The 250,824-nt window shown below is 38.8% G+C and overlaps 2 protein-coding genes and 4 pseudogenes across 11 annotated transcripts; 5 read left to right on the top strand and 1 right to left on the bottom strand.

Annotated features, from left to right (window-relative positions):
• Positions 1-18,715: 18,715 nt before the first annotated feature.
• LOC118143657 (SEC14-like protein 1 pseudogene) lies at positions 18,716-24,876 on the top strand (annotated as a pseudogene).
• Positions 24,877-35,894: 11,018 nt separating this feature from the next.
• FAM221A (family with sequence similarity 221 member A) lies at positions 35,895-60,192 on the top strand. Of its 5 annotated transcripts, XM_054237160.2 has the most exons (8): positions 35,895-36,014; positions 40,587-40,760; positions 44,118-44,308; positions 46,510-46,716; positions 48,782-48,889; positions 51,347-51,429; positions 57,977-58,030; positions 58,906-60,192. In XM_054237160.2, exons 1-7 carry the CDS (start codon positions 35,950-35,952, stop codon positions 57,980-57,982), a joined length of 834 nt encoding a protein of 277 aa, XP_054093135.1. In that variant the 5' UTR covers positions 35,895-35,949; the 3' UTR covers positions 57,983-58,030; positions 58,906-60,192. The 5 variants fall into 5 exon arrangements, with proteins under 5 accessions (XP_054093135.1, XP_002751529.1, XP_078198675.1 ...); XM_002751483.6 differs by lacking the exon at positions 57,977-58,030; XM_078342549.1 differs by lacking the exon at positions 48,782-48,889 and having other exon boundaries at positions 58,906-59,443.
• Positions 60,193-65,836: 5,644 nt separating this feature from the next.
• STK31 (serine/threonine kinase 31) lies at positions 65,837-228,634 on the top strand. Of its 6 annotated transcripts, none has more exons than XM_035253621.3 (24): positions 65,837-65,900; positions 67,792-67,838; positions 67,927-67,979; positions 74,351-74,449; positions 96,782-96,856; positions 98,582-98,740; positions 102,231-102,589; positions 103,553-103,727; positions 132,119-132,234; positions 133,731-133,890; positions 149,558-149,680; positions 155,698-155,877; positions 156,346-156,462; positions 157,710-157,829; positions 158,871-159,002; positions 168,189-168,290; positions 170,355-170,435; positions 172,853-172,978; positions 173,588-173,713; positions 173,897-173,983; positions 175,032-175,181; positions 178,276-178,398; positions 209,645-209,713; positions 228,249-228,634. In XM_035253621.3, exons 1-24 carry the CDS (start codon positions 65,839-65,841, stop codon positions 228,477-228,479), a joined length of 3,072 nt encoding a protein of 1,023 aa, XP_035109512.1. In that variant the 5' UTR covers positions 65,837-65,838; the 3' UTR covers positions 228,480-228,634. The 6 variants fall into 6 exon arrangements, with proteins under 6 accessions (XP_035109512.1, XP_054093133.1, XP_035109515.1 ...); XM_035253622.3 differs by having other exon boundaries at positions 65,867-66,023; XM_054237158.2 differs by lacking the exon at positions 96,782-96,856.
• On the bottom strand, positions 84,449-84,947 carry LOC103794778 (protein-L-isoaspartate O-methyltransferase domain-containing protein 1 pseudogene; annotated as a pseudogene).
• Positions 126,201-126,310, top strand: LOC118144051 (small nucleolar RNA U3; annotated as a pseudogene).
• Positions 180,542-182,249, top strand: LOC103794777 (PRAME family member 17-like; annotated as a pseudogene).
• Positions 228,635-250,824: the final 22,190 nt, after the last annotated feature.

Below are 250,824 nucleotides of genomic sequence, written 5' to 3'. Positions count from 1 at the left end.
AAAATCACTGTTGATTTTCAAGTGATGCCCTCTGTGCTAATGTCCAAGTTAACTAAGATTAACTGAAGGTATAAATACTAAGGCTTGACAGTTAATCTTAGTTAATTTGGACATTAGCACAGAGGGCATCACTAAAGGTACTAAGAACTTGCAGACTTGTATCAGGGTGTCTTGGGGTTTACCTTAAGCAAATATATGAATTAAAAAGTAATTTAAAAATTATTTCAGGTAGTTAATATTACTTGGGTCTCAGTGTTCAAGAAACACGATTTTGACTCTGAAGTTACATAGACTGTAGAGACTCAAGTTTTCCTTTTTAGTGACCATATTCTTTTGAATTTATAGAAATCTGTCTCATCTCATTTACTTATGCCAAGCCTTCAGTGTTAGCAGCTTACATAGGAACCTCTCACTCACAGTTTTGGTTTAAATGTAAACAGTGTTCTGTTTTTAACCAAACACTTTTGAGCTGAGTAGCTATTAATATAGTTACCATTTTTTCCCCTTTTCTTTTAGAAGTATCTACCTGAAAAGGGAGCATGATGTAATGAAACAGACCAAAAAAAAAATGTAGTTAATTGAAACAATTTTTCTCCCATAATTGAAAGCCCTGAATGATTCTTAAGAATTTTGTTTAGGGGACTGGTATTGCTCATGTAGTCTCAGTTACTCAGGGGCTGAGGCAGGAGGACTGCTTGACCCTGTAAAGTAGAGGCTGCCGTGAGCCATGATCACACCACTGCACTCCAGCCTGGGTGACAGAGCAAGACCCTGCCTCAAAACAATAACAACAAACCAGGAGAAAAAATGAGAATATATAGAAGCATAATGGGGAAAAGTTAGGCTAATTTTTATATTTTTTTTTTTTTGAGGCAGAGTTTTGCTCTTGTTGCCCAGGCTGGAGTGCAATGGTGCAATCTCAGCTCACTGCAACCTCCACCTCCCGGGTTCAAGAGATTCTCCTGCCTCAGCCTCCCTAGTAGCTGAGATTATAGGTGTCCGCCACCACACCCAGCTAATTTTTTGTATTTTTAGTAGAGATGGAGTTTCACCGTGTTGGCCAGGTTGGTCTCAAACTCCTGACTTTTATGTGATCTGCCTGCCTCAGCCTCCCAAAGTGCTAATTTTTAAATTATACTCCTCCATAGCTATTAATCCATTTTATTTTTTAATGCTTTTCAAAACAAATTATTGACATCAGTACACTTCCCCATAAATACTTTAGCATGTAAATCATTAGCAAATTTGGTATTTGTTAAGGGTTTTCTTCTTTTGATGTAAAAGTTACATGCAATAAAATGCATAAATTTTAAGTATGCACCAGCTGAGGCTTGACAAATGCATTTAGCTGCTACTCAAACTCCTATAGATAAAGAACATTACCGTCACACCGAAAAGGCCCCTCATACTCTTCCTACTCAATTCTCACCTCTCTACCCACAAGGCAAAATTTTCCACCATAGATTTGTTTTGCCTATTTTAGAATTTCACGTAAATGCTGTCATAAAAACATGTATTCTTAGGTCTACAGCTTTCACTCATCAGTTTTTGGTATTCATTCACGTTGTTGCATCAGTAATTTATGTATTGCTGAGTTGTATTTTGTTGTATGAATCTGACATAGTTTATATATCCATTCTCCTATTGATGATGAACACCTGGGCTATTTCTAGTGTTTGGCAATCATAAATAAATCTGCTATGAACATTCTAAAAGAAGTCTTGTGAATTTAAGCTTTCATCTCTTTTGGATAAATATGTAGGAGTGAAGTTACTGGATCATAGTATAATTGCATTAAAAAATAGACTTTTTTTGGCCGGGAGCAGCAGCTCATGCCTGTAATTCCGGTACTTTGGGAGGCTGAGGCGGGTGGATCACCAGGTCAGGAGATGGAGACCATCCTGGCCAACATGGTGAAACCCCGTCTCTTAAAAGAATACAAAAATTAGCCTGGCGTGGTGGCAGCTACCTGTAATTCCAAATACTGGGATGGAGCACTGCACTCTGGCCTGAACGGCAGAGGGAGACTCAGTCTGAAAAAAAAAAAAAGAAAAGAAATGTGCTTTTTTCCCAAATGATCTTTCCCAAAAGTGTTTGTGCCATTTTACGTTCCCATTGATTGCATGTCTCCATATTCCCCCATTCCCAGGCTAGGTAAAAGGTAATAGAAGGGTCATAATACCTCCTTCCATCAGGGAAATGCAAAATACTGTTTTTAAAACAGAGAATAAAGGGACTAGTAGAACGACTTTTTGATCAGTCACTGTCTTTTGGTGTCCCCAGACTTGTTTGTTAATTGTATTATAAAGAAAGTGGCTGGTCAAGATGGCTCATGCCTGTGATCAATCCCAGCACTTTGGGAGGCTGAGGCAGGTGGATCAGCTGAGGTTAGAAGTTCTCGACCAGCCTGACCAACTTGGTGAAACCCCGTTATCTACTAAAAATACAAAAAAACTAGCTGAGCATGGTGTTGCGTGCCTGTAATCCCCGCTACTTGGGAGACTGAGGCAGGAGAACCGCTTGAACCTGGGAGATGGAGGTTGTAGTGAGCTGAAGTTGAACCATTGCACTCCAGCATGGGCAACAAGAGCGAAACTCCGTCTCAAAAAAAGAAAGATCTAGCCTAGAGATGACTCATCCCTTGGGAAAATTCAAAACCAAATTGCCACCTATATCTCTGTCAATAATGATGTGGCTTTTGTCTTGTTTTTGTTTTTGCTTGTATTGTAGATTTATTTTACTCTCAAGCATCTGGTTATAATGGGCTTTTGATTCCTAGACCGTGTTACTGTCAGTTTGCTTCTTTTTCTTTATTTTCTTAATATGGTAAACTGCACTGATTGATATTAAGCCAATTTTGCCTTCCTGGAAAAAACTGAACTTGGTACAAAAATGTTTGTATTATTCCTTTTATATTTTACTGGGGTCAATTTGCTATTATTTTGTTGTAGGAAATTAAAAAATCTACATGTATATTAATGAGAAAATGATCTGTGACTTTTCTTCTTTATAAAAGATATAACAGTGGAATGCAACAGATGATCACTGACAGTGCTTCTATGAAAAAAGGTGTGTTACAAATGACATTTTTGGGGACAATGGGGAAATTTATAGAATGACCATGAGATCAAATTATGGAGCTATTTTTATGTGTTGAGGTGATAATTCGAGTCATCCATTTGTTAACAGTTTGTCATAATAGCTTCATGATTTATCCATCTATATTTTGTTTTTTATAATTGTGGTTGAACTGTTTCAAAGTAAGTTTTACACATTATGACATTTCACACCAAAATACTTCACACATCTGGAAAAAAGGTGTATTCTCCTACCAAAGCTGTTGATTTTTAGGTGTTTACTGTACTGTTTTTTTCTACTTTTACATATTCGTAAGTTTTATAAAATGTAAAAAGAAAAAATTATGTAAAGATCGTTTTATCTATCTAATGAATCATTTTCATCCTCATGTTGTAACTTTCTTTGTCCATAATAAGAATTTTTTTCTTAAAAATATATTTTGTCTGATACTAAAATAATTATCTCAGAATACCAATATACTGTCTCAAAATACATGTGTAATTTCTTTTAGTTAATATTTGCTTGTTATTTTTTGTATTTTTTATTTTTTATAGGAAAAGAGGAAGGCAGGAAGGGAGGAAAGGAGGAAGGGAGGGAGGGAGGAAGGAAGGGAGGGAGGGAGGGAGGGAGAGAAGGGAAGGAAGGAAATCAGGCAATGAGAGAGACATTGCTGACCTGGATCTATAGGTCTACAAGTTGATTTCTTTTTTTCTTTTTTTGAGAGAAGGAAAGAAAAAAAAGGAGTGAAGGAGAGGAAGAAAGAGGAAGAAGAGGGAGAGAGAACAGAAATGTTGCTTTATTCTAAAAAAAATGGGTATTAATAATGGCCAATCAATATTTCATTTAAACCTATGAGTAGGTGTGATGTGGTATTGACAAGAATGTATATTTTGTGTATTTAAAGTGGAGAGCTCTGTAAATATTTATTAAGTTTACTTGTTCCGGATCTGAGTTTGAGTCCTTGATATCTTTATTAATTTTCTGTCTCATTGAGTCTAAGTCTCTATGTATCTGGGTGTTAGGATCGATAGCTCTTGTTGTTGCATTGATCCTTTTACCACTATATCTTTGTTGCTTTAAAATCTATTTTATCAGATACGAGAATTGCAACTCCTGCTTTTTATTTATTTGTTTATTTTTGCTCTCCATTTGGTTGGTAAATCTTTCTCCATCCCTTTGTTTTGAGTCTTTGTGTATCCTTGCATGTGAAATGGGTCTGGATGTAGCATACCGTTGGGTTTTGGCTGTATCTTTTGATTGGGGGATTTAGTCGATTTAAATTTAGGATTACTGCCATTTGATGTTAACTGGCTATTTTATCCATTCGTTGATGTAAATTCTTCTTTATGTTGATGCTCTTTACTTTTTGGTATATTTTTAGAAAGGCTAATACTGGTTGTTTCTTTCTATGTGTAATGCTTCTTTCAGAAGCTCTTGGAAAGAAGGCCTGGTGGTAATAAAATCTCTGAGTACTTGCTTGTCCATAAAAGATTTTATTTTTCCTTCAGTTGTGAAGCTTAGTGTGGCTGAATACGAAATTCTGGGCTGAAAGTTCTGTCCTTTAAGGATGTTGAATATTGACCCCCACTCTCTTCTGGCTTGTAGAGTTTCTGCTGAGAGATCTGCTATAAGTCTGATAGGCTTCCCTTTGTGGGTAACCTGACCTTTCTCTCTGGCTGCCCTTAGTATTTTCTCCTTCGTTTCAACCCTGGTAAATCTAACGATTATGTGCCTTGGGGTTGCTCTTCTTGAGGAATATCTTTGTGGTGGTCTCTGTATTACCTGGGGTTGAATTTTGACCTGCTTTGCTAGTTTAGGAAAATTTTCCTGAATAATATCCTGAAGAATATTTTCCAGCTTGGATTCATTCTCTCCGTCACATTCAGGTACACCTATCAAACGTAAATTTGGTCTTTTCACATAGTCCCACATTTCTTGGAGACTTTGCTCATTCCTTTTTATCCTTTTTTCTCTAATCTTGTCTTGTTTTATTTCATTAAGTTGGACTTCAACCTCTGATATCCTTTCTTCTGCTTGAACAATTCGAGTGTTTAAACCTGTGCATACTTCTCGGAGTTCCTGCATTGTATTCTTCAGTTCCATTAATTCACTTATATTCCTCTCTAAGTTGTCTATTCTCATTAGGATTTTGTCAAACCTGTTTTCAAAGTTCTTAGATTCTTTACGTTGGGCTACAACATGTTCTTTTAACTCACAGAAGTTTCTTATTATCCATCTTCTGAAGCCTAATTCTGTTAATGGGATGTGCTCGTTCTCCATCAAGCCTTGTTCCCTTGTTGATGAGGAACTGTGATCCTCTTTAGAGGGAGAGGCATTCTGATTTTGAGTATTCTCAGCCTTTTTACTCTGGTTTCTTCCCATCATTGTAAATTTATCCACCTGTCGTCTTTGTAATTACCAACTTTCAAATTAGGTCTCTGAGTGGACTTCCAAGTTGTTAATTCCCAGGGCCGAAATATGAGCAACCCACTGCGCCGGCCAAAACAGCGGTGTTAAGACTGATGGTGCTTTTCTGCCCGGGAATCTCCAGTCTGGCTTCCTTCTTGGGTCCGTAATAGGCGACTCTGCCTTCCCGGAGCTCCAAACCTCAGTCAGAAGGGGAACCAATCCTGTTTACTCTGCACCAAGAGCTGCAGCGCCGAGGTGCCGGCAAAACCGCTGCGCTGGCTACAAGAATCGTGCTGGTGACCTGTGGGCGGCTCCTCCAAACCTCGGTCAGAAGGGGAACCAGTCCTGTTTACTCTGCACCAAGAGCTGCCGTGCCGAGGTGCCGGCAAAACTGCTGCGCTGGCCACAAGAGTCGTGCTGGTGACCTGTGCAGCTCCTCCACTGGGAATCTTTTGCTCCGTGAGCGACCAAAATTTGTCTGAAAGTGTGGTGTCCTCTCATTCTCTGAGCTTTCACTGGGAGCTGCAATCCCGAGATGTTAGTGATTGGCCATCTTGGATTGTTCCATTTGCTTGTTATTTTTTTCCCATACTTTTTCTTTGAAGTTTTTTTACACCCGTATGTTTTAGATGTGTCAACAACCTATGTTTAGATGTTTTTAATTTCTCCAACCTGAGATTCTTTTTCTTTTAATTGGTGAGCTTAATCTATTTGCCTTTATTGTGATTACTGATGTTTTCATTTACTTACTTTGTGCTCTTTATCCTTGATTTTTTTTTTTTTTTTTTCTGAGACGGAGTGTTTTGCTCTTTTGCCCACAATGGAGTGAAGTGGCCTGATCTCGGCTTACTGCAACCTTCACCCCTCAGGTTCAAGTGATTCTCCTGCCTCAGCTTTCCAAGGAGCTGGGATTATAGATGCCCACCACCACGCCTGGCTAATTTTTGTATGTATGGATGTATGTATTTTTTTATAGAGACAGGATTTTACCATGTGGTCCAAGATGGTCTTGATCTCCTGACCTCATGATCCGCCCACCTCGGCCTCCCAACGTGCTGGGATTACAGGCGTGAGCCACCACGCCCAGCCAATTTTTGTATTTTTGGTAGAGACGGTGTGTCGCCATGTTATCCAGGCTGGTCTCGAATTCCTGACCTCAGGTGATTCACCCGCCTTGGCCTCCCAAAGTGCTAGGATTACAGGAGTGAGCCACTGTGGCCAGCCAATCCTTGTTTGATGTAGGAAAACAATAAACAAGTTTTTCTGCTACTACACACACAACGCAGAATAATTCTGTGACCAAAATGTGGGAGAGTGGTTTCTCCCCACACCAAGCAGTTCTTCAGCTGACACCAGCTAAGTGTCCTATAATTGAGTTCAGTTCTGATATCATCTACCAGGAGATAGCGTCAGGCCCCACAGGTTAAAGTCTTCGTTCCACACACTGCCATTTCAGATGCCAATCAGTGACCAACTGGCTATAAACTGGGGTTTTTATGATGCTCTTTTTGGGTTTAATTTGCTAGATTTTTCCTGGACCAGAGGGCAACACTTTACTTACATTTACCCATTTACTACAAAGGATATTTTAAAAGATACAAATGAACAGCCAGATGGAAGAGATACATAGGCAATGGTATGTGGGAAGGGGTAGAGAGCTTCCATGCCCTCTCCAGGCACACCACACTCCAGGAACCTCCACTTGGTCAACAATTTGGAAGCTCTGCAAACACCGTCCTTTTGGGTTTTTATTAAGGGCTTATTAAGTAGGCATGATTAATTATGTCGTTTGGCCGTTGGTTATCAACTCAACCCTCATTCCTTCTAGTCTCCCTGGAGGTCAGAAAGTTGAGGCTCAAAGTCCCAACTCCCTAATCACATAGTTGGCTTCCCCTGGCAACCAGCACCCCGGATTCATCAGCCGTACCATAGAAAATTACACTACTTCAGAGATTCCAAGGGTTTTTGGAGCTGTGTGTCAAGAAACAGGATGGGGTGAAAACCAAATACATACCTCTTTTCATTCTTTTTTTTTCTTTTTTGAGATGGAGTCTTGCTCTGTCACCAGGCTGGAGTGTAGTGGCACAATCTCAGCTCACCGCAACTTCTGCCTCCTGGGTTCAAGCAGTTTCTCTGCTTCAGCCTCCCAAGTAGCTGGGACTACAGGCGCAGGCCACAATGCCAGGCTAATTTTTTGTATTTTAGAGGCAGGGTTTCACCATGTTGGCCAGGATGGTCTCAATCTCCTGACCTTGTGATCCAGCCGCCTCAGCCTCCCAAAGTGCTGGGAGTGTGAGTTACTGCGCCTAGCCCAAAATATATATTTCTTACTATAAATCATAATATCACAATCCTTGTTTATGCTTTCTTTTTTCTCCTTTCTTGCTTTCTATTAGATTAATTATATTTTCTGTATTTCTTCTTTCCCCTCTATGGTTTTGGAAGTGATACATTATACTTCTAATCGTATGCTAGTTATCTTTAAATATTTAATGCTTACTTGACTTAAAATCTTAAGTTAATAAAAACCTTGACCTCCTACAACAGTAGAATCTGAGAATGTGTTAATGCTATTTCCCTCCTGCCTTTTGTTTAAAAGTTTTAAAGCTGGTTTCACTGAGGTATAAATTTATACATTTTAGATTAATTTGCTTTTTTGAAAGTTTTGACCAATATCTACAGACCCGTAACCACTACCATAATCAAGATATATAGAATATTTTCATCACTCCAGAAAGTTCTTTGTTCCTTTGTATTTTGTCCCTTTCCCCAGGCCCTGATGCATTGATCCAGTTTCTTTTTCTGCAAATGGAATCATATATTGTGTTTTTTTGTGTCTGTCCTTTTTGCTTAGCATAATGTTTTTAAGATTGTAGGATGTTGCCTGCCATGGTGGCTCATGCCTGTAATCCCAGCACTTTGGGAGGCCAAGGTGGGCGGATAACTTAAGGTCGGGAGTTTGAGGCCAGCCTGACCAACATGGAGAAACAATGTCTCTACTAAAAATACAAAATTAGCCAGGCGTGGTGGCACATGCCTGCAATCTCAGCTACTTGGGAGGCTGAGGCAGGTGAATTGCTTGAACCCGGGAGGCAGAGGTTGCAGTGAGCTGAGATGGTGCCATCGCGCTACAGCCTGGGCAACAAGAGCAAAACTCCATCACACACACACACACACACACACACACACACACACAGAATTAAAAACAGTTTAGGACGTTGCGGCATGAATCATTAGTTAATTTATTGTATTGCTGAGTAGTTTTGAAACTGCCTTTGCAAAACTTAGGCAGTGAGAAATTTATGGCAGTGAAAGAGATCTGATCTAACCAATCTTGTCTTTAACCCCTAAACTGTCCTTAATGATTTCTAGGTGTGGGCCAAGTTAATTTTGGGAGAAATTTTGTTTGTAATGTAAATGATAATAGCCATTCCCCCAAACTACACTGTCTTTGCACAGCTAGTGAAAGACCACCAGATTAGAAAGATGAAAGGAATCTGAATTCCGCTAAAGTGTAGACATAAACAGTCACCTGCCATTCCAGGGGTCACAAGATTTGCAACTTCTCCAGTTACTCATGCAGTTAAAATCATTATTGTAGAACCTAAGATTGGCCTTTTGTGATGTATTTTCAGGCTTTTGCATTTCTGACTATGGATGGCTTCACTCACACCCCACCAACTGGTCCTGTGACCTGACCAGAAGCAGACTTTGTGCTTTTCAGAAGAGGACCATTTCCCACACCCCTGTGATTGCACTTCCAACCAATCAGCAGCAAGTATTTCCTAGCCACTCCCCTCTCCCCAAACTATCTTTGAAAAATCCTGGCCTCCAAATTTTTGAGGAGGCTGATTTGAGTAATTATAAAGCGCCAGTCTCCCATTTAGTTGGATGTAGGTGCATTAAACTTTTAATCTTTTGCACTTCTTCTGTCTTGATAAATTGGCTCTATGTGGGCAGTGGGAAAAATGAACCCTTTAGATGGTTACAGTATTCCATTGTATAAATGTACCATAATTTGTTTATCCATTCACTAATTGATGGACATTTGGGATATTTTGTTATAGTTTCTTGTAATTATGAGTAAAGCTAATATAAACATTCATGTGTAGGCCTTTGCATGTTTATGTAATTTTTTATTTCTCTTGAGTAAATACCCAGGAGTGTTGGGATTTTTGGGTCATATGGTAAGTGTGTATTTAACTTTATAAGAAACCGTGAAACTGTTTTCCAGAGTGGCTGTACAATTTCAACCGCAATGTATGAAGAGTTCTAGGTCTGCTTCTTCATCAATATTTGATATGGTCAGTTTAAAAATTTTTTAGCAATTCTAATTACTATGACTAAATCACTCTCATCAAACATTCTGATCAGTACTCAGTTGAAGACTTTTCTGCCTTGCAAATTCTAGCTGCACTGGCTTTGCTGAATTAACCTTTCCTTTTCAATTTGGAGAGAATGTCTGGCCCTGTTTGGGTTCCCTTTCCTTGTGCTGTGGCCTGGAAACTCTGGTGTGGTAAGCTGGCTGCAATTATAGGGCTTACTTCATTTGTTTTCCTTCTCGCAGGGATCACTTCTGTGCTTCCTGTTGTTCAACATCTGAAAACTGTTTTATGTGTTTTTTCCTGGGTTTTTATTTGTTTAAGGTGGAGGAGGAGTGTAGTAACAAATTATCACAAATTTGGTGGATTAAAATGTTGGCCTAAAGGAAGAAACTGAGGCACAAAATACAATTGTAAAGAGTTGACTTGCGCCAGAATGAGGACAACTGCCTGGAAGACAGACCCAAGTAACCTTGGATATCATGAGCTCCATTAGACCTTTGTTAACAAGCAGGTTTGTAAAGGCAAAAAGGGAGAGAACGAATGGGCTGCTACAAAGCTATTTGTCAGGAATTCTCATTGCTTTTCAGAAAATAACACTGATTAGTAATTGGCTATACACTGTCGAAATACAGGGTGTGGGTTATTGGTGTCCATGACAACAGTCTAGAGCAGGCGTCCCCAACTCTCAGGCCATGAACCTGTACTGGTCTGTGGCCTATTAGAAACTGGGAGCACAGCAAGAGGTGAGCAGTGGTGAGCAAGCATTATCACCTGAGCTCTGCCTCCTGTCAGATCAGCAGCAGCATTAGATTCTCATAGGAATGCAGGCACTATTGTGAACTGCACATGTGAGGGATCTAGGCTGCATACTCCTTATCAGAATCTAACTAATGCTTGATGATCTGAGGTGAAACAGTTTCATTCCCAAATGATCCTGCCCCAACTCCCTGGTCTGTGGAAAATCTGTCTTCCATGAAACTGGCCCCTGGTGCCAAAACTGTTGGGGGCCACTAGACTAGAGTCCACACAGCAAGCAGCTTCTAGGGATGATTACTTAGCTTAGGCGGGGGAAGGGTGACATGACGTGAGTGCTGTCCCATATCCCATCCTCTCTGGCCTGGTAATTTAGAAGAGGTGCAATTTCTCACATAAAATGTTTCCTTTCTTTCTCAAAAGCAATTCATTTATTCTCTTAGAGTTCTGGAGATCAGAAATCTGAAATGAGTTACACTGGCTGAAATCAAGATGTTGGCAGGGCTGCACTCCTCTGGAAGCTCTAGGGGAGAATATTTTCTTGCCTTTCCAGCTTCTAGAGCTTCATTCCTTGCATTCCTGGACTGTTGGCCCCTTTCCCCGTTTCCAAAGTCAGCAGTATAGCATCTTGCTTTAGTCATCACATTGCTCCTGTTTGCGTTGTCAAATCTCTCTTTGCCTTTGTCTTCTAAGGACACTTCTGATTACATTTAGTGTCTGTTAGATAATCTCCCTATCGCAAGATCCTTAGTTTAATCTGCAGAGCCTCTTTTGCCATATAAGATAACATTCACAGGTTCTAGGGATTTGGGCTTGGATATTTTGGGGGGTTATTATTCAGCCTACCATAGAGGGTAAATCCAGTTCCTATTTCTCCCTCACAGGTAGAAGTGGAAGTTCTTTTTTTGAATATGCCTGTATGTTTTTTATATGCTTTTTTCCCCTCATGCTTTGGATTCTTTCAAAAATAATAAATGTAAACCAAAAATAAAATTTTAAGCCCCATGACCATCTGAAAGGACCCCCTCCTCTCACCAAGGGCATTCCAAAGCTAACCCAAAAAACTGTTTCAGGCCATGATGCGAAGAGGGGTGGTCAGACATGCCTCGTTATATTCTTCTCCCTTTTAGAATTAATTATAGACTCATAAGTCTGACAAGAAAAATTTGGGTCCAGATAGGTTTCACCTACATGATAAAATCTTGGTCTCCACAACCCTTATCTTAACCCAGACATTCCTAAGTCTTTAGACAATAACTCTTTCAACCAATTGCCAATCAGAAAAATCCCTGAATCTGCCTATCACCTGGAAGTCCCCCTTGCTTCCAGTTGTCCCATCTTTCCAGACTGAACTAATGTACATCTTACGTGTATTTGAGTAATGTCTCATGTCTCTCTAAAATGTATAAATCCAAGCTCTTCCCCAACCATCTTGGGCATATGTTCCCAGAATCTCCTAAGGGTTGTGTCTTGGACCGTTGGTCACTCTTACTTGGCTCAGAATAAATCTCTTCAAATATTTTACAGAGTTTGACTCTTTTTGTTGACAGTGTACTTATTTTGTTGCTGGAAGGCTTAGGTGGGTCTCCAGAAGCTGGTGAGACCTCAGCCCCAGCCAGTTTTCAGGTTCTTGACACTATCTTGAGAAAGAATTCAGGGATGAGTCAGAATGAAGCAAAAGGCAGGAAGCTTTTTATTGCCAAGTAAAAGTACACACTTTAAGAGAGAAGTGTGGGCATGCCTGTGAGAAAGAGTTGTGTACAATGGAGTTTGGGTTTCTAATTTTATGGGTCTTTAAAAATTAGGGGGTGGAATAATCACTAGTTATTCTGGAAAAGGAGGGGATTTCAGTGACCCCCCCTCACCCTCATTACCAACCCTGTTATTCCTTATTTGGGGTTGTCTGGAGAGTCACAGACATGTCACCTTGACGAGGGTTTTGACTGTTTTCACTCCCCCATTTTGAGTTTTCTGTTATCCTATGATTTTATTGACTACTTCCTGTTTTATACCCAGTGCTATTCCTGTCTGTTTCATAGTATTTATTTATAAAATTCTGTTATTATCATTGCCTGATGAGTTATTCCTGCTCACTGAACAGGCAAAACTAATTCACTGAGACCATGGTATTGCAATAAAGAAAGAGTTTGACATAAGGCCAGCCACGCCACACAGGACACAAAGTTATCACTCAAATCAATTTCCCTGAAAATTTGGAGGCAAGGTTTTCCAAGGATAGTTTGATGGTCAAGGGAATGAGTGATGCTGTTTGGTTGAGGATACAATCTTAAGGGTATGCCAGGCCCAACCCACAGACCCTGACCAAGTGATGGATGAAAAACATGTACTGACACAAATATTTGCCTATGTCCAGCCTGGGGTCCTCTGCCAGAGTCAGCAGCAGCTTCAAGAAGCTAGCGGCCTTCGAATTTTCTTTTGGCACAGATTAAATGACAAAGATCTCAAGTAAACACCATTAAAGGGTAATTAACATTGCCAACCCCCTGAGTAGAGAGCAGCCATGTGCCCATGGAAGATGAAAGATTGGCCTTAGGACCACACAAGTAAACAAGCTATTTAGATAAACTTCTCTGCATTGCTTTGTATCTACTCCTAGCTATTAGCTCAAGGTAAGGGGTTAGGCTGCCTTCACGGATAATCTTTTTCCAAGGCTTTTGCAAAACCTTCTGGCCTTCCAAGAAGGTTTGCATTTTCTAAAATTTCTCCCACCACCTTAACTGAGCTCCTACAGGGGTGTGGAAAACATTCCTTGTGTACTGATTCTGTAACTGGGTGATGGCCACAGGACTAGTTGAGCCAAGAGTCATGGGTCTCGGTGGGCCCATCCAGTCATTAGAAATGCAAAAGTACAAAATGAAGGACATCTCAGGAGGCCAATCTTAGGTTCTATAATAGTAACTTGGGGAAGCTGCAAATCTTGTGACCTCTGGAATAACAGCTGGCAATCATTTAACTATGCTTACATCTTAGAAAAATTCAGGCCCCTCTCATTTTCCTAACCTCTTGGCCTTTTGTTAGTTTTACAAAGGCAGTTTAGTTTTTAGGAAGGGCTATTATCATTTAAAATATAAACTAAATTCCTCCCAAAGTTAGCTTGGCCTACACCCAAGAATGAACAAGAGTAGTTTAGGAGGTTAGAAGCAGGATGGAGTTGGATAGATCAGAATCTCTTTCACTGTCATAATTTTCTCATCGTTGTAATTTTCTGCAAAGGTAATTTCATTATTTAAAGTTCTTGGTCGTTTAAACCTGCTGTTTGTTGTGACTACTGATATTCATTCATAAGAGGTCATTTCTTATTATTTTGTAATATTGGAATGTGATCTCATGTTCAATGTGTCTTTTGTAGTGGGAATCCTGACAGGTCTGGGTTGAAGTTTGTATCCTGATAGTCATTTTGCATTTGTTTTCTACCAGGTATCCTGAGAGTGATGCTATCCATCTAGGATTGCTTTTTTTTTTTTTTTGAGTTGGAGTCTCACTGTGTCACCCAGGCTGGAGTGCAATGGTGCCATCTTGGCTCACTGCTTGCAACCTCTGCTTCCGGGTTTGAGCAATTCTCCTGCTTCAGCCTCCTGAGTAGCTGGGATTACAGGCACCTGCCACCATGCCCAGCTAATTTTTTGTATTTTTAGTAGAGACGGGGTTTCACGATGTTGACCAGGATGGTCTCAATCTCTTGACCTCATGATCTACCCACCTCGGCCTCCCAAAGTGCTGGGATTACAGGCTTGAGCCACTGCGCCCAGCCAGGACTGATTTTTATGTTTTCATTTTGGTGGTTACAAGATTAAGCAGTCGTCATGAATTAAACCTGAAGCTCCTGTGAGAACAGGCTTAAAACACCTCCTTGAAATATCTCTTTTGCTTGTCTTCTGTGGCATTACTTTTTCTTCTGTTTCATTTTCTTTTTTTTCTTACTGGGTACTTCTACTCAGTCTCTTTTCCTGGTTCCTCCTCTTCCTGCTGTAAACTTGGAAGTGTTCCAGGACCTCTGCTCTACTCTATTCGTACTCACTGCCTACTAACCTCATCTTGTTTCATGGTTTTAAATACCAGTGATTTTCTGACCACTTCAGTTTAGGTCCAATCAACCTGCCATTTATCACCATCTCTACTGCCATTGCCCAGGCTAAGTTGCTGCTGGTTTGCCCAGATTATTGTGATAGCCTCCTAACAGGTCTTTGGTTTTTCATCCATGCTTCTCCTTTAAAATATTCAGGGTTTGGGGAGAGTGGGTAGAGTTACAGGTGAATTAAGATTGGCCATGTATTGGCCAGGTGCAGAACTCACACCTGAAATCCCAGCACTTTGGGAGGCCAAGGTGGATCACTTGAGGTCAGGTGTTCGAGATTAGCCTGGCCAACATGGCAACCCTGTCTCTACTAAAAATATAAAAAATCGCCAGGTGTGGTGGCATGTACCTGTAATCCCAGCTACTCAGGAGGCTAAGGCAGGAGAATCTCTTGAACCTGGGTGATGGAGGTTGCAGTGAGCTGAGATCATGCCACTCCACTCCAGCCTGGGCGACAGAGCGAGACTCTCTCTCAAAAAAAGAAAAAAAGAGAGATAAAAAAGATTGACCATGTATTGCTAATCACTGAAACCTGGTGAGAGCAACAATGAGTTAGTTCATTATGCTGTTCTCTTTATTTTTGTGTATTTTTGAAAAACAAAACTCTTTAAAACCTTTACAATATTTTATGACTGCATAGTCCAGTATGGTAGGTACCATATGTAGCTATTGAGTACTTGAAACATGGCTAGTCTGTATTGAGATGTGCTGTGAGTATAAAATATATGTGGATTTTAAATAGTAAGAAAGAAAAAAAGTAAAAGATCTAATTAATATTTTGTTATATTGATTAAAAGTTGAAATGGTAATTCTTTGGTTGTATAAGGTCAGTTAAAATGTGTTATTAAAATTAATTTCACTTGCTTTTTTTCACTTTTTAAATATGGCTGCTAGAAAATTTTAAATTACCTATGTGGCTCATGTCATCTTTCCATCTTATGCGTTCTGGGTCCTGTTTCCTCTCTTACCACATCTCCTACAATTTTTCTCATCTTTGTTCACACCATTTCAACCACACTAATTTCATTGCTTAGAACAGGCAAAGTACATTTCTGCCTCACGTCCTTTGCACTTGCTAATGTGTCTGCCTGGAGCTCTCTTTCTCAATGTCTGTGTGACTCACTTCCTTGCTTCCTTCAGGATTCTGCTCAAGTCACCTACCTTTTGAGAGATACTTACATGATCTATAGAACATCCCATCACTTTCACTCTCTACTCCCCTTAATCTGCATTCTTTTTCTTTTTCTTTTTTTATTTTTTTGAGACAGAGTCTTGCTTTGTTTCTAGGCTAGAGTGCAGTGGTGTGATCTCAGCTTACTGCAACCTCTGCCTCCCAGGTTCAAGTGATTTTCATGCCTCAGCCTCCTGAGTAGCTGGGATTACGGGTGCATGCCACCACACTTAGCTAATTTTTGTATTTTTAGTAGAGACAGGGTTTCACCATGTTGGCAGGATGGTCTCAATGTCCTGACCTCGTGATCCACCTGCCTTGGCCTCCCAAAGTGCTGGGATTACAGGCATGACTCACCGTGCCTGGCCCTGTTTTTTTATAGTACTTACCACCACTGATGCTTTTTTTTTTTTGAGATGGGGTCTCACTCTGTTGTCTAGGCTGGAGTGCAGTGGTGTGATTTCAGCTCACTGCAACCTCCACCTCCTGGGTTCAAACAATCCTCCCTCCTTAGCCTCCTGAGTAGCTGGGATTACAGGCATGCGCCATTATGTCTAGCTAATTTTTTTTGTATTTTAGCAGATATGGTGTTTTACTATGTTGGCCAGGCTGGTATCGAACTCCTGACCTCAAGTTATCTGTCTGCCTTGGCCTCCCAGGGTGTTGGGTTTACAGGCATGAGTCACTGTGCTTGGTGATGATGCTTTTGTTTGTAGTCCTGTATCCTGACTACTTAGTATAATGCTTGATACAGAATAGGCATTTACTAAGTTTGTGAAATGAATAGCTATAGATTATGAAGATTTTTATCTCAAGTTCAAGATTGACTTTTTTTGCAATAACGTTCAGGTTCCCTAAATATATAAAGAGTAAAATAAACTCTAAATTACCTATAACTACATGAAATTCCCTAAATAAGAAAACAGGCCAGCCATTGTGGCTCAAGTCTGTAATCCCAGCACTTTAGGAGGCTGAGGCTGGAGGATGCTTGAGCCCAGGAGTTTGAGACCAGCCTAGGCAACATGGTGAAACCCCATCTCTACCAAAAAAATAAAATAAAAATTTAGCTGAGTGTGGTGGGTCATGCCTGTAGTCCCAGCTATTTGGGAGATTGTGGTGGGAAGATCACTCCCCTGTGCCTGGGAGGTTGAGGCTGCAGTGAGCTGTGATTATGCCACTGCATTCCAGTCTGAGTGACAAAGTGAGACCTGTTTCAAAAAAAAAAAAAAAAGCTTTATAAAATAATATGGAAAGGCTGCTTTATTCCTTTCAAAGGAATTAAGGTAAAATAAAAAACTCTGTACTAAATGTTTATATGTATATGCAATTAGTAGTATGGAGAGTTTTAGAGATACTGGTAAGGAATTCAAGGAAGTAATAAAATATAGATCAAGAGATACTTAAGAGTCAGAATGACTTTTTCCAGTAGGTAAAATCCTATTTCTCAAAGGAATTTTTCAAATTCTTTTGTTGCTCTGACATTTTAAATTGTATTAATAATAATCCAGTAAATTGGACCATGTTAAGGAGCTTAGAAATTTTTGGGATACACTGAAATTTTTGTTGTGCTGATAATTATAACAAAACTTAATCAGTTTATAAAATAAATTTTTGAAAGCAGTCATTATTCTTTATTCAGGCTTAAATGATGAGGCACAGAAAGGAAAAAAAAAAGGAGAAATGAGGGCTATTTTTAACTTTGTCCTAATTATTAAAATGTAAGGTGACTATGGCCACGTGCCGTGGCTCACACCTGTCATCCCATCACTTTGGGAGTCTGAGGTGGGTGGATTGCCTGAACTCAAGAGTTTGAGACCAGCCTGGGTAACATGGTGAAATCCTGTCTCTACTAAAATACAAAAAATTGCCGGGCACGGTGGCTCACGCCTGCAATCCCAGCACTTTGGGAGGCCGACGCAGGTGGATCACAATGTCAAGAGATCGAGACCATCCTGGTTAACATGGTGAAACCCCATCTCTACTAAAAATACAAAAAATTAGCCATTCATGGTGACACATGCCTGTAGTCCCAGCTACTCGGGAGGCTGAGACATGAGAATTGCTTGAACCCGGGAGGCAGATATTGCAGTGAGCCGAGATCATACCACTGCATTAATGCGTGGGCAACAGAGCACAACTCTGACTCCAAAAAAAAAGATAGGATGATTAAATGTCCCAATGAAATAAAAGCAAGGGGATCTTCTCCTCAATATATTTATTAGGTTGGTGCAAAAGTAATTGCTTTTTTATTACTTTTATGGCAAAAAAAAACCCCCGCAATTACTTTTGCACTAACATAATGCTTTTCTCTTTCAATTTCAGTCTTGAGCACAGCATCCCTTTCTGTAACTGGAAAAATGAAATGACACCAATATGGTATATGACAATTTGGACTGCCAAATTTAGTTCTGAGTCAAGGTCTTGCTCTGTCACCCAGGCTGGAGTATCCAGGCGTGAATGCAGCTCATTGCAGCCTCCACCTCCTGAGCTCAAGTAATCCTCCCACCTCAGCATCCCAAGTAGCTGGGGCCACAGGTGTGCACCACCATGCCCAGCTAATTTTTGAAGTTTTTGTGGAGACAGGGTCTCCCTAGGTTGCCCAGCCTGGTCTCAAACTCCTGGGCCCAAGTGATCCTCTCACCTCAGCCTCCCAAAGTGCTGGTATTACAGGTGTAAGCCACTATGCCTGGCCAGACTGTGAGATGTAAATACATGAAACTGACAAATCAAGGCTAGAAGTTCATTAAAGAACTTCAATACTTAAAAAAATTTTTTTTACAACAAGATCTTCAAGGTAAACCAATACTTTTAAAGTGTATCTCCAGTGGGCTTTTTGGAGATATTATTTTGTACTCATTTAGAAAACATTTATTAAATGTATATTGTGTGCTAACACTGTCCCAACTACCCAAGGATACAAAATTATACTTTTATAGTAGCTATCCTTTACCACAGCTAACAATGTCAAGTATGTCCTTTACAGGGATTTTCTCAGTCAGTTTGCATAGGAGAGGTAATTTTACTATTCTCAACACACAAATGAAGAGACAAAGACTTCCCAGAGTTTCACTTTCAAAGAATTCACCACCTCGAGAGATTAAAAACCAGCATAAATTTAATAGAAGGTGCCAAATGCTACAATAGAGAGTGCAGAAGGATTGACTTTAGGGGTGGCAATGAGGGAAGGCCTTCCACAGGATAGATGCTTGTCCTGAATTTGACAGGGGTAGGAGTTTGCAGGGTGGAGAAACCAAAGTGGCAATTATTGCAACCACATGCAAAGGCACTAAAATCTGGAATGATTTGAGCATTAGTGAAATCTTTTCCATAGGTCTTTGAGTTATTCGTCATGTATCATACATTTTGGGCAATGAAGGATCATCTGCTTGAGTTATTGCTGGGGCCCTGAACTGCTGTCAGGGCCTGTTAGAATCAGAATATTGGTTAGAACTTCACATCCTAGGCTTGGGCTTTAAACTTTGCAGGTGAGTCAGGCAGATTCCACACTGAGTAGCACAGAGATTAGGAAAACAGATTCTGTGCCAGACTGCCTGAGTTTAATTCTCAGCTCTGTCACTAATCACCAGTGAATGTGACCTTGAAAAAACCACCTAACATTTTTAGGATTTAGCATCTTTATTTATAAAACGAGAACAGCAACAGAATCTACTTTACTGTAGGGCTGTTATAAGAATTAAAGGCATTAAATAGATATAGTTCTGAAAACAGTGCCTGGTACATAGGAAACTACATAAGTGTTAGTTACTAGTATTACTTGAGACTGGCATTTAAACAGAGAGCTACTTTGTTCATTCGGAATAAACTTTGTTCCTCTCTAATGTTGCCCCAGTTTTCTAGCATAGTACTTTTTAAGTGTTAACATACCTGAGAAGATAAATTTTGATTCAGAAAGTTGTTTGGAGGAAAGAGGCATAGAATATTTAATTCAAGCTCTGGTAAAGGCCAGTGAGATATTCCTACACCATAATAAAGAAAAATTCACTATTGATTAGATTACTTCTGTCTCCCAGAATTATTATCTTACTCCTGTGTTTCTTCCTGCCCAGCCATGTATAGCTAGTAGCTCAGGGTGGGGAGAAGATAGAATCTGGAAAGAATCCCAGAAGTGCTAGACGTTAAGTTAAGATCATTTTGCTGATATACTCAGGGTGACCTGTTTTAAAGAACTACTATGCTCTATTCCACTAACTCCCTTGGGTGGAATGTGGCTTGGGTTCCTAAGCTGTGGAAGGACTTTGGAATAGTCAAGGAACTCTAAGAATTGCTAAATGTCCCTGACAGACCAGAGAGAAGGAAGGTTTTACTATAGAATTATAATTCTTTTTTGTTTAAGACAGTGTCTTGCTCTGTCACCCAGGTGGGAGTGCCGTGGTGCCGTCTTGGCTCACTGCAGCCTCAAACTCCAGGGCTCAAGTAATCCTCCCACCTCAGCCTCCTGAGTAGCTGGCACTACAGGTACATACCACCACACTTGGGTAATTTTTATATTTTTTGTAGAGATGGGGTTTTGCCATGTTTCCCAGGCTTGCCTTGAACTCCTGGGCTCAAGCAATCTGCCCATCTTGACCTTCCAAAGTGCTGGGATTACAGCCTGAGCTACCATGCCTGGCCTACTATAGAACTGTTGTTACATTCTTTGGAACCCTCTACTAAGTAGAGGTGGCTCAGGAAATTTATCTTGTGGCTCTCAAAAACATGTTTTTCTAGGTTGGGCTTAAAGACGATGCTTCTGCAAACCATCAGAGATTCATGACACGTTGGGTTGAAAAGACTGTCGTGGGATAGGGTTTATGTGCCCAATAACCTTGTCAGTCTTAAGTCCTCCAAGATGATGGCCATAAATGCTTGAAGAAGTGAAGGCAATATACAGTCCAAATAACAGTTCAATGTGTTCACACTGGTCAAGCCTTGTCTGGAAGGTTTTCTGCTTGGTTCCTTCTGGAATAAAGGTAAACTTGTAGAAACACTGGAGCTCTTATTTAATAAAGATCCTCTCGTTCCAGGGAGCTGGTTCAGAAGGCCAGAGACCAGTGGCATCCAATAACTCATGGGTGGACTGTTTGAGACTTCTACTGTTGCCATAGAAACAAACTTTACCTTTTCTCATTCTCATGAAGAACTGCTGGGGCTATCTCTGGGATTTCGAAGGACTTTTTATCCGCTGTCTAGAGGGAAGAGACAATATAAAGTGCCACGTTCTAAAAGAGAGAGTTTAGAGAAAGGACTGTTGTTGGGAAGTGGGAATCAAGGAAGGCCTCAAAGAAGACAGGATGCTTGTACTGAATTTTAAAGTTGAGGAGGAGCTTGCATGGTGGACAAGGGTTATAGCCTGCATAACCAAAGATCCAGAAATCCAAAGTCATCTGAATCTTAGTCAAAAAGTTTCACATTATACTATTAGCAATTTCAGTATATTTTGAAAGGGCCTAATACTGCAGGGCTGGGAAAGAGAGTAACTCTCCTGAGTGTTGAGGACAGGGGTTTGATAAATAGAATGGGACGGAGGAGGGCTGATGCTGCATCTGCCATTTTGTGATAATGAAGGAAAGGCCGAGGACACTGCAGAGATGTCAACCATGACGTCTTCCAGCTGCTGAACCAGCCACATTTTGTTTAGGACACTTGAGTTTTCTGTTATTTTTATAAAATGAATTCCAAATTAGGAAGAATTCAGTACGGTAAGTGGCGTGCTAAAGGTTAGAGACTCTGAAATATGAAACTGGATGACTAGAGGGTTTATAATCACAGGGTGTGAGGATCTGCAATTTTTAGAGGCTAGTAGTAACAGTGGAAAAATTGGTCAAATTATTATCTACACCTCTTGGGATCAAGACTATGTAATAACAGCACGGCTACAGTTTTAGGGAAAATGTTTGGAAACATCTCAGGTTTTCAATGTGTGTTACCTTTACTTGCTGTTGAAGAGACAGGAAGAGATATAATCAAAATAAAGTTGGTGACATTCTATTAAAATAAAGTAAAATAGACTTCAAAATTTGTGCCCCATTGAGTTCCACCTTCCATCATGCCCTCTTCAAAGACATCTTCCTCATCCTTCAAGAAACAGGCAGCATTCGTCATCCCAGATGCTGCTCTCAAGGAGGGGCTGAGTGGCAATGCCCTCAGCAGCCCCAGTACACCTGAGCCTGTCGTGGGCACCTGTGACAACAAACTAGATGTTGACTACATCAAGAGGTACCTAGGCGATTTGACTCCACTGCAGGGGAGCTGCCTCATTAGACTCTGCTGGTGGCTCTGGGAGACCCACAAGGGCAAAATTCCAGAAGATGAGCATATTCTTCAGTTCTTACGTGGGTGGGATTTTAATATTGACAAAGCCAGAGAGATCATGTGTCAATCTTTGACATGGAGGAAGGAGCACCAGGTAGACTGCATTCTTGACACCTGGACCCCTCCACAGGCCCTTCAGGATTTCTACATGGGAGATTGGCATCATCACGATAAAGATGGGCAGCCCCTCTATGTGCTCAGGCTGGGGCAGATGGACAGCAAAGGCTTGGTGAGAGCACTCAGGGAGAAAGCCCTGCTGAGATACGTTCTCTCCATACATGAAGAAGGGCTAAGGTGATATGAGGAGAATACAAAAGTCTTTGGTCGGCTTATCAGCTCATGGACCTGCCTGGCGGACTTGGAAGGGCTGAACATGCATCACCTGTGGAGACCTGGTGTCAGAGCACTGCTGTGGATCATCGAGGTGGTGGAGGCCAATTACCCTGAGACACTGGGCCGCCTTCTCATCCTGCAGGCGCCCAGGGTGTTTTCTGTGCTCTGGATGCTGGTTAGTCCATTCATTGATGACAACACCAGAAGGAAATTCCTCGTTTATGCAGGAAATGACTACCAGGGTCCTGGAGGCCTGCTGGATTACACTGACAAAAAGATTATTCCAGATTTCCTGAGCGGGGAGTGCAGGTGTGAAGTGCCAGAGGGTGAACTGGTCCCCAGTTCTCTGTACTGCACTGAAGAGGAGCTGGAGGATGAAGACCACAAGCTCTGGACTGAGACCATTTACCAGTCTATAAGCATCTTCAAAGGAGGCCCCAAGAGATTTTCATTTGGATTGTGGACACCTCTTCAGTCATCACTTGGGATTTTGACGTGTGCAAAGGGGACACTGTCTTTAACATCTGTCACTACAAGAGGTCACCACAGCCATCCCAAAAGGACTCTCTGGGGCCCTCAGCATCACCTTTCCAGGTGGGAGCAATGTGTAGCTCATAGAAAAAGTCTGGCAGCTGGGCTGCGACTACAGCATGGTGATTGCCTCTGATCTGCAAAGAAGGAGAAGGCATGCAGGGCTCCCATGTGACCAGGTGGCGGGGCTTCTACAGCCTGCAGTGAAATGCCACAGCATGCCCGCATGCGCCGCCAGCAGCCTGCCCTGGGTGGACAACGTGCTTGCATTCCTGCAGGTCTCTTTGCACAAGTGTAAAGTGATGTACTACACGAGGTGATCGGCTCCAAGGATTTCAGAGGTTCCATGACAAGCCTGGAGTCCAGCCACAGTGGCTTCTCACAAGTGAGTGCCACTACCACCTCCTCCAGCCAGTCCCACTCCAGCTCCATGATCTCCAGGTAGTGCCACACCATCTGCACCTAGTGTGCAGAGGGGACGGCCACCCCTCCTTGGACAGCCAGCTGCACCCACCTGCCCAGCGGCGACACTGTACAGACTTCTCTCACCTCTAGACAGCAAAAAGCTCTCCAGATGGTAAACGTAGTCGTTTGATCCCAAAACTATCTTGGCAGGTAGTTTTAACTCTGATCCTAACTTAACTCAATAGCCATAGATTTTGGATACATTGTGCACAAAAACCTGATTTTTGTATCCATTAATCTTGTTAAACTCTTTTATTGTTAACAGTTTGTAGATTGTTTTGGATGTGGCACATGCGTAATTTTTTTTTTTTTGAGACAAAGTTCTGCTCTTGTTGTCCAGGCTGGAGTGCAGTGGCACAATATCAGCTCACTGCAACCTCTGCCTTCAGGGTTCAAGCAATACTTGTATGCCACTTGGGAAAGAATACACCAACACATTTGCATGTTTTTTTCTTTTTTCTTCTTTTAAGGAGATGACAAAAACCCAGTTTACCAGCTTTACTTTTTGAAACCTAAGCTTAACATTACGTATTTAAACAATTATCAAAAAGTTGCTATGTTGCCAGCATTCATGCACAACTAGAAAACACCCTTAATTTATATTAAACCAGAAATGTATTACCATTAATGCATTAATATCTTTTACTACTAAGTAGTGGAAAACATTGAAATTGTTTCTGTAGATTTGTCCTAGCAATGTTAACTTCACAGTAGGCCAACACTATGTGGCTCACATTTCAGACACAATGGAAAAGCAGATCCATGCCGGTATTAGTGGACTTTTATGTAGGTGCCACTTCAGTGCCAGTTTCTGATATGCCTTTTTAAGATCCTCGGGTGAGGCATGTCTCTGCTCACCTAGAACTTCATAGTAATATACCATGTTTTAAGAGATTGTTGGAATATGTTCAAGGATGGAGGTGGCCAGTGGCAGGACACAGGGGAGGCGGGGTGTTGGCCCAAATTGCCTCATGGCTCCACCTCTACTGTGCTGGTGGTGGCAGTTCCTCATACTTTCCTTTCTCTCTGATTTCAATTTTTAAAAATTATTGAGCTGGGCACGGTGGCTCATGCCTGTAATCCCAGCACTTTGGGAGGCCGAGGCAGGTGGATCACCTGAGGTCAGGAGTTTGAAACCAGCCTGGTCAACATGGTGAAACCCTGTCTCTATTAAAAATATAAAATCAGCTGGGCATGGTGGTGCATGCTCGTATTCCCAGCTACTTGAAAGGTTGAGGCAGGAGAATTGCTTGAACATGGGAGGCAGAGGTTGCAGTGAGCTAAAATTGTGCCATTGCCCTCCATCCTGGACAACAAGAGCTAAACTCCAGCTCAAAAAAAAAAAATAATTGAGACTTGTTTTGTGGCCTAAAATATCTATTCCTGAAAACATTCTATGTTCTTATGAGAAAGATGTATATTGTGCTACTGTTGGATAAAATGTTCTGCAAATGTCCATGAGAACTTTTGATCTAAAGTGTAGATTAAATCCAATGTTTTTTTGTTGATCTTGTGTCTAGATTATCTGTTGAATGCTGAGAGTAGAGTGTTGAAGCACTCAGCTATTATTGGATTGGAGTTTCTCTCCCTTTAGATCTAATAATATTTGCTTTCTACTTCTGGGTGCTCTGATGTTGGGTGATATATATTTAGAATTGTTACATCCTTTTGCTTAATTGATGCCTTTAGCATTATATAATGGCATTTTTGATCTCTTTTTTACACTTTTTGAATTAAAGTCTGTTTTATTTGTTGTAGGTGTAGCTACTCCTGAACTTTTTTTGGATTTCTGTTTACACACAATATCCTTTTTCATCTCTTCCCATTTAATCTATATGTGGCTTTACAAGTGAAGTGAATTTTTTTGGTAGGCACATGTAGTTGGATCATTTAAAAAAAAACCCATTCAGGGCCAGGCACCATGGCTCAGGCTGGGCACAGTAGCTTACTCCTGTAGTCCCAGCACTTCGGGAGGCCAGGGCAAGTGGATCACAAGGTCAGAAGTTCGAAACCAGCCTGACCAACATAGTGAAATCCGGTCTCTACTAAAAATACAAAAATTAGCCAGGTGTGTGGCATGTGCCTGTAGTCCCAGCTACTCGGGAGGCTGAGGTGAGAGAATTGCTTCAACCCAGGAGGCAGAAACTGCAGTGAGCTGAGACCACGCCATTGCACTCCAGCCTGGGTGACAGAGTAAGGCTCTGGCTCAAAAACAAAAACAAAAACTCATTCAGGCAGTCTTTATCATTTAAGTGGGAAATTTAATCCACTTACATTCAATGTTATTATTGATAAAGGAGAACTTATTCCTATCAGTTTGTAAATTGTTTTCTGGTTGTTTTGTATATCCTTTGTTACTTTCTTCCTCTATAATTATTTATCATTGCAGTTTGATGGTTTTCTTTTGTTGTATCATTTGACTACTTTTTCTTTCTCACATGTGTGTCTGCTCTACCAGCAGGTTTTATATTTTTGTGTGTTTTGCTGATAGTATATATCATTTCAGCCTTTTCAGAAATAGGATCCCCTTAAGCATTTCTTGTAGGACTGGTCTAGTGGGTTTGAATTCCCTATTTTCTCTTCTTCATTTTTTGAAGGGTAGCTTTGCTGAAGACAGTATTCTTGGCATTTTTTTTTCTCTCCTGACCTCTAAGGTTTCTGCTCAGAAATCTGCCATTAGTCTGATGGGAGTTCCCTAAAAATGTGACTAGGCATCTTTCTTTTGCTGTTTTTGAAATTCTCTCTTTGTATTTGACTTCTGACAGTTCAACTATAATATGCCTCAGAGAAGACCTTTTTGGGTTGAATCTATTTGGAGATATTTGAGCTTCCTGTATCTCGGTGTCTAAATCTCTTGCAAGACTTAGAAAGTCTTCAGCTATTATTTCATTAAATAGATAATTATTTTTTTTAAAGACAGGGTCTCATACTTTTGCCCAGGCTAGAGTACAGTGGCATTATCTCAGCTCACTGCAACCTCCACTTCCTGGGCTCAAGGAATTCTCTTACCTCAGCCTCCTAAGTAGCTGGGAATACAGGTGCAAATCACCATGCCTGGCTAATTTTATTTTTGGTAGAGACAAGGTCTTACTATGTTGTCCAGGCTGGTCTCAAACTCCTGCACTCAAATAATCCTCCCACCTAGGCCTCCCAAATTGCTGGGATTAGAAGCATAAGCCACTGCGCCTGGCCATTAAATAGATTTTCTATGCCTTTGCCCATCTCTTCTTCTAGAACACCTCAAATTAAAAAATTTGGCCACTTTCTGGTGTCGCATATGTCAGATAGGCTTGCTTTCTTCTTTTTCATTCTTTTTTTCTTTTTTTTTTTTGAGACAGAGTCTTGCTGTGTCACCTGTCACCATGCTGGAATGCAGTGGTGAGATCTCTGTTTGCTGCAACCTCTGCTTCCTGGGTTCAAGCGATTCCCCTGCCTCAGCCTCCTGAGTAGCTGGAACTACAGGCATGTGCTACCTGGATAATTGTTTTGTATTTTAGTAGAGATGGGGTTTCACCTTATTGGCCAGGATGGTCATGATCTGACCTTGTGATCCATCTGCCTCAGCCTCCCAAAGTGCTGGGATTACAGGCATGAGCTACCGTACCTGGCCTCTTTATTTTCTTTTTGTGTGATTGAGTTATTTCAAAAGACCTGTCTTCAAGTCCAGAAATTCTTTCTTCTGCTTGAACCAGTCTATTGTTGAATCTCTTGATTATATTTTTTATTTTATTAATTGAATTTTTCAGTTACAGGATCTCCTTTGGGTTCTTTTTTATCGTATGTGTCTCTTTGAGTTGAATTTCTCATTCAGATCATGAATTGTTTTCCTGAGTTTTACTGTTTACCTGTGTTATTTTATACCTCACTAATTTTCTTTAATATCATTATGCTAAATTCTTTTTCAGGTATTTCATAGATTTCCTTTTTGCAGCAATCTGTTGCTGGAGAATTATGTTCTTAGGAGATGTCTTGTTTCCTTGGTTTTTCATGTTTCTTGTGTCCTTATGTTAGATATCTGTGCATCTGATATAACAGTCATTTTTTCCAATTTTATTAATTGGCGGTTATAGGGAAAGACTTTTCTTATAGGTGTATCTACACTGTTGGCTGGGTAGGGTGCTTTGACTTTGATTCTGGGTGGCCATAGTAATGTAGTCTTTGTATGATTTATTTGGTTATAATCAGCATCAGTAGTGTCTATGAGTTCCTTTGTGGCTTACACTATGGTTGTTAGTAGAGGGAGCAGCTCTTAGGCTCTGGGGAGTGCAAGCTTCATTCAGCTCCCTTTGTCCCCGGGGCAGTCTCCTTGGTGCACTGCACTTCCTGTTTCTTGGGGTGTAAGAGACTACATGGGCTAGAATGCTGAAGACTTTGCTCTACTGCTGCGGCTAGCTGGTGTTGAGATGTTTCAGCCCTCTGGGTGGGCTTGGGAGGTCGTCAGAAGCACTCCAGGGATGTGGAGATACAAGAACTTTTGGGTTTCAGGGCAGAATGTAGTTTGGTGGGAGCTGGACTCTCCGAATGGTGTTGTGCTCAGAGCTGCTTGGATCTTAGGGGGTCTGTGGGATCTGAGCAAACTTTCTTTTTGGAACAATGCATTCCTGTGGACTTCAGGAAGATCTCTACACTCATCTTAGGGCCTACTTTGGTAAGAAGTTCTTCCTTGGCTAGGATTGCATAAGTCTGTGGTAGGAATGTGGACTCTTGGGAATCTCTTGCTTATAGCTTCCTGCACTGGGGAGTTTCTCCTGGCTCTGAGCCAATCCCAGCTCGACAGGCTACTTCTCTCTCCTCTTACTCCATGCCTTAGAAGTTCCTTGTCACTTTCCTGATGAATTCCAATGTTATCTCTCACTTTATTCTACATGTGATTATGTACTTACTGTTTTGGTCCTTCTTTGTGGTAGAGGTAAGTGCTAGGTGCCTGTAAGTCACCATCTTAAAGCTCTTTCCTCAGTGACAAATCTTAACATTGCAAAAAGAGACAACCAAATCTTTATATGCGCATTCCAGATGGAAGTATATGACACCATCTATGAGATGTTCTTGCCAAAAATTTGAGATGTTCTTACCAAAAATGAAGGTTTCAAAAACATTCATCTTATCAAGGATCTAATCTATTGGTTCACAGAAACTAGACAGGGCATACAGAGTACCACAGGAATATAATTAGCAAAACCCAGAATGTGGGAAGCTCTACAGATAGAAATGGCTCAGTGTGCTCAGTAAATAACATTTCAAGGGAAAGGAAGATAAACCTGTAGATTAAAATATACATAGGACACTGTCTTAGCCTGGCTTCCCCTGAAATTATGAATACTTTATGTGAAAGTATGAACCCAGTGATCAATAAAATAAGCAGAAAGAAAGAAGACTAAATATAAGGATAGGCTATGGATCAGGAAACTCTTTGCTCAGTCCTGTGGGACTCTCTGAGGAGCCATATGAAGTGTATCTCCAAAGCATCTGTACTGGAGAAAGAGGGACATATCTATCAGCTCACATTCCTCATTGGTCAAAGTTTGCTCCCAGGGTATTAACTTGCACTTTTTGGATCTTGCTCACCCATAAAGAATAAGCAGTTTCCTGCACTATGAACAGAGACCCCCAGGGCTAGGAAGAGAAAGGTGTGAAGCGTAGGCTGGAGGCCTGCCACTGTCAGGCTGCACTTCTATGAAGCTGGCTGGAAGGTGCTTAGTACTAGCCAGTGAAGCAGTGTCGGAAATAAGAGATAAATGATCCAAGTGGATCTAAAATGGCACACACCAGAGGTATCTGAAACAGGGACACTTAGCCAAATGCAATGTATGGAATCTTGTTTGGATCCTGATTATAACAAACCAACTGCAAAACAATATGTTTAAGACAACTGTGGAGATTTAAACACTGGATATTTGAGAACCTTAAAGTATTTTCTAAGGTATTATAATGGTATAGTGATTTTTTTTATATTTTTGGATATATATACTGAAATAACATGAAAAAATAAAAACAACTGTTAAATGGGAAGAAAAGTTGTAACTGCAAGGAGCCACTGCCTAAATCATCAGAATGAAAGCTTTTAATACCCCTCCTTTCAATAACTGATGAATCGGACAATCAATAACTCTTAGAGAAGATTCAAACAATTAACAAGCTTATTATAATGGATATATAAGGAACATTTCTGTGAACAGCTGAAAAATACATATTATTTTCAAGTACATATGGAACATATCCAAAAATCTACCATGTATTTGGCTATAACATATATAGCAACAAATGAAAAATAGGAATCCTTCAGACTCCATTGTCTGACCACAATGCAATTAAGTTACAAACCTATAAAAAACAGATACATATTTTAAAATATATATTTAGAAGGGCTGGGCACAGTGGCTTACATCTGTAATCCCAGCACTTTGGGAAGCTGAGGCAGGTGGATCACAAGGTCATGAGTTCAAGACCAGCCTGGCCAATACTGTGAAACCCTGTCTCTACTAAAAATTTAAAAAAGTTAGCCAGGTATAGTGGCACATGCCTGTAATCCCAGCTACTCGGGAGGCTGAGGCAGGAGAATTGCTTGAACCCAGGAGGCCGTGGTTGCAGTGAGCTGAGATCTCTCCACTTCACTCCATCCAGCCTGGGTGACAGAGACTCCATCTCAAAAAAAAAAACAAAAACATACACACACACACACACACACACACACACACACACACACACACATATATATATATACACAGACACATATGTTTGGAAAATTTAAAATCACAACTACATACCTCATGCATCAAAAAATAAGTCATATTGGCTACGTGCAGTGGCTCATGCCTGTAATTCCAGCACTTTGGGAGGCCAACGCAGGCAGATTGCGAGGTCAGGAGATCGAGACTATCCTGGCTAACATGGTGAAATCCTGTCTCTATTAAAAATACAAAAAATTAGCCAGGCGTGGTGGCATGTACCTGTAGTCCCAGCTACTCGGGAGGCTGAGAATTGCTTGCACTCAGGAGGTGGAGGTTGCATTTAGCCAAGATCGCGCCATTGCACTCCATCCTGTGTAACAGTGAGGCTCCATCTCAAAAAACAAACAAACAAACAAACAAAAAAGAAATCCTAATGGAAAGTAGAAGTCGGAAATATATGATAATAAAAGTATGAGTTAACAAAACTTGAGATACAAATAAAGCAATGATTAGAAAGAAATTTGTAACCTGAAATGTGTATATTGGATAAGAATAAATGCTGAATATTCCTGAACTAAACATTAAATGTTGGAAGTAAAAGAATAACAGTAAAATAACAAAAAGTAAAGGTAAGCTCTACTTCCAGTAATATGGCTGGTTATTTAGGCTATTTGGGTCAATCCTTCTGTTGAAAAACAGGAAAATATTGGCTGAAACATAGGAACAACAACAGTTTTCTTAGAAGCATTAGCACTGTCAAGACAGAAGGAATTATCATGCTAACATCATTTTTCTGGCTTATATTATAAAAAATTTCAAACACAGAAAAGTGAAAGCACAGTACAGTGAACAGCTATACAATCTCTGTCTGTATTCAACAACAGTTAAATCATTTGAAGGTAAATTGGCATCATGATATCTGACACCTAAATACTTTAGCTCCCGAGAATTAGAATGTTCTCCTACATAAGCATAATACTATTATAACAGCTAAAAAATTAACAGTAATTCCAATATCATAGCTATTATATTATATCCAAATCGTGGCAAAAAATCTAAAAATACTCCAGCCATCCAGGGAGGAAAGCAGAGCACAAAAACTGCTTTTTCCCTGAGGACATTAGCTGTTCCCAGCCCACTTTAACTTTGCTTTTGATGACTTAGCACAGTGAGAAGGTCTGATGTCAAAGGCCAAGGCCTGCACAAGGTGAGAGTCTAATACGAGATTCTCCACAGTAAGCTGGGTCCCCAAAGGGCCTAGAGTAAGGGCAAATGAGGTTTATCCCTTTTCTTCTTTTCATCCACAGAGGATTGCAGAGAAAATGGCATTGATGCTGAGCTGGGGTGGGTGATGGGGAGGGCAGGGATAAACTGGCCTACACAGTAATACCTTCTGTGGCCTGATGTGGTTTGGCTGTGTTCCCACCCAAATCTCATCTTGAATTCCCATGCGTTGTGGGAGGGACCTAGCAGGAGGTAATCAAGGGGGAAGTCTTTCCCATGCTGTTCTTATAATAGTGAATAAGTCTCACAAGATCTGATGGTTTTAAAAAGAGGTGTTCTCTCATTTTTTGCCTGCCTCCATCCTTGTGAGATGTGACTTGCTCCTCCTTGCCTTCCGCCATGATTGTGAGGCTTCCCCAGGCACATGGAACTGTAAGTCCAATTCAACCCTTTCTTTTGTAAATTGCTCAGTCTCGGGTATGTCTTTATCAGCAGCATAAGAATGGACTAATCCATGGCCCTTATGGGAATTTGTAGCCCCAATTCATTTCATCTGGGCTGTTCACAAAATTTCAATCTATGAATTCAGGACATAGCACTATCAATAAAGTACTCTTGTGAAAAGACCTACTCCTGACTCTAAATACCTACTCAAGTCTCAAGACTGATGTACCAATTTACAGGAAATACAGAAGATAAAGAATATAGTAAGTGACACCTTTCTGTAAACAACCAAATTCAGAAAGATATTCTACAGAAAAAGGGGTCCAAATTCTTCAACAAATTAATGGCACAAAAAATTGTGGTAGGAGAATATGAACTGTCTAAAATTACAAAAGACTCGTAATATATCAAATACATATAAACCAAAGGTTGTATGGACCTTGGCTGAATTCTAATGAACATAAAACTAGGTTTATTAGATGATATCTAGACTGGGTATTATTAGATGATATCAAGGAATTATTGTTTAATTTGTTAGGTGTGATAATGGCATTGTGGATTTTAAAACAAGTTATTGGCTGGGCACAGTGACTCATGCCTGTAATCCCAGTGTTTTGGGAGTCTGAGGCAGGTGGATCACAAGGTCAAGAGATCAAGACCATCCTGGCCAACATGGTAAAACCCTGTCTCTACTAAAAATACAAAAATTAGCTGGGCATGGTGGTGCGCATCTGTAGTTCCAGCCACTCGGGAGGCTGAAGCAGGAGAATTTCTTGAACCTTGGAGGCGGAGGTTGCAGTGAGCCGAGATTGTGCCACTGCACTCCAGCCTGGTGACAGAGCGAGACTCCGTCTCAAAAAAACCAAAACCAAAACGAAAACCAAAACCAAGTTATCTGTTAGACATACACACTGAAGAATTATCTTTCTTGTCTTGTAGCTATCAACTGTCAAACCATTAAGACAATAAGAATCCGACTGATCAGGATTAAGAATGATTGATAGAGAAGATTGCAGAGACTTAGACTTCAAGCTGGGTGCAGTAGCTGGTTGAGATTTTGGGACTGCCTTTGTTAGGGGTCTAATGAATGCATTTAGTGTACAATGCCTGCATGGGAAGAAGGGTATGCATGGATATCACTTACTTTAAAGATGAACTGTCATTCACCATGTTTTTTGGTGAACTAAATACATTTTTAACCCAACACACCTTTCCTTCCTTCCTTCCTTCCTTCCTTCCTGCCTGCCTGCCTGCCTGCCTTCCTTCCTTCTCTCCCTCCCTCCCTCCCTCCCTCCCTCCCTCCCTCCCTCCCTCCCTCCCTCCTTTTTCTCTTTCTTTTCTTTTTTCTGGAGTTACACTATCATCACCCAGACTGGAGTGCAGTGGTGCAATCCTGGCTCATTGCAACCTCTGCCTCCTGGGTTCAAGCAATTCTCCTGCCTCAGCCTCCCCAGTAGCTGAGATTACAGGCACCTGATACCATGCCTGGCTAATTTTTGTATTTTTAGTAGAGACAGGGTTTCACCATGTTGGCCAGGCTGGTCACGAACTCCTGACCTCAGGTGACCCACCCACCTTGGGCCCCAAAGTGCTGGGATTAGCCACCATGCCTCACCCCAACACATATTTTTAACCCTCTCCTTGAAAATTGCCATCATAGCGGGGCGCAGTGGCTCATGCTTGTAATCCCAGCACTTTGGGAGGCTGAGGCGGGTGGATCACGAGGTCAAGAGATCGAGACCATCCTGGTCAACATGGTGAAACCCCGTCTCTACTAAAAATACAAAAAAAAAAAAAAAAAAAAAAAAGAAAATTGTTATCACAGAGCCTGGAAACCTAAGTACTGGATTGGCTTTCTCAGTCTTCTTTATACCAAGGGGTGGCCATATGAGATATAAATGAAAATCTTTTTGCAGAGGGGCCTCTAGGAAAACTCTTTGATAAAAGGAACAAATGATGTTGGTGGCACTCCTTTTTCCTTTCTTGAATTTGGATATGATTTCTGGAGCTGTAACAGCTCTTGCAACCATGAGGAAAATGCTCTAAACCAATGTGAGTAACTACCTACCCCACATTCTTTAGAGCAATAAAAAATAGAATTTATGTTTAATCAAGCCACTGTTAGTTGAATGATTCTGTTATTTGCAGAAGAAAGCATTCCTAACCTATACATCACAGCAAAATGCTGGCAATTCCTATCTCATAAACTTTTATGAGGATTGATTAAATAAAATGCCTAACACTCGCCTAGGCAACTTGTATGTTCCTCTGTCCATCCTACTTCCTAGATCAATTTGGCTACATTTTGGGAGGAAGTTATGGTTTGATTATACCTTTTTATTAAAGCGGAGGTCAGAACCTTATACAGCATTTTAATTTGCAAAGGTGTCAGTTTTATGTAAGGTTAGGATAACATTTTCTAGTTTGTTCCATACTCTTATTCGTCGTGCTCAATATTTTTGTTGACTTCTTTGGCAAAAAGAGTTTACTGCTCCAGCATCTTCCTGGAAGAGTCCACAATTGCACTAAATCTATTTTAACCATTCCCCTTTAGATTCTTTAAATTGTACGTGCCTACACAGACATTCCCCTGCCACTTTTCTGTAAGCTTGCAGAGCCTGGCATTTTCTTCTCTTTTTTCTGTTAGTTTAGTGCTGCCTAAAAGCAAGACTAGGGTCTCATAAAGAGGTAAAATGGGGCTGGGCACAGTGGCTCATGCCTGTAATCCCAGCACTTTGGGAGGCTGAGGTGGGCATATCACAAGGTCAGAAGTTTGAGACCAGCCTGGCCAACATGGTGAAAGTACATCTCTACTAAAAATACAAAAACAAAAACAAAAACAAAAAAGCCAGGCATGGTGGTTTGTGCCTGTAATCCCAGCTACTCAGGAGGCTGAGGAAGGAGAATTGCTTGAACCCAGGAGGCAGAGGTTGGGAGATGGAGCCACTGCACACCAGCCTGGGTGACAGAGCAAGAATCCGTGGGGGAGGGGGAAAAAAAAAGGTAAAATGGGCAGCAGCAAACTGCAGGTGTGATAGGAGAGATTACTAAGCTCAGCTCTGTCTCCTAAAAAATGAATCCGATTTCAGGATCACTAATTTTTCTGGGTATCAAGAATGTCTCTGAACAGGAGGAAGACTTTGGGGAGAGGGTAGGAGATGTTGAAAGAGCACAGAGAAGGGAGGAGGTGGTACCCAAACAATTTGTTTACATAATGTTTTCTGGACCTGAAATATGTAGAAATGTACTTTGAAAATAAAATTCTGTGCTGAAGTTTAGTTATTTTTCTTACGGTTTGCAGATTCTCCCTCCTAGATAATTTACAGAGGGCGCGGAAGCTGATCCCCTGGGAGCTTCAGAGTTTATAACCCCTCCTGTATTTTTGTATTTTCTGTAGAGACGGGATTTCCTACTTCTTTTCCACAATGTGCTAAGTCAAATTATGGCCAAATTTCCAATCGCATGGTAATTCAGCTTCTAAATATAGTTGGTAGAGTGTTACCAAAAGTTAAAAAAAAAAAAAAAGTACCTAAATTGTTTTTACTTGGTCTCTTTAAATCAGTGATTCGGTTCCTTTGAAGAACACTGTTGCTTTAGCATCCCCCAAAGTGAATGAGACACCCAGGATTACTGATTTACATCACAGTTTTAAAAAACGCCAATACTGGAAACAGGCCGACAGTTAAGGAGAGGCGGGCCTCAAACTAAAGCAGAACCTTCTCGAAACCACTTATATTTCAAGAGATGGATTAAGCGAAAAGAGCTGTACAAAGAAGCCATTTTCTATGCTCCTATAATACGCAAGGCACTGCACTCCCTCGTCACTTGTTAATTTACAAGAAGACTTGCGGGTCCAGGGAAAGGGAGAGAGGAACAGGGGCAAGGTTTGCGGAGGGTGGCAAACTGCACTCTAAGTGGCGCGGGGCTGCGCTTAAGGAGACAGGGGTTCTGATGCAGGGCGCCCACTACCAGGTAGGGACGCGCGTCCTGCGCAGTAGCCGCGCGCGGCGTCCTCGGGCTTCAGGACGGGCCAATAGGGAGGCGGGCGGGAGGGGGCGCGGCGTAGGGAGGGGCGGGGCTGGGTCGGGCTCAGCTGTCCGCCGGCGCGTAGGATCGGCGCCTTTGGCTTCCCCGCCAGCCATGGAGAGGCTGACCTTGCCTCCTGGCGGCGCGGCGGCGGTGGACGAGTACCTGGAGTACCGGAGGTGAGGCTGTGGCTCCGGGCCGGGCCTCTGCCTCGCTGGGGAGCCAGGACCTCAGGGCTGGCGGCTGGGGCAGGGGCCCAGCGGGCGTCCGCGGGGCTTCTCGGAATCTGTGTATAGGGTGTTTGGGCAGGCCTAGATGAATTCCAGATTAGCCTTTCCCTAATTAAATATTGTAGGATCACGCAGTTCTATGCAGGGATCAGTCTTCCGAAGCCATTTAAGAGGTCCCTCTCTTCCCTTCCAAGAAGGATGACTACCTCTAGATTGATGCAGAGGTCCAGCTGTTTTTTAAATGGTGGCCATTGAAGACATACACATCGAGTACTCGGGGCTATAGATGTTAGCAGACACCAAATTAACCCAGTATTAGGGCCAACCGTGAACTTCTGAACGCGCTCCCTACCCCCAGGTGCTGGTTTTAGGAGAAAGGCACCGACTGGTGTTCGGCGTTCCTTCGAAACTGGAAACGTAGCTGCTCCTTTGGCCTGAGGACACCGTTCATTGTCCTGAGTCCTGACCAAGGCTGGTGTACCTGCGGCGACGCGCTCTTTTCCCACTTCCTGGGGTTTTTGTGGTCGCGAACCTGGGCGGATGTGAAGTCCTGGGGAGGACCGGCAGAGGACGCGGACTTGTGGCGGGAGGATGTATGTGTACAAGCAGAGGGGAGATGCTCCAGGCTTTGCCGGGACGCTGGAGCGAGAGACAGGGCCTCCTCTGTGGGATCGTGGGCAGCCCGGATGACCCTGAGGTGTGTGTGCTGATGAACCCCCAGCTGACTGCGCTCCCCCACTCTGACTGCCACGTTGGTGTAGTTTTGGGTAACCCTTAGAACTGCCTGGAGATTCTAAGCCAGAAGAAGAAAGGCTAGGAGCTTGATGGGGTCAGTTCCCACGCCTGGTTCAGGGTCAAAACAGCCACCATCCCATCTTCCCCCATAGCAGAGCCGGCTCCTTGAGCCTCCATTTTTCCGGAGCTTTTCCCTGGGAGGAAGTTGCTGGAGCTGGTGTTGACTGATAATTTGTATATAGATATGTGAATTGTGGGCCTCCAGTTGACTCTTGCCTAGCCCCGAACATGTTAGGGGCAGACCTGGTGGGAAATTATGTATTTATTTTATTGACACAGGGTCTGGCTCCACTGCCCAGGCTGGAGTGCAGTGGCGCCATCTTGGCTCACCGCAATCGCCTTCTCCCAGATTGAAGTGATTCTTGTGCTTCAGCCTCCCGAGTAGCTGGGACTACAGTCGCCCGCCATGGCGCCCAGCTACCTTTTGTATTTTCTGTAGAGATGGGATTTCACCATATTGCCCAGGCTGGTCTTGAACTCCTAGGCTCAAGCTATCTGCCCGCCTCCGCCTCTGCAAGTGTTGGGATTACAGGCGTGAGCCACCGCACCCAGCTGGGAAATTATTTTTGCAAACATAAATAACTTGAAACACTTCCCTCTGAAAGAGATGATCAGGTCCTTTAGTGACATCAGAATTTTAGAAAAATGGGGAAAACAGGACTTGAGTGCCTGGATATAAAAGGGTGGACCAGGAAGGTGGGGTGGGAAGATGAGTCAACTTATGAGTTTAGAAGGAAACAAACGTTCCTTCCTAAGAATTTTCCTCCATTTGGTCTTGCCTAGGTACTTTGGTGGGAGTCAGTTGAGAGGGAAAGCATATAGCCTTGTTACAGTATGGGAGGCACTGACCAGTGTCCTGTCATCACCTGAGAGCTTGTTAGAAAAGCGGAATCACAGGCCCACTCTAGACTATTATTATTTATTATTTTCAGACAGAGCCTCACTTTGTCACCCACGCTGGAGTGCAGTGGTGCCCGTAATGGCTGAGGGCAACCTTAACCTCCTGAGCTGAAGTGACTCACTCACCTCAGCCTCCTAACTAGCTGGGACTATAGGCATGCATCACCACACTCAGCTAATTTTTAACTTTTTTGTAGAGATGGGGTCTCACTTATGATGCCAGGGCTCATCTTGAGATCCTGTCCTCAAGCAATCCTTCCACCTCAGCCTCCCAAAGTGCTGGGATTACAGGTGTGAGCCACCACACCTGGCCTTATCTTGTATGTGTGTGTGTGTGTGTGTGTGTGTGTGTGTGTATGTGTGTGTATCTGTCTATCAATCATTTTTTTTTTTAGATGGAGTCTTACTCTGCTGCCTAGGCTGGAGTGCAGTGGTGCCATCTTAGCTCACTGTAACCTCTGCCTCCGCAGTTCAAGTAATTCTCAGTGCCTCAGTCTCCAGAGTAGTTGGGATTATAGGCGCCTACCACCACGCCCAGGGCAATTTTGTATTATTGATAGAGATGGGGTTTTGCCACATTGGCCAGGCTGGTCTTGAACTCCTGACCTCAAGTGATCCGCCTGCTTCAGCCTCCCAAAGTGCTGGGATGACAGGCGTGAGCCACTTCACTGTGAGTCTTAATCTGCATTTGTATAAGATCCCCTGAGGATTCTGTAAGTACAATAAAATTTGAGTTGCACTGGTTTAGAACTTAAATACCAATGACATCTAACTTTTAAAAGATCTTTTAAAGATCTGTATCTATCTTAAGATCTTAATACCTGTTGGTATTCTTGATAGCTACAAGAAAGTGAAATGGCTGGGCTCAGTGGCTCACGCCTGTAATCCCAGCACTTTGGGAGGCTGAGGCTGGCGGATCACAAGGTCAAGAGATCGAGACCATCCTGACCAACATGGTGAAACCCCGCCTCTACTAAAAATACAGAAATTCGCTGGGCATGGTGGTGTGCACCTGTGGTCCTAGCTACGCAGGAGGCTGAGGCAGATGAATCAGTTGAATACTGGAGACGGAGGTTGTAGTGAGCTGAGATTGAACCACAGAGCAAGACTCCATCTCAAAAAAAAAAAGGAAGTGAAATAGCCCAAAATTTATCTCAGAATTAAATGCCCTTTGTTTTTTAAATTTGTTTACTATTATGTATCTAGATTGTTTATGTAAGAAAGATGGTTGTGATTATTTTATAGCTTATAAATTGGTTTTTCTTTTTTTTTGTTTTAGTGGCAAGTACGTAGAGCAATGGATTTTATTTTCTACTTTGGCTAAAGACTTCAAAGTATGGAAAAAAGCGTGTATTGTACAAAAAAGTATATAGCATTCTACAAACAACACTTTTTGTGACTTTTCAAGGGGAGTATTTCCAGGGAGAAATGTCTTCAGTTTTGAAAAACTTCTTTTAATCGTGCTTTCTTTTCCTCCAGGGAGGCCAACTCTTACTTTCTTTTCATAGAAATAATGAGGGCTTAATGTTTTCCCATAAAATTGTGGGTTCTTACTTCCGAAGTTAAACAATGATAAACCTGAATACCTAACACACAGCTGTGGTTTGAGCTTGTGCTGAACCAAGTGTGTATGTAGGTTCCACATTAGTTTAAATTCCTGGCCAGGCTTGGAGACAGGTAGGAAAATTAGACACGGTGGCTTCTGCTTTGATTTTTTTTTGTATTTCTTTTTGGATACATTTTCAAAGCAGGAAAATGTTAGAATTTTTAGCAGTTAAGCCTCTACTTTTAATGAGAAGAATGAGCATCTTTGCTTCAGTATCGGAGGAAAAACTGAGATGAATGTATGGTAATCCTCTGTTGATAAACCTGGATCAGTAAAGTCATGTTATGAGTTCATTGTCTTTCCAATTTATAATCTTCCTATATAGAAAGGGTAGGGGAGAAAAGATTTCTTTTCTCAGCCACCACGAGGTTTATGGCTGAGGTGCGTGTGATTGATTGCAGATCAAACAGAGGGTCGGGCTTCTTATTCTCTCGGCCCAATAATGCGATGCATATGAACTGGGAAAGAAGGGAGTTTATTTCTGTAACTAGGTATAGGGAGAAGGCCTGGAAGATATATCGCCAGACCAACTCAAAATTACAAAGTTTTCCAGTGTTTATATACCTCCTATGCTATATGTTTACATGTAAGTGTGCATTTGTCTAAAGACATAAGTGATTAACATAAGTTGATCCCACTCAACTTTAGTAATATAAATCACTAAAGACATAAGTTAATCACTTATGTCTTCAGTAATCTGTATCTAAAATCTGAGTCCTGAATCTGGAGCCTCAGTAAATTTACTTAATCTAAATCGGTCCAGGTGCTGGGGTGATTACCCTTATCTTGTCTCCTGCTAAATCATGGAGATCTGGGGAGTTTCTTCAGACCCCCAAAAAACTTGTTTGCAGAGGTCTGGGGAGTTTCTTCAGACCCCCTAATAAACTTGTTAGTCCTAAACAGGTCCTTTAAGAATTCCTTTGTTATCTTGTCATGCTTCAAGGCCCAGAAAAGGCCTAGGCAAAACTCCTGGTGGGCTTTTATTACATTCCAGCCTTTGGATAAGGACACTGGCTCTATCAGCTTTTAATATTTAACTTAACTACTCATTCAGTGCTGAAACAGTTGTTCTGGAGACCTGGCCTGCCACCCCTGTAAGAAAGGACAGATGTACAGAATAAAAACTTACAAACTTATTTAATATTTGCAGTGGCCTGGTCATTGCTTGCCTGGAAAATAAATACTCAAAGTTTAAGAGAAATTTATTTTTTTTGTTGTAGAATTGTTGGTGAGGATGATGGAGGGAAACTTTTTACTCCTGAAGAATATGAAGAATACAAAAGAAAAGTTTTACCTCTGCGCCTACAAAACAGATTATTTGTGAGCTGGCGGTCACCAACTGGGATGGATTGTAAACTTGTGGGCCCAGAGACACTGTGTTTTTGTACACATAGGTAAGATATTTTATTGCTAAGTTTTTCGATAGTTAGAAAATAAAAAGCTAAGCATATCTTACTTCTACAAATGAAACTATGACGATTGAGAAACATGTAACAATTGTCCTTTATACAGTAGAGTAGAAATTATCAGCTGGGCATGGTGGCTCACATCTGTTATCTCAGAACTCTGGGAGGCTGAGGCAGGAGGACCGCTTGAGCCCAGGAGTTCTAGTCTGCAGTGAGCTCTGATGGTGCAACTGCATTCCATCCTGGGTGACAGAGTGAAACCTTGTCTCTTAAAAAACAAGAATTATCTAGAGGTTTTTAAAGGTATAATTAAAAAATTTCTGTCATATCCTATTAGAACTCATGATGGAGTCTGTCACCTTAAGCAGTTCTCTTGCCATTAGTAAAAATGTTTGGTGGTCCTGTGGCTTTGCCAGGGGTCTTTCAGTTTGACTGGGGAGCAGAGTACCCACATCTGGCATCACTGGAGAAGGTAGAGAATGGGTCATCAGATTGAGGAACTACTTTAAGCATTGCTTGAACTGATCCACACTGACCACGCTGTCCATCTGTAAGTATAAACATTTCTCCTCAAATTTACTAATTGCCTTTTATACCTTAAGGAGCTGCTGTGTTGACACCTTTCTTTAAACAAACACACTGCTTTGTATTACAAATGGTCATGTTCTAAGAAAAGTGCTGAAAGGAAAGGAAGTAAGTAAGGGAGGCTCCAGTTTTTGACCTGAGTTGCCTGTATCTGCATTTGGCATTTTGCTGTGTGTAGGCTCTACTTTAAATTTTGCTACCGTCTCACAGTTGTAAAGTTCGGAGTGCCTAAGCTGCTTCACAGAAAAGTCTCTGAAGCTATTCTGTTTTCGGGTAGCAACTTTAACTTTCTGTTCCAAGAGGAACCACCCTATTCTGATAGCAATTTCTGGGACTCTTTCACAGAGACTCTTTGTATAGTTGCTATTTACAGAGCTGCAGTTTGCCCAAGTTTATTAGGTAGTTGCTAGGGTGAGTAATGTTGTATATAGATTGACTATAAATTTATTTAGCAACCCCAACTAAAAACACTGAGGAGGAATGGAGGATAAGGGATGTGTTGATATCTTTCAGAATTAAAGAAGGGTTTGGTAAGGTTTATGATAGTTTTATAGTTTATTCTTACACAAATTTAGTGCCACTTTCTAATCTCTGTATAACTTGTACAGCATGGACTTGAACCTCAAAATTGATCTAACTCAACTTTTTTTTTTTTTTTTGAGACAGGTTCTTACTCTGTTGCTCAGGCTGGAGTGCAGTGGCATGATCTTGGCTCACTGCAGCCTTGACCTCCTGGGCTCCTCCTACCTCAGCCTCCCAAGTAGCTGGGACCACAGGTGTGTGCCACCACACCCTGCTAATTTTTGTATTTTTTTGTAGAGATGCAGTTTGGCTTTATTGCGCAGACTGTTCTAGAACTCCTGGGCTCAAGTAATCTGTCTACCTTGGTCTTCCAAAGTACTCAGATTACACTTGTGAGCCACCATGCTCAGCTGACCCAACTCAACTTTGATGGAGAAGTTAATATATTTAGTAGTGATCCACTCAGTGAGATCTTTTCCTAAACTCTTTTTCCCCACTATAAAAGTGATACATGATTATTGAGGAACATGGGGAATATATAGAAACATAGAATATATTCTATATTCTATATAGGATATATAGAAGCAGCTCACTACCCAAAACCAGCTGCTAATTTTCTTTCTTTCTTTTTTTTTTTACAATATCTGTACGACTCTTTCTTTACATGGTCCATTTAATTGTTGTTAATTATGTATGTGCATAAAATACTGAGCCAATTTTTAATAACAGAATCACAGAAATGTTTCCATGTTGTTGTGCACTGATCAAAAACAAGCTTTTTAATAACTTCCAGCTAGTCCAGCCAGTCCAGTGGTGTTTATCTGTGTCCCCCAGGCCTGTGAGAGAGGCCTGGGGGCATGCCAGGTGGAAGGGAAGGTTAGGGGAAGGGGAAACTCTATTCTGTTCTTCCTCTTGCTGTAACTAATTCTGCATTTGTTTTATATATTCTGGTTCTGTAAAATATTTTATTTTACAAAAAGATTTCACTGCTAAGAGGGTTGAAAACTGTTGTCTAATAATTTACTTACTGGTTTTCGTGTGTGTGTGTGTGTGTGTGTGTAATGTAGCTGATGTAAGTAATATTGCTAATACTATTGGTATTATATTTATTGCATTAAGCTTTTCTATATATAGAATTATTTTCTTAGTGTATATTTTCCAAAAATGAAATTTCTGGTTTAAAGAATGGACTTTTTAAAGTTTCTTGAAACATTTTTAAATTATTAAATAGAATTTGTTCTTTTATAACACTTTTTTTTTGACACCGTCTCCCTCTGTTACCTAGGCTGGAGTGCAGTGGTGCTGTCCCAGCCTACTGTGGCCTCTGCTTCCCGGGTTCAAGGGATTCTTCTGCCTCAGCCTCCTGAGTAGCTGGGACTGCAGGCGTGTGCCACCATACTTGGCCAATTTTTGTATTTTTAGTAGAGATGGGGTTTCATCATGTTGCCCAGGTTGGTCTCAAACTCCTGAGCTCAAGTAATCCACTTGCCTCAGCCTCCCAAAGTGCTGGGATTATAGGTATGTGCCACCAGCGCCTGGCTCTTTTGTAACACTCTTGATAGCATTGTGTATTACATATGGTTCTAAAAAACTTTGATTCTTTTTGCTAAGTTAAAGTGGTATCTCATTTTAATTTGCATTTCTTTGATTAATATTGAGAATAATAAATTTAGTATTATTTTACTCAATATCACCTTATGAGAAAGAAGTGAGTGGCCTATTTAAGAAAATTACTACTATAAGAAGGACCTTTGACTTTCAAAAATATCAATCATTTATTTTGAAGTCAAAAGTTATATTAAAATAAATTACATCAATACATGTTTATTGAATATATTTCTATTTCAGGTAGCAAATGTATGCAAATAAATTTAAATAATGCACTTGGATAAAAATAACTTTTATAAAGAAAATTTTTCATACTCTTAGGTTGTGCTTCTATGTTAAGGAATTTGTAGAGGTAAATATTTTAAGGAAATTATATGATATTTCTTTGTATTGCTGTGAAGCAACTTCTTAAGTAACTACAAATAGAAATCTAAAAGAGTGAAGATTTCCTTTGACCAAAGCAAGATAGCGGATGTAAGTACTACATGTAGGAGAGTTTCACCTTACTAACAAGAATAATAAAGCCATAACAATTTAAAAATCATATCTGCCTTTAATAGAATAGAAATTGTAATTTTAGATAATACCTACATTGTGTTTATACTTCTCTCTCTCTCTCTCTTTCTCTAGGTATAAACAACATAAAACTGACTTGGAAACGATTCCCGAGCAGCGCCCCATTGATCTGCCTTGCCGAGTGACTGGCTGCCAGTGCAGGGCTTACCATTATGTCCCCTTGAATGGTACCCAGCCCATTCGCTGCAGGTGCAAACACTTTGCTGATCAGCACAGTGCTGCGCCTGGCTTTACATGCAATGCATGTGAGTTACATTATTATTAATACACAAACCCAGAAGGTTTCTATGTCCTCATTGAATATTTAATGTGCCTTTGTACTGGTCAGAGAGTTAATATTCAGTTGTGTTAGTTGTAGAGTTAATATTCAGTTGTAGCATTAATATTAAGCAACTAAGGAAAATTCAATGGATAAATACTCCAAGATTTCATTTTTGTGAAAGAACTCAGAGTTAATGGTATGCTTCGTAATCATAAACCCTCATCTCATGTAGTTCAGATAATTTAAGTAATAGTAATGGATTTTAAAGAATTATCAGATGTGATCTGATTCAAATTTTTGAATATGGGAATTTAATCAACTAAATTCTATTCATAGATTTTAAAAAGGCATTTGATAAGTCAAAAAATTTTTATGGTTTGCTGATAGATTAAAATAGCATGATGATTTTAATGCTTTGTATGCAATAGCACCCTTACCTTAATACATGTACCCAAATTCCAACCACTACCCCATATGCCCTTACACCGGATCATCCATTGCACTAGGTAGGGTACCAGTCCATTAGTTTCCTTCAGGAGATAGTTAATCCAGTTGTTTTTGTAGTCATTTGAGTTGAAATCTTATGATGAAATATGTAATAAAGCATTTTCATTGACGGCGGCAGTAATAAATGTTTCATTGGCTGAATATGGAAGTAGCTGGAGAAAACTGATTTATTTATGTACCTTGGTTCCCATATATATGTATATATATTTTTTGTTTGTTTGTTTTGTTTTGTTTTTTGGGACAGAGTTTTGCTTTTGTCACACAGTAGCATGATCTCTGCCTCTGGGTTCAAGTGATTCTCCTGCCTCAGCCTCCTGGGTAGCTGGGATTACAGGCACCCACCACCAACCTAGCTAAGTTTTGTATTTTTAGTAGAGACAGGGTTTTGCCATGTTGGCCAGGCTGGTCTTGGATTCCTGACCTCAGGTGATCTGCCCGCCTCAGCCCCCGAAGTGCTGGGATTACAGATGTGAGCCAGCACACCTGGCTATTCCCATATATATTTGTCAGAGATGTGAGTGGGTAAAGATTTTGTTAATCTTTATTATATTCTGACCTCCATACCATATGGCTTGATTTTTTATATAACCACTTTGCTAAGACATAATTTACATATCATACAGTTAACCAATTTAAACTGTACAGTTTAATGATTTTTAATACATAATCGGAGTGAATGTTGTGTAACCACCAGCACAATACACTTCAGAACATTTTTCTCACCCCCAAAAGAAACCCCATATTCACTATTATGGAGTCATTCCTTATTTTTCCCTCTCCTCAGCCCTGAGCAACCTATAATCTACTTTTTTTTTGGATTTACCAATTCTGGACGTTTTGTATAACTAGAATCATAGAATATGTGATCTTTTGTGACTGGCTTCTTCATTTAGCATGATGTTTGCATGATTCATCCATGTAGCCTATATCAATACTTCTTTGCTTTTTATTGCTGAACAAGATTCCACTGCATGCTTTCTGTGTCTACAGGTTGGTCTTCCAATTTGGCTTTTTTGGGGAGTTGATCTGTAGGAAGATTTCTACATTATCTCTTCACCTGGTGGTGGCCACTGGGCTGTCCCTGCCATGCCTGCTTTTAATTCAGTTTGTGAGGAGAGGGCCCGCATACCTGGCTCTTCAGTTTCTTTTAGTCCTTGTTTTTTGCAGGGTTTTTTTTCCTATGGCATACCTGGTTACTACTTCAGCATGTTTTACAAGTAAGAACAGTGCCTAGGAAGGAGTTCAGTGTCTGGAGGTAAGAGTTATAGGGGCCAGAGGATCTAGATTCATGTGACCTTAGCCAGGCTAAGTATCTTTAGGGTGGACAAGTTAGTACCTTTAAGAATTTAACTCCGGACCGCGCGCGGTGGCTCACACCTTTAATCTTAGCACTTTGGAAGGCCGAGGCAGGTGGATCATGAGGTGAGGAGTTTGAGACCAGCCTCACAAACATGGTGAAACCCCATCTCTACTAAAAATACAAAAATTAGCTGAGTGTGCTACCGTACACCTGTAGTCCCAGCTATTTGGGAGGCTGAGGCAGGAGAATTGCTTGAACCCAGGAGGCAGAGCTTTTGGTGAGCCAGAGTGTGCCATTGCACTCCAGCCTGGGTGACAGAGTGAGACTCAGTCTCAAGAAAGAAAAAATAATGTAACTCCTTTTCCATCTTGATTCAGGTTCCAAGTGTTCCGGATTCCATAGCTGCTTCACTTGTGCTTGTGGTCAGCCTGCATATGCCCATGACACAGTCGTGGAAACTAAGCAAGAAAGATTGGCTCAGGGAAAACCAGTGGGACAGGATGTTCCTTCTGCAGCCATGGGAGGATTAACTGGTTTCAGCTCGCTGGCAGAAGGCTACATGCGATTAGATGACAGTGGTATTGGTAAGTGATACTATATGAAATGTGAGCCTGTTGTTTTCATATGTGTTAACAATAGTGAAGCCTTATATTTGTTAAGCACTTTATAGCATTTTGGGAGGCCGAGGCAGGCAGATTGCTTGAGCCCAGGAGTTTGAGACCAGCCTGGCAACATGGCGAAACTCTGTCTCTACAAAAATACAAAAAATTAGCTGGGCGAGGTATAATGTGTGTATCTGTAGTTCCAGCTACTTGGTGAGGGCTACATCCCACCTGAGCCTGAGATTTAGAGGTTGCAGTGAGCTGTGACGGTGCCATTGCCCTCCAGCCTGGGGACAAAGAGAGACCCTGTCTCAAAAGAAATAAATAAAATGTTATACTTTTATAGGGCAGCTCTGTTATAATCTTATGGGGCCACCATTGTATATGCAGCCCACTGTTGACCAAAATGTCTTATGTGACACATGACTGTATAGAGAAAGAAAACCTCTTCCTTTTGGTCCATGAAAGAAGGTGGGGTGAAGAAAGGAGAGAGTGATGAAAGGAAATAATAGAGGTTTTTATCCTGATTTCAGGTATGGAGGAACCTAGGGGCAGAGGGACTGCATGTCTATCTATTAGCCACGTGGATATCTAGAGTGAGGAAACCTCTTGCTGGAATTTGGTTCTTTTTTGATGTTGAAGTCCATAATTCCCAGCAGCTAACCTGTGAGTGGGTCTGCCATGCCACCTGTCATAGCAGGGGGCAGAGCTGGAGGTGGGTCCCCTAAGCTGGGGGACTCAATAGAGGAAGTGACAGGCATTGAGGGAGTCTGTACCTCCGGTGGGAGCAAGCATGAGGCTAGGAGGCTGTATCAAGTTGAGAGACCAACTTATTAAATTCAAGTTGAGCATTTAAGCTCAGTAGCACATGCAGCCACCAGAGGGCAGCACAAAGACCTATGTGGACCAGAGCACCTTCTGTCATATTCCCAGATGCCCCATGAGAGCCACTGGGGACAGGAGAGGGGAGAGACAGAGAAGTCGTCCCACATTGTCTATGTTTTAAGATAGAGCTAACTTCTAACCCAATTAGGACTAAAAGTTCACTTGCTTTCCTTTCTCTGTGATATAGGGTTAGGGGTATCGGGGAAAGGTGGTGGCTTATGAAGAAGACAGAGCAGCTACACATTTTCTCCGCAGCTTCCTTCCTTTTAGTCCAAAACTCAATGTATTCAGCAATTGGTCTTTGTAGTTTATGGTTTGGAGTTGTGGATGTTTCCTCATTTCATTGAAGAGGTACTTTCTTTTTATTTTTCATACTTTGTTTTTAGATGGTTTCCTAGTAAGGAATGGAGTAAAAATATACTTACTCTACCCTTTTCAGCCAGAGGTTCCTTACTGTGAATGTCTTGCTTTTCACAGTGTTTTGTAACTATTATATATTAGGGTTTTGAACTTCTATGCTAACATATGTACATAATATTCTTTTTTCTGTGAAAAAGATCTCAGAAATGTGCAGAATACATTTACCCACTTGCCTTTATATGTCAGACAAAAATCTAAATAGAAAGATAGGGTCTCACTCTGTTACCCAGGCTGGATCCAGTGAAGTGATGTGATCATAGCTCTCTGCAGCCTCAAATTCCTGGGCTCAAGCAATCTTCCTGCTTTACCCTTCCAAGTACCCACCATGCCCAGCTAATTTTTGTTGTTGTTGTTGTTTTAGAGATGGGGTCTCCCTGTGTTGCCACGACTGATCTTGAACTCCTGGCTTCAAGTGATCCTCTTGCTTTGGCTTTCCAAAGTGTTGGGATTATAGGCATGAGCCATTGCACCCAGTCTAAAAATTTTTTTTATGGGAGGAATTTCTAATGATTGTGCTGAGATTCCAATTTATTTTACATTAGAAGTAATAACTTGTATCCAGGCATGGTGGCTCATGCCTGTAATCCTAGCACTTTGGGAGGCCAAGGTGGGTCTTGGCCAAGGAGTTCAAGACCAGCCTGGCCATCATGGTGAAATCCAATCTTAAAAAAAGAAAAAGGTAATAATTTGTTTGTATCCTTGTAAATATTTAATTTTTATTCTCTATGTATTGTTTGCACAGGTGCACCTTCAGTGGAATTTTTAGAATCTCCCACTATGGCAGTAGCTCACCCATTCCTAAAAGCATTTCAAGCATCATCTAGTTCTTCTCCAGAAACGTTAACAGATGGTAATGAAGTTAATTTAGAACTATTTTTGGATGTAGTCAATTAGAATATGGAGCATTGATTTGTTTTCGAGGCTTCTTTTTTTTTTCCATTATTACGATAATTTAACTTCAAGTTAATCTATCATTTTACTTTCTTTTATGTTAGCCACACAATGAGAAAAAGCAAGCAACTTAATTTTGTATTGGGAAAAATAGCTAACTCTGAGAATTTTGAGGATTCTGATAATATTATAATTTAAAGTTTTAAACCTTGTTCTGGTACGTGCGGTTGCTCTGGTGTTTGAATAAGAGGGCCCTCTGGTGGACTAACTGCCTTTGGGTTTTCCCAAAGAGGCATAATCCAGTGATAACCATAGGTTAGCAGGTTATCGTTTATAAATTAAGAGCAAGAAGAATTCCTTTTTAATCACCAGTATGCTATATTTCCCTTAATGAAAACAAGAAGAATGAATTTATATGACTTATTAGGTATTTAAAATTTAGTATTTTACAATATTTTAAAATGAGAATTTTCTTTGATTTATCTGTATTTTCACACACCTAGACATTTCTCACAAGGAATTGTAAGCCTGTTTGCAACATACGACTCAGTATATAATGATAAAATATATATAGAAGAAAGAAGCCAAGAAAAGGGCACAATTGTGGCAGCTTTCCAGGTTAATGTAATTGCTTTGTTTAAATTTCAGTTTTGACTGAAGTTAGTGGCAGCCAAGGCAGAGAGGAAGGTGCAGTCAATTAAATGCTTTTTTTTTTTTTTATTAGACAGGAGGAAACCGGAGTTCCTCAGTGCTAATGAATGTTACACCAATGCTGGATTTTTTTTTTTTTTGAGACAACTTTTCGCTCTGTTGCCCAAGCTGGTGTGCAGTGGTGTGATCACGGCTCACTGTAACCTTGAACTTCTGGGCTCAAGTGATCTTTCTGCCTCAGCCTCCCATGTAGCTAGGAGTAGAGGTGTACCACCACACCTGGGTAATTAAAAATTTTTTTTCTTGCTATGTTGACTAGGCTGGTCTCAAACTCCTGGCCTCAAGCTCTCCTCCTGCCTCCTGCCTCAGCTTCCCAAAGCACTAGGATTACAGCTATGTGTCACTGCTCCAGGCCGGGCATGCTGGATTTTAAGCCTGTGTAGTGACCCTGAGTGATTAGTGGCCAAAGTGAAAGCTTTTTTTCAGCAAATACAGCAAATGGTTGCTTATTTCTGATAGTCACCTCTTTTCCTTTGTTTTGAGACAGTCTTGCTCTGTTACCCAGGCTGGAGTGTAGTGGTGTGATCTTGGCTCACTGCAGCCTCCACCTCCTTGACTCAAGTGATCCTCCTATCTTAGCCTCCTGAGTAGTTGGGACTATAGGAATGCACCACCATGCCCAGCTAAATTTTGAATTTTTTGTAGAGACAGAGTTTTGCCATGTTATCCAGGCTGGTCTCGAATACCTGAGCTCAAGCAATCCACCTGTCTCTGCCTCCCCAGGTGCTGTGACTGCAGGTGTGAATCACTGCACCCGGCCTGATAGTCACCTTTGATGAGTTGTGATATAAGATTTTACTAGATAAATGGCAATATACCATGATAATGCAACTCAGTGAAGATGAGTCTGGAAGAGGCTTGGCTCAAATGGTTTGATATGATCCAGAGATAGACCTAGAGTTTCCAGAGGAATAGGTAGATAACACATATTCTAAGCATCCCTTCACTCTTCTCAATAAGACTTGTCAAAGATAGTCGATAGACTGTAGTAGTACTCTGTGGTGACTGTCTGGAGTTACATGTTTTCATGTTGCTGATTGAGGGTGAATTCATATACTTTACAAACTAGAAGAACACGTGTTCAGTTTGCAATTCTGTTTTGGAATTGAAGGGACCCCATGAAGACATTCACCCTCAATGAAAGTGAACTTTTCTATGAAATTAGGCTCTTGGGGTACCTACCAAGAAAACCAGATTTTTTCCTACTGAAGCAATTTAAAAAATTCCTTTCAGCATATAATTTAGTGCTTGATCAGTTTTACTAAGCGAGTACCATGAAAAATGGCTAAAATAGTTAAGTTTTGAAACATTTTGAGGCTGTTACTATCATCACTATGGCTGCCTATGCCAAGCCTCAATAATTACTTTTATGCATTGTCTCAAAGTGTAACATGGATTTCTAGTTATACAATGTGAAAAGTAGTTGGACAAGACTAAGCACAGTCTTATACAGAATAGCTATATGGTGCTATTTAATATGATTGGTGGAATATTTGGAGAATGTTTGCTGTGAAAAACACGTTTGTCCTGTGATGCCATTCTCTCTGAAAGAGAATTAGGTAGTAGGACCAATTATTCATCTAGGCCATTTCTGGTTTGAAAAATAAACCGTTATCACTTGGCAGGAGAAAACTTTTTTTTCTTTTATTTCAGGGGAACATGTAATGATGTAAATACATTACTTAGATTTTTTTTTCCTCATTAGTAGGTACAAGTAGTCAAGTTTCTTCGATAAGGAGACCTGAAGAGGATGATATGGCTTTCTTTGAAAGACGATACCAGGAAAGGGTAGGTTTTTGAGGAAATCTACTTGCTTTAAGCATTTACTTGTAGCAAAAGCACTAGAATGATCATCTATTGAATGTGGAACATCCTTGAAAATAATTTATAAAATCTTTACTTACAGTTGATGTTAGGCCTTGAGGCTTATTAGAATAATTTAAACAGAAACAGGACTAGTGAATAACATGGTATTTAATACACTGGTTGATTTATGAAGGTCATAAACAATGGATAAATACACAACTAAAATGGTCAGTAATAAACATCAATATCAGCAGATTTGTAAATTATATGTATCTCAAATTTCTTTTTTTATACATGTACCTTTATTTTTTAAAAAAATATTTGTCTAATAAACATTGAGTATATTTTGAATTTTTTTTTTTGAGACAGAATCTCACTCTGTTGCCAGGCTGGAGTGCAGTGGTACAATCTTGGCTCACTGCAAACTTTGCTTCCCAGGTTCAAGAGATTCCCGTGCCTCAGCCTCCCGAGTAGCTGGGACTAAGGTGCGCGTAACCGTGCGCGTATCCATGCCTGGCTAATTTTTGTATTTTTAGTAAAGACGGTTTCACCATGTTGGCCAGGATGGTCTCCATCTCTTGATCTTGTGATCTGCCTGCCTCAGCCTCCCAAAGTGCTGGGATTACAGGCGTGAGCCACTATGCCAGTTGAATCTTAATATGTATTATTTATTCATCTTAGAGGCTTTTAGATTTATCCAGACTCAATAAAATTACCCAATATATATCTGGGTGCAGCGGCTCACATCTGTAATCCCAGGACTTTGGGAGGCCAAGGTGGGCAGATCACCTGAGGTCAGGAGTTCGGGACCAGCCTAGCCACCATGGCGAGACCCTATCTCTACTAAGAAAAATACAAACATTAGCTTGGCATGGTGGTGCATGCCTGTAATCCCAGCTATTTGGGAGGCTGAGGCAGGAGAATCGCTTGAACCCAGGAGGCGGAGGTTGCAGTGAGCAGAGATCGTGAGCACTCCAGCCTGGGTGACAGTGAAACTCCATCTATTAAAAAAAAAAGTACTCAATATTCTTTAAGAAATGGAACATTAAACATAAACATATTTTAACAGTTTCTGGGGCTCAAGAAGTGTAGTCTTGATGTGCTCACAGCTTTAAGTAATGGTGACTCAGTTCACCAGTGTGTAAATGTCTTGGAGATAAGCATAGTGTTTCATTTATTCTTATATTTTCCCTAGCACCTAGCACAGTGAGTGCTTTGTATGTAATACATTTTTAGTGAATTATGAATTTACAGAAAATTGAAAAAATTTAACACAAATATAATTGATACTTTGGTACATGTCAACTTCTTATACTTTTGATATGTTTCATGGCCATGTTCATATTTGAGAGTTTTATTTTGTCTTTATGTTTTTTTTTTTTCCTTTTGGATCATTTATTCATTCAATGTCTAACTGTCAACAGGAGATAACATTACTGAAAAGTACAGAATCATGATGGGAAACATATTCTATTATTTGTGGTTTCACTCCTACCTCAAAGCTGCTCTTTTTCCATTATGCCCCTATTTCCTGCTCAGGCAAAAGACTCACTTTTTATTCCAAACAGAATTAATCATGGAATCCTATCAGTTCCATCTCTTTAGCATTTGTAGAATCTATTCCCTGTTTGTCTTCTTTACCTTCCAGGATCTCAGAAGTCTTTCACTCTTGGTTCTTAATGGGCCTCTCTTCTTCCTCTTTAATTTTCCTTTGCTGTTTTCTCTTTGCAGCTCAGGTAATCTTTTTTTTTTTTTTTTAATTTTTTATTGCATTTTAGGTTTTGGGGTACATGAGCAGAACATGCCAGACAGTTGCGTAGGTACACACATGGCAGTGTGTTTTGCTTCCTTTCTCCCCTTCACCCACATTTGGCATTTCTCCCCAGGCTATCCCTCCCCACCTCCCCCTCCCACTGGCCCTCCCCTTTTCCCCCCAATAGACCCCAGTGTTTAGTACTCCCCTCCCTGTGTCCATGTGTTCTCATTTTTCATCACCTGCTTATGAGTGAGAATATGCGGTGTTTCATTTTCTGTTCTTGTGTCAGTTTGCTGAGGATGATGTTCTCCAGATTCATCCATGTCCCTACAAACGACACAAACTCATCATTTCTGATTGCTGCATAATATTCCATGGTGTATATGTGCCACATTTTTCCAATCCAGTCTATCATCAATGGGCATTTGGGTTGATTCCAGGTCATTGCTATTGTAAACAGTGCTGCAATGAACATTCGTGTACATGTGTCCTTATAGTAGAACGATTTATAGGTCTTTCAGTATATACCCAGTAATGGGATTGCTGGGTCAAATGGAATTTCTATTTCTAAGGCCTTGAGGAATCGCCACACTGTCTTCCACAATGGTTGAACTAATTTACACTCCCACCAACAGTGTAAAAGTGTGCCTTTTTCTCCACATCCTCTCCAGCATCTATTGTCTCCAGATTTTTTAATGATCGCCATTCTGACTGGCATGAGATGGTATCTCAATGTGGTTTTGATTTGCATCTCTCTGATGACCAGTGACGATGAGCATTTTTTCATATGATTGTTGGCCTCATATAGGTCTTCTTTTGTAAAGTGTCTGTTCATATCCTTTGCCCACTTTTGAATGGGCTTGTTTGTTTTTTTTCCTGTAAATCTGTTTGAGTTCTTTGTAAATTCTGGATATCAGCCCTTTGTCAGATGGGTAAACTGCAAAAATTTTTTCCCATTCTGTTGGTTGCCGATTCACTCTAGTGACTGTTTCTTTTGCCGTGCAGAAGCTGTGGAGTTTCATTAGGTCCCATTTGTCTATTTTGGCTTTTGTTGCCAATGCTTTTGGTGTTTTGTTCATGAAGTCCTTGCCTAGTCCTATGTCCTGGATAGTTTTGCCTAGATTTCCTTCTAGGGTTTTTATGGTGCCAGGTCTTATGTTTAAGTCTTTAATCCATCTGGAGTTAATTTTAGTGTAAGGTGTCAGGAAGGGGTCCAGTTTCTTGTCTTTATGTTTTACTAGATGAAAGAATGTTGGCGTAATGAGCTATGGGAATAGTATTTCAGCCGTATGGCTGCAAGTACTTTCTTTAGAGTTGTTTTGTGGGCATCATTATCTCTCTAGCCAGGTAATAAACTCCACCAAAGTAAAGATACTCATGCCACTTTTTCTTGTATCCTCTTCAACTCTTAGACAAGAGCTTGTTGAGTAACTGAAAGTGTGGAAAAGTTGAGATTAAGAAAATTCAGGAAGTAAGTTAGAGACAGAGTAGCTTAAGAATTTTGAAGTTGAAGGGGAGAGGACTTAAGTCTGTTTGGACTGCTATAACAAAATACCGTAAAGCTGGGTGGCTTACAAACAACAGACATTTACTGCTCACAGTTTCAGAGACTAGAAAGTCTAAGATGAAGGTGCTGGCAGATTTGGTGTCTTGTGAAGGTCTGCCTCCTGGTCTGCAGATAGCCTCTTCCTGCTGTGTCGTCATTCGGTGAAAGGAACATGATGGGTCTTGAGGCTTCTTTTATAAGGCACTTATCCCATTCATGAGGGCTCTGCCCTCTCATGATCTAATCACTGCCCACAGGCCCCATCTCCTCATACCACTACACTGGGGGTTAGGATTTCAACATGAATTTTGCGGGGACAAAAGCATTCAGACCACAGCAAGGGGAAAGAGGTGTGGTAGGATGTCAGTGAGGGAGATGAAATGGTCACAGTGATGGAAGGAAAGGCAGCTTTTGCAGCAACATAAAGGTTATAAACTTATAATCAAATCAGTCTTCATTCTTGGAACACACACACTCACAGCCAAGTTTTAGTTTTTCCTCACAGGCTTATGAGAAACTAGTTGTAGAATTCCTTCCATCCCTTCTCCAGAAGAATGGAAATTTTGGCCGCTTTGAAAACATGCTGGTGGTGTTTGCTTGTGAGAAGATAAGGAGAGGAATTCTTATATGTGAATGTTTTAAAGGGTATACCTGGCCTGTCAAGATTGCTTATTTATTTATTTTTTGAGACTGAGTTTCACTCTTGTGCCCAGGCTGGGGTGCAACGGCGCGATCTCAGCTCACTGCAACCTCCGCCTCCTGGTTCAAGTGATTCTCCTGCCTTAGCCTCCCAAGTAGCTAGGATTACAGGCATGTGCCACCACACCTGGCTAATTTTGTATTTTTAGTACAGATAGGGTTTCTCCATGTTGGTCAGGCTGGTCTTGAACTCCTGACCTCAGATGATCTGGCTGCCTTGGCCTCCCAAAGTGCTGGGATTACAGGTGTGAGCCACCACATCCAACCAAGATTGCTTATTATAGGCCAGGTGTGGTGACTCAGCACTTTGGGAGGCCAAGAAGGGTGGATCATGAGGTTGGGAGTTCGAGACCAGGTTGTTCAAAATGGTGAAACCCTGTCTCTACTAAAAATACAAAAAAAAAAAAAAAAAAAAAGAAAAGAAAGAAACATTTAGCTGGGAGTGGTGGCATGCACCTGTAATCCCAGCTACTTGGAAGGCTGAGGCAGAAGAATTGCTTGAACCCAGGAGGTGAGGTTGCAGTGAGCCGAGATCATACCACTGCACTCCAGTCTGGGTGACAGAGCAACGTTTCGTCTTGGGGGGCAAGGGTGAGATTGCTTAATATGAACAAACCTAGATTTTATGGATTTATGAGCTGTAGTTTATAACTTTGTAGCCTCTGTGATTTATAGATTTATGAGATATAGGTTATAAACTCTCCACCCTGTGTGATTAATGGAATATAAACAATAAGAAGCCTAAACCTAAATAACTTCCTCTGAGGTGACATGTACCATACGTGCTATCAGTACTTGTCTTTTACTCCAAAACCATTTGGATGATTAGGAAGCTGTGTGTCTGATAGTTCAGAGCCTCTTGCAAGAGCAATGCCATATATATCTGGTTTTTGTTTGTCTTCTTTGTGAATCACTGGTAACATCTGGCGGGGAAGAATCTATGATTAGTGTAAGTCAGCTTTGATAAGTGAGGTCTTTGTGGTCACATATTTTACCAGCTGCTTTTAGATACTATTGAAAAGTTGCTTTTATATTATCAGTTTAAGTTATTTTCTTCTGCTGTGGATGACTCTTGATCTCTTTTCCCCAAGAAAGGAGAATTTTATTAAGGAATCAATTATCAAAGGTCTACTAGGTGCAAGGCACTGTATTCCTGTCAGAAAATTTAAAAAACAAACAAACAAAAAAGAAGAGGAGGATGTATCTTTTTTCTTAAGACTCTAGATGGTTTTCCGGGTGCGGTTGCTCATGCCTCTAATCCCAGCACTTCGGGAGATCGAGGTGGGCAGATCACTTGAAGGCAGGAGTTCGAGAACAGCCTGGCCAACATGGTGAAAACTTGTCTCTACTAAAAATACAAAAAATTAGTTGGGTATGGTGGTGCACGCCTGTAATCCCAGCTACTGGGAGACTCAGGCAGCATAATCACTTGAACCCGGGAGGTGGAAGTTGCAGTGAGCTGAGATTGGGCCACTGCATTCCAGCTTGGGTGACAGAGAGAGACTCTTTCTCAAAAAGAAAAAAAAAGACTCTAGATGATAGATTGGTAGATGGATGTATTTGCTAAGTATTATTTCAAAATTTGCTAAGTATTATTTCAAATGTCAAAACACTACTTTGGCTTTTGTTTGTATTTTAGCATCTTTGTTTCTTAAAAACTTATGTTTCTACAAATCCAACACTTGACTTTAAATGAGTGAGGAAAAGGGTCTCACATTTATTGAGCGCTTAAGTGCCTAGATTTATATATATATTATTTACGGCTTTAGAACAACCCTGAGGAGTAGCTATTACTATGACATTTTTTACAGATGTAAAACTGATAAATAACTTGCCCCAAATGCTTAATAAATGGTAGAAGTAGGATTCAAATTCTTTTCTATTTGACATCAAAACCTGTAACTTTTGCCCTAGAATAGGGTATTTTGGGGGCTCCTTCAGATGACCTGTTGTTTGACAGTTTGCAAGAATGGTATGAGTGTATGGTGTCTGAGGTTCCCCACCCAACTCAAAGAGGAGAGAGAGGGAGTAAATGCGGAGGAGACAGAGGTTACATTAATCTGGTTTTATGGTTGGGAAGTTTTTTTACTTGCAGTTTGATGGGATTGGATAGACTGGTTTTGCCTGGTTTCTTTTTTGTTTTCTTTTTTGATATGGAGTCTCACTCTGTCGTCCAGGGCGGCGTGCAATGGCACCAACTTGGCTCACTGCATCCTCCGCCTCCTGGTGCGAGGGATTCTCCTGCCTGAGCCTCCTCAGTAGCTGAGACTAAAGGCAAGTGCCACCATGCCTGGCTACTTTTTTATATTTTTAGTAGTGATGGGGTTTCACCGTGTTAGCCAGGATGGTCTCGATCTCCTGACCTTGTGATCTGCCCACCTCAGCTTCCCAAAGTGCTGGGATTACAGGCATGAGCCACCATGCCCGGCCTCTCCTGGTTTCTTGATATTATTCCTATCACTTCAGAAGTTCAGAGGCCCTGCCTTCTTCCACCATGGCCCTTGACTTCCTCTCCCCTTCTCTTGCAGGGGTAAGGCAGTGAGGTTGCCTCTGGAAGTTGGTGTGTGTGAATATGAGTGGTGGTGAGTAAGAGGCAGGTGGGCTTTGTGTTCTCTGGGGTCTTTAATCCCATGGAAAATCTCTTTATGTCTAAAAAGTTACAAGGCCACTGCTTAGGGTATGTGTGCTGCTTTTTTGCTTTAACAATAATAGAAGAGGACAAGATCTTCAGGAAGGTAACCAGGAATATAGAAATCAGAATTACAGGAAACTATCCTTAAGGCAGTCCACGTTCCAGAGATAATCCAGCTGGATTAGGTTCATTCTGTAACTCTGTAGGGAATGTGCATAGGCTGGATGTAAGCTTAGGCATTTTAAGCACTTTTAATTAATTTTTTTTTTTTTTTTTGAGATGGAGTCTTGCTCTCTTGCCAGGCTGGAGTGCAGTGGCACGATCTTGGCTCACTGCAACTTCTGCCTCCTGGGATCAAGCAATTCTCCTGTCTCAGCCTCCCGAGTAGCTGGGACTGCAGGCATGTGCCACCACGCTCAGCTAATTTTTGTATTTTTAGTAGAGATGGGGTTTCACCATGTTTGCCAGGCTGGTCTCGCTCTCTTGACCTCGTGATCTGCCCATCATGGCCTCCCAAGGTGCTGGGATTATAGGCGTGAGCCACTGCGTCCAGCCAGTACTTTTAATTTTAGTGACAGTTGAAATTAATTTTTTTCTCTAAAGCAATATTCATGTTACTTTTATTAAAATGCTTCTGTAAAATTAAAATCAAACCATTTAAGAATGTGTAATCATGTCCCTTTAAAAGATTTTGGCTTTAGTATTTAGCAGTTTAATAACTGTGTGGAATGGCTGTGACATGAATCTGAATGAGTTTTATGCAAGTTTTTTTTTCTTTAGAATGGTTTAGAAGTTATTATATCAATAAATATGTTCAATTTACAGATAAAAATGGAAAAGGCTGCTAAGCAGAAAGGAAAAGCTCCATTGCCATCAGCTACAAAACCTTCATGAAGACTGTTGGAGAAATTCAAACCATCGTCCAAGTTTATCTTTTTCATGTTTATATAAATGTAGTAATACAGTTTATTTTTCCTCAAATTATTTACTTTTTTCCTGTATAAATGTCTTTTGTAGTGTCTCCTTAATTTATCTAAATAACTAAAAATGCCTATTACTTCTGTCAAAACTCATGATTTGTTACTATGTGTATACATTTTCTCTCTCCTAACAAATGAGATTATTTTATATGGGTCTACCTGAGAGTACAGCAAATATTTTTAGCACATAATAATTTAACTGTTTCAGGCTATTTAAAAAATTAAAGATATTATCAAGGGTTCTGAACAAATACATAAGAGCCATGTTTGTCATACAAAATAGTAAGTTAAAAACAAAACAAAGAACAAAATAGCTAAAATCGTTAATTTTTTTATTTTTCAAAGTTTGTAATATTTTTAAATAAAAAAGTATCTTAAAATCATACTGCCATTTTTTCGTGATATTACTGATTCTTTTTTCTTTTTTTAAAATCAGATTTTATTTTTTAAATATCACATTTACAGAGAATTTTCATTTTAAATATTTATATTTACTAATTTTAATTTGTATTTTTTTATTGCCTTCCAGAAATGCTATGCCATATTATAGTCTCATAAATACTGGATTGTGTCTGTTTTAAAACCTTAAACCTTACAAAAATGAGAAATGCCCTGCTTTTTCTTTTTTAATGCAAATGGAATTGCTCTCTGAATTTCACAACTTTTTTTCACTCAGTATAGCGTATCTTAAATTAATAAATTTACATTTACCCCACAATTTTTAGTGCGTGTTCAGAGTTCCATTATGTTAATATGCCATAGTACACTTAGCTTATCCATTCCTTTAAGATATAAGATTCTTTTTTTTCAATCATCTGTCTCAGGTCAAAGATATCTACTGATTTTTAAGTTGTATTGTCAACTACCCATTGTCTGTAACTGCACTGGACACATCTTGTGTGCCACTGCAAATCATCTTGGCCCATTTATGTCTTACTGCATTACTACTGTGAACACTTTCCAGGAGGTTTCTGATACTGGAAGCCATTTGATGGCCAGTCACCCGTAGCAGCGGCCAACTCAATAATAATATATTCCTATGTTAGCTTTCTCTTTTTTCCTTTTCCACTCCTCTGCTCCTCCCTCTGGTTCCCTCAGATCACTTCCCAAATAAATTGCTTGTATAATAACACTCACTGGTATAAGAACATTTGTCTTAGGCTTTGCTTTTGGGCAAGGGATAAACTCATGCTAAGATGGTTGGTACCAGGAATGGCTTTTGAAAGCAAACACTCAAAATAGTATCTTGTGAATGGATCAGTTATTGCAGTGGATTTGGATGAAGTGCAGGTGGGAGGTGAAGTGCTAGATTATGCAGTAGCTGTGCCATTACAGTGAAATAGGACTAGTGGAAATTATAAAGTATTCACTTGCTACTTTGAAATGCTTTAGGAGCTTTGAAAAAGAAAATGACACAGGCTCATGACAGCCATTTAACTCAAGGAATACTGTGAAACTCATCTTCAGATACAGGCCAGACTGCTGCAATCCAGCTCAAATCTAACAGTAAAGGTGGCAAGGCTGCAAAGGAGGCTGAATGCACAGTCCCCAGCAAAGTCAGCATGCTGACACAAAAAGAATGGAACCCTAAATCATAGTATTGGGACATTTGTGTTGGTACCTGAGAATCTCGAACCCTCAGGATCCTTCAACTCTGAGCTGGCACAAATTGTGTCCTCCAATTTTCTAGAGGCGTATATATCCTGCCCTTTGCTTTGAGGTTCTCTAAAGGCTTTATCTGAGGCAGTTGCATCACAAGGTAACACTTGTCCTCAAGACTCACTCTTGCTACCTCTCACTGACTCCAAAGTAATAACTAGGATCAGGTCTCAGCAAACTCTAACTTGGAGAGTGTAGTCCTTCCTCTAGGAGGATAGGTTTTACTCTGACTCAACTGCAGATTCTGGTTGAAATGTATTGGAAGGAACCCAGGGAATATGTCTGAGAGTAGATCTTGAGGATGTTGAATCAAGGGGTGTGGTGGGGATGGAATATAAGGCTTGAGAGGAGAGAGTGACATCAGAGCACCCACTCATGATGCATGGTTTAATTCCCTGTCAAGAATCTCTGGAGTTGCTCCTAACACAATGCAAAGATGGCATATAGAAGATATGATAAGCATGCCTGCAGTTATCTGACAGTACTGAGGAAGGGGTCAGAAAGCTTAGGGATATATTTGTTGTTTGAAACTGGAGAAGCTACCACCTGACATTTCCCTGGGAAGGCCCAGATGATATTCATAACTAAGGCAAAAAAAGTATAATAGTACTCAAGTGCAGGGGATCACAGCTGTAATCCCAGCGCTTTGGGAGGCTCAGGTGGGAGGACTGCTTGAGCCAGGAGGTCGAGGCTGCAGTGAGCCTTGATCATGCCAATACACTAGCCTGGGTGACAAAGTAAGATCCTATCTCAAACAATGAAAAGAAAAGTAATGGTGAAGAGTATACTGGAAACTTTAAAAAGCCTAGTAATGGTTGATTGACCTCTACAGACTAGAATTGATGATGGAAGATGTTGTCATGACACTGGGCTCTGGGGTATCAATGTAGATACAGGATGGGATGCCGAAATTTTGAAGGCCAAGTTGTGGAACTTAACTGTCAGAGGCCCAATGGACATAATTAACTTAATGGGTACCTAGGCACGAATCTGTGAACAAGGTAAAGTTCATGATGTTCCAAGGGGTAAGATAGAAGGACACCTGATTAGGATGTTATTTGACTTGTATAACTGACTCCTCTCACCCCTCAGAAAAGAAAATTGAGAACTGGCAAGGAGAAGGCTGACATTAATCTTTGTAATGAAAAACCGTAGTTCCCCATCCAGTTTCCAGACCTAAAGCTCATAATGGAAGGGAAGGCCCAGATCCCTTGAGGAAGGATCATCAAATATATTTGGTAAACATCTCCTAATCCCTTCTCAAAGGGGAAGTCATGTACCATCATTTACCAGGGTAAGTGTACAATGGATAAAAAAGGAATAGTAAGATTTTTTTCAACCAAGGACAATTGGATACAGTGCCTGAGCTGACATGGATCCCAGAAGACCCAAAAGACCATTGTGTTTCACTGGTTAGAACAGGGAAGCTCAGTGACAAATGGAGTACTGGCTAAAGTTCATCTCACAGAAGGTAAAATGGGTCTGGTCCCACTTTATTTCTACTCTCCCTAAATATACATAATTGAGATAGATAAATTTGATAATATAATTTAAAGTTTTAAACCTTGTTCTGGTACGTGCTGTTGCTCTGGTGTTTGAATAAGAGGGCCCTCTGGTGGACTAACTGCCTTTGGGTTTTCCCAAAGAGGTATAATCCAGTGATAACCATAGGTTAGCAGGTTATCATTTATAAATTAAGAGCAAGAAGAATTCCTTTTTAATCACCAGTATGCTATTCTGTCACCCTGGTACACCTGGTCACTTGGGCAGGGTATTTATAGCCTATTTGTGGGAACGCTAAGGCACCAGGAAAATATAGAGTTAAAATGTTTACAATATAGACATAACTATCAAGCTCATTAAATAATAAATGGATAACACAATTAGCCCTATATCTATCAAGAACTTGAATTTGTAGTTAAAAACTTTACCACAAAGAAAATTCTGGATGGCTAGAATGTGTACTAGAGGAAATTATGCCTAGATGGCTAGATGGCTGCACTGTGAGTTTTACCAAGCCTTAAGGGAACAAAGAACATCAATTCTATAAGACTCTTCCAGAAACTGAAGTTGAGAATTCTTTACAACTTATTCTATATGACCAGCATCACTCTGACATCAAAACAAGACAAAGACATTACAAGAAAAGAAAATTTCAGACCAATATCCCTCTTGAACATAGATGCAAAAATTCTTAACAATTTTAGCAAACCTAATATGAGAATATATAAAAAGGATAATACATCATGACCAAGTTAATTTTATCCCAGAAAAGCAAGGTCGGTATTACATTTGAAAATTATTCGATGTAATTCATCGTATTAATAAACCACATGATTATCTCAATAGATATGAAAAGAAGTATTTGATAAAATTCAACACACATTCATGATAAAAATTTTCAGTAAGAAAGTAGCATCCTTAATCTACTAAAGGGTATCTACTATAAACCCACAGCAAACATTCTTAATGGTAAAAGGAAAATGCTTTCCTCTTAAGAACAGGAACACGGCAAGGGTGTCTGCTCTCAGCACTTATTTTCAGCATTATACTGGAGGATCTAGCTACTGCAACAAGGCAAGATAAAAATAAATAAAAGACTTCCAGATTAGAAAGCAGAAAGTAAATCAGCCTTTATTTGCACAAGACATGATCATCTATGTAGATAATTCTGTTAAATTTATTTTAAAAACTATCACTAGAAATAGGCTAGGTGCAGTGCCTAATACCAGCACTTTAGGAGACTGAGGCAGGAGGACTGCTTAAGCACAGGAGCTCAAGGCTGCAATGACCTGCGATGGTACCACTGCTCTCTCACCTGGGTGACAGAGGGAGACCCTGTCTTACACACACAACACACACACACACACACACGCCCAAAAAAACAACCAAACTATCACAGAAATAATATACAATAAAGGTACATTTCTATGTACTAGCAACAAAACAAGTTGAAATTAAGAAAACAATACAATTTATAATAGCATGAAAAATGAAATTCTTAGGGATAAATCAGACAAAAGATAAAACTTTTGTAATGAAAAGCACAACACATTGCTCAGATAAATAAAATAAGATCTAAATATACTGCATTCATGGATCAGAAGACTCAATATAGCTAAGATGTCCATTCTCCTCAAATTGGTGTATACATTCAATGTAATCCCAATCAAAATCACAGCAGGCTGTGTGTGTGTGAGTGTGTGTTTGTGTGTGTCTGTGTATAGATACTGACAAATTGGTTCTATGAGATCATGAAACTACAAACATAAAACAACTTTGAGAAACAACAATATTGGAAGGCTTACAGTATCTGTCTTCAAGAGTTACTATAAAACTATAGTAATTAAGACAGTGTGGGATTATATTAGTCTAAAGAAAGCAAGTGGATCAGTGTAACAGGACAGAGAATCCAGAAATAGACTTGCACATGTATGGTTGATCTCTGACAATGGTACAAAGACAATTCAATAGACAAATGACAGTGTTTTCAAGAAATGATGCTGGAAAAATTAGATATCCATATGCAATAAAATAAATTTGCTTAATGTTTCACATGTTATAAAAATCAACTCAAAAAGGATTATGTATTAAAATGTAAAGCTTGAATATCTAAAATTTCTAGAAGAAAATATACAAGAAAATCTTTGTGAACCAGGCTAATCAGAGATTTCTTATATACAACACAAAAGCATGACTCATAAGACAAAACAGATAAATTAGACTTTATTGAAATTAAGAACTTTCATTCTTTCGAATACCTTTTTTAGAAGACAAAAAGACAGCTGTAGACTGGGAGAAAGTATTTTCAAACCTGATGGAGTTGTATTCATAGTATATAAAGAACTGTCAAAAATTCAATATTAAAAAAATTCAGTTAGAAAAAGTTTGAACGAACACCTCATTTAGGAAGATATGGATGAAAAATAAACACAGGAAAAGTTTCCCAACATTTTTAGTCAGTAGAGAAAGAAATGCAAATTAATTACAAGGAGATACCATTATACAAAATGTTTAAACTTAAAAACACAGACCATATCAAATGATGGTGAGGATACAGAGCAGCTAGAACTCTGAAACCCCACTGGTGGGAATATAAAATAGTACAACTACATAAAACTGTGCAGCAGTTTTTTAAGCACACATAATTCTACGTCTTAGCCGTTCCACTCCTTGGTACTAACCCAAGAGATATGAACATATATGTCCATACAAAGGCTTGCTCACAATAGCAACTTCGTCTGAAACAAAAACTGGAAGCAGTCCAAATATCTATTAAAAGGTAGATAAACAAATTGTGTTATATTCATGCAATGGAATAGTAACAGCAATACAACCCAACAAATTCATGATACTCATAGGACAAAATTATCAATCAAAATAATTGTGCTATTGGAAATAAGTCAGATTAAATGTTCATATTGTATGATTCTATTAATGTCAAACTCTAGAAAACGCCAACTAATATATGGTGACCGAAAGCAGAACGGGAACTGGGAGGAGTCAGGTATTATAATCGGGCATGAGGAAACTTTGAGGTGATGGAAAAGTTTATCTTAATTGCGGAGTGATTTCAACAGTATATACATATGTTCATCCTTAACAAATTATGTATTATTGATATCTGCAGTTTGTTGTACTCTACCCTTCAATCAAGCTATTAAACGTTAATTGGAGATAATTTTCAATTGTTGTGTTAAGGTTTGCAACAAAATCTAATATCTGAAAAGAAGCAGACAGCAAATTTTTTTCCGTGAAAAAAGTTGTTATGCTAGAGGGAGCTGTGGGATCTAAGGATGGGTTGACCAACGCTTGTAAAGTTACTAATCTGAAAAACACATTTCAGTTACCAGTTATTTTCTCTTTTCCATCGTGTAAATAGAATGTTAGAGTTCTTCTAATTTGGGCGTTTCTAAAATTTAAATCCACGTGAAGGGGTTAGGAAAGGTCACGAAATCCTACGTCACCACAACGGCTCGAAGACTTGTGAAAGGAACTGGTGATGGACCCCACCCCACCCTGTAAATCACCAGGGCGCAGCCTCAGTGCCAGGCCCCTCCCGCAACGCTTCTTTCCAGGCTGGAGGCCTTGGCTGCCACGTGACTCCCGCCAACCCCGGATGATGGCGCAGCGCGGTGCACGCAGGCGCAGTGTGGGGCCCGAGCGGCAGAAGCACGCCCGGTAAGCTGCTGGACGTGTGCTACGGCGGGCGGAGGGCGAGGCGCGATAGCGAGCGGAGGGCCGAGAGCCCAGGATGTGGGGCCAGGGTCACTTTTCTAGAGCTTCTGCAACGGGAAGTGTGAGGTCAGTAGTAGTTTTTGTGGTAGGTGCAGTGGTGGCCACTTCAAGGATTGTATTTTCGTCGCGACTTGTGTTTTAGGTCTCCATTCATGGGACTAGACCCATTTCAGGGTTTTCTGCCGCCGTCGAGCCGCCGGCCACCGCGAAGGGTGCCAGACGCCCCAGTTTCTGAATGCGTGTGCAGGCAGGCGAAACCGGCCTGAAAAGACCTCAGGCCTGAATAATCTCCATGAAGACGAGGTCACGCAGCCTGCATTCTCTATCACTTCTCGAAAATTCTGTGCCATTTAAGTTTAAAAATCCCTTATAAAACAAGTGTCAGGGAGCTACGTGTACCCATTTCTTCCAAATTTTCATCTCGAAGTAGAGATTTGGACCTACGTTCGGTGATCTCTGTTTGCAGGAAGTGGGTTCATATTTGAAGTGATGCTTCAAATTATGAAGCATCAGTTCCTTCATAATTATCAGGGGAAATCGTTTTAAAGTAAGATTTAAAAACTATTCTAGAGTTAGTAGCTTCTTGGAGTATGTGGAGAGATTTCCAAAGTAATTTTCACCTTTGTTGAATTTAAGCCTTAATGTCTTCCGTAGAAATAGTCTCCCTAAAAGTTTTCACAGCTTTTCACTCAGTTGAATTTAAAAACTGCTTTTTGACCGTTAGTTAAGAACCCTTGTTTTGGAGACATTTTCACGCCACTTACGAAAAATTTAAAAAAGTTGTAACAAAAGCAATTCATTTAAAAACTTTTTAATATTTCTGTGGTGAGGGGTTAATGTTTTCCTTTTCATAATGAGGGAGCATTTGAAACTTTGGTATAGTTGTGTTTAGACAATTTTTAAAGCTCTTAAAAAATTGCTGTGGTTCACGCCTATAATCCCAACACTTTGGGATACTGTGGTGGGCGGATTATAAGGTCAGGAGTTAGAGAGCTGCCTGGCCAACATGGTGAAACCCTGTCTCTACTGAAAATACAAAAATTAGTTGGGCGTGTGCCTGTAATCTCAGGTACTTGGGAGGCTTAGGCAGGAGAATTGTTTGAACCCGGGAGGTGGAGGGTGCAGTGAGCTGAGATTGCTCCACTGCTCTCCAGCCTGGGCGATAGAGCAAGACTTCCTCTGTTGGCGGGGAGAGAATCTGTATTTTTATTTTCTTTCAATGCTTGTGAATGGAAAGTGCAATATTCTAGTATATTACAGATAAAATTATGTAGTAGCAGACATTTATTTTGGAATATTTTTGCATTTGGTAAAGTATGTAATAAACATTATTTTTGAAGTAATAGGCAAAATTCTATGTATTTTGAAGTCTTTAATCCCACAGTATCTTCAAAAGAAGTAACCACGATGACTTTTAAATAAAATAGACTGCCAGTTTAAAGCTTTTGTTCTATTACTTGTAATGTTTCTCTTTACGTTGTGGAAGTCCTTTTTTTGGGAGGATATTTTTTAAAAAGGAATATGTACATTGTTTCAGAGTATTGATTTATGTAAGTGATCAGAATGTGTATGAATTGTTCAGTGTGAGTTTGTAAAAGTTAGGCTAAAGATAATGTTAAGGATAGAGATTATATGTGATAAAATTGCATATACTACAAAATACTCAAATTATTTACTGAAGGAAATATTGAGTTTATTTTTAATATAGAGTTTGAATTTTGATAGCTGCATTTAGGATAAAACATATTTGTAAGAACTGAACACTATGTAGGTTAGTCTTCATTATTAATGAATGGAATATTATAATCTAATTCAAGTTATTGAATTGTTCTAGTTTTTCAGGAGTTGTCCAAATGGATGAAGATACACGTTACGATAAAGGTACTGATACTAACAATTTTTTTGTGGTGTAAGAGCTAGATGGTACTGATTAATTTCTAATTTCCTTTGTACTGTGATTTGGTTTTAGTGGAAGATGTGGTTGGAAGTCACATAGAAGATGCAGTAACATTTTGGGCCCAGGTAAATAGCAAACTGGTTGATATCCCCTTCATCACCCCTAACCCAATTCTTCCCCAGCAAAAACAAAAATAAAACCCAGGTATAAATATATTTATCATTTTCAGCTGGGCATGGTGGCTTATGCCTGTTATTCCAGCAGTTTGGGAGGCCGAGGCTGGCAGATCACGAAATCAGGAGTTCGAGACCAGCCTGGCCAATATGGGAAACCTGGTCTCTACTAAAAACAAAAATTAGCCCGGCATGGTGGTGGGATTACAGGTGTGACGGCAGAATGGCGAGCCTGTAGTCCCAGCTACTCCCCAGGCTGAGACCGAAGAATCGCTTGAACCCAGGAGGCAAAGGTTGCAGTGAGCCAGGATCGTGCCGCTGCACTCCATCCTGGATGACAGAGCAAGACTCTGCCTTAGGGAAAAAAAAAAAAAAAACAAACACCAAAAAACCCAGGAATAAATACATTTATCATTCTCAGTGCGTAATTTTTATGGAATTATTTATCACCAGGCATTATTAGAAGACAGAGCTTGATGGCTGTGACTTTATGTGACTAGTGAGTATTACGTGCATAATACACCAAGTTAAACAAAAGAAAATTGGCAAGATTGTGATTTCAGAATTCCATTCAATTCTAGGCTGCATAAATTGCTGGGATCTGGGAGCCTGTTGTATTTGTGAAGTTATAGCCCCATCTAGGGGTCTTTTATAAGATTGTTTCTTGAAGAAGGATAAGTTTTAAAAATCTGTTATTTTTTCTAATAGCTTAAATTTGAGATATGGTATTTTTCTCATAAAATTGGGAGCATGAATGAAATGTTTCTGATTTTCTATTGGAAGGCTGCCAGTCAGGTAAGGTTACTCAGTTTTAAATACAGACCAAGTGCTAAAGGGCTGTGTTCCACCATTTAAGAAAGTAAATTCCTCTAATGCACACAATGACCTGCTAATTTTTGCTTTTGTAAACTATAAATGATGTGGGAGGGAAATAACTTACATTTCTCTATATTCCCTACAGCATGGGAACTCCTTTTGATGGGGGATGAGGTGAACTTGTAATGTGGGAAATAGAATATATGAGAAGAAAGTTCTAGAAGAATATGATTAACCCACAGTTCTTAAATCATACATCACTTAATGACTGGGAGACATACTGAGAAAGGCATCATTAGGCGACTTTGTCGTCGTGTGAACGTCATGGAATGTACTTAGAGAAACCTAGATGATATAGCCTACTGCATACCTAGGCCATGTGCTGTACCTGTACCCCATGTTACTGTACTGAATGCTGCTGACAGTTGAAACACAATGGCATATCTTTTTTTTCTAAACATAAAAAAGGTACATTAAAGTATTATAAAAGATTAAAAAATGGTACGCCTGCATAGAGCACTTAGGGTGAATGGAGATTGCAGGATTGGAAATTGCTTAGGGTGAGTCATTGACTGTGAGGAGTGTGAAGGCCTGACATTAGTGTACAATACTATATACTTTATAAATACTGTACACTTAGGCTACACTTTAAAAATTTTTCTTCAATAAATTAACTTATTGTAACTTTTAATAAATGACTCATTTGTAATACAGCTTAAAACAAACATTGTACAGCTGTGAAAAAATGTTTTCTTTATATCCTTATTCTAAAGCTTTTTTCTCTTTTTAACATTTTTAAAGTTTTTTTTAACTTTAAAAACTTTTTGGTAAAAGATGAGACAAGATCATCAATATCACTGTCTTTCACCTCCACATCTTGTCCCACTAGAAGGTCTTCAGGGTCAATAATGTGCATGGAGCTGTTATCTTCTGTGATAACAATGCCCTCTTGAAATACCTTCAGAAGGACCTGAGGCTGTTAAACAATTAACTTTTTAAAATAAGGAGTACACTAAAAAATATATGTACATACACACACCAGTGACATAGTTGTTTATGTTCATTACCAGGTATTATGTACTGTACATAATTGTGTGCTGTGCTTTTGTAAGACTGGGGCACAGTAGGTTTGTACCAACATCACCACAAATATGTGAGTAATGCATTGTTCTATGATGTTACGATGGCTAGGACACTAGGCAATAGGAATTTTTCAGTTTTCATTATAATTTTTTTTTTTTTTTTGAGATGGAGTCTCTGTCTGTCTCCCAGGCTGGAGTGCAATGGCGCAATCTTGGCTTACTGTACCATCTACCTCCAGGGTTCAAGTGATTCTCCTGCCCCAGCCTTCCAAGTGGCAGGGATTACAGGCGCAGACCACCACAACTGGCTAATTTTTTATATCTTTAGTAGAGATGGGGGTTTCCCCATGTTGGCCAGGCTGGTCTTGAACTCCTGACTTTGTGATCCAATTACCTTGGCCTCCCAAAGTGCTGGATTACAGGTGTGAGCCACCATGCCCGACCTTAGCTTTATTATAACCTTATGGGACAACTGTAGTATATGTGCTTTATTGTTGACCAGAATGTCACTACGTGGGGCATGACTAAATATGAAAAAAAATTGTAGAAGGGTGATATTATAGAAAACTTGGGGCAAATTTGTGTGTCTGCTTACACATACATATTTGGCAAATTTGTTTCTGCTTATGCGAATTTCTTTTTTCTTTTTTTGAGATGGAGTCTTGTCACCCATGGTGGAGTGCAATGGCACGATCTCTGCTCACTGCAACCTCTGCCTTCCGGGTTCAAGCCATTCTCCTGCCTCAGTCTCTGGAGTAGCGGGGATTACAGGCACGTCCCAACTGTGCCCGGCTGATTTATTTATGTTTTTAAATCTTAAGTAGAGACAGGGTTTCACCATGTTGGCCATGCTGTCTTGAACTCCTGACCTCGTGATCTGCCTGCCTCGGCCTCCCAAAGTGCTGGGACTACAGGCGTGAGCCACCATGCACGGCCACTTATGCACATTTTCTGAAAGTTGCTCACACATTCTGGTTCCATGCCCATTGTCTGTGTTAATGACAGCTGCGTCACTCTAAACAGTGTCCCTGGTTAGATGATAAATTATATTTAAGCTTATATAGAAACATCATTTATTAGTGTAAAAAGATTTTCTGTACCAGTGACATCTAGTAGAAATATATGAGCCACATAAGTAATATTAAAACATTTTCAGCAGCCACATTGAAGAAACTAAAAATAGGTGATATTTTAATAAATACATTTTAACTCAGTGTATCCTCCAGAATATTGTTTCAAAATATAATTAGCATCAAAGTGTGAACAGGGTAGTTTGTATTTCCTTTTTAATATTCTCTTTGAAATCTAGTGTGTGTCTTATAGCATGTCTCCTCCGATTAGCCGCATTTCAAATGGGTATTGGCTGTTGTATTCAGTAGTGCAGCTCTAGACTTTGATTTCAGTTCAATTTAGTTGTGAAGATGTTGTTTGAATTTGGACAAATTCAAGATTCAGAAGATTTTTTTTCTGTAAAGGATCAGATGATGAGTATTTTACCATTTTTAGGCCAGTTTCTTTTGTAGCTATTCAACTCTGCCAACGTAGTGCAAAGCAGCCATGGAGAAAATGTGAATGAATGTTTGCAGCTGTGATGCAGTAAACTTTATTTACTAAAACAGGTGGCTGTAATTTGCCAACCTCTGAGTTAAACCATGAGGTTGAGACTCTTGTATAAAAACATTTAAAATAGGAAGCATGCATATGAAAAGATTAAACATCAACACTACTAATGGTATATAAGTGAATGTAGTGGTTATTTCAAGAAGCAAATTGGCGGCCAGGTGCGGTGACTCAAGCCTATAATCCCAGCACTTTGGGAGGCCAAGGTGGGTGGATCCCAAGGTCAAGAGATTGAGACCATCCTGGTCAACATGGTGAAACCCCGTCACTACTAAAAATGCAAAAAATTGGCTGGGCATGGTGGTGTGCGCCTGTAGTCCCAGCTACTCGGGAGGCTGAGTCAGGAGAACTGCTTGAATCCAGGAGGCAGAGGTTGTGGTGAGCCGAGATTGCGCCATTGCACTCCAGCCTGTGTAACAAGAGCGAAACTCTGTCTCAAAAAAAAAGCAAATTGGCAAATTTGGTTGGGATTAAGATGGGATGTAGGCATGGAGAAGAGTAAGTAGAGATTTGGAAATATGCAAAGGCAGGTTAGGAAGAAAATCTACTCACATATTTTCACTGTTTTTCTGTCCTGTGGGTTTCTGCCTTAAAAACCACTTAAAAGCAGACATTTCAGATTGGATGAGTGGCAGGTGAAGGAATCCAAAGTATTTGAGAACCAGCTTGTTGTGGTCAGGCATGGTGGCTCATGCCTATAATCCTAATCCTAACACTGGGAGGCCAGTGTGAGAAGAGCACCTGAGCCCAGGAGTTTGAGACTAGTCTTGGCAACATAGTGAGGTCTTGTCGAGACACACACACACACACACACACACACACACACACACACACACACACACACACACGGTGTGGTGCTGCCTGCTTGTCCCAGCTATGTGGGAGGCTGAGGGAGGCTGAGGTGGGAGGATTGTTTGGGCCCAGGAGATTGAGATTGCAGTGAGCTGAGATGGCACCAAACAAACAGGAGAGCTTCTATTCGTTTTAGTCTGTATAGTGAAAATATGTGGAATATTTTGATTCCCTGGGTTTATTCACAGAGGCTGCTTCTTATGTTTCTCAGGGTCAGTTTAAATTCAGTTCCTGTTTTATGCAGAGACATTGATATTCATGATATTCTTTGAACTGCTCTTTCAGAGTTCTTTTCAGTCATCACAGATAATCATGTTCTTTCTAGCATTATTCAATATGTTTTAGTATATTTCGTTAGAACATATGTATGTATTTAACATTTGTTTTGAAGAAACTTTGACTTCCAGTAAAGTTGCCAAATTAGTACAGAGTGGCTCTGTATACTCTTCACCCAGCTTCCCTTAATGCTTATGTGTTATATAATCACAGTAGAATGATTGAAGGCAGGAAATTAACGTTAGTACAATGCTGTTAACTAAACTAATGTCCTTATTTACATTTTAGCACTTTTTTTGGTCTTTTTGTATTCCAGGATCCAATACAGAATTCCTAATTGTATTTAGTTGTGATCCTTGGTTTTCTTTAACCTCTGTATGTTTCTAATTTTTTCCTTGTATTTCAAGACTTTGACATTTTGATGAATATTGGTTATTTTGTAGAGTATCCTTCAATTTGTGTGTGTTTGATGATTTTTTATAAATAGATTAGTAAGAGTTCCACAGAAGTGATACTGTAGTCCCCTCAGTACATCATATTGGGGTTTCATGATGTGCTATACCTTCTTACTGATGATGATAACCTTGATTCACTTGGATAAGGTGGCACATTCCAGGTTTTTTCACTGTAAGGTTACTGATTTTTTTTTTTAATAATTAATGAATGTTTTAGGAGACATGTTGAGGCTGTCTAATCCAGTTTCTTTTCAACTTCTCACCCATGAATTTTACTATTTCTCTAGTGCTTGCCAAATAATGATTTTCTGTTCTCCTCATTCCTTCCACATTTATTAATTGGAATTCTTCTGTAAGCAAAAGATGTCTCTTATCTGCCATTTATTCAATTATTTATATTAATATAGACTCATGACTATTCTATGGGTTATAATTCTATGCTATCATGATTTATTTTGTTGTTTAAATTATTCATCCTTGGCCAGTAGGACAAAGTTCACCAAAGAGCACACAGATTAGTACTTGTCCTTAAAATGTCTTATTTTTTGAGTTCTTTTTTTTTGTTTTTCTGAGATAGGGTCTCTGGCACCAAGGCTGCAGTGCAGTGGGACGATCATGGCTCATTGCAGCCTCAAACTTCTGGGCTCAAGTGATCCTCTCACTTCAGCTTCCTAAGTAGTTGGGACTATAGGCGTACAAAAAATACAGTTTGGCTAACTGTTTGTATTTTTTGTAAAGTCAGGGTTTTACCATGTTGCCAAGCTGATCTCAAACTCCTGGGCTCAAAAGTGAACTTCCTACCTCAGTATGCCCGAAGTGCTGTGATTACAGGTGTGAGCCACCGCACTTAGCTCTTTTTTTTGGGGGGCATTTCTTTACTTTCTGGCACCGTCAAATGTTCCAGGATCATCTTTTATTTCCCAGTTTGAGCTCTGCAATTAAATCAATCTTTAAGGAATTCTTTTCTTATGATTTAATTATATTTGGTATTGTTTGAATTCCACCTAATTTGAACTCATTGGGAAGTAAACTTTTTCTATGACCTAGTCTCATTTCTTATTTATAAATAACTCATTTAAATTATGGAAAAATACCTAAGAACTTGATTTAATTTCTGATGGCCTAAGATCTTTTAAGTTTATCATGCTTAGTAGAACCTTAAAGTGTATAACACTATAAAATAATATTTTCCTGAGTCTTATACTATATCTGATATTTCTAGAGTATCAGTAGAAATGAGGATATCGTGAAGATTGGTTGCTCACTTTCTGAAGTTTGTCCTCAGGCCAGTTCAGTTTTGGGGAATCTTGACCCAAAGAAGGTAAGCCATATTCTCGAATATAATTATTTCATTCCTCCTGTCAGTTTTCCTTTGTCTTAGATATTTACTTTTTGGAATCTTTGGTATATTTGAAAGGAAGAGGCTGACTTTTGGAATTTGGATAAAATATTGTTATAGTAAATTTATTCAATCAAAAATACTTATGGACTGAATATTACTCAGTCTTGAAAGGAAATTTAACATAAGCTACAACATGGATGAATCTTCAGGACATTAGCTAAATAAAATAAGCCAGTCAGGACAAATACTGTTATGGTTCTACTTATATGAAGTACTTAGAATAGTCAAAATAATAGAGACAGAAAAAGTGAATGATGGTTACCAGGGACTGGGGGAAGATTGGGATTGGGGAGTTGTTGATTAATGGGTGTAGAGTTTCAGTTTTACAAGACAAAAAGAGTTATTGAGATGGATAGTGGCACAGGTTGCAAAACAATATGAATGTAGTTAACGCTACGGAACTGTACACTTAACAATGGTGAAGAGAGTAAATTTTATGCTATGTGTAGTTTACTACAGTTTAAAATAGGAAAAAGTAGAATTAAAAGCTACACACTATTCTAGCCAAAAAAACAAAAGTGAAGAAAACGTATGTACTGTCTGCCATGTACCTGGCACTGTATTAAGTGTTAAGTATACAGAACAAAATAGATTCCTTGCCTTTCACTTTGATTCACAAAAAAATCTGTAAGATGCATCTTTATGTAGAACAATTTGGCTATCTTTTTTGTTTTTTTACTGAGGAATAACTTTTGTACAGTAAGGTATGTACCTTTTAAGATCCTAAGTATATAGCTTGGTGAATTTTTACATATCTACGTATCCATGTAACCACCATCCAGATCAATATATGATTCCATAATTTCAGAAAATTCCCTTGGGCTCCTTCTCAGTCAATTGTTAAGTTTCTCTAGCAGAGGTATAACCATTGTTCTCATTCTGTCACTATAGATTAATTTGTCTGTTCTTAAATCATGCAATATGTACTTCATTGTATGTATTTGGCTTCTTTTGTTCAACATAATTTCTGAGATTCATTATAGTGTGTATATTGGTAGTCTGTTCATTTTTAAGCTATGTAGCATTCATTGTATAAATATAACACAGTTTGTTGATCTGTTTTCCTTTGATGGGCATTTGGAATTTTTGCAGTTTTTGACTTCTCTGAATGAAACTGTTATGAAATTTAAACAGCTTTGCATAAGTGTTGAACCAGTTTACATCCTTATCAGCAATTTATGAGAGTTGTAGTTCCTCCATGTCCTCTCAAGCCACTGCATTGTTAGTATGCTGAGGTTAAGAGTGTTTTAATATTTTTATCAGCCCTTTTCAAGGTCTTTTGTGAAGTACCTATTCACATCTTTTCCCCATTTTTAAATGAGGTTGTCTTGATTGATTTGTAGGCATTAGGCATTCTGCATGTGTTTTTAACTTTATTTTTGATTTTTTAAATTCTACCTATTAAAGTCAGTGATAAAGTCACAACTGTAAAATTGAATGCCTTTAAAAACATAAAAAATTTTAATAACAAAAAATATGCAATAATCATGAAAATCTATTGTACACTTTGCCAAGGCCAAAGAATGAAAGATAATATGAAAAGCCAATCTTCAAATATATCCTTAAGAAAAACTCTCTGCTAAATGGTAAAATCATTATTCAAGAATATGTGTCTTTGCATATCTAAACAGTAACTCCAACCAAATAAAGCAGGGGGAATGGGACAGATGATAACTCTACCCAGGTTTTCCAGATACAAACATGTGGTCACCACAAACTCAAGATTAAACTTCTAAAGCAACATTTAAAATAAAATGAACATTTCTGATAGATGCCAACAGTATGAAACTGATTTTTTCTTTCCTAGATAGAAATGAGATGGGGCATTTCAGTAATCATCTAAGAATTACTGTAGAAATACCCCCAATTCCACCACCCCACCCACTTGTATAAAACAAACACCTTCCCTGAAAGTGTCTTTCACATTGCTAAAATATCCTCACTTACTTGGGATAATTTCATGCTTAGATGAGTACAAACGTTTGTTTTTAGATGTGTGGAATTGTTGGAGCTGAGATTTTTGAGGCAGTATCTAAATCTTAGCAGAGATAATAATAATCCTTTCACTATAAATTAATTGGGGTTCCTGAACAAAATCTGAGCAACTACTGTAATAACTGCTGGTGGTTTGTGATACTCTCAAATTTTTCCCTTTAAGAAAATCAATGTAATAATCCATGTAACACTAGTAAATATGTTATATTGTACACTTTCTTAACAAGGAATGGCTGTTTTCAGGCCTTACGAGGAAAACAAACAATGGCAGTTACTGACTGTTTTTATCACTGATAAGCTACAATAAAGCTCAAATGATGGATAGTTTAAGTGTGATATTAAGTAAAAAATGAATACCATTATAATTTTACCAAAAGAAACACGAAAATAGGAGAAGGAAGTGAAATAAACATGGCATGGGTCCCAGAGATTACTATATGATTCTGAGCAGGATTTTCAAAACAAAGGGTATCTACATACAATTTCTGTGAATATTTCTTTTACTAGAAAGACCCAAAGCAAATGTAGGCAAGCTCAGCCCTACCTTGTCAAAGAAAAATACTCAGATAAATTAGAAGTTCCATTTGCTAAAGTGCTTCGGCTGATCAGATCTTCCCTGCTACTTAGAGCCAGCCAGGAAAGTGGCCATCACTCATGCTTATTCACTCATTGTGTCCTATCAAGAGTCACACATAACAATGTTTTTTCTTTTTTAATTTTTTATTGCATTTTAGGTTTTGGGGTACATGTGCAGAACATGCAAGACAGTTGGATAGGTACACACATGGCAGTGTGTTTTGCTTCCTTTCTCCCCTTCACCCACATTTGGCGTTTCTCCCCAGGCTATCCCTCCGCAGCTTCGCCCCCCGCTGGCCCTCCCCTTCTCTCCCCAGTAGACCCCAGTGTTTAGTACTCCCCTCCCTGTGTCCATGTGTTCTCATTTTTCATCACCCACCTATGAGTGAGAATATGTGGTATTTCATTTTCTGTTCTTGTGTCAGTTTGCTGAGAATGGTGTTCTCCAGATTCATCCATGTCCCTACAAACGACACGAACTCATAATTTCTGATTGCTGCATAATATTCCATGGTGTATATGTGCCACATTTTCCCAATCCAGTCTATCATCAGTGGGCATTTGGGTTGGTTCCAGGTCTTTGCTATTGTAAACAGTGCTGCAATGAACATTCGTGTGCATGTGTCCTTATAGTAGAACGATTTATAGTGTTTTGGATATATACCCAGTAATGGGATTGCTGGGTCAAATGGAATTTCAATTTTTAAGGCCTTGAGGAATCGCCACACTGTCTTCCACAATGGTTGAACTAATTTACACTCCCACCAACAGTGTAAAAGTGTTCCTTTTTTCCACATCCTCTCCAGCATCTGTTGCCTCCAGATTTTTAATGATTGCCATTCTAACTGGCGTGAGATGGTATCTCAATGTGGTTTTGATTTGCATCTCTCTAATGATCAGTGACGATGAGCATTTTTTCATATGATTGTTGGCCTCATATATGTCTTCTTTTGTAAACTGTCTGTTCATATCCTTTGCCCATTTTTGAATGGGCTTGTTTGTTTTTTTCCTGTAAATCTGTTTGAGTTCTTTGTAAATTCTGGATATCAGCCCTTTGTCAGATGGGTAAACTGCAAAAATTTTTTCCCATTCTGTTGGTTGCCGATTCACTCTAGTGATGGTTTCTTTTGATGTGCAGAAGCTGTGGAGTTTGATTAGGTCCCATTTGTCTATTTTGGCTTTTGTTGCCAATGCTTTTGGTGTTTTGTTCATGAAGTCCTTGCCTACTCCTATGTCCTGGATGGTTTTGCCTAGATTTTCTTTTAGGGTTTTTATGGTGTTAGGTCTTATGTTTAAGTCTTTAATCCATGTGGAGTTAATTTTAGTGTAAGGTGTCAGGAAGGGGTCCAGTTTCTGCTTTGTGCACATGGCTAGCCAGTTTTCCCAACACCATTTATTAAACAGGGAATCCTTTCCCCATTGCTTGTTTTTGTCAGGTTTATCAAATATTGTATGGTTGTAGATATGTTGTGTTGCCTCCGATGCCTCTGTTTTGTTCCATTGGTCTATATCTCTATTTTGGTACCAGTACCATGCTGTTTTGATTACTGTACACTTGTAGTATAGTTTGAAATCCAGTAGTGTGATGCCCCCCGCTCTGTTCTTTTTGCTTATAATTGACTTGCCTCTGCGGGCTCTCTTTTGGTTCCATATGAAGTTCATGGTGGTTTTTTCCAGTTCTGTGAAGAAAGTCAATAGTAGCTTGATGGGGATAGCGTTGATTCTGTAAATTACTTTGGGCAGTATAGCCATTTTCACGATATTAATTCTTCCTAACCATGAACATGGAATGTTTCTCCATCTGTTTGTGTCCTCTCTTATTTCGTTGAGCAATGGTTTGTAGTTCTCCTTGAAGAGGTCCCTTACGTTCCTTGTGAGTTGTATTCCAAGGTATTTTATTCTATTTGTAGCAATTGTGAATGGCAGTTCGTTCTTGATTTGGTTTTCTTTAAGTCTGTTATTGGTGTAGAGGAATGTCTGTGATTTTTGGATACACATTGATTTAGTATCCTGAGACTTTGCTGAAATTGCTTATCAGTTTCAGGAGTTTTTGGGCTGAGGCAATTGGGGTCTTCTAGGTATACTATCATGTCGTCTGCAAATAGAGACAATTTGGCTTCCACCTTTCCTATTTGAATGCCCTTTATTTCTTTTTCTTGCCTGATTGCTCTGGCTAGAACTTCCAGTACTGTATTGAATAGGAGTGGTGAAAGAGGGCATCCTTGTCTAGTGCCGGATTTCAAAGGGAATGTTTCCAGTTTTTGCCCATTCAGTATGATATTGGCTGTTGGTTTGTCGTAAATAGCTTTTATTACTTTGAGATACATTCCATCGATACTGAGTTTATTGAGGGTTTTTAGCATAAAGGGCTGTTGAGTTTTGTCGAATGCCTTCTCTGTGTCAATTGAGATAATCATGTGTTTTTTGTTTTTGGTTCTGTTTATGTGGTGAATTATGTTTATAGACTTGTGTGTGTTGAACCAGCCTTGCATCCCCGGGATGAATCCCTACTTGATCATGATGGATAAGTTTTTTGATTTGCTGTTGCAGTTGGCTTGCCAATATTTTATTGAAGATTTTTGCATCTATGTTCATCATGTATATTGGCCTGAAGTTTTCTTTTCTTGTTGGGTCTCTGCCGGGTTTTGGTATCAGGATGATGTTGTTCTCATAAAATGATTTGGGAAGGATTTCCTCTTTTTGGATTATTTGGAATAGTTTCAGAAGGAATGGTATTAGCTCCTCTTTGTGTGTGTGGTAGAATTTGGCTGTGAACCCATCTGGACCTGGGCTTTTTTTGTGTGGTAGGCTCTTAATTGCTGCCTCAACTTCAGATCTTGTTATTGGTCTATTCATAGTTTCAGCTTCCTCCTGGTTTAGGCTTGGGAGGACACAGGAGTCCAGGAATTTATCCATTTCTTTCAGGTTTACTAGTTTATGTGCATAGAGTTGTTTGTAATATTCTCTGATGATGGGTTGAATTTCTGTGGAATCTGTGGTGATTTCCCCTTTATCATTTTTTATTGCATCTATTTGGTTGTTGTCTCTTTTCTTTTTTATCAATCTGGCTAGTGGTCTGTCTATTTTGTTGATCTTTCCAAAAACCAGCTCTTGGATTTATTGATTTTTTTGAAGGGTTTTTCATGTCTCTATCTCCTTCAGTTCAGCTCTGATCTTAGTTATTTCTTGTCTTCTGCCAGGTTTTGAGTTTTTTTGATCTTGCTCCTCTAGGTCTTTCAATTTTGACGATAGTGTGTGAATTTTGGATCTCTCCATTCTCCTCATATGGGCACTTTTTGCTATATATTTTCCTCTAGAGACTGCTTTAAATGTGACCCAGAAATTCTGGCATGTTGTGTCTTCGTTCTCATTGGTTTCGAAGAACTTGTTTATTTTCATTGGTTTCGAAGAACTTGTTTATTTTTGCCTTCATTTCATTGTTTATCCAGTCAACATTCAAGAGCCAGTAGTTCAGTTTCCATGAAGTTGTGTGGTTCTGGGTTGGTTTCTGAATTCTGAGTTCTAACTTGATTGCACTATGGTCTGAGAGACTGTTTGTTATGATTTCAGTTGTTTTGCATTTGCTGAGGAGTGCTTTACTTTCAATTATGTGGTCAATTTAGAGTAGGTGTGATGTGGTGCTGAGAAGAATGTATATTCTGAGGATTTGGGGTGGAGAGTTCTGTAAATGTCTATCAGGTTTGCTCTTTCCAGGTCTGAGTTCAAGCCCTGGATATCCTTGTTGATTTTCTGTTGGTTGATCTGTCTAATATTGACAGTGGAGTGTTAAAGTCTCCCACTATTATTGTGTGAGAGTCTAAGTCTCTTTGTAAGTCATTAAGAACTTGCCTTATGTATCTGGGTGCTCCTGTATTGGGTCCATATATGTTTAGGATCATTAGCTCTTCTTTTTTTATTGATCTTTTTACCATTATATAATGGCCTTCTTTGTCTCTTTTGATCTTTGTTGCTTTAAAGTCTATTTTATCAGAGATGAGAATTGCAACTCCTGCTTTTTTTTGCTCTCCATTTGCTTGGTAAATCTTCCTCCATCCCTTTATTTTGAGCCTTTGTGTATCCTTGCATGTGAGATGGGTTTCCTGGATACAGCACACTGATGGGTTTTGGTTTTTTATCCAATTTGCCAGTCTGTGTCTTTTGATTGGTGCATTTAGCCCATTTACATTTAGGGTTAATATTGTTATGTGTGAATTTGATACTGCCAATTTGATGCTAGCTGGCTGTTTTGCCCGTTAGTTGATGTAGATTCTTCATTATGTTGATGCTCTTTAGCATTTAGTTTGATTTTGGAATGGCTAGTACTGGTTGTTCCTTTCTATGTGTAGTGCCTCTTTCAGGAGCTCTTGTAAAGCAGGCCTGGTGGTGATAAAATCTCTGAGTACTTGCTTGTTCACAAAGGATTTTATGTTTCCTTCATTTATGAAGCTCAGTTTGGCTGGATATGAAATTCTTGGTTGAAAGTTCTTTTCTTTAAGGATGTTGAATATTGGCCCCCACTCTCTTCTGGCTTGTAGAGTTTCTGCCGAGAGATCTGCTGTGGGTCTGATGGGCTTCCCTTTGTGGGTGACCCGACCTTTCTCTCTGGCTGCCCTTAGTATTTTCTCCCTTATTTCAACGCTGGTGAATCTGACGATTCTGTCCCTTGGGGTTGCTCTTCTTGTGGAATATCTTTGTGGTGTTGTCTGTATTTCCTGCATTTGAGTGTTGGCCTGCCTTGCTAGGTGGGGGAAATTTTCCTGGATAATATCCTGAAGAGTATTTTCCAGCTTGGATTCATTCTCTTCGTCATGTTCTGGTACACCTATCAAATGTAGGTTAGGTCTCTTCACAGAGTCCCACATTTCTTGGAGACTTTGTTCATTCCTTTTTGCGCTTTTTTTCTCTGATCTTGGTTTCTCATTTTATTTCATTGAGTTGATCTTCGACTTCTGATATTCTTTCTTCTGCTTGGTCAATTCTGCTGTTGAAACTTGTGCATTCTTTGTGAAGTTCTTGTATTGTGTTTTTCAGCTCCTTCAATTCATTCATATTCCTCTCTAAGTTATCCATTCTTGTTATCATTTCCTCGAATCTTTTTTCAAATCTTTTTTACAGGTTCTTAGTTTCTTTGCATTGATTTAAAACATGTTCTTTTAGCTGACAAAAGTTTCTCATTATCCACCTTCTGAAGTCTAATTCTGTCATTTCGTCACAGTCATTCTCCGTCCAGCTTTGTTCCCTTGCTGGTGAGGAGTTTTGGTCCTTTGTAGGAGTCGCCGTGTACTGGTTTCAGGTGTTTTCCTCCTTTTTGTGCTGGTTTCTCCCCATCTTTGTGGATTTATCCACCTGTCGTCTGAGTAGTTGCTGACTTTTCAATTGGGTCTCTGAGTGGATGCCCAGATTGTTGATGATGAAGTATTTCTGTTACTTGGTTTTCCTTCTACCAGTCTAGCCCCTCCACTGTACGACTGCTGAGGTCCACTCCAAGCCCTGCTTGTCTGGGGTGCACCTATAGCAGCTGCGGAACAGTGAGGGATGCTACCAGTTTCTTTTTCTGCTATCTTTGTCCCAGAATGATGCCTGCCAAATGTCAGTCTTCTGGATATAGAGGTGTCAGGGAGCTGCTTGAGGAGACAGTCTGTACTTTATAGGAGCTCAAGTGCTGATCTGTGAGCTCTGTTGTTCATTCAGGGCTGTTAGGCTGCTACATTTAATTCTGCTACAGCAGAACTCATAAAAAAACCCTTTTTTCTCAGATGCTCTGTCTCGGGGGGTTGGGGTTTTCTTTATGTGTCCGTTGCACTGTCCTGCCCAGCTAGGAGGCAGTCTAGTCACTATTTGCCTGCCGAGGCTCTGCCCTGCTGGTGTGAGGTCCGCCCTGTTGCTGCAGGCTCTGCCCTGCTGCTGCGGTCTCCGCCCTGCTGCCACGGGCTACGCCCTGCGGTGGAGTCTCTCTGTTTTGGCGAGTTGCCTCAGCAACGGCAGGCTGCATCAGCAATGGGAGTGTACCTCAGTAGGGGTGGGTTGCCTCGGTAATGGCAAACACCCCTCCCCCACTGAGCTGCACCGTCTTGGGTTCAGCTGTGCTCGCAGCAAAACTCCACCTGGAGCATTTGTAATTGCCGTTTTGTTTTTCCCACTGCCCTGGCCCAAACGGTGTTTCCCTGGAATCTCCTGGCCTGGCTCACTGTCCAAGTCCCATTCAATCAGATGGATATGCCAATCTGCCCTCTCAAGTCTCAGATTGCCGGTTCAACAGGGCACCTGGACCAGTGTGCTTTGTGCGGAGTGCTGTGGAGCACCGCTGCACTGCAGTGCTGGCCGCCGGCTGCACCGTCCACCAGCTGCACCAGCCAAACCCACTTTGCGGGCATCCCACGTCTCTTTTATACCTGGGAATTTCCCCATTCTCTGGGCAACAAAGATCCGTCTGGCAATGCGGCCTTGACTCACCCTTCATGCGTTCACCAAGAGCGTCAATCCTGGGTTGTTCTCACCGCGCCATCTTGAGTTGGTCTCGACAATGTTTTTTTTAACCAAATATTTTATACAGTGAACCACAGAAAAAACAATTCTAAATATGCTTTTAAAATGCTAGTGAGTTAAGATAACCTCATTTAAAAAAAATGCTGAAAATATAAAAGGTCCATACAAAGTAAGAGTTGTATTAAGTATATACTTTGTATTTTAATAATTCACTTGCTGTGTGCTCTTAAACTCTCTATGAGAGAAGCAGATACTTTACCTGTGTCTTCAGGCAAGAGATACAAAAGCAGAAGTAGCTGAGCTGTAAAATTACATAAAATTTGTGGGTTTTTTAAAGCTAAGTTATTTAATATTGTGTATTGCTATTGCACACACACAATTGCCTAAAATATATGTACAGCAACCCAGCAACAGTGACTGCAACAAAAACAAGGTAAATAGATCTATAAAGCATTTGATTTCCTTATTAAAGTTTTCATAGAGGAAATGCAAAAAACTGCAGTTCAGATCATGTAAGCTTGACAGTTATTTAAACCTTACGTAAAATTAAATCTAACCCTTACCTCTACAGATCTGGAAGGAATCAGAAAAGGATTTATAGTACACAAGTCCTGACTACTGTTGCATTCCACTTTGAATCAATCTGAGCTAAAAATAGCATTTTTTCCAAGATTTAAAGAAAAATAGATTTTTATAAAAGGGATTCTTTTACATTATTTTTGTTACTGACAGAAACAAGTTATACATTTTTTCTACTATAATTTCCTCTGATGAAAGAAATAATTCATTTTTTAACTCCTAAAAAATGCTGCATTTTTTAGACTAAAGGAGTTATCAGGAATTCTTTCTTCTTGATCTAAATTATTTGTCTCTAAAATATGTTAAGTAAGCTTTTAAAGATTCAGGGAGAGGCAGCTTCATGATTTTTCTTCTCAGTAAATTTTGAGGTGGCTCCTCTGGCTTCATTGCTTTACTGTGATCTTCTTTTTCTTCTTCTTTGTTACCTTCTTCCGTTTTTTCATCCTCCCTGCTGTCTAGAGGCTGAGGAATAAGCTGATTACCCACAAATACATAAGTGTTAATTCTCTCTTTACTCTTCTTTCTTTTCCTTTTGGGTGGGGCCCTTTGAGGAATCCCCTTGGCTTGCATCTCATCATTTATGAAATTTCTAAGTGTGGATTAAATACAAATATGAGCCAAGTCCTATGGATTCCTGACAGCACAGAGAGGGAGCCGCACAGAATCTGGTTTTGACACAACCAGGGTATTTTTTATTTCCCAAGTGTTTTGTCTAGTTCTGTGTTAACTGATCCTCTACAGGCATGACTAATGTGCCTCCAACTTTTAGTCATATCTTCATGGTCTTTCTGGACTTCAGCTCCACAGTAAGGTCGATCATACTGATGACTGTCAGATGCTATCTGGCAGACTAATGCAGGTTCACAGAACTCAAATCTTAGTGGTTTTCTTTATAGATGGATGTTGGAATATCTTCATCTTCAGATGGATAGATGATTTTATTGACAGCAGAGCCTTGCCAACTAGCGCACATAATTCCTTAGATAAACTGCCAAGAGATCGGGATGACTTAGCCTTGCCCTGTAGCTTCCCTCTTAGATGGATAGTCTAAGTCTAGGAGCTGATTATCAAAGCTATCATGATTTTTGATGAGGCTCTCCAGTTTTTCCTTGGCTTTTTCTACCATATCTGAATGAGGCTCAATCCCATGATTTATTCCAAAAGGATCTGTGTGTGGTGTGGCAGTTGGTCCAACCCTCTGCAGTAGCGAGCAGACCAGATGCTAGGACTTGGTGGGGTCTGCGGCAGATGGACACTGCATCTACCAAAACAACAGCACGGCTGCTGCCGCTGCCAAGGGGAGCGGAGTGGCAGGACCTGACCTCTCTATATACTTTTTATATATGTTTTTTTGAGATGGGGTCTCTTGTCGCCCAGGCCGGTGTGCAGTGGAGTGATCACGGTTCACTGCAGTCTCAACCTCTTGGGCTCAAGTGATCCTCCCACTTCAGCCTTCCAAGTTGCTAGAACTGAAGGTGTGTGCTACCACACCTAGCTAATTTCTAAATTTTCTGTAGAGATGAGCCCTCACTGTGTTGACCAGGCTGGTCTTAATCTCCTGGGCTCAAGCAGTCCTCCTACCTCAACCTCCCAAGTAGCTGGGACTCCCAAGTAGCATGTGCCACCAGTGCCTGGCTAATACTTTTATTTTTATTTTTTATTGCATTTTAGGATTTGGGGTACATGTGAAGAACATGCAAGATTGTTGCATAGGTACACGTGTGGCAGAGTGATTTGCTGCCTTTCTCCCCTTCATCTATATCTGGCATTTCTCCCCGTGCTATCTCTCCCCAACTCCCCACCCCTGCTTTCCCACCCCTATTTCCCCCCAACAGACCCCAGTGTGTAGTGCTCCCTTCCCTGTGTCCATGTGTTCTCATTGTTCATCACCCACCTATGATTGAGAACATGCGGTGTTTGATTTTCTGTTCTTGTGTCAGTTTGCTGAGAATGATGGTTTCAAGGTTCATCCATGTCCCTACAAAGGACACAAACTCATCATTTTTGATGGCTGCATAATATTCCGTGGTGTATATGTGCCACATTTTCCCTGTCCAGTCTATCATCGATGGGCATTTGGGTTGGTTCCAAGTCTTTGCTATTATAAAATAGTGCTGCAGTGAACATTCATGTGCATGTGTCCTTATAGTAGAACGATTTATAATCCTCTGGATATATACCCAGTAATGGGATTGCTGGGCCAAATGGAATTTCAATTTCTAGGTCCTTGAGGAATCGCCACACTGTCTTCCACAATGGTTGAACTAATTTGCACTCCCACCAACAGTGTAAAAGTGTTGCTATTTCTTACATCCTCTCCAGCATCTGTTGTCTCCAGATTTTTTAATGATCGCCATTCTAACTGGTGTGAGATGGTATCTCAATGTGGTTTTGATTTGCATTTCTCTAATGACCAGTGATGATGAGCATTTTTTCATATGTTTGTTGGCCTCATGTATGTCTTCTTTTGTAAAGTGTCTGTTCATATCCTTCGCCCACTTTTGAATGGCTTGTTGGTTTTGTTCTTGTAAATCTGTTTGAGTTCTTTGTAAATTCTGGATATCAGCCCTTTGTCAGATGGGTAAACTGCAAACATTTTTTTCCCATTCTGTTGGTTGCCGATTCACTCTAATGACTGTTTCTTTTGCCGTGCAGAAGCTGTGGAGTTTGATTAGGTCCCATTTGTCTATTTTGGCTTTTGTTGCCAATGCTTTTGGTGTTTTGGTCATGAAGTCCTTGCCTACGCCTATGTCCTGAATGGTTTTGCCTAGATTTTCTTTTAGGGTTTTTATGGTGTTAGGTCTTATGTTTTAAGTCTTTAATCCATGTGGAGTTAATTTTAGTGTAAGGTGTCAGGAAGGGGTCCAGTTTCTGCTTTGTGCACATGGCTAGCCAGTTTTCCCAACACCATTTATTAAACAGGGAATCCTTTCCCCATTGCTTGTTTTTGTCAGGTTTGTCCAAGATCGGATGGTTGTAGATATGTCATGATGTCTCCTAGGCCTCTGTTTTGTTCCATTGTTCTATATCTCTTTTGGTACCAGTACCATGCTGTTTTGATTACTGTAGTTTTGTAGTATAGTTTGAAGTCCAGTAGTGTGATGCCTCCCGCTTTGTTCTTTTTGCTTAGAATTGACTTGGCTATGTGGGCTCTCTTTTGGTTCCATATGAAGTTTAAGGTGGTTTTCTCCAGTTCTGTGAAGAAGGTCATTGGTAGCTTGATGGGGATAGTGTTGAATCTGTAAATTACTTTGGGCAGTATGGCCATTTTCACTATATTGATTCTTTCTAACCATGAACATGGAATGTTTCTGCATCTGTTTGTGTCCTCTCTTATTTTGTTGAGCAGTGGTTTGTAGTTCTTGAAGAGGTCCTTTACTTTTCTTGTTACTTGTAGTTCTAGGTATTTTATTCTCTTTGTAGCAATTGTGAATGGCAGTTTGTTCTTGATTTGGCTCTCTTTAAGTTTGTTATTGGTGTATAGGAATGCTTGTGATTTTTTCACATTTATCTAGTATCCTGAGACTTTGCTGAAGTTGCTTATCAGTTTCAGGAGATTTTGGGCTGAGATGATGGAGTCTTCTAGATATACAATCATGTCGTCTGCAAATAGAGACAATTTGACTTCCTCCTTTCCTATTTGAATACCCTTTATTTCTTTTTCTTGCCTGATTGCTCTGGCTAGAACTTCCAGTACTATATTGAATAGGAGTGGCATCCTTGTCTAGTGCCAGATTTCAAAGGGAATGCTTCCAGTTTTTGCCCATTCAGTATGATATTGTGTGTTGGTTTGTCATAAATAGCTTTCATTATTTTGAGATACGTTTCATCAATACCTAGTTTATTGAGGGTTTTTAGCATAAAGCGCTGTTGAATTTTGTCAAAGGCCTTGTCTGCATCAACTGAGATAATCATGTGGTTTTTGTCTTTGGTTCTGTTTATGTGGTGAATTACGTTTATAGACTTGCGTATGTTGAACCAGCCTTGCATCCCTGGGATGAATCCTACTTGATCATGGTGGATAAGCTTTTTGATGTGCTGTTGCAATTGACTTGCCAGTATTTTATTGAAGATTTTTGCATCTATGTTCATCATGGATATTGGCCTGAAGTTTTTTTTTCTTTTTGAGTCTTTGCCAGTTTTGGTATCAGGATGATGTTGGTCTCATAAAATGATTTAGGAACGATTCCCTCTTTTTAGATTATATGGAATAGTTTCAGAAGGAATGGTACCAGCTCCTCTTTGTATGTCTGGGATAATTTGGCTGTGAACCCATCTGGATCTGGGCTTTTTTTGTGTGGTAGGCTCTTAATTGCTGCCTCAACTTCAGACCTTGTTATTGTTCTTTTCAGGGTTTTGACTTCTTCCTGGTTTAGGCTTTGGAGGAGGCAAGTGTCCAGGAATTTATCAATTTCTTCCAGTTTACTAGTTTATGTGCATAGAGTTGTTTGTAATCATCTCTGATGATGGTTTGAATTTCTGTGGAATCTGTGGTGATATCCCCTTTATCATTTTTTACTGCATCTATGTGATTATTCTCTCTTTTCTTTTTTATTAATCTGGCTAGTGGTCTGTCTATTGTGTTGATCTTTTTGAAAAACCAGCTACTGGATTTATTGATTTTTTGAAGGGTTTTTCGTGTCTCTGTCTCCTTCAGTTCTGCTCTGATCTTAGTAATTTCTTGTCTTTGCTAGGTTTTGAGTTTTTTTGATCTTGTTCCTCTAGCTCTTTCAATTTTGATGATAGGGTGTCAATTTTAGATCTCTCCTTGCTTCTCATTGGGGCACTTATTGCTATATATTTTCCTCTAGAGACTGCTTTAAATGTGTCTCAGAGATTCTGGTATGTTGTATCTTCGTTCTTGTAGGTTTCAAAGAACTTTTTTATTTCTGCCTTCATTTCATTGTTTATCCAGTCAACATTCAAGAGCCAGTTGTTCAGTTTCCATGAAGCTGTGCGGTTCTGAGTTATTTTCTGAATTCTGCATTCTCACTTGATTGCACTGTGGTCTGAGAAACTGTTATGATTTCCATTCTTTTGCATTTGCTGAGGAGTGATTACTTCCAATTATGTGGTCAGTTTTAGAGTAGGTGCGATGTGGTGCTGAGAAGAATGTATATTCTGTGGATTTGGGGTGGAGAGTTCTGTAAATGTCTTTAGGTTTGCTTGTTCCAGGTCTGAGTTCAGGTCCTGGATATCCTTCTTAATTTTCTGTCTGGTTGATCTGTCTAATATTGACAATGGGGTTAGTCTCCCACTATTATTGTGTGAGAGTCTAAGTCTCTTTGTAAGTCATTAAGAACTTGCCTTATGTATCTGGGTGCTAGGATCGTTAGCTCTTCTTGTTGCATTAATCCTTTTACCATTATGTAATGTCCTTCTTTGTCTCTTTTGATGTTTGTTGCTTTAAAGTCTGATTTATCAGAGATGAGAATTACAACTCTGCTTTTTTTTGCTCTTCATTTGCTTGGTATATCTTCCTCCATCCCTTTATTTTGAGCCTTTGTGTATCCTTGCATGTGAGATGGGTTTCCTGGATACAGCACACTGATGGGTTTTGGCTTTTTATCCAATTTGCCAGTCTGTGTCTTTTGATACATTTAGGGTTAATATTGTTATGTGTGAATTTGATACTGCCATTTGATGCTAGCTGCCTGTTTTGCCCGTTAGTTGATGCAGATTCTTCATTGTATTGATGCTGTTTACCATTTGGTATGTTTTTGGAGTGGCTGGTACTGGTTGTTCCTTTGTATGTGTAGTGCCTCTTTCAGGAGCTCTTGTAAAGCAGGCCCGGTGGTGATAAAATCTCTTGAGTAGCTGCTTGTTCACAAAGGTTTTTATTTTTCCTTCACTTATGAAGCTTAGTTTGGCTGGATATGAAATTCTTGGTTGAAAGTTCTTTTCTTTAAGGATGTTGAATATTGGCCCCCACTCTCTTCTGGCTTGTAGGGTTTCTGCTGAGAGATCTGCTGTGAGTCTGATGGGCTTCCCTTTGTGGGTAACCCGACCTTTCTCTCTGGCTGCCCTTAGCATTTTCTCCTTCATTTCAACCCTGGTGAATCTGACGATTATGGGCCTTGGGGTTGCTCTTCTTGAGGAGTATCTTTGTGGTGGTCTCTGTATTTCCTGGACTGGGATATTGGCCTACTTTGCTAGGTTGAGGATATTTTCCTGGATAATATCCTGAAGAGTATTTTCCAGCTTGGATTCATTCTCTTCGTCACATTCAGGTACACGTATCAAACGTAGATTAGGTCTTTTCACATAGTCCCATATTTCTTGGAGGCTTTGTTCATTCTTTTTTACCCTTTTTTCTCTAATCTTGCCTTCTCGTTTTATTTCATTGAGTTGATCCTCGACCTCTGATATCCTTTCTTCTGCCTGTTCAATTTGGCTGTTGAAACTTGTGCATGCTTCGCAAAGTTCTCGTGTTGTGTTTTTCAGCTTCATCAATTCACTTACATTCCTCTCTAAGTTTTCCATTCTCTTTAGCATTTCATGAAATCTTTTTTCAAGGTTCTTAGTTTCTTTGCATTGGGTTAGAGCTTGTTCTTTTAGCTCACAGAAGTTTCTTATTACCCACCTTCTGAAGCCTCATTCTGTCATTTCATCACACTCATTCTCCATCCAGCCTTGTTCCCTTGCTGGTGAGGAGTTGTGATCCCTTGTAGGAAGAGAGGTGTTCTGGTTCGGGTTTTTTCCTCCTTTTTGTGCTGGTTTCTTTCCATGTTTGTGGATTTATCCACCTGTCGTCTTTGTAGTTGCTGACTTTCGGGCTGGGTCTCTTAGTGGACATCCAGTTTATTGATGAAGAAGTTATTTCTGTTTCTTAGTTTTTCTTCTAATAATCTGGCCCCTCTGCTGTAGTACTTCTGAGGTCCACTCCAGGCCCTGCTATCCTGGGGTTCACCTGCAACAGCTGCAGAACAGTAAGGGTTGCTACCAGTTTCTTCTTCTGCTATCTTTGTCCCAGAAGTATACCCACCAAATGTCAGTCTGATCTTTCCTTTATGAGGTGAGTCTTTGGATATATGGGCGTCAGGGAGCTGCTTGAGGAGACAGTCTGTCCTTTATAGGACCTGAAGTGCTGGGCAGGTGCGTTAAAGTCTTTTGCAGCAGAACTCATAAACCCTTTTTTTCCTGGGTGCTCTGTCCTGGGGAATTAGGGCTTTATTTATGAGTTTCCGTTGTGCTGCTGCCTTTTTTTCAGGGCTTTTCTGCCCAGCAAGGAGGCAGCCTAGTTACTGTCTGCCTGCAGAGGCTTTGCTGAGGTGCTGTGGGCTCTGCCCTGCTGTCGTGTGAAATTCCCTGCAGTCCTGTTTATATGGGTGTCATTAGAACTGCCTTGGCAATGGTGGCCCACCTCTGTAATGGTAGACTCTCTCTGTAATGGCGGTTTGCCTCGGCAATGGCGGTCTCCCTCAGCAATGGTGGACTACCTCTGTAGCGGTGGAGTCCCGCGGTAATGGCGGACGCCTCTCCCCCACAGAGCCAGACCTTCCCGGGTTCAGCTGTGCTTGCTGTGAAACTCTCAACCCAGAGTGTTTCCAATTGCTGTTTTTCTGTGGGGGTGGGACCCGCCGAGCCTGATCACCTGGTTCCCTGTCTCAGAGCCTTTTTTTTAGTTGAACGGTCAGCTCTCTCCCTGGTGCTTGCCTGTTGAAAAGGTGCTGGGATCCATGTGATTTCCCATGTGGCGACCCAGTGAGCTGGCTGAAATAGTGGCGCTGAGATTCACGGTGCTTTTTTTTGCCTGGGAAACTCCTGGCCTGGCTCCGTGTTTCAGTCCCCTTTTTAATCTGATGAATGGGCCACTCTGCCTTCCCAGAGCTCCAATCGCCAGCTAAAAAGTCACCCAGATCAGTGTATTTTGTATGGACAACCGCTCTGCCACGGCGCTGGCAAAACAGTCATGCTGGTGACCCGTGGGGCTCCTCTTCCTGGGAATCTCCTGTTCTGTGGGTAAGAAAAATCCATCTGGAAATGCGGCGTCCACTCACCCTCTGCGCTTTCACTGGGAGCTGCGATCCTGAGCTGCTCCTAATCGACCATCTTGGATCTTCTCCCTATTTTTTTTTTTTTTTTTTTGTAGAGACAAGGGCCTCATTATGTTGCCCAGGCTGGTTTCCAACTCATGGGCTCAATCAGGTCTCCCACTTTAGCCTCTGAAAGTGCTGAGATTCATGGAATCACCGTGCCCAGACTGTACATATTCTTGATATAGCCTTTGTCTTTTATATGTATTGCTAGTATCTTTTAGTCTGTGGCCTACCAATTCATTTTCTTGATATTTTTTGAAATTTATTAATTTTTTAATTTTTGGTATGTGCTTTTTGTTTTCCATTTAAGACTGCTATGCTTACCCCAAGATCATATCATAGATACATTTCGTGTGTGTGTGCGTGTGCGTGTGTGTGTGTGTGTTTTTCTCTAGAAGTTTTTACCTTTTGCATTTAGGGCTGGGGTGACCTCCAGTAAATTTTTTGATTATGATAAGAGGTAGAGATAAACTTCAGTATTTTTCCATGTGGATATCCAGTTATACCAGCTCTATTTGTTGAAAAGAGCATCTTCTCTTTGCTAAATTGTATTGGCATGTTTTTTTAAAATCAAGTGACTATATATGGGTATTAACCATCTTTTTCAATATAATAGGTAACTATAATCTTGAGTGCATCAGATTCTCTGCCAATAACTTACCCTGGGGCATTTCTATAAGTAGACAAAGATGTCTGTACAGAGATACTCATTGCAGCTAGTAGGCAAAACTGGAGATTAACTAAATGTCCTTTATATAATGCACTAGTAATAGTAATTATAATAGTATTTATTTCCTTTGTGAAGTAGTGCTTAGTATTGTAAGCATTTTGCATGCACTCATTCATTTAATGCTCACAGCATCCTTATGAAGCAGGTGTTGTTATTTTTTACACCTTTTTTTTGAAATTGAGGCACAGCCAGGATAACTTTATGAAAGTCACTAGCTAATTAACGGTAGATCAAATATAGAAACCCACAGAACCTATCTCCTTAACTGTTACCCTGTTTAGAAAAATGAACAAATTGTGGTAGAGCCTTATTTCTTTTCTTTTTCTTTTTTTAAATTGGCAGGCATTCCTAAATTTAAAAAAATTTTTTAAGGGAAGGATTACAGGTGTGAGCCACTGTGCTTGATCTGTGACTATGTTTAATATTGTTATAAATTAAGACATACCCCTTTTCTTCTATTGAATATAAAATTAATTGTATTATCAAAAATCTTAAACTAGCATCAGTAGTAGGCATCTGATTATAAGTGATTAATCAGCCACTTCTGATTATTCATAAATGGATTATACTTTGTCAGTTTTCCTCAGTGATCTAACTGGTTCTCTCCTTGCCACCATGTAGGAGGGTCATAGGCTTTGAAGAATGGAGCTGAGGGAGAAGATTGGGCCCAGGCACAATGAGAGTGAATATATAGTTCTCATTATATCCTGAGGACAGATAAGTCTGTCTGGGATAGATTTGCATGTTTTGGTGGTTGTACCACACTAACAGAGCCAAGAACTTCAGATTCTTCATTTCATTGAGTACCAGCCCTATTCTTGGACACAAGTGTCCCCAGTCCTGCCTCACCTGGTTTTCAATAAACCATTGCATTTCTGTCGCTTACCTTATGCCAGATTGTTAATCATATTGTGATGTTATTACAAAGCCTTAATTAAAGATGATGCGATCTTTTGCAGGGATTGAAATTGATATAGGACTGTTGATTGTCAGTTATTGTTGCTACTACCCGTTTGCTTGCCAGAAAATGAAGTAAGAGGGTTGGGAGACATACCATACCATTACTGCTCTTTTGCCCTTTAGTTGTTGAATGTTAGCTGAGGAAACCAAAGTTAAGTATGAATTGAATACACTTATCCCTTGTAGCATTTGAATTGTTATTTATTTATTTGTTTGTCAGAATTTATGTGTACTTTATTGTTTTGGTGAATAGATTTGATGTTTAGGTTTTATAAAATAAATCTGTGGATTTGTCCTAGTTCAGAATGATACATTGAAATAAATTTTATACTCTGTAACTTAAAGCAGTGTTCTTCGGTCGTTTTTCCCATTGTTCCCTCCTAAGGAGCATTTTTGGACTTGTTTTCTCCCTAATGGCCTAATGGGCCTTCTCCCTTTAAGATATTTTAATACTACAGATGTACGGTATGTAATAACTGTGTTATCAGTAAGGTTGAACTTTGGAGGCCTACAGACCATTGTAATATTTAAGATTTCCACCTCCCCACAAGAACCACTTTTCATCCCCTTAGGGATATTGCCCCAGTTGAGAATGTATGACTTAAAGTGGTTAAGGCCAGGCATGGTGGCTCATGCCTGTAATTCCAGCACTTTGGGAGGCCAAGGCAGCAGGATCACTTGAGGCCAGGAGTTAGAATCAGTCTGGGCAATATAGTGAGACCCTGTTTTCACAAAAAATAAAAAAAAAGGCTAGGTAGGTATGGTGTGTGTGCCTGTAGTCCCAGACATGTGGGAGGCTGAGGTAGGAGGATCATGTGAGCACAAAAGTTTGAGGCTGCAGTGAGCTATGATCATGCTACTGTATTCCAGCCTGCACAACAGAGTAAAACCTTATCTCAAAAAAAGTAGTTATCAACCTTCAGTGATTTTTGTATCCTCTCTAATCCAATCATGTCTTACTCCATTTTTATTACTGTAAAGGAATACCTGCGACTGGGTAATTTATAAAGAAAAGAGGGTTTTCTGGCTTATGCTTCTGTAGGCTGTACAAAAAGCATAGCTTCAACATAGTATAGTTGAGAGTTAGACTTAAGTGGCATGTACTTGGCATGTTTATGTTATTAAAAAAATTGTATCAATTATGTCTTCAGACATAATAGTATTTTAAGTGTTTATAATAGATTTTAAGTGTTTGATGCTTATGTCTTTTAAATACAGTTTTTTTGCTTTTTAATTTATTTTTGTTGAGACAGAGTCTCATTCTGTTGCCAGACTGGACTGAGCAGTGGCGTGACCTTGGCCCACTACAACCTAAACCTCCCTGGTTCAAGCAATTTTCCTGCCTCAGCCTCCTGGGTAGCTGGGACTACAGGTGTGCATTATCACGCCCAGCTAATGTTTATATTTTTAGTAGAGATGAGGTTTCACTATTGGCCAGAATAGTCTCCATCTTTTGACTTTGTGATCCACCGCCTTGGCCTCCCAGAGTGCTGGGATTACAGGTGTGAGCCACTGTGGCTGGCCAGTTTTTTGCTTTTCATACAACTCTAACAAGGGATTCAGGGTGCTTCCACAAATGGTGGAAGGTGAAGAGGAGCCAGTGTCTGTAGATTACATGGTGAGAGAGGAAGCAGAGAGAGGAGGAGGTACCAGGCTCTTTTCAATAACCAGTTCTCTTAGGAACTATGAGTGAGAACTTACTTCCACAAGAATGGCACCAAGCCATTTTTAGCCATCTGCCCCTACTGTCTAAACACCTCCTCCCAAGCCCCACCTCCAACATTGGGAATCAGATTTTAACATGAAATTTGATGGGTGAGATCCAAATGCTATCCATCCAAATCATAGCACACCTTTAGGAGATATTTGACAGTGTTTGGAAACATTTTTGCTTGTCACAACTGGAAGTGGTGCTACTGACATCTAGTGTGTACAGGCCAGAAGGGATGTTGGTAAACATCTTACAAGGCACAGGGCAGAGGACAGCCCCACTCTGGCACTAAATACAGACTCATCTAGTCCCAAATGGTGGTAGTGCTAAGGCTGAGAAAATGAAAGCCAACCCTGGGAAACACGGTAAGATGTTGCCTCTACAAAAAAAACCACAAAAATTAACTCAGGCATCGTGGTGCGTGCCTGAGGTCCCAGCTACCTTGGGGACTGAGGTGGGAGGATCACCTGAGCCTGGGGAGGTCGAGACTGCAGAGAGCTGTGATCACTCCACTGCAATCCAGCCCTGGTAACAGAGTGAGATCCTGTCTCAAAAAAAAAGAAAATCATCAAAAGTACATACATTTTTCTCTTTTATATTAAACATTATTCAATTAAAATATAAATATAAAATAAAGTTCAGTATTAAAGGTATTATCTAATTTAGTTTTATCTACTTAATAGCACTAATGTCCTTATACATTGAGTAAAAAGTGTAAAATCTTTCTTGGTTGGTAGGAAATACAGATTATACTATAGTTGAGAGTTAAACTTACATGGCATGCCCTTGGCATGCTTATGTTAAAAAATTGTACCGATTATGTCTTCAGACATTATAATAGTATGATTTTAAGTCTTTGATACTTGTGCCTTAAAAGTTTTTTTTTTTGCCTTTATACCCCTCACCCTCCTTTTTTTGGAGATGCAAATAGAATAATGAACTCTGAAGTCAGAAGTTCGAATCTTGGTTCTGCAGTTTATTGGTTTATGTCTTTGGGTACATAGTGGCATAAACAGAGCACCCGCCTCATAGGATTGCGAGAATTAAATGAGTTATATATAAAGTACTTATTGACATATAATAAGAGCTTAAGTGCTAACTTTTATTCTGATCTATTCATCTGCTTTATACTTCATTAAAATGCTAAGTAATTTTGCTTTCTTTTTTCTTCGTAGATTTATGGTGGATTATTTTCTGAAGATAAGTGTTGGTACAGATGCAAAGTACTGAAAATCATCAATGACGAAAAGGCAGGAAATTAAGTGTCTAGTTTTTTTCACTTTAAGAAATATTTATTGTGGTTCCAAAATTTGATGCTTATTTAGCCCTTCATTGCTTATTCATAATAGTGATACCTGGGTTAGTGATTAATACACAAAAGATATTAACTGTTGAAAACAAGTCTTTTTATAATCACCTCAGATTATTCAAGAGTAGATTACCTCAGCTTTTTTTTTTTTTTTTTTTTGAGACAGTCTTTCTCTGTTGCCCAGGCTGGAGTGCAGTGGTATGGTCTTGGCTCACTGCAACCTTCCCATCTCAGGTTCAAGCTATTCTCTTGCCTCACCCTCCTGAGTAGCTGGGATTACAGGTGCCCACCACCACACTGGTTAATTTTTGTATTTTTAGTAGGGATGGGGTTTCACTGTGTTGGCCGGGCTGGTCTTGAACTCCTGATCTCAGGTGATCCACCTGCTTCAGACTCCAAAAGTGCCAGGATTACAGGAATGAGCCACTGTGCCCTGCCTACCTTAGTTCTTAATAATTACATTTGGTTCTTACTAATGAGTAACTTTTAGATGTTCATTCTATTAAGCTTTGTGAGTAGGAGAAGAACATTTTGATTGATCTGAAGTTAGGTGTATCTTTTACTTAGTTGATGTGAATATTGTTAATAATGATTAGCTTGCCACTTTCTTATGCCTTGGTTAAATGTGGTATGTATTCTTTGTGTTAAGCTATTTTTTTCTTTTACATTGTGAATTCATAGAAGATTTTTAAGGGTATTTAGAGAGAGAATTCTGAATAGCTGTTTCGTGACAGCTGTATATTTCAGGCTGTGTGAAAGCTTCTCTGTAGGATTTCCTTTAGTATTTTTTCTACACCTGCTTTCTGTACTTATAATATGTATGTTTTCACTGAACCTGGGAAAGTGGTTAAGGATAAAAGAGAAAAAATTAAAACTATATGTCTTTTATAAATTTTTTCCTTGGCGTAATAAGATGGTAAGATACAATAATTTGATTAATACTTTGAATAGCTTAGTTTAAAAAAAAGTCTCATTTTTTGCTGTCATAGATAATGGTTTATTTTAGTGGAATGGAACTTTCTAATTGACCTTTTTCCCATAATTTGACAACTGGAGATGATATTTTGCGTTTGTTTTTCAGTTGGCTTTAATTTTTTAAATTGAAAGGCAACATGATGTTTGATCTTGTAGTAAGTATTTTTCTTTTTTACTTTTTAAACAGATTTAGAGCTGGAGGTAAGGGTAGTGAATTTGATTAGTTTACATGGTCTGCCTGGAGTGAGTTTAACTGTATCAAAGGAAGTTTGATAACTTTGCCTTTCTTTTCAGATTTTATTCTTTTCAACTTGAAATTGAATTGAATGTTGATTGATTTTAACATTAGGAGAGATAGGAGAGGGCCATAACCTTCATAGGCTGATATTTATTTAAAATACCAATTATCTAAAAAAAAAAAAATGCACCCAAATGAGAAATGGTACTATTGGAATTTAACTAGGAGCAAGTAAAGAAATCACTGTAATTTATGGACTATGGACTTTTAAAAAAAATTTTTTGAAGATACCAGAGATCTATTTCTGAATGCATTCTGTCATTTTGAGGTAAAAATGCTATTTTAATATACAGGTGATTAACACAGAATTAACAGAGAACAGCAAATTGGTAGTTTCTTTAGAAATATTTAAGCTAGGTTTAGTATTAGTATTTTTCTCTTATTTTTTTCCAGTGTCTGGTGAGATACATTGACTATGGAAATACTGAAATTCTAAATCGATCTGATATAGTTGAAATTCCTTTGGAGCTGCAATTTTCTAGTGTTGCAAAAAAGTATAAACTTTGGGGACTACAAATTCCTTCTAATCAAGAAGTTACCCAGTTTGATCAGGCAAGTCACAGATTTTAAATACTTTTGCTAATGAAAGTAAAACTCTGTGCTTGGAACAAAATGTAAGTATAGTTAAACCTTACTTTAATATAAAAGTCTGTATGATTTAGTGAAAATAGGAATTATAATTAGAAAGCAATTATATCTTTATGCTCATCTTTGCTAGGTAAACACTGAACAGATAAGAATGACATACACATATATGTAAGTAGTTTCTTCTGATGTATATGTTTAAAAGGATAGTACCTCTTTTTTTTTTTTTTTTTTTTTTTTTGAGACGGTGTCTCCCACTGTTGCCCAGGCTGGAGTTGAGTAGCATGTTCTTGGCTGACTGCAGTCACTGCAACCTCTGTCTCCTGGGTTCAAGCAATTCTCCTGCCTCAGCCTCCTGAGTAGCTGGGATTACAGACCTGCACCAGCAAGCCTGGCTAATTTTTGTATTTTTGGTAGAGACGGGGTTTCACTGTTGACCAGGCTAGTCTGAAACTCCTGACTTCAGGTGATCTTCCTACCTCGGCCTCCCGAAGTGCTGGGATTACAAGCATGAGCCACTGTGCATGGCCAAGGATAGTCTCTCATATGATGGAGAAAATAATGAATACAGTTATTTCTATAATTGTTTTGGGAAAGCATTTATTAAATAAAAGTGATCTTTAACCTAGTCCTGGCCATAAATACCACAAATATGAAATTAATGGTGTTATAATTAATAAGATTTTATCATTTGGCAGAGGCTCATACTGCTTGATGTAGTAATTGGCAATGGATGTTTTGCTCACGTGGATTCTAGTTTATATTCATTTCCATGAATTTTAGGTTGGTAATGTAATTCTGGAACATATCCGATAATTTCGGGGGTAGTCTTACAGGAATCCTACCTCTTTTAAGTTCTGTTGTATAGTAGTGATTCCTTTGGTGAATGGTAATGCTCGTGAGAGGAGATACTACATTGCAAAGTAATCAGGTTTGTAATTGTTATTTGTAATAGCAGCTCAAGTGGCTCATGTGGAAAACAATTAAATCATTGTAAGCATTATAAAAAATTAAAATTTGGTAACGTATTTGCCTCTGTTTTCCCTTGAGAATCTTATGGGTGTGTTGGGTATAGTTTTGTCTGCTTTATAGTTACTTGTAAGAAACATTTCTGTACATAAGACTCAGCTTTTGTAAACATGAAGTATAGATATTAGAATATTACACCCTGTGTTTTTGGTTTAAAATATAAAATTTGTTACTTTCTTCTTTAAATGCTTTGACCAAGGTGGGAGAGGCTTGTTTTGGATTTCTTGCATGGCTAAAACTCTGAAATCTTAAGTTTACAAACCTTAGAATATTATCTGCTCTCACTTTATTTTATAAATAGGGAAATCGTAGTTTAGAATAATTAAATGACTTCAAGTCATGAACCTAATTAGGAAGGAGCTAGGCCTAGAACTCAAGTCTGTTGTTCTTTTCATAGTAAGATGCACAGATATATGTTGGTTGAAACATACATGAATCAAGGAGGAAAAAGACATTTAAAAAAGTTAATTTTAGAACTGAATTAATATACTGCTGCTGAGAATGTTTTTGTATGTTTCATAGATACTTTATTGGTGGTAATGTATATAAACATTTGTATGTGTATATATGTATATATTTTACACACACAAAATATATATACATTTTGGTTTTTTATTTGGGATGAAATCTTGCTGTCACCCAGGCTGGAGTGCAATGATGTGATCTCAGCTTACTGTAGAGGTGTGATAGCGACTCACTGCAACCTCCACCTCTTGGGATCAAGTGATTCTCTTGCCTCAGCCTCCTGATAGCTGGAATTTCAGGCGCCTGCCACAACGTCTGGCTATTTTTGTATTTTTATTAGAGATGGAGTTTCATTATGTTGGCCAGGCTGGTCTCAAACTCCTGACCCAAGTGATCTGTCTACCTTGACCTCGCAAAGTGCTGGGATTATAGGCATGGGCCACTGCAGCTGGCTAAACATTTGAATTTTAAGTTTATGCTTTATATATTCTGAAAAAGAATACTTGCTTTTACTTTCTATTATAGTATGTACTATAACCTAGGGACATTTGGGAAGAGTGGTTAGATTGTGTTAAAGTAATTTTAGGAATTACAGTTTTATGGAGGAGTAGACAAGTTCTTATTAAAATTAAGTCTCAAGATATCTTCTAATCCCAAATATTTGTTAGGTATATCTGTGCTTAGTTCTGTGGATGGATATTCAATAGCTCAGGGTTAGCAACCACCTAGTTTCTCATGCGAGTTGTACAGTTGTAGCCCTCTTAACCAAAAGTCTGAGAGAGTTTTGAATATAGATGGCCAGGTGTGGTGGCTCATCCCTGTAATCTCAGCACTTTGGGAGGCCCAGGTGAGTGGATCACTTGAGGTCAGGAGTTTGAGACCAGCTCAGCCAACATGGTGAAACCCTATCTCTACTAAAATTACAAAAAAAAAAAAATAAACTGGGTGTGGTGGTGTGCACCAGTAGTCCCAGTTACTTGGGAGACGGAGGCAGGAGAATTGCTTGAACCAGGGAGGTGGAGGTTGCAATGAGCTGACATTGTGCCACTATACTCCAACCTGTGTGACAGACTTAGACTCTGTCTAAAAAAGAAAAAGAGTTTTGAATATGTATTTGAATACCTCACATTTTATAATTTCAATTAGTTGATTTTTAAATAATTTGTTCTTATTTTGTGCTTTCAGTTTGTGTTTTTTTAATGTCTGCTCTTATCTTACTGTAAAACAGGAGTCCCTGACTCTGCCTCTAAAGCTTTTAAAGTTTTGTAAAATTGAGTACCTTTTCTAGATATCAGATTCTTTTTCTTTTTTTCTTTTTTTTTAAAGACAGAGTCTTGCTCTGTTACCCAGGCTGGAGTGCAGTGGTGCAATCTCGGCTCACTGCAACCTCTGCCTCCTGGGTTCAAGCAATTCTCATGCCTCAGCCTCATGAGTAGCTGGGACTATAGGCTCTCACCACCATGCCTGGCTGATGTTTTTGGTATTTTTAGTAGAGACGGTATTTCACCACGTTGGCCAGGCTGGTGTTGAACTCCTGACCTCAAGTGATCTACCCGCTTTGGCCTTCCAAAGTGCTGGGATTACAGGCGTGAGCCTCTGCACCCAGCCTCAGAGATTCATTTTTATGTGCTATTGCTTTTCAGCATACCATTATATTTAGTTGGGACCAAAGTAGTCAGTGTAATCTGCTGGGAACTATTCTAGGATATTTACTTACTATACATTTTTAGGTTTATAAGTATGACTGCCTATACAAGTATTTAGTGCTACTTCATTTTAGCAGGTATGTAATTGGAATACATTCATATGTATATTTGCATATAGCCAACAACAAGGTAAGGCCTTTGTATATATATAGAGATTTTAGAATGAAAATACATGATGCTTGGAAAAAATGGGTAGAAACAAAATAAGGGAAGAGAAACATGTTGATGTAGCTGGTTTATGTTTTCTTTTTTCTTAGGGCAGAACCTTTTTGGGGAGCTTGATTTTTGAAAAGGAAATAAAAATGAAAATTAAAGCAACCTCTCAAGATGGAACAGTTATTGCTCAGGCCGAGTATGGCAGTGTGGATATAGGGGAAGAGGTGTTTAAGAAAGGATTTGCAGAAAAATGCAAACTCACTTCCAGAACTGACAACTGTGAGGAAAATAAATCGGATCCTGGTCAACTTGTTCTAAGGAACCTCAAAAGCCCCATTCCTTTGTGGGGGCATAGATCAAACCAGTCAACTTTCAGTAGACCCAAGGGGCGTTTAAGTGGGAAGCTGACTCTTGACTTGAAGAATGAAAACGATTCAGGAAATCCTATGACATTTCCAAAGTAAGAATGTAGTCTTTACTGTAAATTTCTAATTCATGGTAGAGGTCCCTGTCATAGTAGAATAGAAGTTAATTAACGCTTAGGCTTTTGGAATCCTTAACTCTGTCAGTGATTTTAAGGGCTGATGCTGATATTTCTGTTTTTCTCAAATATATTCCTATCTGCTTTAGCAGGGATATTTTTTCATTAAAAGCTATTTTGAAAGAAAAAGAATTCCTGAATTATTTAAAAGTTTACATACCAATTTTTCATGTCAACTCTTTTGAATACACTTATCAAAAATAAAAATCTGTTTCTGAATCTGAGTTATTCAGGCAAAGCCAGAATTTCAGATAAGATTCGAAATTTTTCCTATGGCTTTAGGAATATTTTAAAGAGTTTCAGGTAATTGCCTTTACTTTTTTTTTTTTTAAACAAAAGTGAGGCTCTTCCTTCTTCTGGGAAAACTTTTGATGGAGTTTGATTATTCCAGATAGTTTACTTTTTAGATAATTTTGAATTACCAATTTTAAGCAGAAAGCCAGATTTGATATTCATCTGTATCAAAACATTCTTCTGCATCCCAGTCCAAGCTATGATGCTGTATCTTGGAAGATGTAGCTGTTTGATAAGATTCCGTTAATGCTTTAGGAGCCAAACTCATATAGGGTGGGGCGCTAACAGGGAGGAGGGATTGGAAAAAAAACTAATACAGAAATGGTTTTTACTTTGTTCTCTGTAGTCAATTGTGCTGTGAAGAAGCTAGAATATATTTTCTTTGAGAATTAGAGGCATTGTTTTTGAATTACAACTTCAGTTATAACATCTTGTTTGCATTAAATTATTTTTTAATATTGTAAACTAGGTAAAGATTTTCGTTTTCAAAATTAACGTTCAGATATATTGTGGCATAAAAAGCCCAAGATAACTTATCTCTGTCAGTCTTACGCATTTGGTTTTTAATAAATGAATTTGTTTTTATAGGGAAAGTTTGGCTGTTGGTGACTTTAATTTAGGGTCTAATGTCAGCCTGGCAAAAATTAAGCAGGACCAGAAACTGATTGAAGAAAATGAAAAACTTAAAACAGAGAAGGACGCGCTTCTTGAAAGTTACAAGGCATTAGAATTGAAAGTAGAACAGATTGCCCAGGAGCTGCAGGTATGTTCAGTGGCTGAAGGTGAAGAATGTCCAACTGGGAAATCTATGTACTTATCTGCTGTTTCTTTTTCTGTCACTTTCCTTTCCCTCGCCACCTCATTCTCTCCTTCTTTGCTGATACCTGTATTTGTTTATAGGTGAATATTTTTTCTTACACTCCAGACTAATTGTCTTTGGATTTCATGGGATGTTTGAAAGTTTAATAATTTCTCATTTACATTTCCCTTTATGTTCTTCTAAAAACTATTGAAGGGAATTTTGAAACATTCTAAAAGGAGAGACACTTCATTAATTGCGTCTCCTGTGACCGTCACCCAGTTTTTACACTTAAAATACATGGCCAATCTTTTAAAAAATTTATACTTCCTGAATTATTTTAAAACAAGTCCCATTCATATTATTTCATATTCTTATGTATGACTAATTAAAATAGTAAAAAAGTCATAACAATACTATTTATACTTAAAAATAAACAATAATTTCTTAATATTATTTATATCCAGGCAGTATTCAAATTTGCCATATTGTGTCATGAATGCCACATGGTTGTAGGCATGTTGATCGTGGTTCTCTCCAATTCGGATCCCAGTTAGACCCATACATTTCATTTTGGTTGCTATTTCTCTTAAATTGCTTTAATCTTCATCCTTGTGTTTCTTAACTTGCTTCTTGATGTCCACATGTGTCTCCTTTTATGGTAATCAGGTCTCCAGGTTTGCTCAGATTCTAGTTCAAAAATTTTCCCCCTCAGGAATACAGTGTGATTGATAAATGTGTGTGTGTGTGTATATATATTTTATACCAAATGTGTTGTTCCAGCACTAGTTCTCAATTCTCTGATACCAACTGGGTGTCCAATAATTCAGTTCCATTCTGACACTACATTGCCTGTACTTAGCACATATCCTCCAAGTTAAGGATTCAGTTCCATAAAACTGCCCCTACTTTAGGTGCCAGCTACGAATGGGGTTCCCAGGCTACTTGAATATCTACCCACCCACTATGAATTCGAGGGTTCCCATGACCCTCCCTCAGGTTAGAGAATTAACTAGAACCACTCACAGACTTCAGAGGAATCCTATACTTAGAGTTTTATTATTAAGTATAGAATTCAGAAACAGCCAAATAAATGGAAGATATGCATAAGGCAAGGTACCAGGGCAGGAAGTACAGAGCTTCCATGCCCTCTCTGAGTGTGCCACCTTCCCAGGTCATAGATGTGTTTATTAACCCATAAGCTCCCCAGATATCATTATTCTGAGATTTTTTTGGATTTGTTTGTTTATTTTTGAGACAGTCTTGTTCTTTTGCTTAGGCTGGAGTGCCGTGGTGTGATTTCTGCTCACTGTAACTTCTGCCCTCCGGGCTCAAACAGTCTATTCACTTCATTCTCCTGGTTAGCTAGGACTACAAGCATTCCTGGCTAAATGTTGTATTTTCTTTTTTTAAAATTAAAACTTGCCTTATTTATGTCCGCAATGGCATGATCTGGGCTCACTGCAACCTCTGCCTCCTGGGTTCAAGCGATTCTCTTGACTCATCCCCCTGATAGGTGGAATTAAAGGTGCCTGCCACTATGCCTGGCTAATTTTTGTATTTTTAGTAGAGACAGGGTTTCACCACGTTGGTCAGGCTGGTCTCAAACTCCTCGCCTCAGGTGATCTACCTGCCTTGGCCTCCCAAAGTGCTGGGATTACAGACGTGAACCACTGCACTCAGGCTGCAGCCCACATTTTCTTTATCCAGTCTATCATTGATGGGCATTTGGGTTGGTTCCAGGTCTTTGCTATTGTAAATAGTGATGCAATAAACATACGTGTGCATGTGTCTTTATAGTAGAATGATTTATAATCCTTTGGGCACATACCCAGAAATGGGATTGCTGGGTCTAATGGTATTTCTGGTTCTAGATCCTTGAAGAACTGCCACACTGTCATCCACAGTGGTTGAACTAGTTTACACTCCCACAGTGTAAAAGCATTCCTATTTCTCTGCATCCTTGCTAGCATCTGTTGTTTCCTGACTTTTTATTTTTTTATTATTATTTTTTTTAATCAAAAGCAGATCTGTGTTTATTACTATTTTTTTTTTACTTTATTTTATTTTATTTATTTATTTTTTTAAATTTTTTATTGGATTATAGGTTTTGGGGTACATGAGCAGAGCATGCAAGACAGTTGCGTAGGTACACACATGGCAGTGTGCTTTGCTTTTCTTCTCCCCTTCACCCACATTTGGCATTTCTCCCCAGGCTATCCCTCCCCACCTCCCCCTCCCACTGGCCCTCCCCTTTTCCCCCCAATAGACCCCACTGTTTAGTACTCCCCTTTCTGTGTCCATGTGTTCTCATTTTTCATCACCCACCTATGAGTGAGAATATGCGGTGTTTCATTTTCTGTTCTTGTGTCAGTTTGCTGAGGATGATGTTTTCCAGATTCATCCATGTCCCTACAAACGACACAAACTCATCATTTCTGATTGCTGCATAATATTCCATGGTGTATATGTGCCACATTTTTCCAATCCAGTCTATTATCAGTGGGCATTTGGGTTGATTCCAGGTCTTTGCTATTGTAAACAGTGCTGCAATGAACATTCGTGTACATGTGTCCTTATAGTAGAACGATTTATAGTCTTTTGGATATATACCCAGTAATGGGATTGCTGGGTCAAATGGAATTTCTATTTCTAAGGCCTTGAGGAATCACCACACTGTTTTCCACAATGGTTGAACTAATTTACACTCCCACCAACAGTGTAAAAGTGTTCCTTTTTCTCCACATCCTCTCCAGCATCTGTTGTCTCCAGATTTTTTAACGATCGCCATTCTAACTGGCGTGAGATGGTATCTCAATGTGGTTTTGATTTGCATCTCTCTGATGACCAGTGACGATGAGCATGTTTTTCATATGATTGTTGGCCTCATATATGTCTTCTTTCGTAAAGTATCTGTTCATATCCTTTGCCCACTTTTGAATGGGCTTGTTTGTTTTTTTCCTGTAAATCTGTTTGAGTTCTTTGTAAATTCTGGATATCAGCCCTTTGTCAGATGGGTAGACTGCAAAAATTTTTTCCCATTCTGTTGGTTGCCGATCCACTCTAGTGACTGTTTCTTTTGCTGTGCAGAAGCTGTGAAGTCTGATTAGGTCCCATTTGTCTATTTTGGCTTTTGTTGCCAATGCTTTTGGTGTTTTGTTCATGAAGTCCTTGCCTACTCCTATGTCCTGGATGGTTTTGCCTAGATTTCCTTCTAGGGTTTTTATGGTGCCAGGTCTTATGTTTAAGTCTTTAATCCATCTGGAGTTAATTTTAGTGTAAGGTGTCAGGAAGGGGTCCAGTTTCTGCTTTCTGCACATGGCTAGCCAGTTTTCCCAACACCATTTGTTAAACATGGAATCCTTTCCCCATTCCTTGTTTTTGTCAGGTTTATCAAAGATTGTATAGTTGTATGTATGTTGTGTTGCCTCCGGTGCCTCTGTTTTGTTCCATTGGTCTATATCTCTGTTTTGGTACCAGTACCATGCTGTTTTGATTACTGTAGCCTTGTAGTATAGTTTGAAATCCAGTAGTGTGATGCCCCCCGCTGTGTTCTTTTTGCTTAGAATTGACTTGGCTATGCGGGCTCTCTTTTGGTTCCATATGAAGTTCATGGTAGTTTTTTCCAGTTCTGTGAAGAAAGTCAATGGTAGCTTGATGGGGATAGCGTTGATTCTGTCAATTACTTTGGGCAGTATAGCCATTTTCACGATGTTAATTCTTCCTAACCAAGAACATGGAATGTTTCTCCATCTGTTTGTGTCCTCTCTGATTTCGTTGAGCAGTGGTTTGTAGTTCTCCTTGAAGAGGTCCCTTACGTTCCTTGTGAGTTGTATTCCAAGGTATTTTATTCTTTTTGTAGCAATTGCGAATGGCAGTTCGCTCTTGATTTGGCTTTCTTTAAGTCTGTTATTGGTGTAGACGAATGCTTGTGATTTTTGCACATTGATTTTATATCCGTTTCCTGACTTTTTAATGATTGCCATTCTAAGTGGCATGAGATAGTATCTCATTGTGTGCTGAGATTCACTTGGGGTGGCTGGCAAAATATTAAGGGAAATATTAGGGATGTTATAAAATTATAGTCTCAAACCTTTTGGAAGGCTGAAAGGTTTTAATGAGACTGGCTGAAAGCAACCAGTTCTTACCTTAGAGCATTAGGTCATAAGATGCAGATTAGTGATAATAAAACCTTTCCCAGTTAAGTCTGTTTACCCCACATTTCTTTGTCTCTGTTTACTCATGTAAACTTTGTGCCGATGGTCCTCTCAGTGGGAGGTTGAAGGGGGATTGCTCATTAATGGTGTTTGTTTTGAGCCTAGGAACCAAAAGCTTTTATGATTCATGAAACCACTCTTTTAACCATGTGAATTATCCACAAATGTGTTGACTTAGAACCTCTGTTATTTAATCTCTACTGAGAACATGTGAGGAGGAATAGGGAGTGGTGGTCGGTTAGTTGCAAGTGCCCTCTGAAAGCAGCTGACGGCCATCCTTAGCCCACTCAAATCAGTATACTAGGTGAGTGTATTTCATTCATCCATTGCTAAGTCAGGGTCTGCAGGACAGTCCTGTGAATGATGATCACAGGTGGTGACCCCGATGTGAGCTGAACATGATTTGCATTTCTCTAATGACTAGTGATGATGAGCTCTTTTTCATATGCTTGTTGGTCACATAAATGTCTTCTCTTGAGAAGTGTCTGTTCATATCCTTCGCCCACTTTTTGATGGGGTTGTTTTTTTCTTGTAAATTTAAGTTCCTTGTAGATTCTGGATATTAGCACTTTGTTAGATGGATGGATTGGAAAATTTTTCTCCCATTTTGTACATTTCCTCTTCACTCTGATGATAGTTTCTTTTGTTGTGCAAAAGCCCTTTAATTTAAATAGATCCCGTTTGTCAATTTTGACTTTTGTACCCATTTTGGTGTTTTAGTCATGAAGTCTTTGCCCATGCTTATGTCTTCAATGGTATTGCCTAGGTTTTTCTTCTAGGGTTTTTATGGTTTTTGTTTTTTTTTTTTAAATTGCATTTTAGGTTTTGGGGTACATGTGAAGAACATGCAAGATTGTTGCACAGGTACACATGTGGCAGTGTGATTTGCTGCCTTCCTCCCCTTCACCTATATCTATATCTGGCATTTCTCCCCATGCTGTCTCTTCCCAACTTCCCACCCCCCACTGTCCCTCCCTATTTCCCCCCAGCAGATGCCAGTGTGTAGTGCTCCCTTCCCTTTGTCCATGTGCTCTCATTGTTCATCACCCACCTATGAGTGAGAACATGCAGTGTTTGATTTTTTGTTCTTGTGTCAGTTTGCTGAGAATGATGGTTTCAAGGTTCATCCCTGTCCCTACAAAGGACAAGAACTCATCGTTTTTGATGGCTGCATAATATTCCATGGTGGATATGTGCCACAATTTTCCTGTCCAGTCTATCATCTATGGGCATTTGGGCTGGTTCCAGGTCTTTGCTATTGTAAACAGTGCTGCAGTGAACATTCGAATGCAAGTGTCCTTATAGTAGAACCATTTATAATCCTCTGGATATATAACCAGTAATGGGATTGCTGGGTCAAATGGAATTTCAATTTCTAGGTCCTTGAGGAATCGCCACACTGTCTTCTACAATGTTTGAACTAATTTACACTCCCCCCAGCAGTGTAAAAGTGTTCCTATTTCCCACATCCTCTCCAGCATCTGTTGTCTCCAGATTTTTTAATGATCGTCATTCTAACTGGTGTGAGATGGTATCTCAGTGTAGTTTTGATTTGCATTTCTCTAATGACCAGTGATGATGAGCATTTTTTCATGTTTGTTGGTCTTATATATGTCTCCTTTGTAAAGTGTATGTTCATATCCTGTGCCCACTTTTGAATGGGCTTGTTTGTTTTGTTCTTGTAAATCTGTTTGAGTTCTTTGTAAATCCTGGATATCAGCCCTTTGTCAGATGGGTAAACTGCAAACATTTTTTCCCATTCTGTTGGTTGCCGATTCACTCTAATGACTGTTTCTTTTGCCGTGCAGAAGCTGTGGAGTTTGATTAGGTCCCATTTGTCTATTTTGGCTTTTGTTGCCAATGCTTTTGGTGTTTTGGTCATGAAGTCGTTGCCTACACCTATGTCCTGAATGGTTTTGCCTAGATTTTCTTTTAGGGTTTTTATGGTGTTAGGTCTTATGTTTTAAGTCTTTAATCCATGTGGAGTTAATTTTAGTGTAAGGTGTCAGGAAGGGGTCCAGTTTCTGCTTTGTGCACATGGCTAGCCAGTTTTCCCAACACAATTTATTAAACAGGGACTCCTTTCCCCATTGCTTGTTTTTGTCAGGTTTATCAAAGATCGGATGGTTGTAGATATGTTGTGTTGCCTCCGAGGCCTCTGTTTTGTTCCATTGTTCTATATCTCTTTTGGTACCTGTACCATGCTGTTTTGATTACTGTAGCCTTGTAGTACAGTTTGAAGTCCAGTAGTGTGATGCCTCCCGCTTTGTTCTTTTTGCTTAGAATTGACTTGGCTATGTGGGCTCTCTTTTGGTTCCATATGAAGTTTAAGGTGGTTTTCTCCAGTTCTGTGAAGAAAGTCAATGGTAGCTTGATGGGGATAGCATTGATTCTGTAAATTGCTTTGGGCAGTATGCCCATTTTCATGATATTGATTCTTCCTAACCATGAACATGGAATGTTTCTGCATCTGTTTGTTTCCTCTCTTATTTCGTTGAGCAGTGATTTGTAGTTCTCCTTGAAGAGGTCCTTTACGTTCCTTGTTACTTGTATTCCTAGGTATTTTATTCTCTTTGTAGCAATTGTGAATGACAGTTTGTTCTTGATTTGGCACTCTTTAAGTCTGTTATTGGTGTATAGGAATGCTTGTGATTTTTGCACATTGATTTAGTATCCTGAGACTTTGCTGAAGTTGCTTATTAGTTTCAGAAGATTTTTGGGCTGAGACAATGGAATCTTCTAGATATACAGTCATGTTGTCTGCAAATAGAGACAATTTGACTTCCTCCTTTCCTGTTTGATTACCCTTTGTATATTTTTCTTGCCTGATTGCTCTGGCTAGAGCTTCTAGTACTATATTGAATAGGAGTGGCATCCTTGTCTAGTGCCAGATTTCAAAGGGAATGCTTCCAGTTTTTGCCCATTCAGTATGATATTGTGTGTTGGTTTGTCATAAATAGCTTTCATTATTTTGAGATACATTTCATCAATACCTAGTTTATTGAGGGTTTTTAGCATAAAGCGCTGTTGAATTTTGTCAAAGGCCTTGTCTGCATCAACTGAGATAATCATGTGGTTTTTGTCTTTGGTTCTGTTTATGTGATGAATTACGTTTATAGACTTGCGTATGTTGAACCAGCCTTGCATCCCTGGGATGAATCCTACTTGATCATGGTGGATAAGCTTTTTGATGTGCTGTTGCAATTGACTTGCCAGTATTTTATTGAAGATTTTTGCATCTATGTTCATCATGGATATTGGCCTGAAGTTTTCTTTTCTTGCTGAGTCTCTGCCGGGTTTTGGTATCAGGATGATGCTGGTCTTATAAAATGAGTTAGGGAGGATTCCCTCTTTTTGGATTGTTTGGAATAGTTTCAGAAGGAGTGGTACCAGCTCCTCTTTGTATGTCTGGGATAATTTGGCTGTGAACCCATCTGGATCTGGGCTTTTTTTGAGTGGTAGGCTCTTAATTGCTGCCTCAACTTCAGACCTTGTTATTGGTCTATCCAGAGTTTCGACTTCTTCCTGGTTTAGGCTTGGGAGGAGGCAGGTGTTCAGGAATTTATCCATTTCTTCCAGGTTTACTAGTTTATGTGCATAGAGTTGTTTGTAATAATCTCTGATGATGGTTTGAATTTCTGTGGAATCTGTAGTGATATTCCCTTTATCATTTTTTATTGTATCTATTTAGTTATTCTCTCCTTTCTTTTTTATTAATCTGGCTAGTGGTCTGTCTATTGTGTTGATCTTTTTGAAAAAACCAGCTACTGGATTTATTGATTTTTTTGAAGGGTTTTTCGCATCTCTATCTCCTTCAGTTCTGCTCTGATCTTAGTAATTTCTTGTCTTCTGCTAGGTTTTGAGTTTTTTTTATCTTGCTCTAGCTCTTTCAATTTTGACAATAGGGTGTCAATTTTAGATCTCTCCTTGCTTTTTATGTGGGCGCTTACTGCTATACATTTTCCTCTAGATACTGCTTTAAATGTGTCCCAGAGATTCTGGTATGTTGTGTCTTTGTTCTCATTGGTTTTGAAGAACATCTTTATTTCTGCCTTCATTTCATTGTTTATCCAGTCAACATTTAAGAGCCAGTTGTTCAGTTTCCATGAAGCTGTGTGGTTCTAAGTTAGTTTCTGAATTCTCAGTTCTAACTTGATTGCACTGTGGTCTGAGAAACTGTTATGATTTTCATTCTTTTGTATTTGCTTAAGAGTGATTTACTTCCAATTATGTGGTTAGTTTTAGAGTAGGTGTGATGTGGTGCTGAGAAGAATGTATACTCTGTGGATTTGGGGTGGAGAGTTCTCTAAATGTCTATTAGATTTGCTTGTTCCAGGTCTGAGTTCAAGTCCTGGATATCCTTGCTAATTTTCTGTCTGGTTGATCTGTCTAATACTGACAATGGGATGTTAAAGTCTCCCACTATTATTGTGTGGGAGTCTAAATCTCTTAACATAAGGTAAGTCATTAAGAAGTTGCCTTATGTATCTGGGTGCTTCTGTATTATGTGTGTATATGTTTAGGATCGTTAGCTCTTCTTGTTGCATTGATCCTTTTGCCATTATGTAATGTCCTTCTTTGTCTCTTTTGATCTTTGTTCATTTAAAGTCCGATTTATCAGAGACGAGAATTGCAATGCCTGCTTTTTTTTGCTCTCCATTTGCTTGGTATATCTTCCTCCATCCCTTTATTTTGAGCCTTTGTGTATCCTTGCATGTGAGATAGGTTTCCTGGATACAGCACACCGATGGGTTTTGGCTTTTTATTCAATTTGCCAGTCTGTGTCTTTTGATTGGGGCATTTAGTCCATTTACATTTAGGGTTAATATTGTTATGTGTGAATTTGAGACTGCCATTTTGATGCTAGCTGCCTGGTTTGCCTGTTAGTTGATGCAGATTCTTCATTGTGTTGATGCTGTTTACCATTTGGTATGTTTTTGGAGTGGCTGGTACTGGTTGTTCGTTTTTATATGTAGTGCCTCTTTCAGGAGCTCTTGTAAAGCAGGCCTGGTGGTGATGAAATCTCTTGAGTTCACAATGGATTTATTTTTCCTTCACTTATGAAGATTAGTTTGGCTGGATATGAAATTCTGGGTTGAAAGTTCTTTTCTTTAAGGATGTTGAATATTGGCCCCCACTCTCTTCTGGCTTGTAAGGTTTCTGCTGAGAGATCTACTGTGAGTCTTATGGGCTTCTGTGGGTAACCCGACCTTTTTCTCTGGCTGCCCTTAGCATTTTCTCCTTCATTTCAACCCTGGTGAATCTGACGATTATGGGCCTTGGGGTTGCTCTTCTTGAGGAGTATCTTTGTGGTGGTCTCTGTATTTCCTGGACTGGGATATTGGCCTACTTTGCTAGGTTGAGGATATTTTCCTGGATAATATCCTGAAGAGTATTTTCCAGCTTGGATTCATTCTCTTCGTCACATTCAGGTACACCTATCAAATGTAGATTAGGCCTTTTTACATAGTCCCATGTTTCTTGGAGACTTTGTTAATTCCTTTTTACCCTTTTTTCTCTAATCTTGCCTTCTCGTTTTATTTCATTGAGTTGATCTTCGACCTCTGATATCCTTTCTTCTGCTTGGTCAATTTGGCTGTTGAAACTTGTACATGCTTTGTGAAGTTCTCTTGTTGTGTTTTCGGCTTCATCAAATTAGTTATATTCCTCTATAACTTGTCCATTCCTGTTAGCATATCGTCAAATCTTTTTTCAAGGTTCTTAGTTTCTTTGCATTGGGTTAGAACATGTTCTTTTAGCTCACAGAAGTTTCTTATTACCCACTTTCTGAAGTCTGATTCTGTCATTTCATCACACTCATTCTCCATGCAGTCTTGTTCCCTTGCTTGTGAGGAGTTGTGATCCCTTGTAGTAGGAGAGGTGTTCTGGTTTCGGGTGTTTTCGTCATTTTTGTGCTGGCTTCTTTCGATGTGTTTTCATCGTTTTTGTGCTGGCTTCTTTCGATGTGTGTGGATTTATCCACATGTTGTCTTTGTAGTTACTGAGTTTCAGATTGGGTCTCTAAGTGGACGTCTGGTTTGTTGATGATGAAGTTATTTCTGTTTCTTAGTTTTTCTTCTAACAGTCTGGCCTCTCTGCTGTAGGACTGCTGAGGTTTACTGCAGGCCCTGCTATCCTGGGGATCACCTGCAGCAGCTGCAGAACAGTAAGGGTTGCTACCAGTTTCTTCTTCTGCTATTTTTGTCCCAGAAGTCTACCCACCAAATGTCAGTCTGATCTGTCCTTTATGAGGTGAGTCTTTGGATATACAGGGGTCAGGGAGCTGCTTGAGGAGGTTGTCTGTCCATTATAGGAGCTGAAGTGTTGAGCTGTGAGCTCCATTTTTCATTCACAGCTGCTGGGCAGGTGTGTTAAAGTCTTTTGCAGCATAACTCATAAACCCCTTTTTTTCTCAGGTGCTCTGTCCTGGGGAGTCAGGGCTTTATTTATGAGTTTCTGGGTTGCTGCTACTTTTTTTTCAGGGCTTTTCTGCCCAGCAAGGAGGCAGCCTAGTTACTGTCTGCCTGCAGAGGCTTTGCTGAGGTGCTGTGGGCTCTGCCCTGCTGCTGTGTGAACTTCCCTGCAGTCCTGTTTATATAGGTGTAGTTAGAACTGCGTCGGCAATGGTGGCCCACCTCTGTAATGGCAGGTTGCCTCGGCAATGGCGGGCTCCCTCAGCAATTGTGGACTACCTTCGTAGTGGTGAAGTGCCTTGGTAATGGCCCACGCCCCTCCCCCACAGAGCTGGACCATCCTTGGTTCAGCTGTGCTTGCTGTGAAACTCTCAACCCAGCGCATATCCAACTGATATTTTTTTTTTGTGAGGTTGCAATCAGCTGGGCCTGGTCACCTGGCTTTCTGCCTCAGAGCCTTTTTTTTTTTTTTTTTTTAATTGAATGGTCCACTCTCTCCCAGGTGTTCCAGGTGCCTGTTGAAAAGGCACCATGATCTGTGTGATTTCCCGTGCAGTAACCCACTGAGCCTGCTGAAACAGCAGCACTGAGATTTGTGGTGCTCTTTTACCCGGGAATCTCCTGGCCTGGCTTCCTGTTTCAGTCCCCTTTTTAATCAGATGAATGTGCGACTCTGCCTTCCCGGAGCTCCAGTCGCCAGTTAAAGGGCCCCCAGATCAGTGTATTTTGTATGGAGAACCACCGTGCCAGGGTGCCGGCAAAATAGCCATGCTGGTGACTTGTGGGGCTCCTCTGCCTGGGAATCTCCTGGTCTGTGGGCAATAAAAATTTGTCTGGAAGTGTGGCGTCCACTCACCCTCTGTGCTTTGACTGGGAGCTGCAATCCTGAGCTGCTCCTAATCGGGCATCTTGCATCTTCTTGTTTTTTGGTTTTATGTTTAAGTCTTGAATCCATCTTGAATTAATTTTTGTGTAAAGTGTAAGGAAGGGGTCCAGTTTCTGTTTTCTGCATATGGCTAGCCAGTTTTCCCAGTACCATTTATTAAATAGGAAATTTTTTCCTTATTGCTCTTTTTTGTGTCATTTGTCAAAGATCAGATAGTTGTAGATGTGTGGTGTTATTTTTTAGGCCTTTGTTGTGTTCCATTGGTCTGTTATGGTACCAGTACCACACTGTTTTGGTTACTGTAGCCTTGTAGTATAGTTTGAAGTCAGCTAGTGTGATACCTCCAGCTTTGTTCTTTTTGCTTAAGATTGTCTTAGCTCTGTGGACTCTTTTTTGGTTCCATATGAAATTTAAAGTAGTTTTTTCTAATTCTGTGAAAGAAAGTCAATGGTAGCTTAATGGGAATAGCATTGCGTCTATAAATTGATTTGGGCAGTATGGCCATTTTCATGATACTGATTTTTTCTATTCATAAGCATGGAATTGTATTTTCTATAGAGACAGGGTTTGCTATGTTGCCCAGACTAGTCTTGAACTTCTGGGCTCAAGTGATTCTTCTGCCTTTGGCTCCACAGTTGCTGAGACTGCAGCTGAGCCACCACGCCTTGCTTAAATTAATGAATTTCAAACACATTTGATGTGTTTTAATCCACTGCAACTATTTTTTTTTCTTTTTGATGCACACATTATCCTCTTTGTAGTCTCTTTAAATTAGCTTCTGTTTCCTCTTGACATCATGACTGATGATATTCATAATGGATAAATTACCATTATTAAGTTTTTCGTTAATCTTTGACCTAATAATTTTAGCAGCCATTGATTGTTGTTGTCTACAACCATGTTTTCATCAGGTACTGTATTTCTTACCTGGAAAATTTCAACTATTTGGTCATGCTGAAGCCTAGTTTGTTCAGTAAAGGCATGATAAATACTTGATTCTTTCCCTTTTTATGGACATGTTTTCAGAAAAATAAGTTTACTCTCTAGCATTGTCCAGTGTTGACTAGCAAGGGTGATTTTTTTCTTTTCTTTTTTTTGAGATGGAGTTTCGCTCTTGTTACCCAGGCTGGAGTGCAATGGCGCGATCTCGGCTCACCGCAACCTCTGCCTCCTGGGTTCAGGCAATTCTCCTGCCTCAGCCTCCCGAGTAGCTGGGATTACAGGCACGTGCCACCATGTCCAGCTAATTTTTTATATTTTTAGTAGAAATGGGGTCTCACCATGTTGACCAAGATGGTCTCGAGCTCTTGACCTCATGATCCACCCACCTCGGCCTCCCAAAGTGCTGGGATTACAGGCTTGAGCCACCGTGCCTGGCCCCGATTTTTTTCTTTAAGTATTATTATGAACTAATGGATTTTAAACGTATTTGAGTGTTTTAATTGACTGCAGCCATTATTCTTTTTGATGCTCAGCCTTATAGCCTTTGGAAGTCTCTTTAAGTTGTTGCTCTGTCTTTTTGATGTGATTCCAGTAGTCTCATAGCTTTCTTGTTTTCTGGTGTAATAAGATGTTCCATCTCATGTGCATTTCTTTTTTTTTTTTTTGAGACAGAGTTAGGCTCTTGTTACCCAGGCTGGAGTGCAATGGCGCAATCTTGGCTCACCGCAACCTCCGCCTCCTGGGTTCAAGCGATTCTTCTGCCTCAGCCTCCTGAGTAGCTGGGATTACAGGCACATGCCACCATGACCAGCTAAATTTTTGTATTTTTAGTAGAGATGGGGTTTCACCGTGTTGACCAGGATGGTCTCGATCTCTTGACCTTGTAATCCACCCGCCTCGGCCTCCCAAAGTGCTGTGATTACAGGTGTGAGCCACTGCGCCTGGCCTCATCTGCATTTCTTACTCCAATTCTGGAAAAGGTATTTCTCTAAGCTATGGTTCTTCTTAGTGGCAAGAGGTATTTAGATACTAGAGTTTGGGTGCTAGGGATCTATGTAGCTGTTGATTTAGTCTTTGCTTCTGGGTTATAGAATGTCTAATTGATAGGGTTAGGGAATATTGATTTTATTTTTTATTAGTGCTGTATTGAGGTATTATTTACATACAGGAACAAATGTACAAATACTGTGTAGAGCTTGATAAATTTTGAAAGATGTATACACTCATGTAATCTGAATCACCCTCCTCAGCATTGGTTGTTCAGACTAGCATGAATCAGATATTTCACCTAGTATCAAGCTCTCACAGTAATTTCAAAGATACAGGTAATAAAGAAGCTTCTCTGTTCCAGAACAGGTGTGGCAGTCTCTGACCTGGGACTAAAGTGTCTGCTGTGGTTACTGCTGCTAGACCATTAAACAAGTTCTTTAAACTCTCATAATGATGCTGTCTGTGGGCTTGTGACTAGAGAGGGTGGGGCCCCTCTTAGGTGAGCAGTGTGGGTATGAAGCAGTGGAGAGTGGTTCTGCTCAAGTCTAAGTCTCATAGCAGCATATAGGAGGGCTTTGGGTATTGTCCGAGGTGTACATAGGGGAGCCTGGCTTTTCTGCCTCTCCTTGGCTGAGTAGCAGCTGTACTCATGTCAGCTTAAACTCAGGCTGAAGTTGGGCTGCAGCTCAGAATTAAACTCTAAAAATGACACTTTGGCCTATGCCCTGGGATACTGGGGCACCACCCAGGTGAGCAGCATGGGCAAAAAGCTATGGGGAGTGTAGTCTGATTGCATCTCAGTTTCACAGCAGCCCGTTGCAGGGTGGTGGTTATTCTGTAGATAAGTGTCGGGTAGCCTGATTTCCCTGTTGGTTTTTTACTTGGCTGTGACTGTGGCCATGTCTGCCTGAACTCAGGCTGAGTGCAGGACTCAGTCCGGCATTGAACTCAGAAGATGGTGCCTTGGGCTTGGGGATAGAGAGGGTGGGGCACCACCCAGCCAAGGAACGTGAGCAAGGAGGTATAGAGAGTGTGATCTACTTAAGTCTCGGTCTCACCAGCAGCTTGTAGCAGGGTGGCAAGTATTCTCCTGGGGGTGCATAGCCATGCTTTTTCTTCCTCTTTTTTTCTTTCTTCGAGCAGTATAGTGGCTATAGCCATGTCTTTAGGTCCCGGTATCTAAGCTCTTAAAGTGGCTCCCTGCTGAGGCTGCTCCAGACTTGGATGCCTGTGGGATTCTGTGTGGACTCCTTTTCTGGAACAATGTCTCTGTGTGATCTTTAGGCAACTCCATATATGAGGTTCCAGGCCCTAGTCAATTGAGAGTTTCTCCTATAGCCAATGTTGTAAAAGCTTGTTTCAGAGCTCTGGGGATTTTTCTCTGTTTCCTTGCATACAGTAGCCCTTCTGGGCTCTCAACTGGTTTCCATTTGGGCATGCTTCCCTGAACCCTCTCCTTTCTTACTTCTGAGGCTATCTCTTCTCTGGTGATTCTTAAACAATCTGTTCAGACTGTGTCTACTTACTATTCTGGTTTTTCCCTGTGGAGAAGGCACACTACTACCTTATCTGGTTGGCCATCTTGATTATTTTCTCCCTCATTCATTGTTTATCACTGTGGTTTGATGGGTTTCTGTGGTGGGAATGTTTGATTTTACTTGTTTGTTTTTACTTGTGTGTTTGTTCTTCCCTGTAGGTTTTATTCTTTCATGTGTTTTTATGATTGCAGATTGTCATCCTTTTCACTTCCAGGTATTGGCCTCCCTTAAGCATCTCTTGTAGGGGTGGTCTAGTGCTGATGAATTCCTTCAGCTTTAGCTTGGCTGGGAAAGACTACTACTTCATTTATGAAAGACCACTTTGCTGGTTATTGTATTCTTGACTAGCAGTTTCCTCTTAGTACTTTGAATGTATCATTTCATTCTCTACTGTGAGGATTTTACTGAGAAGTTTAGTGTTAGTCTAATAGGGTTTCCTTATAATTGATGACATGGCTTTTTCCTTCTGTTTTTAGAAATAACTCTCCCTCTTAATATTTGACAGTTTGACTATAATACGATGTGGAGAAGACCTTTGGAGATTTTATCTTTTTGGGCATCTGTGAACTTCTTTTATTTGAATGTCTAAATCTCTTGCTAGACTTGGGAAGTTTTCAGCTGTTACTTTGTTAAATACAAAGTGGTTTTGATCCTTTTTTTCCTCTTTTTCCATGACATTGAAAATTCAAATATTTATTTACATTTTGGTGTCTCATATGTCTTGTAGGCTTTTTTCATTCTTTTTTGTTATTTTTTCTCTATTTTTGATTCGGTTAGTTCAAAAGTCTTGTCTTCAAGTTCTGAAATTCTTTCTTCTGTTAGGTCTAGTATATTTTTGTTGTTGTGTGTTTTGTTTTGAAGCAGGGTTTTGTTTTTTCATCCAGCCTGGAGTGCATTGGCATGATCACAGATCACTGCAGCCTCCAATGTCTGGGCTCAATCGATCCTCAGCTTTATGTGTAGTTGGAACTCCAGGGGTATGCCACCATGCTGAGCTAATATTTTAAATGTTTATTAGAGATGAGGTCTTGTTATGCTGACCAGGCTCTTCTCAAACCCCTGAGATCAAGTGATCCTCCTGCCTCAGCCTCCCAAAGTGTTGGGATTATAGGGGTGAGCCACCATGCCAGGCCTAGATCTAGTATATTATTGAAGTGTTAGAATGTATTTTGTGTTTCATTCAGCGAAGCCTTTAGTTCTAGGATTTCTGTTTGGTTCTTTTTATGATATCTATTTGGTAAATTTGTCATTTATAATCTGAATTGTTTTTCTGATTTTTTTATATTATTTTTCAGAATTATCTTTTATCTCACTGAGCTTCTTTAAAATCAGTATTTTGAATTTTTAATCTGGAATTTGAATGATTTCTTTTTGGTTATGATCTGTTGGTGGAGAATTATTAACTTCCTTTGGAGTTATCATATTTTCTTATGTTTTTATGTTTCTTTTGTATGTTTGTGCATTGGGTATAACAGTTGCTTCTTCCAGTGTTTTGGAAATAATTTTGTAGGGAAGTACCTTTTCCTGAAGATGCACCTGTGGTGTTGGTTGGGTAGGGCCCTTTGGCTTCAATTCTGTGTTCATGCGGTAGTATAGTCTTTGTATGATTCTTTTGGATGTAAACAGTCGATGATGTTTGTGATTTCCTCAATGGCTTAGGGTGTGGTTGTTAGTGGGGGCTGTGGAGAAGTTTTTCTGGGTATAGGAATGCCACATTTGCCAGTCTTCAGGCCACAATGGTGGCAGTGCAAGGGCAAGTATGCTTGTTCTTGGTTTCCAGGGCAGAACATGGTGGCACTACCGTGAGCCCAGGTTGGCCAATGCTTGGGTTTCCAGGAGTCTTGCTTGGGTGCCAGTAGTGGGAGTGGTGGGTCAGATGGGTGAGTGGGTTCTTGGGCTCCTAGGCAGTGGGCACAATGTGGGTGATAGTAGCAGTGGCTGGACAAGCCTGTGGTTTCCAAGTGGTCTGCACTGGTATTGGTGCTGGCTGTGATGTGCTGGGTGGGTCATTCAGGCCCACAGGTAGCACGTGCAAATGGATGCCAAATGAATGTGTTAATAGTGGCAGCTTGGGTAGGCCTGAACTTGGGCCCTTGGGAGGAGTGTTCAAGTACTGTGGTGGACTGGGGTAGGTGATACTCAGGGCCTTTGGGTGGTGTGCTCAGGCACTGGTGAGGAAGTATGAAGCTGAGTTGAGTGGACCTGTCCTTAGGTCTAGATGGTGTGTGCCGACTCTGATTGTGGTAGACAGGTGAAGGATGATGCCCAGGTTTCCAATGGAATGCTTGAATAGGGGTGACAGTGGTTGCTTTGCAGCCCTGTTACTGGGGAGGGTGAGGTTACTTTCAGTGGTAGCAGATGTATGGAGGTGGCTGGTGAACACATAATTTGCTTTTACATTTGTTCCAGTGGTGGCAGTTTGCAAGGACAGCAGCTATAGGTGGAAAAGTTTGTCCTTTGGATGTGTGAAAATGTGTGGCAGCTTTGCTGTTTAGGGCATCAGGGTCACTGTAAATGGCTTACAGTTTGATGCTGGTGGTAGCAGCAGCTGGTGTTGTCTGAGGTTATAGGTTGAATAGCCCTCCCTTGGGTCATGTGAAGATGCATAGCTGCCACTCTGCTGGTGGGGTTGGGGTTCCTGCCAGTGGCTTGCAGTTTGGCCTCAACTGTGGCAGCAGCTAACAGCAACAGCGATTGTGGGACAGGAGAGCATTTTCTCTGGGTCTGTGAAAATGCATGGTTGCCGTATTTCCTTGGGGGTAGAGTGGCTGCTAGTGGCTTATGTTTTGGTTCTGTGGCAGCAGCAGCCAATCATGGTGGTAGCTGCAAATGGGATAGCATTTCCTCATGGTCATCAAGATGCATGGCTATTCCTCTGCTTTGGGGAACATGGTTGCTGCCAGTGGCTCTTACCTCTTCCCTGGTACTTCCTGCAGTGGTGGCTGTGGGCTGGAGATGTCAGTTATGCTTCAGGGTTGTGGAGTTGTAGGGGATGTTGGGCCCTAGACCAGGATATGCGCGCAAAATGGCATCATGCTGTAGTTATTTAGAATTGGGGGGTGAGTGTATGAGACACAAGCTGAGCTCCCTCTGGGGAGCAATGTAGTAGTGTAGTCTCTGGGCAGCTCTCTGTGTCTCAGAGCACATGAAGATCAAGGGTCCCTTTTGTGGCTAGGATTGCAGGAGTTTGCAATGAAAATGTGGGCGACTGGGGGTCTCTCATTTATCCTTTCTATGCATTGAAGAGCCTGTCCAGGCTTCTGGCCAAGAAGGCTGCTTCTCTTCTTTCTCCTTCATTGCTTTATGTGTTTCCTGTCACCTTTGTTGAAGTCCCGTGTTCTCTGTTAGGTGATGTATTTGAAGTATAATTATCTACTTGCTATTTTTGCTATTTTGGGGAGGAAAATACCAGTGGCCTCTAGTGAGACATCTTGATTGAAGCCCCTCTCTGAAATAATTTATTCTAATAAACACGTTTTTTTTTGTGTTATATCTATTATATACTGTATCTTTATAATAAAGTAAACTAGAGAAAGGAAAATACTATTAAAATCATAAAGAAGAAGACATGTATTTACTAAGTCTTAGTTCTCATTGTTATCACGTTGAGTAGGCTGAGGAGGAAGAGCATGGGTTGGTCTTGTCTCACAGGTGACAGATGGAAGAGGTAGAAGGATAAATAAGGTAATTTTAACTTAATATTTTTAAATTTTAAAATAAGTTAAAATTATTTAACTTAACTTACTTAAAAATAAGTTAAAATTATTTTAAAGGAAATTAAAATTTTTACTTTTTTTAAAAATAAGTTATACCAGGTGTACTAGGCAGGCACACCTTGTGTAACTTACTGAGAAAAATCTGTAAGTGGACCTTTGCAGTTCAGACCTGTGTCGTTCAAGCATTAAGTATATTTCTTTTTATACATTGTTGGATTGAATTTTCTAATTTTTTGGAAGGTTTTTGCAAAAATTTCCGTGACATATATTGGTTTGTGGCTTTCTCTTTTTGTAATGTTGTTTTCTGGTTTCAGTATTAGGGTGATTCTGGCCTGATGGAATGAGTTTGGGAGTATTTCCTCTGCTTCTGTTCAATGACAGAGAATTGGTATGCATTTTTCCTTAAATGTTTGGTACAATTTACCAGTGAACTTACATAGGCCTGACGCTTTCTGTTTTGGTGGGTTATTAATGGTTGGCTGAATTTTAAAAATATAAATCAGCCTGTTGAGATTATTTATTTTTGCACGAGTTTTGGCAGATTATGTCTTTCAAAGAATTAGTTCATTTAAGTCATCGAATTTGTGGGCCTCGAATTGTTCATAGTATTTTAAAGTTTTAATTTCCAGTGGATCTGTACTGATGACTTCTCTTTCACTTCTGATACTGGCAATTTGTGTTCTCTGTCTTACTTTTCTTAATTAACCTGGTTTTGGTGTTACCAGTTTTATTCATCTTTTCAAAGTATCGAGTTTTGGTTTGTTGATTTTCTCTGTTGATTTCCTATTTTCAAATTGACTGATTTATACTTTTCTGTTTTTGCATGTTTAAGATTTAATTTGCTGTTCTCTTTTGTTTCCTAAGGAACAAACTTAGATTATTAATATTAGTTTTTTTTTCATTTGTAATATATGCATTTCAGTGCTATAAATTTTTGTCTATGCACTACTTGTGCTGTGTTCTATGAATTCTGGTAAGCTGTATTTTAATCTTTATTTTTACATTTTTCATGCTTCTTTGACTCATGTGTTATTAGTAATGTGTTGTTTAAGTCTTACATGTTTGGAGATTTTTTTTTCAATTATCTTTCTGTTATTGATTTCTAGCTTATTCTACTGTGTTCTGAAAGCAGACATTGTATGGTTTCTATTCTTTTAACTCTATTAAGGTGTGTTTTGGTGAATCTTCCATGTGATCTTGAGAGGAATGTATATTCTGCCGCTGTTGGATGAAGTATAGTTCACTCTTGAACAAACATGAGTTTGAACTACATGAGTCTACTTATATGTGGATGACTTACATAAAAGTTCCATCAGTTATGCTTGCTTCTCCTGCCTCCCCTTCTACTTCTTTCACCTCCTCCTTCTCTGCCATCTGTGAGATAGCAAGACCAACCTCTCCTCTTCTTCCCTATCCTCAGCCTGCTCAGTGTGAAGATGATGTAGGATGAAGACCTTAATGATGATCCACTTCCATTAAATAAATAGTAAATATCTCTTCTCTTTATGTGTTTCTTAATAACATTTTCTTTTTTCTTGCTTACTTTACTTGAAAATACAGTATATAATGCGTATAACATACAAAATACTTGCTGATTGATGTCTTGTGTTACCAGTAAAGCTTTTGATCAACAGTAGGCTGTTAGTAATTACGTTTCTGCGGAATCAAAAGTTATACATAGATTTTCAAGAGTGTGAAGGTTTGGCACCCCTTACACTTGCTTTGTTCAAGAGTCAGCTGCAATCTGTAGATGTTAATCATTAACTGTAGACTATTGTTCTTAATTATATCCAAATTATTGATGTTGTTGAATTCAAATGTATCTTTACTGATTTTTCTATGCTGGATTTGTCCACTTCTGATAGAGGGATATTGAAGTCTCCAACTATAATATTAGATTTATTTACTTCTCCTTGCAGTTCTGTTAGTTTTTGAGTCATATATTTTGATGTTCTATCATTAGACACATACAGAGAATGACCCCTTTATCATTGTTTAGTGTTCCTCTTTATCGCTGGAAACTTTTCTTGCTTTGAAGTCTACTCTGTGTGAAATTAGTATAGCTATTAGTGTTTAGTCCCCGTGTTAATTTGTTTCCCTTCGATTAATGTTGTTAGCATGTTATATTTTTATTCATCCGTTTAATTTTTATTTTATTCATTTTTTGAGATAGGGTCTTTTTCTGTCATCCAGGCTAGAGTGTAGCAGTACAACCACGGCTCATTGCAACCCTGAACTCCTGAGCTAAAGTTGTCCTTCTCCTGCTCCAGCCTCCTGAGTAGCTTGTACTATGGGCGTGCACACCATGCCTGACAATTTTTTTTAAGAAATGGATTTTGACATGTTTTTCAGACTTGTCTTGAGCTCCTGGTCTTTAGCAGTTTTCCAGCCTCAGACTCCCAAAGTGTTGGGATGATGGGGGTGAGGCATTATGCCCCATTTACTTTTAATACGTAGGTATCTTTATATTTAAAGTAGATTCTGGTAGACAGTGTATATTTGAATTTTGCTTTTTCGTTCATTCTGACAATCTGTCTTTTAATTGGTGCATTTAGACCAGTGATCCCCAACCTTTATGGCACCAGGGACCGGTTTCATGGAAGACAATTTTTCTGGGAGGGAGGTTGGGGGTTTTGGGATGAAACTGTTCTGCCTCAGATCATCAAGCATTAATTACATTGTCATCAGGAGCACGAAACCTAGATCCCTCATATGTGTGGTTCACAATAGGGTTTGTGCTCCTATGAGACTGTAATGCCGCTGCTGATATGACAGGTAGCCAAGCTCAGGCAGTAATGTTCACTCACCTGCTACTTACCTCCTGCTGTGTGGCCCAGTTCCTACTAGGCCATGGACCCTACCAGTTTGTGTCCTGGGGATTGGGAACCCATGATGTAGACTGTTGACGTTTAGAGTGATTATTGATGTGGTTGCATTGGATTAAGATCTATTTGATGCCATTGCCTCTTCTTTTGTCTTCCACCTTTTCTCTTTTGTGTGTGTGTGTGTGTGCGCTTTAATTGAGCATTTTATACGAGTCTGTTTTATTTCTTAGCACGTCAGTTATACTTTTTTAAGAAACGTGTTTTAGTGGTTTCCCTAGGGTTTGCAGTATACATCTACAACTAATTTAGGCCTGCTTTCAAGTAACACTATATGACTTAATGGGTAGTGTAAGCACCTTATTATAAGAAAATAATCCTAATTTCTCCCTCTTACACCTTGTGGTGTTGATGTTTTTCATTTCACTTATATATAATTATATGTAAGGATATATGTACATATAAACATATAATCAATATCTTATTGCTATTATTTGTGAAGAAACTGCTTTCTGTTATATCAATTGAGAATAAGAAAAATAAAACTTTTTATTTTACCTTCACTTATTCCTTCTTTGATGCTCTTCCTTTTTAATGTGGAAACAGGTTTCTGACCTATATTTTTCTTTTCTTTAAAGAACATATTTTAACATTTTTTGCAAGAAAGGTCTACTAGTTGCATAGTCCCTCAATTTTTGCTTTCTCTAAGAAAGTCTTTTATTTCATCTTCACTTTTCAAGGATAATTTAGGACATAGATTTCTAGGTTGGTGCCTTTTTTTGATTCAATTTTTAATTGAACAAATATTTCACTCTATTCTCTACTTCCTTGCATGCTCTCCAAGGAATTTGTTAGTTTTTATTGCTATAAAGGAAAATCTGAGATTGACTAATTTATAAAGAAAAGAGGTTTAAAGACTGTACTTTCAGGGATCATTTCTGTAGTTCGTTACTAGAGAAGTTTCTCTGAACGTGTAGAGCACTGAAAACCAATTTAGAAGAAAAAAATGCATTCAAAAGTGGGTGAAGGATATGAACAGACACTTTTCAAAAGAAGACATACATGAGGCCAACAAACATATGAAAAAATGCTCATCATCACTCGTCATTAGAGAAATGCAAATCAAAACTACATTGAGATACCATCTCAGGCCAGTTAGAATGGTGATCATTACATCTGGAGACAACAAATGCTGGAGAGGATGTGGAGATATAGGAACACTTTTACACTCTTGGTGGGAGTGCAAATTAGTTCAACCATTGTGGAATATAGTGTGGCAATTCCTCAAGGACCTAGAAATAGAAATTCCGTTTGACCCAGCAATCCCATTACTGGGTATATATCCAAAGGATTATAAATCGTTCTACTATGAAGACACATGCACAAGTATGTTCATTGCAGCACAGTTCACAATAGCAAAGACCTGGAACCACCCAATTGCCCATCAGTGATAGACTGGACTGGGAAAATGTGGCACATATACACCATGGAATACAATGCAGCCATAAAAAATGATGAGTTTGTGTCCTTTGTAGGGACATGGATGAATCTGGAAACCATCATTTGCAGCACACTGACACGAACAGAAAATTAAGCACCATATATTCTAACTCATAGGCGGGTGTTAACAGTAAGAACACATGAACACAGGGAGGGAAGCATCATATACTGGGGTCTGTTGGAGGAGGCTAAGGGAGGGACAGTGAGGGGTAGGGAGGGATAACATGGGGAGAATTGCCAGATATAGGTAATGGGGGAGGATGGAGGTAGCAAACCACATTGCCATGTATGTACCTATGCAACAATCCTGCATGATCTGCACCTGAAGTACAATTAAAAAAAGAAAGAGCTTTATATTGGCTAACAGTTCTGCAGGCTGTATAGAAAGTGTGGTGCCCACACCTGCTTCTGGTGAGTGCCTTAGGAAGTTTACAGTCATGGCAGAAAGCAGAGGGGAAGCCAGCATATCACATGGGGAATGAGGGAGCAAGGATAGGGGAACAAGGGAGAGAAGGGGTATGTCCCAACCACATCTCATGTGAACTGAGTGAGAACTCACTCACCACCAAGAGGATGGTGCTAAGCTGTTCATTAAGGATCTCCCCTATGAACCTTCTCACTAGGTCCACCTCTAACATTGGAAATTACATTTAAACATGAGATTTGGGTGGACAAACATCCAAAGTATATCAGATGTTGACTGTAATTCTTATCTTTACTCCTCTATGGGTATGGTTTTTTTCTCCTCTGGCTTCTTTGAGGTTTTATCTTTGATTTTCTCTGAAAATGATACCCATTGTTTTAATTTTTTTTCTTGCATTCATTCAGCTTGGTGGTCTTTGAGCTTCCTGGATCTATGATTTGGTTTAGGAAAATTCTCAGTATTGTTTTAGGTATTTCTTTTCTTTTTGGCATTCTTGTTACACATATGTTACATGTTTTTTAGTTGTCCCACAATTGGTAGGTCTTCTCTTGTTTCTTTTTAGTCTGTTCTCATTGCTTCTCAGTTTTGAAGTTCCTATTAATGTATCCTGAAGCTCAGAGATTCTTTTCTCAGCCATGTCCAGTCTGCTAGGATGTCCATTGAAGGCATTTTTGATTTCTTTTATGCTGTTTTGATATCTAACATTTCTTTTTGGTTCATTCTAGGATTTCCATCTCTTTGCTTACATTGCCCATTTGTTGTTACTGCATGCTATCTACTTTCTTCATTACAATGTGTAGCATATTAATCATAATTGTTTTAAATTCATTCTCTGATAATTCCAGCATCCCTTCCCCATCTCCATATCTGGTTCTGAATGTTTTCTTTCTTCAAACTGTAGTTTTTGCTCTTGAGTATGCTTTGTAATATTTACTTTTTTTTTTTGAGATGGAGCCTCACTCTGTCACCCAGGGTGGAATGCAGTGGCATGATCTTGACTCACTAAAACCTCAGCCTCCTAGGTTCAAGCAATTCTTCTACCTCAGCTTCCTAAGTATCTGGGAATACAGGTGTGCACCACCATGCCCAGCTAATTTTTAAAAATTTTTTAATTTTTGGTAGAGTCAGGGTTTCACCATGTTAGCCATGCTGGTCTTGATCTTCTGACCTTGTGATCCACCTGCCTTGGCCTCTCAAAGGGCTGGAATTACAGACATGAGTTACTGCGCTTGGCCTATTTTTTTTTTTTTTTTTTTTGAGACAAGGTGTTGCCCTGTTGTCTAGTCTGGAATGCAGTGGCGTGATCTTGGCTCACTGCAACCTCTACCTCCTGGGCTCAAGTGATCCTCCCACCTTAATCTCCTGAGTATCTGGGACTACAGGTGTGCACCACCACACCTGGCTAATTTTTGTATATTTTTTTAGTAGAAATGATTTTGTCATGTCACCCAGGCTAGTCTTGAACTCCTCGGCTCAAGCAATTCACCCACCTCAGCCTCCCAAAGTGCTGGAATTATATGCATGAGCCACTGTGCCTGGCTGTAATTTTTTTTTATCGATAACTGTATATGATATATCAGGTAAAAGCAATTGCTTTAACTATGTCTTTAATAATGTAGTAAAAGCAATTGCTTTAACTATGTCTTTAATAATGTAAGATGTAGCGGGGAGTGATGTGTTGGATAGTCCTATGATTAGGTCTCAGTCTTTTTGTGAGTCTATGTCTCTGGCCTGTGAATTCACAAGCATCTGTCATTCCTCATTGCCCCCGCCCCCCGGCCCCTTTAGGTGGGATAGGATGGCTAGAATAGGATGCAGTTGTGTATTTACCTCCTCTCATGTGGAAGGATAGAGCTGGCTGGAGTTGGATATTTCCTTTCTCCCATGTCAGTTGGGCTTTGATGAAACCTCAGCAGATTAGGCTCTGGTTAACTGGTTTCTTTTCAGGGTAGATACTGTTAAGAATTACAGAGTGCTCTGGGGTATTTCAAAATGGTTTGTTTTCTTCTCCTACTGCTGGAAGCATGAGGGCATTTTACTGTAAAGATACCTATGATACTGTATTTACTGTGAGAACCTGGTCTAGCTCCTGGAGGTGAAACTCACAAAAGCAAGGGAGATCCCCATGACTAGATGCCCCTGGAACTTTTGGCTTTCAGTCTTGCCCACACCTAGTTTCCAGCAGTTTGTCTGCAGTTCAGGTTTTCCTACATAGGCATTGCTTCCTGTAGAAATTTTTGTTCCAGTATGTTGTGATTCTCTTTATCTCTGTCCATTTAACTTTAGGTGTAGCAGTTTTTCCAGTGATTGTACCTATTTTACCTTTTGTTACGGATCTGAGAAAGGTTGTTGATAGTTACTTTGTTCAGCTTTTTAATATGTGTTAGGATGACATAGTGACTTCCAGGCTTCTTACATGTGAAACAAAAACATGAAGTTCCCCGTATTATTATTTTAAATCTTTTGTTCCTTTTTTTTTCTTGAGATGGAGTTTTGCTCTGTCACCAGGCTGGAGTGCAGTGCAGTGGCACAGTTTTGGCTCACTGCAACCTCTTCCTCCTGGGTTCAAGTGATTCTCCTGTCCCAGCCTCGTGAGTACCTGTGACAACAGGCACGTGCCACCATACCCAGTTACTTTTTTGTATTTTTAGTAGAGATGGGGTTTCACCATCTTGGCCAGGATGGTCTCGATCTCTTGACCTCACGATCCACTTGCCTTGGCCTCCCAAAGTGCTAGGATAGGATTACAGGTGTGAGCCACCACGCCTGGCCTGTTCGTTTATAATACTTTTAGAGAGAAAGATTTCTTTCTAAGCATTGCTTTATTTACAAACCACAATATGTTTTGTTTTTTAGTGAAGCATATTTAAAACATTTTCTTGTGACTCCTGTTTTGAACCGTGAGCTATTTGCTTAATTGCCACATACTTGAAGATTTCCCTGATACATGTTTTATTTTTTTATTGATACATAGTATTTGTATATATTTATTGATGTATGTGTGATGTTTTGTTATATGCATAGATTGTGTAATGATGAAGTGTAGGTATTTAGGATATCCATCACCTCAAGGACTTACCATTTCTGTATTTTGGGAACATTTCGAGACCTCTCTTGCTCTTTTGAAATATACAATACGTGATTAACTCTAGTCATCTGCTGTCAAACACTAGAACTTATCCCTTCTATCTAACTGCATGTTTGTACCCATTAAGCAACCTTTCTTTATCCTTCTATTTCTAACACACGCTTCCTAGCCTCTGCTATTGGTCATTCCATTTTCTACCTCCATGAGATCAACTTTTTTTAGCTCCCACATATTAACAAGAATGTAAAATATTTGTCTTTCTGTGCCTGGCTTATTTCACTTAACAGAATGACATGCAGTCCATCCATGTTGCTGCAAATGACAGGATTTCATTATTTTTTATGGCTGAATTATATTTCATTGTATATACATATGCTGCATTTTCTTGATCCATTGATGGATACTTAGGTTGATTCCATATCTTTGATACTGTGTTAGTGCTGCAGTAAACATAGGAGTGCATGTTAATTCCTTTCTTTTGGATAATGTTTTTCCCAATATATTTTTGTTACTGATTCCTAATTTAATTTTATTGGTATCAGAGAGCATATTCTGAATGGAATCAGTCCTTTTAAATTTATTGACATAAATTAATTGGTGCTTTGTCTCATATCCAGCATATGTTGAGTCTTTGGAAATGTTTCATGCATTTTTAAAAGTCATGTGTGTTCTATAGTTGTGGGGTGGAGTGTTTTATGAATGTTAGGCTGAACTGGTTGATAGTGGTATTCAAGTCTTTTAGACCCTGACAGATTCTCTCTACTTGTTCAGTCAATTACTGAGAGAGAAGTGTTGGAATCTAAAAATTATTTTAGTTTTATCTGTTTTGTTCTCTTCTGTTCTATCAGATTTTGAGAGTTTTAAAGGCCCTGTTGTTATGTAAATATGCATTTAGAATTATTGGATCTTTTTGATGAATTGACACATTTATCTTTATGAAATGTTTCTCTGTGTTTAGAATACTCCCTATGCCAAAAGGAGTTGTTGCTTGACATGAATACAGGCATATTTGCATATAGCCTTTTTATTTGAAGTTCCTAGAGTAGCCAGATCTGTAGAGACCCGAAGTTGAATGGTGGTTTCCAGGAGCTGTGGGGAGGGGAGATAGGGAGTAGTGTGTGATAGATACAGAGTTTTGATTAAGAGAGATGAAAAAGTTCGGGAGATGGATGGCGCTGATGATTTCACAACAATATAAATGTACCTAGTGCTATAGAACTGTACATTTTAAAATGGTTAGAATGATAAATTTTATGTATATTTTGCCACATTTTAAAAAAGACACAGCACCAAAAAAATGTATTCCAGAAAGCTGTGCCAAGAGTGATAATAGTTTATTTAGATCAATAAAGCCTTCATTCTTTATTTAATTGAAGCAATTAAAAATAAATATTAATTTGAAATAAAAATATTCAATAACTCGATTCTGTTTTATTCAAATTCAGAAACTTTTTTTTCCCTGAGACAGAGTCTGACTTTGTTGCTCAGTCTGGAGTGCTGTGGCACAATCTTGGCTCATTGCAACCTCTGCCTACCTCATTCAATCCATCTTCTGACCTTAGCCTCCTAAGTAGCTAAGACTGCAGGCATGCTCCATAACACCCGGCTAATTTTTTATTTTCTTGTAGAGATGGGGTTTTACCATGTTATCCAGGCTGTTCTTGAACTTCTGAGCTCAAGCCATCTACCCTCCTTGGCCTCCCAAAGTGTTGGGATTACAGGCATGAGTCACTGTGCCCAGCCAAAAATCATTTAAATTATAGTAGATATACAATTTCCTATTTGGGTCTCACTAGAATGTGCTTATTTTTTGTTTCAGCAAGAGAAAGCAGCTTCCGTGGATTTGACTCATCATTTACAAAGCACTCTGAAGAACTGTATAGATACCAGAATGAAAAATCTGGCAGCTAAGATGAAAATGCTGAGAGAAATGAGGTAGGTAAAAGCATGTTTTGAGAAGGATATTTTAAACTAATTGCTAATTAATTGGTGCTTTGTTTAAATTGTATGCCTGCCATTTTTGCTTTAAAATTTAACTGTTGTATTTTTATGACTTTAAGGAGAGGAATTAAAGATAGTTATTTCTGAGATGAATTTGATACTGTTTTTGTCAGTTTTCTCTGTTGTCACTGCTTGGAGCTATAGTGTTCTAAGGTCATAACTGAGGCTGAAATAGAAAAAACATCAACATAGCTTTTAAGTGATAGTTTGATGGGAAACTACCATGTCCAGTTGTTTTGCTTGGGGTTATTTTCATGAGTACAGCACTTTCTTGAATAACGTGTTTTCATTCAACATTATTTCATTATAACATTGAAGAAGTAAATCATTTCCTAGCTGGAGCCCCGCTGTCTGTGTGGAGTTTGCACATTCTCTCCATATTTGTGTAGTTTTCTTGGAATACTGTGGTTTCCTCTCGCATCCCAAAGATGTGCACTTAGGTGAATTGGTGTGTCTGTATTGTGCCAGTATGAGTGTGCATGAGTGTGAGTGCACCCTGCAGTGCAATGGTGTCATGTCCAGGGTTGGTTCTCACCATGCGCTCTGCGCTGCCGAGGTAGACTGTGTCTACCTGCAACCCTGGATTGGAATAAGCAGGTTGGAAAATGAAAGTGAATGAATATATACAAATTGTCATAAACATTTATCAAATATGCAAGAATCATACAGATGCCTGGCAATAAATGATGTGGTGTGAAAGCATTCAGTAAGCTCACTCACTATATTTGTTATTGTTTATTTTTGAACATGTGATGGTAGGGGGTGCTTCTTAAAATTTTCACTTTGCAAACATTTATTTCTTGATTTAACCCACCACTCCTACAACTCCTGTCACCCACTTATTCACCAAAGGTTGGGTAAATAATTATCTTACTTGTTTTTATTGTTTTTTCTTAAATGGATGTATAGTACACATGTATTTCAGTGTTTAATATTATAAGTGCTTTGGGTCTTTATTTAGAAGTAATGTTTTTGTGACTAGAAATATGGCATAGGAACTTTTATTTAAATCAATTAACCTATGGTAAAATGGGTTTCTTATATATCTTTTCTTTTAAAGACATATTTACAAGTTATTTGTAGACCAAAAATTGAAGGTTTGTTTGTTATCATTTCAAATTTTGCAGACTTTTGAAGTTGCCTTTTTTATAGTTTTAAAAATTTTAAATTTTTAAAATATTTTTTATGTCATGAAATTAGAAGTCTATCCACAAATGTTTTTTGATTAAATGTTTATATTATGTTATACATGTCTGCATAAAAGCATGTGGACTGAAAAAAAACATGATTTTATATAGTTTTGAAAAGTACCTCTTCAGAGCCAGTGCAATGAACAATAACTTTTAGACCATTACTATTAAAGTGTAACTTTTTCTCATACCAACTTTGTAATTTATTGATCTTTTTCTGTTTGATATTTTAAAAAACAGACATGTTAGCATCACTTTTCGTTTTGGAAATGACCTTTCAGAAGCTATACAAGTGTTGGATGAAGGGTGCTTTACAACTCCAGTTTCTTTGAAGGGATTAGAGATAATGTGGGCAGAATACATTCTGGCTCAGGAGAAGATTAAAACTTGTGAAAATGTGGTGAGTTGAGAACTTTTCTCTATTACGGTTTTTATCTGTTGAACATAGGGAAATTTTTTTTCTTTTTATTTTTTTGAGACAAGATATTGCTCTGTTGCCAGGCTGGAATGCAGTGGCGCGATCTCAGCTCATTGCAATCTCTGCCTCCTGGGTTCAAGCGATTCCCTTGCCTCAGCCTCCTGAGTAGCTGGTACTACAGGCGTGCACCACCACGCCCAGCTAATTTTTTTGTATTTTAGAAGAGATGGGGTTTCACCAGGTTGGCCAGGATGGTCTCGATCTCCTCACCTTGTGATCTACCCGCCTTGTCCTCTCAGTGTGCTGGGATTACAGGCGTGAGCCACTGTGCTTGGCCCTTTATTTCTTTTCTTTCTTTTTTTTTTAAATGGGATACGTGTGCAGAATGTGCAGGTTTGTTACATAGGTATACATGTGCCATGGTGGTTTGCTGCACCTATTGAGCTGTCCTCTAGATTCCCTCCCCTCACCTCCCACTCCCCAACAGGCCCTAGTGTGTATCATTCCCCTCTCTGTGTCCATGTGTTCTCAATGTTCATCTCCAACTTATAAGTCAGAACGTGGTGTTTGGTTTTAGGTTCCTTTGTTAGTTTGCTGAAGATTATGGTTTCCACCTTCATCCATGTCCCTGCAAAGGACATGAACTCATCCTTTTTATGGCTGCATAGTATTCCATGGTGTATATGTGCCCCATTTTCTTTATCCAGCCTATCATTGATAGACATTTGAGTTGGTTTCAAGTCTTTGCTATTGTGAACAGTGCCACAATATATGTACCTGTGCACGTGTCTTTATAGTACAATGATTTATAATCCTTTGGGTATATAACCAGTAATGGGATTGCTGGGTCAAATAATATTTCTGGTTCTAGATCCTTGAGGAATTGCCACATTGCCTTCCACAATGGTTGAACTAATTAACATTCCCACCAATAGTGTAAAAGCATTCCTATTTCTCCACATCCTCTCTAGAATGTGTTGTTTCTTGACTTTTTAATGATCACTATTCTAACTGACGTGAGATGGTATCTCCTAGTGGTTTTGATTTGCATTTCTTTGATGATCAGTGGTGATGAGCTTTTTTTTTTCATATTTGTTGGCTATGTAAATGTCTTCTTTTGAGAAGTGTCTGTTCATATGCTTTGCCTACTTTTTGATGGGGTTGTCTTTTTTCTGTATGTGTGTTTCATTTCCTTGTAGATTCTGGATATTAGACCTTTGTCAGATGGGTAGATTGCAAAAGTTTTCTCTCATTCTGTAGGTTGCCTGTTCATTCTGATGGTAGTTTTTTAACTGTGAAGAAGCTCGTTAGTTTAATTAGATCCCATTTGTCAATTTTGGCTTTTGTTGCAATTGCTTTTGGTGTTTTTGTCTTTGCCCATGCCTGTGTCCTGAATGGTATTACCTAGGTTTACTTCTAGGGTTTCTATGGTTTTAGGTTTTACATTTAAGTCTTTAATCTGTGTAGAGTTAATTTTTGTGTAAAGTGTAAGGAAGGGGTTCCATTTCAGTTTTCTGCTTGTGTCTGGTTTTCCCAGCACCATTTACTGAATCAGAGATCCTTTTCCAATTGCTTGTTTTTGTCAGATATGTTGAAGATCAGATGGTTTTTAGATGTGTGGTGTTATTCTGAGGTTTCTGTTCTGCTCAGTTGGTCTGTATGTCTATTTTGGTACCAGTACCATGCTGTTTTGGTTACTGCAGCCTTGTAGTATAGTTTGAAGTCAGGTAACATGATGCCTCCAGCTTTGTTCCTTTTGCTTAAAATTATTGTGGCTATATGTGGTCGTTTTTGATTCCATATGAAATTTTAAATAGTTTTTCCTAATTCTATGAAGAATGTCAGTGTTACCTTGATGGGAATAGCACTGAATCTATAAAATTACTTTGGGCAGTATGACCTTTTTGTGATACTGAGCCTTCTTATCCCTGAGGATGTAATGTTTTCCATTTGTTTGTATCCTATCTTATTTTCTTGAGCAGTGGTTTGTAGTTCTCCTTGAAGAGGTCTTTCATATCATTTGTTAGCTATATTCTTAGGTATTTTATTCTCTTTGTAGCAGTTGTTAATGAGAGTTCATTCATGATTTGGCTCTCTGCTTGTCTATTGTTGGTGTATAGAAATGCTTGTGATTTTTTGCACATTAATTTTGTTTCCTGTAATTTTGTGAAAGTTGCTTTTATCAGTTAAAGTTGTTGGACTGAGATGATGGTTTTTTTAAAAAATATAAAATCATGTCATCTGCAAACAGAGACCGCTCGTCTTCCACTCTTCCTGTTTGAATACCCTTTATTTCTTTCTCTTGCCTGATTGCCCTGGCAGAACTTGCAATACTGTGGTGAATAGGAGTGGTGAGAGAGGACATCCTTGTCTTATACTGTTTTCTTTCTTTTCTTTTCTTTTCTTCTTTCTTTCTTTCTTTCTTTCTTTCTTTCTTTCTTTCTTTCTTTCTTTCTTATTTATTTATTATACTTTAAATTCTGGGGTACATGTGCATGAGACCAACATCATCCTGGTGCCAAAACCTGGCAGAGAAGCAACTAAAAAAGAAAATTTCAGGTCAATATCTATGATGAACATTGATGTAAAAATCTTCAATAAAATACTGGCAAACTGAATCCAACAGCACATCAGAAAGCTTAGCCATCACGATCAAGTTGGCTTTATCCCATGGATGCAAGGCTGGCTCAACATATGCAAGTCTATACATGTAATTCATTACATAAACAGAACCAAAGACAAAAACCACATGATTATCTCAATAGATTGAGAGAAGGCCTTTCAGCAAAATTCAACAGCCCTTTATGCTAAAAACTCTCGATAAACTAGGTATCAATGGATTGTATCTCAAAATAATAAGAGCTTTTTATGACAAACTCACATCCAATATCATACTGAATGAGCAAAAACTGGAAACATTCCCTTTGAAAACTGGCACAAGATAAGGATGCCTTCTCTCACCACTGCTATTCAACATAGTGGTGGAAGTTCTGGCTAGGACCATCAGACAAGAGAAAGAAATAAAGTGTATTTGAATAGGAAGAGAGGACATCAAATTGTCCCTGTTTACAGATGATATGATTGTATATTTAGAAAATCCCATAGTCTTGGCCCCAAATCTCCTTAAGCTGATAAAGCAACTTCAGCAAAGTCTCAGGATACAACATCAATGTGCAAAAATCACAAGCATTCCTATTCACCAATAATAGACAGAGAGCCAAATCATGAGTGAACTTCCATTCACAATTGTCACAAAGATTAAAATACCTAGAAGTACAACTAACAAGGGATGTGAAGGACCTCTTCAAGGAGAACTATAAACCACTGCTCAAGGAAATAACAGAGGATACAGACAGATGGAAAAACATTCCATGCTCATCGTTAGGAAGAGTCAATATTGTGAAAATGGCCATGTTGCCCAAAGTAATTTATAGATTCAATGCTATCCCCATCAAGCTACCAATGACATTCTTCACACAACTACAACCATCTGATCTTTGACAAATCTGACAAAAACAAGCAATGGGGAGAGGATTCCCTATTTACTTATTAATTTATTTATTTTCATTAAAAAAATTTTTTTCCCCGTTCCCCCCCCCCCAGGATTCCTTATTTTAGTGAATGGTATTGGGAAAACTGGCTAGCCATATGGAGAAGGCTGAAACTGGATCCCTTTCTTACACCTTACACAAAAATTAATTCTAGATGGATTAAAGATTCAAACATGAGGCCTAACACCATAAATACTCTAGAAGAAAACCTAGGCAGTACCATTCAGGACATAGGAATGGGCAAGGACTTTGTGACTAAAACACCAAAAGCACTGGCAACAAAGCCATAATAGACAAATGGGATCTAATTAAACTTAAGATCTTCTGCACAGCAAAAGAAACTATCAATAGAGTGAACTAGCAACCAACAGAATGGGAAAAAATTTTTGCAGTCTATCCATCTGACAAAGGTCTAATATCCAGAATCTGTGGAGAACTTAAACAAATTTACACAAAAAAACCACAACCCCATCAACAAGTGGGCGAAGGATGTGAACAGACACTTTTCAAAAGAAGACATTTCTGCAGCCAACAAACTATGAAAAAAAGCTCATCATCTCTGGTCATTAGGGAGATGCAAATCAAAACCACAGTGAGATACCACCTCACAGCAGTTAGAATGGCAACCATTAAAAAAATCAGGAGATAGCAGATGCTGGAAAGGATGTGGAGAAATAGGAATGCTTTTACACTGTTGGTGGGAGCATAAGTTAATTCAATCATTGTGGAAGATGGTGTGCTGATTCCTTAAGAATCTAGAAACAGAAGAAATACCATTTGACCCAGCAATCCCATTACTGGGTATATAGCCAAAGGATTATAAATTATTGTATTATAAAGACACATGCACACATATGTTTACTGTGGCAGTGTTCACAATAGCAAAGACTTGGAACCAACCCAAATGTCTATCAGTGAAAGGCTGGATAAAGAAAATGGGGCTCATATACACCATGGAATACTATGCAGCCATTAAAAAGATGAGTTCATGTCCTTTTCAGGGACATGGATGAAACTGGAAACCGTCATTCTCAGCAAACTGACACAAGACCGGAAAACCGAACACCCCATGTTCTCACTCATAAGTGGCTGTTGAACAAAGAGAGCACATGGACACAGGGAGGGGAATATCACACGCTGGGGCCTGGGGGGGTGGGGCGCTAGGAGGAATAGCAAGGAGTGAGGGGATTGGGGAGAGATAGCATTAGGAGAATTATCTAATGTAGATGATGGGGTGATGGATGCAGCAAACCACCACCATGGCATGTGTATACCTATGTAACAAACCTGCATGATCCGTACCAATTTTCAAAGGGAATGCCCCAGCTTTTGCCCATTCAATTTGATAATGACTGTGGGTTTGTCATAAATAGCTCTTATTATTTTGAGATATGTTCCATCAATTCTTCGTTTATTGAGAGTTTTTAAGATGATGGGATGTTGAATTTTATCAAAGACGTTTTCTGCGTTTATTGAGATAGTCATGTGGTTTTTGTCTTTGGTTCTGTTTATGTGATGGATTATGTTTATTGATTTGCCTATGTTGAACCAGCCTTGCATATCAGGGATGAAGCTGACTTGATCACTGTGGATAAGTTTTTTGATGTGCTCTTGGATTCGGTGTGCCAGTATTTTATTGAGGATTTTTGCATTGATGTTCATCAGGGATATTGGACTGAAGTTTTCTTTTTTGTTCTGTCTCTTCCTGGTTTGGGGATCAGGATAATGCTGGCTTTATAAAATGAGTTAGGGAAGAGCCCTTTGTTTTTCAGTTGTTGGGAATAGTTTCAAAAGGAATGGTACCAGCCTCTGTTGGTAGAATTCAGTGGTGAATCTGTCTGGTCCTGGGCTTTTTTTTGGTTGGCAGGCTGTTACTGCCTCAATTTCAGAGTTTGTTATTGGTCTGTTCAGGGATTCAGCTTCTTCCTGGTTTAGTCTTGGTAGGGTGTAGGCACCAGGAATTTATTCATTTCTTCTAGTTTTCTAGTTTATTTGTGTAGAGGTGTTTATAGTATTCTCTGATGGTAGTTTGTATTTTTGTGGGGTCAGTGGTGAGATCCCCTTTAGCATTTTGTATTGTGTGTATTTGATTCTTCTCCTTTTTCTTTTATTATTCTTGCTAGTAGTCTGTTTTGTTAATTTTTTCAAAAGCCCAACTCCTGGATTCATTAATTTTTTGGAGGGTTTTTTTTTCATCTCTGTCTTCTTCAATTTTTTTCTCATCTTAGTTATTTCTTGTCTTCTGCTAGCTTTTGGATTTGTTTGCTCTTGCCTCTCTAGTTCTTTTAATTGTGATGTTAGGGTGTTGATTTGAGATCTTTGTAGCTTTCTGATATGGAAATTTAGTGCTATAAATTTCCCTCTTAACACTGCTTTAACTGTGTCCTAGAGATTCTGGTACATTGTCTCTTTGTTCTCATTGGTTTCAGATAACTTCTTGATTTCCGCCTTAATTTCATTATTTATCCAGGAGTCATTCAGGAGCAGGTTGTTCAATTTCCATGAAATTGTGTGGTTTTGAATGAGCAATACTAACCTCAAATGTAAATGGGCTAAATGCCCCAATTTAAAAGACATAGACTGGCAAATTGGCTAAGTGGTCAAGATCCATCAGTGTTCTGTATTCAGGAGACCCATCTTCTGCACAAAGACACAGGCCCAAAATAAAGGGATGGAGAAAAATTTACCAAGCAAATAGCAAAAAGAGCAGGGGTTACAGTCCTCGTCTCTGACAAAACAGTCTTTAAACCAAGAAAGATTTTAAAAAAAGACAACGAAGGGCATTACGTAATGGTAAAGGGACAGTTCAACAAGAAGAAGTAACTATTCTGACTATATATGTACCCAGGGATCACCTAGATTCATAAAACAAGTTCTTCAAGACCTACAAAGAGGCTTAGATTCCCACACAATAATAGTGGGAGACTTTAACACCGCACTGTCAGTATTAGATTGAGATAGAAAATTGACAAGGATATTCAGGACCTGAACTCAGCTCTGAATCAAGTGGACCTAGCAGATGTCTACAGAACTCTCTACCCCAAATTACCTGAATATACATTCTTCTCAGTGCCACATGGCACTTATTCTAAAATCAACCACACAATTGGAAGTATAACATTCCTCAGCAAATGCAACAGAGTTGAAATCATAATAAACAGCCTCTCAGATCACAGTGCAATCAAATTAGAACTGAGGAAATGTTATTGTTCTAGAAAGAAAAGGGAATGCAGATATTGTAATGATAGTTTGTATAAAATCTTTAACTTTTACAGTATCTTCATATTAATGATTTGCTTCATTTATTGCCTTGTAAGAAAAGTATAATAGACAACTGGTGATTGTGGATAAGGGATAACAAAATCTTTTCCACTTTTGCGTGAAACCTGACCTTTGGTTAACTCCTCTTTGTTCCCTTGGTAATATGAGAAAATATTTCAGCTGTGTTACCAGGCAATATTACATGGTAAATACAAATTGCATCTGTACTGGAGGAACTACAAACCACAAATACTTGATTTGGACTCTTGCAATTAGACATGCCCTTTGAGGGACTCTGGGAGCTACACCTATGGGGCTGTTATAAGAGATATTGGCTTGGAGGGGCATTAGGCTTGAAAACCAGAGTGGCTTTCATAAATGCTAATGTGGATCTTTTCTGGTCTGAGTGGTGTGTTTTATGCATATAAACACTCTGCATTACCATCAATTAGTGTCTAAGTCACCTATTGTTGGGTGGTAGTTGTTTGTGTGTGTGAGTAGGAATATGAAAATGAAATACTTCACATGAATACTTTATTAGCTTAAGTACAAGTATATTTATTTCTTGTTGCAGTTTTCTTTAGTTTATTACATTGAGCTGAACAGAACTTCCTGTTTTTCTTGTAAACCATTCCCAACAACCACCGTAACATTTCCTAACATATATGAGCTCTATACTTGTTGTGTTTGGACTTGTTCCATCTTAAGTATTTGTGGTTTCTGCCTCTGTGGATTATACCCTGTAAATCTTACTCCCTAATCATACCTAGGTTGACCAGTTGGCAGCCTGACTGGCTCTGAATAAGTATGAGCAGGATAACGAGGCTTTTGAAAATGCCAGGAATGTTTAGTTTGGAGAAGGGGTAAGATTTTGGTTATTTTACATTTTAACATTCTAACTGATCACTTCTGATTATGGAAGAAAGAAGATGATAGCAGAATGCATAATTTGTTAATTTCTGTGAAACACAGGCAGTGTTTTTATAAACATTTTCTTATATTAACTTTTAAAATGGGCTTATTTCCTTCCATTTTATAAGTGAGGAAACAGGCTTACAAGGTTAAGGAAATTGTTCAATTATGTAGTTCTAATTTTTGTAAATTAAAAATTAATTAATTAATTTATTTTGAGGTATGGTTTCACTTTGTCACCCAGGCTGGAGTGCAGTGGCGTGATTACAGCTTACTGCAGTCCCAACCTCCTGGGCACAAGTGATTCTCCCACCTCAACCTGTCAAGTAGCTAGGACTACAGGCAGGCACTACCAGCCATGCCTGGCTAATTTTTCTGTAGTGATGGGGTTTTACCATGTTGTCCAGACAGGTCTCAAACTTCTTGGCTCAAGTAATTCTCCTGCCTCTGCCTCCTAAAGTCCTGGGATTGCAGGCTTTAGCCACCATGCTTGGCCTCTAGTTCTAAATGTTAATTAGGAACTTGAACCCAGACATTTTTGACAGCAAAGTCTATTCTCTTTTTATTTAAACCACACTACTGATATTAAAACACCTTTCTTTTAGTAGGAGACTTTAATTAATACTGTATTAAAAAACACAAAAGTTGTGTTTTTGTTTCCTTCTAAATTATGTGAATGCTGAGATGTTTACTTTCTTTTTTTAACTTAATTTTCAGTCTTCTTTCTATTGCATTTTAGGTTTTTGGGGTACATGTGAAGGACATGCAAGATTGTTGCATAGGTACAGACATGGCAATGTGATTTTCTGCCTTCCTCCCCATCACCTATATCTGGCATTTCTTCCCATGCTCTCTCTCCCCAGCTCCCCACCCCTGCTGTCCATCCCCTGTTTCCCCCCAGCTGTCCCCAGTGTGTGATGCTCCCATCCCTGTGTCCATGTGTTCTTATTGTTCAACACCCACCTATGAGTGAGAACAAGTGGTGTTTGGTTTTCTGTTCTTGTGTCAGTTTGCTGAGAATGATGGTTTCCAGGTTCATCCATGTCCCTACAAAGGACATGAAGTCATGGTTTTGATGGTTGCATAGTATTCCATGGTGTATATGTGCCACATTTTCCCTGTCCAGTCTATCGTTGATGGGCATTTGGGTTGGTTCCAGGTCTTTGCTATTGTAACAGTGCTGCAATGAACATTCGTGTGCATGTGTCCTTATACTAAAATGATTTATAATCCTTTGGATATATACCCAGTAATGGGATTGCTCAATCAAATGGAATTTCTATTTCTAGGTCCTTGAGGAATCGCCAATCTGTCTTCCACAATGGTTGAACTAAATTGCACTCCCACCAACAGTGTAAACATGTTCCTGTTTCTCACATCCTCTCCAGCATCTGTTGTCTCCAGATTTTTTAACGATCGCCATTCTAATGATCATTAAAGATGGCATGAGATGATATCTCAATGTAGTTTTGATTTGCATTTCTCTAATGACAAGTGATGATGAGCATTTTTTCATATGTTTGTTGGTCTCATGTATGTCTTCTTTTGTAAAGTGTCTGTTCATATTCTTTGCCCACTTTTGAATGGGCTTGTTTGTTTTTTCTCTTGTAAATGTGTTTTAGTTCCTTGTAGATTCTGCATATCAGCCCTTTGTCAGATGGGTAGACTGCAAACATTTTTTCCTATTCTGTTGGTTGCCGATTCACTCTAATGACTGTTTCTTTTGCCGTGCAGAAGCTGTGGAGTTTGTTTAGGTCCCATTTGTCTATTTTGACTTTTGTTGCCAATGCTTTTGGTGTTTTGGTCTTGAAGTCCCTGCCTACTCCTATGACCTGAATGGTTTTGCCTAGATTTTCTTCTAGGGTTTTTATGGTGTTAGGTCTTATGTTTAAGTCTTTAATCTATCTGGAGTTAATTTTAGTGTAAGGTGTCAGGAAGGGGTCCAGTTTCTGCTTTGTGCACATGGCTAGCCAGTTTTCCCAACACTATTTATTAAACAGGGACTCCTTTTTTCATTGCTTGTTTTTATCAAAGATCAGATGGTTGTAGATGTGTGGTGTTGCCTTTGAGGCCTCTGTTCTGTTCCATTGGTCTATATATCTATTTTGGTACTAGTACCATGCTGTTTTGATTACTGTAGCCTTGTAGTACAGTTTGAAGTCCGATAGTGTGATGCCTCCCACTTTGTTCTTTTTGCTTAGAATCGACTTGGTTATGTGGGCTCTCTTTTGGTTCCATATGAAGTTTAAGGTGATTATTTCCAATTCTGTGAAGAAGGTCATTGGTAGCTTGATGAGGATAGCATTGAATCTATAAATTAGGGCAGTATGGCCATTTTCACAATATTGATTATTCCTAACCATGAACATGGAATGTTTCTCCATCTGTTTGTGTCCTCTCTTACTTCATTGAGTCATGCTTTGTAGTTCTCCTTGAAGAGATCTTTTGCGTTCCTTGTTGTATTCCTAGGTATTTTATTCTCTTTGTAGCAATTGTGAAAGGTAGTTTGTTCTTGATTTGGCTCTCTTTAAGTCTGTTATTTGTGTATAGGAATGCTTGTGATTTTTGCACATTGATTTAGTATCCTGAGACTTTGCTGAAGTTGCTTATCAGTTTCAGGAGATTTTGGGCTGAGACGATGGAGTCTTCTAGATATACAATCATGTCATCTGCAAATAGAGACAGTTTGACTTCCTCCTTTCCTATTTGAATACCCTTTGTATATTTTTCTTGCCTGATTGCTCTGGCTAGAACTTCCAGTACTATATTGAATAGGAGTGGCATCCTTGTCTAGTGCCAGATTTTAAAGGGAATGCTTCCAGTTTTTGCCCATTCAGTATGATATTGGCTATTGGTTTGTCGTAAATAGCTTTTATTATTTTGAGATATGTTTATTGATACCTAGTTTATTGAGGGTTTGTAGCATAAAGGACTGTTGAATTTTGTCAAAGGCTGTCACTGCATCAATTGAGATAATATGTGGTTTTTGTCTTTGGTTCTGTTTATGTGGTGAATTACGTTTATAGACTTGCGTATGTTGAACCAGCCTTGCATCCCTGGGGTGAATCCTACTTGATCATGGTGGATAAGCTTTTTGATGTGCTGTTGCAATTGATTTGCCAGTAATTTATTGAAGATTTTTGCATCTATGTTCATCATGGATAATGGCCTGAAGTTTTTTTTTCTTGTTGAGTCTCTGCTGGGTTTTGGTATCAGGATGATGTTGGTTTCATAAAATGATTTAGGAAGGATTCCCTCTTTTTGGATTATTTGGAATAGTTTCAGAAGGAATGGTACCAGCTCCTCTTTGTAAGCCTGGTAGAATTTGGCTGTGAACCCATCTGGACCTGGGCTTTTTTTGTGTGGTAGGCTCTTAATTGCTTCCTCAACTTCAGACCTTGTTATTGTTCTTTTCAGGGTTTTGACTTCTTCCTGGTTTAGGCTTGGGAGGAGGCAGGTGTCCAGGAATTTATTCATTTCTTCCAGGTTTACTAGTTTATGCACATAGAGTTGTTTGTAATAATCTCTGATGATGGTTTGAATTTCTGTGGAATCTGTGGTGATATTCCCGTTATCGCTTTTTATTGCATCTATTTGATTGTTCTCTGTTTTCTTTGTTATTAATCTGGCTAGTGGTCTGTCTGTTTGTTGATGTTTTTGAAAAACCAGCTCCTGGATTTATTGATTTTTTTGAAGGGTTTTCTGTGTCTCTATCTCCTTCAGGTCTGCTCTCATCTTAGTTATTTTTTGTCTTCTGCTAGGTTTTGAGTTTTTTTGATCTTGTTCCTGTAGCTCTTTCAATTTTGACAATAGGGTGTCAATGTTAGATCTCTCCTTGCTTCTCATGTGGGCATTTATTGCTTTATATTTTCCTCTAGAGACTGCTTTAAATGTGTCCCAGATATTCTGGTATGTTATGTCTTCGTTTGCATTGGTTTCGAAGAACATCTTTATTTCTGCCTTCATTTAATTGTTTATCCAGTCAACATTCAAGAGCCAGTTGTTCAGTTTCCATGAAGCTGTGTGGTTCTGAGTTAGTTTCTGAATTCTGAGTTCTAACTTGATTGCCCTGTGGTCTGAGAGACTGTTTATTATGATTTTCGTTCTTTTGCATTTGCTTAGGAGTGGTTTACTTCCAATTATGTGGTCAGTTTTAGAGTAGGTGCGATGTGATGCTGAGAAGAATGTATATTCTGAGGATTTGGGGTGGAGAGTTCTGTAAATGTTTATTAGGTTTGATTGGTCCAGGCCTGAGTTCAAGTCCTGGATTTCCTTGCTAATTTTCTGTCTGGTTGATCTGTCTAATATTGACAATGGGATGTTAAAATCTCCCACTATTATTGTGTGGGAGTCTACGTCTCTTTGTAAGTTGTTAAGAACTTGCTTTATGTGTATGGGTGCTCCTGCATTGGGTGTGTATATATTTAGGATCGTTAGCTCTTCTTGTTGCATTGATTCTTTTACCATTATGTAATGTCCTTCTTTGTCTCTTTTGATCTTTGTTGGTTTAAAGTCTGTTTTATCAGAGATGAGAATTACAACTCCTGCTTTTTTTGCTCTCCATTTGCTTGGTAAATCTTCCTCCATTCCTTTATTTTGAGCTTTTGTGTATTCTTGCTTGTGAGACGGGTTTTCTGGATACAGCACACTGATGGAGTTTGGCTTTTTGTCCAATTTGCCAGTCTGTGTCTTTTGATTGGGGCATTTAGCCCATTTACGTTTAGGATTAATATTCTTATGTGTGAATTTGATACTGCCATTTTGATGCTAGCTGCCTGTTTTGCCCGTTAGTTGATGCAGTTTCCTCATTTTGTCAATGCTCTTTATCATTTGGTATGTTTTTGGAGTGGTTGGTACTGGTTGTTCCTTTCTATGTGTAGTGCCTCTTTCAGGAGCTCTTGTAAAGCAGGCCTGGTGGTAATGAAATCTCTGAGTACTTGCTTGTTCGTAAAGGATTTTATTTTTCCTTCACTTATGAAGCTTAGTTTGACTGGATATGAAATTCTGGGTTGAAAGTTCTTTTCTTTAAGGATGTTGAATATTGGCCCCCACTCTCTTCTGGCTTGTAGGGTTTCTGCTGAGAGATCTGCTGTGAGTCTGATGGGCTTCCCTTTGTGGGTAACCCGACCTTTCTGTTTGGCTGCCCTTAGCATTTTCTCCTTCATTTCAACCCTGGTGAATCAGACGATTGTATGCCTTGGGGTTGCTCTTCTTGAGGAGTATCTTTGTGGTGTTCTCTGTATTTCCTAAACTGGGATATTGGCCTACCTTGCTAGGTTGGGGAAGTTTTCCTGGATAATATCCTGAAGAGTATTTTCCAGCTGGGATTCATTCTCTCCATCACATTCAGGTGCACCTTTCAAACGTATATTAGGTCTTTTTTCACATAGTGCCATATTTCTTGGAGACTTTGTTCATTCCTTTTTACTCTTTTTTCTCTAGTCTTTCCTTCTCATTTTATTTCATTGAGTCGATCTTTGACCTCTGTTATCCTTTCTTCTGCTTGGTCAATTCGGCTGTTAAAACTTGTGTATGCTTCGCGAAGTTCTTATGTTGTGTTTTTCAGCTCCATCAATTCACTTACATTTCTTTCTAAGTTGTTTATTCTCATTAGCATTTTTTCACATCTTTTTTCAAGGTTCTTAGTTTCTTTTCATTGGGTGAGACCATGTTCTTTTAGCTCAGTGAAGTTTCTGATTACTCACCTTCTGAAGCCTGTTTTTGTCAATTCATCACAGTCATTTGCCATCCAGCCTTGTTTCCTTCCTGGTGAGGAGTTGTGATCCCTTGTCGGAGGAGAGGCATTCTGGTTTCAGGTGTTTCATCCTTTTTGCACTGTTTTCTCCCCGTCTTTGTGGATTTATCCACCTGTCATCTTTTTAGTTGTTGACTTTCAGATTGGGTCTCTGAGTGGACATCCAGTTTGTTGATGATGAATTTACTTCTTTCTGTTTCTTAGTTTTCCTTCTAACAGTCAGGCCTCTCTGCTGTAGGCCCTGTTTGCCTGGGGATCACCTGCAGTGGCTGCAGAACAGTAAGGGTTGCTGCCAGTTTATTCTTCTGCTATCTTTGTTCCAGAATTATATCTGCCAGATGAGCTCTCCTTTATGAGGTGACTCTTTGGCTATATGGGGGTCAGGGCGCTGCTTGAGGAGACAGTCTGTCCTTTATAGGAGCTCAAGTGCTGAGCTGTGAGTTCCATTGTTCATTCAGAGCTGTTGGGCATGTATGTTTAAGTCTGCTGCAGCAGAACTTATAAACTTCTTCTGTTTTTTTTCCCCCAGGTGCTCTGACCCGGGGAGTTAGGGCTGTACTTACAAGTTTCTGTTGTACTGCTGTCTTTTTTCAGGGCTGCCCTGCCTAGCGAGGAGGCAGCCTAGTCATTGTCTGCATGCAGAGGCTTTGCTGAACTGCTGCTATCTCTGCCCAGCTGCCCTGTGAACTTCCCTGCAGTCCTGTTTATATGGGTATAGTTTGAATTGCCTTGGCCATGGCGGCTCACCTCTATAATTGCGGACTCTCTCTGTAATGGCGGGCTGCCTTGGAAATGGCGGGCTGCCTCAGTAATGGCGGACTACCTCTGTAGTTGTGGACTGCTTCGGTAATGAAGGACACTCCTTCCCCAATAGAGCTGGACCTTCCCGGGTTCAGCTGTGCTTGCTGTGGAACTCTCAATCCAGAGCGTTTCAGATTGCTGTTTTGTTGTGGGGGTGGGACCAGCCGAGCCTGATCACCTGGCTCCCTGCCTCAGTCGCCCTTTTTTTTTTTTCAGTTGAACAGGCGAATCTGCCTCCCAGGTGTTCCAGTCACCTGTTGAAAAGGCACTGGGATCTTTGTGATTTCCTGTGCGGTGATCTACTACGCCGGCGGAAATAGCTGTGCTGAGATTTGTGGTGCTGTTTTTTTTCTGGGAATCTCCTAGCCTGGCTCCCTGTTTCAGTGTCCTTTTTTATCAGTTGAATGGGGGACTCTGTCTCCCAGGAGCTCCAGTCGCCAGCTAACTGGCACCCAAACCTGAGTATTTTGTGCAGAGACCCACTCCACCGGGGTGCCAGCCAAAACGGTTGCACTGACCAAAACAGCTGTGCTCACGACCCATGGGGCTCCTCCGCCTGGGAATCTCCAGGTCTGTGGGCAATAAAAATCCGTCTGTAAATGCAGTGTCCACTCACCCTTCGCGCTTTCGCTGGGAGCTGCAATACTGAGCTGCTCCTAATCGGCCATCTTGGATCTGGTTTTTTTTTTTTTTTTTTTTTTAATGATGAAGGCAATAGGCTTCACTTTAGATCTTTTCTTTTTATTTGAAGTTATATAATAGTCTGGTTGAGTGCAAGAAATAAATATCCTAAAATTCCAACTTTTAAGTGTATATGCCAGACACTGTCATAGATAATAGAGATGCAAGTTTTTTAAAGACATAATTATTTCTTTCTTGGGTCCAAGATGGATACATTAATATATAGTTTCATTACAGTATGACAAGTGCTATAATAAAGTGCATAGGGTTCTTAGATATCTTTCACATACATATTTCAAAACACAGTCTTTTGGACAAATTAGATTTATCCTGTTGTTTTAAGTGTATCTTGAAAGATGAGTAGCTGAAGGAATTGAGAGTGGGATGGGAATAGGAAGGATGCCATATGTAATTAGTAGGAACTTACATACTTTTCCCAAATAATAACAATTTCATTGTTGCAGAAAGAATGTGAAAAATAAAAATTAGCAGATCAGAGTTCTTGAAATTAAATGTTCCTTTTGTCATTTTATTGATCTAAGGAGAGAAATGTTTGTCCTTAATATTATGTTTGGAGCTGTGTTTAGAGAATGTAAAGTTATTTTGGAGATCACTTTTTTTTCATATAAGTCTTGTGCAGAAAAGACCTAATGTATTAATGGTGGTTATTCTTTTTTTCTTCTTCCAGAATGAAGGGAATATTTTGATTGCCCAAAGAAATGAAATGCAGCAGAAGCTGTACATGTCAGTAGAAGATTTAATTCTAGAAGTTGATGAGTCATCTCTTCATAAACGCTTAAAAACATTGCAGGTTGGAATTAAAAATATATTAAATATACATTAAATTGCAAGTTTATTATTCAAGAAGTGAAATTAGCATTTACCTCGAGATGTCAGATAGTTCTCAGATGGTTGCAAAAGTTCTTCCTGTTCCCTGAATTCTAGTTTCTTTTAAATGGGATTCACAGTTTGTATAAATACATTTTGTGATGGTGTGTATGTGTATACCTATCTTGCAAACAAGATAAAATGGCCAGGGACTCCAGGTTCCTACTGCAGTATTCACTGGGGAAATTAATTGAGACAGGAGTAGTAGCAGGGATGTGGTTCCCTGTCGTCCATTGCATTCTAGCAGAAAATGTAGTAGGGCTGCATGTTAAAGGGAGAAGGGATCAACTCTCATCCTTGAGTTACAGGGTATTTAGGCTGCATGACCAGGGAAATTTCTCCCTGATGTGATCAGAGCCTAGAGTACTATAGTAAATATAGCTATATGATGTGGTGGAATCTTGTCTTCAGCTCTGCCTTGCCAGCTCAGCCGTGACTTTAATTTGGGGTGAATGAACATGACAGTGTTGTCATTTTACCTAATAACTTAATATTTCTTTCTACTTATTTAGCTCTTTTTTGTCCTTTAATATTATTTAAAATTTTTCTGTATAAGTCCTTATGCATTTTTCAACTTTTATTTATTTATACTTTTGATTGCTTTTATGAATATTATCTTTTCATTTTTTATTATTGATTGAATAGACGATTACTGTTGATTTTTATATACTGATGTTTCTCTGGCAGCTCTGCTGAACTCTCTTTTAGTTCTAATTTGTCTATTGATTATCTTTGCTTTCTATGTGTCATATCATTTGAAAACTGTAAGTCTTTAATCTCTTCTAGTCCTTTTACCTTTTATGCATCTTTGAATTTTTACTGCTTTAGTCAATTACTCTAGTCTTAGCTGACCAGTAGCTAATATTGCTCTTGTTGTGGACTGCAGGGAATAAACTTGATAGAAATTTGGAGAAGAAGATATGCAGGGACATCTGGGCATTGTTTCTTTCTGTCCCCCTTGATGAAGATGTAGTTTCGATGATGCTCCACATGGCTTAGGAACCAATGGAGCCCCGGTTTGAAACATTTTTTTAAATGGAATTACATAAGTAATATAAGTTCTTTCAGAATGGTGAAGTAAGCCTTGCATGTAAAAGGGGAGTAATATAAGTAAGAATTTACCTTTCCGCAATGCAACTTCTGCTGTACCCTGTAAAGGTTTACTTCTTCTCACTATTAGTAAATGTAGGTCAAGGTTCTGCAACTAAGATCATCCTTAAACCTCTTTTCTTTTAATAGTTTAATGCTAGAAGACTTTTTGCCTTATCTGGCTTGTCTCCATTTCTGGTATTCCCCTCAGGTCACCAAAATATTCTTTAAGCTTCTCTTTATTTTGCTGAGAAATAGTTTATATTTTTCAAGTATCCAAGAAATATATTTCTATAATGAAGGTCAAATAAATTAAAGTTTATGATTTCTGATTTCCACATTTTATTTAGACTTCTTTTGTGGCCTACAACACATGGTTGATTTTTTGTGACCATTCTTTAAGTTCAAAAAGAAATTGTATTCTAGGTTTTCTTGGTGTACAGTTAATAGATATATCTAAAACTCACTTAGGTTTTGGTTGGATCAGTACAACAGTCTTTGAGATATTTTTGTTACATATATCCAAAATAGATAGGTTTGTCCCTATTTGTCCCTGTTGTTCTTTCGGTTGTTCAAAGTATCTCAGTGCCGCGTTGATGGGCATTAAGGTGTTCATGGTTGTAATGTGTCTAAAAATGTATATTCCTCCCCCCATCCGGCACAAGTACCTCCAAACCTAAAATAAACTTAAAAATAATAATAAAAATGTCTTTTTTGTAACTACTTTTTAATCTTATTTTTTGCTTAGATTTTTTTTTAAACAAAATAAAATTTTATTTTGTTGCCATTTTAGGTTCCTGTGCCACCTCTCTTTTTGATTAATACTGTAACATCTTTTCTTTTTTAATTTTCTCTTCTTGTTTTATTTTATTGATTTTATTTTTTTTTTGAAATGAAGTCTCAGTGTGTTGCCCACGCTGAAGTGTAATCCCGTGATTTTGGCTCACTGCAGCCTCTCCCTCCCGGGTTCAAACAACTCACCTGCCTCAGCCTCCCCAGTAGCTGGGAGTACAGGCACACAGCTGGGATTACTGGAACACACCACCATGCCTGGCCAATTTTTTTTATTTTAGTAGAGATGGAGTTTCACCATGTTGTCCAGAGTGGTCTCAAACTCGTTAGCTCAGGCAATCCACCTACTATTGCCTCCAAAGTGCTAGGATTACAGAGGCGAGCCACCACCCCGGCCTCTCCCTTTATTTTTAACCTTTTGTATTCACAGTTTGAAATATCCCTCTTGATAACACACCAATGGATTTAATATTCGAAAGCGTCAAACCTATACCCTTTTGTTGGTAACTTAATTTACGTATTTATAATTACTGTTTTGTTAGAACTTATTTCTGTGATCTTATTTTTATGTTTCTGTTTATCATGGTTTCTTTTTTTTCTCCTTTTCTAAATTACACCTCTAATACTTTTTTTTTTTCCTTGAGATGGAGTCTCACTCTTTTGCCCAGGCTGGAGAGCAGTGGTGCAATCTTGGCTCTCTACAGCCTCTGCCTCCTGGTTCAAGCAATTCTCTTGCCTCAGCCTCATGAGTAGCTAGGATTACAGGTGTGCGCCACCACGCCTGGCTAATATTTCTGTTTTTAGTAGAGATGGGGTTTCACCATGTTGGCCAGGCTGGTCTTGAACTCCTGGCCTCAAGTGATCCATCCACCTTAGCCTCTCAAGGTCCTGATATTATAGGCGTGAGCCACCGTGCCTGGCCACACTTCTAATACTTTAGAACATTCTTACCTGCTTTTGGTGTCTTTCCTCTCTTTTTCTACCTCCTTCCTTCAAACCAACCATTGAACCAATCAGAGTTGTCTAGGATTTTAGTCACAGTTTGTTATGGATATTGTGTGTGATAGCTCAGTTAAATAGAGTTATTTTTACATTCTTATTTCATGAGTCGTTTATCTCTTGGCTTTCTCTGTGTATTGGAAGATTTTCTCTAAAAGCACTTTCAAAGAAATCTTTTTGTATTTGATTTTTTGAGTTATTTGATGTTTAGGCTATCTCACTTCGGTCTCAAGTACATATAGTTGTTTAGCTGATTATAAAACAGTAAGTTCAAGGGCCATGTTTTCTTTAGACCTCTGACAATAATCTATTGTCTTCTTATTTCTATAATTTTATTTATTTATTTATTTGAGACAGAGTCTTGCTCTGTCACTTAGACTGGAGTGCAGTGGTGCTATCTCACCTCACAGCAACCTCTGCCTTTTGGATTCAAGCAGTTCTTATGCCTCAGCCTCCCAAGTAGCTGGGACTGCAGGCATGTGCCACTGTGCTTGGCTAATTTTGTGTTTTTAGTAGAGACAGGGTTTCACCATGTTTGCTGTGCTGGTCTTGAACGTCTGATCTCAAATGATCCACTGCCTTGGCCTCCCACAGTGCTGGGATTACAGGCATGAGCCAAAGTGCCCAGCTTTCTTATTTCCATAATTGTTGATACGTGTCTGATCTTTGTTCTTCTGTGATCTTTTTTCTCTCTGGAAGTTTGAAAATTTTCTCTTGACTTTGTTCTTAAGTTGCCTTAGACCATATTTATGTTTTGATTGAATCTGAGCCAGTTCAGGCTGAGGTTTTATATATTGCTTTAATTGTAGGTAATATTTGATAATTATTTCTTAAGGTATTGTCTTCCTCATTAAAATTTTCTTTTATTCTGAGACTTTTGTTAGATAGATACTTAAGCTTCTAGTTCTGTTCTCTACATATTTTAACTGCTAATCTATTGTTTAAAGTCTTTTTATCTTATGTAAGAGATGGGTTAAACAAAATAAGTAAAACCTTTTTCTTGTTGTCTTTTTGGAGGGATCCTTGACTTAACCATGTAAGTAATGAATTAATTCCCTAGCTGTATTTCTTCAGCTGTTTAGGCAATTCATTGTGTTTTTTATGTCAGAGATTGTTTCTTTTATATTTAATATCTTCAGTTAGTTATTATTTATAAGTACTTGGCTTTATGTTTCCAATATTCTTTCTTTTTGTTGAGAATATTTATTATGCTTATTTTTGAGTTCTTACTGTTATCTGGGCCACTGACACTGATTTTGCTTCCTTTTTATAAGGTGGCCTAGTTTTTTATACTTCTTTTAGAGGGCTTGTGCTGTTCACACCATTTTGTTCTCTTCTTAACTTCTCCTCAAGATCTCAAAATCCCTTGGAACTATAAACTACCTTAGTTCTTTGCTGCTGTATAGTTATATGAAGGGCCTAGTGAAGAGTGAGAGCCTTGACCACAAATTTAAGATTTTGGGTGGGTTTAGGGAATAGAACGTACTTGTTTTTAAGGGTCCAGAGCTTCTGATGTTGCAGTCGGGGATTATCTACTCCCTCTTTGCTTATCTCCTGGATGGTCTTACTCCTCAGCAAAACCCTATTCTCTCTACCCTAGCTACTGTTCCTTTCCAGGCACTACCATCCTTAGATGTAAGTGCTGCTAGCTATTGAGGGAAGAAGTGAAGGAAGGAGGATGGTCGGGCTGGCCAGCTCTTCTATACTGATAATCAACTTTTGCCTCATCTGTGTTCTTGTGCTGTACTTATATAAACCTGTTGCCTCTTGCTGGTGCTGCTGTTTTTCTTCCCGATGTGAGCAGGGTAGCAAAGGGCCTATGAAGAAAGTTTTCTTTTCTTACAGGTAATTCTGTGCTGTGACAAAGTCCTTCTTGACTTGTAGGGACTGTACTAATTCAGTGCTAACCACCAACCATCCTCTGCCTTTCTGAGATTTCTCAAAGTTTTGTGATAAAAATTTCTGAGACCTCTTAAGCCTTTTTTTCTGGTCTCTGTAAAATTTCTAGACTTTGATTTCTGGAGAGAGCTAGCAGGCTGCGTTATCTGCCTATCTTGTCTTTTCCAATTCTTTATTACACGAAAAACTTCTATTTATTATTATTGTTTTTTTTTTTCCACACCTGACCCGACAAGTCCAGCCAGGCTAATTCATGAAAAAAATGCATTTAAGCACAGTCATGTGCTGCATGGTTTGGTCAGTGATGGACAGCATATATGGTGGTGGTACCATAAAATTATAGTTCTTAATTTTTACTGTACCTTTTCTGTGTTTATACAGGCAATTACTGTTATAATTGCCTACGTTATTCAGTACAGTAACATGCTGTATCTAGGAGGAAGAGGCTGTAGCATGTAATTTGGTTGTGTGGTAAACTATACCATCTAGGTTTGCATAAGTATACTCCATGATATTTGCATAATGTTGAAATTGCCTCATGATGCATTTATTAGAAGGTATCCCTGTTGTTAAGTGGTGCATGATTGTACATATATATGTTTAATGCCTTTACTTAATTAGACCTATTTGTATATTTTGGTATATAGTTTATTTTTATTTAGGAATAGGTCTTAGAAACTTTCATGCCATGACACACTAGTAGTGATTCTTATGATAGACAGAGGAGTTCAGAAGGATGGTGGGGGGGCTGGAGGGTGGTGGTTGTTGAGAAATTACTTAATGAGTTCCTGTACATTTGGGTGATAGATACTAAAGGCCCAGACTTTACCACTACATAATATATCTATGTAACAAAATTACTCTTGTACCCAATCAATTTATACAAAAAAAGTTAGGGAAAATAGAGTAATTTCTACTTAATTAAAAAACCTAAGGACATAAGGCTTTCTATTTGTAACTAATTCACTTAATAAACTTTTACTGTAATGGTCCAAATAAACCACCTTCTAGGTAGTTTCGTGTTTTCATCTCTATCTCCTGATTCTGAGTTGTATTTATGAAATTCTCAAGAATGGGGATGCAGCATACTGCTTTTCTGCAGTGCTTGAGTCCTGAATGAGTTAATAAAATTTAATTAAACAGAAGTATATCTCTCTGCAGGATTTGTCAGCCTCTTTAGAAGCAGTGTATGGACAAGCCAGAGAAGGAGGAAACTCTGACGAAATACTTAAAAAATTTTATGACTGGAAGTGTGATAAAAGAGAAGAGTTCACCAATGTTAGAAGTGAAACAGAGGCTTCTCTACAGCGTCTTGTAGCATGGTTCCAAAGAACCTTAAAGGTAGTAAAAGCTTCTGCCCCATTATGTTTCTGGCATAAACCAGAGAATATATATTTTAAAAATAACATGCTTTGTTCAAAAGCTGACATCATCTACCTACTACGTATCAGATATAAACTTCTCACCTTACCAGTCAAGGTTTTTTATTAGCTTTTGGTCAGATTGCCCCTTTTATTAGTCTTGAAAAAAATCATGTTGGTCTTGTTCTTCCTTTTTCTCAACTTTTCCTAAGGATTGTTCTCTTTCCTCTCTTAACCATTTATTTTCTTTAGGTATGCTATATGTATGTACCTTTTTCCTTTTGGTGCATAAATTTTATGAGGGTAGGCACTTTATCTTTTTTTTCTGTATTCTTAGTTCTTTTACATTGCCCAAGGTATAGCTTAATGCTCTGCTTCAGGTATTAAGGCACAATGAATGCTGATTGAATTAAATGAGATATTTCATGTGTTTATTTTTGCAAATGAGGTTTTTGACCTATCTGTGGAAGAATCACTGATTTCTGAAGACACAATTGGTAATATTGATGAAATCCTAGAGAAGACTGAGTCAAGTGTCTGCAAAGAGCTGGAGATATCTCTGATTGTGAGTATTGATACTTTTTATTATTGCTTCCTTTGAAGCAGTGTGGTTTTCTTTCATGGTTAGAAAGTATTAACCAGTAATATACTTTCTGTTGCTTGTTAAGACTGGTCTTAGCTTTCTTCTAATAGGCCTGTTTGAAAGATTAACAATGTCAAGTTCTAGTCCAAACACAATGCAAAGTCTTATTCTTAGGTGACATTTTCATTTTATTGGGACATTTTTACACAAAATATCTATCTAATTCTAAGAAAACCACTCATAATCTGAGTGGACAAGCTTTCTGTATTATTTGATCTATATCAATATATGATATATTCTATATCATATCCAATGTCTATAAGAAGAGACTTCTTTGAGTTTGTGAAAACTTAAAACCTGAGAGAGCTCTAATAGTTGACACACAAGATGGATTGGTCATCCTCTTTCTTTCTCTGTTGTGTATATTCTGAATTACTGTGTCAAGGTAAAAATTAGTGTAGCTACTCCAAAGGGTGTTTTATAATTTTAATTATTGCTCATTGGGACTCTTTCCCAATTACTCAGGCTGCATTCCAATGTCTCAGTGCTTCTCATTTTACTTGTTTTCTTCTTCCTATTTTATTCATATTGGCATTAAAAATACATTGAGAAGTTATATATTGTTAAACAGTCCTGCTCTAGATAGTTTTGTCAGACTTGATTTTAGAAGTCATTGTTAACAGGTGATTTCTAAAAGTAAAGTGTGGAAGGTCTGTATATTGTTTATAGTTCTTATATTTAGCATGTTAGTATCCCTGATTTCCATTAATGCTGTACTCCACTCCACACAGCTTTGGGAATAATGGGGTAATAGGGGTAAAGTTTCTCATATGAATGGCTTTGCCTTGTTTTTTGTTTGTGTGTTTATTTAAGAGAGACAGTGTCCTGCCCAGGCTGGAGTGCATTGATGTGATCATAGCTCACTGCACTCTTGAACTCCTCAATTTTCCTGCCTCAGTCTCACTTGTAGCTAGGACTACAAGTGTATACCACTGTGCTCAGCTGATTGAAGCAATATTTTTTAGGAACTGGGTCTTACCTGGCCTCCATATGAACATCTTTGGTATCTGTCTTCTGTCTAGAAAAACATTTGTATTTAAGAACTGTTTTGAAATAACTACAGAAATCTGTTTAAAGGCATAATTTTGAAGTTTATCTATTGTTATTGGAGGCTTTAGCTATTTTGGATATTTCTGTATGTATAATTCTATGTGTGTGATTTCATTTAGGATCAAGGTGATGGAGACAAGGAGATAATTTTAAATACATATAGTCAAATACTGCAAAAGATTCGTTCAGAGGAAAGGCTCATTACCACAGTACAAGCTAAGTACAAGGACAGTATTGAGGTTAGATTGTGCTTTCTCTTATGGATCTTATAAATTGATGTTTTGAAATTTTTAATACTTAAATTTTTCTCATGTTGTTTAATACTCAGTGTCAGTAAATTATTATTACTAGAATTCACTATCAACTGGAAATGGTGATTTTGATGATATAAATGTATCAGATTTTTTTATTGTTTTAAATCTTTGATTTTCTTAGGTTCATGAAAACCACAACCTTTAACATCATTTTCTTTTTGTCAGTACAAGTCTACTATAGAAAATTTGCTATATATAGGAAGATAAGAAATAAAACATTGCTTATAATTCTCTTAGCCTAAGAGATAGTTTGAGTATTTCCTTACTGGATGTGCATCTATATGTTTGTGAGCACATATATATATATATATATATGCATTGGATTTTTTAAGTTATTTCAAAAATACTTTCTTCATTTAATGGTATATTCTGAACATGTTTCTACATGATTAATGATTTTTCTATACTGTCATTTTGAGTGACTGAATCTTCATCTTATATAGAAGTATAACAGCATTAACCTTTCATGTGTGTTGGATGTTAAGGTTACTTCAGTTTTTTCTACCATAAATAACACTGTACATATGTTTGTGCATAATTTTTGTTTTTATTTCTCAGATTTCTAAATTTATAATTATTGAGATAAAAGGAATGCGAATGTACATTATTAAAATGATATATATTGTCAACCCACTTTTGGGAAAGATGATTTCAGTTTACATCCTCACTAGAAGTTCTTTTTTTATCCACACCAAGACACAGTGTGTTTTATTCTGTGTCTCAGTTTGAAATATAACTTTGTCTTTGCTGCTTTCGGTGCTGGAACTGATATTCTTCTAAACAGAAACATGGATGATAAGGAAATCTGTTGAATTGTCTTGTTGAAAATTATAGATTTTCTTAGTATCTTAACCTAACCTCAGTAAATACTAGTTGAATCCTAACAGAGAAATAATAAATGATCACTGACTGTTCAATAAATATTTTTCTTATGTGTTTGAAAATATGTAACTTTTGTTTACTTAGTTTAAACAGCAGCTTATTGAATATTTAAATAAGACTCCCAGTGTGGATCATTTGCTGTCCATTAAGAAGACATTGAAAAGCTTAAAAGCTCAACTGAGATGGAAATTGGTTGAAAAGAATAATTTGGAAGAAGTAAGGAAACAATTGCTTCTTACTGATCTTTATATGTCTCTCATTTTATTTGGTCTCTGCTTCATAAAAATAATACATAAATACACTCTTTAAAATAAGAGAGCCATTACATTCACATTTTGTTTTATATATTTTGCCTTGTTTTCTGTGTGTATAAATAAAACTGAGATTACATTAACAGTTTAAAAATTTTCCTGTATCATTAAATATTCTTTAAAAACGTTTTCCTAAACTGCCTTGGTTTTTAGTAACTTGAATATTTTAGAGTAATTTTAAAAGCTCTTTTGGTTTGGATTGTTAAAATGTTTGTTGTAATACCAACTTGCTACATGCAGGTGAAAGGGTACTCCCTCAAAGGTAGCATTTTGTCATAAAGTATTTTTAAGATCATGGCATCTTTCGTTAACTCCCTTTTTTATGGATAGATGTAGTATTTCTTGCAAGTATTTTAAGTTGCTTTTATAGGATAACAGAACTGTAAGGATTAATATGCTCTAATCTGGACTAACTTCTTCCTTTAGGCTTGAAATTTTGTGAATAAGATGGTTTGTTTTCCCTTGAGGATTTGATTTATGTACAAAAAGGATCTGTTTTGTGCCTCAATCTAATGTGAATGATCTCTCTTCTACTTCTGAGCACTTAATTGTGGGTGGAGTGGGGACTTCTAGAACTAATATCATAGTTGAAGGGCTTTCCAGTTTTACTCTATTCTGGGCTTTGGAGAAATTGATTTTTTTAGTCTAATTTTTAAACTTTTGGAGAAATCCGACTTTTTAAAAAATTATGCTTTAAGTTCTGGGGTACATGAGCAGAATGTGTAGGTTTGTTACATAGATATACACGTGCCATGCTGGTTTGCTGTACCCATCAACCTGTCATCTACATTAGGTGTTTCTCCTAATGCTATCCCTCCCCTAGTTCCCCACCCCCGACAGGCCCAGTGTGTGATGTTCCCCTCCCTGTGTCCATGTGTTCTCATTGTTCAACTCCGACTATTAGTGAGAACATGTGGTGTTTAGTTTTCTGTTCCTGTGTTAGTTTGCTGAGAATGATGGTTTCCAGCTTCATCCATGTCCCTGCAAAGGACGTGAACTCATCCTTTTTCATGGCCGCATAGCATTCCACGGTGTATGTGCCACATTTTTTTCATCCAGTCTGTCACTGATGGCCATTTGGGTGGGTTCCAAGCCTTTGCTATTGTGACTAGTGCTGTAATACATTTGTGTGTGCATGTGTCTTTATAGCTGAATGATTTATATTCCTTTGGGTATATACCCAGTTAATGGGATTGCTGGGTTAAATGGTATTTCTGGTTCTAGATCCTTGAGAAATCGCCACACTGTCTTCCACAATGGGTAAACTAATTTACACTCCTACCAACAGTATAAAAGTCTTCCTGTTTCAGCACAGCCTCTCCAGCATCTGTTTCCTGACTTCTTAATGATCACCTTTCTAACTGGCGTGAGATGGTATCTCATTGTAGTTTTGGTTTGCATTACTCTAATTACCAGCGATAATGAGCTTTTTTTCATATGTTTGTTGGCTGTATAAAAGTCTTCTTTTGAGAAGTGTCTGTTGATATCCTTTGCCCACTTTTTGATGGTGTTGTTTTTTCTTGTAAACTTGTTTCTTTTTTGAGATGGAGTTTTGCTCTGTTTCCAGGCTGGTGTGCAGTGGCACGATCTTGGTTCACAGCAACCTCTGCCTTCCGATTCAAGTGATTTCCCTGCTTCAGCCTCCTAAGTAGCTGGGACTACAGGCATGTGTCACCATGCCTGGCTAATTTTTTGTATTTTAGTAGAGATGGGGTTTCATCATGTTGGCTAGGTTGGTCTTGATCTCCTGACCTTGTGATCTGCCTGCCTGGGCCTCCCAAAGTGCTGGGATTACAGGCATGAGCCACTGTACCCAGCTGCTATTTAAATTCTTTGTAGATTCTGGAGATTAGCCCTTTGTCAGATGGATAGATTGCACAAATTTTCTCCCGTTCTGAAGGTTGCCTGTTCACTCTGATGATAGTTTTTTTTTCCTGTGCTGTATAGAAGCTCTTTAGTTTAATTAGATCCCATTTGTCGATTGTGGCTTTTGTTGCCATTGCTTTTTGTGTTTTAGTCAGGAAGTCTTTGCCCATGCCTATGTACTTACTGGTGTTGCCTAGGTTTTCTTCTGGGGTTTCTTATTTTGGGTCTTATGTTTAAGTCTTTAATTCATCTTGAATTAATTTTTGTATAAGGTTTAAGGAAGGAGCCCATTTTCAGTTTTCTGCATATGGCTAGCTAGTTTTCCCAACACCATTTATTAAATAGGGAATCGTTTCCCCATTGCTTGTTTTTGTCAGGTTTGTCAAAGATCAGATGGTTTTAGGTGTGTGGCATTATTTCTGAGGCTTCTGTTCTTTTCCATTGGTCTGTGTCTCTGTTTTGGTACCAGTACCATGCTGTTATGGTTACTGTAGCCTTGTAGTATAGTTTGAAGTCAGGTAGCATGATGCCTCCAGTTTTGTTCTTTTTGTTTAGGATTGTCTACGCAATACAGGCTCTTTTTTGGTTCCATTTGCAATTTAAAGTAGTTTTTTCTAATTCTGTGAAGAAAGTCAGTGGTAGCTTGATGGGGATCGCATTGAATGTGTAAATTACTTTGGGCATACAGTATGGCCAATTTCATGATATTGGTTCTTCCTGTCCACGAGCATGGAAAGTTTTTTCATGTGTTTGTGACCTCTCTTACTTCCTTGAGCAGTGGTTTGTTGTTCTTCCTGAAGAGGACCTTCACATCCCTTGTAAGTAGTATTCCTAGGTATTTTCTTCTGTTTGTAGCAATTGTGAATCGAAGTTTACTCATGATTTGGCTCTCTGTCTCTTATTGGCGTATAGTAATGCTTGTGATTTTTGCACATGGATTTTATATCCTGAGACTTTGTTAAAGTTGCTTATCAGCTTAAGGAGGTTTTGAGCTGAGATGATGGGGATTTCTAAATATAAAATCATTTTATCTGCAGAGACAATTTGATTTCCTCTCTTCCTATTTGAATACACTTTATTTCTTTCTCCTGCCTGATTGCCCTGGCCAGAACTTCCAATACTACGTTGACTAGGAGTGGTGAAAGAGGGTATCCTTGTCTTGTGCCAGTTTTCAAAGGGAATGCTTCCAGCTTTGCCCATTTAGTATGATACTGGCTTTTGGTTTGTCGTAAATAGCTCTTATTATTTTGATATGTATTACATGAATACCTAGTTTCTTGAGAGTTTTTAGCATGAAGGGGTGTTGAATTTTATTGAAGGCCTTTTTGCATCTTTGAGATAATCATGTAGTTTTGTCATTGGTTCTGTTTATGTGATGGATTACATTTATTGATTTGCATATGTTGAACCAGCGTTGGATCCCAGGGATGAAGCCAACTTGATTGTTGTGGATAAGCTTTTTGATGTGCTACTGGATTCGGTTTGCCAGTTTTTTTTTTTTTTTTTTGAGACAGAGGCTTGATCTGTCACCCTGGCTGCAGTGCAGTGGTGCAGTCTAGGCTCACTGCAACCTCCGCCTCCCGGGTTCCAGCGATTCTCCTGCCTCAGCCTCCCAAGTAGCTGGCACTACAGGTGTGTGCCACCACACCCAGTTAACTTTTGTATTTTATAGTAGAGACGGAGTTTCACCATATTGGCCACTGGTCTTGAACTCCTAACCTCAGGTCTTCCTGTCTTGTTCTCCCAAAGTGCTGGGATTAGAGGCGTGAGCCACCGTGCCTGGCCAGTTTGCCAGTATTCTGAGAATTTTCACATTGATGTTCATCAGGGATATTGGCCTGAAATTTTATTTTTTTAGTTGTGTATCTGCCAGGTTTTGGTATCAGGTTGATGCTGGCCTCATAAAATGAGTTACTAAGGAGGAGTCCCTCTTTTTCTATTGTTTAGAATAGTTAGAAGGAATGATACCCTCTCCTTTTTGTATCTCTGATAGAATTTGTCTGTGAATCCATCTGGTCCTGGGCTTTTTGGTTTGTAGGGTATTACTGCCTCAATTTCAGAACTTGTTATTGGTTTATTCAGGGATTCGACTTCTTCCTGGTTTAGTCTTGGAAGGGTGTATGTGTCCAGGAATTTATCCATTTCTTCTAGATTTTCTAGTTTATTCACATAGAGGTGTTTATAGTATTCTCTGATGGTAGTTTGTATTCCTGTGGGATCAGTGGTGATATCCCCTTTATCATTTTTTATTGCATCTATTTGATTATTTTATCTTTTCTTTATTAATCTGGCTAGTAGTTTTTCTGTTTTGTTAATCTTTTCAAAAAACCAGCTTCTAGATTCATTGATTTTTTTTTGAAGGGTTTTTCTTGTCTTTATCTCCCATCAGTTCTGCTCTGATCATAGTTATTTCTTGTCTTCTGCTAGCTTTTTAATTTGTTTGCTCTTGCTTCTCTAGTTCTTTTAATTGTGACATTAGGGTATCAATTTTAGATCTTTCTTGCTTTCTTCTGTGGGCATTCAGTGCTATAAATTTTCCTGTAAACACTGGTTTAGCTGTGTTCCAGAGATTCTGGTACATTGTGCCTTTGTTTTCATTGGTTTTAAATAACTTACTTATTTTCGCCTTAATTTTTTTATTTATCTAGTAGTCATTCAGGAGCAGGTTGTTGAGTTTCAGTTTCCATGTAGTTGCGCAGTTTTGAAATTTCTTAATCTTGAGTTCTAGTTTGATTACACTGTGGTCTGAGACACTGCTTGTTATAACTTCTGTTATTTTGTGTTTGCTGAGGAGTATTTTATTTCCAATTATGTGGTCAATTTTAGAATAAGTGCAGTGTACTTCTGAGAAGAGTGTATATTTTGTGGATTTGGGGTGGAGAGTTCTGTAGATGTCTATGAGATCTACTTGGTCCAGAGCTGAGTTCAAGTTCTGAATAATCTTTTCAAGTTTCTGTCTCGTTGCTCTGTCTAATATTGACAATGGGGTGTTAAAGTCTCCCACTATTATTGTGTGGGAGTCTAAGTCTCTTTGTGGGTCTCTGAGAACTTGCTTTATAAATCGGAGTGGTCCTGTATTAGCTACATGTATGTTTAGAATAGTTAGCTGTTCTTGTTGTGTTGATCCCTTTACCGTTATGTAGTTCTTTCTTTTTAAATCTTTGTTGGTTTAAAGTCTGTTTTATCAGAGACTAGGATTGCAACCCCAGCTTTTTTTTTGCTTGGTAAATATTCCTCCATCCCTTTTTTTTTGAGCCTATTTGTGTCTTTGCACTTGAGGTGGGTTTCCTCAGTACAGGACACCATTGGGTCTTGACTCTTTATCCAATTTGCCTTCTGTGTCTTTTATTTGGGTCACTTAGCCTGTTTTTACATTTAAGGTTAATATTGGCATGTGTGAATTTGATCTTGTCATTGTGATACTAGTTGGTTATTTTGCCCGTTAGTTGATGCAGTTTCTTTTTAGTGTCAATGGTCTTTGCAATTTGGTACATTCTTGCAGTCCCTGGTACCAGTTTTTCCTTTCCATGTATAGTGCTTCCTTCAAGAGCTCTTGTAAGTCAGGCTTGGTGGTGACAAAATCTCTCAGCATTTGCTTATATGTAAAAGATTTTATTTCTCCTTTGCTTGTGAAGTTTAGTTGGGCTGGATATGAAATTCTGCGTTGAAAATTCTTTTCTTTAAGAATGTTGAATGTCGGCCCCCACCGTCTTCTGGCTTGTAGGATTTCTGCTGAGAGATCTGCTGTTAGTCTGATGCGCTTCCCTTTGTGGGTAACCAGTCTTTCTCTCTGGCTGCTCTTAACATTTTTTCCTTCATTTCAACCTTGGTAAACCTGATGATTATGTGTCTTGGGGTTGCTCTTCTCGAGGAATATCTTTGTGGTGTTCTCTGTATTTCCTGAATTTGCATGTTGACCTGCTTTGCTAGATTGGGGAAATTCTCCTGGATAATATGCTGAAGAATGTTTTCTAACTTGGTTCCATTATCCCTATCACTTTCAGGTACACCAATCAAATGTAGTTTTGGTCTTTTCACATAGTCCTGTATTTCTTGGAGGCTTTGTTCCTTTTCATCTTTTTTTCTCTTATCTTGTCTTCATGCTTTATTTCATTAAGTTGATCTTCAGTCTCTGATATCCTTTCTTCCACTTGATTGGTTAACCTATTGATGCCTGTGTATGTGTTACCAGGTTTTCATGCTGTGCTTTTCAGCTCTATCAGGTTATTTATGTTCTTGTCTCAACTGGTTATTCTAGTTAGCAATTCCTCTAACCTTTTTCCAACGTTCTTAGCTTCCTTGCATTGGGTTAGAACATGCTTCTTTAGCTTGGAGGAGTTTGTTATTACCCACCTTCTGAAGCCTGCTTCTCTCAGTTTGTCAGACTTGTTCTCCATCCAGTTTTGTTCTCTTGCTGGTGAGTTGTGATCCCTTGGAGGAGAAGAGGCTTTCTCGTTTTTGGAATTTTTAGCCTTTTTGTACTGGTGTTTCCTCATCTTTGTGGATTTATCTACCTTTGGTGTTTTATGTTGGTACCTTCTGATGTGGTGGTGTGGATGTCCTTTTGATTAATGTTGATGCTATTCCTTTTTATTTGTTAGTTTTCCTTCTAACAGTCAGGCCCCTCTGCCACAGCTCTGCTAGAGGTTCATTCCAGATCCGGTTTTCTTAAGTATCATTGGTGGAGGCTGCAGAACAGCAAAGACTGCTGCCTGTTCCTTCCTCTGGAAACTTTGTCCCAGAGGGGCACCCACCATATGCCAGCTGGAGCTCTCCTGTATGAGGTGTCTGGTGACCCCTGTTGGGAGGTGTCTCCCAGTCAGGAGTCACGGGGGTCAGGGATCCACTTGAGGAGGCAGTCTGTTTCTTAGCAGAGCTCAAGCACTGTTCTAGGAGATTTATGGCTCTCTTCAGAGCTGTCAGGCAGGGATGTTTAAGTCTGCTGCAGTCACGCCCACAGCCTCCCCTTTCCCAGTTGCTCTGTCCCAGGGAGATGGGAGCTTTATCTATAAGCTCCTGACTGGGGCTGCCTTTCTTTCAGAGATGCCTTGCCCAGAGAGGAGAAATCTAGAGAGGTAATCTGGCTACAGTGGCTATGCTGAGTTGCAGTCAGCTCTGCTCAGTTAGAATTTCATGGCATCTTTGTTTACACAGTGAGGGAAAAACTGCCTACTCAAGCCTAAGTAATAGTGGACACCCCTCCCTCCACCAAGCTATAGTGACCCAGGTTAATTTCAGACTGCTGTGCTAACAGTGAGAATTTCAAGCCAGTAGATCTTAGCTTACTGGGGCTCTGTGGGGTTGTGATCTGCTAAGCAAGACCACTTGGCTCCCTGGCTTCAGCCCCCTTTTCAGGGAGTTAACAGTTCTGTCTTGCTGGCATTCCAGATGCCACTGGGGTGTGAAAACAGACTTCTGCAGCTAGCTCAGTGTTTGTCCAAATGGCCGTCCAGTTTTGTGATTGAACCCCAGGGCCCTGGTGGTGTAGGCATTTGAGGGAATCTCCTGGTTTGTGGGTTGTGAGGAGTGTGGGAAGAGCATAGTATCTGGGCCAGGATGTACTGTTCCTCATGGCTTCCCTTGGTTAGGGGAGGGAGTTCCCCAACCCCTTGGACTTGCCAGTTGAGGTGATACCCCACCCTGTTTTGGGTCCCTCTCTGTGGGCTACATCCTCTGTCTATCCAGTCCCAATGAGATGAGCCAGGCACCTCAGTTGGAAATGTAGAAATCATCCGCCTTCTGTGTTGATCTTGCTAGGAGCTATAGACTAGAGCTGTTCTTATTTGGCCATCTTAATATCTGGATCCTTGAAATCTGACTTTTAAAGTGTAAGCCAAAAGTATCTGAAACAGGTCTCAATCAATTTAGAAATTTATTTTGCCTAGGTTAAGGATGCATGCCTGGAAGGCAGGTCTGTGCCTTTCTCAGAGACAATTTTGAGGGCTAAAATATTTAAAGGCAAAAGGATGGATATTGGGGAAAGAGGAAGGAATTTAAAAAAGATGTGGGTAGATAAGAGACAGATGGTTCGCATTCTTTAGTCTTTGATCAACTTTCAGCACATGCACAATTTACATTTGAGAGAGGGGTAGAGGAATAGTTGCTAGCTCAGTGAATCTGCATTTTTACAGAGGAAGGAGTTAGGTATGCATTTGTCTCAGGTGAGCAAAGGGATGACTTAGAGTTCTGTCCTTTATCCTGCACCTGAGAAAATAAGCTATTAATTTACCTTGTCAGTGTAAAATTAACAGAACTGTTAATAGGGTAAAGATCTTGGGGCCCATAAGCAAGTTCCTACTGAGCAGATTGTGAGGGAGGCATGCAGTTTTTTAAATCTTTATAGCTATCTTATTTAGGAATAAAATGGGAAGAAGATTTGCCTGACACAGTTCCCAGCTTGACTTTTTCCTTTGGCTTAGTAATTTAAGGTTCTCAAGAATTATTTTCCTTTCACAAAAGCATACATACTTTTTAAGGTGGCTTATGTATTATCATTGGTGACAGTTCACACATTTATTCATTCTTCTGTTTTGTTTTTAACTAAATCTCATGTAGAAGACAATTCTAGGGAATTCAGGTGTATTCTGGTTGCTATTAACATTTCTTTTATAATGGCAGTTGGCCATTTTTATCTTAGAGAAAATCTAAAGCAGATGAAGAGACAAGAAAAATCTGTGTAATTGATTTTATGTCTTTGCTCTTTATAATTTTTCTAGGTTTCAGAAAAGTCTTTTTTAGAATAAATTGATCTAAGTTAATTTAGCAAGTATTAGCAGGGTCTCTTATGTACTATTACTGAAGGATACATAGAAATCACACAGAGTAGGCCTGGCGCGGTGGGTCATGCCTGTAATCCCAGCACTTTGGGAGGCCGAGGCGGGTGGATCACGAGGTCAAGAGATCGAGACCATCTTGATCAACATGGTGAAACCCCGTCTCTACTAAAAATACAAAAGAAATGAGCTGGGCATGGTGGTGCGTGCCTGTAATCCCAGCTACTCAGGAGGCTGAGGCAGGAGAATTGCCTGAACCCAGGAGGCAGAGGTTGCAGTGAGCCGAGATCGTGCCATTGTACTCCAGCCTGGGTAACAAGAGCAAAACTCTGACTCAAAAAAAAAAAAAAAGAAAGAAATCACACAGAGTAATTTACTACAGTACTTGAATTTTTGAAAGAAGACTTGTTTGTTCTGTGTTAGTAAAAAATGCTTTTTCTTTCTGATTGAAGTCAGATGACCCTGATGACTCTCAAATTGAGAAAATAAAAGAAGAAATAACCCAGCTGCGCAATAATGTCTTTCAGGAAATTTATTATGAGAGGGAGGAATATGTAAGTATTTGATTCTTTGAAGTTTTACATTAGATTTTACTCTAGAAATTGAATTTAAATATTCATTTTATGAAGTGGACTATAATCACAAGGCTAGAGGTATTATATAGAAAGTTTATATTATATATATAATATAAATAATATATATATAGACCTAGTAATATTTCTGTAAATTTAGAAATTAATTTGACATGACAAAATATTCTGACCATTGTCTCAGTGTGGAAATGGCTGAAAATTAAAAAGAAGGAAAAACATCACCTGTAATGTTACACTCAGTGATAACAGTAGTAATAATTGGTAACTTTTGACTTACTTTATTTCTTTTTTTAGCTGGTTTTTAGAATTGAGATTATAGCACAGACACGCTTTTGCATATTGCCTTTTTTCTGTTTAACGTAAAACCTAAAGACCTTTTCCTTATATAAAATTTATATCAATGCCATTGTCCAGAATGTTGCTATGAAAAGATTAATGGAGCAGCATAATTTAGTTGAAGAATGTAACAAAATAAGACTGCCTGGTTTTGGGGGCAGGGGAAGTTACATCTTTTAGGTCTCTATTTTACCACTAATTTTTGTGAGCTTGGGAAATAAGTCATTATATTTTTTCTTTAAAATGGGAAGAATATTATATTTTATGTCTGGGAGATGTTATGAAGAAGAAGTTAGTTAAGAAAAAGTTCTTTGAAAGTAAAAATACTGACTGGGCATGGTGGCTCACAACTATAGTCCCAGCACTTTGGGGAGACCGAGGTGTTGTGATCACTTGAGCCCAAGAGTTTGAGATCAGCCTGGGAGTCATGGTGAGACTCCATCTCTACAATAAATAAAACAGTTATCCAGTCATAATGTCATGTACCTGTAGACCCAGCTATTTTGGAGGCTGAGACAGGAGTATTGCTTGAGCCGAGGAGTTTGAGGCTGCAGTGAGCTATGATCATGCCACTGTACTCTAGCCTGGGCAACAGAGCAAGATCCTGTCTTAAAAAAAAGTAAAATAAAAACATTAATACTGTGAAAACAATAGATATTTTAAGTGTCATGCTTTATTTAGAAAATTCACCTGAGTATATATAAATACATTGTGGACCTTGGGTTAAAATAGCTATCTCCCAGTGATTTGACAAGTGTTTAGAACTTTTGCTTAATATATGACAAGTGGCTTTCCTTTTGTAAGAATATTAAATTTTCACATTTATTTCAAAGTTATTTATGTAGAGCTGTGTATTTTTTCTCTCCGACTTTAAATTTTTTTCTTAATTGAACAGCTATTATTTTAAAATGTCACTGTGTACTTAATATTTTGAGAAATAATAACAGTTTTGTGCCTCAAATTGGTATATTATCAGACTTTTTCATTTTAGTTTGCAAGTGGGTGTGAACTTTGACCTTGCAAGATTTGTGCTTATGTATGTATTCAGACTTAAAATTGGTAATTAAATTTTTCTTCAGTTGGTAAGATGGTAGTTTAGATGGGTTAAAAGAAAGACTTCAGCCAAATTAAATTTAAAGGAGCAAGGAACAGTTCATGAATTGGGCAGCCCCCCAGAATCACAGCAGATTTGGAGAGACTGTGGGGATCTTTGTGGTCAGAACAAATTTATAGACAAAGAAAGGGAAGTGACTTACAGAAATTGGTAGTGAGGTACCGAAACAGCTGGATTGGTTACAGGTTGGCATTTGCCTTATTTGAACACAGTTTGAACACTTAGCAGTCTATGAATGGTTAAAGTATGGCCGCTTGGATTGGCCAAGACTCAGCTATTGTTATAGGTACATACTGCTAAGTTAGGTTTTCAATCTTGTCTACCTGTTAAGCTAGGTTATGGTTCATCCACATGGACTCAAATATAGAAGCACAGAGTCCTTTTCAGGCCGTACCTAATTTGCTTTATAGCAGATGCAAGGTGAATCTCGGTTTTCACTTGTTATTTCTCGAAGTAGAAGGCAAAATCAATGATTATATATCTTATTGGATATGTTATAAGGTAGATGCTGATACAAATTGTATATAAATACATATACCATTAAAAACGTTTTTTTTTTTTTTTTTAAACTTTAGGAGAAGCTGACTAGTTTGGCACAGAAATGGTTCCCTGAGCTGCCTCTGCTTCATCCTGAAATAGGATTACTCAAATACATGGTAAACTTTGTTTCCCTTGAGAATTACTACTCTGCAGAGAGTGTTGAAAAGTGATAATATTAAATTTGTGGCAGTGTTAAACTTACCGTATCCTTTTAATAAAAGTATTCCTGATGAATATTCTGTGGGCATTAGAACTTTTTCTCATGACTCTTTAATAGTTGCATGGGATATATTTTTATGTTAGTTTGCATTATATGTTGTTCTGTTTTCCTCATCCATATTCAGTACATTGCATGGCACTTATTTGAATTATAGGTTATTTATTTTTTGAAATGACAAAATAAAATTTTAACTACTATTTCAAGACTTAAGATAAAAAGAGGGCCGGGCGCGGTGGCTCCAGCCTGTAATCCCAGCACTTTGGGAGTCCGAGGTGGGTGGATCACGAGGTCAAGAGATCGAGACCATCCTGGTCAACATGGTGAGACCCCGTCTCTACTACAAATACAAAAAATTAGCTGGGCATGGTGGTGCGTGCCTGTAATCCCAGCTACTCGGGAGGCTGAGGCAGGAGAATTGCCTGAACCCAGGAGGCTGAGGTTGTGGTGAGCCGAGATCGCGCCATTGCACTCCAGCCTGGGTAACAAGAGCAAAACTCCATCTCAAAAAAAAGATAAAAACAAGATAGTGCTAGCCATGAGAGATTTAAGCACAAGGTGTGTGTGTGTTTTGTTTTTTTTTTTTTGGTGATGGAGTCTTGTTCTGTTGCCCAGGCTGGAGTGCAGTGGCGTGATGTTGGCTCATTGCAATCTCTGCCCCTCAGGTTTAAGTGATTCTTCTGCTACAGCCTCCTGAGTAGCTGGGATTACAGGTGTTAGCCACCATGCCCAGCTAATTTTTGTGTTTTTAGTAGAGATGGGGTTTCACCATGTTGATCAGGCTGGTCTTGAACTCCTGACCTCCTGATCTGTCCCCCTCGGCCTCCCAGAGTGCTGGGATTACAGGCGTGAGCCACTGCACCCAGCTGCACCATGTGTTTTTTAAGTTAAAGCAGGCTGGGAGAAAATTCTAGAGAGGTTGGGTAAGGTAGAGATGTTGAGGTGAATATGGTTTTTTAGGCAGGCAGGATTCCAAAGCTGGAGATCAGCGTGTTATATAGGGGCCATATGGAGCAGGATTAGTAAACAATGGCTCTCAGGACAGAGTCTGTTAGTCCTGCATTTTATATTGCCTTCTATGGTGAGGGCCTAGATGAAGTATATATTAATTAAGATTGTCATTAATTCCATTATAATGGCTTAAATATAGTACAGAGAGGGATATTTGTATAGACATGTGAGTTTATTCTAAAAAATATTTAAGATTAAAGTTCCCTGAATTAAATAGTTACTCTAAACTCTTTCCAGACTAGACTTTAAAATGATAGGCGTTTTTCCTTGCAACTGTTAAACTCTAGCTTAGCGATTATATTATGCAGTATGGGCAAATGAGTATGTACTGACACATAGGACTTGAAAATTAATATTTTAAAATATGCTAATCTACTTTATTATAGAAGATTATAAAAGATTTGACTCATGGTTTATAGAAGCCTTTAATGGCTTTCAGATGTTTAGCTGTAATGTATGATTAGGAATTTTTTGTAGGTTGATTATATATTGTAGAATACTTAAATGTACTGACAAGACTTAAAAAATAGCAGAAAACAATTCTACAACACCTCTAAGACTACACCACAGTAAAACTTAGCTTTATTTAAAATGCTGGCAATTATATTTTAGTGTGACAAATTATTTCTTTTAAAAAGCGGCAGAAATACCTAGTAAAATTAGTTATTGAAAGCCATTTTCACTTTTGAGGATTCCAAACATGGGTAGAGGTGTTAGAATTACTTCATGGTAGGCATAATTTTTGGATGAATCATTCCCGTTCTACAACTACATTTTTGTCATTATTTTACCTTATTTGTTTATTTATTTATTTTTAAATGTTTATTTCAATAGTTTTGGGGGTACAGGTGGTTTGTGGTTACATGGATAAGTTCTTTAGCGGTCATTTCTGAGATTTCAGTGCACCCATCACCTGAGCAGTGTACACGAACCCAATATGTAGTCCTTCATTTTTTACCTCCCTCCCAATCTGTCATTACTTTAGTATTTTTAGGAAACATATGTGGTTTTTCAAGTAAACATTAGGGCTCCTAGGAAGCATGTCTGGTTAATTCTAGTCATTTTCTGAATCTGTTCGAAAATTATAGTAGCAATTAAATGTATGGAGATTACACTTTGGGTAGGAGGAGTATAAGAGCCAGGAACTGGAGGTAATACAAAATTATAAAGATTTTAATTTTATTGTTTTTTTGAGTACCATTGATGATGTTCAAGTCATTTAATAGCATGTAACTAATTAAGTTGATGATTTCTAAGTGCTGGGATTGTTTGGATTCTTCAACTGTAGTAAAAACTTGTGCCTAGAACTCTGGTGGTCTCCTTACAATGAGCTTGGAACGAGATCTTCTTGATGCTGAGCCCATGAAAGAACTTAGCAGCAAGCGTCCTTTGGTATGCTCTGAGGTTAATGGGCAGATAATTCTGTTAAAGGTAAGCCTAACTTCTTACTTGTAGGAGATTCAGCAGTATAAAGGATAGTGGTGCTGTTACTTTTTAAGAAAGAATAAAACTCATTGTTAGTTTTATAAAATTTTCTATATAAGTTGATTGGCATGGTAATTTTGCTTCTAGTTTGGTTACCAGAACTAATTTTTAGTTTTAAAGTTTCCCTCATTTCCCTAAATAGAATATGTCCTTAATAGGATATACTTTCCTTTTTTTATTGGGTGAACTTATGTCTTTTCAAAATTCTTGATTTTTCTTACATTTCTCCTTGAAATCTCAGCTATATTTTGAGTACAGTCTTCTACTCTTTAATTTCTTCTTCTCATCGATATGAGAAACTGTTAATCATGATAATGAGATAACTAATTTGGCCTTAGTGGCTGCACATTCTAGAATGTGTAGCAGGCTACAGGTAGAATCACACTTTCCTTTTCCAAATTGTAGCATTCAAAGAAGATAGAAAAGTACTTACAAAATTAAAACATAAAATTAGATTGTATTTAACTTAAAATAATTTATTATGTTTAAATTGGAATGGTGTATAATTATAATGTTCAATGTTGGAATTACAAGTGCCTCTTTTTTTGGTATAAGGGCTATTCTGTGGATGTTGACACAGAAGCCAAGGTGATTGAGAGAGCAGCTGCCTATCATAGAGCTTGGAAAGAAGCTGAAGAAGAGTCAGGGTTACTTCCATTGATATTCCTGTTTTTATGTAAGGTAAAGTTCTTATGATAATCTCTTGCAGAAAACATTTTATGTAAAATAAGTTTAGCTCCAGGTTTTAGAGCAACAGTTCATTCCCCTTAACATAAATAAAATTTATTCTGTAGAATCCATGTATGCTAAAAATATGTTGAAGAAGTTTTCACTTGGAGTCACATTCTCTGTTTTGCTTCTTAGTCTGATCCTATGGCTTATGTGATGGCCCCATACTACCCTAGGGCAAACCTGAGTGCCATTCAAGCCAGCATGCCTTTGAATTCAGAAGTAAGTATTAAAATTCAGAAGTAAGCACTGTTTATTTCCATGGATGTATTAAATGAGAACACACACCTAATATTCAGGGCATACTACATGTTATATACTTTGTAAAATTTTGACTTGTGGTATTCTATTGAATTGTTGCATCAAACCTATGATAGGAATTGTCATATTATATGGATGAGAAAAAGGCTTAAAGGGATTGACTTGCACAGGGTCCCTTAGCCAGAGGTAGAGTTGGGGCTTTAAATTAAGTCCTTCTGGTTCCAAAGCCCAAGCTTATAACTAATAAACTGTGCTGTATGTGAACTGCCTGATATAGCACTTAGTATTATAAATGCTTAAGTGGCAGCTTTAATTTTTATCATTGTAAATTTAGGATTACTAATAACAGTAAAGGAGGCACTGATTCTTCCTATGGAGTAATACTGTTTCAGTCTCTTGTAGGTACTTTACATAGTTGGTATTTGTAATCCAAGCCTTCTTTAAGGTAATAGAACAAGAGTTCCCAAACCCCAGGTCATGGACTAGTACTAGTCTGTGGCCTATTAAGAACAGGGCGGCACAGCAGGAGGTGAGTGGCAGGTGAGCAAGCATTATTGCCTGAGCTCCACTTCCTGTGAGAGCAGTGGAGGCATTAGATTCTCACAGGAGCATAAACCCTATTATGAATTGTGTATGTGAGGGATCTAAGTTGCGTACTTCTTATGAGAATCTAATACCTGTGATCTGAGGCGGAGCAGTTTGATCCCAAAACCAACCCCCCATCCGTGGAAAAATTGTGTTTCATTTAACCAGTCTTTGGTACCAAAAAGGTATGATGTATAATTGCGCACGTGCGCGCGCACACACACACACACACACACACACACACACCCGGTATCACCATTATATAATCAAGGCTTCATCTGGTCTTTAATTCTTTCTCTATGCTATATTCTTATTAAAGGTTCATTTGGAGAAAACTTCACCCACTTCTAGAGCAGTCTTTTAATTAGAGAAGAGTTTCAAGATTAAAGTGGTTTGCCTCACTTTTGTGTGTACTTATCCATAGGAAGCCTTAAAGGTCATGAAAGGTGTTGCCCAGGGCCTGCATACATTGCATAAGGCTGACATAATTCATGGATCACTTCATCAGAACAATGTATTTGCTTTAAACCGTGAACAAGGAATTGTTGGAGATTATGACTTCACCAAATCTGTGGTAAGATATCATGATTTTACAAATAGGTTCTAGACTTCATTTAATATTATTAAGCAGTAGTTCAGCACTTATATATAATATGATTTATTATAGGATCTTTGCCTTTAGTTAAACTATGTCATGTAGTATAAGTGACTATCTGCTCTCAGCTAGGTGCTAGAAGAAGAGTTTCTAAGTTCATTCATTGTGTATTTTAACCGTAAGTCTTAGGAGCTACCTGACATTATATACCCAGTGGCATTGACAACATTAATTATTTTATCATCATTAGGAAACATTTAATTGCTAGGAAACATGCAAGGAAATTAGGTGGCCATCTCCCAACCTCTCTCCACTGGTGTCCCTCCCTCTAACACTTTAAATATAGATGCTCCGCTATTTTTTGGTAATAATGTGCATTTTTAGAAACCTGGAAACCTTGGGCTTTTTAGTTTAAATTCTGATTCAACTCTAATGGCTGTTAATTTGGAGTTATATCATCTTAGAATAGGCAGTTTGTAGAGATAGCAAAGATAAGACAATTTAAGAGAATGTTGTGATTTTTTTTTTTGTTATAATGGGTAGTCTCAAAATACTCATGATCATAGGGAACAATTCCCTATTTTAATTGAGAAATAAAAATTGTGTATATTGATCATATACAACAAGATGTTTTGAAGTATGTAGTCATTGTGGAGTAGCCAAATCAGCAGTTATTTTTCTAAAAGTAACAGCTTTACTGAGATACAGTTCACGTAATGTATACAATTCAGTAATAGTTGTAGTACATTCACAAAGTTGTCCAGTGATAATCAGTATTGAATTCTAGGACACTTTTATCATTCCCAAAAAGAAAATCCATACTGATAAGCAGTCACTCAAATATTCCCTTTCTTCTCAAGCCTGGAAACCATTAATGCATTTTCTGTCTCCATGGATTTCCTATTTTGGGCATCTCATGTAAATAGAATTATATAATATGTGGCCTTTTATGCTTAGTTCACTTAGCATATTGTTTTCAAAGTTCTTTCACATTGTTGACTGCATCAGAACATCATTCCTTTTTTTTTTTTTTTTTTTGAGACGGAGTTTCGCTCTTGTTACCCCAGCTGGAGTGCAATGGCGCGATCTCGGCTCACCGCAACCTCCGCCTCCTGGGTTCAGGCAATTCTCCTGCCTCAGCCTCCCGAGTAGCTGGGATTACAGGCACGCACCACCATGCCCAGCTAATTTTTTGTATTTTTAGTAGAGACGGGGTTTCACCATGTTGACCAGGATGGTCTCGATCTCTCGACCTCGTGATCCACCCACCTTGGCCTCCCAAAGTGCTGGGATTACAGGCTTGAGCCACCGCGCCGGGCCACATCATTCCTTTTTATTACCAAATTATATTTCATTGTATGGATACACCACATTTTGTTTATATATTCAGTTGCTGAACATTTGAGTTGTTTATACCTTTTGGTTATATGAATAATGCTGCTATAAGCATTAGCATACAATTTTTTTGTGTGGACATGTTTTCACATTTCTTTTGGGAGTCAGATTACTGGGTTATATTATTTTACTTTTTGAGGAGCCAAACTGTTTTCCAAAGTAGCTATCTCATTTTACATTCTTATCAGTAATGTATAGGGATTTCGTTTTCTCTGGATCCTTACCAACATTTGTTATTATCTGAGCAATTTCCTTTGACTACTGTATGTTAACAATGCTTTTGTACTTAGATCATCTGCAAGTGATAGGGTAATGCTACTGGAGTATATGTAGTCTTAACGGTTTTCATATGGTAGCGCAGAAAGATAAGAAAATGAAACCGCAACTATAATCAAAAGCTAGATTGTATGGGATTTATACAGATTGATTTTCTGAAATATTTACTTTATTACATTAGTTTAAACAAAAATTAAGATATGCTAAGGAATATAATTGATTTTCTGAAGTATTTACTTTATGACATTAGTTTAAATGAAAATTAAGATATGCTAAGGAATATAACTGAATTATGAATTTTAAAAGATAGCAAACTTTAGGGATTCTGGTTAGTTTACCTTATACCATTTGCATAATTGTAGATATGACTAGTCCAGCAATTACTCTTTTTTAAAAATACATATTCATCACCTATTATTCCTCAAAACATTATTTTTAATTTTCAGTTAAAATACGTGTTCTGAAATATTGATCAAACCTTTTGCTACATTTTCCATGCAGCTTTCATATTGAAGTGTCCATCAGGAAATTAAATTTGGAAAGTAGTCTGAGATCAAGATCGTTGCTTTTCAGACCTTATAGTGCATATGACTCACCTGGTGATCATGTTAAAATGCAAATTAATATTCAGCATTTCTACAGTGGATCATCTGCATTTCTAACAAGCTATTAGTTAATGCTGTAGCTCCTGGCCTTTGGACCATACTTTGAGAAGCAAGGATCAAAATCATAGCTAGAGAAAAGATAGCGCTTAGTTAAGGTACATGATAGGTATCTCTGTAAGGTAGACATTATTTCCATTTTACAAATTAATCTAGGTTCAGAGAGGTTTACACCTACTATGTATCCATAAAAACTAAAAATAAATTTTAAAAATGGACAAAAAAGAGGTTAAATTCCAAGGTCACACAGCAAATAAATGGGGGACTGGGGAATTGTAACCAAGATCTGCCTGAATCCAGGGTTCATGCTATTGTCACTGATCATCTTTGCATGTTAGAATTGATATATTTAGAAACTGGTCAGTAAGGAGGGAAAGTACTTTGTAGCATTTCAGCTTTTAAATGAAATATTAGAATTTTCAGAATTAGGATATAGCACTGCCACTTACTTGTATGAGATGTATTTTTTAAAAAGTATCAAACGTTTAATCACAGACTCAGTGGTTATTAGTTTTAAATCTGTTCAAGTTTTAAAAAAAACTTTAAAAAAAAGTTCCATAATTTATGAGACTGATTTGAAGAGCAATTTATAGTAGCAAAAATTAGATAAAACTATTTGAAAGCAAGAGAATGAAATATTTAAAATGAATTTGTTTATTTATATTGATTAAATGGAGAGTACTTCAGAAAGTCACCTCAACTGTGTTGTATGTAAAATATTTAAAATACTGTTTTTGCAGAGTCAGCGAGCCTCAGTGAACATGATGGTTGGTGACTTGAGTTTGATATCACCTGAGTTGAAAATGGGAAAACCTGCTTCTCCAAGTTCAGACTTATATGCTTATGGCTGCCTTTTATTATGGGTATGTTTTTTGTTTGTTGAAATAGATCAGTCATTTATACACACACACACACACACACACACTCTCTCACACTCTCTCTCTCTCTCTTTAGTATATAAAGTGATGATTTTATAGTGATTCTCCTTAAAAATAAAAGCAGTAGACTTTTAGTAGAACATTTTTAAAAGTTTTATCAAAAACTGTTGATATGCTTCCTGTTACCTATTGTGTACTTTCTACAAATTGGCTTGATATATATTTTAGGTATCATGCTATTGTCTTAGTTTTGTTGAAGTCACGATTAACAGTGAAGATTATTTTGTCCTATATTAATCTGAAAGCAATTCATGCATATATGGAAAATAAATGTTAAATGAGCCTTTGGTATGTTCCTGCTTCCAGCGTAAACCAAATAGCTGTTCCTCATTCATGGTTTAATAATTAAGAAGTTGGATGGAGCTAGAGGCCATTATCCTAAGTGAATTTACTCTGGATCAGAAAGCCAGATACTGCATGTTCTCATAAGTGGGAAGTAAACACTGAGTACACATGGACACAAGGAAGGGACATTGGGGTCTACTTGAGAGTGGTGGTTGGGAGAAAGGTAGGGATTGAAAAACTACCTGTTAGGTATTAGGCTAACTACCTCAGTGACAAAATTATCTGTATACCAAACACCCACGACACACAATTTACCCATGTAACAAACCTGTACATATACCCCTTGAATCTAAAATAAAAGTTGGAAGGCAAATGAAAAGCTTGTTCCATTTTGTACTGCTATTTTACATGAAGGAATAGAGAGTGCCTCTTTTTCCAAAGCCTTGAGTGTGACAAAACCTTATCTTTGTTGAACACATGAATAAAAATCTCCTTGTTAAAAAAAAAAAAAGAGTTAATAGGGATTAAGTATTAACAAGAGAAGGAAGACTATTCTTACCACGCCAGGGGTCAGCAAATATTTCCTATAAATGACCAGATAGTCGACGTTGCAAGTACTGAGTTTTCCTGCTGCAGCGTAAAAGCAGCCATAGACAGTATGTAAACAGTGTAGCTCTCTTCCAGTAATACTTTATTTATGGATATTGACATTTAAATTTCATGTAGTTTGCGTGTGCATTAAATAGTATTCCTTCAGTTTTCTATTAAACATTTAAAAATGCGAAAATCACCCTTGGCTTATAGTTGTACAAAAAACAAGTAGTGGGATCAGTTTGGTGCAGAGGCCATACAGTTTGCTGATCTCTGTTCCACCCAGTGTATTAAGGTCACCAAAAGAAATAAAAGTCATAGAGTTTGAAAATGAAGAAATAAAGCTGTCCTTATTTGCAGATGACATGCTTAATTGTGTAGAAAATCTTTGAGAATGTACATAAAAGCTGCTAGAACTAATGAGTTTAGAAATATAGCAGTTTTAATTTCCATATAATTGTGCTTTTATATAAGCAACAAATTATAGGAAATTAAAAATTATTTACAGAAGTATTAAAATATGGAATTTGTAGGGGTAAATTTAGCAAAAGATATACAAGAGTTGCACACTATTAAAACTACAAAGCATTATTCAGGGAAATTCAAGTTGTAAATAAATGGAGAGATACACCATGCTCGTGGAATAGAAGACATTGTATGGATATCATTTGTTCTCGGATTGGTTCATAGATTCGATGTAATTTCAACACAACTGCTAGTAGTTTTTTTTTTCAGAAATTAACAATTAGATTTTACAATTAATATAAAAATGCAGAGGATCTGAGATAGCCAGCTCACAAGTCTGAAAAAGAACAAAATTAAAGGACCCAAACTAGCTGATTTTATGACTTAATAGATTCTAGGAAGTTAAGACAGTGTGGGCCTAGAGTGGTGGCTCGCGCCAGTAATCCCAGCACTTAGGGAGGCTGAGGCAGGAAGATTGCTTGAGGCCAGGCAAGACTAGCCTAGACAACACAGCCAGAACCCCCTGTTAGCTACAAAAAATAACAATTAGTTGGGTGTAGTGGGTGCCTATGATTCTAGCTTCTTGGTGGGCTGAGATGGAAGCATTGCTTGAGTCCAGGAGTTTAAGGCCGCAGTAAGCTATGACTGCTCTACTGCGTTCCAGCCTAGGCTACACAGCAGGACCCTGTTTCTAAAAACAAAAGTGATACTGCTGTGAAATTAAACATACAGATGAATGGAGCAGAATACAGCCAGTATAAATAGACTGCACAAAGAAAGGTTTTGAGCACCCTCACGAGAGACTCAGAGCTGTGGTGCTTGGAGTTAACTGCCTGGTTCTCTAAGAGGTCCGAGCACACTACGAAATGAGTCCAGATCTTATCAGAATGAGCCTCCAGGCCCCACACAGACTCCTGGAGCTGGCAGCACAGAACCTGCTGAGGGACCTGTACTTGGACATCTTCACCTTGGATGAGCTGCCTGGGGAGGTCTTCTTTCTGATTTTCATAGAGGCCTTCAGTAGCAGAAGCTATGAGATTCTAAAGGCCATGGTGCAGACCTGGCCCTTTTCCTGCCTCCCTCTGGGGTCCTTGATGAAGACACCTCATCTGGAGACCTTGCAGATTGTGCTGATGGGACTTGATAACACTGCTGACCGTGAAGGCTACGAAATTTTGCCCCAGGAGATGGAAACTTCAAGTGCTGGGCTTGGGGAATGTTGATGAGAATTTCTGGACCTTGTGGTCTGGAGCCATGGCCCTGTCCTGCTCCCCAGAGGCCATGAGTAAGAGGCAGACAGTGGAGGACTTTCCAATGATGGGAGAGCACCGACCTTGAAGTTATTCATAGACCTCTGCCTTAAGGGAAGTACCCTGGATGAGTGCCTGAGCTACCTCTGTGGCTGGATCCACTACAGAAGAGGTTTAGTATACCTGTGTTGTACTAAGGTGCAGAATTACTCAATGCCTACTTCAATTTTCAGAAATTTACTGCAAATGGTATACCCAGACAGTATTCAGGAATTAGAAGTCCAGAGAAAGTGCTTGCTGAATAGAGCAGGAGAGTTTGCCGCTTACCTGAGCCGGATGAGCAATCTTCGCAAACTCTTTTTAGCCTTCAATTATGATCATGAGTAATCCATGTGCAGCCAACAGCAGTTCATTCCTGACTTGGAAACTCCAATTCTCTGCCTGGACTACCCTGAGATGCTCTTTGTAACAAAGGTCAATAATATCAAAGAGCATCTGGACCACTTGCTCAGGTGCCTCAAGAACGCCTTGGAGGCCTTAACGTTACATAAGGCTTACCTAGCTGATCGGGACATGGAGTATCTGTCTCCATACCCAAGCCTTAGTCAGCTAAAGCAGCTGGATCTGAGTCATATCCTAATGTGGACCTGCAATGTTGAGCCCCTTGGAGTATTGCTAGAGAAAACTGCTGCTATTCTCAAGAGCCTCATCTTATAGGACTGTCGGATTCAGGACTCCCAACTCAGGGTCATCCTGCCTGCCCTGAGTCACTGCTCCCATCTTACCACCTTCTACTTTTGTGGACATGAAAATCTCCGATGAATGCTCTGAAAGACCTGCTGTGTCACACAGGCAGGCTGAGCAAGTTAGGCCCGGAGACATATCCTGCCCCTCTGGAGAGTCTTGACAACAGGGGTCATGTCATTTGGAAGATCCTCGCCCCAATTTGGGCTGAGCTCATGCGTACACTCAGGGAAGTAAGGCAGCCCAAGAGGATCTTTGGTCCCGACCCCTGCCCTTCCTGTGGCTAATGGCCATCTGAGGAACTGGAGTTCCATCTTTACTCCTAAGGAAGTCTTGGTTAGTGGGATGGATATGCTTCCTTATGGACATTTGGGCACTACAATTGAGGACATAGGTACTTTTTTTATTGAGTTGGGGTCTTGCTCTGTCACTCAGGCTGAAGTGCAATGGCACAGTCTCAGCTCACTGCAACCTCCACCTCCCAGGTTAAAGTGATTCTCCTGCCTTAGCCTCCCAAGTAGCTGGTGTTATGGGCATGTGCCACCAGACCCGGTTAATTTTTTTGTATTTTTAGTACAGACAGGGTTTCATGATGTTGGCAAGGCTGACCTCGAACTCCTGACCTCAAGTGATCTGCGTGTATCAGCGTTCTACAGTGCCGGGTTTATAGGTGTGAGCAGCCGGGCCCGGTCAGGCGTGTCTTAAAGGAAGCACAGAGCTGTGTGTTTCAGGCAAGTTCTCACTGTGAGTGGAAAAAACAAAGGTGACTCAGCAGGGGGCAATACTGGGTGAAAATGCTGACTTAGCGTCCATGAGGCCTTCAGGGACCTGTGTCCTAGAGTCAGAAATAGAACCTGAAGTTGTAGAGTAATGCAGAAGCTACCCCCGCAAGGATGGTTATTAAAAAATGTCTTTTAGCCATTTATACATCAGAAATCTCTAGTTATGAGAGGCACTAGGTTGTCTGATAAAGTTCAGTTTCAGGAAATCAAGGTATCAAAAGTGAAATTTGATTATTTTGATTAATTCCCACCCCTTCTTCATTTCTTTTCAGTCATCTGTTTCTTCTTAATTCTCCAGTTCCTGTTCACTGAGTTCATTGACAAAAGATACACACTTGGGGCCTGGAACATTCTGTGTGTGCAATAATGATGAGCCACTGAAGTCTACCATCTTAGGAACCCTTGTTGCTCCTCACATACTGAACCCTGCTCACTCCTAATGGGCAGATCTAGAGGAATCTGTTCCTGATCATTGGCCAGGCCAGGAAAGGGCTTCACTGCACAAGGGGCTACCCTCTGACCTTGAAGGGAATGGTCATAGTGTGTATTATAGTAGCCTCATGACATCACCAACCCATGCCTCATTTCATAGTGGCTAGTGGGTTTTACTGAATTAAAGTAGTTGTGTCCAGTTTCCCTTTTAGAAAAATTCATACAACATATTAAAGTATTTCTAGCCCACATTAATAGAAAAGTACATCTTTTGGAAAGCTAATTCATATTAATGAGATATCTTCCTATAACATCTCCCTTCTTCTCTCCTTATCAAGAAAGGTGAGAATGATGGTTTCCATCTTTTCTTTACTCATGTCCCTGCAAAGGACTTGAACTCATCCTTTTTAATGGGTGCATTGTATTGTATGGTATATATGTGCCACATTTTCTTTTCCAGTCTATCATTGATGGACATTTGGGTTGGTTCCAAGTCTTTGCTATTGGGAACAGTGCTGCAGTACATATATGTGTGTATGTGTCTTTATAAAAAAAATAAAAAATAGCGTGCACACATATGACAACTGGCTTTTGACAAAGGAGACTACTCAACAAAAATGATACAGGACAACTCATACCATATGTAGAGAATAAGTTTTGATTCATTCATCGCACCATGCACTGGGCATAGTGATGTGTGCCTGTAATCCCAGCTACTAGGGAGGCAGAGAGGAGAATCACTTGAACCCAGGAGGCAGAGGTTGCAGTGAGCCAAGATTGCACCACTGCACTGCAGCCTGGGCAACAAAGTGATACTCTGTCTCAAAAAAAAAAAAAAAAAACCCTCAGAATGTGTATCAGACCTAAATGTAAAGCCTGAGTCTCTAAAACTTCTAGAAGAAAATATAGGGTAAAATCTTATTTGACTTTCAGTCTGGCAAAGATTTCTTAAGTAGGACACAGAATACATCAACTCTCAAAGAAAAAAATCATTTGGATTTCATCAAAATTCAAAACTTTGCTCTTTAAAAGACATTGTCACAAAAATGAAAGGCAAGCTACAGACTGGGAGAAGATATTTGCAAAACATGTATCTGACAAAACCATTGTATCCAGATTATTAAGTGCTCCTATAATCAATACTAAGAAGACTGCCCGGTTAAGAAAGGGGGAAAATGTTTGGAGAAGGCACTTTACCAAAGAAGAACGTGTCCACATGGCATGTAAGCATATGAAAGATGCTCTGAACACCATTAGTCATTAGGGAACTACAGATTAAAACCAAAATGAGATACCACTGGACTACTCACTATAATGTCTAAAATTAAAAAGATCATACCAAGTGTTGCTTAGATGTGTTGGGTATCTGGAACTCATATATACTGCCCAAGGGAGTGTAAAGGGAACAACCACTTTGAGAAACATTTGGCAGTTTGTTAAAAGGTTGAACATACACCTGCCCTATGACTCAGCAATTCCACTCCTGGATATTTAGCCAAAAGAAGTGAAAGCATATGGCCTCACAGAGACTTATATGTAACTATTGAAAGAATTTATGTGTAAGAGATGAAAACTAGAAACAACTCAAAGTTCATCAACAGATGAATGGATAAACAGTTTGCTATGTATGTGTCTGTCTATTGAAGTACTACTCAGGAATAAAACAATTGAACTATAAATATAACTCAGTAAGATGGATGAATCTTAAAATAATTCTGCCAAGAGAAAGAAGTCAGATGATATGGTTTGGCTGTGTCTCCACCTAAATCTCAAGTTGCATTGTAATTCCCATCCGTCAAGGGTGGGGTCAGGTGGAGATAATTGAATCATGGAGGCAGTTTCCCTCATGCTGTTTTCATGGTAGTGAATAAGCCTCACAAGGTCTGATGGTTTTGTAAGGGGTGTTTCCCCTTTTGCTTGACAATTCTCCTTGATGCTGCTACGTGAAGAAGGATGTGTTTACTTTCTTTCTTGCCATGATTGTAAGTTTCCTGAGGACTCCCCAGCCATGCTGAACTGTGAGTTAATTAAACCTCTTTCCTTTATAAATTATCCAGTCTTGAGGATGTCTTTATTAGCGGTGTGAGAATGGACCAATACAATAAATTTATATCGAGATTGGGATGCTGCTGTAAATATACCAGAAAATGTGGAAATGACTTTGCAACTGGGTAGTACACCAAGGTTGGTACAATTTGGAGGGCTCAGAAGAGGACAGGAAGATGTGGGAAAGTTTGGAACTTCCTAGAGACTTGTTGAATGGCTTTGAGCAAAATGCTGGTAGTTATATGACCAGTGAAGTCCAGGTTGAGGTGGTCTCAGCTGGAGATGAGGAACTTGTTAGAACTGGAATAAATGTGACTCTTTCTGTTTTAGCAAAGAGACTGGAGGCATTTTGTCCCTTCCCTAGAGATTTGTGAAACTTTGAACTTGAGAGAGATGATTTAGGGCATCTGACAGAAGAAATTTCTAAGTAGCAAATTGTTTAAGAGGTGACTTGAGTGCCATTGAAAGCATTGTTTTATGTATTTACAAAGATAGGGTTTGGAATTAAAACTTAGGTTTAAAAGGGAAGCAGAGTATAAAAGTTTGGAAAATTTACAGCCTAATGATGCAATAGGAAAGAAAAACCCATTTCTGGGGAGAAATTCAAGTCAGCTGCAGAAATATGCAAAAGTAACAAGTAGCCAAATGTTAATCACTAAGACAATGGGGAAAATGTCTCTAGAGCATGTCAGAAACCTTTGCAGTAGCTCCTCCCATCACAGACCCAGAGGCCTAGGAGGAAGAAATGGTTTCATGGGCTGCACCCAGGGGCCCCCTTGCTGTGTGCAGCCTTGGGACATGGTGTCCTATGTTCCAGCTGCTTCAGTTGTGGCTAAAATGGGCCAAGGTATAGCTCAGGTCATGGCTTCAGAGGGCACGTGCCCCAAAACTTGGCAGCTTCCATCTGGTGTTGAGCCTGTAGGTACACAGAAGTCAAGAATGGAGGTTTGGGAGCTTCCACCTAGATTTCAGAGGATGTATGGAAATGCCACGTGTCAAGGACAGAAAGGTCCAGGTGGAGATAACTGAATTATGGAGTGGTTCTCCCATACTAGTGTCATGACTTTAGCCCTATGCCTACATGTTTATTTAAAGTTGTCTGGTTTCATAGAATCAGCACCCTCATGGAAATAAACTAGCATCCTTTTCATTGGTGCTTCAGTAGTCTATTTATTATGTTTGTCAGAAGGGTGAAAGTATCAATATCAAATATTTTTTTAGTTTATTTGTTCACCAGTTGCAGAACATTTGCATTGTCTCCAGTTTTTGGCTATTATAGATAAAGCTACTGTGAACATTTGTATATAAGTTTTTATGTGAACATAAATTTTTATTTCTACAGGGTAAATACCTAGGAGTGAAATTGCTGAGTCAGACTGTAATTGTATGTATTACTCTATAAGGAGCTGCTAAACTGTTTTCCAGAGTAGCTGTATTATTTTTCATTCCCATCTGCAGTATATGAATATATTCACTTGTTCAGCATCATTGTCAGCACCTGGTATTGTGATTATCTTCTATTTTAGCCATTCTCATTGGTGTGTGGTAGTGTTTCGTTGTGGTTTTAATTTCTCTAATGGATAATGATGTTGAGCATCTTTTAGTTTGTTTATTATTGGCTTCCTGTATTTTCTTTGGTAAAGTGTCCGTTCAAGTTTTTTGCCTTTTTTTAAATTGGATTTTTGTTTTCTTGCTATTGAGTTTTGGACATTCACAAATATATTGTAGATACAAGTTCTTTATCAGATGTTATTTGCAATGATTTTTTGTAGCCTGTAGCTTTTCTTTTTATTTTCTTAACAATATCTTTTACAGAGAAAAGGGTTTTATTTTGAAGTTTAATTTATTATTGCTTTCCTTTTATGTATCATATTAATATTGTGTATAAGAGCTCTTTGCATAATCCAAAGCCATGAATATTTTTTCTTACATTTTCTTCTAAAAGCTTTATAGTCGTGTGGTTTACATTTAGGGCTAGGATCTCTTTGAATGTAATTTTTGTGTATGGTGGGAAGTTTATGTCAAGGTTCGTGTTTTTGCATATGGATTTCCAGTTTTACAACAGCATTTGTTTAAAAGACTATTATTCTCTATTGAATTATCTTTGTATTCTTGTCAAAAATAAATAGACTATTTTGTATGAGTCTGTTTCTGGACTCTTTGTTTTGTTGATCTGTGTGTCTGTTTACCAGTATCATACTGTCTTGATTATTGTATCTTTATACTGTGTCTTAAAATTAGGTAGTATCATTTTTTCTTTCAGATTTTAGCTACTCAGATATTTTTTCTTTTTGTATATGTTTTATTTTGTATTTTATACCTTATTTTGTTTTATTGAGACAGAGTCTCACTCTGTCGCCAGGTTGGAGTGCAGTGGTACAGTGTTGGCTCACTGCAGCCTCTGCCGCCTGGGTTCAAGTGATTCTCGTGTCTCAGCCTCCCAAGAAGCTGGAATTACAGACACCCACTACCATATTTGGCTAATTTAAAAATTTTTAATAGAGACGGGGTTTCACCATGTTGGCCAGGTTGGTCTTGAACTCCTGACCTCAAGTGATCCACATGCCTTGGCCTCCCAAGTGCTGGGATTACCAGGAGTGAGCCACCAGGCCCGGCTGCTTTTTCATATATGTTTTACAAACAGCTTGTCTGTGCGCACAGAAGCCCTGCTGTGATTTTGATGGGAATTGTGTTAAATCTATAGATCAATCTGGGGGGAATTGACATTTTAGAGAATTCACATCTTTCTACATCGAGTCTTAATTTGTGAACTCTATTTAAATTTTCTCTGATTTCTTTCATGAACGTTTTGTTATTTTGAGCCTACAGATCCTATACTTTTGTTGTTAGACTTATACCTAAGAATTTCATTTTTGGAAGCTATTGTGTTTTTAAAAATTTTTTTTAGTTTGTCAAATTATTTTTTTAAAACAGTATTTTTACTGATAGTAAAGTTAGTTTAGTACAAAAGACTGTGTATGTTTTAATCTTCCTCCTCAAAGAATTGGGGAATTTATTATGAAGGGACATAGTGTAAAATATATACACTATGGGCAAAAAGTCAAAGATCCAAGGGCTGTTCTTAAAAAGGTAATATTGATGTATAATATTAATGATTATTTTTTAAATTAATGATTACCTTTTAAAATTAATGGTTAAGCTGGAACCATTATTAAAAGATCTTATTTACAAGGCCATGAAGAGATTACTGTCACTTTGTCTTTAAAAAATTTTTAGAAATAGCAATACAAAAAATTGTTTTATTTGTAATTGTAATTGTTTGATAGCAAAGCTCTAGAACTGACTAGATATTTTGGGCATATCAAAGATATTGTGGTTTTAGATTATATTTCTTATGAGACCCAAATCAAATGAAGTGCTCTGAAGACTGCTTACAAAAAATTCAAAACAATGGACAATTCAAGTGTTGCTGGTTATCATTCTACAGTCAGTAATAAACTATATCTTTTTTTAAATGTTTATTTTAGGTTTGGGGGTACATTTTCAGGTTTGTTATTTAGGTAAATTTGTGCCATGGGGGTTTGTTGTACAGGTTATTTCGTTACCCAGATACTAAGCCTAGTACCCCATAGTTATTTTTTTCTACCCCTCTCCCTCATTCCACCCTCTGCCCTTAAGTAGCCCCAGTGTCTGTTGTTCTCTTACTTGTGTTCATGAGTTCTCAACATTTAGTGAGAACATGCAGTATTTTGTTTTATGTATCTTTTAACTGACATATATGGAATATAGTTTTATCATGACATCATTTGTGTTAAATATTTTCAGGTTATTATGAAAATCTTAAAGGCTTTTACTAGAAGCCAGTTTTTATTTTTATTTTTTTTATTTTTTTATTGGATTTTAGGTTTTGGGGTACATGAGCAGAGCATGCAAGACAGTTGCATAGGTACACACATGGCAGTGTGCTTTGCTTTCCTTCTCCCCTTCATCCACATTTGGCATTTCTCCCCAGGCTATCCCTCCCCACCTCCCCCTCCCACTGGCCCTCCCCTTTTCCCCCCAATAGACCCCAGTGTTTAGTACTTCCCTTTCTGTGTCCATGTGTTCTCATTTTTCATCACCCGCCTATGAGTGAGAATATGCGGTGTTTCATTTTCTGTTCTGGAGAACATCATCCTCAGCAAACTGACACAAGAATAGAAGCCAGTTTTTAAAAAGTAGAACAATTCTGTCTGATGTAACATTGAAAAAGAATTGTGTTTTTGTCTCTATTGAGGAGTACTGCTGTGAAGAAGTTGAGGATAAAAATGGCCTCTTTTCTTTGTTTATATATATGTTTTTATATTTTAAGAGATGGGGTCTCACTATACTGCTCAGGCTGGTCTCAAACTCCTGGGCTCAAGTGATTTTCCCACCTCGGCCTCCCATAGTGCTGGGATTTACCACATCAAGCCCCCTTTCCTTTATTCAGATGATACATTTTCAGTGTTGCTTTCTCTAAAATGCAGTTTTTTTCCTGCTTTATTTTTCTCTTAGCGTATTATACGCTTATTTATCCTTATTATTGTCTGCTTCTACCACTTGAGTGTAAGCATTTTGGGAGTAGCTTGTCTATCTTGTTTGCCATTGTATCTTCAATTGCCTAGAACTATGCCTGGTGCAAAGTGGACACTCAAATATTTGTTGAATGAATGCTCAAATTTTAGCCATATTTCTCCTAAAGCTACCCCTCCCCTGTTCCCCCACCCCCTGCTATTCCTCCCCTAGCTCCCCACCCCACAACAGGCCCCGGTATATGATGTTTCCCTCCCTGGGTTCATGTGTTCTCATTGTTCAACACCCGCTTATGAATGCAAACATGCCATGTTATGTTTTCTTTTCTTGTGTCAGTTTACTGAGAATGATCGTTTCCATTTTCATTCATATCCCGGTAGAGGACATGAACTCATTCTTTTTTATGGGATGCATAGTATTCTGTGGTGCATATGTGCCACATTTTCTTTATCCAGTCTATCATTGATAGGCATTTGTGTTGGTTCCAAGCCTTTGCAGTTGTGAACAGTACTGCAGTAAACATACGTATGCATGTGTCTTTATAATACAATGATTTATAATCCTTTGGGTATATACCCAATAATGGGCTTACTGGGTTAAATGATATTTCTAGTTCTAGACCCTTGAGGAATTGCTACACTGTCTTCCACAATGGCTGAACCAATTTACATTCCCATCAACAGGGGCAGAGCATTCCTATTTCTCCACATCCTCTCCAGCATCTGTTGTCTCCAGATTTTTTAATGTTTGCTGTTCAAACTGGTGAGAGATGGTATCTCAATGTGGTTTTGATTTGCATTTCTCTAATGACCAATGATGATGAGCTTTTTTTCATATATTTGTTGGCTGCATAAATGTCTTTTTGTGAGAAGTGTCTATTCATATCCTTTGCTCACTTTTGATGGGGTTGTTTGTCTTTTTTCTTGTAAACTTGTTTAAGTTCTTTGTAGATTCTGGATATTAGTCCTTTGTCAGATGGGTAGATTGCAAAAATTTTTTCGCATTCTGTTGGTTGCCGGTTTACTGTAATGATGAAAAAAGCTTTTTAGTTTAATTAGTTCCTATTTGTCAATTTTGGCTTTTGTTGTCATGGCTTTTGGTGTTTTAGTCATGAAGTCCTTGCTCATACCTATGTCCTGAATGTTTTCCATTGGTCTATGTCTCTGTTTGGTACCAGTATGATGCTGTTTTGATAGCCTTATGGTATAGTTTAAAGTAGTGTGATGCCTCCAGCTTTCTTTTTTTGGCTTAGGATTGTCTTGGCTATGTGTACTCTTTTTTGGCTCCATATTAAGTTTAAGGTGGTTTTTTCCAGTTCTGTGAAGAAAGTCAATGGTAGCTTGATGGGGATAGCATTGAATCTATAAATTACTTTGGGCAGTGTGGTCATTTTCATGACATTAATTCTTCCTAACCATGAGCATGGAATGTTTTTCCATCTGTTTGTGTCCATTCTGATTTCCTTGATCAGTGGTTTGTTGTCCTCCTTGAAGAAGTCCTTTACATCCTTTGTTAGTTACATTCCGAGGTATTTTATTCTCTTTGTAGCACTGGTGAATGGGAATTCACTCATGATTTGACTCTCTGTCTGTTACTGGTGTAGAGGAATGCTTGTGATATTTGCACATTGATTTTGTGTCCTGAGACTTTGCTGAAGTTGCTTATCAGCTTAAGGAGATTTTGGGCTGAGATGATGGGGTCTTCGAAATATACAGTCATGTTGTCTGCAAATAGAATTTGACTTCTTCTTTTCCTAATTGAATACCTTTTATCTTTTTCTTGCCTGGTTGCCCAGGCCAGAAGTTCTAATTTTGTGTTTAATAGGAGTGTGAGAGAGGGCATCCTTGTCTTGTCCCGGTTTTCAAACTGAATGCTTCCAGTTTTTGTCCATTCAGCATGATATTGGCTGTGGGTTTTTCATAAATAGCTCTTAATATTTTGAGATACGTTTCATACCTAGTTTAGAGGTTTTGTTTGTTTGTTTGTTTGTTTGTTTTGCATAAAGGGCTGTTGAATTTTGTTGAAGGCTTTCTCTGCATTTATTGAGATAATCATTTGGTTTTTGTCTTTGGTTCTGTTTATGTGATGAATTACATTTGTAGATTTGCATATATTGAACCAGCCTTGTATCTCAGGGATGAAGCCAACTTGATTGTGATGGAGAAGCTTTTTGACATGCTGTTGGATTCAGTTTGCCAGTATTAAGGATTTTCACATCAATGTTCATCATGGATATTGTCCTGAAATCTTCTTTTTTAGTTGTGTCTCTGCCAGATTTTGGTATCAGGATGATGCTGGTTTCATAAAATGAGTTAGGGAGGATTCCCTCTTTTTGTATTGTTTGTAATAGTTTCAGAAGGAATGGTACCAGCTCCTCTTTGTACCTGTCTGGTCCTGGACTTTTTTTGGTTGGTAAGCTATTTATTGCTGCCTCAATTTCAGACCTTGTTATTGGCCTATTCAGGGATTCCGCTTCTTCCTGGTTTAGTCTTGGGAGGGTGTGAGTGTTCAGGAATTTATCCATTTCTTCTAGATTTACTGGTTTAGTTGCACAGAGGTATTTGTAGTATTCTCTGATGGTAGTTTATATTTCTGTGGGATTGGTGGTGATATCCCCTTTATTATTTTTTATTGCATCTATTTGATTCTTCTCTCTTTTCTTCTTTGTTAGTCTGGCTAGTGGTCTATCTATTTTGTTGATTTTTTTCAAAAAACCAGCTCCTTGATTCATTGATTTGTTTTGAAGGGTTTTTCGTGTCCCTATTTCCTCAGTTCTGTTCTGAGCGTAGTTTTTTTCTTGTCTTCTGCTAGCTTTTGAATTTCTTTGATCATGCTCCTCTTGTTCTTTTAATTGTGATGTTGGGTGTTGATTTTAGGTATTTCCTTGTTTCTCTTGTGGACATTTAGTGCTATAAATTTCCCTCTAGACACTGCTTTAAATGTGTCTCAGAGATTCTGGTACATTGTGTCTTCATTCTCATTGGTTTCAAAGAACATCTTTATTTCTTCCTTCATTCCATTATTTATTCAATAGTCATTCAGGAGCAGGTTGTTCATTTCCATGTGATTGTGCAATTTTGAGTGAGTTTCTTAATCCTGAGTTTTAATTTGATTGTGCTGTGGTGTGAGAGACTATTTGTTATGATTTTCATTCTTTTGCATATGCTGAGGAGTGTTTTACTTCCAATTATGTGGTCAATTTTGGAATAAGTTTAGTGTGGTGCTGAGAAGACTTTATATTCTGTGAATTTGGGGTGGAAAGTTCTGTAGATGTCTATGATATCTGCTTGGTCCAGAGCTGAGTTCAAGTCCTGGATATCCTTCTTAATTTTCTGTCTTGTTGATCTAATATTGACAGTGGGGAGTTAGAGTCTCCCACTATTATTGTGTGGGAGTCTAAGTCTCTTTGTAGGACATTAAGAACTTGCTTTATGTATCTGGGTGCTCCTGTATTGGGTGCATATATATTTAGGGTAGTTACCTATTCTTCTTGCATTGATCTCTTTACCATTATGTAATGTTCTTCTTTGTGTCTTTTGATCTTTTGTTGGTTTAAAGTCTGTTTTATCAGAGACTGGGATTACAACCCCTGCTTTTTTTTTTTGCTCTCCATTTGGCTTGGTAAATCTTCTGCCATACCTTTATTTTGAGCTTTTGTGTGTCTTTAGGTGTGAGATGGGTCTCCTGAATACAGCACACCACTGGTTCTTGACTCTTTATCCAATTTGCCAGTCTGTGTCTTTTGATTGGAGCATTTAGCCTGTTTACATTTGAGGTGTGAATTTGATCCTGCCATTTTAATGCTAACTGGGTGTTTTGCCCATTAGTTGATGCTGTTTCTTCATAGTGTCGATGGTCTTTACACTTTGGTACATTTTTGTAGGGGCTGGTACTGGTTGTTCCTTTCCATGTTTAGTGCTTCCTTCAGGAGCTCTTGTAAGGCAGGCCTGGTGGTGTGAAAATCTCTCAGTAGTTGCTTTTCTGTAAAGGATTTTATTTCTCCTTCACTTATGAAGCTTAGTTTTGTTGGATATGAAATTCTGGGTTGAAAATTCTTTCTTTTTTCTTTTTTTCTGCAGGTACAGATTTATTTCTTCTTAAATATCAAATTAAAGAGAAATTCCAATGCCAGCAAGTTGTGACTGAAATAACTAGATATTCTTTCTTGGCCAAATGCTTGGAAGAGATTACTACTGACTTCTTCTTCTTCTTCTTTTTTTTTTTTGGTGCTGTTGTATCTTTCTTTCTTTTTTAAAAATTTATTTATTTCACTTTAGATGCATACTATATCTGGCGTTTCTCCCATGTTATCCCTCCCCACCCTCCCATCCCTCCCCACTCCCTGCTGTCTCTCTCCTACCCCCTGCCAAACTGCCCCCAGTGTGTGATGCTCCTCTCCCTGAGTCCATGTGTTCTCGTTGTTCAGTACCCACCTATGAATGAGAACATATGGTGTTTGGCTTTCTGTTCTTGTGTCAGTTTGCTGAGAATGATGGTTTCCAGATTCATCCAAGTCCCTACAAAGGACACAAACTCATCGTTTTTTATGGCTGCGTAGTATTCCGTGGTGTATATGTACCACTTTTTCTTTGTCCAGTCTATCATTGATGGGCATTTGGTTGGTTCCAGGTCTTTGCTATTGTACACAGGGCTGCAGTGAACATACGTGTGCATGTGTCTTTATAGTAGAATGATTTATAGTTCTTTGAGTATATACCCAGTAATGGAATTGCTGGGTCAATTGGAATTTCTATTTCTAGATCCTTGAGAAATTGCCACACTGTCTTCCACAACGGTTGAACTAATTTACACTCCCACCAACTGTGTAAGAGTGTTCTGATCTCTCCATATTTTATCCAGCATCTGTTGTCTCCAGATTTTTTTTAATGATGGCCATTCTAACTGGCGTGAGATGGTATCTCAATGTAGTTTTGATTTGCATTTCTCTAATGACCAGTGATGATGAACATTTTTTCATATGTTTCTTGGCCTCATGTATGTCTTCTTTTGAAAAGTGTCTGTTCATATCCTTTGCCCACGTTTGAATGGGGTTGTTTGTTTTTTTTCTTGTATATCTGTTTTAGTTCTTTGTAGATTCTGGATATCAGCCCTTTGTCAGATGGGTAGATTGCAAAAATTTTTTCCCATTCTGTTGGTTGCCGATTCACTCTAATGACTGTTTCTTTTGCCATGCAGAAGCTGTGGAGTTTGATTAGGTCCCATTTGTCTATTTTGACTTTTGTTGCCAATGCTTTTGGTGTTTTGGTCATGAAGTCCCTGCCTATGCTTATGTCCTGAATGGTTTTGCCTAGATTTTCTTCTAGGGTTTTTATGGTGTTAGGTCTTATGTTTAAGTCTTTAATCCATCTGGAGTTAATTTAGTGTAGGGTGTCAGGAAGGGGTCCAGTTTCTGCTTTCTGCACATTGCTAGCCAGTTTTTCTAACACCATTTATGAAACATGGAGTCCTTTCCCTATTGCTTGTTTTTGCTGGGTTTGTCAAAGATCAGATGGTTGTAGATGTGTGGTGTTTCTTCTGGGGTCTCTGTTCTGTTCCCTCTGTTTATGTCTCTGTTTTGGTACCAGTACCATGCTGTTTTGATTACTGTAGCCTTGTATATAGTTTGAAGTCTGGTAGTGTGATGCCTGTGACTTTGTTCTTTTTGCTTAGGATTGTCTTGCCTATGCAGGGTCTTTTGTGATTCCATATGAAGTTTAAGGTGGTTTTTTTCAGTTCTGTGACGAGGGTCATTGGTAGCTTGATGGGGATAGCGTTGAATCTATAGATTACTGGCCAGATGTGGTGACTCACGCCTGTAATTCAAGCACTTTGGAGGCCAAGGCGGGTGGATCACCTGAGGTCGGGAGTTCAAGATCAGCTTGACCAACATGGTGAAACTCCATTTAAAAAAAAAAAAGAATCTATAGATTACTTTAGGCAGTATGGCCATTTTCACAGTACGGATTCTTCCTAACCATGAGCATGGAATGTTTCTCCATCTGTTTGTGTCCTCTCTTATTTTGTTGAGCAGTGATTTGCAGTTCTCCTTGAAGAGGTCCTTTACATCCTTTGCTAATTGTATTCCTATGTATTTTATTCTCTTTGTAGCAATTGTGAATGGGATTTCGCTCTCTGTCTGTTATTGGTATATAGGAACGCTTATGATTTCTGCACATTGATTTTGTATCCTGAGACTTTGCTGAAGTTGCTTATCAGTTTGAGAAGAGTTTGGGCTGAGGCGATGGGGTCTTCTAGATATATGATCATGTCATCTGCAAATAGAGACAGTTTGACTTCCTCCTTTCCTAATTGAATACCCTTTATTTCTTTTTCTTGCCTGATTGCTCTGGCTAGAACTTCTAGTACTATGTTGAATAGGAGTGGTGAGAGAGGGCATCCTTGTCTAGGGCCTGATTTCAAAGGGAATGCTACCAGCTTTTACCCATTCAGTATGATATTGGCTGTAGGTTTGTTATACATAGCTTTTATTGTTTTATGATAAATTCCATCCATACCTAGTTTATTGGGAGTATTTAGAATGAAGTGCTGTTGAATTTTGTCAAAGGCCTTCTCTGCATCTATTGAGATAATCATGTGGTTTTTGTCTTTGGTTCCGTTTATGTGATGGATTACATTTATGGATTTGCGTATGTTGAACCAGCCTTGCATCCCTGGGATTAAGCCTACTTGGTTGTGATGGATAAGCTTCTTGATGTGCTGTTGCAATCTGTTTGCCAATATTTCATTGAAGATTTTTGTGTCAATGTTCATCATGGATATTGGCCTGAAGTTTTCCTTTTTAGTTGAGTCTCTGCCTGGTTTTGATATCAGGATGATGTTGGTCTCATAAAATGAGTTAGTGAGGATTCCCTCCTTTTGTATTTTTTGATACAGTTTCAGAAGGAATGGAACCAGCTCCTCTTTGTACATCTAGTAGAATTCGGCTGTGAACCCATCTGGACCTGGACTTTTTTTGGTTGGTAGGCTATTGATTGCTGCCTCTACTTCAGCCCTTGTTATTGGTCTATTCAGGGTTTCAGCTTCCTCCTAGTTTAGTCTTGGTAGAGTACAAGTGTCTAGGAATTTATCCATTTCTTCCTGGTTTACTGGTTTATGTGAGTAGAGCTGTTTGTAGTAATCTCTGATAGTAGTTTCTGTGGGATCAGTGGTGATATCCCATTTTCATTTTTTATTGCATCTATTTGATTCTTCTCCTTTTTCTTTTTTATTAATCTGGCTAGCAGTCTGTCTATTTTGTTGATCTTTTCAAAAGTCCAGCTCCTGGATTTACTGATTTTTCTGAAGGTTTTTTTTATGTCTCTATCTCCTTCAGTTCTGCTCTGATCTTAGTTATTTCTTGTCTTTTGCTAGCTTTTGAGTTTTTTTGATGTTGCTCCTCTAGCTATTTGAATTTTGATGATTGGGTATAGATTTTCGATCTTTCCTCTCTTCTCTTGTGGGCATTTATTGCTATAAATTTCCCTCTCGACAGTGCTTTAAAGGTGTTCCCAGAGATTCTGGTAAGTTGTGTCTTCATCCTGATTGGTTTTGAATAACATCTTTATTTCTGCCTTCATTTCATTGTTTTTCCAGTTGACACTCAGAAGCAAATTCAGTTCAGTTTCCAAGTGGTTGTGCAGGATTGAGTGTGATTCTTAATCCTGAGTTCTAGTCTTACTGCGCTGTGATCTGATAGACTGTTTGTTATGATTTCTGTTCTTTTGCATTTGCTGAGGAGTGATTTGCTTCCAGTGATGTGGTCAGTTTTAGAGTAAGTGCAATGTAGTGCTGAGAAAAATGTATATTCTGTGAATTTGGGGTGGAGCGTTCTATATATGTCTATTAGGTTCACTTGGTCCAGCTCTGCATTCAAGTCCTGGATATCCTTGTTAATTTTCTGTCTAATATTGACAGTGGAGTGTTGAAGTCTCCCACTCTTAGTGTGTGGAAGTCTAAATCTTGTTTTTGGTCCTCAAGAACTTGATTTATGTGTCTGGGTGCTCCTGTGTTGGGGGAGTATGTATTTAGGATAGTTAGCTTTTTCTGTTGGGTTGATCCTTTTACCATTAGGTAGTGTCCTTCTTTGTCTCTTGATCTTTGTTGGTTTGAAGTCCACTTTATCAGAGATTAGGATTGCAACCCCTGCTTTTTTTTGTTTTCCATTTGCTTGGTAAATCTTTTTCTATCCCTTTGTTTTGAGTCTATGTGTGTCTTTATATGTAAAATCATTTCCTGAATACAGTGCACCGATGGGTTCTGACTTTTTATTCAGTTTGCCAGTGTGTCTTTTGATTGGGGTGTTTAGGCCGTTTACATTCAATGTTAATATTGTTATGTGTGAATTTGATCCTACCATTTTGTTACTGGCTGGTTTTCTTTCCTAGTTGACTCATTTTCTTCATTGCATTTTTGGTCTTTGCCAACTGGTTTGCTTTGCAGTGACTGGTACTTGTTCCTTTCTGTGCTTAGTATTCCTTTCAGGAGCTCTTGTAGGGCAGGTCTGATGGTGACAACATCTGTCAGTAATTGCTTGTCCATAAAGGATTTTATTTCTCTTTCACTTATGAAGCTTAGTTTGGCTGGATATGAGATTCTGGGTTGAAAGTTCTTTTCTTTAAGGATGTTGAATATTGGCCCCCCACTCTCTTCTGGCTTGTAGGGTTTCTGCTGAGAGATCTGCTGTGAGTCTGATTGGCTTCCCTCTCTGGGTGACCTGACCGTACTCTCCAGCTGCCCTTAGCATTTTTTCATTCATGTTAACCCTGATGAATCTGATGATTATATCCCTTGGGGTTGCTATTCTTGAGGGATATCTTTGTGGAGTTCTCTGTATTTCTTAAATTTGAAATTTGGACTGCCTTGCTAGACTTGGGAAGTTCTCCTGGATGATATCCTGGAGCATGTTTTCCAGCTTGGATTCATTTTCCCCATCCTATTCAGGTACACTGATCAAACATGGGTTAGGTCTTTTCACATAATCCCATATTTCTTGGAGGCTTTGTTCATTTCTTTTCACTCTTTTTTTCTCTTGTCTTGCCTTCTCTTTTCATTTCATTGAGTTGATCTTTAGTCTCTGATTTTCTTTCTTCTGCTTGATTGTTTCGGCTATTAAGACTTGTGTTTGCTTCACGTAGCTCTTGTGCTGTGTTTTTCAACTCCATCAAGTTGTTTATGTTTTTCTCTAAGCTGGTTATTCTAGTTAGCATTTCATCTAACCTTTTTCAAGGTTTTTGGTTTCTTTGCATTGAGTTAGAACGTGTTCCTTTAGCTCAGAAAAGTTTATTATCAACCTTCTGAAGCCTGTTTCTGTCAATTTGTTGCACTCCTTGGTCAAGTTGTGATCCTCTGTTTTTGAGGAGTTGTGATCCGTTGAAGGAGAAGAGGTGTTCTGGTCTTTCATGGTTTCATCTTTTTTACACTGTTTTTCCCCCATCTTTGTGGATTTACCTGGCTGTGGTGCTTGATGAGGTCACTTGTCTGCCTGTGGAGGCGCTACTGGGTTTCTAGGGACTCCTTCAGGTTACTAGGGAAGCTTCCTGTGTCTTTTTTGATTATACTGGGAGATTAGGCCTGCCTCTTCCGCAGACGTGTAGGTGCTGCTGGGTTGTCAAGAACGTCATCCTGTTGCTACGTAGGCTTCCTGTGTTTTTTGATAAAACATGTAGCCCAGTCCCACCCCTCTAGTTTTGGGTTGTGCCCTTCCTCCACTGGGCTGGATCATTTAGAGTTGATCTCAGACTGTGGCACTGGCTGTGCAACCCATTAGAGTCAGAGCTTCAACCCTCTGGGGTTTGTGGGGGAGGGTAGGGACCCGCCCAGCGGCACCCCGTTGTCTCCACCTTTCAGCTTCCTTTCTCTCCAGGCAGGGGAAGGGGGCGATAGCTCAGTCCACAGGCTCTTATTCAACTCCACGTTTGTAATCCTTGGCGCTTGACTGGCAAAGATCCCCTGTTCTGTGTATTGCTAAGGCTTTTGGGGAAGTGCTCTATCTGGACTGGAGCGCCAGACGGGGACCCTCTGACTTGCTGGTCAGATGTGCTTTCTGGATGAAGGAGCACTCCTCCCCGCCTTGGTCTGCCCTGAATGGGCTTTGCTTACCATTGGACTAGACCCATTGAAATGCACCTGGTACCTCGGTTGGAGCTGGGAGATCTCTGGATTTCTGCATCTTTCTCACTGGTTGTTGTGCACTGGAGTTGTGTCTAATCAACCATCTTGGATCTATATTCGAAAATTCTTTTCTTTAAGGATGTGGAATATTGGCCTCCACTTTCTTCTGGCTTATAGGGTTTCTGCTGAGAGATCTGCTGTGAGTCTAATGGGCTTTCCTTTGTGGGTAACCTGATGTTTCTTTCTTGCTGCCCTTAGCATTTTTTCCTTCATTTCAACCCTGGTGAATCTGACGGTTACGTGTCTTGAGGTTGTTCTTCTCGAGGAATATCTTTGTGGTGGTCTCTATATTTCCTGAATTTGAATGTTGGCCTGCCCTGCTAGGTTGGGGAAGTTCTTCTGAATAGTATACTGAAGAGCGTTCTCCAACTTGGTTTCATTCTGCCCGTTGCTTTCAGGTACACCGATCAAATGTAGATTTGGTCTTTTCATATAATCTCATAATTCTTGGAGGCTTTATTCATTTCTCATTTTAAAAACATTTTATTTCCATGTATGAATAACTTTTATAAAGACATTGAATTTGATTTTTTTTACAGATTGTGACCAAGCATATTTGTTTTTATTTTTTATTGTTCAATTTTTTTGGTGTTGGGGTTTTACTCTGTCACCTGGGCTGGAGTGCAGTGACACTATATGGCTCATTGCAGCCTCAATCCCTTGGGCTCAAATGATCTTCCTGCCTCAGCCCCCTCAGTATAGCTGGGAATGCAGGTATGCATGCTGACTCTTTTTTTTTCATAGAGCTAGGGTTTCACCATATTGCCCAGCTTGATTTCAAACTCCTAGGCTCAAGCAATTCATCTGCCTTTGTCTCCGAAAATGTTGGGACTTACAGCACAAGCCATCATACCCAGCCCATATTTGTTCATTTAAGGACATTATTATGTCTGTCTGTCTGTTTATTTGAGATGGAGTCTTGCTCTGTCACCCAGTCTGCAGTACAGTGGTGCGATCTTGGCTCATTGCAACTTCTGCCTCCTGGGTTTGAGTGATTCTTTTGCCTCAGCCTCCTGAGTAGCTGGGACTACAAGCATGCGCCCTAATGCTTGGCTAATTTTTATATTTTTAGTAGAACGTGGTTTTACTGTGTTGGTCAGGCTGGTCTTGAACTCTTGACCTTGTGATCTACCTGCCTCGGCCTCCCAAAGTGCCAGCTATTATGTCTATTTATAACATGGTGGTAACATCCTCCCTAGGTGGGAGCACCTCGAACATGTTTGGAACAAAGTGCTTTAGAAACTTTTATCTCATTACATCCTCCTAACAAGCATGTGAGGGAGCCCATTATTATCTGCAGTGTAGATATGAGAATTTTGTGTGTCAGAAAGGAAGTACGTGTGTGATGTCCCATTTCAGAATTTTAGAGTCTTGAGACTCCATGTAAGACCACCTTCTGCCTTCACATCATATATTATTAAGCATTGAAGACAGTCGTCATGGAAGCCAGTGATGAACAGTTGATGAAGGAACTCAGGACTTTGAAATGTCACCTATTAGCATATGTCATGGCATTGACCAGTATGAAGTCTTTTGTATCATATTACTCCCCTTTTAGGCATCTTTAGGCTTATCTCCTATGGGATGTTTGGTAAAAAGCCCTCCGCTTAGAAAGTCTTTCATGGATGTATTTAATACTTTTGTTTCGAATACAGGTATAATTTTCTTACCTGATGCCTGGTTTTGATGCTTAATCCAAAAATAAGAGAGAATGGGAACGTAATATTCCATATGCTGTCTTTTCTTGAGGACCAGCTCATGTGACTTGTGATGAGTTCCCCCACTGTCTTTGAACCTTAGCAGTGCCTTTTGGGAAGATGCCAACTAAGAGAAATGGAGGAAGAAGGAATATGGGTAGCAGCTCCCTAAATTTAGAGGTTTTATGATTCTAACATCACAATCAAGCCGACTGGAGAATAGAGCTCATTATTGTAGAGTTGGATTTAGGAGGATTAAGAGATACAGGCTGGATGGGCTGACTAATCTCTCTAGTGCCCTTTCCTGTACAGGAATTTCATGTATTAATACTTCTGAAACTGCTTTGAGAACTATCAAGAACCTTAGACCGGTTGTTCCTTTCTTAGTGGATTCAAATGCAGATAACTTGGAGGAGGTCACCTCTCAAGGTTGTTTTTTTAAATAGTCCATATTATTATTGTTATTATTATTTTTAATTTCTGATGTTTCAGCATTTCTCCTTATATCATTTTTATCCTTATAACTTCTTTTGGCCATTCTTTTAAGGTAAGTCTACTGGTGACAAATTTTTAGTTTCCTTTATCTGAGAGCATCTTGATTTCACTTTCATTTCTGAAGGATATTTTCACTGGGAATAGAATTCTGGATTGCTAGTTCTTTTAACATTTGTAAAGTATTGTGCTGCTTTCTGTAGGCCTCCATGGTGTTTCTGATGAGAAATTCATGGTTGTTTGAGTAATTTCCTTTATAGGTAATGTTAAACTTCTGCAACTGCTTACAATAATTTTCTTTTCTTCAGTTTTAAGTTTGATTATGGTATGTAGTGGCTTGTGTTTCTTTAAGTTTATGGTATTTGAGGTTTTCCCCACTTCTTCAGCCTGTGGGTTTATGTTTTTCACCAAATGTGGGAAATTCAGCAGTTACTTATTCAAGGGAATTTTTAGCCCCACACCCTTTCTCCTCTTTTTCTAAGACTCTGATGATTCAGATTTTCTCTTTTGATATTGTCTCACAGGTTCTTGGGCTCTGTTGATCAGGTTTTTTTTTTTTCTTACTTTCTGGTGTTTTTATTGTAGTGGTAGTGGTTGAAATTGGATATTTTCTATTTTTTTCATCTTCAAATTCATCAGTGCTTTCCTGTCATCTTTATTTTGCCATTTGGTGTACTTAATGAGTTTTAAAATTTTTGGTTACTGTTCTTTTGTTACAAAATTTCCAGTTGATTCTTTTTTGTATCTTCTGTTTTCTGTTTCTTTGGTTTCTATTTTAAAATTTTAAGTGTGTTTGTAGTTGCTCTATGCAGCATTTTTATGATGGCTGTTTTAAGATCTTTCTCAGATAATCACAACATCTGGTTTATTTTGATGTTCGTTGGTTGTCTTTTTCTCAGTCAAGTTGAGATTATTCTGGTTCTTGGTATAAAGTGATTTTTTATTGTACCCTGAACATTTGGGTTATTATGTTGTGAGACTTTGAATCCTTTTTAAACTCCTTTTTTTTTTCCAGGCAGCCACCCTGTTTAGGTATATTATGCAGTTCCAAATGGGGTTAGATATTTAGCTCCTCACTGGACTCTGCTGACATCAACCCATCAAAAGTGGAATGCCCAGTTATACTGCCTTATCTCTCTTTGCTGCTGACAGATGGGAGTGTAAATTAATTTCTTCATTGAGTCCTCTTGACGCTGGGAGACCAGGAGGAACAAAGTGTTACTATTACTGTTCCACCACCACCTTATTCCACCTTTTAGTGCCTTGTTGCTATTTGGTGAGAGTGGAAGTTTTACTTCCCAGTGGGTCCTGCCAACACCATGGGGAGTGGGCAATGAAAAACAGAATGCTGGCTAGTACTACCTCACACTGCTTTGTTTCACATTTTTTTGCTGCTGGGTGAGAGTTGAAGTAAGCCATTCTGTGTCCCACTGGAGTGCCAGCTAGTACTCTTTCTCACTGCTGTTTTGTGCCTCTGTCAATGGGTGGAAGTAGAAGTTCAGCTCCCTGTTTGGCTTCATGGATACCATGCTAGTGGTGAAAGCAAAGGGATGACCTCTCATGACTTGCTGCTGCTGGGTGGGGCTGAAAGTCCAGCTCCTCACTCAGCACTACTAATACTATGGGTAGGGTAGGAGGCAGATTTTCCTGTTCCGTGACTCGAGTAGGGTATATTACCTATTACAGTTTTCTCTTCTGCTGGTCTACCCTATTCCCCCTCCTATGGCTAGAGGAAGCAGGGTTTTCTTGGAACTTTTTTTTGGTATGTGTTTCTTGGCATTTCTGGGTGGAAGACTTCTCTAGGACCCCAGTAGATATTTAGGGGGATAAAAAGAAAGTCCAGGGAACTCACCATTGTATTATTCCTCAAGTTGCAAGGTCCTAGCTACTTTACCTTCTTCTTCCCACCTTTTAAAGTAGTCCGTTTTTAGTTGTATTATATCTAGAGTTGTTTGTTTTTTAAGAGGAAGGATTGATGTGAAATGTGATTGCTCCATCTTGGCTGGAACCCCTTGCATGCTCTTACACTTTGGGAGCTGAATGCTGTTGCACTGCATTATTTTAATTGGGCCCTGGGTGCTTTCTTTCAGTCCTTTGACTTGCTCACAACCAGCTTATTCTCACATTCTCCTCAACAATTATTTTAAACCTTTTCCTCAAGTCTCCACTTAAATCCTATCTTCATTCTTCTCAGATGATCTTACTTCTTATTTTACTGAAAAACCTGAGATCATGACATTTGCTTTTCATCAAATCTGAGCACTTCTGTTTACAAATTACAGTCATCCCTCAGTATACATAGGGAATTGGTTTCAGGACCCCTACATGTGCCAAAATCTGCGCAACGTACCACAGTCAGTTTTGTAGAATCTGCTTATATGAAAAGTGGACCCTCCATATATATGCAGGTTTTATGTCTCATTAATAGTGTATTTTTCCATCCATGTTTGGTTGAAAAAAATCTGCATGTAAGTGGGCTAACAGTTCAAATCTACATTGTTCAAGGGACAGCTGTAGTTATCTTTTTACCCAGTCTTCTCTTTGCCTCTTATTTCAGAGAATTAAAGTGCTCCTTCACCAGTACAAGTTATTCAGTACTATAACATACAATATGGGTTTGGAACCTTGGAGCACTAGGCTACACTCTATAGCCTAGGTGTGTCATAGGATATACTATCTAGCTTTGTATAAGTACATTTCTTACAATGTTCACACAAGGGTGAAATTGCCTCATGATACATTTCTGAGAATGTATTGCTAATGTTAAAAAACACGACTGTTGTTTTGTCAGTTACTGAGAGTTGAAGTCCCTGGCTGTAATTGTAGAGTTGCCTATTTCTCCTTTCAACTCTGTTTTGTATTTTAAGGTCATCTTGTATAATATATACATATTTAGGATTGTTACGTCCTCTTAGCAGATTGATACTTTTATCATTATATAATATCCCTCTTATTCTGTACTAATTTTCTTTGCTCTAATGTCTACTTTGTCTACAAAAATACAGCTATTCTTGTGTTTCAACATAAATTAATCTCTGCCTTTTAATTGGGGTTTTTAGACGATTTACATTTAGGGTAATTATTGATATTTTAGGGCATAAGTCTACCATTTTATTATTGGTTTTGTTTGTTTCCTCTGTTTCTTGTTTCTTTTTCTTTTTTTCCCTTCCTGTGGGTTACTTGAAAAAAATTTAAGAGTCCAGCTTGATACATATATATGGTGGTCTTTTTTTTTTTAGTTTAAATGCATTTTATTTTTAGACAGTCTACGATGACATCTTTTATTTTTTTTTTTAAAGAACACCTCTACTCCAGATAAACATGGTCAAAATTAATGAAAGACCCAACATGACGTTATTCCTCTTTGTCTAAAGGCCGGCTGTTGTGTAGCTGATACACAACTGCCATTTATGATGACAGGTGATAGATCCAAAGCAATTGCCAGATTTGTTAATGTTTTTTTCCATTTCTAAATCATCCTTAAAGAAAATCACATATAGGGTCACACCATTTTTACAGTGGGTTAGTAGAGCAACCATGCCATCTGGATTCATATTTTCACCAGTAAAGCACTGGTAGTTCTTGAAATTAGCAAGTATGTGCTTGATTTGTTCTGCACCTTCTGCCATAAAAGGTTTTACTCAGCCGGGCGCGGTGGCTCACGCCTGTAATCCCAGCACTTTGGGAGGCTGAGGCTGGTGGATCACGAGGTGAAGAGATCGAGACCATCCTGGTCAACATGGTAAAACAACGTCTCTACTAAAAAATACAAAAAACTAGCTGGGCATGGTAGTGCGTGCCTGTAATCCCAGCTACTCAGGAGGCAGAGGCAGGAGAATTGCCTGAACCCAGGAGGCGGAGGTTGCGGTGAGCTGAGATTGTGCCATTGCACTCCAGCCTGGGTAACAAGAGCGAAAACTCCATCTCAAAAAAACAAACAAACAGGTTTTACTCCTCCTGGTCTTCATTCTTCAATTTTGCCTTTGATTGATTTAATGTAATCTTGTATATATATATATCTTGTAGGCTTCTTTTGTGAAGTTAGCTTGCTGCAAGTGATAGTTCATGACATCAATACCAGTGATTACTGTGCTTTCAGTACCTTCATCCTTGGGTCCTTCAGTAGAGGCATTTCCGCCAATGACCAAGTCATCAATATTACTCTCTGTCCTGCTGACCGTCTTCCTCTCCCCTTCCAGGCACAGCCTGTTTGCAATGTCTCAGATCTTGTAATTGTCAGAGATAATCATGATGGTGACTGGAGGGAAATGCTAGCAGTGCTAGCTTATAGCAGAATCCTGGAGCTTGGAGCAAGTATGGTGCAGTGGGAGAGGCACTTCAGGGAATAGGAAGCACCCAGAAAAGTATATTATGTTTTTGAGTGTATTGCCTTTTGTAGTTTTTCTAGTGGATGGTTTGGATATTACAGTATACATATGTGGCTTATTGTATTTTACTGATGTCAGCATTTCACCACTTTGAGTGAAGCATGGAAACTTTACTTCCATTGAGGTTTCTTTATTCTCCCCACTTTTAAATATCATTGTCTTGAATATCATATGGTGGTGTAATTTTGGTTTGAATCATGATATATGATTAGAAAACTCATGATGAGAAGATTAGTCTGTGGTATTAGTCATATTTCTGTTTTTTCCATTGTTATTCCTTCTTGATGCTACAAGACTCCTTTTAAAAAATCATTTTCTTTTTGTTTGAAGTACTTCCTTTAGCTACTCTTTAAGATTGTGTTGGCTGGGTGCAGTGGTTCACAGAATTGGTGGTGAGAGTTCTTTTAAAAGTTGAAAGATGTGCTGCTTCCTTCTGGTCTCCATAATTTCATATGATAAACTTGTATCATACAAAGTAGTATTTTTTTATAGGTAATGTTTTATTTCCCTCTGGTTGCTTTCAAGATTTTTTGTCTTTTTTTCCCCCAAGCTGCTTTTTTCTTTTTAATTTTTGTCGATTTGCAGTTTGCATCTTCTTTAATCTTTTTCAAAATCTGGGAACTTTTCAGCCATTTTTAAACTTATTTTTTATTTTTTAATTTCTGCAGATTTAGGGAGAACAAGTGCAGTTTTGTTACATGGACATATTGTTTAATGGTGAAATCTGGGTTTTTAGTGTAACTATCACCTGAACAGTGTACATTGTACCCATTAAGTAGTTTCTCATAGCTCACCCCTTCCCCACTCTCCCACCTTTTCAAATCTCCAGTGTCTTTTTGATATTCTGTGTCCATGTGTACATTTTGTTTAGCCTACTTATAAGTGAGAAAATGCAGTATTTGGCTTTCTGATTTTGAGTTGTTTCATTTCAGATAATGGCCTCCAATTCCATCCATGTTGCTGCAAAAGACATGATTTTATTTTTTATGGCTGAATACTATTCTCTTGTATGCATGTGTATATACGTGTGTGTGTGTGTGTGTGTGTGTGTATGTGTACTCACACACATACTTAAACACACCACGGTTTCTTTACTCACTCATCTTTAGCAACTATTTTCTTTACTCACTCAACTTTAGCAACTAAATACTCCTTTAGCCCCATTATCTTTTCCTTTTCTTCTGAGACTCCGAAAGTTGTATCTTCTGTTTATCTCACAGGTCCTTGAGGCGATCTGTTCATTTTTTTTTTCCAGTCTGTTTTCTGTCTGATCAGGCTGAGTAAATTGTGTTGATCTGTTCTGAAGTCACATTTTTGTCTTCTGTCATCTCTGAACTGTTCAATTTATTCCATTCAGTTTTTAAGATTTTGGTTATTGTACTTTTAATTCCATAATTTTCATGTGATTCTTATTAATAACTTTTTTCTTTTCTGAGATTTCTTTTAATTTACTTTAGAGAAATTGCTTGTTGAAGCAATTTCTCATCGAAGGAATTTCAAATTGCTTGTTGAAGCATTTTATGACCATTGCTTTCAAGTTCTTCTCAGTTAATCATGTGATTTGCCTTGGTGTTGATTGCATTTCCTGGTAATTTATATGACAAGTGGTTTATAATTTTATCCTGGACGTTTGGGATACTATTTTAGTAGATTCTGGGTCCTACTGAAAATTGTATTTTAGTAGGCAATCACGTTGTTTAGGTTTAAAAAGAGATCCTGGATTACTTTTTAAACTGTGGTTTTAGTGGCAATCTAATTTTCAGAAGCTTTTTGGTTATATTTTGATCTTCTTGACTTGTTGCATGCTGCTGGGCCTCCAGTGGTCCCTGCTGATGATGCTTGAGAATGAAAGGAACTGCCTGGTCTTCTAAGAGCTGCCTGGTGCTTCTAAGTATGGGAATGGAGACTCAGGTATACAGGATGAATCTTCTTGAGCTGGGTGCTTGCTGTGGCAGGCTCTCTCCTTTCTATGGTAGATCTAGAATACCTCCAGAGGCATCCCTTGTTATGGTGGGATTCCCCAATTTCCGGGGGTCAGAGAGTATTTACTTGACCAGCTGTTCATGGTGTGGTTTCTCTTAGTTGATGCCTGTGGCCTTGTGTTATCTTGGGGGAAAAGTAGTGCTTTTGCTGAGAATGGTGAATGCTTTTGACTGCTTATTGACAGTGAGGTTTCTAGTTGAACCTTCTTGCTGTTTCTCCTGGTCTCACCTGGTGGTGTTGATGGAAATCCTATTAAATTCAAGAGAGGAATGAATCTACCTGGGCTTCTTTCCGTTGCAAGCTTAGTTAGGAGTTAGGAAATGTCAGATCTGGATCACTTTCTTTTTTTTGGTTGGAAGGGATATAAGACACCCTGTTATTATGTTGTTCCTCTAGTCTTGGGGTCTTCAACTAGTTTTTCTTCCTTTTTTAAACCTTTCTGTGTTTTCCTTTGATTATATTTTACGATATTTTTAGGTTTTATAATTGTAGTTAATGGAGAGGAACAGAAAGAGACCAAAAGCCCTTCTGCTCACTTTTTAATTGCAATGAGTGGAACTTATTTGGATCTGGATTTAAATAAACTAAAAAAGTAAAGTAATTTGATATGAGATGACTCAAATTTTGAAAACTAGGTATTTGGTATAAAAGTTATTTTTCTTATAATGATGTGATTGTATAAAAATAAAAGACTGTCTGTTAGAGATATGTACTAAGATATTTATAGGTGAAATTATGAAATGCATAGTATTTGCCTTAAATGTGATAAATATGGGTTTGTTCATAGGGCAAGAGTGGTCTTTGGTTGATGGTTGTCAGGGCTGGGTAATGAATACGTGGACTCAGAATACCTTTGTGTATGTAAGAAATTCTCCATGTTTTAAAATTAAATTTAATTAGTTTATTTTTTGCATCCCCCTTATCTCTGAAGTTTTTAAAGTTTAGCTTATATTTCTTGAACTAAGTTTAGATATTATGGTAAAAGAAATTTGCCTGATTAATTTTCTTTGTACCTAATTTTTGAGTATTGGTGAGGCCAACATGATATAGGCTACCAAGTTTTAACATGTTTTCTTTTAAGGTGGGGAAGCATTAAAGTGTTTATAGTGTGCACATCACCTCTGATTATACTTTAGGAGCCTCAGGAACCATTTGGTTGCTTATGAACAAGTAGTTAGAATGAAAGTGCTTTTATCCTGTAAGAGAGTTAATGTGCTTTCTTTAAGTGAGCTCTTCTCTAGTCACCAGGATCTGAAGTTTCAGAGTTGACTTTTATATAGATCAGTATATTAATATGTTGAACATTTATTCATTCTTATTTTCTTTCACAGCTTTCTGTTCAAAATAAGGAGTTTGAGATAAATAAAGATGGAACCCCGAAAGTGGATCAGTTTTATTTGGTATGTGACCTTTTTGACATTTACTGGTTTGAAAATATATGCAGTAATATAAACTTAGATATCTGACTGAAAATCTTCTCCAGTTTTTCTGAGAATCCAAGTTAACATTTGCAATAAAGTATTGAAAAAAATTCAGGTGCCCTACTTACACCACTTAATTACTACACCACTGTTAATCTGCTGGGTTGTATGTTAGTCACACATATATACAAATAATCTAATAACTAGGGAAGAATATTGTTTTATATATGTTCCAAGATGATACTATAGTAAAATAATGTTTTATTATAGTTTAGTTTTTTATAAGTACCTAACTATATCGTTGTCATTTACCTATGTATTGAGCCAACATATTTTGAGTAAGCTATTTCTGTGACAGGAATTGAACTAAGGCACAAGGATTGTGGCATTGAGAATGAAATCAATAATTTAGAAATGTGAACAAGTAAATAATTAAGATCTCCAAGTTGAGTAATTCTCAAGTACTTTGGGGATGCTCCGTTTATCCTGATTTGATTATTATGCATTATATGCTTGTATTAAAATATCTCATGTACTTCATAAGTGTACCCATAAAGATTTCAGAAAAATGAAGCCCCTAAAAAGGTACTTTGGGGGAACCTGATTTTTAGTTCTGCAAAGAAAGGGGGAATTCACTATGTCTAGATCTAAAGAGGTTACATATAACAGTAAATGAGTCTATAAGAATATAATGATCAGGCTCTGGAAGTTCTTATGCTATTCTGAGTTAGGATTAGAATGAAAGAATACATATAATTTTGTTAAACTCAGTAGTTCTCTAACTTATCTGACCACAGAAATATTGTATAATACCTTCTAATGTACCATGAAATTATTTTAAAAACATACCTTAGAAACGATAATAAGGAGCTTTGCCATACTTCTTGGGTAAGTAGTAAAAAGCATTTCAGACAACTTTTGTGAGATTATGAAACTTAGTTACATCTTGATTATCTCTGTGGAAGAGGATAACAAAGAATGTTGATTGTGGTTTACATTTTTAAAAAGGTTATGGTAAAAATTTCTTGCTATTAGATAGAAAAAATAGAGGTTACACCTGCACCAAAAGTGTATGTTTTTTGTATTTTTTTGTATTTTTAGTAGAGACAGGGTTTCACCATGAAAGCACCAGAACCCTTGCTTTCAGGTTTGATAGAAAAATTACCTTGTACCAAGTTATCCTGAAATTTAGCTTAAACTTAAAACTTATATTACAGTTTTGTGAGTCAGAAATCTGAATACAGCTTATTTGGGATTTCTGCTTCAGTGAATTTAAGGTTGCATTTAAGATGTTGGCTGGGCTATAGTCATATTAAAGCTTGATTGGAGAAGGATATGCCTACAACCTCACATATTTGTTCATAGGATTATGTTTCTTTCAGTTTATTGGAATGAGGCCCTCAGTTCTTCTCTAGTTGTTGGCCAGAGGTTGCCCTCAGTCCTTTGCCCTGTTTCAATCATGGCAGTGTGTTTCATTGAAATGTTTAAAAGAGAAGGCAGTAGACTCTGTTCACTAAGACAGAAGTCACAATCATTTTCCTAATGAAATCATAAAAGTGATATCCCATAGTTTTTAGTAGTATTCTCTCTGTTAGAAGCAATTCTCTAGGTCTAAGAGGAAAGAATTATGTAAAGTTATGAATAACAGAAGGTTGGGTTCCTGGGGCAATCTTCGAAGTCTGCCTACTTTTAAGATGTAATCTGGCTGGGTGTGGTGGCTCATGCCTGTAATCCCAGCACTTTGGGAGGCTGAGGTGGGCAGATCAACTGACTTCAGGAGTTCGAGACCAGCCTGGCCAACATGGTGAAACCCTGTCTCTACTAAAAAATACAAGAAAAGTTAGCCAGGTGTGGTGGTGGGTGCCTGTAGACTCAGCTACTTGGGATGTTGAGGCAGGAGAATCACTTGAATCTGGGAGGCAGAGGTTGCAGTGAGCTGAGATCGTGCCACTGCATTCCAGCCTGGGTGACAGCGAAACTTTATGTCAAAAAAAGAATAAAATCTGCTAGTAATCTGCAAGTAATCGTACCTTGCTGGGCATGCTGCTAGGTATATGTATAATGAAAGTGAAAGTAAGTAAGAGTCCCTGTTTAGTGTGGGTGGCTACTCATGGATTCAAGGATTGTGCCATTGAAAATGAAATTAATAATTTAGAAATATGAACAAGTAAATAATTAAGATTTATGAATTGAGTAATAAGCAAGTACAAATTGTAAGAATTCTTGGTTTGTATAGTATTTGCTTCTGTGATCTGAGTCAGTTATTAGTGCTGTGAATGGGGTGACCTTTATCTACATTTTGTGATCACACATAGCTACAAAACAAGTCAAGGGTCTGTAGTCAGCCCATTACAGATACCATACCACAAATGGAGAATATAAATTCATGGGACCATGTAATTGAGGAGAATTATTAGAGGATAACATTCCCATCCTTCAGAATCCCTCCAGTAGTATCCCCAACAGATGGCCTTCAGCCATTACTGTGCTTAAGTACAGTAATGCCAATTTTGGTAGTTTGTGTCTTTCTAAGAGTTGGTCCATTTTGTTTAAGTTATCTAGCTTGTTGGCATCCAGTTGTACATATTTTCTTTATAATTCTTTTTATTTTTCTGAGTTCAGTAGTAATGTCATGTTTTTCATTTCAGACTCTTTTTTTTTTCTTTTTAAAAATTATACTATAAGTTCTGGGGTACATGTGCAAATCATTCAGGTTTGTGACATGGTTATACATGTGCCATGGTGGTTTGCTGCATTCATCTCCCCATCATCTACATTAGGTATTTCTCATAATGTTATCCTTCCCCAATCCCACCACCCCCTGCTATCCATCTTCTAGTCCCCCACCCTGCAACAGGCCCCAGTGTGTGATGTTCCCCTCCCTGTGTCCATGTGTTCTCATTGTTCAGCACCCACTTATGAATGAGAACATGTGGTATTTGGTTTTCTGTTCTTGTGTTAGTTTGCTGAGAATGATGATTTCCAGCTTCATCCATGTCCCCGCAAAGGACATGAACTCATCCTTTTTTATGGCTGCATAGTATTCCACGATGTATATGTGCCACATTTTCTTTATCCAGTCTGTTATTGATGGGCATTTGTGTTGGTTCCAAGTCTTTGGTGTTGCAAGCAGTGCTATAGTAAATAGACATCTGCATGCATCTTTATAATGTAATGTTTTCTAATCCTTTGGGTATATACCCAGTAATGAGATTGCTGGGTCAGATGGTATTTCTAGTTCTAGATCCTTGAGGAATTGCCACACTGTCTAACACAAGGGTTGAACTAATTTACTCTCCCACCAACAGTGTAAAAGTTCTCCACATCCTCTCCAGCATCTGTTGTCTCCTGATTTTTTAATGATCACCATTCTAACTGGTGTGAGATGGTATCTCAATGTGGTTTTGATTTGCATTTCTCTAATGACCAGTGATAATGAGCTTTTTACCATATGTTTGTTGGCTGAATAAATGTCTTTTTTTGAAAAGTTTCTGTTCATATCCTTCACCTACTTTTTGATGGGGTTGTCTTTTTTCTTGTAAATTTGTTTAAATTCTTTGTAGATTCTGGTTATTAGCCCTTTGTCAGATGGGTAGATTAGTAGTTGCAGTCTTCTCTCTTTTTTTCTTAATCTAAATAAGTTTTGTCTATTCTGTTGACTTTTTAAAAAGACACCGCTTTTGGTTTTATTGATGTATCTCTGTTGTTCTTTTGTTGTCTAGTTTCATACTTTCTAATCTTTATTATTTCTGTCCTTCTGTTGCTTTAGGTTTAGTTTATAACATACATTATTATGCACTTATCACACCTTATAAAATTAACACATTTTAATAGTATGTTTAAATTTCCCTAATTGTCTTAAATGTATTTTTAAATAGTTTCTTTTTTCAAATTAATATGTCAGTAAGATCTATGTGTATTGCCTTAATATATCTCTTAATCTCTCTTGATCTGTAAAGTTCCCCCACAACTCTTTTTCTCCATGCCATGTATTGTGTGGGAAAAAACTATTTTATATCCCATATTTTGGAGTTGGCTGATTACATCCTTATGGTATTATTTCATACTTCTTTTTTCCCCAATTAAACTGGTAGATACAGAGGCTAATTATATTTACATTCAATTTTTATAAGAAGTTTATTTTATGCATGATACTTTGCACATATTGTGTCATATGGGGGGATCATTTGGTGTTTGTCACAGTAAGATTGATCAGTGTGTTCAGGCAGAATATTTTATTTGTACAGGGGTATATTTTTAGTTTTTGTATTCCATTGGTTTGTTTATTCATATCCCAGTACCATACTCATGTAATTAAAAAGGCTTTTAGAGTATTACTCAAGAAATCTTTGCCCACTTCAATGTCCTGGAGAGTTTCCTCAGTGTTTTCTTTTAGTAGTTTCAAAGTTTGAGATAGTATATTTAAGTCCTTAATCCATTTTGATTTGGTTTTTGTTGTGGACAGATTTTCATTTTCTGCATATGGATATTCAGTTTTCCCAGCACCATTTGTTGAAGATACTATCCTTTTCCCGGTGTATGTTTTTGGCTTTCACTGTAGATGTGTTGATTTGTTTCTGGGTTCTCAGTTCTGTTGAAAATGCTTTCACTGTAGATGTGAAAATGCTTTCACTGTAGATGTGTTGATTTGTTTCTGGGTTCTCAGTTCTGTTCCATTGGTCTATGTATGTTTCTTTTAATGCCAGTAACATGCTGCTTTGGTTACTATAGCTTTGTCATATAATTTGAAGTCAGGTAATGTGATTCCCTTCAGTTTTGTCCTCTTTGGTTAGGATAGCTTTGGCTTCTGCGAGTCTCTTATAGTTCCATATTGACTTTAGGATTGTTATTTCTATTTCTGTAAAGAATATCATTCATATTTTGTTAGTGATTGCATTGCCTGTAGATTGCTTTGAGTAATGTGGACGTTTTAACAATATTGATTCTTCTATTCCATGAACATGAAATATCTTTGCATTTTTTGTGTCCTCTTCAATTTCTTGCATCATTTTATAGTTTTCATCATAGACATCTTTTACTTCCTTTGTTAATTCCTAGATAAAAAAAGGCTTTATAATATCTTTTTAATACTTATAGGTCTAGATCTTTCCTCACTACCTTTTTTTTTTTTTAAAACAAAGTGCAAAGTCTCAGGCCATAGTGTGGCGGTATGATCGTGGCTCACTGCAACCTCTGCCTTGCAGGTTCATGTGAGTTTCGTGCCTCACCTCCTGAGTAGCTGGGACTACAGGCACATGCCACCACAGCTGGCTAATTTTTGTATTTTTAGTGGCGATGATGTTTTTCCATTTTGGTCAGGCCAGTCTCAAACTCCTGACCTCAAGTGGTCTGCCTGCCTGAGCCTTCCAAAATTCTAGGATTACAGGTGTGAGCCACTGCACCTGGCCCTCATTGCTATTTTTCAAATCAGCTTTCATGGCTATTTTTGGTTGTCATTGTTCTAAAACATCTTTAAGTTGTTTAGTCTCAAGGAAAAAAATTAATTATATTTTTATTGGAATAATATAAACTTTAAAAACTTAGGGAACGCTTTGCTAATTTTTTGTATTTTTAGTAGAGATGGGGTTTCTCCATGTTGGTTAGGCTGGTCTCAAACTCCTGACCTTAAGTGGTCTGCTTGCCTTGGCTCTCCAAAGTGCTGAGATTACAGGCATGAGCCACCATTCCTGGCTGAGAGTCATTTTTGTTGAAGAACATAATAAGACTTTTGTTCCTGATCTACTTTTGTGGTTTTGAGGAGCATGTGTTATTTTTTTCTCATTTGGATTTTGTAATATTTAATTGTGACTAGTGAAGATAACAATCTTTAAATCTTCTTAAAAACATATTCTGTAGAGTACAGACATGGATTCATTTAGTTATCAAATATTTACTGAATGCCTATTATTTTCAGATATTCTGCTTTTTATGGAGATGAAATGACAAACTAAAATTTTGAATCTGAAAGGTCTTAGAGTGTAATGCAGACACTAGTGGAAACAGATGTTTTTTTTTTGTTTGTTTATTTTGAGACAGTCTTGCTCTGTCGCCCAGGCTGGAGTGCAGGGATGTGATCTCTGACACTGCAACCTCCACCTCCCAGGTTCAAGTGATTCTCCTGCCTCAGCCTCTTGAGTAGCTGGGATTACTGGCATGCGCCACCATGCCCAACTAATTTTTGTATTTTTGGTAGAGACAGGGTTTCACCATGTTGACTGTTCTGGCCTTAAAGTTCTGGCTTCAAGTGATCACACACCTTGGCCTCCCAAAGTGCCTACCTGGCCAGCAGTAAACAGATTATTTTTATTCAATGTAATATGTGCTTTGGTTGGAGGAATCATAAAAGGCAAATAAAAGGTATACCAAGTTGTCTTTGGAGGTGGAAATAATGGAACAGCAACCTTACAGGGTTGTTTACATGTGCTAATACAAATACTGTTGAAATAGAGGGATATAATAAATTCTGGCTCCCATAATGATGATGATAATGATAGTGGCAGTAGAGGAGATCCTAGAGGGTGGTCACATAAAAACTGAAACCAGAAACAGCTAACTAGGTAAAGAAGTTTACCCTTCTGGACAGAGAAGCTTCAGTGTGACATTTTGATAGTGTGAAATTCTGGCCTTTACCATGTTAAAAGAGAGAGAAGGGAAGTAATAAATTTTTTAAAATTTATTTCATATTGGTACATAACTTATTTATTTCATATTGGTACATAATTTTTGTATATATTTGTGGGGTACACGTGATATTTTGTTACAAGTATGGAATGCATAATGACCAAGTCAGTATTTAAGGTATCCATTATCTTGATGATTTATCATTTCTCTGTTTTGGGAACATATCAAGTCCTCTCTTCTGGCTATTTTGAAATATATAGTACATTGTTAACTAGAGTCAGCATATTCTGTCAGTCACTAGTACTTATTTCTTCTATCAACCTGGTTGTTTGTACCCATTAAACAACTCTCTTCATCCCCTTCCACCTCACCTACTCTCTCTACTCAGTCTCTAGTATCTGTCATTCCACTCTACCTCTTTGAGATCAACTTTTGTAGCTCCTATATATGAGTGAGAACATTTGATATCTGTCTTTCTATGCCTGGCTTATTTCACTTTACAGAATGACTGTTCCATTTTTGTTGCTGAAAATGACAGAATTGAATTTCCTTTTATGGTTGAATAGTATTTTGTTGTGTATATGTACCATCTTTTCTTTATCCATTTGTCCATTGCCTTTGTAATTGTGAGTAGTGCTGCAGTAAACATGGGGATGCAGTTTTCATCTACTGATTTCCTTTTTGTTTTGATAAATATCGAGTAGTGGGATTCCTGGATTGTATGATAGTTCCATTTTTAGTTTTTGGAAAAACATTTGTACTATTTTCCATAATGGCTATACTAATTTACATTTCTACCAACAACGTATAACAGTTTTCTGTTCTCCATATCTTTGCTAGCATTTTGCTACTTTTTTGTCATTTTAAAAAAATGGCATTCCAGCTGATGTAAAATGAAAATTCATTGTGACTTTGATGTGCATTTCCCTGATGATTAGTGATGTTGAGCATTTTTCATATACTTGTTGGTCATTTGTATGCCTTCTTTTGAGAAATGTCTATTTATGTCCTTTGTCTACTTTTTAATGGGATTGTTTTCTTTTCCCTGTCGAGTTTCTTTTCTTTTTTTTTTTTTTTGAGAAAGAGTTTCGCTCTTGTTACACAGGCTGGAGTGCAATGGCGCGATCTTGGCTCACCGCAACCTCCGCCTCCTGGGTTCAGGCAATTCTCCTGCCTCAGCCTCCTGAGTAGCCGGGATTACAGGCACGCGCCACCATGCCCAGCTAGTTTTTTGTATTTTTAGTAGAGATGAGGTTTCACCAGTTGACCAGAATGGTCTCGATCTCTTGACCGCGTGATCCACCCGCCGCAGCCTCCCAAAGTGCTGGGATTACAGGCTTGAGCCACCGCGCCTGGCGAGTTTCTTTTATATTCTGGATATTAGTCTGTATGGGATGAATAGTTTGCAAATATTCCATTCAACAAATTGTCTCTTCACTCTGTTGATTATTTCTTTTGCTGTGCAGAAGCATTTTGGTTAAATATCGTCTCATTTGTATCTTTTTGTTTTTGCTGCCTGTGCTTTTGAGATTTTGGCCATAGAAATCTTTGCCTAGACTTATAGTATTTTTATAGTCTTGGGTTTTATATTTAAGTCTTTAATCAATCTTGAATTGATTTTTGTATAAGGTGAGAGATAAGGGTCTACTTTTATTTTTTTTTGTATATGGATATCCAGTTTTTCCTAGTACCATTTATTGAAGTCTTTTCCTTAGTGTATGTTCTTGGTGCCTTTGTGATAAATTGGTTGGCTGTAAATATGTGGCTTTCTTTCTGGGTTTTCAATTCTATTCCATAGGTGCAGGTATCTATTTTTATACTAATAAAAAGCTGTTTTAGTTACTATAGCCTTGTAAGATATTTGGAAGTCAGTGTTATACCTCCACCTTTGTTCTTTTTGCTGATAATTGTTTTGACTATTTGTGCTCTTTTTTAGTTCCATGTGAAATTTAGTTTTTTTTTCTATTTCTCTGAAAAATTACATTGCTATTTTGATAGGGATTGCTTTGAATCTGTAGATCTTTGGGTAGTATGGGTATTTTAACAATACTAATTGTTCTGATCCAGGAGTATGGAGTTTCTTTCCATTTGTTAGCATCCTCTTCAGTTTCTTTCATCAGTGTTTTGTAGTTTTCTTTGTAGACATCTTCAACCTCCTGTTTAAATTTCTTCCTAGATAATATATTTATTTTTTAGCTATTATAAATGGGATTGCCTTCTTGATGTTAGCTAGTTTACTATTGATTTATAGAAATTCTACAGATTTTTTATATGTTGATCTATATCCTACAGATGTACTAGAATTATCAAATCTAAGAGGTTTTTGGTGGAGTCTTTAGGTTTTTTAAATAGAAGATTGTATCATCTGCAAAGAGGGACAATTTGGCTTGCTCTTTTTCAGTTTGGATGCCTTTTATTTATTTTTCTTGCTTGATTGCTCTGACTAGGACTTCCAGGACTGTTGAAGAGGAGTGGTGAAAGTGGAGATCCTTGTCTTGTTCCAATTCTTTAGAGGAATGTTCCTCTCTCTCTCTTATTTTTCTGAGACAGAGTTTTGTTCTTGTTGCCAGGCTGGAGTGCAGTGGCACAGTCTTGGTTCACTGCAACCTCCACCTCCTGGGTTCAAGCAGTTCTCATGCCTCAGCCTCCCAAATAGCTGGGATTATAGGTGCCTGCCACCATGGCTGAGTTTATTTTGTATTTTTTAGTAGAGACAAGGTTTAATTAACATGTTGGCCAGGCTGGTCTTGAACTCCTGATCCTTTATTATGTTGAGGTATATTCCTTATATACCTAGTTTGTTGAGAGCTTTTGTCATAAAGGGATGTTTTATTCTATCAAATACTTTTTTGGTGTCTATTAAGCTGGTTGGTCATATGGTTTTTGCCCTTCTTTCAATTGATGTGATCGATCATATCATTGATTTGGGTGTGTTGAACCATCTTTGCATCCCTGGGATAAATCCTAATTAATCATGGTGTATTATGTTTTTGATGTGCTGTTGGATTTGGACTGCTAGTATTTTGTTGAAAATTTTTGCATCTATGTTTATCAGGGATATTGGTCTATAGTTTTTTTGTTGTTGTATCCTTGTCTGGTTTTGGTTTCATGGTGGCCTTGGCCTTGTAGAACAAGTTAGGGAGAATTCTCTCCTCTTGAACTTTTGCAGTAGTTTGAGGATAATTGATGTTAGTTCTTCTTTGAAAGTTTGGTGGAATTCAGCAGTGAAGTTCTCTGGTCCTGGACTTTTCTTTGTTGGGAGACTTTCTGTTACTGACTTAATTCCATTACTTGTTATTGGTCTGTTCATGTTTTCTGTTTTTTGCTAATTCAAATCTGGTAGGTTGTTTGTGTCCAGGAATTTATACATTTCCTCCAGGCTTTTCAGTCAGTTAATGTATAGTTACTCGTAATAGTCTTTATGTTTTTGTGGTATCAGGCATAGTGTCTCTTTTTCATTTCTGATTGTGTTTATTGCAGCTTCTCTTTTTTGTTTTTAATATAACTAGCAGTTTATTGATTTTGTTTGTCTTTTCAAAAAATTTTTTGTTGATCCTTTGCATTTTTTTTTTAGTTTATTTCACTTAATTCTGTTCTCACTTTATTCTTTCTTTCCTACTAATCTGTGAGATGTATCACCAGGCCATTTATTTCAAAATCTTACTCCTTTTTTGATACAAGCATTTATTGCTGTAAATGTCTCTCCTCACACTAGTTTTGCTATATCTCATTGGTTTTGTTATGTTGCTTTGATTTTCAGTTGTTCCAAGTCATTTTCTAATTCCCTCTTTAATTTCTTCCTTGACCCAGTGGTCATTCGGGAGCATGTTGTTTAATTTCCCTGTGTGTTTTTGCTTTTGTTTCTTTTTGAGATGGGGTCAGGAGCCTGCTGTTTAATTTCCATGTTTTTTGTTTTTGTTTCTTCTTGAGATGTTGCCCAGGCTGGAGTGCAGTGGTGTGATCTCAGCTTACTGCAACCTCTGCCTCCTGGGTCCAAGCAATTATCCTGCCTCCCCTCCTTTGTAGCTGAGATTGTAGGTGTTTGCCACCACATTCATCTAATTTTTGTATTTTTAGTAGAGATGGGGTTTCAACATGTTGGCCAGGCTGGTCTCAAACTCCTGACCATAAGTGATCTGTTTGCCTCAAGCTCCCAAAACGCTGGAATTACAGGTGTGCTCTACCATGCCTGGCCAATTTCCATGCATTTGTATAGTTTTCTGTTTCTCTTGTTGATTTTTAGTTTTCTGAGATGAAAGTAGATATGGGAAAAACGTAAATTTGGGGGGACTCAAGATGGCGCTGTGAGAACAACCCAGGATTGGAGCTCTCGTTGTGTCCGTGGAGAGGTGAGTCCGAGCTGCATTTCCAGACTGATCTTTGTTGCCCACAGAACGGGGAAATTCCCAAGTGAAGAGGAGACGCGGGACGCCAGGCAGAACCTCTGCCTGGCGAAGCCGGCAGCCAGGGTGGCGGCGGCCGGCCCTACCCAGTGCTCCCCACAGGGCGCGCTTGTCCGGGTGCCCCGTTGAACTGGCAGCCAGAGACGTGAGAGGGCGGGACTTGAGACTGAGCTAGACTTGGACAGTGGGCCAGCCCAGGGGATTGCAGGGACAGAGCGTTAGAGTTGGCCCAGTGGGACGAACAAAACCGCGATTTCAAACAAGCCCTGTGCAGACGGCCCGAGACGCTCTGAGGGGGAGGGGCGTCCACCATTACCGAGGCAACCTGCCCCAACTGAGTTACACGCCCATTGCTGATGCAGCCAGCCGTTGCCGAGGCAACCCGTCCCTACTGAGATACACGCCCACTGCTGACGCAGCCTGACGTTGCCGAGGCAACCCGCTACAACAGAGAGACTCCGCCGCAGGGCAAGGCGGAGAACACAGCAGAGCCTGCAGGGACAGGGCGAATCACACAACAGCAGGGCGGAGCCTTGGCAGGCAAACAGTGGCTAGTCTGCGTCCTAGCTGGGCAGGACCTCAACGAACATCCAAAGATAAAGCCCAAACCCCTCAACACAGAGCATTTGAGAAAAAAAAAAAGGGTTTTGTAATGAGCTCTGTTGCAGCAGAATCAAACATAGCAGCCTAACAGCCCTGAATGAACAACAGAGCGCACAGCTCAGCAATTAAGCCTCTATAAAGTACAAACTGTCTCCTCAAGCAGCTCCCTGACCCCTCTATATCCAAAAGACTGACATTAGGCAGGCATCATCCTGGGACAAAGATAGCAGAAAAAGAAACTGGTAGCATCCCTCGCTGTGCCACAGCTGCTAGAGGTGCACCCCAGACAAGCAGGGTCTGGAGCGGACCTCAGCAGTCGTACAGCGAAGGGGCTAGACTGGTAGAAGGAAAACCAAGCAACAGAAATACTTCATCATCAACATTCTGAGTGTCCACTCAGAGACCCAATCGAAAAGTCAGCAACTACGCGGACGACCAGCGGACAAATCCACAAAGATGGGAAGAAACCAGCGCAAAAAGGAGGAAAACACCCGAAACCAGAACACCTCGCCTCCTAGAAAGGACCAAAACTCCTCACCAGCAAGGGAACAAAGCTGGACGGAGAATGACTGCGACGAAATGACGGAATTAGACTTCAGAAGATGGATAATGAGAAACTTTTGTGAGCTAAAAGATCATGTATTAAATCAAAGCAAAGAAACTAAGAACCTTGAAAAAAGATTTGAGGAAATGATAACAAGAATGGATAACTTAGAGAGGAATATGAATGAATTAAAGGAGCTGAAAAACACAATACGAGAACTTCACGAAGCAAACACAAGTTTCAATAGCCGAATTGACCAAGCAGAAGAAAGAATATCTGAAGCCGAAGACCAACTCAATGAAATAAAATGAGAAACCAAGATTAGAGAAAAAAGCGCAAAAAGGAATGAACAAAGTCTGCAAGAAATGTGGGACTATGTGAAAAGACCTAACCTACGTTTGATAGGTGTACCAGAAGGGGATGAAGAGAATGAATCCAAGCTGGAAAATACTCTTCAGGACATCATCCAGGAAAATTTCCCCCACCTAGCAAGACAGGCCAACACTCAAATGCAGGAAATACAGAGAACACCACAAAGATATTCCGCAAGGAGAGCAACCCCAAGGCACATAATCGTCAGATTCAACGGGGTTGAAATAAAGGAGAGAATACTAAGGGCAGCCAGAGAGAAAGGTCGGGTCACCCACAAAGGGAAGTCCATCAGACTCACAGCAGATCTCTCGGCAGAAACACTACAAGCCAGAAGAGAGTGGGGGCCAATATTCAACATTCTTAAGGAAAAGAACTTTCAACCCAGAATTTCATATCCAGCCAAACTGAGCTTCAGAAGTGAAGGAAAAATAAAATCCTTTGCGAACAAGCAAGTACTCAGAGATTTTGTCACCACCAGGCCTGCTTTACAAGAGCTCCTAAAAGAGGCACTACACATAGAAAGGATCAACCAGTACCAGCCATTCCAAAATCACACTGAATGCTAAAGAGCTTCAACATAATGAAGAATCTACAACAACTAACAGGCAAAACAGCCACTTAGCATCAAAATGGCAGTATCAAATTTACACATAACAATATTAACCCTAAATGTAAATGGACTAAATGCACCAATCAAAAGACACAGACTGGCAAATTGGATAAAAATCCAAAACCCATCAGTGTGCTGTATTCAGGAAACCCATCTCACATGCAAGGATACACAAAGGCTCAAAATAAAGGGATGGAGGAAGATTTACCAAGCTAATGGAAAGCAAAAAAAAAGCAGGAGTTGCAATTCTCATCTGTGATAAAATAGACTTTAAAGCAACAAAGATCAAAAGAGACAAAGAAGGCCATTACATAATGGTAAAAGGATCGATACAACAAGAAGAGCTAACGATCCTAAACATATATGGACCCAATACAGGAGCACCCAGATACATAAGGCAAGTTCTTAATGACTTACAAAAGGACTTAGACTCCCACACAATAATAGTGGGAGACTTTAACACTCCACTGTCAATATTAGACAGATCAACCAGACAGAAAATCAACAAGGATATCCAGGGCTTGAACTCAGACCTGGAGCAAGCAAACCTGATAGACATTTACAGAACTCTCCACCCCAAATCCACAGAATACACATTCTTCTCAGCACCACATGACACCTACTCTAAAATTGACCACATAATTCGAAGTAAAGCACTGCTCAACAAATGCAAAACAACTGAAATCATAACAAACAGTCTCTCAGACCATAGTGCAATCAAGTTAGAACTCAGAATTCAGAAACCGACCCAGAACCGCACAGCTTCATGGAAACTGAACAACTGGCTCTTGAATGTTGACTGGGTAAACAACGAAATGAAGGCAGAAATAAAGAAGTTCTTCGAAACCAACGAGAACGAAGACACAACGTGCCAGAACCTCTGGGACATATTTAAAGCAGTCTCTAGAGGAAAGTATATAGCAAAAAGTGCCCATATGAGGAGAATGGAGAGATCCAAAATTGACACACTATCGTCAAAATTGAAAGAGCTAGAGGAGCAAGATCAAAAAAACTCAAAACCCAGCAGAAGACAAGAAATAACTAAGATCAGAGCTGAACTGAAGGAGATTGAGACACAAAAAACCCTTCAAAAAATCAATAAATCCAAGAGCTGCTTTTTTGAAAAGATCAACAAAATAGACAGACCACTAGCCAGATTGATTAAAAAGAAAAGAGAGAACAACCAAATAGATGCAATAAAAAATGATAAAGGGGAAATAACCACAGATTCCACAGAAATTCAAACCATCATCAGAGAATATTACAAACAACTCTATGCACATAAACTAGTAAACCTGGAAGAAATGGATAAATTCCTGGACTCCTGTGTCCTGCCAAGCCTAAACCAGGAGGAAGCTGAAACTATGAATAGACCAATAACAAGATCTGAAGTTGAGGCAGCAATTAAGAGCCTACCACACAAAAAAAGCCCAGGTCCAGACGGGTTCACAGCCGAATTCTACCAGACACACAAGGAGGAGCTGGTACCATTCCTTCTAAAACTATTTCAAACCATCCAAAAAGAGGGAATCCTTCCCAAATCATTTTATGAGACCAACATCATCCTGATAACAAAACCTAGCAGAGACCCAACGAGAAAAGAAAACTTCAGACCAATATCCGAGATGAACATAGATGCAAAAATCTTCAATAAAATATTGGCAAGCCGATTGCAACAGCAAATCAAAAAACTTATTCATCATGATCAAGTAGGATTCATCCCAGGGATGCAAGGCTGGTTCAACATACGCAAGTCTGTCAAAGTAATTCACCACATAAACAGAACCAAAAACAAAAACCACATGATTATCTCAATTGATGCAGAGAAGGCATTTGACAAAATTCAACAGCCCTTTATGCTAAAAACCCTCAATAAACTCGGTATCGATGGAACGTATCTCAAAGTAATAAAAGCTATTTATGACAAACCAACAGCCAATATCATACTGAATGGGCAAAAACTGGAAGCATTCCCTTTGAAATCCGGCACTAGACAAGGATGCCCTCTCTCACCACTCCTATTCAATATAGTACTGGAAGTTCTAGCCAGAGCAATCAGGCAATAAAAAGAAATAAAGGGTATTCAAATAGGAAAGGTGGAAGCCAAATTGTCTCTATTTGCAGACAACATGATAGTATACCTAGAAGACCCCATTGCCTCAGCCCAAAAACTCCTGAAACTGATAAGCAACTTCAGCAAAGTCTCAGGATATAAAATCAATGTGCAAAAATCACAAGCATTCGTCTACACCAATAACAGACTTAAAGCCAAATCAAGAGCGAACTGCCATTCGCAATTGCTACAAAAAGAATAAAATACCTCGGAATACAACTCACAAGGAACGTAAGGGACCTCTTCAAGGAGAACTACAAACCACTGCTCAACAAAATCAGAGAGGACACAAACAGATGGAGAAACATTCCATGTTCATGGTTAGGAAGAATTAATATCGTGAAAATGGCTATACTGCCCAAAGTAATTGACAGAATCAATGCTATCCCCATCAAGCTACCATTGACTTTCTTCACAGAACTGGAAAACACCACCATGAACTTCATATGGAACCAAAAGAGAGCCCGCATAGCCAAGTCAATTCTAAGCAAAAAGAACACAGCGGGGGGCATCACACTACCGGATTTCAAACTATACTACAAGGCTACAGTAATCAAAACAGCATGGTACTGGTACCAAAACAGAGATATAGACCAATGGAACAAAACAGAGGCACCGGAGGCAACACAACATACATACAACTATACAATCTTTGATAAACCTGACAAAAACAAGCAATGGGGCAAGGATTCCATGTTTAACAAATGGTGTTGGGAAAACTGGCTAGCCATGTGCAGAAAGCAGAAACTGGACCCCTTCCTGACACCTTACACTAAAATTAACTCCAGATGGATTAAAGACTTAAACATAAGACCTGGCACCATAAAAACCCTAGAAGGAAATCTAGGCAAAACTATCCAGGACATAGGAGTAGGCAAGGACTTCATGAACAAAACACCAAAAGCATTGGCAACAAAAGCCAAAATAGACAAATGGGACCTAATCAAACTCCACAGCTTCTGCACGGCAAAAGAAACAGTCACTAGAGTGGATCGGCAACCAACAGAATGGGAAAAAATTTTCGCAGTCTACCCATCTGACAAAGGGCTGATATCCAGAATTTACAAAGAACTCAAACAGATTTACAGGAAAAAAACAAGCCCATTCAAAAGTGGGCAAAGGATATGAACAGATACTTTACGAAAGAAGACATATATGAGGCCAACAATCATATGAAAAAATGCTCATCGTCACTGGTCATCAGAGAGATGCAAATCAAAACCACATTGAGATACCATCTCACGCCAGTTAGAATGGCGATCATTAAAAAATCTGGAGACAACAGATGCTGGAGAGGATGTGGAGAAAAAGGAACACTTTTACACTGTTGGTGGGAGTGTAAATTAGTTCAACCATTGTGGAAGACAGTGTGGCAATTCCTCAAGGCCTTAGAAATAGAAATTCCATTTGACCCAGCAATCCCATTACTGGGTATATATCCAAAAGTCTATAAATCGTTCTAGTATAAGGACACATGTACACGAATGTTCATTGCAGCACTGTTTACAATAGCAAAGACCTGGAATCAACCCAAATGCCCATTGATAATAGACTGGATTGGAAAAATGTGGCACATATACACCATGGAATATTATGCAGCAATCAGAAATGATGAGTTTGTGTTGTTTGTAGGGACATGGATGAATCTGGAGAACATCATCCTCAGCAAACTGACACAAGAACAGAAAATGAAACACCGCATATCCTCACTCATAGGTGGGTGATGAAAAATGAGAACACATGGACACAGAAAGGGGAGTACTAAACAGTGGGGTCTATTGGGGGGAAAAGGGGAGGGCCAGTGGGAGGGGGAGGTGGGGAGGGATAGCCTGGGGAGAAATGCCAAATGTGGGTGAAGGGGAGAAGAAAAGCAAAGCACACTGCCATGTGTGTACCTACGCAACTGTCTTGCATGCTCTGCTCATGTACCCCAAAACCTAAAATCCAATAAAAAATTAAAAAAAAATAAATAAAAAAAAGAAAGTAGATATGGTTTTAATTTTAAAACCTTTTTTGAGCCTTGTTTTGTGGCTTAGGTATTGTGTGTTCCTAGATTTCCTAGAGAATGTTCCATATGCTGATGAGAGAAGTATGTGTATTTTGTTGCTTTTGGGTAAAATGTTCTGTAAATATCTGTCAGGTTTATTTGGTCTTTAAGTGCAGTGTATAATTAGTGTTTCTTAAATTAATTTTCTCACTAGATGATCTGTCTAATGGTGAGAGTTGGGTGCTATCTGTTTCTCCCTTTAGATTTAATAATATTTGATTTATGTATCTGGGTGCTCTGTTGTTGGGTGTATGTGTATGTTTAGAATTGTTATATTCTCTTGCTAATTGATCCCTTTATTATTATATAATTACCTTCTTTGTCATTTTCTGCTGTTTTTGACTTAAAGCCTGTCTTACTTGATATAAGTATAGCTTCATCTGATTGCTTTTGGTTTCCTTTTGCATGGAGTATCTTTTCTCATCTTTTGGCAGCATATAATTGGGTCATTAAAAAAATCCTTTCAACCAGTTTGCGTCTTTAAAGTGGAAAGTTTAATTGGTTGTTTACATTCAAGGGTGTCATTGATACATGTATGAGGTTAATTTCTGTCATTGATTCTCATTTTGTGTATCTTTTGTTTCTTATTTTATCTCTTATCATTGTGGTTTGGTGGTTTTCTGTAGTGGTAATAGTTTCTCTTCTTTATTTGTGTGTTTGTTTTACCAGTAGATTTTGTAGTTTAGTGTGGTTTATAGTGGTAGGTATTATACTTTGACTTCCAGGTATACAACTCTCGTGGTAGAGATGGAGTTTCACCATCTTGGCCAGGCTAGTCTTGAATTACTGACCTAAGGTGATCTCCCCATTTTAGCGGCCTCCCAGAGTGCTGAGATTACAGGCATAAGCCACTGTTCTCAGCCAGATGATCTGATTTGAAGTGTTATTATCTGCTCATTATTTTGGTTTTTTGTTGAGGCGAGTACCAGATACCTCATCAGTCATCTTGAAGCCCATTCTTCCTGACTGTATTTATTGAAAATAAAAAGTCTACTTATTAATGGACCTACCTGTGCAGTTGAAACCTGTGCTGTTTAAGGGTCAACTGTAGTTGAACTTGGTAAGAATCTTTAAAACTCTAAATAGAAAAACTTGATTTTAGACCTGTATCACTGACCAAAAGAATTTGTGAATTGTTTCTTCTTCATTACAGGGTTGTCCTTTTTTTCCTTTGTTTTGTAACACATATTTTTCCTTGCAGGATGAAAAAGTCAAATCCCTCCTCTGTAGTTTGATATATTACAGAAGTTCTATCACTGCTGAACAAGTTTTAAATGCTGAATGTTTCTTGATACCAAAAGAGAAATCAGTTCCAAACCCAGAAAAAGTTACTGAATATATCCCATATAAAAAAGAAGAAGAAATAAAGACAGAGAACTTCAATAAATGTATGGAGAAGACAAGAAATTCTGAAGCCAACTTTGATTGTTAGATTATTATTCTGTTATTGTTGCAGATGTTCTTTATAAAAGCTTTGTTTAGTTTGGTTAATATACAAAAGTATCTAGAAATGTTCTGGGACTAGTTGGGTTGTATCTTTAGTATTCAGACTGTGAAAAATAAAGATGTTTGGCTGTGCACAGAATAGTTTGTATACTTTGAACTTTAGTTTACTTGGAGTTTGATATGGTTTGGCTGTGTCCCCACCCAAATCTCATTTTAAATTGTAATTACCATAATCCCCACATGTTATGGGAGGGACCTCGTGGGAGGTAACTGAATCACGGGTGGGTTTTTCCCATACTGTTCTTACGGTAGTGAATACCTCTCAGGAGATCATATGGTTTTATAAAGGGGAGTTGCCCTACACAAGCTTTTTGCCTGCTTCCATGTAAGACATGCTGTTACTCTTCCTTCATCTTCTGCTACAATTGTGAGGCCTCCCAACCATGTGATCAACTGTGAGTCTTCTTTCCTTTATAAATTACCCAGTCTCAGGTATGTCTGTATTAGCAGGTTGAGAACAGACTAATACAGTAAATTGGTATGAAGAATGGAGTGCTGCTTTAAAGATACCCAAACATGTGGAAGTGACTTTGGAACTAGATAATAGGCAGAGGTTGGAAAAGTTTGGAGGGCTCAGAAGAGGACAGGAAGATGTGGGAAAGTCTGGAACATCCTAGAGATGTGTTGAATGGCTTTGACCAAAATGTTGTTAATGATAGGGCCGATGAAGTCCAGGTTTAGGTGGTCTCAGATGGAGATGAGGAGCGTGTTGGATACTGGAATAAAGGTGACTCTTGCGACATTTAAGCAAAGAGACTGGCAGCATTTTGGCCCTAGAGATTTGTGCAGCTTTGAATTTGAGAGATGATTTAGGGCATCTGGTGGAAGAAATTTCCTTTTTTTAAAATTATACTTTAAGTTCTGGGGTACATGTGCAGAATGTGCAGGTTTGTTATGAAGGTATACACGTGCCATGGTGGTTTGCTGCATCCATCACCCTGTCATCTATATTAGGTATTTCTCCTAATGCTATCCCTCCCCTATCCCCCTACCCCCTGCTATTCCTTCCCTCCTCCCCCAACCCCCAACAGGCTCCAGTGTGTGGTGTTCCCCTTCCTGTGTCCATGTGTTCTCATTGTTCAACACCTACTTATGAGTGTGAACATGTAGTGTTTGGTTTTCTGTTCTTGTGTCAGTTTGCTGGGAATGTTTGTTTCTAGCTTCATCCATGTCCCTGCAAAGGACATGAACTCATCCTTTTTTGTGGCTGCATAGTATTCCATGGTGTATATGTGCCACATTTTCTTTATTCAGTTTATCATTGATGGGCATTTGTGTTGGTTTCAAGTCTTTGCTATTGTGAACAGTGCCGCAATAAACATACCTGTGCATGTGTCTTTATAATAGAATGATTTACAATCCTTTGGATATATACCCAGTAATGGGGTTGCTGGGTTAAATGGTAGACATTTATTCAGCCAACAAACATATGAAAAAGCTCATCATCACTGGTCATTAGAGAAATGCAAATCAAAACCATATGGAGATACCATCTCATGCCATTTAGAATGATGATCATTGAAAAATCAGGAGACAACAGATGCTGAAGAGGATGTGGAGAAATAAAACACTTTTACATTGTTGGTGGGAGTGTAAATTAGTTCAACCATTGTGGAAGATAGTGTGGCAATTCCTCAAGGATCTAGAATAGAAATACCATCTGGTGGAAGAAATTTCTGAGCAGCAGAGTGTTTAAGGGTGACCTGGATGCTGTTAAAAGCATTCAGTCTTATGTATTCACAAAATTATGATTCACACTTGGAACTTAACATTTAAAAGGAAAGCAGAGCATAAAAGTTCAGAAAATTTCCAGCCTGTTGATGCAATAGAAAAGAAAAACCTATTTTCTGAGGAGAAATTCAAGCCAGCTGCAGAAATTTGTATAAGTAATGGGGGACCAAATGCTAGTTAGTAAGAGAATGGAGAAAATGTCTTAGGGCATATCAGAGACCTTTGTGGCAGGCTCTCCTATTGCAGGCCCAGAGGCCTAGGAAGAAAAAATAGTTTGTGGGCCAGGCCCAGGGTCCCCCTGCTGTGTGGAGCCTAGGGACTTGGTGCCCTGCATTCCAGCTGCTCCAGCTCTGGCTAAAATGGGCCAAGATCAAGCTTGGCCCATGGCTTCAGAGGGTACAAGCTCCAACCCTTAGCAACTTTCAACTTGCATGTGGTGTTGAGCCTGTAGGTGCACAGACATAAAGAATGGAGGTTTCGGAACCTCCACCCAGATTTCAGGGGATCTTTGGAAGAACCTGGATGTCCAGACAGAAGTTTTCTACAGAGGTGGGACCCTCATGCTGAACCTCTATTAGGGCAGTATGGAAGGAAAATGTGGAGTCGAAGCTCCCACACAGTTCCTACTGGGGCACTGCCTAGCAGAGCTGTGACATGAAGGCCATGGTCCTCTAGACCCCAGAATGGTAGATACTCTGACAGTTTGCACTTTGTTCCTGGAAAAGCTGCAGACAACAGCAGCTTTTGACAGCAGATGGGAGTGGGGCTGTACCCTGTAAAGCCACAGGGCAGAGCAGGCCAAGGCCACAGGAACCCACCTCTTGCATTAGTGTGACCTGGTTGTGTGTCAAAGGAGGTCGTTTTGGAGCTTTAAGTTTCTGCCGTGCTGGATTTTGGACTTGCATGGGGTGCTGGATTTCCAACTTGCATGTAGCCCCTTTGTTTTGGCCAATTTCTCCCATTTTGGAACAGTTGTATTTGCCCAATGCCTGTGCCCCCCTTGGGTCTAGGAAGTAACTAACTTGCCTTTGGTTTTATAGGCTCATAGGCAGAAGGGACTTACTTACCTTGTCTAAGATGAGAATTTGAAGTCTGGACTTTGGAGTTAATGCTGAAATGAGTTAAGACTTGGGGACTATTGAGAAGACATGATTGGTTTTGAAATGTGAAGATGTGAGATTTGGGTAGTGCCAGGGGTGGAATGATGTCGTTTGGCTGTGTCTCCACTCAGATCTCACCTTGAATCCTTATGTGTCAAGGGTAGGTCCAGGTGAACATAATTGAATCATGGGGGCAGTTTCCGCTGTACTGTTCTTGTGATAGTGAATAGGCCTCATGAGATCTGATAGTTTTCTAAAGGAGAGTTCCTCTGCACCAGACCTCTTGCCTGCCACACGTAAGACATCCCTTTGCTCCTCCTTTGTCTTCTGCCATGATTGTGAGGCCTCCCAGCTATGTGGAACTGTGAGTCCATTTAACCTCTTTCCTTTGTAAATTACCAAGTCTTGGGTATGTCTTTATTGGCAGCATGAGAACAGACTAATACAGAGCTACTAATGAAGTGTTTTCTGGTTCTAATTACCTTTTGAAATTGAGTAATTAGAATGTGAAACTTTAGATAGGAAAGGATATTACATTGCTTGACAAGTCCTGTATGGATTTACAATATATTGGCTAGCTGGAGATGAAGGCTTGTGCTTTTATTCGACAAATAATAGTTGTCATCTGCTTTGTATCCAGATGAGGATATATAAAGATAGATAAAACATGGTCTTTAGGCTTATGAGGGCTGTCATCTATTGAGAAATACAGAGATACAAACAGATTATAATGCAACATGGAATATCCAGTGACAGCTCTGGGCTTGATGAGATTATAAAGGAGTACTTTTCCTATGGAGGAAGGTTGTCAAGGAAAGCTTTCTGGAGAAGATAGTATCTTAGTTAAATCATAGAGGAGAGAAGATAGTATTTTAGTTAAATCATAGAGGATGAGTCAGAATGGTGAAGAAAGTAGCAGGAGTATATATTTTTTCTTTTTTAGAGACAGTCTTGCTTTGTCACTCAGGCTTGAGTGCAGTGGTGCAATCATGGCTCACTGTAGCCTTGAACTCCTGGGCTCAAGAGATCCTTTCACCTCAGCCTCCCAAATAGTAGGATTACCTTAATAGCAGAGAAACATCATGAAAGCACTGAAGGGAGAAGCAGCTTGTTGTGTTAAGTAGTATAAAGTAAAAGGCAGGGAACAGGTAGATGAGGATTTGTATGAAATAATAAAATGTTTATACCTAATTGTTTTATAGGAAATGTGAAGTTATTAAAGAATTATGAGCAGCTTTAGCTCGCTCAAAATCCGTCATCTACCTATGATGAAGATAGTAGGTAGGGAGACTAGATGGCAATTATAAGAAAGTAGAGGAGAGATGATTAAAGCAAGCTCTAGAGAAGTAGAATAAGAGATGAAACCTAGAGGACAAAGTTATAAAATAATTGGGAGGCGAAATCAGTAGGACTTGGTATTTGGAGTATATGTAAACTTAAGTAGCATGGCAGAGTTTTTTGTTGCCTATTCAATATCTAGTCCTCCTTAGTTATAGATCCCATAGATTGCTAGTATTATTAGGAGTGTCAATGTACTCAACAAGAGTATGTTTACCATTTTCTCTGTAATGAGGCCTTTTGACTAAGTTCTTGCAAATAAGACTTCTAAAAAGGAGCTGACAAGGCTGGGAGATGTTCCCTTTGCCTTCACTCCTTTCTTACTATCCTGAAGCTAACATGAGGGCTAGAATTGGAGCAGCTTCCTTGGATTATGAGGTGATTTTGAGGAGGCAAGCCATGAGCTAGCATGATGGAACAGCAAGTTAGAAGGAACTGGTGTCCCTCATAATTCTGGAGCCTCTGTATTAGCCTTGAGATTTTATGTTGAGAAAATAAACCCCTGTATCAAAGTGTGCTTCCCATATCAGCAGCTTTAGCATCACCTGGAGAGTTGTTAGAATGCAAATTCTCAGCTCTGTTCCAGACCTACTAAGTAAGAAACTCAGGGTGAGGGGTGGAGCCAACAGTCTGTGTTTTAATAAGCCCTTTAAGCCATTGTGATGAATACTAAAGGCAAATATTGCCATGTATTCAAGTCTCTGCAGCCTTTCAGCTTTCCTGTTTTATAGTAGAATTTAATTTCAGTTGACTCAGTAGTAAAAGCACAGCAGTAGATTTAAAACAAACTTGGATAATTAAGGGGGACAAAGATAAACTGCTTTTTTCATTTTAACATTCACTATTTTAAATAAAGTATTAGATCTGCATTTTCTAAGAGTTTTCTGGAGACTAGGTTTTGGAGATTCTCAGCACACAAATGAATTCTGTGATTTGTTGTTTCTGAAAAGAATACCAAGTTGGAGATTTGAAACCACCTTTGCAGAAGTTACAACAGTGAGAAAGCATGACTGTCAAAGAGATCTGATGTAAGCCATTCTATCTTGCCTTTAACCTCCAGACCACTTTTGTTCATTCCTAGGCATAGGTGGAACTAATTTTGGGAGGAATTTAGTTGATACTTTCTCTCTAAAACAAAGATGATAACAGCACCTCTCCAAAACAAACCCCTTCTTGCTTGAGGAACAGACTGCCTTTGTGAAACTAACAAGTGAGAGCCACAAGAAAAGAAATGACTCAGGAGTCATGTAGCCAGAGGCCACAAGGTTCCTAACCTCCCTAATTGCTCCTATGGATAACATTACTACTATAAAAGCTAAGATTGGTATTTGATGCCAATCTGATGGATTTGCTGGTGCTATCCAGACCAGTAAGCGCTCACCTGGTGTTGTGGCCTCTCCACCCACCCATCCAGGAACTGACTCAGTGCAAGAGGACAGCTTAGACTCCCTATGATTTTATCCCCTACTCAACCAATCAGCATTTCTCATTTCATAGCCTCCTGCTCAGCAAACAATTTTTAAATAACCCTAGACTCTGAAATTTCAGGGAGACTGATTAAAGTAATAATAAAACCTTTGTCTCCCATTTAGCTGCCTCTATGTATATTAAACTCTTTCTCTACTGCAGTTCCCCTGTCTTGATAAGTCAGCTCTATCTAGGCAACAGGCAAGAAAAACCTGTTGGACGGTTACAGATTGATCATGCATGTTAGATAGTAAGGTTTCTAAAAAGGGCTATAGGAAAGAAACCTAGTTAGTTTTATTTAGACCAGTGTTTGCCAAAATAAACAGTGATAATTCTCATTTCCCCCACATAATACCTAGCAACTTTTCTCATATAAAACTAGTGTGATGATCAGATTTTGTGGGATAAGATAATTAAAAAAATTATGTTTTAAAATGAAAATACTGAATGGTGAGAAGAGGCAAATTACAAGTATCTGTGCAATGAAACAAATGTCTCTTGTAATATGTATATATATGCATAAAGGCAATGTAAAGGCAGACAAATGTGTTCACTGCGCTCTAGGCAGTCTTTGAGTGATGCAGCATGTAATAAGCTATAACAGCAATAATGTATGTCACCGAAAGAAGAGGAAGGGAAAAGAAAGATGGTGAGGTTGAGGAATAGACATTTGACTCATTTTGGAGGAAGACAGTAGATTTATGCTTGTTTGGAACTGCAAGAAGGGCATTTCAGGCCAAGAAAACTAAGGAAGTTCAGTGGGTGGATTTGAGAGAGGGAAAAGCCACAAAAAGAATAAAATGCCTAGGAATACAGCTAACCTGGGAGGTGAAAGATAGCTACAATGAGAATTGCAATACAATGCTCCAGGAAATCAGAGATGACACAAACAAATGGAAAAACATTCCATGCTTGGGAACAGGAAGAATCAAAAGTGTTAAAATGGCCATACTGCCCAAAGCAATACAGATTCAGTGCTATTCCTGTCAAACTACCAATGACATTTTTCACAGAATTTTAAAAAAGGTATTCCTTTTTTTTTTTTTCTGAGGTGAAATTTTGCCGTTGGCATCCAGGCTGGCATGCCACAATAGTACGATCTTGGCTTACTGCAACCTTTGCTTCCTGGTTTCATGTGATTCTCCTGCCTCAGCCTCCTAAGTAGCTGGGGTTACAGGCGCCTGCCACCATGCCTGGATAATTTGCGTATTTTTAGTGGAGATGAGGTTTTATCATGTTGGCCAGGCTGGTCTTGAACTCCTGAACTCAGATGATCTGCCTGCCTTGGCCTCCCAAAATGCTGGGATTGCAGGCGTGAGCCACTGCACCTGGCCTAGAAAAATATATTCTGAAATTCATATGGAACCAAGATTGAGCACAGATAGCTGAAGTAATGCTAAGCAAACATAACAAAGCTGGAGGCATCACACTGCCTCACTTCAAATTATGCTACAAGGCTACAGTAGCCAAAACAGTGTGCTGTTGGTACAAAAACAGACACAGAGACCAAAGGGAACAGGTTAGAGAGCTCAGAAATAAAGCCGCACACCTACAACCATCTGATCTTTGATGAAGTTGACAAAAAGCAATGAAGAAAGGACTTCCTATTCAATACATGGTGCTGGGATAACCGGCTAGCTATATGCAGAAGATTAAAACTGAACCTCTCCTTTTCACCATATTCAAAAATCAACATGTGAATTAAAGACTTAAGTGTAAGGTCTACAACTATAAAAATGATAGAAGAAAACTAAGGAAATACTATTCTGGTATAGCCCCTGGCAGAGATACCATATGAAGACACCCAAAGGAATTTCAACAAAGCCAAAAATTGATGAATGAGACCTAATTTATGAGCTTCTGCCCAGCAAAAGAAAACAATAAACAACCTACAGAATGGGAGAAAATATTTGCAAACTGTCCGTCTGACAAAATTCTAATATCCAGAATTTGTAAGGAAGTTAAATTAACAAGCAAAAAACCCCATTAAAAATAGGGAAAGGACATGAACAGACACTTCTTAAAAGAGGACATAAGCATACTAAAAAATGTTCAGCATGCCAATCATTAGAGAAATGCAAATCTAAACCACAGTGAGATACCATCTCACCCCAGTCACAATGGATATTATTAAAAAGTAAAACAAACAAACAAGCAAACAACAAAACCAAACAAAAAACCAGAAAACTTCCAGATGCTGGCAGGGCTTCAGAGAAAATAGAATGCTTACATACTGCTGGTGGGAATGTAAATTAGTTCAGCCACTCTAGAAAGCAGTTTGGAGATTTCTCAGATAACTAGAACTACCATTTGACCCAGCAATCCTGTTACTAGGTTTATGCTTAAATTATTGTAAGTTGTTCTATCATAAGGACACATGTATGCATATGTTCATGGCAGCTATTTACATGAGTATTGTGAATATTAAAGTTTACAGTAGCAAAGACATGGATTCAACCTAGATAACCATCAATGATGGACTGGATTAAGAAAATGTACATATACAGCATATAATACTACACAGCTGTAAAAAGGATGAAATAATTTACTTTGCAGCAACATGGATGGAACTGGAGGCTGTTATCCTAAGGAAAGTGACAAAGGAATAGAAACCCAAAAACTACATGTTCTCACATGGGAGCTAAATATTGAGTATATATTTATATATAAGTAGGGAGCAGTGGGCACTGGGGCCTAGTTGAAGGTGGAGAATGGGTGGAGGGTGAGCATAGTCATCAGGTACTATGCTAATTACCTGGGTGACAAAATAATCTATACACTAAACCCCCATGACATGCAGTTTTTCCATGTAACAAACAGCACATGTATTCCTGAACCTAAAATAGAGGTTGGCAAGATAGTAACATTCATCAAGTTAATAAAAAAAATCAGTAATGGAAGTAAACTTGTGGACCCGATACGGTTTCTTAAAAAACCACAAGTTCCCATTTACATATGGGAAATTATTCCTCTAGCTTTATTGTCCCAATAGAACTGACTCAGTTTTATAGGCTCATTATTCATCTAATTAAACTGTCCTTTTGCAGATTTAAATAAGTGCAAACTTTCTCTCAAACTTATGGGAATCCTCCTCTGGTCCAATTCATACCAGTGCCAACTCATTTTAGTGTGTATTTAATGCCAACATTTATTAAATTTTTTCTTAGCATCTCTCTCCTTTATCTCAGCAAATAAGCTTTACCACTTCTTAGTCAATGGCAAAACTGTATGTTCTATTTTGGAGTATTTTGAGGTTTTCTTTCAAGATTTAGAACTCCTTTTAGCATTTCTTGTAGTACTGATTTGGTTGTGGCAAATTCTCTTAGCATTTGTTTGCTTGATAGGACCCCAATCCCTCTGGCTTGTAAGGTTTCTGCTGAAAATCTGCTGTTAATCTGATAGGTTTTATTTTTTTTTTTAATAAGTTACCTGATACTTTATCTCACAGCTCTTAAGATTCTTTCCTTCATCTTGACTTCGGATAACCTGATGACTACATGCCTTCGTGATCTTTTTGTGATGAGTTTCCCAGGAGTTCTTTGAGTTTTTCGTATTTGGATGTTTGGCTCTCTGACAAGGCCAGGGAAGTTTTCCTCAGTTATTCCCTTAAATAAATTTTCCAAACTTTTAGGTTTCTCTTCTTCCTCAGGAACACCAGTTATTCTTAGGTTTGGTCATTTATCATAATTCCATATTTCTTGGAGACTTTGTTCATTTTTTAATCCTTTTTTCTTAGTTTTTGTTTAGGTTAAATTGAAAGTCTTGTCTTCGAGCTCTGAAATTCTTCTTTGTACTTGTTCCTGTCTATTGTTGAAGCTTTCCACTGTATTTTGGATTTCCCCAAGTAGGTCTTTTATTTCCAGAAGTTGTGATTGTTTTTTTTTTAATGATAGCTACTTATATGGAAATTTTTTCATCTATATACGATATTGTTTCTTAACTTCTTTAGGTTGGTTTTCACCTTTCTCTGGCACCTCCTTGAGTAGCTTAATAATTAGCCTTCTGAATTTTTTTTTTCTTCTGGCAATTCAGAGATTTCTTCTTGGTTTGGATCCATTGCTGGAGAATGAATATGATCTTCTGGAGGTGTTATAGAACACTGTTTTGTCATATTACCAGAATTACTTTTCTGGATCCATCTCATTTGGGTAACCTATTTCTTCAAATTGTTCTTGAATTTTTGATGGGACTGTTTTTTTTTTTAAGAGTTTCATTTTTTTCCCTTAAGGATTGGACTTTAATGTTTGTTTTAGCCTAATTTGATTCTTGGTGCTTGTGAGGGTGAAGATGCTGTATGAGTTCCCTAGTTATAGAGAGTCTTTGTATGCTGGCTTTCCCTGAGGCTGATTGTAGTAGTTATATTCTTGGCGTGTGGGCAGGCTTACTGTCTCCTATGAAGTTGGAATGGCAGGGATCTCCTGGAGCTTATATTGTTCTCTCATGGTGTACGTTTTATTTATTTATTTAATTTTTTCTCAGTTTTTAATTTGCTGAGTTGATTCAGGCTTCAGGCCAATAGGGGAGGTATCCCTGGATAAGCACTGGTTGTAGCTAAGGCAGGTAGATAGATGTAATATTCAACAGTGGACTGAGGTCCCAGCCTTGATGAGGGTGGCTGGGGAGGCTCTCTGTTAGATGTGCTGAGGTTTTATCAAGATGAAGAGTGGGAGCTACCTGAACTCCCCTGCCAGGCCAGCAGGAAAGCTGTTCACCTTACAGCTTCACTTCTGTCACAGTGTTTCGACTATTCAGATGAGACAGGCACCTCTTTTTATGTATAGGAATGTTGATGTTCCAAGTAGGGAGGAATTGTGACTCTGCCTCTCAGGCAGGGTTGAATCTGGGTGGTGATCCTCTTCTGGGGCTGAGTTTACTCTGGATTGTTCCAGAAAGGCTGTCTATAGGTGTCTCCATGCTGCATTCCTGCAGGGAAGTCCCAGCTGTGTCTGCAGTAGAGTGCCAGGGGTGAACAAGAACCCCTTCTTCAAGGCCCTTTATGGTCACAGAGGCTGCCTTCCTATTGAGATAGAGGTGCAGACTTTCCCTTCTTCACCCAGCACTATAGTCCCAACTGCTGTGAGAAACTTCCCACCAGCAGAAAGATCTGGAACTCAAGGGCTACTTTTCAGATTCTTTTGTCCTATGGGGTAATTCCTTGATATGGGGCTCTCCCCCTTCCCCTCGGAATGGGGCTCTTGAGAGCTGGACTGCAATGATCGTTATTGCTCTTCTGGGTCTAGCCATTCAGTGGGGCTCTCAGACTCTGGACTGGTGCTGGGGAATGTCTGCAGAGTCCAATGATGTGACCAGTCTTCAGGTCTCCCAGCTGTGGATACCAGCACCTGCTCTGATGGAGGTAGCAGAGGAGTGATGTAGGCTCTGAGATTGGCTGTAGATAGGTTTAGTGTGCTGGCTTTCTCGAATGTTGGTTATGCTAGCTGTGGAGTTGCCATGTGGACAGACTCAGGACCTCTGGTTAGCCAGGCTGTTGCAGGCAGTGATGTTAGCTGTTGTTTTCTCCTTTCTGGGAGCAGTGTTATTCTTCCAAGAGCTGCTATAATGGCCTGAATTAGTTGGCCTCCAGCCAGGAGGTGGCACTTGCAAGAGAGCACCAGCTGCAGTATTCCTATTGGGATTTGAGTTTGCCCCACATTGGCCAGAGGAAGTATTTTGGCTTCTCAGGTGATAGGTGAGACCATGAAACTCCCAAGAGTTTATATCTTTTGTGTTAAGCCAACAGGGTGGGTAGAGAAATGCTGTCAGGTGAGGGCATGGTTAGGTGGGTCTAAGCTCAGACTCTCCTTGGGTGGGGCTTGTCATAGCCACTGTGGGGGATGGGAAGGTGGTTCTCAGACCAGTGGGGTCATATTCCAGAAGGGAGTTTGGCTGTCTCTGCTCAGGAGAAGAGCTCGCCAGGGGAGTGGAGATTAACTGGTAGTCAAAGGCCTCACCCAGCTCCCATGAAGTTAGCAAGGCCAGTCTCACTCCTGCAGTGCCCTGCTAATAGCCTTGTGTTTAGATCCAGGCAGCTTGTGCACAGAACTCAGACCTGCCCCAGGTTATAATCTTCCCTGTTGAGACAGAAAGCATTATTTTTGAGCCATGCTTCTCCTCATGTACTCGTAATGCTGGGCACCCCATACCCACGTTCACATCTGCTGCAGTTTCCCTTCCCTCCCAGATTCTGTTCAAGGGGGTTTATGCCCACTTGAAATTATTACAAAATTCAGCTGGGAGCCTTTTTCATCCTGTGACTCTTCGCCACATGTCCCTGTGAGACATAATCAGATATGGCTTCCTTAGGCTCGAGCTGAAGACTGGGAGTGTCTACAAGGCTGTTCCCACTGCTGCTTCTACTTTTATTTTTATGCCACTCTCTAAATCCATTCCAGCTCTAGGTAAGTTTAAACCATTCTCATTTGATCTGAATTTTCAGATTCCCCACTGGGGATGTATGTTTGGAGGTAGGTTCTCCCTCTCTCTCCTTTTTTTTTTTAGAGTCTCACTCTGTTGCCCAGGCTGCAGTGCTGTCACCTAGGCTGGCGTGTAGTTGCCCAGATTGGAGTGTGGTGGTGTGATCTTGGCTCACTGCAACCTCTGCCTCCTGGGCTCAAGTGATTCTCTTCTTTTAGCCTCCCAAGTAGCTAGCATTACAATGCCTGCCAGCACACCCGGCTAATTTTTATATTTTTAGTAGAGACAGGGTTTTGCCATGTTGGCCAGGCTGTTCTCGATCTCCTGACCTCAGGTGATCTGCCCACTTCAGCCTCCCAAAGTGTTGAGATTACAGGTGTGAGCCACCGTGTCCAGCTGGTTCTCTCTCTCTCACACTTTGGGAACTCAGTGTTTCGCCTGTCTCATGGAGTTTGCAGTGGTGTGCCACATCTTTCAAATGATCTGTGAATTCTTTCAGTTTTCCTGATAAGTTTCTACATTGGTTCTTGGAACAAGAGTTCACAGACAGAATTGCCATACACTGTTCTGTCTGTCCAAATGGGAGAGGCATACTAGTTCTGCCTCCTGCCCACCATCTTGGAATAAAGAAAACCTCAGTAAATTTAAAAGGTTTTAAATCATAAAAAATGTATTCTCTAACCCCTTTGGGATGCAATTAGAATTCAGTAAGGAAATTTAGAAAATTTATAGCTTTCATGTGAAAATTAAACTGCACACTCCTAAATAATCAAAAGTCATAGACAGAAATTAGGTAAATTAGGAAATAGTTTGTGATAAATGAAAATAAAAACAAAAATTTTTGAGATGTAGTAGAGCAGTGCATACAGAGAAAGCCTATGTTAAAAAGTAAGATTTCAATTAGTAACCTAACTTTCTACCTGAAGAAACTAGAAAAATATGAGCAAATTAAACTCAAAGTGAACAGAAAGAAGAAAATAATGAGAGAGGAAACACATGAATAGAAAAATAGAGATGAATCTGTAAAACCAAAAGTTGGTTGTTTGAAAACATTTACGAAATTGGGAAAAGTTTAGCTAGACTGACTAAGGAAAGACAAAAACTCTCCAATTGTTAAAATGAAGAATGAAAGAAAAGTCTTATCTGTAAACCTTATTGATAATATAAGGAATGTTGATGTTCCAAGTAGGGAGGAATTGTGACTCTGAGTATATAGTTCCTGCCAAATCTCATATTGAATTGTAATCCCCAATATTGGAGGTGAGTTCTGGTGGGAGGTGACTGGATCATGGGAGTGGATATCTTGTGAATGATACAGCACCATCCTCTCGGTGCTGTCCTCGTGATAATGAGTGAGCTGTTACCAGATCCAGTTGTTTAAAAGTGTGTAGTACCTCTCCCTGCTCCTTGCTTCTGCTCCTACCATGTGAGATGCTGGCTATACCCTCTGCCTTCTGCTGTGATTGAAAGCTCCCTGAGGTTCCACCAGAAGCCATGCAGATGCCAACACCATGCTTCCTGTACAGCCTGCAGAACTATGACCCAATTAAATCTCTTTTCTTTATAAATTACCTGATCTCAAGTATTTCTTTATAGCAAAGCAAGTACAGCCTAATACACTAATCAAGATAAGAAGGATTATGTGGGAATATTATGAACAATGGTGTGCCAACCAAGCAGAGGACCTCAATGAAATGGACAAATTCCTAGAAAGGTTATATTCCTATAAAACTGATACAAGAAGTAGGAAATATAAATAGACCTATAACGTGGAAAGATAGAATAAGTAACTAGAAAATTCTTAAAAACACAAGCCAAGATGATTATATGGTCAGTTCTATCAGACATGTGAAGAAAAGCTACTACAGTTCCTTCACAAGCTCTTCTAAAAAATTGAAGAGGAGGAACACTTTCCAGCTCATCCTATAAGGCCAATATTACCCTAATACCAATGCCAGACAATCGCAAGAAAAGGAAACTACAAATGTCTCTTATGAATATAGGTGCAAAAATCCTTAACAGAATACTAGCAAACTGAATCTAGCAACATTTAAAAAGGAATATACACCATGAACATGTGGCATTTAGCTCAGGAATGCAAGGCCAGTTTAATATTTGAAAAGTGATCACTGTATTTACCTTATATTGAGATAAAAACCTATGGTCATCTCAATAGATGCAGAAAAAGCACTTGACAGAATCCATTACCCTTTTATGATGGAAACACTCAACAAATGAAAAATAGTAAGGAACCCCCAGCTAACATCTCAACAAACAAAAATAGTTGAAGAATTCATAACTAACATTATACTTCATTGTAAAAAGTTGGATGCTTGCCCCCCCTGCATCCAGCTTTTGGATGCCCACCCCTGCCATTTCTATTCAACATTGTCCTGTTGTTCCTATCCAGGGCAATTAGACAAGAGAAAGGAATAAACGGCATCCAGATTGGAAAGGAAGAGATAAAACTGTTGCAGTTTGCAGGTGACGAGATCTTGTATCTGGAAAATCTTAAGGAATACATAAAAAACTTTTAGAACTAATGCGTTCAGCATGGCTGCAGTTTACAAAATCAGTATATAAAAATAAATTTCATTTCTGTAGAAATTCAACAATATGAAAGTGAACTAGAATGAAAATGACATTTAAAAATTTGATTTAAAATAGCATAAAAAAGCATATGTATAAATTTGGCAAAAGAAGTTTAAGACTTGTACATTATAACTACAAACATTGTTGAAATAAAGTAAAGAAAACCTAAATAAATGGAAAGAAATGTTAATGGATTGGAAGATATTAAGATGGCAATACTCTTCAATTATCTAGAGATCCAGTGCCATCTCTATAAAAATCTCTGCTTTTGTTTTTACAGAAATTGGCAAGCTTATCCTAAAATTCATGTGGAAATTGAATGTGTAACTGAGTAGCTTAGATTAAAAATGCACTTTGAAATTTTTTCCTTTTCCTTTCTAATCTCAGAATATAACCTTGTACTTTAAATGTAACCTTGTACTTTAAAACTCTTAATTTATCTCCCTTTTCCACCAGGCCCTCTGCATATGCTCACTTACCTAATTATGTGCTCACTTAGAAATTTCAGAGGCTAATTTTGAAACAAAGCAGGCATAGAGAGACAGCTGTAGAATCTTCCCACTTAAGGGGAGTTATGAACAATTAGTCCACCACCACTGGGCGAAGTCAAGATGATGCAAACCGGACCTTCAGACAGGCAATTACTTAAAATAGCCAAGATAGGCAAACCTGTACCCTCCTGCACTACTCTGCATATTTTCCACACCAAGTTTTCCTTTTGAACTCCCTCTACTCAGCCCAAAAGGCTGATATGGTTCCTTTCAGGCTTGAGCTTGGCCATTCTCCCATCTGCTAGCATGATCAATGAAAGTTGCTTTCCGTTTATCACACCTTGCTTCCCCTGCTTTGACTTCTGAGCAGCGAGCAGCCAGACTTGAGTCAGTTACAGATGGACCTAGGATAGCCAGAATGATATTGAAAAAGGGTAACTGAGTAGAAGGAGTAACACTTCGAATTTCTATTTCAAAACTTACTACAAAGCAAAGATAATTGAGACAATGTGGCACTGTTATAAGGATAGACATGGAATAGGATTGAGAGTTTCTGTTTTCTATTAACATATATGAACCCTCTATTAACATATATAAACCCTTGTATATCTGGTTAATTGATTTTTGACAAGGGTACCGGTACAATTCAATAAGGTAAAAGTCCTTTCAACAAATAGTGTTCGGACAACTGGATGTCAACATGTACAAGAATGAAGTTGAAATCACATCTCACATCATATGCAAAAATTAATTGAAAATGATTAGTAAACATAAATGCAAAGTTAATACTACAAAACTTTTAGAAGAATATATAGTCATAAGTCTTTGTGATCTTGGGCTAGACCAAGTTCTCTTGGATATGATGACCAAGGAACACGTGAGGAAAAATCAAGACAGAAAGTAGCCTTGTGATTGGGGATGGGAGAGAGTAGAGGGAATGACTATTAATGGGCTTAGAATTTTTTTTTTTTTTGGTGAGATGGGAATGTTCTCTAGTTATACAGTTAATCATTTCACAACTCTGAATAGACAAAAAGTCACTGAACTGTTTTTTCAAAGGACAAATTTTATGGTAAGTGACATAGATTGCAAAAAGCTGTTATATAAGAAGAAAAAAATCATACGTATGTGTTATTTCAGTAAATATTTCACTCCTGATTACAGGCATCTGTGTTGCTTCCTTATTTTCTATTAATCCCACTATGTGAAACTCACCTGGAACCTTCTGGTTTGTGATTTTCAAGCCTAACTCTACAGAAGAGTCACTTGATTATCTTACTAAAAATGCAGTTCCCTATTGTCTATACCCAGAGATTCTGCCTCAGTACGTCAGAGATAGGACTTGAGAATCTATAATAACAAGGACCTTAAGTATCTCTGATGTAGCTAACCCATTTATGCCAGAAGTTGCAAATACTGTTTTGTGAAAAGTCAGACCATGGCGATGACCTTGAGCAGAAGGATATGAATAACTCCCACAAGCTTAGTGTTTTAATAATGGAACACTAGGCATAAATGAGCTAATATGGGAGAACCACATTTAGAAATATAGTGCTCTGAGACAATGTGCTCTCAGTTTTACCAGCCATATTATTTCCCCATTATATTTTTAAAGGGAGCTTTGCTCTCTGACATCGACTAATTAAAACAAAAAAGTTTTTTGGAGTGTTTGTCATATTTGTGGAGGCATAGTATATCTCCTAGCTTTGAATGGTATCACAAAGGTTAAGATTGACAGATTAGAGTGTATAAAAATCAACACAGTGAAAATAACTAAAATATGGCAGTTGACCAGAAAAGCTTGCATAAGTTTAGGAGATAAGGGTTCGTAGTTAAAGCACATAAGGTGATTATTCAAATTTACAAGGAAATTATTAAGATTTCAGTAGATAAATGCAAAAATAAACATGTATTTTTTTAAAATTCAAAGAAGTGCAAATTAATCTTTGGATTGTATTTCATGCTTAGTAAAGCAGTAAAATCGAAAAATGTCTAGGACCTATAATATTGGTTTAAATTGGTGTATGTTTCCATTTGTGATAACTGTGAACTTGTTAGAAATTAGCTTGGTCATATGTCTTAAAATATAGAACACTGGCCGGGCACAGTGGCTCATACCTGTAATCCCAGCACTTTGGGAAGCCGAGGCGGGCGGATCATGAGCTCAGGAGATCGAGACCATCCTGGCCAACATGGTGAAACCCCGTCTCTACTGAAAATACAAAAATTAGCTGGGGGTAGTGGCGTGTGCCTGTAAGTCCCAGCTGCTCGAGAGGCTGAGGCAGGAGAATTGCTTGAACCCAGTAGGTGGAGGTTGCAGTGAGCCGAGATTGCGCCACTGCACTCCAGCCTGGTGCCTGGTGGCAAAGCAAGACTCTGTCTCAAAAAGAAAAAAAAAAAAGAGTATAAAATTGATGATCTTTGATTCCAGTGACATCAGTCTTAAAAATTTGTTTTAGGAACATGATTTAATAAAAACAAAAATATACATGTGTAAATGTCCAATTGGAAATTGAATAAATGTGGAATGAGTGAATTTTTTCATAAAATATTGTACAGCAATATAATACACTATTACACAGCATGAACTATGAAGACTTATGCTGATACATAAAGGAAACAATATCTAAAAGGTATTTCTGGTTAAAAAATGGGTGAAAAATTCTTAAATAAATCCTTACTTTCAATATTTTATAATGATTATTTCCTATTACACTGAAAAGTTAAAAGAATATGGTGGATATCCATATACCCATTACTTACATTCTACCATTAACATGGTGTTATATTTTATTATAACAATCTGCCTTAATGTTTTTCTATTTTTTTCATTAAAAGTTTAACTTTCCCCCAGCTATCAAGAAAAAAATGTGTTGCTTGTCTTGAGAAATTTTTGATTAACGGGTAATGTTTAAACTTCTGTTGAGGTTCAGAATGGTTTCTTGTAAGTTTGTGTACGGCCACCAGGTGTAGCTCTGGACCCACAGCATTCAGAGATAAGCATCTGCAGGGAGAGTTTTAGGAAGCGCAACTTCTAAATACAATCTAACTTGATTTGTTTATTTGGGTGAGGGAGAGTACAATAAATTTAACCTTCATTAAGGTCTGAAGTAATTAAATAAACCTTGATGTAGAATAAAATCCTGCTTCCTTGAAGGATTTCAAGGATTTGATTTAGGTTATATGTTTTCTTTATTTTTCAAAAAGCTTGCACCATGTTATCTCTTACCTGGAGTGTGACTTTCTTACTCCATGGCCTCAAGGTAAAATGTTTTAGCTTATGGAGCAAACATGTTTATGTTATTAGCTGTTTTAAATGTTAATTTTAGAAATATTTGAGTTAGTCATGGACATGCAAATATTTAGACTTTTTTTGTATAAAAAAACTCATCACAACTTGAATTTTTCTTTAGTGTAATTATTTGATTAATGTCTATATCCTTTTAAACATAAATTCCATAAGGTTTGAAACTGTAGCAATGCCAGGCATTCATTAAATATTTGTTGAATGAATAAATGGAAACAATGAATCAACTGAAGGCTATTTTGTAAAATTGGTAAATCTACATCTTAAGAATGTGCTTGTTTCATTTTTAAATTTTCTTTTAATAGGATCAATTTTAAATAATCTTTACAGTTTTAAAATAGCTCCTAGAGGAAAGTATTTTTCTGGTTTTAGTTGTGAAAAATAGCTATTTTTAAAGGAGAGTAGAGCCTTAAACTACTTAAAATAGATTTTAATAATCAATTTTAACCAAAAAGTTTTTCTTTTTCTTCCCCTTTAAGAAATCTGGGTTTTTTTCTACATAGGGTGTCATCAACTACCAATTTGTTTCTACCTACCAGAAAATAAAATCATGGAGGCAAAAATCCAGTAATATGGTCAAGTGAATTAACTACTGGAATAACCAGGAGAAAGAGTTTTCTGCAATTTATAGTATTTTTTTTTTTTTAAAAAAAGAAGAGATATTTAGTAAGCTATATTTGAAATACTAGTTTTTTTTTTTTTTTTTTTTTTATAAAATGAAGCTATTTAGAGTAAAAGGTCTTGGGAGATTTTTAATGTAAGTAAAGGAGGTGTCTCAAAGAATTTAGTGTTATGCTTTTGAATATCTGATAGGATGATGGTGGAAAGTTTCATCAAAGGAGAAGATGAACAAATATTAGAGCTGTTGTTTTTAGGACTCCTATTTTACAGGAAAGGAAAGATCCCAGAGAAACAACATCACAAATTTACCTACCTCAAGAATTAAATTATTGACTTGCTATTTTTATAATTGTATTCCGCTTTTACATATCTTTCAAATGATATTTATAAGGAAGAATCATATATTTAAGGACTGGGACTTTGATACTCTTTTTTCCCTTCATTTCCTTGAAAGGTAAGTAATGTCTATATTGCATATCTGCCTTGTGTACCTTCTCTTTCTTCCTCTCTTTCCTCCCTCCTCTTTCTCTTCTTTTTTCTCTTTGCCCGTCATTTTTCCATTACTAGTTAAATGTTAGTTTAAATTGCTGATATTCTGGAAACATAAAATATTTATTGAAAAATATTAAGGTAACAAGCTATTACCATCATGTTTTCATAACTGCTTCAAAATATTATGCAGATTGATGTTTTGCCATTTATTTGCTTTTCCTTGAACGTCATGTTTCATTTTTTTTTGATAACAGTTCCATTTATGGTGAACAACTGGTAACTGCAAATTACAATTGCTATGACAAACTGCAAGTATAATTTTGATCATGATTGTTGTACTTGCCTGAGTCATGGCTTGCATCATCTTCTGCCATCTGATCTATGATTCACAAAGTTTTATTTCACTACATCCTTTTTAACCCTCCACATAAGCATGAGGGGTAGCAGATAAATACGTGATGAAAATTTGTCTCAGAGAAATCTAGATAATTTTTTTCGGTTGCTATAAATTTTTTCAAGCTTTTTTCATTTTCTTTAAAGCAAACAAAACTTTATTCCTTACTAGATGATCACTTTTCCCTCATTTCATAATGTGTTTAAAGTCATGCTTACAGGTTATTTTAAAATCAATTACTAATTAATGTGCCTGACAAAATTGTTTCATTGTACTTTTGCACATTGGAAAGGGATGTGGTTTGTTGTAACATGAAAGGAGCACATTTAGAGTGAAAATCTGAGCCCAAGTAGCCATACATAACATTGATGTAATTAAGTAAACTCTCAGACCCTGATGCAACAGTTGATTTAAAAGCACACTTTGGCTGTCAGTTGAATCTATTACTTTCAATTCTCACCTTCTTTAAAAAATGTATAGAGTCTGGAAATGTTATTTTGTTTCATAATTAAAGGCTGCGTAGAATCAGTTAGCACCGTGCATGAGGTGGGCTGGGTACCAGGGATTTCACTTACACTATCGAATCTTCACAACAACTCTTTAAAGTGTAACTGTTATTCCTTTTTTAGGAGGAAGGAAAGTGAGGCCTAATAGACTAGGTTCTTGGCAAGAATCACATTGATTGTAATTGAAATTATGTGTAGGGCGCGGTGGCTCACGCCTGTAATCCCAGCATTTTGGGAGGCCGAGGCGGTTGGATCACGAGGTCTAGAGATCAAGAACATCCTGGTCAACATGGTGAAACCCCGTCTCTACTAAAAATACAAAAAATTAGCTGGGCATGGTGGCTCGTGCCTGTAATCCCAGCTACTCAGGAGGCTGAGGCAGGAGAATTGCCTGAACCCAGGAGGCGGAGGTTGCGGTGAGCCGAGATCGCGCCATTGCACTCCAGCCTGGGTAACAAAAGCGAAACTCCGTCTCAAAAAAAAAAAAAAGAAAAAAGAAAAAAAAGAAATTATGGGTAAGACACTGGATAGATGTTGAACGCACCTTAGTGCCTAAGAGGTATAAATGGTTGTCCTAGAGTCTTCAGTATGGTTGTTGAGGCAAGACATATCTGTGGGAAAAAAAATGAGACAAGAAGCACTTTCTAAGTGCCACTAATTTTTGCTTTACTATTTTTGTAAATCTGTTCACTGCCCTCACATTTTTGAGAAAGTTAAAATGTAGATTATTCTCCCTTATTATTTTGAAGTGGCGTGGAAGGATAGCGTATATACAGGAAATGTTCTTACCCTAGATATCAAGCCATATATTACTTAACTAATTTGATAAATTAGAAGTTTGCTGTTTTCAAATTTACAGATCATTTTCTTAAATGGTAGATTAACTATATACATGTGAAGGAATATATTTTTCCTCTTCATGGTTTTTTTCTTTTTAATCAAAATGTTCTGTAGGAATATGATCTCTTTAATAGAAACGGTTTGTAATTGAAGCTAATTTTTCAGGCTGCAGCCAGTGCTAAGGGATAATCTCTGTAGAGCTAGTAACTTCAATATAAAATATGAAATCGTCAGTTCTAGCTTGAGTAAGATATTAATGTGAGCTAACTACACCCATTTGAGGAAAAACAGACGTAGTAGATATGCTCGATGGTTTTTGCTTTCACTCTTTATTATTATCAGAGCTTGGGAGAAAGCGAGGCACTCTAATTGACAGAGGCACTATAACATGCGGTAGGATTCAAAAGAAGGGTCTCCCTCAGTGGTCCCAAACTTTGTATTTGTTATGCACTTTTGCAGAGAAGAATTTTTGGCAGATCATTTGAGGGACTTAGAAGATTAATATGATTTTTTCTTAAAGTTTTGGGAAATAGAAAATGTACATTACTGTTATTGTACATTTCATGATTATTGTTTAAGGCCATTAACCATTTTGTCTGCATTTTCCCGCATACTGAGAGGCATTCAGTTATCACATTTTCTAGTAAATCATGAACTTTTTTGATCACTGACCAGATGCTGCATCATGTCTCTTATAGCTAACTTGGAGCAAGTTGTATCTTCTCTGAATTAATCTTGTGCATAACCTAAAGTCTAATATACCTTGTTGTAGCAGTATGCATCCTTATATCCTTACTTGCAGCAAAAATAAATTTTGCATGTGTGATGGCTCCTCTGTGAAGGATTGGAGGTACACTAATGAGCAGTACCACCAATTAAGATAATCTTACACACCAAGGAATGAAGAGAGCAATGGATGCTGAGACAAAGAGACTGCTGGTCTCTAGTAATAAAGAAGCTGGGGCCTTTGAAGACTAT

Source organism: Callithrix jacchus, chromosome 11 (genome assembly GCF_049354715.1).
Source record: "Callithrix jacchus isolate 240 chromosome 11, calJac240_pri, whole genome shotgun sequence".
Classification (NCBI taxonomy): domain Eukaryota; kingdom Metazoa; phylum Chordata; class Mammalia; order Primates; family Cebidae; genus Callithrix; species Callithrix jacchus.
The sequence above is the reverse complement of the archived record's forward strand: the minus strand, read 5'-3'. Positions and strand labels throughout refer to the sequence as shown.

Excerpts from the sequence above, each read along its gene's own strand:
- FAM221A (XM_002751483.6), top strand. The coding sequence starts at position 35,950 with ATGGAGAGGCTGACCTTGCCTCCTGGCGGCGCGGCGGCGGTGGACGAG. Across the intron at positions 46,717-48,781 it reads ATTAGATGACAGTGGTATTG|GTGCACCTTCAGTGGAATTT; the intron begins GTAAGTGATACT and ends TTGTTTGCACAG. Across the intron at positions 51,430-58,905 it reads AAAGACGATACCAGGAAAGG|ATAAAAATGGAAAAGGCTGC; the intron begins GTAGGTTTTTGA and ends TTCAATTTACAG.
- STK31 (XM_035253621.3), top strand. The coding sequence starts at position 65,839 with ATGATGGCGCAGCGCGGTGCACGCAGGCGCAGTGTGGGGCCCGAGCGG. Across the intron at positions 74,450-96,781 it reads GGAATCTTGACCCAAAGAAG|ATTTATGGTGGATTATTTTC; the intron begins GTAAGCCATATT and ends TTTTCTTCGTAG. Across the intron at positions 132,235-133,730 it reads AAAATGCTGAGAGAAATGAG|ACATGTTAGCATCACTTTTC; the intron begins GTAGGTAAAAGC and ends TTTAAAAAACAG.